The sequence below is a fragment of the Podarcis pityusensis genome (genome assembly GCF_964106645.2).
Source record: "Podarcis pityusensis genome assembly, chromosome: 15".
In the NCBI taxonomy this organism is placed as follows: Eukaryota; Metazoa; Chordata; class Lepidosauria; order Squamata; family Lacertidae; genus Podarcis; species Podarcis pityusensis.
The window spans coordinates 22,102,314-22,390,671 of record NC_138040.1 but is presented as its reverse complement, the minus strand read 5'-3'; the positions used below and the strand labels follow the sequence as shown (position 1 = coordinate 22,390,671).

At 44.9% G+C, this 288,358-nt stretch overlaps 4 protein-coding genes across 9 annotated transcripts; 3 read left to right on the top strand and 1 right to left on the bottom strand.

The window, feature by feature from the left end:
* The first annotated feature begins 97,628 nt into the window (after positions 1 to 97,628).
* Positions 97,629 to 175,649, top strand: UBASH3B (ubiquitin associated and SH3 domain containing B). Of its 2 annotated transcripts, XR_013979952.1 has the most exons (15): positions 97,629 to 98,063; positions 148,599 to 148,652; positions 150,978 to 151,164; positions 152,139 to 152,337; positions 154,810 to 154,979; positions 155,503 to 155,711; positions 156,444 to 156,579; positions 156,696 to 156,816; positions 157,666 to 157,788; positions 163,131 to 163,223; positions 163,814 to 163,958; positions 168,608 to 168,714; positions 170,499 to 170,608; positions 171,379 to 174,048; positions 174,168 to 175,649. XR_013979952.1 is itself a non-coding variant. In XM_080983501.1 (14 exons), exons 1-14 carry the CDS (start codon positions 97,900 to 97,902, stop codon positions 171,514 to 171,516), a joined length of 1,956 nt encoding a protein of 651 aa, XP_080839627.1. In that variant the 5' UTR covers positions 97,629 to 97,899; the 3' UTR covers positions 171,517 to 175,649. The 2 variants fall into 2 exon arrangements, 1 of the variants encoding a protein (XP_080839627.1); XM_080983501.1 differs by having other exon boundaries at positions 171,379 to 175,649.
* A 3,379-nt stretch (positions 175,650 to 179,028) lies between these two features.
* On the top strand, positions 179,029 to 197,119 carry CRTAM (cytotoxic and regulatory T cell molecule). Of its 3 annotated transcripts, none has more exons than XM_080983582.1 (12): positions 179,029 to 179,585; positions 183,674 to 183,826; positions 184,578 to 184,730; positions 185,624 to 185,767; positions 187,161 to 187,316; positions 188,334 to 188,408; positions 190,901 to 190,999; positions 194,104 to 194,202; positions 194,374 to 194,472; positions 194,895 to 195,038; positions 195,652 to 195,735; positions 196,770 to 197,119. In XM_080983582.1, the coding sequence occupies exons 1-12, from the start codon at positions 179,531 to 179,533 to the stop codon at positions 196,901 to 196,903; spliced, it is 1,395 nt and encodes a 464-aa protein (XP_080839708.1). In that variant the 5' UTR covers positions 179,029 to 179,530; the 3' UTR covers positions 196,904 to 197,119. The 3 variants fall into 3 exon arrangements, with proteins under 3 accessions (XP_080839708.1, XP_080839706.1, XP_080839707.1); XM_080983580.1 differs by having other exon boundaries at positions 179,033 to 179,585; positions 194,371 to 194,472; XM_080983581.1 differs by having other exon boundaries at positions 179,034 to 179,585; positions 183,677 to 183,826; positions 194,371 to 194,472.
* Positions 197,120 to 198,118: 999 nt separating this feature from the next.
* On the top strand, positions 198,119 to 232,246 carry JHY (junctional cadherin complex regulator). 3 transcript variants are annotated; one of them, XM_080983470.1, is made up of 8 exons: positions 198,119 to 198,237; positions 200,525 to 200,936; positions 206,089 to 206,593; positions 219,981 to 220,651; positions 222,857 to 223,145; positions 227,705 to 227,785; positions 230,779 to 230,904; positions 231,796 to 232,246. In XM_080983470.1, the coding sequence occupies exons 2-8, from the start codon at positions 200,587 to 200,589 to the stop codon at positions 231,997 to 231,999; spliced, it is 2,226 nt and encodes a 741-aa protein (XP_080839596.1). In that variant the 5' UTR covers positions 198,119 to 198,237; positions 200,525 to 200,586; the 3' UTR covers positions 232,000 to 232,246. The 3 variants fall into 3 exon arrangements, with proteins under 3 accessions (XP_080839596.1, XP_080839597.1, XP_080839598.1); XM_080983471.1 differs by lacking the exon at positions 198,119 to 198,237 and adding an exon at positions 198,311 to 198,624; XM_080983472.1 differs by lacking the exon at positions 198,119 to 198,237 and adding an exon at positions 198,312 to 198,433.
* A 13,002-nt stretch (positions 232,247 to 245,248) lies between these two features.
* On the bottom strand, positions 245,249 to 251,426 carry BSX (brain specific homeobox; the record flags this gene model as incomplete). The annotated part of the gene is made up of 3 exons (XM_080983821.1): positions 251,109 to 251,426; positions 247,303 to 247,499; positions 245,249 to 245,533 (listed from the first exon to the last, which is right to left on the bottom strand). Exons 1-3 carry the CDS (start codon positions 251,374 to 251,376, stop codon positions 245,249 to 245,251), a joined length of 750 nt encoding a protein of 249 aa, XP_080839947.1. The 5' UTR covers positions 251,377 to 251,426.
* Positions 251,427 to 288,358: the final 36,932 nt, after the last annotated feature.

The window sequence follows — 288,358 nt, the reverse complement described above, 5'->3', positions numbered from 1 at the left end:
AGTATGCTCCGTTTTTCTTTCCCCCATGCAAATTGAGGTTTATCATAAGCCAGATTTCCTGGCTGAATAGAATTACAGTCTGCCTGCCTAAAATTTCTCTTCTACTTCCAACAGGCTGCTGGAGGGCTTTTTCTTTATCTTTGCTATGAGTCAGCATAGCAGGATTCAAAATGAAAAAAGACAGTCACTCATTTTTTAAGGTGGGTGGGTGAGAAGAACCTGCTTCCCCACATTTTGACATGAAGGGGTTCTTCAGTAGATCTCTCCAACCCAACAAAAACCTTTCAGGCTGCAAGCCTAAGGTCACTTTCTGGTGAGTAAGCCCCACTGAACACCATGGGAGTTCTTAGTAAGCATACGTAAGACTTCACTGCTGGCTGAATATAAGACCTTATATCATCAGGTTATTTGTCCATATAGCACAGTACTGTCAAGAATGACCAGCAGTGGTTCTCAGGGGTTTCAGACAGAGGGTCTTTCTCAGTCCTAGGAATGGGGGAGGAATTAAATTCAGTTTGAATTTAAAGGCAAACCTACTTAATCTGCACTTTCTGGAACAAGATGCGAAGCAAACCACCACAGTCCTGCAAAATTCACCCTTCTCAGACTCCCCCCCCCCCGACATTTGCAATGCAGTTCTTCAGCCAAGTTATATAATGTGGTAAAGTGTGTGCAAAACTTAATTTATTAGAGAAAAATAACATACAAAAATGAATATAGTTAGGGAAATTGCATACAAAAATTTCTATGTTTGAAGAAATTCACACTAAAGTCCTGATAAATTTTCATGGGGACTATCTCTCTCTCTCTCTCTCTCTCTCTCTCTCACACACACACACACACACACACAACCTGATGTGAATATGTGGAGAACTGAACTGAAGATTGGAAAATGAGAAACTGAGCAAAACCAAAATGGACAAATCTGCCTGCCACTAGTTGCCAACCAGGCAGGCCAAACATCTACGGGCTGGACATGGACAAGCATCCTGACGCCACTTTGAAAAATGAGGAAGCAGCTTATTAGATCTCGCCATTGAAACTGCCTGCCCTGCCCAGCTGACTCACTTGAGTTGTTTCACTCAGTCTTTTCCCAAAGCACCCCTGAAGAGAAGGATAAGTGAGTCATTGTATGGGGACAGAGGAATGCATGACTCATCAACTTCAGGAAAATTGGATGAACCGTTACTTTCTTGATCAAAGTCAGCACAGGGGACAAAACTCAATCCCCTTTAAAAACACAGGTTGACCAGTAAAAAGAGAACTACATTTTCTCTGCCAGGGATAATGGTCAGAGCATTTCCAACAATAAACTAGTGATCAATTCCCCACGCCAACACAGTGATATTTTGCAAAATTCTCCATCATGTCTGCAAGTTTCTCTGTCCATCTGCCTTCACTTCCTTGAACAGTTTCTTAGTGTGGGCAGTAAGAAAGGGACTTTTGGAAAGCTCAGAGAAAGGGGGCACTGAAATTATGTTTATGGAACTTCAGCCCTTGAAAGAGAACATTCTCCAACTGAGTTCTTTCCTTTGGGGATTTATAGATCATCTGCAACCATTCCACCAGTCCCTACTCTCACCTCAAACCTATTTGCATGAGTAGCAACCAAGAGGCAGAAATTGTAGTGCTTAATATGCCTGGAAACAACCCCCTCCCCAGCTTGGGTGCAGTCCTTTCTTGGTGCACAGAGCTACAATTCCCAGAGTTCCCTGGGAAGATGGAATGATTGCTACGCCACTCTGGGAACTGTAGCTCTCTGAAGGGAATAGAGGTCTCCTAACAACTCTGAGCACCCTTGGCAAATTATAGTTACCAGGATTCTGTTGGGGAAGTCTTTATTTGTTAGCCAAGGGCAGGGGTCTGCAACCTTTAAGACAAAAAGAGCCACTTGGACCTGTTTCCGAAGAAAAAAAAACTGGGAGCTGCAAAACTCGTCATTATAAAAATAACTTTTTTGTCACTTGTTTTTATTATTTCTTTGTTTGACCCCTCAGAATTACTCCTCCTCATAGAAATAAACGTTAAATTAACAAGTTACCTTTTTGTGTGTGTGTGTTCTTCACTCCCCTTCAAAACAGTGACCAGCGTACATGCCCCCTTTCAATGCAGTGACCAGCGTACATGCCCCTTACAATGTAGCGGGCGGGCGGGCGGGCGGGCGGGAAGGTGACGTCGGGACGCTGCGTGACTAACGCACGCACCGCCCCCATGCGACATCACAGCCAGTACAGCGCCTGCCACAGTGGGGAGTGTCAGGGCACACAATGCGCCTCCTCCCCTCGCTAGTATCCGCCCCGGAGCCGCGGCAAAGGTGTAAAAGAGCCACATGCGGCTCCGGAGCCACGGGTTGCCAACCCCTGGCCAAGGGCTTTCAATTGGACAGCTGTAAGTGGCATGATACCACCTGCCCCTACATCCTGACCAGATGCAGCACATGCAAGAGCTTAAAAAGCGCATGCTTACAGATTACCTGAACAAGTAAGCCAAGCCACATGTTATAGGAAAGGCTCCTACAATTGTCAGGGGAGACCATGCTGGTGGTGTCATCATTGGTCCCTACCCAGTCAACACTGACCAGTGTCAGCAAGTTTTCAATGATGGTCCCTGTTTCTGGACCACCTTCATTCATGAGGTCCATGCATCTCTCCAGCATTCAGAAGGAACTTTCAATTTTCTTGTGTACTCTGATATTTGATGGCTGGAATATACTGCTCCTGGCAAGCATGAAACTATTGGCTATGAAGCTGTGTATTTTTTATTATGCCTTAAATAGGTTTTTATTTCATTTTTAATTGTATTCTTTTAACATGTGGGCATTTGCCACCCTGGGCTTCTTTGGGAGGAGGAGTGGGGTATAAATGTAATAAATGGCTAAAAACAACACCAACAGAAGAACGTAATGCCAGGACTGAGGATAATGTGCCACCAGATGCTGATGGGTCAACATCTCTCATCATCCCTAAGCATTGCCCATGCATCCTGAGGCTGTTGAGAGTCAGATTCCAACATCTGCAGGGCCACAGGTTCCTTAACCCCATGATAAGAATAGGACTGGAATGTCCACTGTAGTTGGATTGGAATTGAAAAAGGACAAGGAGCGCACAGATCTTCTTTGAAGTCCACCAAACATCCAAGGTCCATTACCGTCTATCACCATATAGAGAAATCCTCTGTAACTGAATCTTTGTTCACAAGCTCTCAAATTATGATTATCTCTGCTTTGCTCTTGTTCTCCGGCTCCCTCCACCTGCTATAGTGGTTTATGCGCGTGCATCTATATATTTATTGGCGGAGGAGAGACTAAGTATCTATTACAGTCAGCTGTTTTTCTCGCTCCTACGCACTTATCCCATTATGCTATAATACTTGTTGTAAAGGTGCGCCTCCTCATCACCACTTTCATTCCATAATATTGAAGTCCCATTTCGCCAACACAGCGTAATGCACCATAATCTCATACGAGAGAGACACCAAAATGGATGGATTGATGGCTCTTTCCCTTTCATCTGCCTTGGTCCAATCCCCCAATGAGGGTCAGGGTTTCTAATAGGGGATATACCACAGTCACATCATCAGCTGGCACCAGCTGCAGCAGTTAGGAACATATGAACACGGGGAAAGCCTGCTAGATCAGGCCAGTGGTCTGGCATTGTGCTGTCAGGGTGGCCATCCAGATGCCTGTGGGAAACCTGTATGCAGGATTCGACCACAAGAGCCCACTCCCTCCCTGCTGTGATTTCCAGCTACTGGTATTCAGAAGCATTATGGCCTCCGACTGTGGAGGCCAAGCAAAGCCATCAAGGCTAGTAGGCATTGATAGTCTTTTATTTCCATGAACGTGTCCACTCCTCTTTTAAAGTCATCCAGGTTGGTGGCCATCACTGTTTCCTGTGGCACTGAGTTCCGTAGTTTAACTATGCGCTGCACGAAGAAGCGCTTTCTTTCATCCGTCCTGATTTGTCCAATATTATTTATTATTTTATTACTTATTGAATTCATACTCTGCCCTATACCCGGAGGTCTCAGGGCGGTTCACAGAAAAGATCACAACATATAAAATCAAAATAAACAGCTCCCCCCCAAAAGAGCTACATTTTAAAAGGGTATTGGATGTCGATAAGGTCAACGAAAGGCCTGGTTAAAAAGGAACGTTTTTGCCTGGTGCCTAAAGGTGTGTAATGAAGGCGCCAGGCGAACTTCCCTGGGCAGAGCATTCCACAGACAGGGAGCCACTGCAGAGAAGGCCCGTTCTCATGTTGCCACCCTCCGGACCTCTCAAGAAGGGGGCACACGAAGGAGGGCCTCAGAAGATGATCTCAGGGTCCAGGTAGGTTCATATGGAAAGAGGTGGTCCTTGAGGTATTGCGGTCCTGAGCCATGTAAGGCTTTATAGGTCAAAACCAGCACTTTGAATTGGGCCTGGAATCTAATCAGCTTAATTGGACGTCCATGAGTTCTACTGTTATGAGAGAACGAGAAAAAACTTACTCTACCCACTTTTTCCATGCCACACATAATTGATTACACCTCTAGCATGTCACCGCTTACTCACATTTCCCCTGAACTTGTTGTTGTTGTTTAGTCATTTAGTCGTGTCCAACTCTTCATGACCCCGTGGACCAGAGCACACCAGGCACTCCTGTCTTCCACTGCCTCCCGCAGTTTGGTCAAACTCATGCTGGTAGCTTCAAGAACACTATCCAACCATCTCGTCCTCTGTCGTCCTCTTCTCCTTGTGCCCTCCATCTTTCCCAACATCAGGGTCTTTTCCAGGGAGTCTTCTCTTCTCATGAGGTGGCCAAAGTATTGGAGCCTCAGCTTCAGGATCTGTCCTTCCAATGAGCACTCAGGGCTGATTTCCTTAAGAATGGATAGGTTTGATCTTCTTGCAGTCTGTGGGACTCCTCTAAACTAAAATGCCCCAAATGCTGCAACCTTCCTTTTTAAGGGAGTCACTTCATCCCCTTGATCATCTTGGTGGCCCTTTTCTGAAACTTTTCCAACCCTGCAATATCCTTTTGGAGATGAGGTGACCCAAACTGTACACAGTATTCCAAACGTGCGACATAAATTTGTATAACAACGCTATGATATTGGAAGTGCTATTTTCACTTCCTTTCTTTTAATGCTCCTTTAATGGAATTTCCCTTTTGCATAGCGACTTGCAAGATAAAGGCGATTCTCTTGAATTTCTCCTAGAAGCAAACTGGAAGCTGGCGGCACTTGTGTAAAACTGGCATTATGGGTTCTGCACAGGTAAAATACCTGTTTCCAGCCAGACTCCTGCATTCTGGGCAAAAATAGGTTTCATTGTAAGAATTCATGCTTCAAACAGTTGTTACCCAAACTGTAAATTCAAGAAGTCATTATGTAATCTATGGGTGAAACACCCTGTTCTCATAATGGCTAACTTGGTACCTCTAGGAAATCCACAGGCACTCTCCTCTCCTGAGGTTTCCAGGTATTCAGAAACATTTCTGCCTCTGGCAGCGGTGGCAGAACATAGCCATTGATTCTAGTCCATTTCTCTGCTCTGAAAAAATAACCAGCCAGGCAGCATGAGAAGCTCACATGCATGGCATGTTGTAATAACTTTGTCTTGCCATTTGAACCTCCCTCTACACCACCACTAACTATGGAGACTTCGTTTGACATCTCATGGTTAATGTATTTTGCTAGATCTGTGGTCGATAGGAAATATAGAAATCTGGGCCCTGGTAGAGACCTATTTCATCTATGCATTTCATGCCCAGGAGCTGCTCTGTAATAGAATCCTTACCAGTTCATCTCATCCAAACTCACCACTGCCCTGCTGCTGCCACAGCTAATCACAGCCTGTAGGAGTACAGTGCACTCAGCTGACAGCAACATTATGGGAAACCAACACTGCTGGGGGCGAGGGGTGTTCAGCCACACTGGTTTATTCTAAACATTGGCACAAGGAGGGCCTGTGGCAGGCAGGCTCAGCAGATCCACTCAGCTCAATGACGTTTTTCAAACAAGCAAGAACCAGATGGCCCATTTTGCAAATGTTTGGTTTTCAAATTGGCTCTTATAAAAGGAAGGCAACCAGAGGAGCAATTGACAACCCGCCTAGCCTTGGAAGCGGAGGCACGCTTTGGCGAAAAATGGGAATACAAGCCAACTAGTGTACAGAGCTCTATCATTCCACCTCCATTACCTGTCTGAATGTCACATTGACTGAGGGTACACTACAAGGAACTGCATAGGAATCATTTATCCTTTCCTCATTAGGACAAATTGGAATTCATCTGAAAAACAGCAGTATGAATTGTACTTACTCAGAGCAGTTTTCTTAAAAAAACAAAACAAAAAACCCTCATATTCTCAAAGTCTTGTCTTGTCTATAACCCTGAGAGTTCAATACGGTTCCTCTAGGCTACTAATCTAGAGCAGCTAGAAAGTAGATTGCAGACCATCGGTGTACCTGGGTCACTTTCTGGTAGACCACCAAAGCATCTGTGGCAGGTGGCATTTTTTGCAAGCAATGCTAGACCTTGGCTTTATCCAGAAAGGTAGTTTTAAGGTTCTTAAATCGCAATCACAAACGAAGAATAATTTAAGACAGATCTGCTATGCTATGCTGACCACAAGATCTGGAGGGGAGGGGGAGAGATCTGCAGGACTGAAAGCAGTCAACTCCTGACCTACAGAAGATAATTCTAGTTGAGTACCCATAACATTTTCCAAGTTACAAAGGGCAAACTCAGACAGATAGGGGTCTTCCCCACTACCAGCAAGGTGTACCGACCTTTGCAGCTTGTCATATATTGGGAATAAAATGGAATCAATTTGTCCAGAGCTTCCCACAAAAAGTAATACTTGGGAAAGCTGCTCCCAAAGTATGAGCTGCAGAGTGCATTGGGAATGATATAAAGAACCTAGTTTTATCCAACAAATGTTGCCTTTATGGTGCTGCAGAATTCTGGGTCATCCAATGAAACTAACCAGCAGAAGACCTGCGCCAGATATTAGGAAGAACTTCTTCGCATAACATATCATGCATATATGATGTGCTGCCACAAAGGGTGCTGATGGCCCAAGGTCACACTCAGTGAGCTTCAGTGGGGATTCAAACCCATTTCTCACAGGTCTTAATCTTACATTCTAACCACAACACCACACTGGCTACAATCAAGTTGCTAATCTCCGAATGCTGCAGGACTTTTCGTTCTCTTGGAGAGAGAGGACAAAATAAGCTTCATCAGAATCTACTCCAAATTTTCTGCACAGGTATCTTTACCTGCAATGGTTGCTTCTTTGGCCCCAAGCCAACATGCTGTTGCCCTATAGAATTGTATCTTGGAGAGTGCTAGAATACTTCCTTTATAGCCTCTATCTTTTTCCATCCAGGATTCATCCATCCAAGAGAACAAAAAGTCCTGCCTACATTCAAAGATTAGCATCCATCCAAGGTTAGACTGATGGGGCTAGAAACATGGTCCAAAGCCATCCACATGAATGCCCTCTAGACCTCTCCATCTGGTCCTTGGGACACTTCCTAGGCTACACACTCTTCCCAGCCCCATTCTCTTTCTCTGGGAAACATCCCTCACTGACCTTGTTTGACATCTTTCTTGTGTGTCTGTGCCTGGCTGGAATGTTTCTTCAAGGCTCAATTACTGTAACACACTCTGCGTGGGGCTACTCTTAGATTTGGTCCACAAACTGCCGCTGGTGTGGAACACAGCAGCTAGACTGCAAACTGGAATAACCTTGCACCAGCTTATCACATTAGTTCTGAGGGATTTGCACTGACTGCCAATACAACACCAGGCCAGGTTTTAGTATTGGTCTACAAACCCCTTAACAAATTGGGACCAGGGTATCTGAGACATTGTTTCCCTCCTTAATATACCTGTGCAGGGACGCCCCTGTAGTCTGCTCTGAGGTGACACAGAGTAAGGCTCTTAGTACAGTTGCCCCAGTGTTATAAAACTCCCTTACCGTAGACATCAGTCAGGTGTCAACCCCTCAGGGAATTTATTTAAATTTTACATATTTATTAAATTTATATCCCACCCTCTGAAGGAGCCCAGGTTGGCCAACAACAAAGGATGAAACAATAACAGCATCTTTAAAAACAATTCTAATACAAATGCAGATTGGGAAAGACTTGGAGTCTATTGAGGACTTTTTTTGGCCATCTGTTGATGGCATTTTTCATGCACCAGGCCTTCTTAGGAAGGTAATCCTGGCTGTGCCACTGTTGATCTTGGAACTGTGTATTTTAGTGGATTTTAATCTGACAATACATTGTATTGATTTCCGTTTCATACATGGCTTTGGGATACTTTTCAACGCAGAATGATGAAGAGAATTTTCTAAACAAGTAAATGCATTAATACCGGTGGCACTTACAAACCCAGAAGCTTTTGAACTCTGATAATGCCACTTGCCTCCTTAGATGGTGGATGGGTGTGTGTGTTTTCCACTCTCAAATGCTGTATGCCTCTGAACACCAGTTGTCGGAAATCGGGGAGGGGAGAGGGCTCTTGTGCTTGGGTCTTGTTTGCAGGATTCCCACAGGTATCTGGAAGGCTACTGTAATAATAAGATGCTGAACTACAGTAGATGTGCCTTCAGCCACATCCAGCAGGGTTCTTCTTAAGATTCTTACAATCTTAAGATTTTGCCTTTGGCTCCATGCAGTAAATACTACTACTAATAATAATACGGTTATTGATGATGGTGGTGATGATGCAGTTCTTTTAGCTGAATTGCCTATGTTTCTTTGAGTTATTGGAATCTCTTGAAAAGAGCTACCTCATTTCCCCCAAACCTTTATCCAAATGGTTTGTTTTTTTAAAGAGAGACCACCTAAAGAGAAGGACCATGGTCTCTCTATAAACCTGCCCACCAGTTACAATGTTCTTCAGATGTTCACCTCCAGGCACCTCCACTTTCTGAAGCTGGGCAAACAGCTACTGGAGAGAAAGGCCTCTTTTATGATTGACAGCAGTACCATAGAACTATTGGTATTGGAACTATTGGAGTAGGATAGTGAGAGCCAGAGCAGGAGTTTTGAGAGCAGAGGGTGGGTCCATGAGGATAAGAGGGTGAGCTCATGTGCAGGAGTTTTAGAGAGCAAGAAGAAGTAGAAGAAGGGTTTGGACTTGATACCCTGCCTTTCACTCCCCTTATGGAGTCTCAAAGCGGCTAACAATCTCCTTTCCCTTCCTCCCCCACAACAAACACTCTAGTGAGGTGAGTGAGGTTGAGAGACTTCAGAGAAGTGTGACTACCCTAAGGTCACCCAGCAGCTGCATGTGGAGGAGCGGGGAAGCGAACCCGGTTCACCAGATTACAAGTCCACTGCTCTTAACCACTACACCACACTGGCTCCATGGGAAGCAGGCAGAGAGTGGGGTGGGCCGGGAGGAGGAGTTTGAGAGAGAGTTTTTGTGTAGGCAGAGGGTGGGTCACAGAGAGCAAAAGAGGGGGTTGCAGTGCACGGGCCTGCTACAGTGGCAAGGGGGGGAGTCTGATAGCAAGAGAGGGGTTTTGCAGGGGGCTGGTTCAGTGTGGGAAAGAGAGGTTTTGTGTGGGCAGAGGGAGTGAGGTGGGTCAGACTCGGAAAACGAGAGAGGAGGTTTGCACAGCCCTGGTGGAGAGCAGGGAGAGTTTTTTGGACAAGCAAAAGTGGGTGGTTTGGAGACAGAGATGGAGACTTCGGAGTCAGAGAGCAAGGGGGGGTGTCGCACAGGCCTAGTTTGTTCGTCCAGTGGATTGCTTTGAAGTCATTTCTGCACCAGATAAAGTAATTTTAGCCCCCTCCCCATGCCCCACCTGACCTGTCCTGTATTTTGCCCGACCTGTCCATCACTTTTTCCGACCCAAGGCGGCAACCCTACTTGGGCTAGAGGTAAAAGCAGGTGGAGCGAAGAATGCAAATTTTACCTCTGTACATTAGGCTAGTTTCAACTCCCACTTGGACACATCCTTCTCCATCCTTCATCCAGACAAGCAAGACATTATCAGAGTTGAAGGTTACATTTGGCAAGGCTTTTAAGCTGAGATCTTTCTGAGTCTTCATCTTTATTGGATCATTTTTAAGATGGTTTTTATTGTTTAATCCCTTGTTGTTTGCTGCCCTGGGCTCCTTTGGAAAGAAGGGCAGGATATACACTTTGTTTATTGTTGTTGTTGTTGTTAATTCACATTAGGCAAAAAAGCAGAGTATGAAGCAGGACCAATGAGGGTGTGACCTTAGGGCCAGATAGGAAGGCATGTGGCCCCTGGGTCTGAGGTTTCCCAGCCCTGCTTCAATAGTACACAAATATTTGCTGCTGAAAGTAGACAATCTCAGCCAGCCTAATGGTAGAGCCAGCTCTGGCTTTTAATGAATCTTAAGTTACTTGAATAAGGAAAATCTCTTTGCCTAAGCCAGTAGCCCCATCTGCAGTGCCAGTACGCCTCTGGCTTTGGATCAGGTCCCCATACACTTTTCTTTACCAAAGAACACGCCAGACATTGGATCCAAGTACATAGACAACATTCTGGCAATGTTCCTGTATATACACTCCTAGAGCAAAAATCAAACATGTCTTGATATTGGCCAAGTTTCAAGTCAATGGGAGAATTCCCAAAGGGGCTTAGTAACAGCAAAGTCAGGCCAATGGTGAGAACTCGTAAAAACCTCACCCTTGTTTTCCAAGTCTAAAAAGATATATATATTTTCCCCTAGCTATAATTGACTCAACAAAACATGCCCAGACTTTCAAATGCTTATCCATGGAAACAGGAAGCTGGAGACTTTCTCTTCCTGTTTTAACAGCTATGCAAGTGGAACAACTCTACAAAAACTGTGGCCTTGCACTCTTGTCAATAAGAGTGCCTGAACCAGCCCCCACACTATCACTTTTTATGAATGTAAAACTGAAGAATTTGACAAATAAGAGCAATGTTTGGCATACTAGCTTTCATGGCAAGAACAGCAACAAAATAAAAAGAACTTTATTCAGATGCATCATTTCTTTCTTGTTTCACCTCTGCAAAACATCGTGGTCATTAATGAGATGACTCAATGTTTACACAGGTATCTGACTTTACCCCCAAATTCTAGGAAGCGGGGGGGGGGGGGGGATGGACAAATCTATCCATTTTCAGTTTCTCACCATGTCCAATTGCTCCAGTCTTAAGTTCAGTTTGCCTCCATTCCACATCAGTTTGTTAATTTTATGACTGCATGAAAATTCGTAACATTTTTGTGCAAATTTCTCCTTGAAATAAATGTATTTTCCCGTACATTCTCTCCCCACACCCCCAGCCATGCATATGTAATGCTATTCACATTTTATGCCTGAGAGGAATGCATAGAGAAATTTGGAGATCCTTGAAATTTGAAGTATAGCTGTACTTTGGTTCATATAACAATTTGAGAAGTGTGAAACTGAGTGACTGAATTCCACCATCACCAGTCCCTATGAGGAAGCCAAATTTCCAGACATGAAAATCCTGCTTTGCAATATTATTTCCAGATTGATGCACGAATCAAGAGTTGTCTCACCAATTCCAACTGCAGAAGTATTTTTTTAGAATTATTATTTTTTTGGGGGGGGAATGCCTCCCTTTTTTCCCTTTCCCCCCAAAGAAGCAGCAAACTTTAGCACTTTCTAGTCCATATCTGCCTTTTACTTATTTTAACTTCTATTGATAAAGCAGCTGTGAAACAGGAATGGCTCACTGTAATCCCAGACTGACTTTGACTGCAGCCAGTTTGTTTTGAGAGAAGGCCAGAATCTTTCATGGTCGCTTCATAAAATTTCATTTAAAGCACAATCCAACAACCACCCAACAATTCCCAAGGGGAGAAAAACAGTGCATACTTTTAAAAAAGACTTAATATGTAAACAGCAACCAAGACAAGGTATTTAACTACCAGATTATTTAAAGTAATCTGTTCGGTGCACAAAAGGACAAATTTGCAATTTTCAGACTGATGGTGATAAAAAGGCAATGGGAACAAACCTGGTTTCCTCCATAAATTCCCAAACATTTATTTGAAAATTCTCCCCCCCTCCCTTTCTAGGACAATCAAATGGAGGGCATCAATTACATGGTATATAATTATTCATTTCCGGAATGAAGGTTTTTCTTGAGGTGGGCAGATCCCCCTGCCAACCCTCTAAGAATTAAATGACATTTATTAAAATGAAAGCATTAGGCCACTAAAATTAGGCATGTTTTAAAACGATGCTAAGCACTCAGTCAGAGCAACTAAGACCCTTAAGATTTAAGGTGTAAACACTCGACGGGTTTTAAATGTTTCTCTAGATAATTACAGAGCTCAAAATACTTTTGTCAATGGTAACGTAAGAAGGGATCCTTCTAAAAATAGGACCCCACAAAGGGTGTATTTTTAATCCAAAGCGCATGCTTTTAAGTGAGAGGAGGCTGGAACAATGCTGATTTTTTTTTTTTTAACAATCCAAATTAAAGCAGTGCAGAGATGATTCCTCCAAGCTTTCATTCTTCAGATTTACTGGTTGTTGTATTTAAATAAACAGAATCAGAAGCACTGGATGTAGAACGTTCTGGAATTTTCAAAGCATTTAAGAAAGCTGCATTTTAGAGACAGTATTAAGAATATCCGAGTGCTGTTAAAACAAAAGTTCTAAGGCCAGGAATTTAAGCCCTGCAAAGTTCTGGATATCGGCCTGGTTCTAAATGAGACGTAGATGCCTGAGACTCATGCATAAGAAGACAACTGAAGATCTAACATTATTCTTTGCAAACAGAAACAAGCGTAATGAGACGGATTTTACTTGCAGATGACCCCAACCATCCAGGATTCTTGTGAGAGGAAAGAAAGGAAGACTTCTCCCCTGAACTTGCCGGTGCAAAACCTAATGCTCTGAGACACAAAAGCCCATCTTTACACACAGCTCCCGTTCGAGCAAAGCGTAAGTTGAAAAACTATCTTTGGCCTCTTTCAGAAATCACTGCTGAAAAAGAGATAAGCAGAAGGACGGGCAGAAAATGCCTTCCGTTTTGCCTTTCCCAAGACTTTGAGACCAGAGAGCAACAGTAGAGTTTTCTTAAGCCTGCTATAGAACAGATCACTGTTTTCACTTTGCAGCTGCGTCTGATTTCTTACCGCTGGCCGGAAAATAAAAAGCAAGTCCTATATGCATATATACCCTCCCCTCCCAAATCGCCAACACAAAAAAAGTCTCTCAAGATACCACGGCATTTGACATACGGGCAGCGAGCGACAAAAATGAGAAAGGCAAAAGAATCGGCTGCCGCACCGGCGTTATAATTCCTAATTTTGCAGGATGCATTGCGGAGCTGTTTATCAGACACCCGGTGCACTATAGATAGATAGCTATGTGATGAATAACTCTCTAGTAGATATCTTCTCCTTCCTTCGCTACCACCTCCCCTTGACAGGGGCCACTGATAGAGAAAGAGGTTCAGAAAAGCGGCAAAGTGAAAGACGAAGAAACAATAGGCAACCGTGGCATTGACAATGCTGCCTGGACCCCTTTTTGGGCTCCTGCTGTGACACTTCCATTCAAGAGCAAGAGAGGCTGCCATCATAAGAATGGACAATGGCATGAGGAATATGGGGGGAGTGGGGGTGGAGGAAAGAGAGAGAGGGAGAGAGGGAGAGAAAAATCAGATGAATACAGCGCTAAGATGGCAGAGTTCTCACCTTCTCCACTTTTTTCGGACATTCTGGATGGAGACGTCCCGCCAAGAGGAGCCTAAGAGGATGTTCGGAACCTTTGGGCAGTTCTGAAGACTTCAGCATTTGCAAATGCAATTTTAGAACTGTTTGTAGGGGCATATTCACTGGATGCCATCTGTGTGTGTGTGTGTGTGTGTGTGTGTGCGTGTGTGTGTGTGTGTGTCTCCTGTTTTATGTCCTGCTATCTGCATCACACACCTCTATTAGTATGAAGACTTTCTGTCCATGTAAGTAAGTGAGAGTGTGTGTTCCTTAAATGTTTGAATCGAGATAACACATCTGCATGCATTTGTTAAGTGAAGGATAGCCTATAGCAGTTACTACAACTATCAATTAGTCAGCAATAGCATGAGATCCCCATGCGTCGGGGTGTACAAAAGGTGGGAAATATGCAAATAAGCTCTAACACCTGGGTCACGTACAGTAACTTTGCTTGCAACAGAAATGCTTCTCATTTTCTGCCTTTTTTAAAAACAAAAACAAAAGATCTTCCCTTTCCATTTTCAGTACTATAAGGTTATTCACAATAATATTAGTATTCGATTTTGCAATTCCCCCCCCCCTTGGATGTTATGCTTTATTTTTTTTAGCAGTTAAAACTAGGAGGGAATTAAAATATTGCTTTTCAAAGCTTCTAGGCTGTTTCTGAGAGCAGTCAGTTTCCAGAGAGTGGAAGACAGATATGAAATGCATATGACTTTCTTACTATTTGCAACACAGATCTAGTTTGAAGTTGGGGAAAGGGGCAGTGGGAAGAGAGTAAATATTTTTTAAAAATCCAAAACAAAGAAAATGGGACGGTGTAGTGTGTGGGGATTATTCAACGAACCTCTCTTTTTCGGGGGAATCTTAAAAATGTGGAGCATGTTTGCTTTTCTTTTAAAGGCATTGATCACATTAAGATCATTTTAAATAGGTTTTTCTTTTTTTAAGAACCTGACCACCATCAGTTTTATGTTTCGCTTGTCATGTTCTTATCAGCTTTAACCACAAGGAATATATTTATACACATACACACATATATACATACACATAAAATCTCTCCTTTGCAATGTGCTTGTAAATTTAGCTCCCAGAGGGTGCAAGCAAGCTGGAAGCCAACCTTCCCAAATTATTAAGCTCAGTAAAACCCCATAACAAGAACTAAAGACAGGGGGAAGGGTAGATCATAATCTAGATACTGAAAACAATGTCGGAAAAGGACAGAGTGTTATTTTTCTGCCTTGCACCTAATCCTTGCCCACCCTTCGAAGCATTTTGGCTGCATTCAATGCGCTTTGCGGTCCTTGGATGCAAATAATTTCATTTCTGCTAAACAGCAACATTTGTGTAGGTATTTAATGTGCAGACAGAGCTCCTTGCGGTGGCATAAGGTTGCATGCTGGCAGCCGGCCAGCTCAGTGGCTGGAAGCCTGAGCAACGATACCAAAGGGAGCTTTTTTCACTCTCACCCTCAGCAACCCTGATACCCCTTAGATTCGCTCATCCTCAGAGGGGCTGGGAATCCTGAGAAACAGAGGAAAAAATCAGGGCTACCAAAAACAACCGTGCGTGTGTGTGTGATGAGGGAATTGCTTAATCTGAGACGCAATGTGAGACTTTTAAAAATGCAAAAAAATACATCCAGTCATTGTATATGAAAGGGCACTGCTGTTGTTTAGCAATGCTATTAAATGGGTGTGCCAGAATCCAAACCACTCTGAGATCCTTGCAACACAATCTCCTACAGGTCTGTTCAGAAGGGAGCCCACTGAGCTCAATGAGACGGTCCCTGTGTATTATTTATTTGTTTCTTTATTTCAGTCATTGTCAGCACGCCCCTCGCCAAGGGCTTCGGATTACAGCCCCGGCGCTTGCAATGTGCACTGGCGATCGCGACAATATGGAAAACACTGCATTTTTGAACTTTCATCATCTGGCTCTTCCCTCCCCACCCCCACCCCCAAAAAGACAGGATCGTGTTAAGAAGCAAAGGGAAGACCTTGTATGATTTCTGAGCTTTGCGACCTCATGGAAGAGCAACCCTCTAGCTCTGCTCAGATCTATTTTGCACAAAACCTCTGACCAGTGGCAAGCCTAGAACTACAAAATCATCTGCTTCTCCACCGAACAAAGAAATGTTAAAATATATGCACGTGGAGGAAGGGGGGCTTACTGTGTGCAGAATGGGGAGGAGGGGGGGGAAGGGACTTGCAAACCCCCAACCGTGAGCGGGGTTCTGCTGCAAAAAACGAATCCATGCGCTTTCTGAGTTAGCCATCTGCAAACCCACATCGCGCAAGGAAGGTGTTAAAAGGTGGCTTTATTCTCTCAGCAAATAGCTAGATAGCTAGATATTAAGTTTGGATGGGATCCAAAATTATGCTTTTTGATTACCTGTTTTAGAATCAGCGCTTTGTGCCTTATTTGAGGAGGGAGGGAACAGAATGAGATCGTTGTACAAGGGCTAAGTCCCTGGGATGAGCATGTTGCAGTTACCAGAACAGGAGAGGCAAGGACATAGTGGGTTCATAACTATGTGCTTCTCCTCCTCCTCCTGAGTGCTTGTCTTCTTTATATATATAAAAATTAAAACATTTTCCTTCCAGAACACAGGAATATAAATTGACCCTTTCATTTTTAGAAGACGAAATAGTCTATGGCAAGGAAGCAGCCCCATCTCACGTACTTCAGTAACACCTCTGAATATCTTAAGGGTGTAACCTTGTACACACATACCTGGGAGTTCCAGGTATGAATGTACACACAAGATTGCACTGCTAATTTTGCCAGTTTTGCACAATTCAATATTCCACATTGTTTGGGCATATCTGGAACATTTGTTATTCAAATGACTTACACCACACCACTTTTGCTTCGAAGCATTTCAACAGCGACTCGTTGCCTGGACATTTTAGTGGAACTCCTTGCCACTACAAACGATAAGTGGAAGCAAGGCAGAAGCAAAAACCTGGCTCACAGTGCATATTGTTCCATTCAGCAAAAGAGCTCTAAATGTGCACTGACTTCACTGTCTGTCCAAATTTCAGCAAGGCAAGACAACCTTGACCTTAGAATATTGTATAATTATATTTTATTTGGGGCATACGCGGAGAGATGCTATGCAGACTCAGGAAACGAAATTCTGTTCCAACTTTAATGTCTCAATTATTCAAGATGAGTTTTGGTTTTAAAAATAAAATCAACCACATTGCATTTTTTAATTAATTTATTTTTTTACCTTTGGGCGTGTTCTCAAAGCAGCATGGGTGTATTATTCCAATAAAATTAAGCCATTTGGGGGAAAGGGGGAGCTTTTGAAAAAAATTGCCTTCCAGCCAACGTGATTTAATCTTGCCCCGTTCATGCAGCAACAGCAAAAATCTGTATATCCACGCGCACACATCGGAGAAATAGCAACGAAAGATTTCTGGGAGATTAAAATGATGAACACAGCTCTTTCCAATTTATAAATCTGTCTGCAATTCAGGCGTAAGGGAAACGGTAACAAATGCTCCTTGATTAGGCAAACCAGTTTTCAAGTCAGGCCTCTGCTGAAATTATGTGGAGTCAAGTAAGAGGGAAAAGATCAGTTCATGGAGATTAGATAGATAGATAGATAGACAGACAGATGATAGATTTGTACATAAGATTAGGGTGCATGCTTTTACAACAGCTTTCTTCAGCATTTCAAAATTGTATTTTTTAAAAAGCACACACACACACACACACACATTTAAAGCAGACTGACATTTAGAAATTCACATTGTAAATCTCCCAATGTCTGAATGCAGTTACAAGGTCTGACAATGGAGGAATAATTCATGTCAGTCCCAAAAAGGGGGTGGGGGAGACGGGGGTGGGGTGGGGGCTTCAATCAGCTCCTTGCAGCTAGTCTCCTGCAGGGCTCCACCAAGACGAAAATGTGGAATCCAGATCTGCATCATCCATCACCTTTCCCGAGTCTTTCAATTAATGACACTGCAATCAGATCGATAGCGTGTAATAAGAACAGAGCATTGCATTTCTGTACCTATTAATTTGCTGAGTGGCTCCAATGCTAAAATGTGACCAGAAAGGGGGATAATGACAAAATATCCCCTTAATCGGGGAGAGGGGAGCATGAGATTTGGTCCAGTAGTAGTTCAATGACTCCCTCTAACATGCACCCCCCCCCCCGCCATCTCCGCAGCTCATCTCTATCCAAATCTTCAGCTTGCAGGGGCTGGGAGGGAGGCAGTCTCACTAACTGCCTTGCATATGCTGGGATTCTGCTGAAGCACAAGGGAAAGCCAGAACAACAGCTTTCTTTTCTTTTCTTTTCTTTTTAAAAAAATATTATAATAAAGTAAATTCTTAGTCCTAATGATCACAGAGGCATGCTTCGAGCTGTATGAGCAATACCAGTATAAAACCTGAAACTCATAAGAAAAGGGATGCTGAATAAGATTCCTAGTAGCTTAGGGGGCAAGGGATTTTTTGAGCACCCCACTGGGGTCTTTTACCTCTTCCTAACGGCTAGCAAAACCAGAACAAATTGTGCAAATCTGCCTGATGTGCATTATGCGTACAGGTTGCAGAATGCAGCGTTTCTTGGCGCAGCATTTAAATTTCCTGGGCAAAAATGGTTAAAAACAGAAGAAGAAGAAGAAGAACACAACCCTGACTAGACACCCTGACACACACACACACACACACACACACACACACGGCAAGCTATTTATCTTGGGAGTGCTTAATGTGTGTTTAAGGTGCATGCAAGTTGACAGAGGGAAATCCATTTTTCTTCCTGACTTGGACCAGTCACCCCCCATTAGCTACACAGCTAGCCAGAATCATTCTGCCATCTGAACTGTGGCTGAGCAAGCAGGACTCTCCAAACCCCTTTCTCTAGACCTGGTGGAGTATAAGCGTTTGCGCAGGGCTGGTGGGGGGCGGGGGGAACGGCACATAACTGGCCTCTGAGCATTTCTAGATCACAGAAATTGTAAACCATGTAGCATCGAGGACATGTTGTGAGTGAGAAGACAACTACTCGTGCAGGCACCCACCAGGGTGGAAGGGCAGGTGACCTGCAAATGAGTTGGCATCATGAGTTAGGACTCGTGGGAAATTTTAACATGGGTTTCACTCACATGGTCAGAACTGAGAGGCGCAGAATTATAGCAGGGGTGAAGAACTCCCAGTCTGCATCTCTGATTTCATAAGAACATAAGAAGAGCCCTGCTGGGTAATATTAATAATAATAATAATAATAATAATAATAATAATTTTATACCCCACCCATCTGGCTGGGCTTCCCCAGCCACTCTGGGCGGCTTCCAACAAAATATTAAAATACAGTAATGCATCAAACATTAAAAGCTTCCCTAAACAGGGCTGCCTTCAGTTGTCTTCTAAAAGTCTGGTAGTTGTTTATCTCTTTGACCTGGTGTGAGGGTGTTCCACAGGGCGGGTGCCACTACTGAGAAGGCCCTCTGCCTGGTTCCCTGTAACTTGGCTTCTCGCAGTGAGGGAACCACCAGAAGGCCCTCGGCGCTGGACCTCAGTGTCCATGTAGAATGATGGGGGTGGAGAGGTTCCTTCAGATCAGGTCAGCTCCAGCATTCTGATCTCACCATAGTCAACAAGATGCCTGTGGAAAGCCCCCAAGCAGAACATGGCTGTAACAGCATCTTCTTCCTACTTGTGCTTGCCAGCAACTGGCATTCAGAGGCCTATTGCCTCCAGCAGTGGAAGCAGGATATAGCCATCAGGGTTAGTAGCCATTGATAGCCTTATGCTGAGCCTTAGAAGTTGGCCCACCAGGCCATTTTGGGTGAGCTACGCCTGCCTTTCCTGTGCCTGACATCATAACATATATGATATCCACAGCAGACATCTTCAAGCCGCAGTTAAAATGAAGAAAAATTGGAAGCTCGTCTTCCTTTGAATGAGAAAGTTGGAACACTTTCAACTGAGCATATGTTTGTTTCACCCTGCATGGCAACAACAACAAAAAGGCACAAAATTCGAAAGCACTGGATTTTTAATGCAAAGGAAGAATGGGTCTTGAGTAATGTCCTTAGTGTCTCAAGCATGGCTCCGAAGTCTGAGCTATAGGGAAGGGCCATAGCTCAGTGAAGAGAGACCCTGCTTTGCATGTTGCATGTCCCAGGTTTAATCCCTGGCACGTCCAGGAAGGCCTGGAATAGTCCCCTGCCTGAAACCCTGAAGAGTTGCTGCAGGTCAGTATAGACAATATTGAGCTAGATGGGCCAATGGACTGACTGGGTATAAGGCAGCTTCCTATGTTTATAGAGATTATCACCTACAGTAGTTGCTGCCTAGACTGCTATTGCCTTGACTTTTCTATCTTTTAGAATCGGACCCTGAGCCTTGGGAAATCTAAGTGCAATCTCTGGGCCCTCAGAACTTAATTCATGGCTGCCCCAGACTACATTGCTCACTTCTGCTGGGATGTGGTCATGCCTACATTTTGCAATGAAAGGTATGCAGAGCTAATATTTCCTGCTCCAAAACCCACTTAGCTCACAGGATTGTTGCTCCAGCCACCTCTACTCCTAACCTGGCTCCAATACCTGGATTGAGCTAAGTTTGGAGGAGAAAGTGTATGAAGTTACAAAGTGCAGTGAGAAAAGAAGGGGAAGATCCAGGTCCTCCTTTAGTTGCAAAAAGTAAAATCTCCCCCCAACACACACACACACACACACACACACACACACACCATAAAAGAGCAGATGCATGACTAAACAAAGATAGCTACTCCTCAACATGTCTAATTTGACCCCAAGCAGATAACAAGACTAAAGTCTACAGGACCTTGGAAAGCTCCTAGGGTGAGTAGCTGGTTGCTCCCAACAATGGACAAAACTTTACTAGTGGGTCAGGTCTGCTGAGTATCCAAGGAATGTAAAGAGCAAGACTAAGTGGTTTCCCAATATACATACTCCTTTCTCGGCCAGGAGCTTCACACCTGGGGTGGATAGTTGTTGGGTTGCAGATCCAGATGAATCAGACTTGTTCTCTGTGACTCCAGAGGGCAGGGTGAGAATCAATGGGTGGATATTTCAGGGATGCACGTTTGAGAAGGGATTGGGGAAGCGTCCTAAAAGTAAGAACTGCTTGATAGTATAACAGACTGCCTTGGGAGGTGGTGGGCTCTTTTTCACCAGAGGTGTTTAACCAGAAGCTGGATTGTAAGATCTCTGTTTTGACTAAAACATCAAGCTTGGAATGAGAGGGAATGGTATTACTTGGAAAGTGAATTCCTCTAAGGTCTCCCTCCTCCATCAATCAACTTTAAAAGTTGTCCAGCACAAAAACCTAGGATCTGTGTCTTTTATTTATCAAGTTTCATTCACACTAGAGAGGTTACAATTTCTGCAAATTTTATCCACTTCTTTAAAAAGGAAAAATATATATTGTCATTTTTTAAGTCCCCTGAAGTGCTGAATTGGGCTTTGACATACCACTATGGCTGGTGCATACCACTAGTGTTAGCACAGCCTAAAGTGTTCATATGCTATGAACATTAGAGGCAAGAACATGATCAAATAGTGGTACCACTATTATGCAACTGGAGGTAGCAGCAGCATCACCATGTCCCCAAAGAGTCAAATATCAGATGGCATTGAGAATCTAGAATATGGCCCCAGTTGACAGCTCTAGCCTTGCATTAAGAAGCAGAAATGTCAAAGATTGCAGATCTGCAGAAGCAGACAATGTGGATGGTCTTAACTTAAAAAGGGTGTCAGAATCTAGAAGTCAGTGATCACTTCTAGAAGGGCTGACCCACAACCACAAACAACAGGAAAACTATATTTTCTTCCCATGAAAGAATATAGATGGAAATGCGGAACCACCACTATTGCTTGCCTCACCACAATGGAATGTGCACACACCCACCCAAAACCATTTGAGTAGTTCTGCCCATCCAGCAAAATCGATAAAATCACACCTTCCACTTACATCTATATCACCTCTGAATAAGGTGGAATTTTCTGCAAGGACATCCATAAAACTGCTGTGATGAAATGATGCAATAAAAGAGAGGGTCTTTGCAATTAAGGCCATGGGGAATATTTTTCCTTTCTGGACCAGCAATGATTTCAGGGGAGAAATTAATAATGTTTCTTGAGGAACATTTTGATTCTAAGAAGATTCACCTGTTTTCAATTCTGTTTGGCAACATGGTTGTGGCTTTCATGCCATTAGAAAGACTGCTACTTTTCTCTCTCCTGGGTTGGGCAATCTCAACCAACTAGGAATCACATACTGAAGAAAATTAGATCATAACATTGCATAGCCAATCAGATTTGGCTACGTGACAACGAAAGCAACCAAAGTAAATTCAGAGACAATAGAAGGCAATTTAAGAGAACAGGTAGACTTTTTTTGGCATGCATCGCCACAAAAATTGCTTAAAGAGGAGAGTATTCTTCAACACTGCAGCCCCATAACAGCAAGTGCTTTTGAATCTTCCCTGCTCCAAACCCACAGAGTGGTTTGTACCACGACAGCTAACATCACAAAGCATTGTCCATCTCATGCATGCACCTGTTCCCATCAAACTTCTATGAAAAGCCCAGTGCTATCTACTTAATTAGGTTTTGTATTAAAAAAAAAAAACACTGGGGAATAACTATCTGTAGTTTATACTGGCTACAGTGATCTCCCTTTGCAATTATTTTAATCCTGTTCTGAAGACTTCAAGGTACTTTTAAATCTGAGAATGTGTCTCATTCTCTAGCTGCTCAACAGTTTAATCTGCTCAACTCATCGCCCTTTTCTTCCCCAAATAACCATCTGCTCCACCTTGCATTTGTTTCCCTGCCAGACTCACTCGGCTTTGGCTCGAACCTTTCTGGTGCATTCACTGCTTTTAAAATTCTCCTCTGGCCTTATGTCTAGCTGCTTATGTTTGGGGGCAGACAATGGAGGTGATATGGGCCATTATTCATGAGAAGCTTCATCTGTAACGTGAGAAACTTCTCATCTCCTGACCCCTGTTAGCATAAGAATCGCTGATAAAATTCAGAACTCAAAAGGAGGAGGAGGAGAATCTTCTGGGAAAATAGAGGCAAAAAAAGGAGAGGGTGTTTTAGGACAGGCTTTTAGTTTGGAGGGAGAATCCAAAAGGTTCTGTCGCTTAAGCACTTAACATTACCTTCCTTTAAGCCATTATAGACACCTCCTAGAATCTGTAGATTACAGCTAAGGCTATACACATGTGCACATTTCCTAGGGAGTAAATCCTGCTCAAATCACTGCAACTTACTTTTTGAGTAAATGTGCAGTATATTGCAGTGTAATACATATTTCACAAATGTAGCATCCTAGTTAGGAATTAATGCCTGTTAACTCACCCCTTTATAACTTAAACTTTGTCTTAACATCACCATCAATGATTGGGAAATCTGAGAGTTTGTTTCTCTAACACTCTACTCCCCCCCCCAAAAAAAAAGAAGAAAGAAAAGGCTTTGGAAGAAAATTAAGGGTTGTATTCTAAGTTAGGCACCATCTGGTCTATAACATAAAAACAGTATCACGTTACACTTCTATGCTGCCATTCATCTGAAGATGTATTTATGCTTACAACATAAAAACACAAAATACGTACCATAATAACAAACAAAAACAATACCTGCCACCCCCTCAATATTTATTATTTATTTATAGTCATGGCTTCCCCCCAAGAATCCCACACCCTCCCACATTTATCTGATGAAAATAGGGACGTCCCATTCCATAAATATAATTTTACTATTCACACCCCACACATCTTACTGGGTTGCCCCAGCCACTCTGGGCAGCTTCCAACATATATAAAAACATAATACAACATTTTTAAAAATTAAAAACCTACCCTATACAGGATTTCATTCAGAGAGCTCAGGGGTTGGGTAACTCCATACCCTCCAACATTTCTCCAAGGAAAATAGGGACATCCTGCCATACCCTCCAACATTTCTGCAACTTTTTTCCTAAGGAAAAGTGGGCCATTCTGGGATCAAATCAGAAACTGGGATGGCTTCTCTAAATCACCAGTGTCTCTGGAAAATAGGGACACTTGGAGGGTCTGGAGTCCTGGGAACTGTAGTGTGATACAGATGATGCTACAAGTGCCGCTAAAAATAGTCCCCTGGGAAGAGGGGATTACTGTTAATCCACACTGGGGACTGTAGTTCTGTGGAAGAAATTGGAGTCTCCTAGCAGCTCCCAGCACCCATAACAAACTACAGCTCCCAGAGTTCTTTGGAGGGAAAGTCATGACTGTTTAAAGTGACATGATGATACTTTAAAACAGTGGTTCTCAACCTGTGGGTCCCCAAATGTTGTTGGACTACAACTCCCATCATCCCTGAGCTCTGGCCTTGCTAGCTAGGGGTGATGGGAGTTGTAGTTCAACAACATCTGGGGACCCACTGGTTGAGAAAGGCTGCTTTAAAAGTACACTGCATATTGGGCCGTAGTCATACTGAAATCAATGAACCCAACTAATTTAGGTTTATTCATTTTAATTGCTCTACTCTGATGAGAACTTAGTTGGCTACAACCTAAAATATTAAAAGTCTATGTGAAGAGGAGCATTCCATTGCTTCATCCTATCTCTAGGCTCCATTTTAGTTCATGGGAGGGCTAAAACCTTCTGAAAGCATTTTTTAATGTTTATCAAAGAAGTGTGCAACATGAGGGAGCTTTCGGAGATTTGCTCCTGCAAATACGAAATGGCATCATGCAGCATCAGGTGTCTCATGAAGGCCTACTACCAGGCATGAAATGGCATGTGAGCTCTTGAAATGGACATGGCAGCATAGCTGAATCAGCTCAATATCCCTATTCATCATTCGAACTTGCTCTTTAAGAATAAGAAAGATACACATTAGGAAGAAAATGCATACACATGCAGTCCATCCATCTATCCCATCAGCCAAATCTTACTCAAAATCAAAGTGATGAATCATTACAACCTTGAAGACAGAAACGCCCACAAACTGATGAGTCAAGTCCCTAAATTAACTCTGTAATTAATGTATGGAATTCATCACCAGATGTGGTGATAGACACAGGTTTAGGTAGCACTAAAGGCAGAATTAGGCAGGTTTATGGAGGAGATCTCTATCAGTGGCTATTATTTATTTAGTTTATATTACATTTACACTTCCACATTTCCTCTAAGGAACTCAAGAAGGTATACAGGCAGCACCCCCCATTTATGTGCCTTCAATATGTGTGTGACCATATATACACACGTCACACCAAACCCAGAAGTGACCCAGAAGTTGACGTCATAAAGGCGTCAACCAGCCAATGTTCTACTGGTCTAACCAGGAAAACTGTATTCTCCCAGGTAGCCTAGCCATCGCTGAGTTAGAAACAGTTACTAAAAAGAGGGATAGTTTTGTGTCTTGATTTTGAGGGCTTGATTTTGTACTGCACGTGAATAAGAAAGCAAATTATGCAAAGCCATCATCTCAGTATGCAATATTTTTTTAGTAGTAGTATTAAAAATAATAGTGAAGAGTGGAAGGGAAGAGTTGTAGCTCAATGGCAGAGCCCACACTAAGGGCAGAGCACAAACTTCCACTTGTCCTGTACCTAGAAACACAGGTCTGAGTCATTTTCCCCTTGCCCTGCTCCTTTCCCAGGGAAAGCCTGCTCTTCAGTGCTAAATCGGAGCAAACATCAATTTGGAGGAAAACCAAATTGTCATTTGCACCAATTAAGAGCCAAAGAGCGGAATTCCCCAAGGGAAACCAGTGGGACAAGAGGAAGTTGTGCATAAGCCCTTGGTTCACAAATGCTCCCAGATCCACAGTATCTCCAGGGAGGACTGGGAATGTGAATCTCAGGTCTGGGGCCCTGAATGCATACCCTCCAACATGTTCAGACCCAAAACCGGGATACGCGTCTTCTGGGCTGCACTCCTGGGCTGATCACGTGATTCACAAGAGATTGTGGCCCTGAAAAAAAGCACTTTTCGGAGCAAGAATGCAGCACCCAAAACAGGATGTTCAAGTTTTCCCTGGGCAGTTGAGGGGCATGGCAATGTGGCCCTCCAAACCTCTCTATCCAACCCCTTGGACTCCCCATGTGGACTCCAACCCACACCCCTCCCTAGCCCTGCTACATCCCCACCTCCAGTGATTTTGCTTGGCTGGGATATGGCCTTGGACTGTGATATGCTGCTATATACTGAGTCAGACCATTGGGCCCATCTAGCTCAGTATTGTCTACACTGACTGGCAGCAGCACTCCAGGGTTTCTCTCCAAAGATGCTGGAGACTGAATCTGGGACCTTCTGCATGCAAAGTAGATGCTCTACCACTGGGCTATGGCCCAATTTTATTTTTGTTTTTTAAGTGGACCACATCAAAATGCAGCTCATCCTTTTTTGGAGGGTTTAGCTGCAGAGTTGAATATACAGGTTGTCCCCATCCCACCGAGGCTGTATAAACTGCTTCAGCACAAGTTTAGAGAGAAAGTAATTGGAAGCAGAATATCTCAGAGCTAATTCTGAGAATGAATTTGTCACCAACTGAGGGGTGTGTGTGTGTGTTTGCACATATTTAAATGATCCCAAGGCATCATTCAAACACGGCGAGAAATGTTTATAGATGCACCGGCTGTTAAATGTCTTGCGAGTGGCTTATATTTCAAATATCACAGGTCAAAGCAAAGGAATACATGAATTGTCAGATATTCCTCGCTCGGCTGATCCATCAGTGTCACATCTAGTGCACACTTTAAAATTTCACAGATGTACTGTCTGGAATTAAAACCACCAGAGAGCAGAGAAAGAGTTTAAATAAACCATTATCAATGGATTTGAGAGAGCGAGAGAAGTCTAGTCATAATTAAAACTAATACAACAGAGAGAGAGGGAGAGGGAGAACATCAACACAATCAAATGAAACAGTTTTGGAAATTAGTCATAAAAGTAGGAGTGGATGATCAGTTAGATTTGCTGGCATTAAACGGAGACAGGTGAGCATGACAAATATTATTATTTAAAATATATATATTAAAGATTTTCACAAAATACAAAAGAATGTGCAATGTATCCTTTTTTTGTCCAGCAAACATTATTAATTATATCTTTTTATCGGGAAAGTGGAGCACTTAGTGCATCAAAAGGAAATTTAAAAGCTAGATCAGTTTTACAAAAGGGTAGGAGCCCTGCATCTTGCAGACGAATAGCAGAGGAGTGAAGGCCTGGCACAAAAAATCAGCAGAATGAGGAGATAACATGGACTGCACCATTTCCAACTGCAGATGAGCAGCCACATTGCTGAAATAAAAGCCACATTGCAAATAGAAAACCACCTCAGTGTGTAAAGGGCTGGAAGAGAAGCCTGCTTCAGTGATGCTATCAGGGGAGGACTTTGAGGCAGGTGTCCGGTGGGGACCCTCTAAATCAGGGCCACCAAAGCCATGTTGTTGTTGGGGTGGTAGCAGAAGGAGCAGGAACAAAGAGAGTCCACAAAAAACCTGGAGCCAGCCCCGCTTTCCCATCTAGGAAGGGGCTGTAAGATCATTAAGGCCAGCACTGCTGTTTGCGATAGTTCTCTATTGTAGGAGAGCTTTCTGTGGTATCTTCCTACTTGTTAGGAAAGGGCTGTAGCACGGTGATGCATGCAAAAGGATCCAGATTCAATTCCTGGCATCTCTTCAGGTAGGGCTGGGAGAGACCAAAGTCTGAAATCCTGGAGAGCTGCTTCCTGTCAGTATAGACAGTACAGACATTATTGAGCTTTGTAGACCAACCTGGTGTGAGACATCTGCCTAGGTTCCTAATCTGAAGTGGTACAGTCAATTCTGCCATACCCGGTTCCATGTGTCGACCTGGCCTCATTCCAACAAACCAGGTATGATGAGTATAGCCAGTAGCGCTTTTATTAATATTAATATATTAAATCTGTATTATGCTTGAAAGTACATTATAACAAGAATAAAACACTGATGTTATCAGTTAACCCCCTCCCTCTAAATACATTATAAACCTTCAAACATAATTAAAATCCAAGATAAGCTAAAAACCAGACTGAAACACCTTTCTGCGTTCCATACACCTGGATAAAGGTAAAGGTAAAGGGACCCCTGACCATTAGGTCCAGTCGTGACTGACACTGGGGTTGCGGTGCTCATCTCGCTTTATTGGCCAAGGGAGCCAGCGTACAACTTCCGGGTCATGTGGCCAGCATGACTAAACTGCTTCTGGCGCACCTGAGCAGCGCACGGAAATGCCATTTACCTTCCCGCCGGAGCGGTACCTATTTATCTACTTGCACTTTGATGTGCTTTCGAACTGCTAAGTTGGCAGGAGCAGGGACCGAACAACGGGAGCTCACCCCGTTGGGGGATCCAAACCGCCAACCTTCTGATTGGCAAGTCCTAGGCTCTGTGGTTTAACCCACAGCGCCACCCGCGTCCCTTTATACACCTGCATAGGCTTCCCTAAACAAAACAAAACAAAAAAGGCACTGAAAATATTGCAGCAAAAGCTCCTGCCTGATGTCAATAGGCAGGGAGTTCCACAGAGTGGGTGCTGCCACACGGAAAGATTGATTACTGACAAATGCAGGAGGAGTATTGTGTGGCACCTGTGACAATGCCATTTTTGCAGATTGAAGAGGTAGAGTGGGCATGCTCACTCTGGGGCAATCTCGCAAGTCAACTGGTCCCAGGCATTGGGATGGGGTTAAGAGACAAAAGGAACTGGGATCTACCAATGAGCCAAACAATGGGTGCCACACTGGAAGAGCACAGCTAGGGCATCCATTTCTGCCAGGGGTCTCAACTGGGTGGAATGGTTTGGGATATGCTTGGCATTGAGAAGTGTGCAAAATGGGATTCGGGTCAAACAATCTACAGGCGATGCCAAAACAAGCCTAGGCCAGAAAGCTTTAATTGGCTCACTTACTTCCACAAGGATTATGTGGTATGTACTCTCATGATATATGATAAGACTCTAATACCACTTTATTTCTTTCCCTGCTATGCTAAATCCATTGCCTGTAATCCCAACAAATCCCGTAAAATCAAGCAGGACCTGCAGCAAAACACTAAGCACAAGGGGATGTATTTACCGTAGAGTTAGGCCAAAATGCCCCTTCCCCACATGTGATTAAGCCTTGTTGGCATGCAGGTGTCAGGCAACCCATATTTTGTACAGTGTGATGAGAGCCTTCAGGAGCAGCTGATGTATGGGTCCTCCGCAAGTGTGGTCCATCAGCTGGCTGGCAGTGCCTGAAAACCACCTGAAAACGGGTCTTCACCTGCCCAATGTCATATATCAGGTCAGGTGTAGGCCAGGTAGACATCGTTTGGCCAAAATAGACTTGCAAGGCAAATCGGCTTTACTCCACTTTTGTGTTGCTCATCTTCTTTTATTGCTCTCTTTCCTTGCCTCTGTCATTTCAGCCGTGTGGCTGTGTCAAATTTGTTTTTGTTTTTATTGACTGAGAGTATGACTAGGCAGGGATACAAATTCTAAAATGCATAGGCAATAAAAAGAAACGCAGACAGGCTTCTAAAATTAGGCCAGCTGCTCATCCCTTTTCCTCCTCTGGCTTTCTCTTTCCCTCCCCACCCACCAGATTCGCCATTTCAGAGAACGATACGAGTTTTTTGAACTGATTTAGAAGAGGCCCAAAATCCTCCATATTTTTGTTCCTATGGAAACCATTCCCTCGACACCCTCAACACACATTCAGTATTCCGGTCTTACACTCCGTTTGCTTCTCGCAAATGATACACACATTCGTAGACAAAACACCCCGCTCTCAAAACCTTGCTTCATGTGCATTCTGGAAGGTTTCCGTTTTACATTCAGAGTCAGCATATTTAATTAATAATCATTAATTAGGGGGAAAGAAAGGTGTCAGACTGACAGTGTTTGGAGACTCAAGGCATATGTCTGTTCCTGGAACTGAGGCGGTTTGGTCCCAAGGTCCCAACCTCCTGAGATAAGCGACAACTGAAGTAAAGAGTATTTATCAGATACAATAACTGACTCAAATCTAGAACCATCCAAAGGATTCTGACAAAAATGAAAACAGGAGCACATATTTCTGGCCTCCGCTTATTCGTTCCGTGTCCAGAACGAAAATCTATGCAGTGAATATGATCAGGATTCGCTTTTGTTGCTTTTTGCCTGCAAACAACACATAATATCTAGCTATATCTTTCTTGAGAGTCAGTGTGATGCAGCGGTTACAGTGCTGGACTAGGCCCCAGGAGACAAGGGTTCAAGTCCCCACTGAGCTATGAAGCTCACAGGGTGACCTTGGGCTTCACTCTCACTCTCAGCCTAACCTTCCTCACAGGGCTGGTGTAGGGATAAATTGGGAGGAGGAGGTGGAGAAGGAGAAGTATTTATGCCACCTCGAGCTCCTTAGAGGAAAGTTGGGACAGAAATGTAACATACAAATATACATACATACATAGGTAAAGGTAAAGGGACCCCTGACCATTAGGTCCAGTCGTGGCCGACTGTGGGGTTGCGGCGCTCATCTCGCTAGCCAAGGGAGCCGGCATACAGCTTCCAGGTCATGTGGCCAGCATGACTAAGCCGCTTCTGGTGAACCAGAGCAGCGCATTGAAACGCTGTTTCCTTCCCGCCAGAGTGGTACCTATTTGTCTACTTGCAGTTTGACATGCTTTCGAACTGCTAGGTTGGCAGGAGCAGGGACTGCGCAACAGGAGCTCACCCCGACGCGGGGATTTGAACCGCCAACCTTCTGATCGGCAAGTCCTAGGCTCTGTGGTTTAACCCACAGCGCCACCCGCGTCCCTACATACATATATACATACATACATACATACATACATACATATTGATAATGCCCCCCATTTGCATCGTAATTTGCATTACTAACATAATTTAAACAAATAATTATGTAAGCTGTGTAAGTTATGTAATTTTGACAACAGCAGGCAGAAAGATGAATAATGTGGTTTTTGGCAGAAAGTAAACTGTGGAGGATCGGGCTGAGCAATGTACTGATACGCCATCCAAAATTGCTTTGAGGCCCACATTGTGGTAACGGTTTCGTATTATTCAACACAGCGGTATATCGTGAATCACTATGTGTGTGGGCTATGTAAAAAAAATCATTATGTAGGAAAAGAATCCTAAAGATGGTCATCACTTCTCTTGTGATTCAAGCCACCCCTGTTGCTCTGTACTATAAAATAACAGTTGCAACAACATGTTACAGGTAAGTAAAAGTGTATCAGTTTTAGACCCCTAAGTAGCAGCAGTTGCCAGGACATTACCCTATTTGCCTCTACAGTGGTACCTCTGGTTAAGAACTTAATTCGTTCTGGAGGTCTGTTCTTAACCTGAAACTGTTCTTAACCTGAGGTAACACTTTAGCTAATGGGGCCTCTCGCTGCCGCCGTGCCGCCAGAGCACAATTTCTGTTCTGATCGGCAAGTCCTAGGCTCTGTGGTTTAACCCACAGTGCCACCCGCATCCCTACATACATACATACATACATACGATCAGAGCCAGTGTGGTGTAGTGGTTAAGAGCTGTAGTCTCGTAATCTGGGGAACCGGGTTCGTGTCTCCGCTCCTCCACATGCAGCTGCTGGGTGCCCTTGGGCTAGTCACACTTCTTTGAAGTCTCTCAGCCCCACTCACCTCACAGAGTGTTTGTTGTGGGGAAGGGAGGGAAAGGAGAATGTTAGCCACTTTGAGACTCCTTAAAGGGAGTGAAAGGTGGGATATCAAATCCAAACTCTTCTTCTTCTTCTTCTGTTCTTAACCTGAGGTAACACTTTAGCTAATGGGGCCTCCCGCTGCCACCGTGCCGCAAGAGCACGATTTCTGTTCTCATCCTGAATCAAAGTTCCTAACCCAAGGTACTATTTCTGAAGAAGTGTGCATGCACACGAAAGCTCATACCAATAACAAACTTAGTTGGTTTCTAAGGTGCTACTGGAAGGAATTTTTTTATTTTGTTTCGACTACGGCGGACCAACACGGCTACCTACCTGTAACTAGTACTATTTCTCGGTTAGCGGAGTCTGTAACCTGAAGCATCTGTAACCTGAAGCGTCTGTAACCCGAGGTACCACTGTACATAGTTCCATCATTTCTGACATCATGCTATAGCAGTATATCACCAGTGTTTCCCAACCTTTTTCCAACTGTGTCCCACTTCTGACTTTATTTCCTTCCTGTGCCCCCCATGGGTGTAGCCAAGAAGAGACAGAGAGGCAGCTGCCCCCCCATAAGTAAAAACCAGTAAAAATCAATACAAATCTGAGGTTCTGCACCCCTAACGAAAGCCTGGCTATGCCCGTGCCCCTCCACCATGATCCTAGCAGTAGAAAGGTAACTATTTAAATGTTTGGTTTGGAGATAGAACATGTTTTATTTATAATTTTTATATCTTGAACAAAATACAGTTACAAAAAATGATAGGAACATAATGAAGTATTGTTGAAGATCCATCTTCCAAGTATTATAAAAAGTAAACAACACTTATTTGAGCCCCAGTTATTTGACACAGAGGGGGAAAACCCACAAAAACAGTCCAAAAGATGCACAGGGAGTTCTGTATATATGGGAGCATTTTTAAAAGCTAGTGGTCCTCACTGACTGGGTGCAAAAGGATCTTGTCATCGGGAGGAGCCCTGGCTGCCTAGAGAAAACACTATAGCCCCACACACCCTTACCTGGAAGTAATGCCCACTGAACTCAGGGGAGCTTTCTACTGAGTAGACCATTATTTATTAGATGCAAGTCAGCAGCACCAGATGACCCCACTTGGCTGGGCACTGGGGGGAATGTCACCCCGCGCCTTGCAGAGCTGGGCTGCCACTGCCGACAGGCCCTGCACCCCTCGGCAACATCTGAAGGCCATGATCCACTAGGCGCTGGGGTGGGTTGCACCCTGCGCCTTGCAGAGTCAGGCCCAGGCTGTCACTTGGCCCAGCACTGACAACAGCAACAAGCAGCTCCGGCTCACCCAGCCCTACCCATTGCCACCCTACCACCACATTTACATGACCTGATCACGGGCTCTAATGGTCAAAACTGGAGCCTCAGCTCTCCCACCAGAAACAAACCAGGACTGCTTCAAGAAAACCGAGGAGGCAAAAAGGAGCACTAGGCCCTTGTGGGCTGCCCCCTTACCTTGGCAAGTGGATAGCCAGCCAATTAGATTTTTTTTTAAAATGTTTTTTTGCCTTCATTTCTCACTTCCCACGGTGCCTCCCTAGTCTTGTGCTGTAGCCCCCCATTTATGCGATTTCACCTGTGGCCCCCTTGGAATATCCTGCGCCCCCCCCCCCCGGTGGCCATATGGCCCCCAGTTGGGAAACACTGGTATATCACAATGTTTAGCTAGTCATATATCACAACGTTGAAAACCAGACATCGCTCAGCCCTAATGGCAGAACAGAAACTGCATGTGCCCAATATTGGGCAGAACTGGAAGCGACACCTTCTTACATCCCTAGTTAAGCATCACCAGCTTTTCTTCTGTGAAATGGACATGTACAATGGTACCTCGGGTTAAGTACTTAATTCGTTCCGGAGGTCTGTTCTTAACCTGAAACTGTTCTTAACCCGAGGTACCACTTTAGCTAATGGGGCCTCCCGCTGCCGCTACGTCACTGCTGCGCTATTTCTGTTCTCATCCTGAAGCAAAGTTCTTAAGCCGAGGTACTATTTCTGGGTTAGCGGAGTCTGTAACCTGAAGCGTATGTAACCTGAAGCGTATGTAACCCGAGGTATAGGATTGTGCTGTTGGGATTCATGCACACACATGTACATATGTGTAGACTAGAGACAAGAAACATCTACATACACAGACCATTCAGTACTGGACTCCTCAGGAGAAGAGATGAATCCTGACAAATTACAACTCTCTCAGTAGTAAAAGAATTAATCAAGACAGCCGCAAAATGCAAAACGAGGGCTTCAATTGGCCCAGTAATTTAGCAAGGACAGATGTAAAAGAATAAAAGGATTGCTCCTGATAAATATTTGGAGCATAAGAAGATCTAAAACAGCAGCTCCTTAGAACTTTCTGAGTACAGACTGGGTGCAAACATTAATTTCCCTATTTAGGCAAACCTTTCACTGATTTAAAGTAAGTTGTCATTTCAGCAAGCCCCAGATTTGTAGGATTCTTAATCTTTTTGTGCCATTCAGCTCCTCCATCCTCCTAAATTAGTTTGGTAGCTTTTTAGAGCAGAATTCCCTCAAACACTCCAGAATATGCAGTAAAATAAATAAATAAATAAGCAATCAGAATTTGGGAGCAGAAGCCTTCGTTTTTTAAGATTTGACACCTTCATTTCCTCAGGAGCATTTTAGAGGAGCACACAAGGCCACGGGTTAAATATGTATGCCTCATCTATCTGAATAATTTGAACATGTTTTCGCTGAATAAATCAGCTTACTGCTTACTTGATGTATACAGTCTTCCTGCTGTTGGGCACATTATATAAGGAAGACTTCAAATGGTTTAACAAATTCCCTCAAGATGTGAACTTCAGCTTCCAAAAGCTGAAAGACACAAATCAGGTTTCAAGTTATCACAATGCATTTCCTAGATATTACTCTTCAGTATCCTATTTAGAACTAAGAGTGGCTAAAAGGAGAGAGAGAAGGAGTACCCCCCATGCACACTTACAGAGACTGAAAGATGCTGTGACACACACACCATATGATATGCATGTTCCTGCTGTCCCCAGTGCCAATATAGTATTTGGTCAAATGGTACTTGAGAGGTTCGTATCCTACCAAATCGATATGACCAGCAAAGGACAGTATGCAAAGAGAAGAGTTGACAGCAGCACCTTCAAAAGAGCCCTGCTGGATCAGGCCAGTGGCCCATCTAGTCCAGGCATAGGCAAACTCGGCCCTCCAGATGTTTTGAGACTACAATTCCTATCATCCCTGACCACCGGTCCTGTTAGCTAGGGATCATGGGAGTTGTAGTCCCAAAACATCTGGAGGGCCAAGTTTGCCTATCCCTGATCTAGTCCGTCATCCTGTTCTCAGGACCAGCCAGATGCTTATGGGAAGGTCATGAGCAGTACTCTCCCAACTTGTGATTCCCAGCAGCTCATTCATATTCAGAGGAATATTGCCACCCACAGTGCAGGCAATACATAGCTGTCATGGCTAGTTCTTGCCTCCTGATGTAGCTGCCAGGATCCAAAAAACCTGGCAGGGCTCACATCTGCCTTCCTGGCTCCCAGCTGCAGACTTGTCTGGTGGCAACAGCTGGGAAGTGGCAATTTTGATTCTTCACAAAGTGGCAGATATATAGGCAACATTCACGCCATGCATTTAAGGCACTATGGTACCGCTTTCAACGGTCGTGACTTACCCCAAAGCATTCTGGGAGCTATAGTTTGTTAAGAGTGCTGAGTCATTAGGAGATCCCCTCTTCCCTTCACAGAGATCCTCAGAGTGGTTTAAACCTTCTTCACAGGGAATTCTGGGAACTGTAGATCTGTGAATGGAATGGAGCCCTCTTAACTATTCTCGGTGTCCTTTACAAATCCGCAGCCCCCAGAATTCTTTGCAGAAACCATGATGGTTTAAGGTGGTATCATAGTGCTTTAAATGAATGGTTTGAATGTGGCCATAATGTCAACACAATGGCATTATAAGAAAATAGTTTCTCAAAAACAAGTAATGCCAGACGAATCTCATTTCTTTTTCTGATAGAGATACAAGTTTGATAGATAAGGGGAATGCTGTGGATGTAGTGTATCTTGGTTTCAGTTAAGGCTTCTGACAAAGTCCCCCCGATCTTCTTGCAGAGAAGCTGGGAAAATGTGGACTAGACAAGATAACTGTTAACTAGATTTGTTAATGGTTGACAGAGTGAACCCAAAAGGTGCTCACTAACAGTTCCTCATCATCCCGAAAAAGGTGACAAGTGAGGTGCCCAGGGTTCTGTCCTGGGCCCGTTGTTGTTCAACATACTTATAAATGATTTGGATGAAGGTACTGAGGGGATGCTCATCCAGTCTGCAGATGACACCAACCTCGGAGGAGTAGCCAACGCTGCCAAATACAAAATTGGAATTAAATGTGACCTTAACAGCTTGGAGAACTGGGCCAAAACTAACAAAAATAATTTCAACAGGAACAAATGTAAGGTTCTACACTTAGGCAGAAAGAACCAGCTGCACAAATATAAGATGGGGGACACTTGGATTGCCAGTAATACGTGTGAAAAGGATCTAGGGGTCTTAGTAAACCACAAGCTTAACACGAGTCAACAGTGTGATGCAGCAGCAAAAAAGCTATTGCTGTTCTAGGCTACATCAACAGAAGTATAGTGTCTTGATCAAGGGAAATAATAGTCCCACTCTATTCTGCCTTGGCCAGACCACACCTGGAGTACTGTGTCCAATTCTGGGCACCACAATTTAAGAATGATATTGACAAACTGGAATATGTGCAGAGTGGGGTGACCAAGATGATCAAAGGTCTGGAAACCAAGCCTTATGAGGAACAGTTGAAGGAATTGGGTATGTTTGGCCTGGTAAAGAGGAAACCGAGAGGAGATACGATAGCCATCTGAAGGGCTGTCACATGGAAGATGAAGGCTTGTTTTCTCCTGCTCCAGAGACTAGGATCCAAATCAATGGCTGATAGTCACAAGGAAGGAGATTTTGACTAAACATCAGGAATAACTTTCTGACAGCAAGAGTTGTTTGACAGTGAAACAGACTCCCATGAAAGGTGGTGCACTGTCCTTCCTTGGAGGTTTTTAAGGAGATTTTGAGAGCATATTTTAAGGAGATGTTAGACCATCTGTCGTGTAAGATTCCTGCATTGTAGGGGTTTGAGCTAGATGACCCTTTGGGACGCCTCCAACTTTACAAGTCTATGCTTCTATAATTCTATGACTTCCCAGACTCACTTTCAGTCACAGGGTTTGCCTGCATCTGGGCAAAGGGATAAGCAGAAATGGGAGGGTCACTGGGATGGGCAAAAGGGCCTGCCACAGGGTACGTTGTCACAGAAGATCCTGTAAGGTGGATAAATAATAAACAGAAGATGCTCACAGCAAACCTCAGGCCTGTTAAATGTCATGACGGATTTCCCACAAAGAAAAAGAAAACATTAAGAAAACACTCTGAGATCTTTGGGAAAAGGGCGGTATATAAATTTAATAAATAACCACAATATCTGGAGATTCCTTCTTGGGCAGAACATATTGAGAAATTTCAGGGCAAGCCGAAAGAGTTTTTGATAGCTGGTAATGAAACTGGGTTGGCCCTAGGCCCATGTTCACAAGTCCTTACCGACTGCACTGTTGCCAAGTCTCCAGAGTAAATGAATAAAAAGAAAGGTTATTTTGGGGAGGGAGCGGAGTGGTGATCAGCCAGATTGTGGCAATGCAGCCTGTTTTTGCAGCATGCGAGAAGTAGCCAAAATCCACTTGTGAGTCAGAATGGGGCTGATCCACTGAAACAGATGGTGTGTGGTTAATTCAGTGAACAAAGGAGTAACGACTACAGCATGTAACCTGCCTTTAAAGCTAATGGGAACCTTACTGACCACATTTTCTTTTCCCAGTAAAATATGGACTCAATTATAAGGAGCCATAATCTCTGCCTAAAAGCAAACGTATGAAGCTCTGCAGTAGGGCATGTGCCCAAGGTGTATCACATGACTATCCCCACTCTTAAAAAAAAAAAAATAATAATTGTGGGAGAGGGGCAGAAAGGCCCATGGCCCATATATGGGTAGAGATGTCAGAACAGAGGAGGAACCAAGTGTTTTTGCTGGGATTCCCCAAAGCTGTGTAGGAATCTCGGAAGCACCATCAACAGTATGGGACAGTGAGGGTCAAAGCAGACAGGATGTTAAAGGTGTTATTAGATTTAATGAGCACTTTTCAAAACTGTAAGCAGCCATATTGGTGGTGGGGGCAGCAAAAAGGACCTATGTGGTGGGGATTTAATCCTTCACTCTACCATGATGCTGATAAAAATGATAGCCACTTATGTATGTAAAGACAGCAGCTAGGATTCTTTACGCACAAAAATGAAAGGAAGAAGTAGTTCCCACCAAAGAAGAATGATTGAGGAAAGTGATTGACTTTGGGGAATTGGCAAAGCTATCAGCTAAAATAAGAGAACCTAATGATGATTGTTTTGTGGAAGAATGGAATACTTTTGGGGGGCCATCTAAAGAAATATTGCAGTATGATGAAATTGTGAGCAGAATTCGAACCACAAACAACAGAAGGAATGAGAGATTATTGTATTATTGTTATGGTATGCGAGAGAGAGAAGATAGGTTGCAGAAAACAGGAGAAATACAAAACACCATGAAAAATTAGGTGGAAAGTCGACAAAACAAAAGAACAATTTTTTATGTATTTGAATGTATATGTGTGTGTGTTTGGCTTTTTTGAAATTTCATAAAATGTAACTTTTTTTTTAAAGTACCCCACTCCCCATGTTTGCATTGAAAAGAAAGGTCCTATTTGTACCAATATGGGGGGCAGGCAGGGTTCAGAATCATAATGAGGAGAAAGAAGCAAACTCCCACTCCCGTTCATTGCAATCCCAGTCTTATATGGGGCCCCACTGTAGTTATCATTTAAAAGCCACCATCAGATGTATTAACACACTTAACATCTAGCTTAACATCTTTCTAGGGAAAGATGAACTTTACCCAACACTTCACTATCACTAGCCCGTTGCATAAACTGATTGGTTCAAAACTGGGAAAGGAGTACGACAAGGCTGTATATTGTCTCCCTGCTTATTTAACTTATATGCAAAATTCATCATGCGAAAGGCTGGGCTGGATGATTGCCGGAAGAAATATCAACAACCTCAGATATGCAGATGACACAACCTTGATGGCAGAAAGTGAGGAAGAATTAAAGAACCTTTTAATGAGGGTGAAAGAGGAGAGAGCAAAATATGGTCTGAAGCTCAACATCAAAAAAACTAAGATCATGGCCACTGGTCCCATCACCTCCTGGCAAATAGAAGGGGAAGAAATGGAGGCAGTAAGAGATTTTACTTTCTTGGGCTCCATGATCACTGCAGATGGTGACAGCGGTCATGAAATTAAAAGATGCCTGCTTCTTGGGAGAAAAGCAATGACAAACCTAGACAGGATCGTAAAAAGCAGAGACATCACCTTGCCGACAAAGGTCTGTATAGTTAAAGCTATGGTTTTCCCAGTAGTGATGTATGGAAGTGAGAGCTGGGCCATAAAGAAGGCTGATCGCTGAAGAATTGATGCTTTTGAATTATGGTGCTGGAGGAGACTCTTGAGAGTCCCATGGACTGCAAGAAGATCAAACCTCTCCATTCTTAAGGAAATCAGCCCTGAGTGGTCACTGGAAGGACAGATCCTGAAGCTGAGACTCCAATACTTTGGCCACCTCATGAGAATAGAAGACTCCCTGGAAAAGACCCTGATGCTGGGAAAGATTGAGGGCACAAGGAGAAGGGGACGACAGAGGACAAGATGGTTGGACAGTGTTCTTGAAGCTACCAGCATGAGTTTGACCAAGCTGCGGGAGGCAGTGGAAGACAGGAGTGTCTGGCGTGCTCTGGTCCATGGGGTTACGAAGAGTCGGACACGACTAAATGACTAAACAACAACAACAACATCTAGCTTGGCCCAAGAACTTAAGTTTACCCAACACCCTGCACTAGCCCTTTGCATAAAACTCTTTTGCCATCAGAAATGAAGTTGGCAAGGGCCTGGCCAGCTCCTTCTCAGCACCCGCTTCCCTCTTACCCTGAATGAGAGCAAAGTTAAGTTTTACAGGATGCTTTGAAATATCAATGTAATTGGCAGCCCTCAGTGTTTGGACTGCATTCACCAGTGAAGTATTCCACTTCACTGGGTCTTCCTGCCAGGAAAATTAGTAGCCTTTGATTGAGTGTCTAAAAGAAATGTGGAGGGCAAATGAAGAAATGTTTGGCATCAAAGCAATGCATTTGGTGGGAGACTCCCAGGAGTAGACTTGTAAATCATGCTTGCTTGACCCTAGGCAAGTTATTCATGCTGCCTTCTACTGAGTCAGACTGTTGCTCCATTTAGTTCAATAGTGTCTACACTAACTGGCAGTGGCTCTCCAGGGCTTCAGGGACATCGTCTTTCATACCCTCCAACAATTCTACAATTAAAATAGGGACATCCCATTCAATAACAACAACAATTTTATTATTTGTACTCCGCCCATCTGACTGGCTTGCCTCAAACACTGTGGGCAGCTTCCAAAAGATATAACGTAATAACACATTAAACATTAAAAAAAACTTCCCTATATAGGGCTGCCCTCAGTTGTCTTCTAAAGGTTGTACAGTGGTACCTCGGGTTACATACGCTTCAGGTTACATATGCTTCAGGTTGCACACTCCTCTAACCCAGAAATAGTGCTTCAGGTTAAGAACTTTGCTTCAGGATAAGAACAGAAACCGGGCTCCGGCGGTGTGGCGGCAGCAGGAGGCCCCATTAGCTAAAGTGGTGCTTCAGGTTAAGAACAGTTTCAGGTTAAGAACGGATCTCCGGAACGAATTAAGTACTTAACCCGAGGTACCACTGTACAGTTACTTATCTCCTTGACTCAAGGGTTGCACGGCTCCATGTCCTCCAATATTTTGCCGATGAAAACAGGGACGTCCTAACTAAAAGCAGGACACTCCAGGGTCAATTCATGAAACTGGGATGGCTTCTGTAAATCCAGGACTGTCTCTGGAAAAGAGGGTCTAGTCTTTCTCAGCTCTCTCTGGAGCTATCAGGGATCAAACCTGGTACTTTCTGAATGCCATACAGATGTCAGTTCCTCAAATCTCACCCCTACCTTTGGCTCTCTGATTTTGGCCAAGCACGTTTTGGAAATGAGAGATGCTGACGATTTGCTGCCAGCTCTCGGGAATGGAGAAGATCATGAGTAATGGGCATTGGGTGACAGATGCTGGAACCAAGCAGGCCTTGAGTTCTATGTACCAACTGCAGATTTATTATTATTATTAACTTTATGGCATTAACAAAGAAAGAGTGCACCAACCACAAGGATCTCCTCCCCATTTCTATTTAGAGGCTGGGGCAATTTCCCACCCCCCACCCCCAGCACCACCACAATGCTCTGAGTCGTAAATCCATGCTTTCCCTACACAACCTCTCAGTACAGGCATAAGGGATTTATACATCTGTGAAGCATATGAGGGGGATTTTCTCATATAAGAGATATATTGTCACACAGCATTTCCCAGACTAAGTCTGAGGACTGCGCAAGACACACACACACACACACACACACAGAGAGAGAGAGAGAGAGAGAGACTTCCATCGAAGTGCTCTAGACAAATAAATCTGCTGAAATTAAAATTTCAGGGTTTATAAAATATTAAATAATTGGCATTTGCATTTCCAAGAGTGCCTTTCATCACCAGGCTTCCTCCTTCGAAGCACTTAACGCAGCAATTGTTCCCGGGATCGGAGGCACTGCATATTCATACCCACTCAGAGAATGCTTGAAAAGGAAGCAAGGCCACTTTGGAGAGTGGAGCTCATAAACCATCCAGAGGCTGAACCCAGAATCGCATCTACATTGCCGCTGCCCCATGTGTAGGACTGGATGGCGCAATAAGCCAGGAGTGAGTAATCTCAGGCCTAGGGGCCCAGTGTGGCCCTCCAAACCTCTCTGTCCAACTCCTTGGAGCCCCCACATGCATGCTCCTCCAAGCCACACCCCTCACCAGTCCTGCTCCATCTCTACCTCAAGCACTTTTTAATGGCTGGAATGTGACCTTGGACTGTGATAATGCCATTTGATTGTCTGGAAGGAAGGTGGGAGGACACAGGAAGCTGCCCTATGCCAAACCAGATCATTGGGTCCATCTAGCTCAGTATTGTCTACACTACCTGGTCTACAGGGACGCGGTGGCGCTGTGGGTTAAACCACAGAGACCAGGACTTGCAGATCAGAAGGTCGGCGGTTTGAATCCCCGCAACGGGGTGAGCTCCCATTGCTCGGTCCCTGCTCCTGTCAACCTAGCAGTTCGAAAGCACGTCAAAGTGCAAGTAGATAAATAGGTACCGCTCCAGCGGGAAGGTAAACGGTGTTTCCGTGCACTGCTCTGGTTCGCCAGAAGCGGCTTAGTCATGCTGGCCACATGACCCGGAAGCTGTACACCGGCTCCCTCGGCCAATAAAGCGAGATGAGCGCCGCAACCCCAGAGTCGGCCACGACTGGACCTAATGGTCAGGGGTCCCTTTACCTTTACCTGGTCCACACTACTCTGACAACATGGGACCTACTTTCCCTTTTGATTTAAACCCAAAGTGGCACTTCATGGAGCAATACACATAGTGTTAGCTCAGCATTGCTACTAAACGAAAACTTGTCCTGCGGCATGGCAGGAGGAAGACGTGAGCATTTGATGAGCTGGGAATACGCATATTGGGTTGTTTTGTTTTTTAAATGGCTCATGCTTTTCATCTGCTACATTGCAACACTTCTGGAAGTTGATGAAACAAGCAGTTCATTAAAATAATGTGTCCTAGTTCAGACATGCATGTAGTGCTCCTTGGGCCGGGTCAATCTAAGCTGGAATCCAACATGGTGGCAACAGCTTTGGTGAGACCCACCTGGTGTTGCCTTGTCAGTCAGTCACCTGTTTGTCCCAAGCCACTGGCTGAAGACCTGTGGCCCACAGGATCAAGGTAAGAATTGTATCCATTGTTCCACCCATTTGGGCCTCTTGCCCACCCACCAAAGCATCATCATTTCAAAATGTCAGATTACCTGGGTTTATGTTCTGGCTACTGCTGACTCAAGACAATATTGCTAGATAAGAGGTTAAATTTGAGCTGTTCAGAACTAAACATTTGGTCGCAGGCAGAAAATTAGGTTGGATTTTTTAAAAGTGTTTGGAATCCAAACTCGTTTTGAGTCAACATTTGCCCCCCAAAATTAGCTGCATTGGCATATTATTTATAGCACTGTTACACGTGCTTGCCCAAAGAGAAAGAGACCAATGTTTTGAAAAGTCTAGTAAAACTTGGATATAAAGAGGACAAACCTGGTCATTCCAATCTTAACTTCTGTTCTTTACATTTTAAATTTGCAAGGTTTTTTTTTATGTCCTCATGAAAATTCACTAGCATTCTGGGCAGATTTCTCCCAATATGCACATTTTTGTCTATAATTTTTTGCAAAGTGGTCTTCCTCTATATAATGCATCTTTTGGTATGTCGTTAAATTACTGAAATGTGCTCTGTGTGGGGCATCCCTTGGGTCTGGTTCGGAAGGCCCACCTGACGCAGAATGCAGTGACTGTTGGTGGGGGAATTGGCCGACAACATGTGAGACCATCATTAAAACATCTGCACTGGCTTCCCACTTACTTCCAAGCCAGGTTCAGGGTCCTTGTATTAAATTATAAAGCCCTGAATAACTTAGGTCCACAGTACCCTCACATTCCTGCTTCGTCACTGATTTCATCTGCAGAAGTGCCATTGGTCATTTCCCAAGCTGGCAAGCTTCATTTGACAACAAAAAACTGAACCCCTCATCACCCCAGTATCTGCCAATACAAATTCAGCAGGCGTGTTCTCATTCATCTTTTAAATGCCTGCCGGAATGTTTTCTATTCTGTCAGGTTTATGCAAGCAGTTCAGAATACATCTTTCCATGACAATTCGCTGATATTAACTTTTTATATTACGGTTTTAATCATTGTTGTAAACTGCTTTGCTATTTTTTTATGAATAGCAGTATATAAATATTTTAATAAATAAAATACTTTCCCACTTATTATATGCATTTCTATGCACACTTTACCCTACCACGTGCACATTACTTGACTGCATTGCAAAATTCAGAGAAATGCAAATTTTGAAAGATGGCTGTGTTTGCTTATTGTTTCAAAAAGGGCAAATTGGGTAGGTTTGGCTTTAAACTGAAGTAAATGTCTTCCCCATCTCTACTTGAGCACTCAGAATTATTCTCAACATCTTGAACTTGTTGCCCTCTCCTCCCCTTTTTCACCGCCACCATCCGCTGCAAGCCGTACCACCATGACAGAAATAAATTAGCCAGAGCTACAGGTCACACCTTTGAGGGCAGTAAGCTCTCAGTGCAGAACCAACAGTCAAAACAGAAACCTGGAGAAAGCAGGAGGAATGTGGCTGCCCTGATGACTTGACGCAAGCCCAGACAAAATAATTGTTGGCATAATATAACAGACTCTAGAGATAAAAATGATTGTCGCATGGCAGAATTGTTCCTGGAGGACTACTTTACTGCTTCATATTGTAGGAGGCTGTGCGCACATCACATGAAAACATGTTCTTCTATGCCGTTACAAAATTAAAAATTAAAAAATCCTTCACCTAGACAAGTAGCAAGTCAAGAAGGATAACCTTACTCCCTGACAAGCTAATTTTCTATGGGGGAGATCTGGGGACAGGGATGGAGGAGCATTCAATAATTTGATTTCCTACTGTGGTGCAGCCCAGACACAGACTGACATCCTTTGAAAATTCTCCAGCATTTTATTTTATTTTTTTAATTAATATTTATTAAAGTTTCAGAAATAATAAAATCACATTAATAAACAAGATTTTTTTTAACAAAGACAGAGAAAAATACACCATACAAAATACTAAATACTAAATAAAAAAAAGGAAAAAAAAGAAAAAAGAAAAAAGGGGGGGGGAAGGAAAAAACAGTTAAAAATAGTTCCGCCTTTTCGTAACTTCTTTTACATTTACTTGTTTCCCGGACTTCCTCATACCTCCCTCTTTTGTATTCCAATTCAGTTTGTAAGCCCAGCAATTTCTTTCCCTCCTTTTTAATTCCAATCCTAAATCTTAATATATTATGACATTAGATTTTTACCTATTTAGAACCAATTTTTCCATTTCTCTTAACCTTTTTGATCCTAATCCTTAATCTTAATATATTTATAGCTTTAAAACCTGTACAGCTAGAAGCCACTTAACTTCAATCCAACATCACTCTAACATTCATTAATTTTGCAATGTTTCTGTAAATAATCTTTAAATTTCTTCCAATCTTCTTCCACCAACTCTTCTCCCTGGTCACGGATTCTGCCAGTCATTTCCGCCAATTCCATGTAGTCCATCACCTTCATCTGCCATTCTTCCAGGGTGGGTAGCTCTTGTGTCTTCCAATACTTTGCGATGAGTAACACCAGAGTGTTTGAAGCCGACCCTTGGCTGGCAGCAATGGGAAACATTCAGCTGTATAGTATTAGGAATTCTTACCCTATCCTTCAGCACAAATACTTTCAAAGGGTCTCCTGAACAACCCTGCAAAGTAGGCTGTGCTGACCTAGGGATACCCACTGAGCTTTGTGGGTGCAGATTTGAACATGGGTCTCACCAGTCCTTGTCTGGCATGTGAACCACCATGCCATATTGAATCATGGTTTGAAACCTGCTGTTCTGTAACTTTTCCATCCACATGTCCCTGAGTGTTTAAATCAATTTGGGGAAGACAGATAAACCTCCTGCTGGTTGTGGACAAGGCTCAGTGACCATTATATTCCTCTTCCAAATTATACAGGTATATCACTATGAAAAATCCAGTACAAAAGTAAAGATTCCTTGCCTTCATCTCCTTTTCCTGATGAGTCACAAATGAAAATGCATTCAGTTTACAGTAAGTTCTACTAGTAGCTAACTTCAATAGGTCTACTCTGAGTAGGACTAGCGTTGAACCCTGCACATGGATTTTAATCCCATACCCACTTCAAGGCTGTGCACATCTTTGATTCTGCACAACACCAGACTTGGGCACAGAATACATTTTCCTAAGAATCTCAGCCTTCATTTAAAAAATTCACCACTGCCACCAAGCTTCTAGACCTTATTATTGTTGAGCAGCTTTCAAGTAATGCTGCGAGAAAACACTCATCCAAAGAGAACTCTCACCCAAATTGGAGGGAGGATTTGGGAATAAAAGAGGGAGAAAGCCTGCCCTTCTTTCAAATTCGGGGGCCTGGACTGGAGCCGGGGGGGGGGGGGATTAACCTTACCAACACTCCTCCTAGTGGGTTCCTGTCCACTCCCCCAGCTCCAGAAAGGCTGGAAGCTGCTGATTCAACAGTGAGTCAGCAAAAGAGATGATATAGGGAGGCTCCACCCCTTGCTGATTCACACTGATGCTTCCATGAGTTTTCTACCTCCTCCCAAGTAGCTGGCCAGGCACTACATCTGTGGCTCTGAGGCTTCTGCCTGGTTCACTATCACCTCTGCTCTTGTGGTCCAAGGGTCCGGGTGTGTGTGTGCGGTGAACAAGTGAGGCTTTTGAGAGCCATCCAGGAATGCAGGCAACCAGTGTGGAGACCTCCAGCCTTGCAGGTGGAGCGTCTTGGGACAAAAGCTTACATCTGTCCCAGATTGCAGAGAGTCTGTGGACAATCCTGTTTCAACCAGAAAGAATGTCCATGGACGACCAGAAGATGAGCCTCATCTCGGGGATGTTTTCCCTGGGCCTCCAAAGAACCCCTTCAACCCCATCCTGAGCCCTCCCAATTCCCCCCCACCCCGTGCTCCCTGGGCCTCAGGAGTGAAGGCAGCAGTGGCCCTGGTGGAAGGCCACCAGTCGGACTGCCAGACTGCTTGCTTGCTAGGGTCTACTTGGGAGGAAATGGAGAGAAGACACCACTGGAAGCAGTGGCCCAAGCCTTTCAAGCAGAGGAGTGTCGTCTTTGTAAATCTGGCACACATGCAGCGCTTTGTGCTGCAACGTTTTGTTGCAGGTCCCACTTGGTCCTTTACCAAAGGTGTCATGGGCTTTGAAGACACTCGAACTCAGGACACAAGGGAGAAACCTGCTAAGAGGAAGGCACGCTTGGCAAATCAACTCCCGCCCACAATTCCACTGTGGAAGGACGTGTGGATCCAGAATTGGCCTCCACAGTCACTTACGGACTCACTGTTAAAACCACAATTATGGAAGACAATCTTACCTGGCTACGAGTGATTGCCAAAGAAGAAGATGAAGAGGAAGAGGAAGAGGAAGAGGAAGAGGAAGAGGAAGAGGAAGAAGAAGAAGAGGAGGAGGAGGAGGAGGAGGAGGAGGAGGAGGTGCTTGCTTTCAAATGCCCTTTGTGTCAGAATGGCATCCCTACTTTCATGTGTTAGCTTTTGATTACTTTACATGCCAGGGTTTGGGGGTCCTTTTTTGTTTTAGAAAAAAGGGGTCTGACATTCACCATGAAGTTGTTACAGTAAGTGCCACACTTTTAACAGTTGGGGGGTACCAGTACTGCGTACCCTTGAGAACCCCCCAGGGGGAAAAAGCACTGCCAGCAAAGCACTCCTAGACAAACCAGTCCCATAAAAGAATAAGACCCATCTTAATGGAAGGAATACAATCAATTGCACATGCTAGAGATACAGCAGGCCTAGTGCTGCAACAGAGAATGCAGGGCCCAGCACCAACTGGCCTCTCCTGATCACTCTGCATACTGCAAAGAACAGCTGCACCTGTTGGATTTCTACAAAGCACCTTCTAAAAAGGACCCAAGAACCCATCTCTCAACCAGCATTTCACTCAGTGTCTAGCCTGATGTCTCTAGGCTCCAGAAATGCCCAGATGTTGTTGGACTCCAACTCTCATCAGCCCCAGCCAATATGGCCAATGGTCAGGGAAATTGGGAGTTGAGTCCAAACACACCTGGAGGACAACAGCTTCCCCATCCCTACTCTAGAGACTCACAAACAGGGGAGCAAATGCAAAAAAAAAAAAAAAAAAAAAAAAGCAAAAATCCAGTGAAGGCCTTCAAAACATAGAGAATTCCTCTAGATGACTTCACTATCTAAAACTGAAGATATATGCACATTCTCTCTCTCACACACACAGGATCCATTTGTTTCTCATCACAAGTATTTGATATGAACTATAGACAAAATCTGGTTGCAAATCGGGCTACTTTTGTCATTGGAGTATGTTGTCCTAAGTTTCTCCCTCTTAAAAAGGAGACATGAAATACAATTAGACAGACCTTTGCAAACTGAAACCCCTTGGCTTTCATTCTCCTCAAATAATCTCTTTTTTGGACAACTCCATTTCAGAAGAAAAGTCTCTGTCCCCACCCCCAACATGAACTCTACACTCCTTTTCTTCCAATTTCAAAATGTACTTTAAAATATGAACATAGGATGTTGAGGCACTTTGGTGACATCAAAGTGAAAATAACATCTAAAGTGATCCTTGTGGGTGGGGTGGGAGAATAAAGAAATCTCTTTCTTCCCATTAATACAATAAGCAATATGAAAAGCACAGCAGAAAAGCCCCAGTGTCCACTAACATCAGCATTCCTATCAAGAAACTATAGTAGATTTAAATTTGTTCAGCAACTTTTCCAGGGTTTATCAATCAATGAAGATCCCAATACTTCGCTGTGAGAAGGGGGAAAAGATTCTTTTTAAAAACACGAAAGATAAATGCTCTTCTTTACAAACTCCTCAGAAACCACAAGAAATTTTTCCAGCTCAGCAATCCCTCTCATTTGCAGAGTAAATCTTTTTATGCCATTAAAAAAAAAAAGAGTAGAAGAAACATTTTCCCAATGTCCCCCCCCCCACTTTAAAATATTATAACCTGGAGAAGCAAGCAGCTGTTTTGGTTAGGTCAGCAAATGGCTAAAGAGTTTGCTCCTAGTCTCTTATCAAGTTTGATAGGGAAGCAGTTAAAGGCTTGGGTCCTCCACATCAATAAATAAAACTTGCAAAACGCTCCTGGTTCGATGGTGTTAATAATACTGACCTGCATTGTGTGCATTCCACCAGTAGCAAACTCTTCTCCTTTTCTCCCTCCCTCCCAAAAGACACGCATTTGTGTTCAATCAGAACAGTACAAAAGAAATCAGCAAATTGTCTTCGTCTTAGCTATGTACAGTTCCCAACTTCTCCTGGATGCTACGGAAAGGAAAGCTGCCCCCAACGAAGGTATTCTTTCCACTTTGAAAAGTAAAATCCACTCTTTTTTCCTCCCGAGCGAGTTCAAATGTCGGGCTTGCCAGGCAGCAGTGAAAGGCTCTCTCAGTGGACAGGCAGAGTTCTGAACCGGTTGCATATCACACACTTAATGAGCATCGCCTCCTTCCCAGTGGTTACTCCTAGGGGAAGTTACACCTCCACATCTCCTCCAGAAGCCAGGAATGCAGATGAAACCAAAGTCCAGAAAAAACCCTCCATCAATAGCTAGACACGCCCCCCCGGCATGCACACACACATACACACTCCCGGGTCAAGGAATGCAAATTGAAACTTCCAAGTCCGTTTGTCAAAAAGGACACGGGTGTTTTTTTTAAAATATACTTTCCCCCTTCCATACTGCACTTGGCAAAGTTTCCTTTCTGCTTTGCAGTCATCTGCCAGGAGAACATTGTAGTGTGTATTGTGCTCCAAGGAATGACTCCATTCCCTAACAATATCTGGAGGAAAGTTTCTCTCGGATATAATTGTACATCTGCCTTCCAATGTGTGTGTGTTTAGGGGGGTGGGGGACAAGGCAAACAGTTCAAGCTGGCCAGCACATTTGGGATCCTCAGTTTTTATTTTCTCTATAAACATTACGTGAACAGCCAGAGGATTGGGATGTGTGTCGCCACTTTTTATTCTGCGTCTTAAGAAAGGAAGAGCTTGGGGGGCCCTTTTTATGTATTAGGGGAGGCAGGTTGCAAAGCAAAAAGCAATAGAAAACATTTGCATGAATTATGTTAATTAATTCAAAACTGCTTCAGAAGGATCGTTTTTAAAAGCTTCACCCAGGTTATCGTTTCTCACATTAAAACACTTTAAAAAATGAACTAAGCTGTGTAATGCATTGATAAATAAGTCTATAATAATAATTTTTAAAACGGCTTCACTATATAAGCTATAACAAGCCAAAAGGCATTTTGATATCTTTAAGATATTGAGTGGGAAAGGGAACTTTGCTCTATGATTTATTGTTATTTTAAATCACGCCCAAGGGAGATCATGTCCACCCAGGAGAATCATGGGAATTGTGGTCCCCAGATGAAAGCAGCAAGTGAGTTTGTGTGCCTGAGGGAATGAATGCTGTCAGGAAGGAGAAAAAGGATATTAGCCACCTTCAATAGCTGTATGAAAGACAGGAAATAAATAGGTGAAAGAGCCCCTATCACTGCACCTTCATGCTGGGTGAAGCTGTACCTGTTGAATTTCTGTGGGTCCCACAATTGGTAGAAATGTAGCACTGTGAAGGGAGTGTCATTTAACAACTTTCAGCGCCCTTGACAAACTGCAGCTCCCAGGATTGTTTGAGGGAAGCCATGACTGGATACCCTCCAACATTTCTCAAATGAAAATAGGGACATTTTATTCCACAACAGGAAGCTTCTCCTGCATTTGATGTACATTTGTGACCTTGAGTCAATTACAACCTCTCAGCCTAACCTACCTCACAGGATTGTTGTGAAGAAAAAAATGTGTGAGGGAAGGGATCGTGTACAACACCTTCAACAGATAAATGGAATGAAATAGAATTATAGCTGTAAGCTGCCTTGAGTCCCTGTCAGGCTTGCCTTCATGCGTAATAAGCAATTAAAACAAAAGCACGCATTGGCCTACCTTGTGGAGAGCATGAGGGTGAAAAACTAGACCCAAAGGAAGTAGATCCAATCCAGTTTTCCCCAACATACTGTATTTTTCTGTGTATAAGATGCCCCAATGTATAAGACGACCCCTATTTTTTAAAACCCAAAATTAAGAAATTAAGTTGTTTAGCTTTGGGAGGGGTGGGGGAGGTCACTTCCACCAATCGCTCACCTACCTGCCCGCCGCTGCCGGTCGCTTTCCACAGCCACTGCCGATCACACACATCACTGCAGCCACCAATTGTCTGCCTGCTCGCTGCCACCAACAGCCCACCTCCCCGCTTGTCGCAGCCTCCAATCACCTGCTCACCTCGCTACAGCTGCCAATCACCTGCCCAATTGCCACAGCCACAGCCAATCGCCAACAGCATCGCCAACAGGCCTTGCCAGTGCCACCAATCACCTGCCCGATCGCAGTTGCCAATCTCCTGCTTGCTGCTGCCATTAATCTCACGTCCCCCCTCTGCATTCACTGTCCGTGTATATGACAACACCCAGTTTTTGTCTTTCCTTTTTTTTAGCAAAAAGCATCGTCTTATACACAGGAAAATATGGTATATAAAGCCAGGAGTTTTCTAATAAGACCAAGGTGGTGGTATGTGGTGAGGAACGAGTGCTAAACTCTCTCTCTCTCTGCTTTCCATGTGTCTCTCCAATCTGTAGCAGCCTGGTGGCTGTGGCCAATGGCCCATCTGGTCCAGCATCCTGTTCTCCCAGCAGCCACCCAAATGCCTGTGGGAAACCCTCAAGTAGGACCCAAATACAAGAGCACTCTCTTCTCTTGTGGTTTCCAGCAATGGACATTCAGAAGCATTCCTGTCTCCAAACATGGATGCATAGCATAACCATCCTGACTGGTATCCACTGAGAGCCTTCTCCTCTATGAATTTATCTATCTTTATTTTAAAGCTGGGATGTGGGTGGCACTGTGGGTTAAACCACAGAGTCTAGGACTTGCTGATCAGAAGGTCGGCGGTTTGAATCCCCGCGACAGGGTGAGCTCCCATTGCTCGGTCCCTGCTCCTGCCAACCTAGCAGTTCAAAAGCACGTCAAAGTGCAAGTAGATAAATAGGTACCACTCCGGCAGGAAGGTAAACGGCATTTCCATGCGCTGCTCTGGTTCGCCAGAAACGGCTTAGTCATGCTGGCCACATGACCCGGAATCTGTACGCTGGCTCCCTCAGCCAATAAAGCGAGATGAGAGCCGCAACCCCAGAGTCGGTCATGACTGGACTAATGGTCAGGGGTCCCTTTACCTTTACCTATTTTAAAGCTATCTGAGTCACTGGTTGTCATTGCCTCCTGTGGGAGTGAGTCCCATAGTTTAACTATGAGCTATGTGAAGGACTTTCTTTTATCTCTCTCCCAGCATTCAGCTTCATTGGATGGCCACAAGATCTAGTCTTAGGAGAAATGGAGAAAATATTACTTGATCCATTTTCTCCATGCCATGCATAATTTTATCTGCTTCTATCATTTCCCCTCTTATTCACCTTTTCTCTAAACTTATAAGCCCCAAATGCCACATCCTTTCCTTAGACTCCCCACCCCTTTGCTCAGTTTGTGAATTAAACAGATCCCAGTCGAAATGAACTGTTTTGCCCAGAGATTTCGCCAAAGCCTTGACAGGATCGTTTTTGCCCAGACAAGATAAAACCTGTTTTCCTTGTGTTTTTTGCTCATCACAGACAAGCAGCAGGGCACCATCAAACATGCCAGTCTTGCCATATGGTGCCATCACATGGCCTCAAAGCACTGGGAAGCCAGAACTGGCACTCTAATTCTATCTGTTTTTCACAACAGGCCACTGCCCCCTTGTGATGATGCAGTTTCAGGTCTGGGAGCCCTCGAGGATGCAAGGGTGACGATTCAGGCAGCAACTATGCTTCACCTTTTCTCCTTTCAAAGAGATTCCTACGAGTGAAGCTAAACATCACCATTCTTTTGACTTCAGTTTATGTGCACATCCTACATAGATGTCAGAGACCAGGCTGAGGAGTGCTGCTCTGATGAGGAATGGTGGGAGCCTCCTTTCCCCTTGCTCCTGACCAGGATCCTGAAGCTGCCCAAGAGTAGTTGAGCGGTATAGATTTGGAACAGTGGTTTAAAGAGGGGCACAGTTATGAAGACAAAAGTTGGGGCGAACTGGGGGGTGAACAGCAAAGTAAAGAAGAACTGGAAGAGAGAGAGCTAACAGACTCTCTCTTGCTAGAAAGTGTCCAGCCTATCAGTCCAAGGTCACGTAGAACAGATAAGGTGGCTACACAAAAAGCACAGTGGTTGCGAGATCAGGTTGCAAGAGGCGGAAGTGACTGGGGGGGAGTGGGTGGAAACCTTAATTGGGAACACCGTCATTTTGAGTATGGCTGCTTTGTTCTTTTGCTGTGATCATTAAAGACTCTTTAACCAGTAAGCGACTCTTTTCGCTTTGTCCTGCTTATCTATGGCCAAAGGGGGGGGGGGCGAGTCGCCAAAGCCTGACAGTAATATGTGCCATGTGGTATAAGGGTTAGAGCAGGCTTCCTCAAACTCGGCCCTACAGATGTTTTGAGACTACAGTTCTGCTAGCTAGGGATCATGGGAGTTGTAGGTCAAAAACATCTGGAGGGCCAAGGTTGAGGGCCATACCCTCCAACATTTATCCAATAGAAACAAGGATGTCCTAAGGAAAAGAGGAACATTCCAAAATCAAATCAGAAACTGGGATGGTTTCTGCAAATCTGGCACTGTTCCTAGAAAATAGGGACAATTGGAAGGTCTAGGAGGCTTGGGACACCAGAGTTGAAATCCACACTCAGTCACAAAGCTCAGGCCGATCACTGTCCCTTAGCCTAACCTACCTCACAGTGTTGTTGTAAGGATAAAATAGGAAGGGGGAAAACCATGTGTGCAGCCACCTTGAGCTCCTTGGAGGGAAAGTGAGCTCAAAAACTAATAAATACATAACAAGCAAACAAATAAATGCTCCAGAGATTATTAAAAGTGAGGATGTTGAAGGGGGTTTTCTGTCTGAGGAAGCATTCCTTACGCAGTGTGACCCTTTGCCACACCAGGAGACTGGGGAAATAGACCACCTAACCCATCACAAGAGGGTGACTTTTAAAGGCTTAATTAAACAAGCAAACCACAAGATGCCTCTTAAAAACCAATAATACAGTATCTGAAGTCAAACCAACTCATGCTACCCCCAGCATTAAAATCCCAGCCCAAATGAAAACATTGTTCGACACTTCTAGAAAAGATAGAATTGTAGAGTTGGAAGGGATCCCAGGGGTCATTGAGGTGACCACACTGAAATGCCGGAATCTCAACTAGATCACCCACGACAGATGGCCAATGTCTGCTTATAACCAAGTGAGTCTGGGAAGTCATAGAATTATAGAAGCATAGACTTGTAGAGTTGGAAGCTGCCCAGAGGGTCATCCAGCCCAACCCCCTGCAACCCCTGCATCTTACTCGGCAGATGGCCACTTAACATCTGTTTAAAAACCTCCAATGAAGGGGAGTCCACCACATCCTGAGGGAGTCCATTCCATTGTCTAACAGCTCTTACTGTCCGAAAGTTCTTCCTGATGTTCAGTCGGAATCTCCATTCTTGTAACTTGAAGCTATTGATGTGGATCCTACCCTCTGGAGCAGGAGAAAACATGAGACAGCCCTTGAGATATTTGAAGGTGGCTATCATATCTCCTCTCAGTCTCTTCTTTTCCAGGCAAAACATACCCACTTCCCTCAACCGTTCATGCTCAGAGCTGGGCAAATCTTCAAGGGAAGGTGCTGTTTCATAGCAGCACCCAAAAATTATCTTTTGCAGGGCTTGGTTAGGGGGTGCCTAGAGGGTCCGAGCCCCATGTTTGTCATGCTGGGCCTCCATAATATCTGCCTAGGGATGGAAAGAAATTCAGTCCAAAATGCTGGGGAATTTTCATGGGAACAATTTTTTTTAAAAAAAGTCACAAATTGGTATGGAAATGTAGAGAACTGAGCTTAAGATTGAGGGAAGAGAAACCATACTTGTCAGATTTGCCTGTCTTTACATCCACCCACCCCTCCCCACTTTTTGAAAATAAAATTGTTTTTAAAACTCTGATTATGGGGGGCCTTGGATTACTGCAATGTACCTTCCTGGTGAGACCCCAGTGTCCAGCCATTGCAATTTGCAACCTGCAATAGCAGGGTGGAGAAGGAAAGGGTGGTATGTGAATTAGGGATGGAGAGACATTCAGTTCTGTTCACATTTGAATGATGTGAACTTCTCTAATTTTGCACTTTCCCTACCAAAACTGAACTGAAGAGCAGCTACCCTTCAAAATTCACTCGATGCAAATTTCACAATGCAGTTCTCCAACAAAGAAAATGTGCTCGTGGATTGGGGAAATGTGTGCATACAAAAGTAAGTGTGTGTGTGTGTGTGTGTGTGTGTGTGTGTGTGTGTAATATATATAATATTATAATGTATAATATGCATTAGATATGGAGAAATTGCTTGCTATGGGAAAGTTGAATACAAAGATATGTATAGCACTAAAAAGGTATTGGATTTTTATTTTTTTTAACACATGCACACCAATATGGAAATGTGGACTTAAGAATGGACAAATGAGAGATGGAGAGAAACCAACACTGACAGATTTGTCCTTCTGTAGTGAGGTGGAGGTGGGGGAGAAGTCATGTTAGACACTGCCAAATACTCGTCTTAGTTTTAACATGCACATAATCTGCTGTTCTTGTCAATACATTTCAGGTGGGATGGATACCCCAATTTGCTGGACCCAGAAAATTCTATTGGTCTGCCATAGATCAGAATAAGCCTTGTCAGAAAAAGGCAGAAGTTAAGGTTGTATCCAACTAATGGGTCAGAATAGGCACATTGAAAATAAATGGACATGATTAAATTAGGCGTATTAATTTCAATGGGCCTACTCTCAGTAGGGCTTGGATAAAATTTTGGGCGTGGAGTTCAACATGGCACTAATATGATTGTTCTATCAGCAGAAGTGCTGTTCTGGGATTCTCCCACCCCAAGCATGATGTGAGTTCTCTGGTTTGATGTGAGTTCTCTGGTCTCCCAATTTGTGTGACTGCTTTTCTCCTTTGGGCAGAGTTGGCAGGTGACCCCATATCCAAGCTCCTGAGTCTAGCTTGCTCCAAGGTTGAAGCAACTGGGAAGAATGCTCTTGCAGGCTACTTCACCTCTCACCACCACCATCAGGTCCACCCTCAGGTGTGCAGGAGCCACACCTGAGAGCCACATTCCCAGCCAAATACTGCACAATAAGGGGCATGTGGTGGCCCATCCAGGGATTGAGAAAATGTTAAATTTGCAGCTCTTGAAGCACTGGAGGGAGGGAAGGTCACTAAGAAGTGGCCAAGGCACACTGCAAGGATGGTGAACTGCATTCAGACCATGTATGCAGGCCTAAATATGTGGGTGTCCTATATTCAATAAGACTCGCCAGCTAGCGCTTTCCATTTAGTGGCAGGCATACAGACAGCGAACAATTTAACGAGCTTGGGAATATACAATCATCACTTCAGCCTTTCAGGCAATAAACCCTGATGTGCCTTGTCCTTCACCCACTGCGGCAATTTTAATCCACTTGAGTCGGTTTAGTGAGTGTCTTCTAGAAGGAAGAGATGGAAACCCAGGTAATTAATAAGAGCAGAGCTTGAACCTCTTTTCAGGGGTGAAATGCTCCATGAGTATTAGCACACTGTTATTCAAAAGATTAAAAAAAAATGTATCCAAGATGCCTCTGTGTTACAAAGGCTTTGGAAGAAAGCATTTTAAGTTATTCCAGAAATGATGGCAGAATGCACCATTTATTTACTGAATGCCCTTAATAAATGTTATGCCATCTTCTGTAACCAAAATATGGAAACACTGAGAATGCCGCATGCATCCAAAGAATGTTAGAAAAATATGGAGATTGACCAGTGAATGTGAAGAGTCACCTATGGTCAGTGTCAAACATTCACTGGGTAATAGCTGAGTTGTGGCCATGGACAACCACTAGATTGAACATATGAAGATGTCTTATGTTCTGCCCTGGTGTACTTCAGGATTAGAGGACCTCCAGATCCTGTGGGACTCCAACTCCCATCAGCCCTAGCCAACATGACCATTGGTCAGGGGCAGGACTGTCGCTGGGGGGGGGGCGCTAGCTGAGTGTTTTGCCCCAGGTGAGGCACCATTAGTCTCCCAGCCTGTGTGTGTATATATACAGTATACACAAATGTGTGTGGGAGGTGCCAAATTGGGTCTTTGACCCGGGTGAAATAAAGCCTAGTTTCGTGATGGGAGTACTAGTTCAGCAACATTTAGAGGGCCACAGGTTTCCAATGCCTGGTCCCCTTTGACTGGCAGTTTCTTTCTCAAGGTACTGGACTTAGCACACTAATTATGGTAGTATGGTAGCCTATGCTTGTGCATCAAAGGGTTAGGTGGCAGTTTTTGCATTATTAACAACAGAAATGGCAAGGCAAATGAAAAATTAACATGTTGATTGAAAGATCATAAGGAAGAAAATATAAACATTACAAAGGCATCATGTATTTATATGTATGTATGTATGTATGTATGTACGTATGTTAACATAAGATGAGCCTGCTGATTCAGGCCAATGGCCCAACTAGTCCAGCATCCTGTTCTCACATTGACCACCCAGATACTTGCAGGAAACCCTCAAGGAGGACCCAAATACAAGAGCACTCTCCCCTCCTGTGGTTTGGGCATCTTTGCATATGATGAAGATCACAATAGCGGGTGCAGCCTAACCATTTTACATTAGCTGCTGAGGTGGTTTCCACCCCTATCTACTTCCATCCAAAAAGCTTCGGATAAACTTGTCGCTCCGTGTGATATTCCCATGGTGGTCTCCTCCCTCCCTGAGACCTTTGTGTGTGGAGATACTTCAGGAGATTCTGCTGAGCTGAGCAGGAAACCATTTCCAGGACACAGGAAGCTGTCTTATACTAGAGGCAGTCTTTGGGTAGTGCGACTAGTGCGGCTACAGCACAACAGTGCTGTAGAACAGAGCATGAGAGTCAAGGGGCGCATGTTTTTAGCATCACACATTGTGCCACTGAAACTTGAGAGCCCAGCGTCTGCCACTGCTTATACGGGAGCCAACCATTGAGTCCATCTAGCTCAGTAATGACTGCACCATTTCCTTACTGGCAGCCTCTTTCCAGGGTTTCTGACAGGGGGTTTCTCCCAACCCTACCTGGAGGTGACCAGGATTGAACCTGGCACCTTGTGCATGCCAGGCAAGTGCTCTGCCACCCAGTTACATCACAGCTCTGCTCTAGAACCTCAACCACGTCAGAAAGCTTTTAAGCAGCCATCGTCCCATCACAATGACATTTGAATTGGACCTAAGGTGACGTTGCAAACCCTGAGTGTAGGTTGAACATATAGTCTGAATTAACACATTGAATCAGTCCTACATGGGTCTTACTCAGAGAGCCAGTGTGGTGTAGTGGTTAGAGTGCCAGAGCAGAAGCTGGGAGGCCAGGGTTCAAATCCCTACTCAGCCATGAAGCTAACTAGGTGACCTTAGGCCAGTCACTGCTTCTCAACCGAACCTACCTTGAAGGGTTGTTGTGAGGATTCAGTGAGGAGGGGTGAGCTATATATAGCACCTTGAGCTCCTTGGTGGAAAAGGTGAATATGAATGAATGAATGAATGAATGAATGAATGAATGATTGCCTGTTACGTTCAGTGGGACTTACCCCCAGCTAAGTGTGTATAGGATCACAGCCTAACCCTGTCATTTATTAACAGCAGAGGTGAAATATTATTTATAGGGCTTTAAAATTAGGGCATCCTTGTCGCCAGGGCATTACAGTGGTACCTCGGGTAAAGTACTTAATTCATTCCGGAGGTCCGTTCTTAACCTGAAACTGTTCTTAACCTGAAGCACCACTTTAGCTAATGGGGGCCTCCCGCTGCTGCCGTGCTGCCGGAGCACGATTTCTGTTCTCATCCTGAAGCAAAGTTCTTAACCCGAGGTACTATTTCTGGGTTTGCAGAGTCTGTAACCTGAAAGGTATGTAACCTAAAGCATATGTAACCCGAGGTACCACTGTACCAGAATAGGAGATGGAAGAAGAACAGTATCAGGTACAGTCTCTCCTTCCTGAAATAGACCCCACCTTCCAATTTATAAACAAAAATGATCTCCAGGAAAAGAAGAGTGGCCCTTCAACTAAGGATTAGGTGACATGCAGATTTATTTAAATGAATCCAATGTTCAAAGTGCAACTGATAGTTTTGCAAAATAAAATGCTTGAGCAGAGTCCTGATGTACAGGCCATGTAGAATTTTCTTCCCAAAGCACACAGACTTTTGTTGGAAATAAGTATCTTCCTACAGCTAAACAAACTGAATAGCTGAGGATTCTTTCGGAAGCATTTCTCCAGGTAGCACGAGGTGTCATTCATAGCAGCCTTGGAGGAAACAGTCAGTGGTTAGTGGTGTACGTTTGAGTTTGTGTTTTCTTTTTTAAAACTTTAGAAGTGCATTAAAAAAGAAAAAGAAGATTGTCTGCTCCTCCTTCTCCTCCTCACCCCTCCACTACGTGCTCAGACTTTCCATCACTTGGGGGCCCCAAAGTATTCACTATTATCAGTTGAGTCACGTCTAAAGCCAGGCAAAAGGTCATTCCAGGTCATTCCAGAGATGAAAGGAAAGGCTAAAGTATGTGGGGGGGGGAGGGAGCTTGAGCTGCAGAGAAGGAGGAGGAGGATTGGGGGGGCATGTGGAGAGAAGTAGTGAAGGAAAAGGATGAAGGTGAAGAAAGAAGAGATGAAGGGAGGACATCGCCCGGGATTATGCACAATGTTATTTCCAAGGAGGCAGGAACAATTCTGGGATCCCAGTGTCTGTCTGTCTGTCTGTTCCCTGTTCCCCCCACAGACTGAGAGCCTGAACTTGAATCCGTCTCAACTCAAGGGAGGCAGCTATCGCTGTTCAAGGTCACCGTTTTAATTCATCTCCTTTGCCCAGATTTTTCTTTCTTTCTTTCTTAAGTCCTCTAATAAAGGATGAATGCATGAGAGGGGGGTGGGGAGGGAGTAAAGCCCATTCATTGTTTCCTGTATAAATCTCACTATCCTTTGTTTGGGGTGCAAAAAAAAAAAGAGGAAAGGAAAGAGAGAAAGATATGCACGCTCCATTCGTTTTATTGCGTTATCTATTGGCAATCGATTTTGTATTCAAGGACGGAATTTTTTAAAAAAGCATAAATGGCACAGCAGAAGCTAACCTCCCACTCTCCTCCTCCAGGCGGGTGAAATGTCCAGCCAGGCTCATCAGTCATTCTTGAATCCATTCCAAGGCTCGCTTCTCCACACACACACACACACACACACACACACACTTCATCTCCAACCCTCAGCTCTTGCTGTACTTCTCTAACAAATCATTTTTGTAGGACAAGCAATTGGTGCTTTTCCTTCCTTCCACCCGCCTCCCCTCCTTATTCTGGTAGACGAGGCAGTATAAAGCAGGCACGGCTGCTATGAAACTGTCAATGGGAGCAGAAGGTTCCTTGAGGGAGGTCCTTCACTCTTCTGCATTGTGAAGCCCTTTGTGGGAGCATAAAGACCTTTGTGAGATTCTCCTTTCCTGCCCCTAGCTTGCTGCAATGTGAACCTCAGTCAGGGTGTGTGTGTGAGCCCAACACTGTTGGATGAAGTTCATCGGGCAAAGGAACCCCTGCTAGCAGGACATCAGGGTGTCCACACAGACACACAAATGCAAGATTGATGCCTCATTATTCCGGAGCAACTAACTGCTACATCCTCGGTTCTAGACTCATCAAAAAGCAAGGATGGGGACTACCTGTGGCCTGCCAGATATTGCTGGTCTACAGTTCCCATATTTCTTGAACATTGGCCGTGCTGGCAAGGGCTGATGGGAGTTGGAGTCCTCCATTATCTGGAGGTCCTAAAGTTCCTCATCCAGTCCTAATGATCAATAAGACTAGACAGTGTTTAAATGTACCTTTTACAAGTGGATAGTGTCTAGCTTTTTAATGTCCTCCTTTACTGCCAATACAAAGGGCACAGAGAACATTTAGGGCTATAAAGGCAGAGTAGAAATTTAGCAATAAGCAGACTAACCCAGGACCCTGTGCAGTCAAGAACTTGTATATCAAGCAAGGAATGAATTGAAATCCCTGCCCTGTCATGGGTCCAGCGTGGAAATTGCTGAAGGCCTAACTAAAGGCAGAATGGTCCAGAGTCATGGGGAGGGTTGAAGAGCTGTTCCTATTTCTGCTGCAGGGTCCCTGTCTCCTGCATCCTAGAGCCAAATGATCAGTCACTGAAAAGTCTTCTCATCCATTGTGCTGATCAGAGCCAATCAGAATGAAAGGAGGCGAGTCAGCCACTGAGGACTGGCTCTTAGGGTCACTCTGAAGAAGAAACATGGGTAGAACACTGAGGAGCTGTTCTTTATGCTCCAGAGCTAAGCACTGAGGAACACTGAAAACAGAAGGTGCTTCCTTTTCAAGAGAATGGTGTGCAAGTTCTGTTACACACAATGAAACTTCAAGGAAAGCACAGCTTAAGAGACTGGAGCACTCCAAATCATAGGGCTATGTATGTGCATAGAAAACAGTAGATCTAGCTGAAAGTCAACACATGGAGATCAGCACTGATCATTGCAATGCATCCACTATTATTATTACTACTATTATTACTATTACTATTAAAGAAATATAAGATTATTATATAATCTTAGAAGGGGAGTGGCTGTAATTTTCATGAAGGCCCTCTGTATTTTGCCACTATGCTACTGGGCCCAACATTTTATGTAAATAGTGGCTAAGCTGTGGCCTTGCAGGTTAGACACACCTGCCTTGTGTTTTGTGATGGCCCTTTTAGCTGCTCTTCTTTAGAAGGCTGTGGGTGGGTGGGTGTGATTTGGCTGACACTGAGGGGAATGAACTGAGTTCACATATTTCTTTTAGCCCGCCCACCCAGTTTTTCCTCTATAATTCAAGCACACTGTGCGAACCACTCCAGTGCTTGTAGGAAAGTCACTTTTGGACTGCCTCCATTGCCCAAACTGAAGTTGTGTAGACAACCTCCCACAAAGTGTTGTCATTATTCCATGGGAGAGAGGATAACGTTGCAACTGAGAAGGGGTAGAGATGTTGAACAGAATCTGAAGGACTATTAGATTAAGGTTACCAGACGTTCCCGTTTTCCGGGGACAGTCCCCGGATTTACAAATCATTCCCCTGACGAAATCCATCTATTTTGTAGGAAGTTGAAAAGTGTCCCCGGATTCATTGAAAAAAAATCTGGTAACCTTATATTGTTGTTTAGTCGTTTAGTCGTGTCTGACTCTTTGTGACCCCATGGACCAGAGCACGCCAGGCACTCCTATCTTCCACTGCCTCCCGCAGTTTGGTCAGACTCATGTTTGTGGCTTTGAGAACACTATCCAACCATCTCGTCCTCTGTCGTCCCCTTCTCCTTGTGCCCTCAATCTTTCCCAACATCAGGGTCTTTTCCAGGGAGTCTTCTCTTCCCATGAGGTGGCCAAAGTATTGGAGCCTCAGCTTCATGATCTGTCCTTCCAGTGACCACTCAGGGCTGATTTCCTTAAGAATGGATGCGTTTGATCTTCTTGCAGTCCATGGGACTCTCAAGAGTCTCCTCCAGCACCATAATTCAAAAGCATCTATTCTTCGGCGATCAGCCTTCTTTATGGTCCAGCTCTCACTTCCATACATCACTACTGGGAAAACCATGGCTTTAACTATACGGACCTTTGTTGGCAAGGTGATGTCTCTGCTTTTTAAGATGCTGTCTAGGTTTGCCATCACCTTTCTCCCAAGGAGCAAGCGTCTTTTAATTTCATGACTGCTGTCACCATCTGCAGTGATCATGGAGCCCAAGAAAGTAAAATCTCTCACCTTATATTAGATATGCCCAAAGTCAGCCACAAAGCCTCATTGAGGGCATGTTGGACCTAGGTCAGGGACGAGAAAACTGAAGGCCCTCCAACATCTGGAAGGCCACAATGACCTAGCTGCACAGTTCTTTGGGGCCTGGATTTTGTTAGTGAATTAATTCAGAAATCCAATACCCATCCAAAATGAGTGAGCTTCCTAAGCCACTTCTTCATATCCAGCCCAGTCCTCAAATAAAATATCAGTTGGACCCTAGATACAATCTTCCAATTTCTGAGCCTCTGAATGCTTTCAGATGTGCTTGTTTCCTTATGTGTAAACATGATTCTATGAGAAAGGGCTGCATACTAAACCATTTGGGGGATACTTATCCTAGCAAGCAAAGATATGCCTTGGATTCTTGAAGCAAAAGTCTCCCCTCTTTGTCTGACCCTTATGCGTGTGCTCAAACCTAATGTTGCCATTCCAATCTGTTTCATAAGAGATTATGAGTGAGTCTCAGTTTTCTTTGTTAGCAGCAGAGAGAGAGAGCGTTATTTTGTCTGGTACACAGGCTGAGACCCTACCTGCCCGCAGACTGTCTCACCAGAGTGGTGCATGCTCTAGTTATCTCCCACTTGGACTACTGCAATGTGCTCTATGTGGGGCTACCTTTGAAGGTGACCTGGAAACTACAACTAATCCAGAATGTGGCAGCTAGACTGGTAACTGGGAGCAGCAGCTGAGACCACATAAGGGTCTTGAAAGACCTACACTGGCTCCCAGTACGTTTCTGAGCACAATTCAAAGTGTTGGTGCTGACCTTTAAAGTCCTAAACGGCCTCGGTCCACTATATCTGAAAGAGCGTCTCCACCCCCATCGTTCTGCCCGGACACTGCGGTCCACTGCCAAGGGCCTTCTGGCGGTTCCCTCGCTGTGAGAAGCCAAGTTACAGGGAAACAGGCAGAGGGCCTTCTCAGTAGTGGCACCCACTCTGTGGAACACCCTCCCACTAGAGGTCAAAGAGAAAAACAACTACCAGACTTTTAGAAGACATCTGAAGGCAGCCCTGTTAAGGGAAGCTATTAATGTTTAATAGTGTATTGTATTTTAATATTTTGTTGGAAGCCACCCAGAGTGGCTTGGGAAACCCAGCCAGATGGGTGGAGTATAAATATATTATTATTATTATTAAGCAGAGAGGGGCTTGTTAAAATTACCTGCTTGCCATTCTTTCAGATCTACAGTAAGCCTAGCCCTCCAGACAGGGTTTCTGTAAGCCAATCAGCTGTCTGTAAACCTCTTCTGCTCCCATACCCTCAGCTGCTCCAATAGCCAATGAGAGCCCTAGGGAGAATGACGAGCTCTTGTTTGTTGCAGGAACTGTGATTTAAAAGTGCAGGTGAGATGCTGATTGTGCAGGTTACAGCAGCACAACATTAAGCACAGGAGAGGGAGACTGTTTTAGACAGGCATCTATAATTCCCATCATCCCCAGCTAACAGGACCAGTTGTCAGGGATGATGGGAATTGTAGTCCCAAACATCTGGAGGGCCGGAGTTTGCCTACGCCTGGTTTTAGACACCAAAATCATGATGTCATGGAACCTAGCTAATTCCCAATATTGATATAAGAAAGTTAAGAAAAGCAAGCTAGTGGAAACCTATTGTAGTCAGTGAAACTATAATAAAAAACCAAGAACATTTATTTAGAATGGCTGTTAATTCAACATTGAGCAACTGTCTTGATTTTTTTAAAACCTGCTGTTGTTATTGATTTACATTACAGAATGAAACAGTTATTTTCATGGGAGCTGGGGGCACTATTATGCAGTGGATCTGCTCCTTCCTCCTGGGCCATGTCCAGAAAGTGGTGTTGGGCTCTCACTTGTGGGGTGCCTCATGGCTCCGTCCTCTCCCCCATTCTTTTTAACATCTACATGAAGCCGCTGGGAGAGATCATCAGGAAGTTTGGGCTGGGTGTCCACCAGTATGCAGATGATGCCCAGCTCTACCTCTCCTTCAAATCAGAACCAGTGAGGGCAGTCAAGGTCCTGTTTGAGCATCTAAAGACGGTTGGCAGATCGATGGTGGCTAACAGATTGAGGGTGAATCCTGACAAGACAGTACTGTTTTGGGGGGGGCAGGGGTCGGGTGGGTGTGAGGGACTCGCTGGTCCTGAACGGGCTAACCGTGCCCCTGAAAGACCAGGTGCACAGCCTGGGAGTCATTTTGGACTCACAGATGTCTACCAGCTCCATTTGCTATGCAGGCTGAGACCCTACCTGCCCGCTGACTGTCTCAACAGAGTGGTGCATGCCCTGGTTATCTCCTGCATGGACTATAGCAATGCGTTCTATGTGGGACTACCTGTGAAGATGACTCAGAAACTGCAACTAATCCAGAATGCAGCAGCTAGACTGGTGATTGGGAGTGGCCACCGGTACTATATAACACTGGTCCTAAAGGATCTTCACTGGCTCCCAGTACATTTCTGAGCACAATTCCAAGTGTTGGTGCTGGCTTTTAAAGTCCTAAACAGCCTCGGCCCAATATACTTGAAGGAGCCTCTCCACCCCCATCGTTCAGCTCGGACACTGAGGTCCTCCTCTGAGGGTCTTCTGCTGGTTCCCTCACTATGAGAAGCGAAGTTACAGGGAACCAGGCAGAGGACCTTCTTGGTAGTGGTGCCCTCCCTGTGGAACGCCCTCCCTTCAGATGTCAAGGAGATAAAGAATTACACATTATTGTTATTGTTATTATGTCAAGCCTAAATGGAACATGTGTTAACTCTGGCAGAGTCCAGATCAGCCTTCCCCCAACCCGGTGCCCTCCAGGTGTTTTTGAACTACAGTTCCCATCATCCCTTAACATTGTACATGCCAGAAAGGGCTAAAGCAAACTGAAGTCCAAACCAATTAGAGAGCATCAGGTTGGGAAAGAGTGGTGTAGATCAGAAGTGGGGAACCTGTAACTGTTGAAGTCCAGAACCACACATTTGTCAACCCTGTTCTAGATCATAATATCTGCAATATATTCACAAGGTGTTAGCATTGCTGGGATAGCAAGAGTTTCCCTGGTATTATAAAACTCTTTATTAAATGTCTAGTTGGGATATGCAGTATTTTTTTTCATAGATTCTATTAGCAAAGTTAACTCAACATAAACTCTCATGTTGCGTAACTTGCACCAAAAGCTCAACAAAGGGGGCGGGGGGACAGAAAACATCAAAAAAGAAAAAGAAAACAACAAATTTATTTAAACTTTCCCTTCTGCTCCTAGTTTAATGGAGAGAGTGAACTCACATAAAAAATTAAGATTTACAGCCAAACAAAATAGAAATTAAGTAATTAAGCAGGCTTGGTCTTCTAATATTTATGCACTTGTAGACAATTGTCTGAACCCAGTTAGTTTCTTGGTGTTATTTATTATGTGTGGGGTACCAGGAATATATCTCATTTTATTTTCACAACCACCCTCTGAGGTAGATTATGCTTGCGGAACAAACGAAACATGAAGACAGATCTACAAAACTATACCCCCCCTTCCCACCACATAAACACAATGGTTCTAACAGGATTTGGCTACAGCTGAATTAAACACACACACACAAAGTTAACCCCTGAAAGGTGGCAACTGATCCAAGGCCACTTAGTGCTATTTTTATTTTTAAAAATTTATTTCCTACCTTATTGACCATCTTGGCTGTGAGTCCTGGAAGAACCACTCCCTGCTTTGCAAGTGTTTTGCACCTGGCCTGAGAGGGTGGGAACCCTGATTGAATTAATCTACAAAAGCTGAGGCTGCTGATCAGACTTTGGGGCTGGTGTGTTTTGTTAGCAGGGGAAGTTGTTGCTGATGAGGAAGAGGATGATTGGTATCTTTATTTCAGATCTTCTTGTGATTTATGTGGGAATTGTTCTGTTTGGCTCAGTATTTTTTAATGTTTTATATATATTTTTATGACTAATTTTGTTACGGAGTGTTAGGGGAGGGGCAATACCACTGATAGAGGACACATCATGTTCCTTCTGGGTAGTTAATCCACCATTGATCCCCCTCTGCTGCACTCAGCTCTCACCTGTGGCTTGTAGAAGCTGTCGGCATGTGACAGCAGCCTTTGACCAGCCAGCTAAAGCAGGTGAGGGTAGCCAATGGGTCTCAGACTCTTGGTGAGTTAGGAACATGCCCTGCATTCGAAGACAGGCTCTGGCAGATTGAGCGGATGAGACCAATAGTTGGTCCTACCGTTAAGAAGGTGATTTCTGTGTGTGCTGTAGAGGGAAGTGCGGGGCAGATGGGGCTTGTCAACGTAGGAGAAGGAAAACTGATTCGAAACCTCATGCAAATAAAGTTACATACGTGGGTGGCGCTCTGGGTTAAACCACAGAGCCTAGGACTTGCCAATCAGAAGGTCGGCGGTTCGAATCCCCGCAACGGGGTGAGCTCCCATTGCTCGGTCCCTGCTCCTGCTAACCTAGCAGTTCGAAAGCACGCCAAAGTGCAAGTAGATAAATAGGTACCGCTCTGGCGGGAAGGTCAATGGTGTTTCCGTGCGCTGCTCTGGTTCGCCAGAAGCGGCTTAGTCATGCTGGCCACATGACCCGGAAGCTGTACGCTGGCATCCTCGGACAATAAAGCGAGATGAGCGCCACAACCCCAGAGTCGGCCACAACTAGACCTAACGGTCAGGGGTCCCTTTACCTTTACTGTCCTCTGGCAGAGGCAGAGCTAGCTGCTCTGGCACCCAGAGCGGTGCACATCCTGTACACCCAGGGGCAGGACGAGCTGCCTGTTGGGCAGGGTGAGCATCCCAGGGGGGGCGTCGCCCACATTGAGCGTCCCAGGGGGGCAACGAGGTGATGTCACCCCCCTCAGGGATGACACCTGAGACAGACAGCACCCACCGCACCCCCTTTCCTTTGCCAGTGCTCTCTGCCCTGCCCTCCTGCCAAAGGACCTCAAGTTTTCTTCCTGAGTGGGATTTGAATCCAGGTTTTCAGATTCAGGTCTAATACTCTGCCATCCACTCTGCTTTATCACCTCTCTTAAATAAAGTGGGACTGTGGCTCAATGGAAGAGCATTGGCTTTGCATGTAAAAAGTCTCAGGTTTGATCCCTGGCATCTCCAGGTAAGGCTGGGAAAGACCCCCTTGCCTGAAAGCAAAAGTCCTTCCACTGCACTACAGCCTTTTTCCCAGAACCCTAAACCCATGGGAGCATGTTACCAACCAGCCTTTCGTGTGGCATTGCTCTACAGGGAAGACTGAACTCATGCCCGACCCTATTCATTCTGATCCACTGTTGTTCTGCGAGAAGAGTATTCCTGGGCTTGGATATCCTCCTTGTGGAGCCCCTGCATCATGACATGCTCCTGTTTTTATCGTCCTTGTTTCCTGACGCCCACTGGCCTACTTTCACAATTCCACAATGCCCTGGTTCCCCCCCACCCACTCACTATATATAGCTGCCTGGATCATTCAATTTCACAAGAAGTGGGACAAAATCTGGTTCAACAAAGCTTTTTCATCTGGAGCGTTGGTGATGGAGATAAGGGAGATTGGCACGCTATACCCTGTCCGCGTGGTGGCAAGGGAGGGTCTGTCTTAGGGCTGTACACCTGGGCATCTTTTTTCAGAAGGGTCTGGGCATTGTCCAGGCATGGGCATAGCCGGGGGGGCAAGGAGGAGCAGCTGCCCCCCTAAATAAAAATACAGTGGTACCTCTAGTTACGGACTCGATCCGTTCCGGGATGCCGTTCACACCCCAAAAAGTCTGTAACTAGAGCACTGCTTCTGTGCATGTGCGTGGCACAATAGAGAGCTTCTGAGCATGCGCAAAGTGCACAGAACGCTTCTGCACACACATGCACAGTGAAACCCAAAAGTATACACTTCCACGTTCGCAAGCCGAAAGGACACAACATGAACCTAACGCAGCACGAGGTATGACTGTACCTAGCTAACTGAGCTTCTGCCCCCTCCCAACAAAAGGCCTGCCCCCCAACAAAGAGCCTGACCCCCCCCCCGAAAAAAAAATCCTGGCTATGCCCATGTGTCTGAGTGTGATGGAATCGCGAAGCATTTTCCAAAAGCCAGCAAGACCATTCATTTTCTTTGCAATGGCTGTAGAGCACAGTGTATCTGTGCAAAAGAGAGGGGAGTGAGTTTAAAAGTTATCTAATTGCAAAGGAGTAAAGGAAACACACAGGTGTGTGTGAAAGAAAGAGGAGGAGGAGGGGAGATTAAAAAGCTAGTAATTGGGAAATTGGGCAGTGAAAAACAGCAAAGGAAGAGGGGCTTTTGAGTAGGAGGAACTGTTGCTGGCATAGCACAGTGAATAAAAAACTGGCAGTTCCTTTTGGAATAAGCTCATCTCTGCCTTGATATCTAGGATATGCACACCCACTCTACAGGAGCAGCTGGTGCCCATTGAGGCTGGTAAGGTGTAAGGCAGGGAGGCCCGCAGTGAATGGAGCCCAAGCCAGTAACAGAGGGAGCAGACCAAATACTACTCTTCTTCTCCATCCTCCTCCTTGCTGAACCCTACAAGGGCAACACTGAGAGTAAGGAGGAGGAAGGCGCTGTCATGCAGTGCCACCCCTTGGACTTGTAAGTGAGAAAGCAGGCAGATGGAGGCCGGCTGAGGGCACACTGGAGTTTGTGAGGCAGCTCCCTATTTCTCAGTGTGGTATAGGAGTTAGGGTGTTGGACCAAGGCCTGGGAGACCAGAGTTCAAATCCTCACGCCACCACTGGGGTGACTTTGGGCCAGTGGCATTTTCATTCGCCATCTTGATTCAAAATGGCGACTGGTGTCCCAACATCAGTGAAAACTGCTGCACTCACCTTGTGAACCCTCTTGCCTAATGATATCTCGAGAAGCCAAACCCATACAAGACAGACAAACAGACCACTTTCCAAAACGGATAGTAGATTTAGTATTTGTTTCAACAACTTATACACCACTGAATTACAATTTCTTCTAAGCAGTGTACAAGTGACCACATCACAATGAAAATGAAACTATATCTCTTGAAAATACACAATCTTCCCCTACAGCTTCCCCTAAATCCTGGGAATTTCCTGTGCAATCCCAATTGCAACCTTCCTGTTCAAGTTGCAGAAGTAACCTGGTTTTAACAACTGCATCTGACAAACAGTGAATATGCTTTGTGCACATTCACTCCTTTTCAAAGATTCCCCTCTCCCTTCCAGGGGGTCTGCTTCATCAAAACATAACACAGTCGACTTCCTGAAAAGCAAATGTGTGCAGCACCTTTGATTTGGGACCATGTCATGTGTTTCTTATTGCAAAAAATAAATTTGAAAAATCACTCCCTATCACAAGAAACCCCCAAAACTCCAACAACAATGTGTGATACTCTAGCAAAGGAGTTTACCAGAGAAGAATATTGGTGCAGGAGAGAGACAGGGAGAGAGAGAGAGGAATGAGAAGAGTTGGAAGAATTTGATGAAGTGACTTTATTGAAACGGGGAAAAACTCTATTGTGATTGTTTTTGTGTGTTCAGACTCACAGGCGGGACAAATGACTGAGAGCCAATTTGTTACAGTGGTTCATAAATGCCAGAGTAGAGGTGGGGTGCCCGTCTTTTTTCAGCCTATCTAAAGCCATCTAATTCATTTATTCGCTTATATTTATATCCTGCCTTCCTTCCATCATAAAGCCTAAGGCAGCAACATGTGACTCCCAGGCAGTCACCTACAGTACCTAGGTGCCCTAGGTATTTAAAACCCTAAACAAAGCAACTTACCAAAAGAAAAAAGGCTCACCTGGCACTTATGCCATGATTTTTTGGGCACCAAGTGAATGCCTTCCTGTTCTTCAGAAACCTGTTAATTACAATCTATTGGATGCTTTAGTTTTCATACCAAGTCCTGCCTCTCCCCCCCTCCTTGCTGTGTTCAATGAAGTTTTCATGTTTTTAGCTGAGAGAGCCAGTGTGGTATAGTGGTTAAGAGCAGTGGACTCGTAATCTGGTGAACCGGGTTCACTTCTCCGCTCCTCCACATGCAGCTGCTGGGTGACCTTGGGCCAGTCACACTTCTCTGAAGTCTCTCGGCTTCACTCACCTCACAGAGTGTTTGTTGTGGGGGAGGAAGGGAAAGGAGAATGTTAGCCGCTTTGAGACTCCTTAGGGTAGTGATAAAGCGGGATATCAAATCCAAACTCCTCTTCTTCTTCTTCTTCTTCTTCTTCTTCTTCTTCTTCTTTAGGATGTGTTAGGTTTAGCGAGCGATCCTATGCACAAGAAGCTGGCATTGAGTAAGCTGGTGTGCGTTGAGACAGTATAAAGTTACCCCATATCCAAACCATAGTCAGTTGCTCTTGTTGCTCAGCATAAGCCTGGCAGAGGGAAATCGAGTTTTTTAAATAGTGTTCTATGCCGGGCACATGACCAAGCTGACTGGGCTTAGGATCCCGTCTCAACTCCGCCCCATTTGGTCTCGGCCCTGCCATACCCCCTAGAATACCCCTTTAGACTTACACTGACCTTGGCTCAGCCAAGCTTAGGTTCAGCTGGCTGCACTCAAGCTGAGCCAGGATAAGCAAGTTATGCCAGCGCATCTTTGGTTCAGCCCAGGAATCAGCAAGCTGAGCTGGAGATCTGCTGCCTCCTAAGGTGCTGATCCTGACAGATTTTGTCATAGGATTGCCCCAGAGGCATATCAAGCGGATTCTTTCCAATGTTTCCCCGCAGCCAGCAGCAAAACAGCAAAAGCTTACGCTGAAACACATCAGCTTAAAAGGGTCGTATTAGAGAGGGCATGGAGAAATGGACTGCCTGGGAAATTATTTGTTGACTTCTTGGAGCCCATCTATCTCCCCCTTGGAGAACTCCCCACTTGGAGTTCAAGGTTCATTTCAGCCATCCAAGAGCAAGACAATAATGAGGGGCAATGGGAACACACAGCTACAAGCTGTTTTGTTACAGAGCTTCTTCCAAAGAGCCCCTTCCCTCCAAACCAGATGGAATTATATATATATATGTGTTTGGGCCTTCTAATCAAGCCACTCCACACAGTCCGCTACAATTTCCGTCCTTTTCTTCTCCGGCTTCTTCAGATCAAAGTCAAAACTCCTAGACTTGCTAGTCCCCCAGTGCAGCCCCTCGGAGCTTAATGAGCTCCAACCGAGGGACACCAAAAGACGAAAGGAAAACAGAGGCGATGCAATTCATTGAGTTTGATCAATGTGACAAAACGGGGGAGAGCCACCCACAAGGAGAGTGTCCTTGCCACCTAATTTCCCAGTGTAGTGCTTTGTGGGGGTTTTTCTTCTTCAATCCACTTCATCCTGGGCTGAGCAGGAGGGGAGACTGCCCCACCCCCATTGCCAGAATGTGTGCTGCAGAACTCCTTACACTTCTCATCTCTTGGTGTGGTGGTCACCTTCGGCCTCGTTGCCAATGATTTCTAAAATGCTACTTCATTTGGGAGAAGAACATTGCCTGTGTGTGAAGGGGGTGGGGAAAGCTTCCTTAAAGAGGAACAGTTCAGGATGTTGAAATACAAAAGTCAGGGGTTCTCTCCCCCCTCCTCTCCTTCCTTTGAGGCCCAATTTCTCAGGCCACATGATTCCCCCCCCCCCCAGGATTAAGTTGGAGGTGAGCTTTTGCATACAGAATGTTGTGTTTCTTTGTTCCCGCAAAGGCTCCCAGCCCCTCCTCCTCTTCCACAATCGCAGTCCGCAGCAAAGCCTGCCAAGATTCTCGCACATTATCAGGTCAGAATATTCAGAGCCCAATTATTTTAATAGTCGACAATGGTTCAGTGCACCAGTAGGAAGAATATTCCGGAACCTAACGAGTCGCTTAGTCTAACATCTGGTGAGGTTTCTCTTTCTCTCTTTTGAGGAAGACAAGGCACACAGAGATCCATGCCACAGAAGTCAATGGAAAGGAATGATAATTGCTCATTAAAGCGCCTCCTCCACAGGTTATTTTTAAACTCCCACACTCTTACTAATCACGGCCCATGCCCCGGGTGATCCGGAAAGGGTCAACATGTCAGTTGCGCCTCCATTTCAAGAAAGGTCTTTCTGAAGTCTGGAGGTCCACATACCTAGAGGGCAAATGCACCTGTGATTCACCGTGGGATAAAATGAGGAGAAATGCAGAGACACTCTCAAGTCTGAAGACTGTCTAACATGTTGCAATCGGTTCAAGTACAGTCGTACCTTGGATCCTGAACACCTTGCGAGCCGAATGTTTTGGTTCCTGAACGCTGGAAGTGAGTGTTGGGTTTGCGAACATTCTTTGGAACCCGGACGTCCAATGCAGCTTCCGATTGGCTGCAGGAGCGTCCTGCAGCCAATCAAAAGCCAGGCCTAGGTTTCCGAATGTTTTCGAAGTCAAACGGACTTCCGGAACGGATTCCGGTCAACTTCCAAGGTACGCCTATATACCAAGCACACTAAATTCTTATGTCAAGACTCCCTGCTTCAAAATTTCATCAAATATCACATTCCCTTTGGAATTTCAGATGCTGCCTGAGATGCACCCGTATAAATCCTGAAGGCAGTAACATTACCCACTTATTTATTGATGTAAATAATTTGTATACTGCTTCATCAAAGGATTCTCTAAGCAGCTTAAGGCTAGGGCTGTGCACAGGACCTGGTCAGAGCCCAAACCAAACTGGGCCAGCTTGGGTGAACCTGGGATTGGGCTGGTTTGGATTGAGGCAGCTCCAGAACACCCTGGATTGGATAGGGTCCACTCAGCAGTGGTGCCAACTTGAATGAAATTTGGGGGGAGGACAGGTGAACCCCACCCTGCGTAATCGATCACAAGGCGCAGTGCATACACACCAGTTGAATGGCAATGCCTATGAACTTTGGGGGGCCTGAAGGGACCTTGGCCCCTGGGAGTTGGCTCCTATGCCACCTGGAGTTATCTGGGTGGCATAGGAGGAGGGAGCAGGTCTGGTGGGGAGAAGGAGATGCACTCACTGGGCGACCTTGGACCAGTCTTCATCTCTCTGACTAACCTACCTTGCAGGGTTGTTGTAAAATGGGGAGTGGGAGAACCATGCATACCACCTTGAGTTCCTTGGAGGAATTGTGGGATATAGATAATAAATAAAATAATAATGCACAGCTCTTGGGACAGAAGGTGTGTTTTTAGAGGAAGAGAAAGCCATGCTCTAATGAAAGAGCTCTTCCCTATGAACTCAGATATGTGGGGGGTTTCTGTTGTTCCTCAGAGGTGAGGGGAAGCCCACCCTGCACCTGCTTAGGAGCATTCAGCTAATCTTATGTCATACATTCCAATCCCCAGTCCTGGCATTGGAAACAGATGCCGGGGTCTGCCCGCTGGTACAAATTAACTCTGTCTGAAGTACAACCAGACAAAGCCGGAACTGAGAGGAAGAGCTCATTTCTCCCCAAGACATCCAGTATGGAAACCATACCGAAAAGGTGCTGCAAAGGGCAGCCCAAATGATCAAGGGGCTGGAGCAACTCCCCAACGAGGACCGGCTACAACATTAGGGACTTTTAAAAAAAAAAATTGGGGGGAGAAATGGCAACTTTAAAAAAAGACATGATTGATGTGTATAAAATATACGTGGTGTGGAGAAAGTGGAAAGAGAGGTGTTTCTCACCTTCTCTCATAATACTCAGGGACACCCAACAAAGCTTAGTGTAGGAAGATTCAGGTAGGACCGAAGGAAGGAATTCTTCATCCATCACATACCAAGCTATGGACCCTGCTCCCCAAGGAGGCAGTGATGGCCACCAACTTGGGTGGCTTCAGAGGAGGATTAGACAATTTTATGAAGGATCATGTTATCAGTAGCTACTTGTCATGGGGGCTATGTTCTACCTCCACTGACGGAGAAGGTAAGTCTCTGAATACTGGTTGCCGGAGAGCACATGTAGGGAGAGTGTTGCTGCTGCCCTCATGTACTCCTTGTGGACTTCCTGTAGGAAATCTGTTTGGGCCCAGTGAGAGCAAAGTGCTGGACTAGATGGGCCCTCGGATCAAGCAGTGCCCCTATTGCATTCTTAACCAGCTTCTTGGTGAAATCTAGTTTGTATTCACATTTTCAGACTTAACCTCATAGCTATAATCTCACTTTCAGAAATAAGTAAGGAAGTTCTCTGTTGGCGTCTCTGGCGACACTGAGCTCAGTTGAGTCTATTCCTCTCTTTCCATTTTGCCATATTAGTATATTAATGTTTAAAGCTTTTAAAAGAAAACTAGAGATAGGTGTTTAAGTAACTCATTCCATTACTCCAAGGATTTCTGCTTGCACAACAGAACTATCCCCTCCCTAAATCTGATCTGGGGGTTCCTTCAACCTTCTGGAGCAGATTTGGGGAAGGATGCTGTGCAAGCATGGAACCTAGTGATCAGTGCTGTTTTTCTAGAAAAAGAGGCACCAGAACTGAGTTCTGGTGAGTTCCAGCTGAAAAAAAAGCCCTGCTAGTGATAATGGAACAAGAGCATCTCTCTCCATGAAAATAGGGTATACAGTGGTATCTCGGGTTAAGAACTTAATTCATTTTCTGGAGTTCCCTTCTTAACCTGAAACTGTTCTTAACCTGAGGTATCACTTTAGCTAATGGGGCCTCCCGCTGCCGCCACGTGATTTCTGTTCTCATCCTGAAGCAAAGTTCTTTAAAAAAAAACTTTTTTATTCAAAATTAAAACAAAGCATATTATCCAGAAACATAACATCCTTATTTTTTCTCCCATTTGTCCTCCCTCCCCCCCACCCTCCCACACAAAACCCACCCACCCCCACCCCCCGGCTTCCCTCAGTTCCAGTCTTTGATTTTTCTGAGAATGCTGTTTTCTGCATGTTACACAGTTGTATAGATCCTCAAACTATTTAGCTGATTATTATCAATAAAAAGTTTGTGAATGTTTATTCAAAGCCAGCCAAGGAGTCCAGTTCGCTTTGTTGTATCTTCAAATACTTTATAAAGGGTTCCCATTCATCTTTCAAGTCACAGTTATCCTTGTCCTGTAGCTTATATGTCAGTTTTGCCAGTTCTGCATAGTCCATCAGTTTTTCTTGCCATGATTCTTTAGTTGGGGTTTCTTCAGTTCTTAACCCGAGGTACTATTTCTGGGTTAGTGGAGGCTGTAACCTGAAGCGTCCGTAACCTGAAGCGTCTGTAACCCGAGGTACCACTGTATAGTCCTGTATTAAAATTAGGGTAACTCCTTGTTCTCACTGCAAGGTAAAAAAACTTTGGTAGCATCCACACCACACATCTGAAGCACTGCGATATAACAGTCATGACTTTCCCTTAAAGAATTCTGGGAACTGTAGCTTGTTAAGAGTGCTTGGAGTAGTTAGAAGACTCCTCATGGTGCTACACTTCCCAGCACCCTTGACAAACTACAATTCTCGTGATCCTTTCGAAGAAGCTATGCTTGTCCAAGTGGGATAATAGTGAATTAAATGTGAGAAGAAGTCCTGAACCAAAGAGGGATTCTACGCAACGGGTCGCCTGTCATGGACAGTCCCCGGCCAGCCCTTCAAGAAGCAACTCCCATTGTAGGCATTGTTTCTTGTCCTGTTACAAAATGATATGGAAGTGTTCACAAGGTGCTAACTAGCTGGGGAGAAAGAGGGAATGTGGCCCCATTGCCAACACAACTGGGCAACACTCTCTTGCCCTAATCTGCTTGCGCAGAACAGGCAAGTTAGAGTAGGCAAAGGCAGCTGATTGCGTGTGAATTTCATGGAAACTGGTGGAGCAAAAATGGGCCGCCACAAATATTCATGCATACCTACTTGCTACAGGGCCAGCGTTTTGCTGGTCATTGTGCTGGGAGCCACCACCAGCACATTGCAGCAATAATAACAATAATAATAATTTATTATTTATTTCCCCAGCCATGCTGGGTGGCTCCCAACCGAATATTAAAAACAATACAGCGTCAGACATTAAAAACTTCCCTAAACAGGACCACCTTCAGTTGTCTTTTAAAAGTAAAATAGTTGTCTTGACGTCTGCTGGGAGGGCGTTCCACAGGGCAGGCACCACTACCGAGAAGGCCCTCTTCCTGGTTCCCTGTAACCTCACTTCTCGCAGTGAGGGAACTGCCAGAAGGCCCTTGGCACTGGACCTCAGTGTCTGGGCTAGATGATGGCGGTGGAGACGCTCCTTCAGGTATACAGGACAAAAAGCCTTGGCCTGATAGCCTTGGCAGTGGCAGTGTCTTCCATCTTCTTCACATTCAGAATGAGGGCAACAGAAGGCTTTATTTGCCCTCGGCAATGTCATCAGAAAACCAGAATTTGCTTGGCTGCATCATGCCATGACATCATCACTTTCAGTCTGTGATCCCTGATTGGCTGGGACCACGCAGTGAAGAAAAGAGAGAAAGACCCCTAACAAGGGTCAACAAAAACTCTGAACAGCTGCAGATTTGTTTGTTTGTTTGTTTACCTGTTTGTAGAGTTAGGAGCCCTTCACATCCTTCCAAAGCCTCGGAAATGTTCTAGTGTGGAAATCCCGTGCAGCACAACCCAGAAGTGCAGTGCAATAGTGGCACCTAGTGGCCAGAGCTCTAAGACAGGAGCCCAAATTGGAGCTTCAATTCTTTTTGTTTTCCCTATCCAGAATCATACCACTTAAAACAGCTATGGCTTCCTCCACAGAATCCTGGGAGCTGTAGTTTATAAATGCTTCTGAGAATTGTTTGCAGGCCACTGTTCCCCACACTGAACTACAATTTACAGAGTGGTTTGACAAGCAATCCCTCCTCTGAGGAAACTCTGGGGATTTTAGGGGTTGGGGGGGTAGGGGTCTTCTAGCAGCTCTCAGCACCTGTATCAAACTATAGTTCCCGGGATTGTACACCAGGGATCTGAAGTGATAAAGTTCCCCCAGCAACTTTGCTATTTATAGCAACTAAATGGTCTTAGGTACACAGGTAAAAAGGTAAAGGGACCCCTGACCGTTAGGTCCAGTCGTGACCGACTCTGGGGTTGCGGCGCTCATCTCGCTTTATTGGCCGAGGGAGCCGGCGTACAGCTTCCGGGTCATGTGGCCAGCATGGCTAAGCCACTTCTGGCGAACCAGAGCAGCACACGGAAATGCCATTTACCTTCCCGCCAGAGCGGTACCTACCGTATTTTTTGCTCTATAAAACACACCAGACCACAAGGTGCACCTAATTTTTGGAGGAGGAAAACAAGAAAAGAAATATTCTGAATCTCAGAAGCCAGAACAGCAAGAGGGATCGCTGTGCAGTGAAAGCAGCAATCCCTCTTGCTGTTCTGGCTTCTGGGATAGCTGCGCAGCCTGCATTCACTCCATAAGACGCACACACATTTCCCCTTACTTTTTAGGAGGGAAAAAGTGAGTCTTATAGAGCAAAAAATACAGTATTTATCTACTTGCACTCTGACGTGCTTTCGAACTGCTAGGTGGGCAGGAGCAGGAACTGAACAACGGGAGCTCACCCTGTCGTGGGGATTCGAACCACCGACCTTCTGATCGGCAAGTCCTAGGCTCTGTGGTTTAACCCACAGCACCACCCACGTCCCACCAGGTACACAGGTAGGTGCCTTCTATTGCATCAAAGCACTTGGTTCATCAGCTGCCAATACTGTCTGCACTGACTGGCAGAGGTTCTCCTGGGTTTTGAATGCGAGTCCTTCCCAGCCGCACCTGGACATACCAGGGATTGAGCCTGGGACCTTCTGCATGCAAAGCCTGTCACTGATCTACAAACTTTCCCCAAGGTCCCTTATTGTTGCTACGTAGAAGTTATACTTTGAGGACTGAGGCAGCTGAAGATGTGAATAGATACCACAGAAAGCAGGGTTTTGTTTTTTGTTTTTGTTTTTTTGAGGCAATATGACAGTTCTGTCTGTGACACACACATACCACCTTCATCTTCTGTTATTTATGCCACACCCATCACTAATTTATCCATTACTGTACAAAAAAAGGTGTACAAGTCTAGCAAAACGAAAGGGAGAGGCACTGAAAGAAGGGAAATAATGTGCCAAGTGAATGTCAGTCAGGAAAAAACAAGAAGGACCATAAATGGAGTATATAGAGTATATAGAATTGGCAAAATTAACTTCAGTTATAAGATAATTAAATCAAAAGTTAAGAGTGGAGTGGAAGTATTTCGAAGATTATATGTCAAAATATTGTTCTAAAAATGACGTGCTAATAGGCTTAGAATAAAAAATGTAAGCAATAACAAAACCAATAAAGAAAGAAGGAAAAATCAGAATTTAACAAAAATAATTTATTATAGAATGCAAGGGGGGAAAGGTAGAAAGAAATATAAAGAAGTCGAATTGCTGTGGAGGGAAGTAGAGGGTGGGTGGTGGGTTTTATAATTAAGTGTATAATTGTGCGGCTGTTGTAATTTAGATATTATATTTTATGTGAGGGAATCATTGGGAATTTTGGTTATTTTGTATATACAGTGGTACCTCGGGTTAAGACCTTAATTCATTCTGGAGGTCCGTTCTTAACCTGAAACTGTTCTTAACCTGAGGTACCACTTTAGCTAATGGGGCCTCCCGCTGCCGCCGCACGATTTCTGTTCTCATCCTGAAGCAAAGTTCTTAACCCAAGGTACTATTTCTGGGTTAGCGGAGTCTGTAACCTGAAGCTTCTGTAACCTGAAGCGTCTGTAACCTGAGGTACCACTGTATGTTAAGTTTCAATAAAGATCGTGGGGGGGGGGGGGAGAAGAAGGACCACGGTGGAAAAGGGCAACGAAAAAGCAGAGGAGTCAGTTGCATCATTAGAACATAAGAGATCTGCTGGATCAGGCCACTGGCCCATCTAGCCCAGCATCCTGTTCTCACAGTGGCCAACCAGCAGTGCCAGATTAAAGCCTGTGGAGGCCCCTAGGCAGTCAAAATCTCAGGGTGGGGCCCTTGCAAATGATCTCCTAATACATTTTAGTAAAATTTTCTTTTTTTATAATAATTTTTATTGCGTTTCCATTTTACAGTATTTATACACATTCTCGTTATCCACTTAACTTCTTTTGCTCTTATGAGCTTATCGACTTCCCTCCCTCCTGCCTCTTGGTTTCCAGAGTTAATCTTTATATCATAGCATTTATACATTTTCCAATTTACATTTTGCTCATTCAAAATATCACCATTTTTAAGTAAATGTAAAAAGGTAAGAACAGTTATCATTACAAGTCTTCTTACAACCCTGCTAGTGTTGTTAATTGCTTACAATGGTCCTTCAAATATTGTATACATTTACTCCAGTCTTTTTGGAATGCTTGATCACACTGGTTTCGGATTTTCTCCATCAGCTTCCCCAGTTCCACAAACTCCATCATCTTCATCTGCCACTCTTCTTTCATTGGTATTTCTTCTTGTTTCCATTTTGGGGCTGAAAGAATTCTTACTGCAGTTGTTGCATACATAAATAGGTGGGTTGTTTTTTTTATCTCCCTTTGTTATCTCTTCCCCAACTATGCCCAGTAAAAATGCTTCCGGTTTTTTGACAAAAGTATTTTTATACATTTTTTAAACTCATTATATATCATTTCCCAGTAAGCTTTTGCCTCTTTACAAGTCCACCACATGTAAGAAAAACTCCCTTCTTTTCCTTTACATTTCCAGCACTCCTTAGTTCTTGTCCTATACATTTTAGCAAGTTTAGTTGGTGTTAAATACCACCTATACATCATTTTCATCACATTTGCTTTAAGTGCACTGCATGTAGTAAAATTAATACAGTCATACCTTGGGTTACAGACGCTTCAGGTTGCACGTTTTTGGGATCTGGACGCACCAAAACCTGGAAGTACCAGAATGGGTTACTTCCAGGTTTCGGTGCTTGCGCATGCGCAGAAACACTAAATCGTGCTTTGCACATGCGCAGAAGCGCCAGATGGCAACCCACATGTATGCAGACGCGGCGCTGTGGGTTGCGGATGCTGCGGATTGTGAACATGCCTTCCGCACGGATCACGTTTGCAATCCAAGTGTCCACTGTACTTTCATTCTACAGAAGTCAGTAATTTCCTTCAAGATCAAATCAATATTATTTTGATCCATTGTTGCAGGGCCCCTAAAAGGCATGGGGCCCATAGGCCAGTGCCTACTTTGCCTATTTGGAAATCCACCACCACCAACCATGTTCCTGTGGGAAACCCACAAGCAAGACCTCAGCACAATCCACTTAATGGTGGGGAAATCTCCCAAGCCTATGGAGCTCAACAGAAAAGATATTAAAATGATTGCAAGGTTGAAGAGATCCAAAGGACCTATGAAGAATAAGCAGAGGTGATAGACTGCAAGGCTCTTTCATGCTGGAGGCACTGAGTTATGGACATGTGTGTTCAATCCAGTGATCTGAGCACATGTGTATCAGGCCACAAGCGTAGATTCATTGAAAACGCAGTGGGTTTCGAAAGAGCCACTCAGCCTACATCCTGAATTTCTCCTTTAATTTGCAAGCAGCTCTTAGGCTGCAATCCTAACCTCACTTAGCCGGGAGTAAAGTCCATTAAATTCGCTAGGATTTACTTCTGAGTAGACATGGTTAGGATTGCACTGCAAATTGTTGCAAAGAATAATAATGCACTTGGCGTCTCAATGGTTGCTGCATCAAACCTGGGTGTCTATCAAGGGGCATGTAAAGCCTCCAATTTGATTGGCCAGTGAGAAGTCTGCTTTGCATCACATCGCCACTGGCTAAAATCTTAATGCCGGTGATGCTCGGACCACCAAAGTAAGCATCAATGCACAGCCGCCAAAACACAGGCATTAGTGATGGAAAAGGGGTGTGCTGAAAGACAGCTAGGAAATGAAGCAATACAGCGTACTATAATTAAGGAATCATAATTTCTCTCCCATATTCCTACCGCAGCTGTCAGCAACGCCCAGGAGGCAGGCCTTGTTTTTAAATACCATGTCAAACACTTCCTCTTTGTTTGTTTCTTTGCAAGCAGGAAAAAAGGAAGAGAAGGTGATGAGGGAGGGAGCAGAAAGAGTGCTGTGACAGATCAGGCATGCACCTCCACCTGCCTCTTGACTGAAACACTGGCTGGGAAGTGTCCTGCTTCTTCCTTGCACACAAGGCTAGCGAGGGGCAAATCGGTCAAGGCTGGATTACTGCAATGCACTGTTTGTGGGGCATCCCTTGCACTTGATCCGGAAGCTGCAGGGGTGCAGAATGCTGCAGCATGGTTGCTAAGAGGAGTGAAGCCCTGTCAGCATATAACACGCCTCTACACTGGTTTCCAGGTGTTGCTATTAGTATATAAGACCCTTAATAGCTTGGAACCACTTTGCCTGAAGAATCACCTTATCCCATATATGCCTGATAGACCAGTGGAACTAGCTTTGTTACAGTTGCCATATAATTCTCATACTCATTTTTTTAGTGCTGCCCCACCTACACTCCCTGCCTATTGACACCAGGCAGCTGCTTTCACTGGGTTTTTTGTTTTTTGTTTAGGCAAGCCTATCCAGACATTTGTTTCTTTTTAGCTACTGTTGGTTTTAATAATTTTTCCAATATTTTTTAAATGCCTGCATTTAACTGCTTCTTAAATCTATACAGTCATACCTCGGGTTGAAGTAGCTTCGGGATAAGTATTTTCGGGTTGCGCGCCGCAGCATCCTGGAAATAACGGAGCATGTTACTTCTGTGTTTCGCCATTCGCGCATGCGCAGATGGTCAAAATGACATCACGCGCATGCTTGAAAGCAGCAAATTGCGACCCGCACATGCGCAGACGCGCGGACACGGGTTGTGTTCACTTCTGGATGCGAACAGGGCTCCGGAACGGATCCTGTTTGCATCCAGAGGTACCACTGTACTTCCATTGCTTAATGTTATATTTTTTGTAAGCTGCTTAGATGTTTTCTTATGAGCAAGGCAGAAGTCAAGACTGAAGGGCAGACTGTGATACAGGAACGCACCAAACCTATGCTGCTCCAGCAAGACTCAACTGAAACAAGAAGGCTTTAATACTTCTTACTGCCCAGAAAGATCCAATGACCAACCTGGGTAGGCAGAATCAGTCCAAAACTTGGAAGTACTTTGTAGGGAAGGAACCACCTTCAGTTCAAAGGTTCACCACCAGGGGGAGCTGTGCACAGAGCCAGCTGCTCCTGAAAATGGCAAGAGGGAAGCCTGCTACCTTGTTAGAGTTATTCAGTGGAATCTCTCATCTGGACCTTGTGTAGAAATAAATGAGCTTTCCACCCCAATATTTAGTTTCAAAGTGTATTGACTTAAAACTAGCCACCCCTGACTTCTCCTTTCCTGCTGCGAGAGATCTGCAGCTCAGGTTTCCAGCAGTGAGTCATCAGGTAGCCTAAACCCTATGAAAAGGAGAAACACCAGGTTTCCGCTTTCACCTACAGTGGAACCTCTCGGCTACATTAGTCAAAAAACAGTGTTTCGAATGCAACACCAGATGGCGATGGAGAGCAAAAAAAAATTCCTAGTTTATTTATAACTTTTTTTATCTGTGTAGATCCACCCTTAATGTAAACCTATCAGCTCTGGAATTGACGGAAATGACTGGCAGAACCCGAGACCAGGGAGAAGAGACGGTGGAAGAATATTGGAAAAAGTTTAAAACCTATACATGGAAATAATGTAAAATTAATGAGTGTTAGAAAAATGTTGGAAGGGAATTATATGGCTTTAGTAGAAATATTTTAAGTAATTAAGTATAAATAAGTATTATAGCATTAATGGAACACAAGGTTAAAATATGTTAAGATAATTACATGACAGAAAATAGAGAAAGATGGAAAGGATTTGCTGAAACAATTAATAGAAATGGAATACAAAAAGGGAGATGAGAGGAGGTCGATGAAACAAGGGAATGAGAGAGAGGATACTGAGATGGTATGATGTGTGTTTTTATTGAATTGTTTTTGTATTTGTTTTGTTAATGTGTTAATGTTAATGTTGCATTTTGTATTGTTTATATATTGTATTGTATTGTTTTCTCTTTTGCTTTTTTTCTCTTTTTCTTTTCTCTTCTCTTTTTTTTTCTTCTTTTCTCGTTTTTCTTTTTGTAAGGTATAAAAGCAATAAATATTTTTTTTAAAAAAAAAACAAAACAAAAACCCTATCAGCTCTGCAAATGCAAACTTCTACGTAAGTTTTGACTTCAGTGCATGCAAACATTATATTTAATGCATGTTAAACTTTTAACTTCAACAAACTTTTCCACCTGGGACATCACCATAAACAGGTTTCCACATCAGCTGTGTTAGCTAGTGAGGTGAGCTATACCCCACTGATGACTCCTCTTCTTCCCAAACCACAAGAAGTTAGTGGTATGAGTACATAGACCATTGGTCCATCTTGCTTAGTATTGTCTACATAGGCTGGCAGCAGATCTCCAAGGTCTTCTACAGGCAAAATCTTCTCCAGCCCTACGTGGAGATGCCAGAGACTGCACCAGGGACCTTCTGCATACAAAACAAATGTTCTCCCATTGCATTTTGGCCTGGCTCTTGGAAATCCCAAATGAGTTGCCAGTCTCTTTTCTGGCCAAGTAACCTTGCTGGACTTTCCTTATATCTTCTGCTCGTCTCAGACCATTGATCTCAGGATCCACTGGTGGAAATCAGATTAGGATATACAACTGGGGATAGATACATTTCTGGAGTGCAATCTGTCGTTAACACAATAATAGTGCATTAGTGGTGGGTTTATACAGGACCATTCAACTTTATTAATTGTTCTGAAATGCTTCTCCAGTGTTATCACATCATTGCCACCTGGAGGGACTCTCTTGTGCTCTAGTACAACATGGAACCTTTGCGGTATGAAAAGTTACACGATTTCAGAAGGAAGTCATGAGACATGCACCAACTGGAAATGAAGCAGGTGGAAACAGGACATTTGTGGGTGCAAAGAGTATTAAAAGAGGGATCATGTATAACTGCCCCCATCATCATGAGTTCACAAAAAAGAGGGCATTGAGGGAAGGGGCTAATTAACCCCAGAGAGGTCTGCAAATCTGTAAGAAAAGCTAGAGATTGAAGAGACTGAAATCGCGGCATGATCACCAAATTCCTATTCCAAAGGTTCTTTGGAGGAAGCCAGATTGGTTCAGCTGGTGGGCCTGTTGATGCCCTAAAGCAGGGGAGGGAAAACCTGGTGCCTTTTGAATGTGGTTGGACTCCAGTTCCCATCAGCCCCATGGCCAATGGTCAGCAATGATAGGAGTTGTAGTTCAGCAACATCTGGAGAGAGACATAGACCCACCCAACCCCTGTGTTAGAAGATTCTCTTCTTTTCCACTATTTTGGTTAAGATCTGCAAGCCTTCCCTGTCTCATTTGGGTCATCTCGGTGGGCTGGTGGTGTTTCTAGCTGTTGAAAACCAACAAAACATTTGGAGGTTACCGTATGTTTCGCTCTATAAGACGTACCAGACCACAAGACACACCTAGTTTTTGGAGGAGGAAATCAAGAAAAAAAAATCTGAATCTCAGAAGCCAGAACAGCAAGAGGGATCGCTGCGCAGTGAAAATATGCTTCAGGTTACACACTCCGCTAACCTAGAAATAGTGCTTCAGGTTAAGAACTTTGCTTCAGGATAAGAACAGAAATCAGGCTCAGTGGCGCAGCGGCAGCAGGAGGCCCCATTAGCTAAAGTGGTGCTTCAGGTTAAGAACTGTTTCAGGTTAAGTACAGACCTCCGGAACGAATTAAGTACCGGTATTTTTCATACTTTGGCAGCTTCCCCCCACCTCCCCCCGTCCAATCCGTGTAAAGCGTTTTGGGGAAACAGCACACAAATGTTTTATGCCCTCCCCCCCCCCAAAAAATGTAGGTGCATTGCACCCAAATTTGGAGCTTGTTTTCCCTTCCAGGATCTAGTTCTCTCGTGCAGGAAAATAAAAATCACTGCAAGTAAAGTTTTGAAGGGGGGGTAGAGCAAACCAATAGAAGTTACCCCACTGTATGAGCACAAACGCCTTTCATGGTACCCCCTGGGGAAGTGACTGTATGGCCTTCATCCCGTCAGATGGTTGCTCTCCCCAGGGGACGACTAAAACATCTTGTTTTCTTTTTTCTTTGGGGGCGCAAGAATTTGGAGCTCACAATAGGCCCTTTATCAGGCTGGCCTTATGTTTCCCATGTTGATCGTCTGAGGCACAGGCTCTAGAGATTCATCCAGCACCATGGATACGAATGCTTAACGCCGTTGATGGGGCTCAGCACCGCCACTGGATGTTCTTCCCTTTATGCCATTGAGTTCCCCTGCCTTCCAACTGCTCCAATAGGGTCACTCCTAAAATGTGAACTTGAAATTGCTACCATTCTGTTCACACAAAAAGTGGGTTCCTATGCTTATTTCTCCCTGTCTGGTTTCAGAGAGAACTTCTGGGGAAAACTAGATGGTGAACCCATCCCTGAAAATTGCAAATATGCAGCTGCTTCTTTTAAAAAATAAGTGGAAGATGCAAGAAGGCCCAAGATGGATTAGGACTGTACCATATGATGAGGGGCCTCTGCAATTGGCCTCAGGGCAGAAGCCCCACTCAGAAAAGTAGCAAGTACATCTATTTTTAAGGACTTCTTACTTGAATACAAAGCTCTTCCTGATTTGGGGGGGGGGATAGGGCTGGCGAGAGGGTCTTCTTGGTGATGGCCCCAAGAATGTGGGTCTCCTTCCCCAGGGAGATGCTTTTGTCAGTTGCTGATGATCCCAGCCTTTGAAAATTAAACAATTGGCAGGTTCGCTATCATTAAGCAAATGGCAGAAAAGTTAAGAGAGTCTGGCTCAGTGTGCAAGATGAGGAAAAGGTCCCACCTGGGAATGCTGCTGCCCTCAAGATCAGACTCACAGGCATGTGAGGAGGCTGTCATTAGGTTAAAAATGTTAGCGGCATCATGAGCTCCTTAGAGGAGGGTGGGATGAAAGTGGAATAAATGTAGCATCAATGGCATCCTAAACCAGTTTTGTATTTTTCCTGAAGCTTTAAAAAACACATAAGCTGAAACAGCAGCAGTTATTTCTCCAGCTTTAGAAATCAAGCTTGAGTCTCCTGGTTTATATAATCTGTGTACCTTCCAGCACATGGTAAGGCAAACTTAAGGCCTGGGGGCCGGATCCGGCCCAATCACCTTCTAAATTCGGCCCACAGACGGTCTGGGAATCAGCATGTTTTTACATGAGTAGAATGTGTCCTTTTATTTAAAATGCATCTCTGGGATATATGTGGGGCATAGGAATTCGTTCATTCCCCCTCCCCAAATATAGTCCAGCCCCCCACAAGGTCTGAGGGACAGTGGACCGGCCCCCTGCTGAAAAAGTTTGCTGACCCCTGTCTAGCAAATCTGCTCCCCTGTATCAAATGAGACTTCTTCCTTTGCTTCATGTTCTAGTGATGCTGAATGCACCAACTCTCCTCTCCACAAGATGGCAGAGAAATTCTATCTCAACATGCATTTAAAGCACAATCCAGTGCATATCTAAAGCACACGAGTTTCCTCAAACAACAGTTCCCATGGTTCTTTAGGAAAGTTATTTGCTTTAAATATGCATTGGATGTGCCTTAAAATGTATGGTGTAGACATTTTATGTAGGGCCTCCAGATATTTTGGGACTACAACTCCCATCATCCCTAGCTAACAGGACCAGTGGTCAGGGATGATGGGAACTGTAGTCTCAAAACATCTGGAGGGCCGAGTTTGAGGATGCCTGCTCCAACACTACACCATACTGGAACATATCACCCCCACATTTTCTATTAAAAATACACAAAGTAGCTTGCTATAAAATGAAGGCAGAATGCAACAGAGGAAGGACAACGAAGAAGAAGCCAGTCTAGCTTCACTAGGAAACGGGTTTGGGAGAAGCCACTGAGAAAGCCCTCTCCCTTGTCCCCTCCCCCCAAAACATGCTGCAAGGGGAGCAGGAATGAGAGATCTCCCACAAAGATCTCAAAGTCCAGGCAGGCTCATATCAGGAGATACAGTCCTCCAGATACCTGGGATCCAAGTTGCACAGGACTTAGTAGGTCATAACCAGCACTCTGAAACAGCTAAGTAGATAGTGGAACTGTTTTAGGAGCTGTTTTATGCTCAGTTGTATGCTTGGCTGACTGAGCTTCAAAGTTTGGTTCATCCATTGTCTCATCCCAAGCGTCTTTGCACAAGTCACATTTTTTCCCCAGCTCATTCATTTATAATAATGGAAACTGGTTGTGGGAAGATGTCACTTTATATGTACATAGCAAATCCTCAGACATTTTATTATTATTATTAAAAGCAGGTAATGTCTTTATTGAACATCAGAGCAAACTCCAGGACCTGAAGAGGAAATATTGTTATTATGCCTTGATGGCCTAGGGTTTCAAAGGCGGAATTGATGTCCGGGGGGAATTTCTGAAAGGTGGTGCTTTGTCCTGGATCTTAGGCAAGTTTTTTTGAAATATGGCAGTCTTATGATAGCCTCAAGATTCCTCCTGATAATCACCTGAAAGTTCATCTCACTATTTTGAAGAACAGCCAGCTTCCCAGCCCAAACTTAGCTAACCAACAAGAATGTAAACACACAGAATTGGCTGAGCTGGTCCAATGTGGCTCCATCGCAGCTGCTAAGCGAGTCTCATGTTCCATGTCTGAGAGAGACCACTGGGAACTTTCTTGTATGCTGCTTAAAGGAAGGGCATAATGCACACAGGAAAAAATAACCTCAACACACAGCAATTCATCGAAGGGGAAATAGCAACTGGCTAAGTAGGCCTTAGCCTGGTTCCATGTAACTTCACTTCTCACAGTAAGGGAACCACCAGAAAACCCTCGGAGCTGGATCTCAGTGTCTAGGCTAAACGATGGGGATGGAGACGCTTTTAGGTTTGGTTACGTTAGGTTAGGTTATTATAGGTTAGGTAACGTAGGAAGCTGCCTTATATTGAGTCAGGTCACTGGTCCATCTAGCTCAGTAGTGTCTACACTGACTGGCAGCAGCTCTCCAAATTTTCTGCACATGCTGGGGACTGAACCTAAGACACTCTGCATGCTAAGCAAATGCTTTTCTTCTGAGCTCCAGCGTTACACCATTGTTTACTGTATTATTATGTTTTACTATGAAGAAATTCTGAAGTTATTTACAGCTAGAGCAGGGGTCGGCAACCTAAGGCCCATGAGCTGGAAGCAGCCCATGGAGGCCTTTTATTTATGTTTTTAAAATAATATTTATTAGTAATTTTCAGAATTATAAAAAGGAAAAAAAAACATTAAAAAACAACACTATAATAGACAAAAAGAAAAGAAAAAACACAAAAACCAATACAACAATACAACAAAAAGATAAAAAGAAAAGAGAAAACAACACAAATCCCAAATTACATATCTAAAACTTCCATTTGCTTGTTTCATTGACTTCCTCACACCTCCCTTTTTGTATTATAGTTTAATTAGTTATTTCAGCAAATTCTTTCCATCTTTCTCAATTTTTGTTAAAAAAATTATCCTAACCTAATTTAATCTAATAATTAATTCAACAAATCCTTTCCATCTTTCCCCATATTCTATTATTCACATTACCTTAATTAATTTAACCTTATCTTACCCTAAAACACCTTAAAGCTTGAATCTTAGTTATCAAATATACATTACTCCTGATATCATTTCTGCTAAAGTCATATAGTTTCATTCCAACATTTTCCCTAATATTCATTAATTTTTAGCCAATTCCCCAAATAGAAAATTTTCTTTATAAATTTTCTTCCAATGTTCATCCAACGTCTCTTCTTCCTGGTCTCGGATCGTGTCAGTCCTTACTGTCCATTCCATCTAGTTCATCAACCTGGAAGCCTTATGTCCGAGGCCCTTAAGTCTTTTCCATGTCCCTTCTGCAATTCTTCTTCTTGTTGTTTATACTTGCCCTTTTCCTTGTCTTTTGTTGGTCTCTTTCTTAGTTTCTTTCCTTTCTCATTGAGGGGTAGGCCTCTGGGGGATTCCAAGCCAAAATTGTCTCCATCTCCCTTCATCAAACCCACCCATTCCCCACAGTCCCACTCCCCACAATCCTCAATATAGTCCAAAAAGTATTTAAAAGCATATTCCAAGGTCTCTCCAACATTGGGAACTTCCTCAACTCCAGACTCCCCCTGGCCCACTCCAACTTCAATCTTCAACGACAGCGGCTCATACTCCTGTAGGGCCTCGGGACTCTCCATTTGTATTATTTGGGGTGCAACCGCATACTCCTCCATTATCTTCTGTACTTGCCCAGTCAGTACAGATTCATGAGTTTATCCCTGGATAATTTCTGTATCAATATTCCCTGTTTGCCCACAGTTATTAACTGCAACAGTCAAATCCATTTTCTCATTCATCAAGTCCATCTTCTCATGCATCTGTTCCAGCAGGGCACTTGTCTTGCATAAGGCAAGCACCCAGTCTTCTTTCCAACTCATCTTTAGTCAAGGTCAGAAAAGCCTGTTCCCACGGTCTTAATCTCACATCTGTTGAGCCCTCAAATGTACTGCAGCAACAATTTGACAAGCTCCCTCTAGAGGAGGCAATTTCTATTTGTATCCATTTTTTTTAGGCAAGTCCAACAAAGGAAAATTACTTTCGTTTTTCAGATATTTTTCAGATATTTTGTTTCTTTAGGATGCAAAAGGCAACATTGGAATCAGCTTGTTTCTCTTCTTTAGCTATCTGTCAAAATATTCCATTCACAGTCAATGAACCTCTCCAACAATTTCTGTCTCTGACACGCCGTTCCCAGGTTAGAGACGGTGGAAACTTATCCTTCTTCACTCCCGCTCCTGCTAGGGTTGAACAAAGTTCCACCCCTTTTCTCCTGCTTCCAAGGGGGTTTCAGTAATTCTAAATGAAGGAACTTTAGACTTTTTTGACAGCTTTCCAGGCTTTAGCTTACAAAGTTTTTGCTTTAGTCTATATACAAAAAGCGGAAGGCAGACTTCCTGTTTTGAACCTTCCCGCTTCGTTACCAAATTAAGAAATTTCTTGATCCAATTTTCCATTTCTACTCACGGGTACTTGTTTTAAATCCAATTGTCCACAGGAAAAAGTCAGCGTTCTCCGGCAATGGCTGTGCGGCTTCACTCCGTGGAAGTAGCAGTCAGTTCGCAGCACCGCGCTTCTCACCCCACTTCGCTCCGGAGCCCCTAAATGGGATTCCCTGCGAGTAGGGGGGCACTCCTGGTGCCCTGCCAAACCCCATGTTCCCAGGCTTCCTCCTCCTGGGATTTCTAGCGGGTCCCCACCTTCGCTGTGGCAGGAAGACCCAGTTTCCACGGAGCCCGTTCCTCTGGACGGAGGAACTCCGCCATTCACCTATGGCGCTGACCCGGAAGTCCCTCCATGGAGGCCTTTTAACCAGCCGATGAGCCACCCCCAAACTGCGCCGCCCGCTTGGCGAGTCCCCGGGCACTGCGCTAAACCAGCGCAGCACAGCATGGGAACTCTCTTCCGTGGCTCCAGAAATCACTTCTGCACATGTCCAGGTGCCAGAAATTGTTTCTGTGCATGTCCGTGGTGCCGAAAATTGCTTCTGCACAGACGCAATTTTCTGCGTCTGGGCATGTGCAGATGCGATTTCTGGCGTCACGCTGCGCCAGTCCAGCCCATGGAGGATCTCTGGGGGAGTGATCCAGCCCATGCCCGATAAGCCTTGCTGACCCCTGAGCAATACTAAAAATGCATGTTAAAAAAAATAGTCAAATTAAAAACACCCAGTTGATAATGTCCAAATGCCCAGGAAAACAAAAAGGGCTTTGCCTGGCACCAAAACAATGGCAAAGCTGGCACCAGGAGGGTCTCCCTGGAGAGAACATTCCATGGATCTGGGAGTTATTACAGAAAAATACCCAATTTCCCACTGCCACCCTCTGGCTCACCAGATGATGATCTCTGGCTCACACGGACAAGGGAGTGTGGGGAAAGGTGGGATGAGATAAATACACAGCAGCACTGAAGGTCATGGGTGCGGCTCATAAAGACACTGGTGATCTGGGAACGATTAAGTGAGCATCAGAAAGGGGATATGACTGCAGCGTCCCAGAATTCCTTGGATGTGTGCAGACTTGGGTTGTTAGTAGCTCCGAGTAATTGTTTATCGTAAGAAATGCAAATAGCCTACTTTTCTTCAAAAGAAGAAACCAGAGGAGCTTAGAGCAGCAAAATGAAATCATATTGCAGCAGTAAGCTCTGGTCCCCATCAAAACCGCAGGATAAAAAGCAAACAGTAGTAAAAACAAAAACAGCTGCATAGTTAAGTCTCCCCCTCCTCAAGACGCCAAAAACCAGCAGATCAAAGAAAGGGGGAGGAAGACAACCTCAGTATAACAGCAGCAGCAGCAGCAGCAAGAGGAGGCCACAGAAGAAGACTTTTGCCCATGAGAAATACATCTCTGGGGGGGGGGGGGAGAGGGAACCCTACAGCAACTCTGAAATTATAACCTTGAATCAGAGCAGTATTGTGGGTGCCTCCAGACAGAAGGGTACCTCAGAAGGTGGTGGACTCTCCTTCATTGGAGATTTGTAAACAGAGATGGAGTGGCCATCTTTCAGGGATTCTTTAGTTATGACCCCTGCGTTGAAGGGGGTTTGGGTCCCTTACAACCCTACAGTTCTATGATTTTATGATACTAAGATCCAGTCTACCCTGGTCGCCAATATATGTACCTTGTGTGAGACTGGAAATGTGTGCTTCCCACGTTCACCTTTTTAGGTACACACTTATCTCAGGTACACATATCTGGGGAGGGGAAGGTATTGCATGTGGAGTGCTCCTCAGATTTTTTTAAGAACATGAAATTGTTTTCTCGTCAGAATAAACTGGTGCATTTTCACCACACACCACATGAAAACCCTTATCCAATATAGTGTTCTGAACACAGTGGGTGGCGCTGTGGTCTCAACCACTGAGTCTCTTGGGCTTGCCAATCGCAGTGTTGGCAGTTCGAATCTGCACAATGCGGTAAGCTCCTGTTGCTCTGTCCCAGCTCCTTTCGAACCTAGCAGTTCGAAAGCATACCAGTGTGAGTAGATAAATAGGTACCGCTGCAGCGAGAAGGTAAACAGCGTTTCTGTACACTCTGGCTTCCATCACGGTGTTCCGTTGCATCAAATGCGGTTTAGTGATGCTGGCCACATGACCTGGAAAGCTGTCTGTGGACAAATGCAAGCTCCCTTGGCCTGAAAGTGGAGATGAGCACCACACCCCATATTTGAATTAGATGAGACTTAACCGTCCAGTGGTCCTTTATCTTTTACCTTCTAAACATCTGGTGTCCTTGTTGACACAAACAGGGCCAACCCAAGAAGGGGTGAGTGAAGATCTGCATCAGTAACAAAGGAGGTAATACAGACCTACATCAGGATCTGCTGCCCCTGTGGATCCTGAAGGCTGAAGCAGATGCCTCAACTTGCTTCACAGGTGGACCGGCTGTGGTCACATGGACACATTATGAGAAAGCAAGCTATCTTCATGAGCCATGACAGCACATATTACTCTGGTATCTTTGCAACATCCCAGATGTTCCCGAGAAGTAAGCAAAGGTATGTTGATGTCAGTTCCAGGAATGTTGCCAGACAGCTTTTGATTGCCTGCTTGAATGGCAGGATTTGCTCTGCTGAGATAAGTGCTTATGCAAGGGAGATAAGAAACAATAAAAAAAGTTAACATGCAGCCCAGTCCTAGACATTTCTTCTTAGAAGAGAGTTCTAGAGTTCAAGTAGGATCACAGCCTGAATAGTGAGGCTGACTTCTGAAAGCAGAATTGCAAAAGCAAGTGCTTTCAAGTAGCTTTTTGGATCCTGGCCACCGTTGTTCAATTTTGCAACATGGTTTGAAACAAGTAAACTCTTGCAAGAGCATTTCCTGGAAACACTGGAGTCCTTTTCTGTGGGCAGCAACCCCGAGCTGAGCCACGGAAACCCTTTGCATTTCCTCCTCTTTGTTCTTATTTCACAATGCTATTGCTATTGTTAGCCTATAGAAGGCTTCATATGGGGCAAGAGGAAGCAGAATTAAGTTCTGGGTGGGGGGGAGCTACCATGAGACTGTCTCTTGCTCTTGCAAATACAGTGGTACCTCGGGTTAAGTACTTAATTCGTTCCAGAGATCTGTTCTTAACCCGAAACTGTTCTTAACCTGAAGCACCACTTTAGCTAATGGGGCCTCCTGCTGCCGCCGCACCGCCGGAGCCCGATTTCTGTTCTTATCCTGAAGCAAAGTTCTTAACCTGAAGCACTATTTCTGGGTTAGCGGAGTTTGTAACCTGAAGCGTATGTAACCTGAAACGTATGTAACCCGAGGTACCACTGTATTCAGAAAAGCTAAGAGCCGGCCTGGTGTCATCACATGGCATGTCCAGTTCCCACATGCAGCTTAGAAGACACAGTAAAGTTGTTTTCCTTTGCTGTGTTTTAAGTTGCATTTTTAGGTTGCTGTACACACCACAGAGAAGAATATATTTGACTGATGCACATTACCCTGTTTGTTTCCTTGTGCCTGCCTCTCTCACACACCCCCCAACTCCTACCCATCTGAAAATTCAGGACAGATAAAATAAAGTACCGTATTTTTTGCTCAATAAGACTCACTTTTTGGATGGTTTTAAAAGACGATTGGACAAATTCATGGAGGGGAAGGCCATCAATAGCTACTAGCCACAATGCCTATGCTCTGCTTCCATGCTCAGAGGCAGTGATGCTTCTGAATACCAGCTGCTGGAACCTGCAGGAGGGGTGAGTGCCCTTGTGTTAAAATCCTGCTTGCAGGTTTCCCACAGGCATTTAGTTGACAACTGTGAGAACACAATACGGGACTGGAAGGGCCTTGGGCCTGATCCAACAAGCTCTTCTTATGTTTTTGTATGCAGGTTTCCTGTGTTAGCCAAGCAAATAAGTCCCATCAAAACTACAGCACAGGGAAGTTTCAGTATAACAGGTCTCCCTCAATAATTGGGATGGGCTCACTCAAGTGTGCGGTGTGGGGGGATGAGTGAGCCGAGGCATTATATACCAAGTGAGTAAGCAAGGCATCTCAAAAGTGGAATCCAACTAATCAGACTTCATCAGATCAGTGGATCTGGTGATGTATGAATCACTCCTTCCATTGATAACAGTTATTCTCCACCTCCTTACTGGGGAGGGCACAGTGTAATTGCCATAAAGATAAGATTTAGCAGTCAAGCGTGGTTAGATAGTGTTGGGGACTTGTGGTTTAACAGCATCTCATAGACCTGGTTGTGACGTGATATGGAAATATGGCTTGTGGTCGTCCAAAGTTTATTTTGCAGCAGAGACATATTCAAATCCTTTATTATTGGAAATGTAAAAAAAGAAATCAGTGGGATTCCTGGGGCCACTTTGCTTGAAAATGATGTGCTAAAGCAACCTCTTGGGCCAGATCCTCTTCCAGTGGTGTTGAACACATGACTGTGCATGAACAAAGCTTGTTTGGTGGTGGAGAACACAGTAAGACTGAAAATTGCATGCATTTAACTTATGCACATTCAGATTTAGGTGTGTGGTAATATATGGGGGAGGGGGTGGATTCCAGGGAAAATGACTTTCACAATCCCACCTGCCATTGAATCCAATGGGTTTTGACTCTATGTGATTTTGGCTTTAGGCGCAATCCCTGGAGCATAACCCCTGTGTAAGTTGAGGGCTTCATCCTCCCAATTCCATATTTAGGTTGCATCATCACCTTCAAACCAAAGAAGGAACTGGGAACTCCAGATACAGGAACAAAGAATCACTTTAGCCCTCATCCCTGGCCTGGAGATGAAAATTCTGTGTAGGTTCCACCATAGCAGGAAAATAATGCTAGGTAGCTGAACACTTAAGACTGAAATCATAGGTGCATTGGTTGAAGCAGAGGTGGCTACCTGTGGCCCTCCAGCTGTTGTTGGACTCCCATCAGCCTCAGCCAGCTTGGCCAGTGGTCAGGGATGATGGGAGCAGTTCTCCATCAACTGGGCCAGGTTAAAGGTAGTTGAGTTAATGAACAAAGACCTAAACAAATTGGGCCTCCAAGACCTCAGGGACTCCCTGATTCCTGGTGGACCACCTCGATTGCTGGAATTCTCAGAAGGGGCACTTCTGGTGGTTCCTCACACCCTGAGGGTCAGCTGGCCTTGGAAACTGAGCCTTTAGTGTGGTACACTCTGCCCTGTGGAACTCCCTGCCAGTAGAAGTTCATCAGGAACCATACCTCCATTCTATCTGACATCTTTTGATTTATTTTATTTATTTAGACATGCATTTACAGCATGATTCTTTCTCTCTTTCTCTCTCTCTTTTAAAAAAAGGTTGGTATTTACTGATGCTTTTAATGATTTTTCATGGACCTTTTGTTGATTTTATCCTTAAAACTTGTACAGTGGTACCTCAGGTTACATATGCTTCAGGTTACAGACGCTACAGGTTATAGACTCTGCTAACCCAGAGATAGTACCTCGGGTTAAGAACTTTGCTTCAGGATGAGAACAGAAATCGTGCTCTGGCGGCACGGCGGCAGCGGGAGGCCCCATTAGCTAAAGTGGTGCTTCAGGTTAAGAACAGTTTCAGGTTAAGTACGGACCTCCAGAACGAATTAAGTACTTAACCCGAGGTACCACTGTACTCTTACCTTGCTTTATTTTCATGAAAGCGCAGATGAGAAATTCATCAACAGACAAACAAACATCTGGCAGGCCACAGATTCCCCACCCCTTTTTGAAAGCATTCTAATTCAGTACTGGAAAGGCACTTCAGTGAATGTTCATGGTTCACCCCAAATTTACCTTTTCCCCAACAGTGTGGGAGAAAATCCCCCCCCCCAAAAAACTGCCCCTTCCTATGTGTTTGTCCCAAGTTCTTGGCCACGCTGAGGTGAAACCCACCTGCAACCTCCAAGGCCAACCTCCCATTTCCTTCGCAGCTTCCACTCTGCTCTCCAGTGAACCTGACAAACTCTGGGGAGAAAAATACTGTGAAGAGTCACTATTGCTGAAATTCACACGGCTCTCCTCCATGTTCATTGATGGTGGGGGTGGGTTGTTGTTGTTGTTTAGTCATTTAGTTGTGTCCCACTATTCGTGACCCCATGGACCAGAGCATGCCAGGCACTCCTGTCTTCCACTTCCTCCTGCAGTTTGGGCAAACTCATGCTGGTAGCTTCGAGAACACTATCCAACCATCTCATCCTCTGTCGTCCCCTTCTCCTAGTGTCTTCAGTCTTTCCCAACATCAGGGTCTTTTCCAGGGAGTCTTCTCTTCTCATGAGGTGGCCAAAGTATTGGAGCCTCAGCTTCAGGATCTGTCCTTCCAGTGAGCACTCAGGGCTGATTTCCTTAAAGATGGAGAGGTTTGATCTTCTTGCAGTCCATGGGACTCTCAAGAGTCTCCTCCAGCACCATAATTCAAAAGCATCAATTCTTCAGCGATCAGCCTTCTTTATTGTCCAACTCTCACTTCTCACTTCCATACACCACTAGTGGGGGTGGGTAGGAATCGGCATTGCTGAAACTGAGAAGGCTCTCCATGTGCGTTGAGCTTTATTCCAGCCTGGTCATTTTCGTTAGATCGCAGAGAAGGAGCTCAGCATCTGTGAAAACGTCTCGACTTTCCTACCGCGTAGGAAGGAGACTCTTAAATGCATGCGTGCGTGGTGTCTTCAGCCACCACCACATACGTACAACGGGGCGGGGGCGGGTGGGGGCCTCAGAACTGGCTTTAGCTGTTGTCACATAGAACACAAAAACCACGGAAAGTTCGAAAAGCAACTCCTCTCTCTGTGTGGACGCTGATCGGTTTTTAAAAAAACCCGACCCAAGGGCATTTAAAGGCATTCACTCAGGACAGGGCTATGCGAAAAGGGGCTGCCTTGGTTCTTAATGGGTCAAAGCACTAGTCACCCCCCAGGACCCTGGTCTCTCTGACAGATGGGGAGCTGAGGCTGATAAGAAGGACCGATCTCCCAACTGAATGAATATTGCCAATTGTGCCTCTTTCCTCCACGTATTGTGGATGCGGGCGGGATACTAGTAACAGCAAGAGGTTCCGGATCTCGGGAGGTCCAGTTCCCCTCTTGCAGAAAGCGGAAGCTCAGCCTCAGCAAGACTTCCCATGCTCTTGGACGCGCCTGCTTCTGTGACAGGGGCTGCGGCTGCCTCTTTAAAAGAGGGGGCGGGGCTTTGTTGGCAAGAGGTGCGCGGGAGGGAGAAGACGAGAGAGAGCGGCGGGGAGAGCGCGCGCTCGCTCGCGCCTGCCCATGCCCGGATTATTATTTTGGTGCTCCTCTTTGATCCATTCAGAAATTCCTGATTGCGAAAGGAAAACAAAAGGGGAGGGGGCCAGCCTCTTCCGGAAGGCGGCGCAGGCCGCGCGCCGATTGGATGGCTCTCGTTTGGGGCGCACGTGCGGCCGAGGGGAGGGGCGGGCAGGGCGGGAGGCGTCAGTGGCGCGCAGCACCTTTGCAAAAGCAGCCGGAGCGGCGAGAGGCGGCCGAGTGACTTCGGGAAGAAAGCTCGCCGGCGACCCAGGAAGTCGCCGCCGCCGCCGCCCCGGGAGCCGAGAAGCCTTTTCTTTTACGCGCAGCGCCAGGCGCGCCACTGCTCGCGTGGAGCCTCTTTGAGGAGGAGCTGCTGCCGCTGCTGCTATTGCAGCTGAATCCACCAGTCCGCCTGCCCTGTGTGTGTTCGCGATGGCCGGATGATCGCTCGGCACCAGCCCGCCACGCCGCGCACCATGGCCGCGAAGGAAGACCTGTACAGCAAAGTCACCCCCCGGAGGAACAGGCAGCCGCGCACGGGGACCATCAAGCACGGCTCTTCCCTGGATATCCTCCTCTCCATGGGTTTCCCCAAAGCCAGAGCGTGAGTTAGGCCGGAATAATAATAATTTAAAAAACCAGCGGCGGGTGGGTTGGAGGGGGCGCCACACGGTACCACCCCATTATTTATTGTTTTAAGAAAAAAATCCCGATCTGTTGTTTTGTGCGTCTGGGGGAAAGAGTGGTTGAGTCATCCCTTTTCCTCCGAGAGAACCGAGAAGGCGGAGCCACGCTAATTAATTAATTAATGGATTGATTGGTTTCCAAAATCGGATCTGCAGTTCCACCCGGAGAGGAATGCAGAGGAAAAGAGGAGGAGGAGGATGAATGGCAGCGATTTGGCAGCCTGTGTGGTTTGTTGCCCCAGCGTGTGCACCGATGCGATGGCAGGAGAAGCGAGGCCGCTCCGGGACGGCGTGTCCGCGCTGCCGCGCGTGCAGGAGCGCCGGTGACATCTTGCCGGAGCTGTCCTGTGGGACGCGCGTCCAGGGGGTTTAAAGCGGGTGCTGCGCGCTCTCTCTCGCGCGCGTTTGCATTTGTGCATCGGGCTCCTAGATCCTGCTCTGCAGCGAGTAGGCAGAGAGGCCGATCTGCCTGGCGCGCGCACCCTCGCATACATACACGCATACACACGCACTGCAGTGTCATGTGTATTTATTGGTGGGGCGGGTGCGGGGAGATAGACGGCACGTTTCTTCCGAAGGCGCTAGCCAGCAGCTTCAGCGGCGATGCAGACGGTGGCGAGAGTGCTGCCTCCTCCCTCCTCTCCCGGTTTAAAGGAGGAACGGAATTGCCCAGCGGAGGCTTGAGTCCCTGCCTTCCTCTTATTTTTCTGGTGGAGCCCTTGGCTTTTAAATAGCAGCTTGTGAAGGCTGCTAATTCCAGGAAGGTGGCCACATCCAGCCTCCTCCTTGCAAGGTCTCCTTGTAGTAAAGCCATTGTTCTCCAGGGTATCTGGCAGAGCTTGGTATCTGGGAAGCAGGCAGATAGGGCATATTCCAGACTCTGGCTTCTTCATCTTCTCAGGAATGGAGGAGAGAGTCCCAGCAGGAATATAGGAAGCTTTCTTTATGAACACAGTTGGACCCACTGATTCACCACTTTCAGGACCGAGGACCTTGGGCAACTGCCACCAGTCTCAGGCCATCACAAGGGTGTCTCTTAGTTCTGATGCTGAGCATTGGCACTGGGCCCTTCTGTGTTCAATGCAGATGCTCTCCTACTGAGAGCTGCAGGCTGTTCTTGGAGACAGCAGGCCCATGACTCTGGTGGATGCTGCCTGGCTAGCAGATGTTGCCCCCCACCCATATCCAGAAAATGATCATTGGTGGGGTGAGATATCTATCCAGACAGTCCACAAAGGAAGCTGCCTGGTACCCAGGTCAGAGCACAGATCGTATCATCCTTGCCTTTGGCTATGAGTCCTGGGGCTGTTGGCAGTTGGAGTCCAACAACACACAGATGGAGGGCACTATGTCTGCCACCCCAGTAGACCATGCTGTCATCACTGCGCTGCAGAATGTTGGACTAGATAACCTTTCTCCCTCTAGAATTCTGTGATTCTTTCCTAAGCTAAGTAGACCAATGCTCTGACTTGGTACAAGGCATAAGAATGTAATGAGAGCCTGCTGGATCAGCCCAGTAGCCTATCTAGTCCAGCATCATCTTCTCACAGGGGGCAGTCAGATGCCCAAATCCCTCTGAGATTCCCAGCAACTGGTATTCAGTAGCATACTTCCTCTGGCAGTTGAGGTAAAACACAGCCATTGTGGCTACTAGCGGCAGCTTCCTACATGGATGTTGGCTACAACTATGTAATAATCCAGCACTTTTAGCCAGCAGACGGACACACAGAAATGCAAGCAGTTAAAGCTTTTTGCAACACTCGCCTGCGTATCAATCAAAGCTTTGCTTTGCTATTTGCATGCTAGGGCTGCTGTTGAAAGCACAGGAGCACAGCAAAAAGCATTCTTAAAGAAATGACCAACTTACTGGCCTTGAAATCATTATCACATGTGCTGTTGTTCCAGTGACTTTAATAACTGGGGAAGCAATGAGTGTCATGTGTGTTGGAAGTTCAAACTAGATTATTCAGAAACATAAAGCTTTGTAATCCTAGAGCTTGTGCTTGCCTTAAGCAATCTCTCTCTCTCTCTCCATATATGTGTTGGACCGTATGTCTAATATGCAGGATTATTAGATATAGGATGAAATTGAACTAGGAAGGTGTTGGGCCAGGTCAGTCATGACAGTTTTGATCTGCTTAGCTTTTCCTTCTATAGTCAATCTATCATTGAACTAACGTACACACAGGCTTCATTTTCTAACCAGCATATTAAATGTGGGTCTATTTTTAAATCATCAATGGAACACCACGGCTCAGTGCAGGCTTGGATTTTCCCCCCTCAAGTGCTATCATTTTTTCCCCAGACTCAGCCCTATGGAAGGCATAACAAAATATCAAGCATGTCTCAGCACTTGGCTAGTTTTGTTGCAGCCAAAATTTCTTCTTCCCTGGCCCGTGGCTATGCAGCACTATTGAATGGCCTTTGGATGGGGCCGTGGGAGGGGGAATGGTGTTGCGTTGCTGGATATTTAAAAGATTCTGCACCTCTTACATAAATGAAAATGTGTGATGTTCCCATATACTATATTTTATATGCATAGGTGTCTTTAGAATTTGAATGTCACAGGCCAGCTGATTTCCCATCCAAATAATCTCAAATCAATGCATTTGCAAATTGCCCCCACCCCCAGATCACTCCAAACCAGTTCCTCTTCAGTTCACTTTACCCCCGATTCATTTCCCAACAGATGATATAGCTGTTCAATTCCTCTTTAATTACACCCTCGTTCATTACCCCCTCAAATCATCTCTAGATAAGGTCATTTTATAGTAATTGATTTCCATAAAGTAATGTCCCAATTGCACCCACCCACTCTCTAACTTCAATACCGCCCGAATTCATTACCTACCCAGAGATACCAGGGGGAAAGGTTCAGAGTCTGTGCCTCATGGACACCCCTCACCCCAGCAACACCCCCTCCTTTGTACCCCCATGGTTGTGAGGTGTGCTTCAGCAACCTCACCCCACCCACTGCCCTACTTCCTTATCTTTATGTATGTCAATGATGAAGAGCCAGATATAGATGCTGAGATCTACTGCTGAAATGCAGCACTTGCAAATTGCTTTGGCTGAGAAAGGAAGGACTATGGGCTCAGATGGGAATACACTGGCCTGCCATTGCTCACTGCAGAGATGTGGGATTACAATTTGCATGGCTGGTACTTATCCATATTTGAACACCCTGGCTATATCTGGATTCAAATTTCAACTGAGAGTGCACAGCTATATCTGCTTCTATGCCTTGGTGTTTGAAGATCTGAAACGGAAGCCAATTGGGTTGTCACAACTACAAATAAGGTGTTTGGAGCAAGTGTCCTGTCTCTCACCTTAAAATACTGCTTTTCACAATAGGAGGTGTTCCAATGAGGTCACATTGGGGAAGAAGTTAATTAATGTGCTGATGAGACTGCAGAAAGCTAATGAAGCAAAGGCATTTATAATTAGAAGCCAAATGTGAGTTGCTTTTTTGCAGGAGGGGACAGCCAAGGAGATTTAGCCGGCCTCCAAACATCCCCAGGTTAAGGGAGGCTCGTTTCCCTACCCAGATGCTATCTGGATATGAACACTTAAAGTAAACTGCAATATGCTTTTCCTAGAGCTGGTCTATATGGAGAGAACAATTGGATGTAATATTTTTTCTCAGCTTGTTGGGTTCAGAGAGGATCACCCAAGCAAGGTTTCCCAATCCTCCCTGCACTCTCCAGACATTGTCACAGAGGTGTGCAAGTGTCTTGCACCTCAGCCTGTTGTGGTGCTGCTGTTGTGTGCTTGTGAAAGAGGTATGGCCCTATGACTTTATAGAGGACTCTTTTTTAAAAAAAAATTGTAGCATCTCTTACGGTTGTGAATTCCAGCTCCTCCTTTCCCGCCCGTAATCAAAAGTTGAATCCCATCGCACTTCAGTGCCTCTTGCATGGAACCAAGACTGTGTGTACTACGCTGAGCTCCATGGCAACCCAAAGCCTATTGTGGGGGGGACGGGACACTCCGTTTTTGTGACTTGCATAACTTAAGCACGCTTCTTACATGATTATGGTTTTGCTAGCTGGGAGAGGGAGAGGGGAAGGGCACGAAGGTGCTTCCATAACTTCTGCAAATCTCATTCAGCCTACCCTTTTTGACTACTGATCTCAGCCGATGTTTCCCATGGGTTTTGAGGCATATCTTCAACCGACCAGCATGAGCAAAATGCTCTCACTAGCACAGACACAACAGGAAGAATATTCACATTGTCTTTCATCATCCTCAAATGCAATGCTTTGCAATGGAGCCAGTATCAATAGCTTCGCCACAGTGATTTATGTTCCATCTTCAGTAAATGCTAGTTTCTGGGGCTTTCAGGTGGGGAAACTGCAGTTGTGGGCATTTGGGTGGCCACTATGAAAGCCAGGTACTGGTCTAGATGGGCTTTGGGGCTGATCCAACTGCAGGGCTTCTCTTACATTCTCGGTGCTCACTTGTTGGTTGTGGAAAGTGGAGAAATCACGCAGTGTGTATAAATGTGTGAATCAGGCCTCTGTTAAAGGGGTTTGGCTTGGTCTTGAATGTTCCAGGCTATTCAATGATCCCAGGATGCTTTTTCCTATCCTTGTTGTTTGGCTGCCTTGATTGGGTTATTTCGAGCTCCTATGCCATGTTCTCTGTCTATATCACACTATGATCTGGTCTAGGTAAGCTGATACGTGGTGGGACTTGTGGGGTGAAACGTAGAGTTTCCAGGAACCCTTGCTTTTGTGTACAGATCCATCCATCTGGCGAGTCAGAGTACTGCAGGTCAGAGCAGTGATGTAATTGCAAGCCCTGGATTGGCCTTGCCCACCTGGACTGGCCACTGGGGCCTCCTATGTTATTTTTTTGTTATTTATTTATATTTTATAACTCGCCCTTACTCCCAAAGGGAGCCTAGAACGACTTGCATGAATCATCTTTTTATATAGAGCTGCACTGCAACATACTACAGACAGAAGGTCAAATCCAGAAGTGTAAGAAGTCCTAAAACTCTTGGCCAAGCACCTGGATAAATAAATTTTGCAGTCATTGTGTGCTTACTGGTTGTAGGTGAAAAGGTAGACTGCTTGATTTCCCTCTGGAGGGCATGCCATAACCAAGGTGCCGCCACCAAGAAGTCCCTGTTCTTCATACTAGTCCTACAGATGGAACTACCATCAGGACCTTCCAAATGACAGGTCGAAAGATACAGGTGGAGGTGCTCCTTTTAGCCCTTGACTCCCAAGCCATTTAGGGCTTTGTACAGTAGCATTAACTCAGGAGGCCACCAGCCTTTCGTAGGCCTATGGGCACATTTGGATTTTTGAGCAAGGGTTGTTCTTTCCACATTCCTCTGGCTTCCTCCTCCCACAGATCAGTCCCCGTCTACCACAAGACACAGAAGTGTGCACACACACATATCAGTTTTCTCAAGTGATTGGGGATGGGGTGGGAATTGGAGCCAGTACAATTTAATTTGAGCCTTGAAAAGCACACTGAGCTGACAGAGGAAGTGGGAAAGAGTGTCATCCCGCCCAGGGACCCTCGGGTGAAGGGCGGGTTATAAATACTATTAATTAACTAACTAATAACTTCCTCCTTTAGCGATATGCACTTCTCAAGGGACGAGAAAGGTCACTAATTCATGGCCAAAAAGGCAGTGAGTAAGTGGCAGTGGGTGGGGTTCACAGACGCTAGAGAAATACTCAAGGGCAACATTACACCCATGGGTGCCGTGTTGCCAACCCCTCTGCTAATGCCTGAATTGGGCCTGGTAGCTCATGGGCAGGCAGTGCATTCGTCCAAAGGTGATTTGATCTCCTTTTACTGCTCCACATAATAACTGGACAGCAGTGACCTAGACCAGAAAGGCTGTTTTAAAAAAGCATCCTGTTTGGGCTTTTTGCCTGGACACAATTCCACCTGGATCAGGTATGCTGTGATGTGCTCTTCACTCCATTCTTTGGCCCTGATCTCCCGCCTCCCCTGAAATGATAACCGGCTGCTCAGTCTTACGGTAGTCCTGTGTCAGAGCTGGGCTTGGATCCAGTGGCTTTTAACTTCCTTCCACCTCCATGGTTTAAAGTTCTGAATTTCTCCAGAGCTGTCTTTAATTCCCCATTCACCTCTAAGCTTTGACTCTCTCACCACCTCTGTGTAATTCTGAAAAAAGACTTTCTATTGATCTCCCACTTCTGTGCCAGCAAGAGTCTGGCTTGTACTCAGCTATGAAGTTTCACTCATTTTATGATTTTCTGTGTGTGTGTTTTTAAAAAGAAGAAGCAAGGGGTAGTTTGTTTGTGGTGGTGGTAAGAAAGTCTCACAGGCTAGTCCTCTGAGGACCACTTGGCTGCCATCTTGGAATTGCCCAGAGGTGGCACCACTGAAGTCCAGTGCCCCAAATAATCTCTGCAGACCTCATGCAAGATGAGGACCTAATCTGATGACTGGTCAGTGCCCTATGGCAGGGATCAGAAACCTGTGACCCTTTGGATGTTACTGAACTATGTGACTGGCCTGTCCATGAGGCAGACTGAGGTAGCTACCTCAGGCAGCAAAATCCAAGTGGCCCTTCTGTGGGCAAGTCACACCGCTGCCAGAGAGCAGAGGGGTTTCTTCCATTTTCCTCCTAGGTCTTCAGCACATGTTGACCATATTCCACTTCCTCCTGCCACCGTGAGGACTAGGACCTTACAACTATTTCATTTTTTTGAAAGTAATGTGCCTTAACTTTTTTTTCCTTTTAAAACGAACCTTATGTACCATGGGCAAGCAAGAGAATGGACTCGCGTTGCCCTAGTGCTGGCAGAGAAAAAGGTTGCTGAGAGGGGCTTTTAGCTCTGCTACTGGACCTGGTTTGTGCGTTTTGAGTTCCTTCAATTTGCCTTTTTGCCTCTGTTTCAGCAGATGAGTAAATGTAGAATATCTGGGAATCTATGAGAGTACAGATGAAGTAACCTTGGACTAGATCCTTGGGGTTCCCTTCCAACTCTGCAATTCTGTGATTCCACCCAAGCGTTTGATGGCTGCAAAATACTGCCCCAGTGACCTTGACACTTATTAACTTTAAGAGTTTGTGATTGTTTTTAAGGGTTGTACCCAGCTAAGTTCTATTTTTCAGACCTATTTAAATTAATGGACCTAGGTTAGTCATCTCCATTAATGTCAATGGGTCTACTCTTAAGTAGGAGTAGGATTGACTACACCCCTAATTGGTTTAAGTACGTTTTTATTTTTAATTGTATTGTTTTATCCCTGAGGTGCCTGCAGCCCTGTACTACTTTTGGGAGGAAGGGAGGGATTCAAGTTTCATGAATCATCGTCATCATCAAGGTATTGGTGTGCCAAACATCGGCAGTTGCTTGTTCTGCAAAATCCACAAACCGACAGAAGCCTTGAAGGCAACAGGGCGCCTTTTCTTCCTCAGTAAGAAAATGTTGAGAATGTCTGGCGTGAAAGGAGAAAGCGGGCAGCTGGGTGGGAGGCCAAACATGCCTTTTGTCAGGTGTTCTCCTAGGAGATTGGGGTGATCTTGGGAGGAATAGACACAAACACAAAGTCCTGTTGTTTTGCAAAAGCCTCCGGAGCCTTCTGCAAACAAGACGGCCGAAATTAAACTTAGCATTAAAGAGGAATTGGGCTTGGGGGTCTAGAATGGCTCTCTGTGCCATTTATTATCCAAAGACAAGTGACTCATATTTGGTCTCCCAAGTAGCTTGCAATAAATATTTGAGAGACTGCACTCCTTGTTTCTTTAAAAACAAAACAAAAGAAAAACAAATCTGTCCCCCTCTGCGAGCTCTCTTGGTTTTCTGTTTTAAAGTATCTTCCCCACATGCGCGCCCACTCTCTCCTCTGTTCTACAATTAAGAACAATCATGTGTAAAAATGTGTGAACTTGAAATAGCAACTTGAACTGCTGCCATTGCAATCCTGTGCACTCTTTGCAGTGCAACTTACTCCAAAATAAAGTCACACAAGGCGTAGGCCCCTCTGATTCAGATCAGAACTGTGGTGGGGTCACAATTTTAATCCTGTTCACCCTTTTCCTCAAAGGAAGAACTAATGACATTATTAAAAGTGGCCTTTATTCAAGTTGTTCTTCTTAGCCTTGATACCTTACCTGCAGAATGGGGGTAATAATGCTGTCCTCCTTTACAGCGCTGGCATACGCAAAAGAGCCAAGTGCTTTGAACATTACAAACACGTATAATTATTGTGATTTATATTACTTTGTACACCTGAAAGAACTTTCTCAGTTAACTCAGTAGGAAATTCTTTTTAGGACCAGGTTGCAAAAGGAGTTGTAAATGTCACTCTGCCACTTTTCCTGCCCACTCCTTAAGCAAGGCTGTCGGGTCTGTTTTGTTGCAAAAGCAGCCTTTTCCCTTTTGCCCATCACTTCTAGACTGGCATCATTACCTGTCTGGTTGCTGTAGGTACTGGCCTGGAGAGCAGGATCTGAGATCAGCTTTTTTCTCTATCCCTCTTCTGTGGCAGTGGCTGAGGAGTGCTGCGCATCTGGTTTGGAAATGAGCCCAAAGAGGGGGAGAGCTGAAGGGCTGGGAGAATCAAATGTTGCAATCGAACAAAGATTCAGCAATTGCAATAGCAGCTGTAAGGGGAAGAAAACACTGGCAAGGGAAGTTACCATTTGGAGTCATTCATTCGGGGGCTGAGAAGGTGTCGTTCCACATAAGGAACTGTAATTGACCCATCCTCCGGAAATTAGCTGTCTTTCAAATGTTCTTAATAGGAAGGCATGAAACACACACGCTCACTGTGTGTCACATACATTATGTCAACCTAGACATTTTTTTACAACTGCTCTTTTAGTCTAGAGACGACTCTCTGCCTGCATAGGACTTTCTGGATGCTTCAGGGACCACTTTCTGCATTTGGCTAGGCTGCCATGTGACCCCCATCTGAGCGCCCTCTAGGGACAGAGGAGGCAGCCTTGCAATGGGGGAAGGGGCTTTGTAGGTCACCTGGAACAAGCTTCTGCTTGAGATGGCAAACCCAGAGATGGAACAACCTCAGCAGACAGCTGCCTGCTTTCCTCTCTGAAGCCATCCAGCAAAAGCAAATTCACCCCCATCCATTGTTCCATCCATTGTCAAAAAGTTCCTTTTAAAAGTTTGTCCTAATGTGCAACCAAGATCTACCCTATGAAATCTAGTCTTGCCCTCTATGCAAGGACGTAAAGAAGAGCCTACCAGATTGGTCCAAGGGATCCTGTTCTCACAGTGGTGGACCAGATGCCTGCAGAAAGTCTGAAGGCAAGGTCTGAGTGCAGGAGCAGTTCCCTTCCCATCTGTGATTCCCAGAAACTTGCATTCAGCAGCATTCTGCCTCTTGGCTATGGAGGAAGAGCGTGGCCATTGTGGCTGGTAGCCACTGATAGCTTTCTCCACCATGAATTTGCTTAACAATTTGTTGCTTGGCTGATTAAAGGAAGGGGGGGCGTGGTTGTGGTTTATAAAACCATGCACAGTGTGGAGATAGTGGTCCCTCATTCAAAGAGTCTGGGCCACCCGGTGCAGCCAACTAGCAAAAGATTCAGGACAGGCAAGATAACGTATTCTTCATACAACACCTTAATCTGTGGGACTCATTGCCCCAAGCTGTGGTGATGGAAACCAGACAAGATGGCTTTAAGAGAGGCTAGGACAAATTGGTGGTGGAAGACCATGAGAGGTTTAGATAGATGGGACGACAGATAGATGGGACCTTCAGGTTCAGAGCCAATGTGTTACTGACTGTCATTTGCTGGAGCGCAACAATGGGAGAGTTCTGTTGCGCTCATGTTCTGGCTGTGGGTTTCCACAGAGGGATTCTGATGGCCACTGTGGGAAACAGGACCTTGGCCCAGATGGGCCTTTGGTCTGATGCAGCAGGGCTTTTCTCATGTCCTGCAGGAACTGTAGACTTAGCCACACAGATGAGAGATACGGATGCATGAAATGAAAACATGATACTCCAGCAAGACTGAGCATTGCCCACTGTTTCTGTGCGGCGGCGATGCCTGCTTTGCCTGTCTGATAAGCCTTGCATTTTTTTTCTTGGCAAGGAAGGAGACCCCCGCTGTAATAAAAGGCCCAGCTGAAGAATGTTTCAAGAGCGTGTGTTTTTTTCATTGCGAGTTTTGTCCTTTGGCATCACATAGTCCTGATTGGCAAATGCCTGGTGGTTTGAGACCAGGGCTTGCGGCGTGCTCCTGTTGCTTCTCACACAGTGCCTGGTGTGCTGACACTGACAGGCTGACTTCCTGTCTGACAGTTTTTTTCCACTGACCTTCTAACGAGTGTCACATCGCATGAATCTCCAAGAAACGTGGCCAGATGTCTCCGAGCCGGAGATTGTTAAAGGATTCCTAGTCAGCTGCACAAGAGATGGCAATCTCTGTGTGATTATTTACCAGCAAAAGGGGCCCTTTGCTTTGTGAGTGGGGTGTGTTCAGGGGGCAGAGGTGGATGACTTGGTCAGTTTTCATTTCTCATTTCTCATTTTTGCATTCTGAAGCTCAGCTCACCACATTTTCAAATCAACTTGCAAATTCATTTTATTTATTTTAGGTCCTCACAAAAATTGGTCAGCAGTTCATCTCTCCTAACAGACACACTCCTGTGTGTCATTTTACCTAAAAAACGCATTTTCCCAAGCAGACACAGCTGAACTGTCTTCACCCCTTTGGTGAGTTACATTGCGTTTCCCTTTGAAATTATAGTCATTATTTCTAAATTTGCATCTATTACACATAAATTTCACATATACAAATCTGGATCCTCTTTTTCTTTTTCTGAAAATGATGATGATGCATTTTCTCTTTTGGAACGGTACATAAGGGGTGACCCTAAGTGGTATTTAGTGATTGATACAACTGAAGGAATGTGTGGGAAGGTTCTGGTTTTACAAGCCCAATTTGTCTTACAACATTGCAGGCTTGGGCTGACCTCTAATGTGTCCTCCTGACCACAGATTACAGGGTAAGGGAGTGTTTCCAAGAATATCTTGTGTATTAGAGGGTGCTTCATACCAGAATGATTTACAAATTACAGACTCTGTGCGCAGTACAGCCACCTCTGGGATGCAGAGTGACATAGCAAGGGTAGAAGAAAAGGGTTGGCAGAGGATGTTGCTACACCTCACAGGTCTTAGTCACAGCCTCTTTTCCGGGTTTGGCAGCCCAGGATACATCCAGGGGCACACACCCCTCCCCTCTAGCTCCCTTTGTCAGCGATTCTCTAACTGCATCAGGCCTTCTTAATGCTCAGCATGGAGTGGGAGGTTTGCTTCGGTTGACTTGCCAAACTTCAGGAAGGTACTCGATGCACTCATTACAATAGTGTGTGGATTTTTGTTTGCACAACAGAACTTCCCCTCTGCATGCCTTGCACCCTTCCCAAGTCTGTTCTGGAGAAGCTGCCAAAACAGGTTTTAGGGGCATGCAGGGGGAGGTTCTGTTGCTCAAGCACAAATCCTTGAACTAAAGGAATGTGCTCCTCAGCATTGCATTGGATACACCCCTTATTTTCCAGCGAAGAAGCCCCTTTGGGTAGCAGAAGGAGCTCGCAGCACATCCAGGCTTTCTGGATTTCATTCATGTGGGAGGAACTCAGTTTGGCTCACATTTAAAGGCAAACCTACCTAATTCACACTTTCCAAAACAATACGCAACCTGAAACACATCTTTTGAAATTTGCACATCTCCCGAATTTTGCAGTGCAGTTCTCCAGTCAAGTAATGAGCACAAAAATGCATCTGTTAGGGTAAAGTGTGCATAAAAATGCATATGTAAGTGAAAATAACAATATCAAAGGCATTGTAATTAGGAAAATATGCTTTGCAAGAAAAGATATGCGTGTTAATGGAAATTGCCTACCAAAAAGAGTGTGTTAGGGAAAGTTTGCATTAAAGTGCTGGTGAACTTTCATGAGGACTTAAAATAGAAAAGGAGACTAATATGGAATGTGGCTGACTGAACTTAAGACTGGGGAAAATGAGAAATGGAGTGAAACTGAAATTGACAGGTTCACCCAGCCCTTTTCACAAGTTAGGAGCATGCCAGGTTTTGAAACTGACTGATGACTTCCTTCTCTGTTGCTACCTCTGGGTTGCTCCTGAAAACTCACCCTCCTGATCTCATCCTCTGCATTCCCACTTACAATGCCATCTAGTGCATCTGACTACAGCGTTTGCTAGGGCTGGGTGATACCTGGTTTTCAACATCATGTTATATCGCCAGTTAAACATTGTGATATACTGATATATCACAATGTCTGAAATAAGATTGGAGCTATGTAGAAGCATTGGCTGGCTTCAATGCCAGCCAATAGTGGCGCCCTCCCTGTGGAACGCCCTCCCACCAGATGCCAAAGAGAACAACTACTACCAGACTTTTAGAAGACATCTGAAGGCAGCCCTGTTTAGGGAAGCTTTTAATGTTTAATAGGTTATTGTATTTTAGTGTTTTCTTGGAAGCTTCCCAGAGTGGCTGGGGAAACCCAGCCAGATGGGCGGGGTATAAATAAATTATTATTATTATTATTATTATTAATGGTTTTTCCCTTCATTGTGATTTTTGCTGGTGCCGTCTATTGTGATTTGCTGCCCCTTGCATGAGGCAGGCGAGAACTGAGCAGTCAAAGTTATCAGGGGCTGCAGGAATCGAGAGAGGCGTTGCCTGGCTTCATGGTTTTTCCCACATTGTGATTTTTGCATAGCACACACACATCATGATTTGCAATATATTGCCAGGTCAAAATTAGGAAACCAATTTCACGGTATGGACTTCAAACCAGTTTTGGCCGTTGTATCACCCAGCCCTAGCATTTGCTGAAAGTTCCTTTTCTGCACCTGGGCATCCCAATAATCAAGCAGGTAGCCAGGCCCATGATGTAAATATCCACCCACTTCATCCTGGACAATACCCTGCCTTTTGCCCTGTGTCCTCTAAAATGAAAACGTCAGTAGCATTTCCTTGTTTCATAAACAATGAGATGGAAGTGCTGTCCTTTGTGAAGCTGGAGGTCTTTTTGCAAGCAAGAGGCTACCATTGTGATAACTGAGAATTTGTAAGAACTCATAACATTGTAAGTTGTGCTACTGGTCTGTTGTACCAAAGTGGACAACAGAGTCTTGTGGCACCTTCAGCTTTTTGGGTTCTGCAAGCCTATGTTGCTTTTGTGACAACTTGGTGGAGAAAACAGGTCCTTGATCAGTGATTTTGTTCCCTGAGCTCCGAATTGCAGATTGCAGGAGGCATCTGCAGCTTGAAGTAATAAAAATGACCCGAAGTTCTACTGGAGTCCAGAAGTAGCAGTGATTTTGTGTGTGTCTGTGGGGAGTGACGCGTTGCATGGGCTATTCACATTGGAACAGATAACGAAAATTAGCAGCTTCTGCTGAATATTGTGCTTCTCGTGCAATCTATTTCCTTTACAATGGTTTTCTAAAAAATGTTTGAGTGATTGTTGTTGAGTTTTTCCTCCTGTAAAACTGGTTGATTAGGTTGCACGTAATTGCATTAGTAAAGGAAGAGGCAGCGAGCCATTAAGACAGGTGAAGTAGACTGCTTAAGAGAGAGAAACCTTCCCATCTCCATTACCCTCCCTCCTGCATCTATCTCCCTGACCTCCATTTGCTGCCTTTCTGCTCATCCACAGGGATCCTTGTCTTTAGTGATCACCCCTATTAAATGCACAGGGATGTAGCTATGTGGTGATGCTCACTCTGCCCAAATCACCATTAGTTATCTCTCTTTGGTGTTTAGCAGCCAGAGGAAGAGGGATTTTAGTGCTGAAGGAAGGTTCCTTGATTTGGTTTCATGCTGATGGATTGATTGAAATGTAAATGCCACTTTTAGCCGTCTAGGTCTCAAAGCAGCTGGCAACAGTCAAAAGTCTATGCTATACAAAATTTAGAACCTAAATGAAACCTCAGAAATGTAAACATAGAGCACCGGAACATTTTCAAGGGAAGCATTCGTAATGCAAAAGTCCCCTGAAATAATACTGTTTTAAACCAGGCATCTGAAATTTAGCAGGGACAGTGCCTGTCTGACTTCTATTGTTTGGGAGTTTGGCAGAGTTGGGCCCAAAGCACTGAAGACACAACTTCTCATTGATTAATCTGAGTCATGGCGGACCACTAATAGTGCTTCCCCAGATGATCTCAGTTATTGACTGCAATATGGTGCAAATGGTGTTTTAAGAAGATAGGAAAAGCCCTGCTGGACCTAGATGGAAAGGGTCCATCTTCTCATCTAGCATTCCGCTTCCCAGCTGCCAAGCCAAATGCTTCTGAGAGGCAAGGTTTGGATGCCATTGCCCTGCCTCAAAGTTGTTTCCTGATGTTTTATATTTAGGGTCCTACATATCCGCTGTGGCTAACAGCTGCTGATGAACATCTCTGCCTCTTCCATTGATTTCCCCAGCCATTGAGACTAGTTGCCATCACCACATCCTGTGACACTGGATTCCATCAGTTAGCACCGCCCTCATCCCCGCTGCATTTTGAGCTTTACTCTGTGTGTGTGTGTGTGTGTGTGTGTGTGTTTCTAAACGTTAAAAAAAAGTATGTTTTTATTTTGTTTGTAGCTTGTACACACAGCTTCAAGTGGTGTTCTGGCGACAGAAAGGCAGGATGGCAATGCTAAATAAATAAGTGTGATTTATTCATTTATCTCTGTATCTCGGCAACTGCCCCAAATTATATAACTCATTTGCAGAATCACAGAAGCTTGAAAGAAGCATTTTATTTTTATCCTTGCAGGATTAATGTCGCCCTCTTTGTGCGTTGACAGAGGCCTTTGTGTGCAGGTGTTAACTTTTGATGTTTTATTGTATTATTAGATTTCTGCGTTGCATTGCCTAGAGGACTAGGTTTATTAGGCAATGATTTGTTGTAAATAATACAGTTCCACCATGCCGACTGTTCTGTGTACAGCCATGGGCAGAGAGGTGCTAGGTCTTAGATGCTGTACCTCTGAGTGAATGTTGTCTGGCTGTGGACCAGGTTTGTCCCTTCTGCCCTTTCATGGCTCTCTGGTCCAAAAGCAGCTTGCCAGCTGGGATGGAGCCACTGTGCTGGCTTCCTGGCAGTTGGATCGTCATTGTTTATCAGGAGGGCACAGTAGTGTAGCAGCAAATTCAGAAGTTCAGGGCCTCTTCATGACAGTCGCAGCCACACACCCTCTCAGCCATGCCCCCTTCTAAGTTTATACCGCATTCTAATAATGCAGTCATTGTATGATCATATCATCATCACAACTGGGGATGTATTGCAATGATCTATGCAGATCTCCATGTGTTGCCTTTCACCTGCTGTTTTCTGTGCACATAGATGGGCGGGTGTTTTGGAGTGTCCTGGTATCATCATAGGTTATGTTGTCTGTGCAGTGCTGTTGTATGTAACAAAGCATATGCACCATTCTCTTGAAACTGGAGCATCTTGTGTTTTCAGTGTCTCCCAAAACTTAGCTTTGGAGAATATAGGACAACTTGGTATGCTTCCCAAGTGCCTTCTCCAGAGTGATCCTCGTTGGCTGACTCGCCTCTTTTCACTCTGATTGGCTGCTCTCAGCAGAAAAAGGTGAAAATACTTCTTTGCAGTGGTTCAAAAGCTCTTCTTTCCTGCTGATTGGGCAACTCTAGGATGCTGGAGAGAGACACCTTGCTGCCAAAACCCCAAACTTACGCACCACTGGGGAAAGACAAGGTGGCATGGAGGTTGTTGTGGAGCCAGTTTGGCACTCCTGCCAGTGCATTTGAACTTCATCGACCTCCCTGCTGTCTCACCCCTCCTCATCTCCCTCCCACTAAGGAAGAGGGATCAGCCTTCCAGGAAGCTAGTACAGAGTCTCCACCCAGTGAGATGCTTCTGATGGGGCCCTAGCACAAACGCAACCCAACTCTATGTATTCCAGTGCATGATTCCATGTTTCCCCCCATCAGCCTGCCTTGTGGGTAGGGGGGGAATGTGACGTCAAAGGAAGTGTGTCTGAAATCCAATAATGGTGGGCAGAATCTCCTCTACAGGGCTTTGAGAAATATCTCAAGGCATTGCACATTTCAAGTAGTACTTTCTGTGATAGCTCCCTGTCTGAGGAATATTCTCCCACTGGACACCAACTTTGGCAGTATCCTACCACTTTAAGCAGTCATGGCTTCCCCCAAAGAATCCTGGGAACTGGAGTTTATTAATGCAGGTAACAGCTGTTACTGCTTTAATGTACAGTGTGGAGGAGGCCTTTGTCATCACTACGGTGTCAGGCAGCCCCAGACATTTGTTTTCTGGGCATGCTTTTATTCTAACTATGTTTATGTATTTTTAATTGCACTTTATTCTCATTATAAATTGCTTTTTGTGAGAAACAATGCATAAATTCAATGTGCCTAACTTAACCTGCCAGCTTCCAGCTGCATGCTTCCTTGTCCATGTGATGAGAGACCATTTTACTCACTGGCTTCCCCCACTTGGCCTGAGAAACCCTGATGGAGAGACCTCTAGATTCCTCTCATCATCCCTGGCTATGGGCCTTGCTGGCCAGGACTGATGGAAGTTGGGAGTCCCACAACATTTGGAGGGTCACTGCTCACACCCCAGCAAAAGGGAGTTGCCACTGAGCAGATGATTGCTACTGTAAATAGTACAGCAAACAAATAACAGAAATTGGGGAGATTTTTCTAAAGAACGGGATGCAGGGTGCATACCAAAGCAGTCCCTTGTCGAGCAAAAACGAGGGGAGGAAACGAAAGGAAAGAGTCTTGAATCCACCAGAGATCCAAATTTAGCCTCTCGTACAATGGATGTGAGCAGGCCAGCGGAAACTGTGATGGACCTTGGCTGGTTTGTCAGTATAGATTTGAAAACAGCAAATTCTTACTGAAGGTCATTTGCTAAGGTCCATCATTGCTGACTCTTGTGACTTTTGGAAAATTGATAGTGCAGCATTCATTTTTCATTATCATCACAAGCAGTTCATTAGCTGCCAGCTCTTTTGCTAAGGTTTGTTTGTTTATTATTATTATTATTATTATATTTTTATTTCAGAACAGTGTGGAATGGAATATACACATTTTCTCTTAAATGATTTAAGTTCATAGGGGAGCAGCTATTGCCATCTCTTTGTCCCAATAGGCCTGGTTAATACCTAGAAACTGCTTGGCACCTAACGCTGTCCAAGATAATTTAGATCTGCATAAATGTTCAAAGAGGAGAAACCAAAATGATCAAAGAAATGGAGTGGCTCCCCTATGAGGAAAGGTTGCAGCATTTGGGACTTCTTAGTTCAGAGAAAAGGCAAATAAAAGGTGACACAATAGAAGTTTATATATAAAAAAATAAGTTTGGCATGGTGAAAGTGGATCTAGAGAAGTTTATCTCCCTCTCTCACAACACAGGAAGCCCATGGACATCCAATGAAGCAAAATGTTGAAAGGTTTAGGACAGATACAAGAAAGTAGTTGAAGGAATGTCTTCACCTCCATTGTTCTGCCCGGACACTGAGGTCCAGCGCCGAGGGCCTTCTGGTGGTTCCCTCGCTGTGAGAAGCCAAGTTACAGGGAACCAGGCAGAGGGTCTTCTCGGTAGTGGCACCCGCCCTGTGGAATGCCCTCCCACCAGATGTCAAAGAGAAAAACAACTACCACACTTTTAGAAGACATATGAAGGCAGCCCTGTTTAGGGAAGCTTTTAATGTTTAATAGACGATTGTATTTTAATATTCTGTTGAAAGCCGCCCAGAGTGGCTGGGGAAACCCAGCCAGATGGGTGGGGTATAATTAATAAATTATTATTAGTAGTAGTACTCATTTACACTGCAAACTTGCTCGCCCCAAAAGGCAGTGGTGGCCACCAACTTGGATGACTTTAAAAGAGGATTGGACAAATTTGTGGAGGAGAAGTCTACAAATGGCTACTAGCTACAAGGGCTATGCTCAGTCTCCATGGTCAGAGGCAGTAATGTTTTTGATTACCACTGTGCCACTTGGGCTTGCCGATCGAAAGGTTGGCGGTTCAAATCCCCACAATGGAGTGAGCTCCTGTTGCTCGGTCCCAGCTCCTGCCAACCTAGCAGTTCGAAAGCACATCAAAGTGCAAGTAGATAAATAGGTACTGCTCCAGCGGCAAGGTAAACGGTGTTTCCATGCACTGCTCTGGTTTTGCCAGAAGCAGCTTGGTCATGCTGGCCACATGACCCGGAAAAACTGTCTGCGGAAGCGGACAGACACCAGCCTCCTCGGCCAGTAAAGCGAGATGAGTGCTCCAATCCCAGAGTTATTCGCGACTGAGCTTAATTGTCAGGGGTCCCTTTACCTTTACCAGTGTCTAGAAATTGCAGGAGGGGAGAGGGCTCTTGTGCTTGGGTTTTGCTTGCAGGTTTCCCACCGGCATCTGGCTGTCCACTGTAACAGCTCCTACTCTGGTTCCACAGGTGGAACTTGTTCTCTGGACCCTTCTGTGCCTAATTGGGCAGAGGTGGTGCTTAAAAGATCACAGGGAGATGCCTGGGTTGAGCCAGGACCCCATCTACTTCAGTAGTCTTCCCTGCCCGCGAGTTACCAGATAGATGGCCTTCAGAGGACCACAGATGGGTGATAATGGAGACAAGGGAGGGCCTTCCATGTCAGAGGTAGACCACTCCTGCATGTGGAGGTTTTGACTCACCTGTTTTTTGGTGTGACACTCTCTTTCCTGGTTAGGAGAGCAGTAGTCAGTGCTGACTGTCTGCCCCGCTTCCTCTTTTGCCCTTTTCAGCAAAGTTCTCCTGAAAGCGAGTGACCCATATTTCAGTTGACATTTGAGGGAGGAAGAACTCTGGTGCAAAGGATTTCTTGCCTTCATCTGAGCGAGTCAAAGATGGAGATCCACCCACAACCCCAGCCTGGCTCAGGAAGACCACAAACATTTAAACGTGTAGAATAATGTACTAAGATGTTGCCGATTAATCCATTGCAGCAATATAAATTAGTTTTGGGTGCATTTGTGTAGGGGAGGTGTTCTGGTGTGCTTTTATAATGGCAGGCAAAATGAGCATATTTAAGGTGAGCTTTCCTTCCAAAAACGGATGGCCTTTTTTGTTCATTTAAATTGTAAGCTACTTGGGCTTTTTTCAGTGTTCAAAGGGCATCCTTTTTCAGGTTTCACTGATATGCACATCTAAACTTTACCATGTAAAAGGCAGGTAACGTAATGTTTGAAATGCTTGGCAGGCCAGATAGCAGCATAGGAAGTTGTGCTATACCAAGACAGGGTAGCTAATTTTATCTGTCCAATCCATCCCAATTCTGCAAGGAGGCAGGATTAAATCTGCCCCATCCCATCCCTGCAAGGATTTTTAATGGGAAATCCTGAAAACAAATGTGTGTTCAAAGAAAATATATTTCCAAGAAACAGAGGCAGTGCTGCTGCAGCCTTCGGACCTTCTCCCAAAGGAATCCCCAGGGCTGTATGTACTGAACTAGTCCCATGATTCAATCTGGGTAGCAATCTGCCTGGATTAAATCACGTAAGTCCGCTTAGGAATGTGATTTTGGCAGGTTCCTCCCCCATCTCTATTCCAATCCCTACTAAGAGACGAAGAGGATTGAACCTGGGACCTTCGGCATCCAAAAGATTTGCCGAATCTTGATCACTGCATGTGCAAATATGGTTTCTGCGCAAAAGAAGCCAACCCTGTGCAGGGAGTGATCTCCCTGTCTTTGATAACCCCACTCTCGTTTTTTCAAAGATTAATTGCACCAATAAATATTTGTTATGCGCTTTGTGGCTCCTTGAATTCGCAGGAAGTGTACACAACCTTATCTTCTAGCCGGATAGGTTTACATCTGGGGTTGTTAATTAGAGCTTTCTGGGCTTGCTAATTAGAGCTTTAGGCTCCTTCCCCCACCCATCCGAGTGTTTTCCAGTGGGGTGTGCCCAGATCCCTGCATTTAATGTGCAGATTATTCAGAATCAGCATTAATATCCTGGCTGGCTTGCCTTGCAGCCAAACACTTCTGCGTAGAGGCCCAGGGCTGTTTATGTGGTGCGGGGAGTAAAATAAGGAGCTGAAAGGTTGATGTTGCTACAGAGACATGGTTGATTCATGCTCTTTCCCAGCAATTTGCAGCAGAGGTGTGAACCCATTTATTATTATTATTATTATTATTATTATTATTATTATTAATTGAATTTATATCCTACCCTTCATCTCTAAACAGCCCAAGGTGGCAAGCATAGATACAATTTAAAAACAAAGCAAAAACACTCTAAAACAGTTACAATGTTCTAAAAACAAGTACATTTTAAATCCTTCCATTCATACAACCATCTTGGAGGTTGACATAAGAAGTCAGTGACGTGCGGTGAATTTTTTCATAGGGGAAAAGTTAGGGCCAGAGGTGCCAGCCTGTGAGGGCAATGTGGGGGGCATGTGAGCATCCTAAGCCAAGCAGAAGCTTCCCAAGCTTTGGGAAGGAGGTGTCAGGCTTTAATACTTTAATACTCTGATATACTGGGAACATTTAGGGGAATAGCCTAGTCCTGCTGGGCCACTGACTGCATGCCACTAGTAAGAAGGACTTTGCTGGATCCAAGCAAAGGCCTATTGGGTCCAGCATCTTGTTCCTACAGTGGCCAACCATATGTTTCTGGGATGCCCACAAGGAGGGCATAATGATCCCTCACCTGCCCTGACTCTCCAGCGAGTAGCAGTCAGTGTCATGCTGCCCCCAAACCCATAGCAGTGCATGCAGACGTCATGGGGGGGGAGGAGCTATAGGGAATTCCCCCCTCCATGAACATGCCTAATTATCTTTTAAAGCTCTCAATGTCCATGCCCACATCGTGCGGCAGCAACATGCATAGGTAAATTGTGTACTGTCCTCATGGCCGCTTGCACGTCACCAAACAAAGGGGACACAGATTTGTGTAAGATTGGCATCAGTTACATTTGAACATTGAAGGGACGCGGGTGGCGCTGTGGATTAAACCACAGAGCCTAGGGCTTGCCAATCAGAAGGTTGGCGGTTCGAATCTCCGTGACGGGGTGAGCTCCCATTGCTCGGTCCCTGCTCCTGCCCACCTAGCAGTTCGAAAGCACGTCAAAGTGCAAGTAGATAAATAGGTACAGCTCTGGCGGGAAGGTAAACAGCGTTTCTGTGCACTGCTCTGGTTCGCCAGAAGTGGCTTAGTCATGCTGGCCACATGACCCGGAAGCTGTACGTCGGCTCCCTCGGCCAGTAAAGCGAGATGAGCGCCGCAACCCCAGAGTCGGTCACGACTGGACCTAATGGTCAGGGGTCCCCTTTACCTTTACATTTGAACATAAGATGTTGCCTTCAAATAAGTCAGACCGTTGGTTCATCTAGCTCAGCTCTGTCTACACTGGCTGGCAGTGGTGCTCCAGGATTTCAGAGAAGTTTGTCTCCCAGCCCTACCTGGAGGTGCCAGGGATTGAATGTGCAGGCACAGCAGATGCTCCAAGCCTTCGCGATGACCCTTCCTCCCAGTGTTAATTTGGACGCATAGATACAACTTTAGAAATAGCTATTCAAATAGAGATATAATACCTGGAGGAGAAGGCTATTGCCATGGAGAAGAAGGCTCTCATTGGCTGCTAGCCGTGAAAGTTCTGCTACGCCTCCACTAATGGACACAGGAATGCTTCTGAAAACCAGTTCCTAGAGACGTCTGGAGGGGAGAGGGCTCTTATTCTCAGATTCTGCTGGAGGTATTCCTATTAGGGCATCTGGTTGGCTACTGTGAGAACAGAATGCTGGACTAGATGGGCCATTGACCTGACCCAACAGGGCTGCTGTTATGTTCTTATGTTCATTCTCCCCATAATGAGGAGTACTAGAAACAGTTGACCTGCAGGTCTCCTCATTCCTCTATTCAGGTGCTGGCCATCGATGGGCAATTTCTAAACTCTCCTCTTCTCCCATATTATTATTATTAGAGTTAACATAGACCAGATGACCATTCAAACAGAAGAATGTCCTCTATAAAGAAGGGTGAATAGGCACCCAACCTGCCAACCAGTTTCATCGGAAGATCCTAAGCTCTAGTACTATTTGAGAATGTGTTGGGGCTGGTTTCTCCATACCACCCATAACAAGATTGGTTCGCCCCAGAAATGAATTGATTCAGTGTGGCAGTGCCTGTGGGTTTTTTTTGGCCAGTGAAGCCGTCAAAGGAAGAAAGGAAATGTGGCTTAGAACCCCTTGATAATGAGCAGCAGCAGTTGCCTGTCATTGGGGGTTATTTTGTGTCATTGGTAATTGTCAGCCTCAAGGGAAGGAGGCTATAATTAGCATGTGTGTTTATCAAAGAGGGAAAATGGTCTTTAAAAGATTGGGTGGCTTTTGTTGTTCACTAAATTGCAGGAGCAGATGGCGCGTGCTTTAGCAAACCTCCCCCTGAGGACCTTCTGTGATGGGTCTGGTTTGTATGAACTGGGAAAGAGGTGAGGCTGGACTGTACTTATGCTTGGAATGGGCAAATCAGTCAGTCTTTGGCCCACATCCATTATGTATGTGTTCGATGCTAAGTCCATTCTGTCTCTTTTCCCCAAGTGAGCCAGTGGGGTGTAGCGTTTAAGAGTATCAGACTATTTTTTTTTTTTAAATGATATTTATTAAAGTTTCAATAAAAGATTAAACATAAAACATAAAAAAGAAATACACAATTCAAAATATACAATACATAATCTAAAAGAAAAAAAAAACCCAAAAGACAAAAAAGAAAGTAGAACAATTAAAAACAATATCACCTTTTCGTCTCCATTTTTAAATTTACTTATTTTCTGGACCTCCTCATACCTCCCTCTTTTGTATTCCAGTTCAAACTGTTTGTCCAGCAATTTCTTTCCCTCTTTTTTTAATCCCAATCTTAACTCTTAATATAATATAACATTAAAATTTTACCTTTTAAAAAACAAATTTCCATTTCCTTAAACTTTTTTAATCCTAATCCTTAATCTTAATCTATCCATAATTTTAATTCCTAAACAGCTGGAAGCCACTTATTTTTAATCCAACATCACTCTAACATTCTTTAATTTTGCAATATTTCTGCAGATAGTCTTTGAATTTCTTCCAATCTTCCTCCACCGACTCTTCTCCCTGGTCACGGATTCTACCAGTCATTTCCGCCAGTTCCATATAGTCCATCAGTTTCATCTGCCATTCCTCCAGTGTGGGAAGCTCTTGTGTCTTCCAATACTTTGCAATGAGTATTCTTGCTGCTGTTGTTGCATACATAAAGAAAGTTCTATCCTTTTTTATCACCATTTGGCCGACTATGCCCAGGAGAAAGGCCTCTGATTTCTTGGGGAAGGTATATTTTAATACCTTTTTTAATTCATTATATATCATTTCCCAGAAAGCCTTAATCTTTGGGCACGTCCACCAAAGGTGAACAAATGTACCTTCAGTTTCTTTACACTTCCAACATTTATTATTGGGCAAATGATAGATTTTTGCGAGCTTGACTGGGGTTATGTACCACCTGTATATCATTTTCATAATATTCTCTCTTAGGGCATTACGTGCCGTAAATTTCATACCTGTAGTCCATAAATGCTCCCAGTCAGCAAACATAATGTTGTGTCCAACGTCCTGTGCCCATTTAATCATAGCCGATTTTACCGTTTCATCCTGAGTGTTCCATTTCAGCAGCAAGTTATACATTCTTGACAAATTCTTAGTTTTGGGTTCTAACAGTTCAGTTTCTAATTTTGATTTTTCCACCTGGAAGCCAATTTTCTTGTCCAATTTAAATGCCTCCATTATCTGAAAATAATGAAGCCAGTCTCGCACTTTGTTTTTTAGTTTTTCAAAACTCTGCAATTTCAGTCTATCTCCATCTTGTTCCAAAATTTCCCAATATTTCGGCCATTTGACCTCCATATTGAGCTTTTTCAAGGCTTTCGCTTCCATTGGTGACAGCCACCTTGGAGTTTTGTTTTCTAATAGATCCTTATATCTTATCCAAACATTAAACAGCGCTTTCCTGACAATATGGTTTTTAAATGCTTTATGTGCTTTGACCTTATCATACCATAGATATGCATGCCATCCAAATACATTGTTAAAACCTTCTAGATCCAAAATGTCAGTGTTTTCAAGAAGCAGCCAATCTTTCAACCAGCAAAAAGCTGCTGGTTCATAGTAAAGTTAAAAACTAAGGTTTTAGAGAAAAATCTAACACCGATTGAGAGAGAGAGGTTTCAGAATGAGACAGGCTTAACAGTGGTTAAGAAAGTTAAATACCTGGGGATTAATATGACAGCAAAAAATGGGAACTTATTTAAAGATAACTATGAAAAATGTTGGGTGGAAGTGAAAAAAGATTTAGAAATTTGGTCAAATTTGAAGCTTTCACTGCTGGGCCGTATTGCTGCGATAAAAATGAATGTATTGCCTAGAATGTTGTTCTTGTTTCAAACTTTGCAAATTGTGGACAAAATGGACTGTTTCAAGAGGTGGCAGAAATATATTTCTAGATTCGTCTGGCAGGGCAAGAAGCCCAGAATAAAATTTAAAATACTAACAGATGCAAAGGAAAGAGGTGGATTTGCCCTGCCAGACCTTAAACTTTACTATCAGACTAGGACCTAGGAGACCAGGGTTCAAATCCTCACTCAGCCATGAAGCTGACTGAGTGAACTTTCTCAGCTTAACCTACCTCACAGGGTTATTGCGAGGATTATACGAGGGGGAGAACCATGTATGGCACCTTGAGCTCCTTGGAGAAAGAGGTGGGATACACTGGGCAACAATTTTTTACTTTTTGAATGTTGTCTAGATTTCTACAACTGATTTAGGGTATTATTGCACTGCTGAATCAGGAAATGGCATCCGTTTCTCTCCATCAGGTTACGTTTACTGTACACTGAATGGTGGGCATTGATGAATGTAAGTACACGTAAATTGCATGTTGCTTCACCATTTTTCAAACTTCAGGGCTTGAACTTCCGTTTCTTGGAACTCCTGGAATGCTCAGTGGCAGGGAGGTCTCTCTTCAGAGTCCAACAGTAGTCAGCCATCATGACTGCGTCCCAGCGACCCTGATACCTGGTCTCCATCTCTTTCATGTCCTGATGGAATCTCACCCCTGCTCGTCACTCATTGAAGCCAGGTTCTCAGGAAACCGGTCCATATGTGAAAACAGGTAGTGCATCTTGACGCTCATGTTACAGCCCAGGTTTCTGAAAGCAGTCAGCATGTTGTTGACAAGTTCTGCGTAGTTTCTGGCCTTATTGTTGCCAAGAAAGTTCTTCACTACCAGAACAAATGCCTTCCACGTTTCCAGTTCCACTTCGTTCATTGAGTTTCCGAACTCTGGATCTCTGATGAGCTGACGGATCTGAGGACCGTCAAAGATGCCAGCTTTCAACTTCTCCATGGTCAATCCTGGAAAAGCCTGGCACAAGTAAGTGAAGCAGTCACCATCCTTGTCCAGAGCCTTGGTGAACTGCTTGATTAAGCCGAGCTTGATGTGCAGCGGTGGGAAGAGTATTCTGTCTCTGTCCACCAGAGGGTCGTTGATGACGTTCCTTTCTTTGCAAGGCACCAATTCCTCCCACACAGGCCAGTCCTTCTTCATGTAATGCTGAGCACGGTCCCTACTATCCCACATGCACAGAAAACATGGGTACTTGGTGAAGCCAGACTGTTGTCCCAACAAAAAGTTCACCATCTTCAGGTCAACACAAACAAACCACTTATGCTGATCATAACCAATTTTCTCCAGCACATACTTCACCGCTTCATAGTTCTCCTTCAGTGTAGTCGAGTGAGCCAGGGGTATAGAGGCAAACTGGTTGCCGTTGTGTAGCAGAACACATTTCAGTGATCGCTTGCTGCTGTCAATGAACAGTCTCCAATCTTTGGGTTCGTACTGTGGCACTCCAAGCTTGAGCAGAAGCTGCGCAATATCTGCACAGTACATCAAGTCCTCTTCCGAGAAAAAACGGAAGTACTCTTGATGCCTGTTGCGGAAGAAGCTGATGCGAGCACTGTCAGAGAGGAGGTTTTTTTCCTTCAATCTGGATGCCAACAGTTCGGCAGAGTCCTTTGACAAGCTGAGGTCATGAACTAGATAATTCAACTCCTTTTCGGAAAATGGATGTGGAGCATCATCTTCAAGAACCACTTCTTCTTCTTCATGTCCTTCAACACTGGAGGCATCTTCGTCACTAATGTCAGGAAGTTCTCCGAAGATAGGCACTGGAATTTCATCACAATGAGCTACAGGACGACGTGCTGATTGAAGATCAGGATACTTGAGGCTGCTCCAGTTCTTTCTGTTGATCCCACCAATTTATGGAGCCACACCAATTTATGGAAGATTTCGAGGTTTTATGACTTCAAACTGATCCCTTTTCGACATAATCACCCAGAACTATCGGACCTGAATACTTCTTGTCATTAAAATAATCATTTCCAATCAAAACAATTATTCAACATGGCATTTTACCCCACCAACTTCTTCTAAAATGCTCCACACAAGCGTACATGTGAACAAAAATGTAAAAAAAGACATGTGCCCATAGCTCAAAAACTTGACCTGCTTGAGCAAAACCAATGTGATTTTTGGATTCAGCGCATCAGATTCGTCCTAAATCAACTGAAAAAACGCAGACAACAAATTTGTTGTTGACCAGTGATATCAATGCAATAAATAATAATAATAATAAAACTACACATAGATAATGTATTTTGTCACAGAAAACAAATTTAAATACAGTGGTACCTCGGGTTAAATACACTTCAGGTTACAGACTCCACTAACTTAGAAATAGTACCTCGGGTTAAGAACTTTGCTTCAGGATGAGAACAGAAATTGTGTGGCGGCGGCACAGCTGCAGCGGGAGGCCCCATTAGCTAAAGTGGTGCTTCAGGTTAAGAACAGTTTCAGGTTAAGAACGGACCTCCAGAGCAAAGTAAGTACGTAACCAGAGGTACCACTGTATGCATTTTTATCTCAGTGCACAGATTCCTAAATGCATGTTATTTTAAAAAATATTTTTTTAACACACTTCGATAATCTTTTTAGCTGTGTTGCAAAATTCTGAGGTGTCCACATTCCAAAGGAAGGCCTACTTGTTGGTTTAGGAGATGCAAACCAGTTCAGTACGGATTGATATTCATAGGTGCTGAATTCAAATGAAGGTTCATTGCCTTAAGTGGTCACAGTGAAGAACGATGTCAGCAAAATGGGTGACAAACCACCCTTCCTCACAGCCTTACCCTTTGCCAAAGAGTCTTGCCCAAGTAGCAGGGTCCTCTGGCTGTGTCCCCCTGACACCATCAACCTTGGGGTCCCAACTCCTCAGTGCTTTCCTAGGTCTTTATAAGCTCCAAAAGCCGTCTAGGATGCTAAACAAAACACACACACTTCCAGGTTCCTAGGGCCGCTACCTTATCACAGGGAAGCTGCAATTGGTAGAGGGCTGGGGATCAAGAACTGTGATCCTCCCACTTCATCTTCTCCAGGAGAAGGAGATGTTCTACCACTGAGCCATTCTGACGGCATCCATCACTGTCCACACCAAAAGGGACCCTAGAGAACATTTAGCTGTATCCTGCCTTAGAATAAAGTAGCTAAAATGTGTAAAGGGGCATAAGAAAATGCTTCTTATATTGTCCATCTAGCTCAAAATTTGTCTACCCTGAACTGGCATCAATTATCCGGGATCTGGGACAGAATCATTTTGCGTTATTTGCTATCTGAGCCTTTAAATTATACACACACCCACACCCACACCCTGGAGATATCAAGGACTGAACCTGTGTCGTCCTGCATGCAAAACATGTGCGATCTACCACTTTCCAATAATCCCCATTTGTAGAGGTGGAGAACATGTGGCCCTTCAGATGTTGCTCCCATCATCCCCCAGCAAGGATGGCCAGTGATGATGGGACTTGTAGCTGCCGGCAGCCTCTCCCACTGCTCAGTCATTGGACTGTGTCTGTCTTGCTCTTCTGAACTCAGTCCAGTTTGTGGGATGATTGAGAGGCGCCAGCAAAGACGAAACCTCCACAGTTGCTATGAACCTGGAGGAATTAAAAGGCAAAGAAAAGAAAGAAAGAAAACCGGTTGACAAGCTGTCCCAGGTTTTGGAACGCTGCCCCTTATTAGTCTGTTCAGTGCTTAATTGCAATATACATGTATTTGGGTAAATTACTGAAACTAAGTTATTTCCAGCTGTGTGTGGGAGGTGGAAGGGAGCCAAAGTTGCTGCTTACAGAGAGGCCTTTGCTTTGTCATTTGTTTGGTTTGGTTTTTTTGTTACAGCTTTTTTATTGGGGGGGAATCTCTCACACATGCACTCAGTCTCTCTCTCACTCACAGAAAGAGAGAGAGAGAGAGAATACATTTCTTCTATAGATAGTCCATTAGGGCAAATGGGGCCCTGCCCCACCAATGTCAGTCTTCCATCAACCAGCCCATATTCTTACTTACCTCCAGTCCAGCGTGCAGCACTTGCTATCTGAGTCCTTATCTGTCTCAGTGTTGTCCTTATAGAACTCAGCAGGGAGGAAGAGGATGAGGACAAAAGTAGAGTTGGTTGGCTCTTCTGCCTGTCATTAGCTCTGGCGCCACCTACTGTTGGCCTCCCTGCCTTTCCCCCCAACAGGCACCAGCCACTGCTAAGTAAGCAGGGACACAAAGGCAGAAGGTTAACAAAAACCTCTTGGTTGTTAAAAATGAATTGGCTTTAAAAGAATTCAAAATATTATTAAAATCAGCACTTGAAAATATGCATTATGAACTGAACTGCATATTAAAGTACACAATATCCATTGTAGCTCCATTAAGATCCAATGCAGCACCGAGTGAAAGTCACTTAGGGTTATGCTTATTTCACTGGCAAAATGGTTTTGCGCCAAGAGGACGTTGTTGCAGAAGAGAATGCATAAGCAGTTCACTGTTGTGCAGTATATTGCACGATCTGTTGTGCAGCGAGTTTCCACAAGCACATCTGTTGCACTGGACTCCTCTGTTGTGCTATGTTCAAACTCACCCGCTCTTGTGCTAGAAGACAGAGAACATCAGATACAGCCCTATGTTCCTATCCAGAGGTATTGTACCCGGGCAAAGCAGCTCTCATAATGAGTTAACGATACACTAAAATAATTGTCACTGGAGAATGGCACGACAAAGAGCTGCCGTAACCAAAATACATACCAGGCTGCCGGTTTAGAAGAACAATGTAGCTATTGTGTTGCAAAAGCAGAACTTGGCGCCCAAGTAAAGACTGAAAGAGAATAATGTTTTGTTTATTACGGAAGTGATGAAATTTAACAGAAGCTTGTTTTTCCTTTGGTTTCCACCCCCCCTTCCTTTCCCTGAGACATGTTTATTTCCATTGCTGAATGTCGAATGCGGACTTAGATGAGAGGAAATGGATTGTTTCTTCAGTGGTGCAAATTTTGGAATCTCACACCGCGAGTGCAGGATCCTCAGTCCTAAGAAAGATGCATCCATGAAGTGACCTGCACCAGCCAAAGCTTTATCTTGTACCGAACCTTGTCTCAACTGTTTAACTGAATTGGCAGGCAGCTTGGGATCATGCGGTCAGGTGCTCCACATTGCAGTGTCCCTGACTGTGCAAAGCTCACATGTGGGATGAACCTCTGGGAGCAGGGCTGGACGCAGCATTCAAAATTCACCAGGTTCATTTTGCACCTGGTTATCAGTCACTTGCGACCAAGTGAAGATGCTCAGGAGCCAGGATGGCACCTGATGCTTCCACCATCTGGAGCTGCTTGCCTGGGAATCCTTGGATCTTGACTGCTTTCAACACATCCTTGTAGAATTCTGCCTTTGATAGTCTATCTGCACAATTGGAACGAATTTCAGGAACCAAAACGCCGTACTGAAAAATATAACTTTCACACCATCTGACCCCCAAATAGCAACTAGACATTCCATTTTGGCAACGGTAACCCTGGTTTAAGGAGCCATGGTTTCAGTTGCCAAAACAGAATGCCTTGATACCGTTTGGGGGCCAGACGGCTCTAAAGTCCTATTTTTCGGCACAGTTTTTTGGTTCCTGAAATTCGTTCTGCTTGTGCAGATAAAATATAACAGAAAGAATTCTACAGAATGTGTTGATAGTCTGCAAAAACAGTCAAGATCCAAGGACTCCCAGTCATGCACCTTAAGTCGCAAGGGACCGATAACCACGTGCAAAATGCGCCTGGCAAATTTCAAATGCTCAATGTGCCTGCTAAGCATGCCCAGTCTTTGTGGAGATGTTTGGGGTTGCGGGGGTTTTGCACTTCTACAAATGAGGCCGAACATGCTCCTCACATTCCAGGATACAGTGGTACCTCGGGTTACATGCGCTTCAGGTTACAGACCCCGCTAACCCAGAAATAGTGCTTCAGGTTAAGAACTTTGCTTCAGGATGAGAACAGAAATCGTGCTCCGGCGGTGCGGCAGCAGCAGGAGGCCCCATTAGCTAAAGTGGTGCTTCAGGTTAAGAACAGTTTCAGGTTAAGAACGGACCTCCGGAACGAATTAAGTACTTAACCCGAGGTACCATTGTAATGTTCTAAGGGGCTACATGAGGATTCGTACTTGGAGAATAAATCTTCCTTGGTATAGAATAGCTTTCTCGAACCTAGATCCTTCCAGATGTTTTGGACATCTCCCATCACACCTAACCATTGGCTCTGCTGTTTGGGGGTGGCGGGAGTCATTCCCCAAAACATCCAGAGAGCCCCAGGTTAGGGAAGGTTAGTATTTAGGATTTCCTGGCACGAATCAAAGGTTCACTTGCATAGGATTTCTTGGTGGAGTCCCCTTCAGGCATTGACTGGACTTGGACCTGCTTGGCTATAGGGAGGTTGCTTCGCCATCTACCTCCCAGATTCCGCTTTCAGACCCAGCGCTTCGACGTTAACTCCAAAGTATCCTCGAATAGACTAGATTCCTGCTGCCGCCACCTCTTTAAATATGGAACTCCTGATGGCCCCATTCTTAAAGTTCATCCTCACTGATAACGCCTTGCAAATTTGAAATTCTGCTCGCCCAGCAGCCCCGCTGAATGTCGCGCACTTGCATGCGCAAGGCTGGGCTCAAAGTGCCCATGAAATAATGTTGGCAGTAATTAGTTGGGTTAACATCACCAGCGCTTACTGTCTGCCACCTGGGCACTCCAAACAGATTTACCACCAGGAAAGAAGAGGTGCGTTTGTTGGCAGAATGTTTGGGAAAGACATGAATCTTGTTTAAGGATATGGTGTTGAGTGGCACCCTGAATGGGGCTCTTGTTTTCTCCTTTCCACCGGCGCTGCCTTCCTGCTGCTTCATGCCAAATTTGAGACAGTCCTCCAGATTTATCGCGTCAAGCAAGCATTCTTATCTGCACCACACAAGTTTCTCCAAAGCAACAAGTTTCCGTGCATACAATGCAAATGCTTCCTTCTCCTCCTTCTCCAGCTTTTGACCCTGTTGAGTTGGCTTTCCTAGTTTGCATTTAAAAAAAGAAGAAGCAAACTTTAAATAATAATAACTTTTAAAAGCCTATTTGGTAGGAGGAGAAACTTTTTCGTTGATTCACTTTGCGTGTGTTTACTACTGTTCGTTGACTTAAATATTTTGATTCTTGCGATGGTTGCAGAGGATATTGGGCACATGCACACCATACATGTAAAACACTCTTACATCACAGTTGTGGCTTCCCCAGAAGAGTCACAGGAACTATAATTTGGTAAGGGTGCTGGGAATTGTAGCTCTGGAAGAGTCTCCTAACAACTCACAGCACTCATAACCTGAGGATTGGCTATGCTAAGATAGTCATGATCTCTCTCCTTCTAATTGATTCTTACCCACTTGAAACCAAACCATGGTTTAGTGTGCACAAGCAAATGTTTGGTCTGCTGGAGCTCTTTCAGGGCCACTTTTCTCCTCCCTGGTCGTTCTGCTGCTGTGTCACATAGAACTAAGCCACTAGGCTCATAATCCATGCTCTCTTCAGACAAACCATGAGCGGTTACCAAGGTTTCATCTATGGTTCACAACTCCTGGTTTGTTTGGGAGAGCTAAATCACGAGCCAAGGTTCAGGCAACAGACTAAGCCAAGCCATGGTTTATCTCAGCACAGCCCAGCAGCAAAATAACCAGAGAGGAGCAATGCAGCTGTGATCTCTTCAGGAACCCACACATTTCCTTGTCTGCACTAAACCATGGTTGGTTTATTTCCTGCTTCACGCTGAGCCATGGTTTGACTTAGAACTGTGTGTAGACTGAGCCAAAATACCTGCACTTATTTGATCCAAATACCTATAGATTAGAAACCTTGGTTTGTGTGTACAGGAAATGAGTAGGCATAGCACAGGACTCTTTGTGTGTATTTCCTCACAGCCTGCATTTCCACACAAGGAAGAAATTACACTTCTTAGAGAGCTGTAGGTGGTGACATCTCAAGGCTACATGCAAACAAGTTCTGATTTGCACCATAAAGCCGTCTGCATCATGAATAATTTCAGACAGAAAAACCTTTCTGCCATCATCCTCTGTTCCAGAGCCAAAAGGAAGTGTACTATGGCAACCAAATTACATCTCCCTCTGCCTGTATCCCTAAAGGTACTGCTTTTTATTTTTTAAAAAACATGCCTGATTCAGAATGCGTTATTGCATACCCTGCCGTTTGAGGGCTTATCTCTCTTTCATTAAAAAAAATAAAAATGAATCTATTTCTGTGGAAATGTCTGCATTAATTGCTTCGCTCCTGCAGCATGCACACTGCTTCATTGATTCACATATTTTATTCCGAAAAAGAGAGGGGATGTGTGGCAATTGCATAGCCCCCAGTAATGCCCAAGGTTTATTTGCAAAATACAAATTTGTAGCTCAATCCCGCAGTGAGCTGCAAAAAGCAATAAATAAGTTACTAAAAATGGATAGGTGCAAAGAACCTTAAGAAATGTCTTATCTGAACATGCCTGAGCATTAAGATCCACATTAGAACCCTTTACGGGGCTGTTGACAGTCGTGGTCCAAAACACCCTGAGGGCACTCGGTTGAGAAAGGCTGTGTTAGATGGGTGCAGATGGACAGGGCCTTTTTTGTGGTGGCCACGGAGCATGTGCAGATGTCTCCCAGGTTCCTTCTTTGATGGATGGATGGATGGATGGATGGGTGGGTGGCTGGCTGGCAGGCAGGCAGGCAGGCAGGCAGGCAGGCAGGCAGTTACTGCCTGCTTTTTACAGCAAGCATTTGGCCTCTATGGCTGGATTTTTAAAATAATAATCTATCAATGCTGTGTTTGTTTCTGTGTTTGGATATCATGGGGGTGAGTGGGTGTGTTGCATTTTACTGCTTCTAATTTCAACGAGCTGCTTTGTATAGCAAAGCAGGATACAAATCTATTGAAATTAGGAAATGAATTGAAGGAATCAAATACTTCTTTCCAACGCATTATTAGGACAACCCCCCAGGCTGTGGAATTTCTACCCCACAGAGCTGTGTCTGGCACCTTCATTTTGTAGTTTGCATGGTATGCTGAGAAACACCTGAGAGAGAGAAATATTTTAAGACCCACTCAGTTCTTTGGACTGTAACTTATTTTAACTGTTTCAGGTACTGTATTACCGGTCCTAACGGCAGGCGTTTCATTTAGTTAACAATAATGAGTTACTTTGTACAGGGTCAGGGGTGGCTTGGATTGGGTAGAAGTGTCCCTCGTTCAAGCCCTGATAGCCTCCACCTGTGGAATGATGCCAGTATCACTCTGCTGACATGGAGCTCTCCTTTCTGACCGCTGAATGTGTGGGTGGCAGATGCTCCAAAACTGGGCATTACAGGGCAGTGAGACTGAAGGGCTGGACTGGCCCTGGATCCACTGCATCCAAAATCAGCAGCACCACTGTCAGTGTGACAGCATTGAGCCTGATCACTCTGCCAGCTCCAGGCTGGCACAGCCATTTGTCTGTTCCACCCCCTTCTGTAAAGGTAAAGGTAAAGGACCCCTGACAGTTAAGTCCAGTCGCGAACGACTCTGGGGTTGCGGCGCTCATCTCGCTTTACAGGCCGAGGGAACCAACATTTGTCTGCAGACAGTTTTCCGGGTCATGTGGCCAGCATGACTAAGCCGCTTCTGGCGAAACCAGAGCAGCGCATGGAAACGCCGTTTACCTTCCCGCCGGAGTGGTACCTATTTATCTACTTGAGCGTTTTTTTGCGTGCTTTCGAACTGCTAGGTTGGCTGGAGCTGGGACCAAGCAACGGGAGCTCACCCCATCGTGGGGATTCAAACCGCTGACCTTCCGGTTGGCAAGCCCAAGAGGCTCAGTAGTTTAGCGCCACCCGCATCCCCTTGCAGTTAGGATAGTGCAAGAAGATGCTTTCTGGATGGGGTGAAGCTGGGATGGGATGAACAAATTCCTATGCCCCACAAATACCCCAGAGACGCATTTTAAATAAAAGGACACATTCTACTCATGTAAAAACACGCTGGTTCCTGGACCGTCCGTGGGCCTGATTTAGGTTTGCCTAACCATGCTCTTGGTGAATGAAGAACCTGCTTCTGAATCAGAGCTTGACTTTGTCTGCTTTTTGCTTTTTGCTGACTCCTGGAACAGTCCTTACTACTGGGTGAGTCATCCCTTCTCATATCAACAAGATGACACGTGAGTAAGCAATTAGCACATCCTTCCCAATTTAAGTCTCGCCTCCTGGTTTTAATGAGACCAGAAAAGCACTTGGCTGAGAATGCATCACTCTATGACCTTTCTTATGGCAATCTTTGCTCCATCTCAGTGTTTTTCAAGGTTCACCTCCTGTTCTCCTTTCTTTCCTTTCCTTTTAGATTCCCCCACAGCTTTCTTTCTTAAAATATATAATTCATTTGCAGCATTATTGGTGGGAAGTGAAATCATATTAAGTGTGTCTTTACAGTGTTTGTGAAAGGACTTGTATAAATAGGGCCCAAGTAGGAGGACTATAAGATGCAGCCGCAGAACTGTGAATTAAGTGGCATGCAGTATGTTTGGGAAATCTCTGGTTTTCTGCAGGAAGCCTGATCTGCACATCAATTTAAGATTGCGGGGGGGGGGGGGGATGAGGAACTGAAATTGACAGCCGCCCATCTCTCATTGAAAGATTCTTATTCCTTTTATTTATTTATTAAAAAATGTCTATCTTCCACTTTTCGTGGAGAAAAAAGCTGTTTACAATGACAGTCCATAAAACCATACAATTAAAACTACATGGAATGTTAATAACAGATGAGTGCAGAAGCTCAGTCCTTATTCTGGGAAGTGTAGTTTGTTACCTGTGCTAGGAATTGGGGCTGTGTGAGGGGGAAACTACAGTTCACAGCAATCTTTGGGGAAATCATGTGCTTTAGATATACACTGAATGTACTTTAAATATATGGTCATTATATGTAAATATATTGTCCAGTAGCATCTTAGAGACCAACTAAGTTTGTTCTTGGTATAAGCTTTCGTGTGCATGGTATGTGAAGATGTGTGCATGCACACGAAAACTTATACCGAGAACAAACTTAGCTGGTCTCTAAGGTGGTACTGGGCAATTTTTTAATTTTTAAAATATATTTCGACTGCGTCAGACCAACATGGCTACCTACCTGAATTTAAATATGTGGTGCAGGTCTGCCCTCCCTCATTGTCTGCAAGTTTGAGCTGTTTGCAACTATGGCCAGTTAATCTTCCTAGTACAGCTAAGGACTGACCATCTTCACTCATCTTGCAATTTGAGATGGATGGATGTCAATTTCAGTTCCACATTTTTCCAATGTTTAATTCAGTTCATCCCCATTTCTGCATAGTTTGCATCTTTTTTAAAAAAAATAGGCATGACAATTCCTGCATAGTTTTGTGTGCATTCCTCCTTTAATACACCCCCCCCTCCAGTTTTCCCTAACATCATTCTTTTGCTGTCATTCATTTCCAGTAATGTACAGTGCCTCTATTTTCTGCAGTCTTTCCCCTCATTTTGCTTAGGGAACTACATTGCAAAATTCAGAGGAGTGTGAAGTTTCGAAGAATAGCTGCCTTTCAATTTGCGAAATGATTCGGGAAGTGTGGATTTAGGATGGCTTGCATTAAAATGCAAAATGAGTGACTTCTCACATGCCTTCTTATGATAAAGACACACTTAGAATTCAGTGTGGTGTGAATGGCTTCAGCATGGCTGTCCCACTAACTACCATGTGCCTGGTGGGGTTGAGTCTATTCTGTAGCTCTGTGAGAGTTTCTATGGCACTGGGAACACAATTCAGTTTTATGAGCATTTCTGCTCCATTTCACTTGACAATCCCATGTGCGTTTAAGCCTAGCAAGCAAGGTTCCAGGTTTAGGATTGTGCCACCACTTTCTCCCCACTGCATTCCTGGTTGGAAAGGGGAGCGCGTCCCTGCAATTTCCTTTTGAAAAGCCACCCGCGCAAATGCTGATTGTACAAAAGGTATCTGGTCCCATCTGACCTATAGCACTCCATCAGCTGATTACAGGATCAAAGGTGACACCAATTCAGATCAAAGCTGGTTTGGGTGAGGAAAACACACCAAGATGCTGTATTTCATGAGAAACGGTAGGTTCAATATGGATTGTGGCTAATGTTTTGTGTTCGCTGTTTCCCAAACCAGTGGCGGCAGTGTGCCAGATGAACACAGGAATGCGTATATAGCTTAAGTCATATAAACACCCATCCTCAGTGTTGGATCTTCAGTCCTGAGCAACTTATCTGCTGGGCGAGAACCATGCAGACCTTAGTCTGTACCTCCAGTGTAGTGTGGAGAGCCAGTGTGGTGTAGTGGTTAAGAGCGGTAGACTCGTAATCTGCTGAACCCGGTTTGCGTCTCCGCTCCTCCACACACAGCTGCTGGGTGACCTCGGGCTAGTCACACTTCTCTGAAGTCTCTCAGCCCCACTCACCTCACAGAGTGTTTGTTGTGGGGGAGGAAGGGAAAGGAGAATGTTAGCCGCTTTGAGACTCCTTCGGGTCTGTAAAGCAGGATATCAAATCCAAACTCCTCCTCCTCCTCCTCCTCCTCCTCTTCCTCCTCCTCCTCCTCTTCTTCTCTATCCTTTGGGTCTTGGCTGGCTAACTATTAGGGTGACCATGTGCCTCATTTCACAGCAGTATCTGGAGGACCACAGGCTCCCCATCCCTGCTGTGATGCCAAGTCCTTTAAATAAGTTCCAGAAAAGCATGATGTGTAATCATTTTGGCCTTGCTTTTGTGACTCTTCCAGAGAACAGAACTTCCTCCTAGCAAGATAGTTCCTGATTCTGCCCCCACCTTGAATCTTTATAAGAGGGGCAAACGATTCAGCTGTGAGTCAGGGTAAGAATTAGGCTCGACACTGAATCATCCCCAGACCACTTCCTGCACCACCATTGCTTCAAAGTGCTCTGTTCCATATGCTGGCCTGGCTGGCCTGCTGTTAGCTTGCACCGTCTGAGAGAACCTCTCCTGGGGAGGGCCTGCAGTGCTGGTGTGGTGGTATGTGTGACCCTGGGACCACTCTTTGTCATCTCCAGCTACAGTGGTCTTGGCTAACAGGACGTCTACTAGAGACCCCAGAGAGCTGCTTCCAGGAGCAACTGGATTGGATCAGAGATGGAGGACTTGTGGCTCTCCTGGTGGCATTGGACTACAAGTTCCTGACTCTTGGTCATGCTGGCTGGGGCTGATGGGAGTTGGAGTCCACCACCAACTGGAGGACCACAGGTTCCCCATTCCTGAACCGTATGAACAAGTGGGCTGCCTTGGCATTAAGGTGGCTTCATCCGCAAGGTCACCCAAGAGCATCCTTAGTCAGGGTTTGTTCCCATTACTGCTTCCTCTGCATCCAGCGCTCTCCCACTTCTACTTTTCGAAGCCACGTTCACACCACATTAGCCACAGTCCATGTCAATTCAAATGGTGCTGTTCAGTCATTGCACATGCTTAGATGGGCAGGCATGCACAGATGACAGCTTCATGAATAGGAGATCTGGGGGAACCAAAAGCACCATGAAGCTGAAAGGTTCCACTAGGACAAACCATGTATTACCCTTGGACATAGCGACATTTGTACAATTACCTTCCTTCCTCATTCCTCGGATCTTCTACTTCCTTCTTGCTGTGTGAACACTTCCCTTTCCCACCCACCCAGTCTCTCAGCTTTGCCTTTTCAGCAGCCAATCTCTAACTTCCCTCTGGGATATTTTTACCAAATGTGGTCACCCTAGCTCAATCTGACTGCCCATCAGTGTCAAGGATTTTGACTGGAATTCTTTTGATTAAGACGAGTTCTGTAATCTCTTGGGGGCTGTGCAGATGAGGCCTTCTTATGTCTCTTGAATGTGTTGGGGACCACATCTGCATGTTTGCTGAAGGGAGCCTCTGTGGATGGGGCAGGTGCACCATCTCCTAGGGGCTGAGGCAGTTTTGGCCCACATGGGCCCCCTCAATCCCCTTAAGAAGATGGCGCCTCTGGGATGGGGGCTTCCATGCGGTCTGCAATACTGCATATCCAGTGGGGCAGAGGTGTTGGGATCAGGGCCTCTGGCCATGGTCCTTCTCCCTCTACCATCTGTTGGGAGTGGCTCATCAGCAGGGGCTTCTCTCACCCAAATTCCACTCTGGTCTTCTGCTTCCAGGCAGAGTACACTGTTCCTGTTTTAATCCTCCGGTTTTATAACTCCAGCTGAAACTCCATGCTTTGCTATAAACACGGTATGAAACCGTATCTCAGTTTAAGCAGTGAGAGAATCGTATGCACCAACTGTGCATGGTGTGCATGCGTTTACATGACCAGCTGATGAGACTAGATGCTGCTGCTCTTTGCTTGAACACCCCACTGTATCTAATGAAGACATCGGGTAGATGTTCAGAACTCCATCATCCAGGAGATCAGGATGATGATGTGAAGAAACAGGGTCTCTTCCATAGCACCCCCGGGACTGTAGATTCAGATTCCAGAAGAGATGTGGCAGCTTAACCCCCCCCCCCTTTAAACAATAAATGTAAAGGCTCACTTCTTGGTGGCTGCTCCCAGACTTTGAAATTCTCTCTGTAGAGAAGCTGGGCTGGCTTCCTCCTCATTGTCCTTCTTCTGGTAGGTGACGCCTATTTTATTCCAACAGGACTTCGGGGACTGGTTTGTTTGTTTTTGCTTTTTTAAATAGTGCTGGGCTTTTAAATAGTGCTGTGCTGTTTTTACTACCTGTATTTTAATAGACCTGTTTCTTATACAGTGGTACCTCGGGTTACAAGACGCTTCAGTTACAGACTCTTCAGGTTACAGATTCCGCTAACCCAGAAATAGTACCTTAGGTTAAAAACTTTGCTTCAGGATGAGAACAGAAATTGTGCTCCGGCAGCAGCAGGAGGCCCCATTAGCTAAAGTGGTGCTTCAGGTTAAGACCAGTTTCAGGTTAAGAACAGATGTCCGGAAAGAATTAAGTTCTTAACCCGAGGTACCACTGTATTGTTTTAATTCTATTATAGTTTGATTACTTTTAAACTGTTGTCTTTTTACGTTTTTAGCTTTCTTGCGTTTTTATCTGTGTTGTTTTAATTTGTGTAAGATGCCTTGAGTCCTTGTCTGGGGAAGAGGCAGGATACAACTCAGTATAATATGATGGCGATACAAAAAGGCACGTACTGAATAAACAGCCACTGGAGGCTGTAAAGAGGAATGGCAGAAGCTTGGGATTTTCCCTTTCAAAATCACTCCCCCCTCCTCCCCCCCACACTTGTGTAAGAGGAAAAGATAGAGATCTCTTCCCCACACCCCCTTTCTCCACCCTTGCAGTTTGACTCTTTGTTTAGGCAAGCTGTTGCAATCTGAGCTGTCATTATAACCGACTCTCAAATATGCCTTTTCTCACCCAGCTTCCACTGCCCCTCTTTTACTTTTATGAATGTTAAGAGTGTTTTGTAAATGGCATCAAATGGTTGGGGAGGCAGGATATGCATGTTCTTGAATGAGTGGGCCTCTGCTTAAGCACTCACACCTGCCATTCACAGTCCATAGTGCCAAGACATTTAAAGGCCTTGTTCGCATGGCACTTTAAACAATAACTAAACCAAACAATGGTTTAAAGGTGCGTGGTTGTGCACCCAGCTGAAATTGTGGGCATTGCGCTCCTCCCCTGCTCCTGCTGCTGGGAGCTGAGCCATGGATTAGCTTAGCATTACACCTGAACCTAGGCTCATGGTTTGTTTTTCTCCATGCCAACCATGAGCAGGAAAACAAGAATGAACCTTGGTTACAGCTTGTGATGTTTCGTTTTTTGTTTTATAGAGAGAGAAACAAACTACAAGCCCAGGTTTGGACATTGCACTAAACCAAGGGTCGGCAAAGTTTTTGTGGCTTGGGCCGGTTTACGGTCCGGCAGACACTGCGGTGGGCCGGAGTATGTGTGCGCGTGTGCATGCACGCATGTGCAAACGTTATTTCCGGCGCTCCTTCCGGTGCGGAGGAGGCGTGTGCAGCTTCCCATTGGCTGCAGGAGCTTCCTGCAGCCAATGGGAAGCTGGCCAGTGTCGCAGAAGGCAGTCCCCTCTCTGCTCTGCACCGGTTTAGCGCAGCGCATGGGAGCTGGCCGAGCGGGTGGCGGGGGTCCATGGGACCCCTGCATTAAACCAAACCATGGCTTAGCTCGTAAATAAATAAGAGGCTGCAGGATCAGGCCAGTGGCCCATCTCGTCCAGCTTTCTGTTCTCAGGTTGGCCAACCAGATCCCTGTGGGGAGACCACAAGCAGGACATGAGCACAACCAACACGCTGCCCTGCTGCAATTCCCAGCAACTGGTTTTCTGAGGTTCACTGCAGCTAATAGAAAGGCTGGAGCCCAGGCCCCATGGTTTCAGCAGTGTGCACCATCCTGCTGCATTTAAACCATGGTCTGCCTTACCTAAGGTTTAAAGCAGACATGTTCAACCGGTCGACCACGATCGACAGGTAGATCCCTGGGTGATCCTGGTCGATCATGGGATCCTTATTAATCGTGGGATTAAATCAGTGCCCCCCTCTGTCTGTCCCTCCATCGCATCAAGTAGGCGGCGTTTGGTGTTTCATGTTGGCGATTGGGAATACAATGGTTGGCTTTAGCGCTGTGTGTGTTTGTTAGCGGTGGATTATAGGTGAGCGCTTTATGTCATCCCCCCTTAAAAAAAGCTAAACAACTTTGCTCAATCCCTCCCCCCCAAAAAAGCTCAACAACTCTGGTCAATCCTCAATGACAATGGGTAGATCACTTCCAGGGGTTTTTTTTATACTGGGAGTAGATCGCAGTCTCTTGGGAGTTGGATGGGCCTGGTTTAAAGTGATGTGTGGATGAAATGTGAGCTGTCTCTTTTTATCGCCACCAGCATCTTCCCCTTTAAGCCATGGGAGCCTCTTCCTCCTTGTATGAACCGAAAGTAGAGTCTCAGAAACATGTTGGGCAGGATGGTTCAGACCTCACTGAAGCCACAGGGCTGCTGCTTGGTGCAGCCATACAGTGTGTCAAGATCTCTGCTTATAATTTGGGAGAATGACCCAGGGAGAGCCCTGCAACCAAGTTCCCCAGAACGGCAGGTCTCTTGGCTTGTTGGGCAACCAGTACCAGCCCCCAGACATCCATTTTTAAAACCATGAGAGGGGAGAAAATCTTAACACCACCATTTTTAGGACGAAACGTGTCCCTTGTTGGGTTGATGTGATGTGTTTGTATTGAAGAAGTTTTTTAAAAGAGAAAAGAAATAACAATCTTGACTGGAGATATCTGAAACAGAACTGAAACGGTCCTGCTTTAGAGCTTCCTATTGGCCACTGTGAAAACAGGGTGTTGTATTAGGTGTGCCCTTGGTCTGGTTCAGCTGGGCTCTTCTTATGTACACAGTTAAAGGGGGAATGTGGTAGGAATTGGTCTGGGAGGAGCCTAATCTGTCATGGTCTCCTCCATAGTCGCTTCTGAGTATCAACTGCAGGAAGCCACAGAAGGGCAGAGTGCTCTTCTGCTCAGGTCCTGCTTACAGGTTTCCCACAGGTATACGGTGGGCCACTTTGAGAACAGGATGTTGGATTAGGTGGGGCATTGGCCTCATCCAGCGGGGTTCCTCTTATGGTGGATGATTGATCCATTGTTCGTCTTACTCAGGAGTGAGCAAGTGCCCCTTCACTACCCGTGACCCAAAAGAGACCTTAATGAGAATTTTTTTTGAGAACTTCCCACCATTTGTGGTTTCAGAGAACAGAAAGAGGGGTTTTGATTCCAGCCTCCCTCCCGCTTTTACATAGAAAACAGGAGGGGAGCAGGCCGTGTGCATATCCTATTTGTCTTCCAACATAGGGAGAGAAACTTATTTATTTCAAATCAACACGACAGCCATTTCCTTTCCTGGCTATCACTGCAGCTCCAGATGGTGCGCTTGCAAGTGTATTTGAAACCTCCAACTGCATTCCCACTCTCTCCTTTCTTTATTTTCCTTTCGTTTTATTTTAATTACAAAAACAGCACCATCCTAGTTGCCCCTTCTTTGCCTTACATCCCTGCAATGGAAGTGAGGAGCCCCTCAGCGTATTCTGTCTTCTGTTTATAAGTGTGCTCCTAACAATGCAGTCTGTAAATTCAAATATATATATATAATATATGCAATATTAATGTTGGTTTAAAAAAACATGCTGAGATCATTTGAAAGAAGTCAGCATGTGCCTCACACAGAGAGCCCGAATGGCTCCTGTCCCCCTTGGAACAGCCCCTGTGCCATGACCCACATGGATTCCATGTGGTCTGTAGCAAATCGGCACTTCTGAGACCTGAGCTGGGGGAAGGGGAGTGAGTTTATCCATCTCTGTGCTAATTGATGGCGCATTTCCCCTGCCCCTGTAATTCCGTGTCCTTGAAGCTCTCAAAGCAGCCTTCTAGTTTTATCCAAACTTCTGATTATCTGTATTCTTAGAATGTCCCCTGCCTTTTCCTCAAGGCCATGTGGGTTAATGATCTCATGTCAGGCAGCAGCAACAGACCCCTTTGAGAGGGGGGCAGGCAGCGGGGTAAACCAGACAGCACATTTTTCTGGTTATCTTTCCCATTGCATTTTTTATCCTTTAAATGAGACCGCTGTGCTTCCCATCCACGCTTTTGATTTAAGGAGCCAGCCAAGCAGGAGATTAAAGGCTGGCACACATGTGCGGAGGAGACAGGGAGCCTCTGCAGCAGACACAGCGATCTTCAGCCTGCAAGAGGTTACGTAACCGAAATATTGAGCGCCCAGCAGAGTCAACGTATCCTATAGCCCTCCCCCAACATCTCTCTCTCTCTCTCTTTCCATTGCTTCTCCAGCTTGTGCATTGCTGCTGGAGCATCTTTGGCAAAGAAGTGAGCTCCATGTTTGTTTGTTTTTTCTCTTTCTTGTATTGCGTGTGGGTTTGTGCCTCTTGAAATAGGTCACGTTAGACCCCAAGTTACGCTTCTACCCATTTGTGGTGGGTGCTAATGCTGATCTTATTTGTCAACGATTAATTATATATCTGCTCATCGCCAGTCGTTTTGTGATTGCTCAAGAATGAAAGGGGCGCATTCTGTGGTTTATTGCAATCTCTGAAAAACTGATCCATAATATACGTGCCGCCAGGGGCCATGCAGACCTCTCAGATTTTGCATCTGTTTGGGGACTGTTTGTGATTTACAATTTCATGGTTGGTGCATTCCTATTAAATATGGGTTTTTTTCATGGCAGTGTTTATGAATACTTGATATATTTTGTATAAATACGAACTTTGTATCCCACCATGGGATATGTCTTACACTATTCATTCTTTCTTTAGCTTCTTTTTTATCTTGTATTTTTTACTCTTCTTGCATCTGTGGCATTCTTATTATGTATTTTAGTGTGATTTTTTTTTTGTTTGCTGTATTTGCCAATCTTGTTTTAAAAAATATTTTTAAAAAAGATAGTCTGTCCCACCTATCTTCAAAGCAGCACCACATGGTCTCCCACCCAGGCACCTACTAAACCCCAGACCAGCTTAACTGCAGCAAAGTTGTGACATCATGGATTGCAGGCATTGTAGTGGCACGTGACTGTTCTGTCAGCATAAGGAGTTCTGCTTGCACAATGGAACATTCTCCCCCTCTTCCTCCTTCCATGCGCCTTCTAAATCTGTTCCATGAATTCCCCCAACCCTCTGGAACAGTTGTAGGGGAGGATACAGGTTGCGCACAGGGGGAGGAGATGGTCCCATTGTGCAAACAGAAATCCTTGTGCAATACACCCCGTGCGTCTTCAGACCATATCCTGGGAACAAAGCCTAATTTATTGTGCTTTTCCTCCAAGGCAGTGTATGTGGCTGTTCTTCTACCCTTCAGTAGCTCCTCAGCTAGGCTGAAAGAGAGGGGGAGAGAGGGAAACTACCCCAGGTCACCCAATTGCTTTCATGGCTGAGTAGGGAACTCAAGTACCTTCCATCATAAGGCAAACCACAACACCATTAAATGCAGTTTCTAGAGCAGCCTTTCTCAACCTGTGGGTCCCCAGATGTTGTTGAACTACAACTCCCATCACCCCTAGTTAGCAAGGCCAGAGCTCAGGGATGATGGGAGTTGTAGTCCAACAACATCTGGGGACCCACAGGTTGAGAACCGCTGTTCTAGAGTGTGTAAAATTCAGCCTTTCACAGCTTGTTTGTTTATTGATTTCTTTGTTGTATTTATATCCCACTTTTTCCTCCAAGGAGCTCAAGGCGGCATATACGGTTCTCCCCCTCCTTGTTTAATCCCCACAACAACCCTGTGTTGTAGGTTAGGCTGATTGGCATTGACTGACTCAAGGTCACCCAGTGAGCTGCATGGTCAAGCAGGGATTTGAACCCTGGTCTCCCGGATCCTAGTCCAACACTCTAACCACTACACCACACTGGCTGCTATGTTTGGACATGGTCCAGAGATGCATAGGAATGCCTTTGGGGCAATCCTCCTTACTGCCTCCAGCATGGCATGTGATGTTTACAGTGCCTCATGTACAAGCCAGTTTCGTGCAGGCTGACAGCATCTACAGAACCATGGACAAGGGTTTTTGATATGCTGGGGTGAGTGTCTGCAAAGCACACTCAGGCCCCAAACTTTTATTGTACCACACAGCTATTGCTCAAGACCTTTCTCGTAAAGATCTTATTGCTTAACTAATGACTGTGGCAAGGCTTACCAGTGCAAGACTTTGGAGGACTTTACATCCAGATCTATTTGAAGTCTGTATTTCACAACTGTGGGATTTAATATCAGGGGACAAGTTGGCGACGCATGTTCCTGAGAACTGGGCAAGAGATCTAATGCTTCTCATTCAGCTCGGCATAACTTTATTTTATATGTAGCATCAATAGAACATGACTATAGGCTACCATAGAATTTGAAAATGTTCAGCAGAGGGCAACCAAAGTGATCAAGGGGCTGGAATGACTCCCTTATGAGGAAAGCTGGTCACATCTGGGACTTTTTCTTTTAGAAAAGAGGTGAGTAAAAGGTGGCATGATAGAATACACCCAACGAAGCTTAACGTCAGCAAATTCAGGACAGAAACAAGGAGGTAGTTAAACTATGGAAGTCACTCCTGCAGGAACCAGTGAGGAACACCAAACTGGTGGCTTTAAAAGAAGATTAGACAAACTCATGGAGGAGAAAGCTATCAGTCTCTGCTAGTCATGAAGGCTATACTCTGCCTCCGTGGTCGGAGGAAGCAATGTTTCTTAATACCAGTTGCTGGAAACCGTAGGAAGGGAAAGAGCTCTTGTGCTTGAATCGTGCTTGTGCGTTTTCCAAATGCATCCGGTTGGCCATGTGAGAACAGGCTGCAGAACTAGATGGGCCATTGGCCTGATCCAGCAGGCTCTGCTTATGTTCTTATAGGCCTCCGGCGGCACATGGTGACTTGTGGAACAGTAGTTTTATTTCATGGAATGACTTGAAATGATTGATGTGCTGAAACTCGGTGCTTCTGTCAGGGGCGGGTGGGAGAGTTGGTTGTTGTTGTTTTCTTTATGGATATTTGAAAACAATAAAATGCAAACAAAAATTTAAAAGGCATCCATCACCACACATAGCAGGTTGGATCCAGATTCAGTCGTGCTTAGACTAGACCTGTTGAAACTTAAGTTGATTAGACAAATCCATGGAGATAAAAACCGTGAGTGGGTTCTCCAGTCACAATAGCTATGTTTTTCCACCACAGATGGAGGCAGATGGAGTAATTCTTCTCAATACCAGTTGCTGGAAAACACAGGAGGGAAGAGGGCTCTTTTGCTCACTGCTTCCAAAGGCATCTAGTTAACTACTTAATTTGCTTTATCCAGCAGGGCTCTTCTTATGTTTTTATTGCTTTAGTTATTAACTAAGTTAGTCTCCTCTGGCTTTCCTCAACCTGATGCCTTCCAGATATTTTGGACTCCAACTTCTATCAGATCCAGTCAGCATGGCCACTGGCAAGGAATGATGGGAGTTGTAGTCTATCAACATTTGGAGGACTTCACGTCCTCCCCCCCAACCCAAGCAATATATAGCCCAAAAAGAAGTTATCCTTCAAAATGTGCTACTTCTCCAGATTTGGAAATGCAGTTCTCCAAACAAAATATGTATATAATAATGCATATATAAAAGGGAAAGTGTGCATCCATTAGGGGAAATAACATGAGAAATTCTACAACTTTGCGTACTTATGTATGTGTGCATGTCTCTATGTGTATACACACACACATTCATTCATGTTTTTCTAATAGACTAATAACCATTCCAGTAAAGAGTCATGCCACTTATTCAGAGAAGCGATTCAGTCTGGTTGCTTTTCTTAAGAGCTAATGCCTCATTTCCTATTGCAATAGCTTCCTCTCAAGTAAATGGAAATGTTGCCATTATACCTTCACATTTATTGACATGCACCTCTGTATTGAATGGACATCCTTTGTGGTTACTGCTTACTCTCCGTAATGGACTGTATGGGAAGCTAAAACCTTTATGTGGCCGTGAACATTACATAGTGCGAGGGGGATGTGCTTTTTCCATTGGAGGTTTATGCAGAGAGCTGGAAGCGTCTGGCACCTGCCTTAGGAGCAAGTGGGTTTGCAAGGAATGGGGGGTGCCCAATGCCAGAGGGTTTGTGGGTGTGCCTTGCCCTTTTCTCCAGGGAGATCAGAGTATGCAGGTTGCCTCGCACCCAAGTATTGGTTAGGGCCAAGAAGCCTCAAGTGAGGCCATTTCTCTCTCTCTCTCTCTCTCTCTCTCTCTGTCTCTCATATCAATGATGCGAACTGCATTACAGCTTTTGTTGAGCAAGGAGTCAGTGTTTCCTGTATCCCTTAACTCCCAACATACCAAAGAAGTGATGAGGGGAAAGATTGAGGTGAAAATAAAACAAGTTATTCCAAACCGGCAAAAGCAAACCTGGTGTATGAAATGGTCTGATATATTCAATATGAAGAAAATTAGAAACAGAGAGCAGCCACTTTCACACCATGCATTTAAAGAACTATGTTGTTACTTTAAACAGCCATGGTTTCCTGCAAAGAGTTTGGGAGTTGTAGTTAAGGGCGCTGAGAGCTTTTAGGAGACCCCCCCATTTCCCCTTCCAGAGCTCCCTGTAAGAGGGATTGAATGTCAAAACCACTCTGGGAGGGGGAGCAAGAGTCTCCTAGCAACTCTCAGCCCCCCAACAAAACAACAGCTCCCAGAATTATGGGGAGGGGAGGGGAACCATGACTGTATCTTCGTGTATCTGCTGTTTTGTCTGTGTGTGTCTACTATTTTGAAGGCAAAAAAAGCCTAAACAAGAGTTTGGGTATCTGATAATGACACAGGTATTGGAAAAGATATCATTACATATCTTTAGGTGCCAGGCAAAAAGAAAAAAAAATCCTCTTCTCCCAGACCTTTGGTTACTTAAACAATTTATGGCCTTTTAAACTTTGTGTAGTTTCGGTGAGGGGTGGGGATTATTGGTTTGTTTGTATAGTTATGTATTTTTGTGGTTTCGTACAGTGAACCGCCCTGTGATCCTCAGAGGAAGAGTGCAATATAAATTTAATAAACAATAATAATAGGCGCTACCTAGCTCCCATAGTGTTTCCTGGCAAGAAAGCAGGCTTAGTAAACTGCTACCCATCACATGTTCCCACTGCTCTGGAAAGCAGGGAGCTCAAGGCAGGGTTTCCCTAAGGAATTTTCTCTTTTTCAATGGAGTGAGTCAGCAAAAACTGTGGGTGGGTTGAGGTGGCAGGTCTTTCCTGCTCTGTCATGTACCACTCAGTGCTGGGAGACTGGAGGGAGCCAGTTAGTGGCTGGTGGCTGTCAAAAAGAATAACCAGCCAACTCCTACCTGACTCCCCTTAGTTTGCTCCTAGTGATGCTATTACTGGCATATGCTAAAGCCAGGAAGGTCTTTGGCAGAAATAACTTTTTAATGCAAATAGATGCTCGATGCCACAGATAACTTGAGAGAGAGGGAACATTGTTTGCTGGAGAGAGTGGGTGGGGTTTGCCTTACATATGTGTAAGCTATAAAAAAGGGTGTGTGTGTGGAGATATGGAAAGATCTTATGAATAAATAAATGCAAAGGATGTCAGTGTGGAGGCTAAGAAGAGGCCTATATCTTGCAAATCTTAGAGGGGGTGTGCTGCATCTCTCTTTGGAGAGAAAGAGAGATTGCCCACCTTCTCACCATAAATTTCAAGCAGTATGATAACACTTTGAACAGTCACAGCTTCCCCCAAATCACCAAGGGAGCTGTAGTTGTGTTAAGGGTGCTGAAAGTTCTTAGGAGACCCCTGCTACCATCACAGAGCTACAACACCCAGAGTTGCCTGGGAAGAGGGATTTGACTCTTAAACCACTTGGAGAATTGCAGCTCTGGAATGGGGTGGGGGGTGGGGAGGGGTCTCCTAACAGCTGTCAGGACCCTGAACAAACTACACTTCTCAGGATTTGTTCAAGCCATACCTGTTTAAAGTGGCGTCATAGCACTTTAAATGCGTGGTGTGAATGTGGCCTTTGTGTTCGCACCACAGTGCCGTCACTGAGGACCCAACTAGATGCAAAATAGAAGTACCATGTGTGGTGGGTTCATTAATTTCAGTGAGCCTACTCTGAGTAGAACCTACTTGAATTCAATCCGTGATCTTCTGCAGTTTTTTCTTCCTTAAATTAAATAGAAGCTGGGGGTTTGATTTAGATTTAGATCAGGACTGTGATAAAGAGAGCAAGGGAAGATTAATCCCTTTCCATTTTCATTCTTGACGGAAATACACATACACACAGCTGCAAGTGTTTGGAGCTGTTTGCTTCTTTGTTGTTATACTTTTTATATTCTCCAATTCCTCCAAGGAGCTCAGTGCTGAGGCAGTATGTGTAGTTATTACCTTTGTCTCATTTTAACTTCACAACAGCCGTGTGATCTAGCTTAGGCTGAGAGAGTGTTGGTCCTAAGGCCACCTATGGCTGAGCAGGAATTTGAGATATTTGTTTCACTCTTGCAAGGATACAAATTGCAGGGGCGGTGGTTGGAATATGACAATGCACACCACCTTGAGCTCCTTCAAGGAAAGATGGGCTTATAAATCAACCGCAGTAGTTCAGGCTTCAGGCGAGACTCTATAAAAGAGTAAATGGCTGCTATTACCAGCCAGCAAAATAGTTCTGAAACAGCCTGCGGTGTTGACTGCAAAAAAAAACAAAACAAAACAAAGGCCGTTTTTGTTTTTAGAGGAAGTCAGCAGCTGGAAAATAATTGGGAAGCTGGAAATTGGTCTCAGAGTTCTCCACATGCCGCCCGCTGCTGCCTCTTTACCCCTACCCCTCCCGTAAGAGTTACTGGCGTTGTGATAGTGCAGCCAGCAAAAACTCTGTGCTGCCATTAAACTGCAGCTGCAGACTTCTGCATGAGCTGTTTCTCAGTCTTTCTGGACTCGCCTTCCCCAGTTAATCAGTCAGGAATCTCAGCGCAAGCTGAGAGGGGACATTTCGTTGAAAGCAGCACAAATGTCTTTTTTCTCTCCCTTCTGCTTTATCGGGGAATGAAAATAGATTGAAGGTGGTAAATTTTAAATAATCCGAGGGAGAATCCTGGCTCCCTCCCGAGGGAGAATCCTGGTGGCGCCCTCCCTGTGGAACGCCCTCCCACCAGATGTCAAAGAGAACAACAACTACCAGACTTTTAGAAGACATCTGAAGGCAGCCCTGTTTAGGGAAGCTTTTAATGTTTGATGTATCACAGTATTTTAATATTATTTTGGAAGCTGCCCAGAGTGGCTGGGGAAACCCAGCCAGATGGGCAGGGTATAAATAATAAATTATTATTATTATTATTATTATTATTATTATTATTATTATCATCAGGGTGGCAAACTTTCACCCTAGCTGTTGCTAACTTGTTCAAAGGAACGGCAGCAACTTCACCCTGCGATTGCCATCTAGTGCTAGCTGAGAGTGCTGACAGTGGGTCTTTCTTTCTTCCCTTCCTTCCTTTCCTGCAGGCAGAAAGCTCTGGCGTCTACAGGAGGCCGAAGCGTCCAGGCAGCTTGTGACTGGTTGGTATGAATTATGACCTTCTACACTCTTGAAAAATCAAATTTTTGATATCCGTATCAGGAGAAAGTACTTGGAATAGGAGTGCACATCAAGGGACGTGGCTGGCGCTGTGGGTTAAACCACAGAGCCTAGGGCTTGCCGATCAGAAGGTTGGCGGTTCGAATCCCCGCGACGGGGTGAGCTCCCATTGCTCGGTCCCTGCTCCTGCCCACCTAGCAGTTCGAAAGCACGTCAAAGTGCAAGTAGATAAATAGGTACCGCTCTGGCGGGAAGGTAAATGGCATTTCCGTGCACTGCTCTGGTTCGCCAGAAGTGGCTTCGTCATGCTGGCCACATGACCCGTAAGCTGTATGCCGGCTCCCTTGGCCGATCAAGCGAGATGAGTGCCACAACCCCAGAGTCAGCCATGACTGGACCTAATGGTCAGGGGTCCCTTTACCTTTAAGATGCCTTGTATCAGACTGTGGGCTTCATCATTGCCCACACTGACCATCAGCAGTTATCCAGTGTCTCCAGAAGGGGCCCTTTTTGTTTTCTTTTTCCCCACCCCATCCTGCCTGGCGATGCTGGGGGTTGATCCTGGAGTGCCCTGCATGCTCTGCTGCTGAACTACAGGAGCTCCCGGTGCAAACTTGGTCACCCTCCTCTGCACACGTTCCAGCTTGTCAATATCCTTCTTAATTTGTGGTGCCCAGAACTGGACACAGCCCTCCAGGTGTGGGCCTGACCAAGGCAGAATAGAGTAGTCCCATTACTTCCCTCGATCTGGACAGTATACTTCTGTTGATGCAGCCTAGATCTCACTGTAACCAGGTTTTCACAAGACATTTCACAAGGGCAAAAAGGAGGAACAGACTAGGAGATGGTGTTTTCCTAGGGACATGTTCCAGAAACTGGGGGGGGGGGGGGCAGTCCTGTCCCTTGTAAACAGGGACACTGGAGAGCATATGGTGTGGTGCCATTGCACTGCAGCGCTGTCAGTCGTGGCGATTGGAATGCTGTTTCCATACATGGAGGCGCATGGCCTGCCCCCACATCAAGAGCTGCAGCCAAACTGCCGTGGGCAGAGCTTCCATCTGGGTATGGGAGATTTTCACCCACAACCCAGAGCTCCTGAACCACCACCACATTTCCCACTGCACCCCCTGAAATCTGTTCTAGAAAGCTGGCAAGGAGAACTTCTGAAATATCACCAAGAGCTGTCCTCAGGACAAAGAATCTGGAGAGCTCTGGTGCTCTATGAAGGGCTGGAGCTCAGTGGTTCAGCATTTCCTTTGCAGGCTGAAGGTCCCAGGTTTAATTCCCTGCCTGAAATCCTTTCAAAAAAATTAATTTTATTTTTCATTTTCACATTTTACCACGTTTAACGAGAAAAACAGAACCTTTACAAATTTAATTTGCATTTCCCACAACTTCCCTCCCCTCCTTTCTGTGGTTATTTAATTTATATCTTTTTATTACTGCATATCCAATTCAAACCTATTTACTAATTTTCCTTCGTCTTCCCCTTTAATTATCTCTTAACGCACATGTTTATATCAACCCTGCTAACGTTTTAATTTGTTTATAATGTATCTTCAAATAATCAATAAATTTTCCCCATTCTGCTTTTAAAAAGTCTCTCATCTTGATTTCTTATTCTTGCGGTAAGCTTTGTCATTTCTATGTACTCCATCAATTTTAGTTGCCAATCCTCTTTTGTTGGAACTGTTTGTTCTTTCCATCTTTGGGCATAAATCATTCAGACAGCTGTGGTAGTGTACATAAACAGTTTTTTTCTGTTCATTGGGTACCTCTCCACCAGTTATACCTAGAAGAAAAGCTTTTGGTTTTATCACAAAAGTTATCTTCAGCATTTTTTTCAACTCATTATACATCATTTCCCATAAAGCTTTTGCTAACTTACATGACTGACAGCCTGGAGAGTCATTGCAGCAAGCCAGTGTGGCCAAAACTAAAGTAAATGGATCCTTATATTTTTTTTTTTTTAAAGGTAAGGAACCCCTGGACAGTGAAGTCCAGTCAAAGGCGACTGTGGGGTTGTGGTGCTCATCTCGCTTTTCAGGCTAAGGAAGCCAGTGTTTGTCCGCAGACAGCTTTCCCTTTAAATGGATCCTTAGTCTGACCTTGCATAAAGCATCCTCCTTTCTTCCCAGGAATGCATGCAAGACTCTTAGATTCTTGACTGTTTCTTTCTCGCTCCAGACTGATATTTTTTGCATCCTGGCCTCTGTATTGGTCATATTTTCTGACTGCATTCATTTGCCAAACTTGTTTCTCCTCTCTTGCAACGGCTGTTCATTTCCCCCTGTTTTTCCTTACAGGCTGTTTTCACACGTATGCGACCCCTTTCTCGATGACCCCCTGCCTCGGGAGTACGTCCTCTACCTGCGTCCCACTGGCCCCTTAGCACAGAAGCTCTCCGACTTCTGGCAGCAGTCGAAGCAACTGTGCGGGAAGAACAAAGCTCACAATATCTTCCCCCACATCACACTCTGCCAGTTCTTTATGGTGAGTTGGTCCTTTCCCCTTCAGCCTGCATTGATCTGTTGGCCAAAGTGCTTCCAGATGTCCTGTTTGTGGAGCACTCGTCCTCACTGACTTACACAAAGCTTCTGAGGAGGTTAGACCATGCCTGGTCTTCACTGAGCCTTTGATCTTCCCAAGGAGGTTATACAACAATGAGTATTCCTCCTGATTTCTTTGCAGGGTTTGCCTGCGTCTTCTTGAGGGTTTCTTGCAGGCATCTGCTTGGCCACTGTGAGAAGTGGACTAGATGGGCCATTGGCCTGATCAAGCAGACTCTCCTTTATGTTCTTAAAGCTACAATAAGTTGTACCAAACTGCTTAAGGCAGGCTTTCTGAGACGATGCTACTGTCCAGTTTACAAAGTAGCTGGCAGATCTTGGCCAAAGTGGAACATTCAGCTTTTGAAGACTCCAGTTGCTTGTGACAGCAATTGGTTAGTCCATGGAGTGTCCACACTGAGCTGCCATCTCAATAGGTTTCCCTGACTTTCCACCAAGAAAGGACACTTTTCATCTCTATAAGAAATGGGCAGGGCGAGTAAGACTGGCTTCTCTGTGCATCTCTTAATTATCTTCCACCTACAGGAAATATTGAAAAACACAACCTAGATAAAGTTCTCTGAACTTTATACTTTTTTTTGGTTTTGTGCTCATGCACGTCTGGGTGTCGGTATGAAAGTAACAGCTATGGAAACTTCACCTGGTAGACCACTTCATTTTGGTTTGCATGCCGTGGCGATGCAGTGAGTGGGTTGCTAACTGAAAGACATGTGGGGAAATAAGGCAAGTGTAACAGGAGCCCTAGTCCAACAACATCTGGAGGAAACTGTGTTGGCTACCCTTGGGCTGCAGAATCTTGGGACAATCCAACTGATTTGGGGGTTTAAAAGGTACACGTTTCCAGTGCTCATGGTGCATCAGATCATGGCCTCTAAACTGACCACAGTCTCTTGGCAGTGCGAAGACAGCAAAGTCGAGGCACTCTGTGAAGCTCTCCATGCTACTGTGACCCGGTGGCGGTGCAAGTTCCCCGTCCCTTTGCCCCTGGAGCTCTACACCTCGTCCAACTTCATTGGGCTCTTTGTCAAGGAGGACAGCGCAGAGGTCCTCAAGAAATTTGCCGCAGACTTTGCTATGGAAGCCACTTCTAAAGCCGGTGGGTGCTCAGGGCAGGATGCAACTTCTTTAACTTTTATATTTTATTTCTTTAATGCAAGATGTTTCTGTTCCACCTTTTAGACTTCTTTGCATATATGATTTTAAAAAGCCTCCCAGGGTAGTTTACAAAGTTGGGAAAGCCCCTGTAAAGTTTGGGGCCAAGGTATCTCAAGGACTGCTTGCTCCCATATGAACCTCTCCATGCTCTTAAGACTGGTGTGGGGCACTTTCAACCCTCCAGAAGTTGATGAACTACAGTTCCCATCACCCCTGGCCATTGAGCATAGTTTGCTGGGGCTGATGGGAGTTGTAGTTCAGCAACATCTGGAAGACTAAAGTTTCCCACCACCTGCTTCTAAGATCAGTCGGTGAGACATCTCTCCTGGGTCCACCCATCTGTTAAGAGCAGATGAGTAGTGAACAGAGAGCGGGGCCTTTTCTGTGTTGGCACCCACTCAAAGAACATTCTTAGTTCTGTAAGCTGGTTGCTCACACTTATGATCTTTCTGCACTAGGCTGAAATGTTTTACATATCCAGGTCTTTAAACTCAGTTTGTTGCAAGAGTGGCTGGTAGGGAGGGGCAGAACTGCAGACCCGGCCTCCTGACAGCAATATACCAGTGCTCTCAATGGTATGTCTACTACACTGTCCTGACTTTGCTGCTGTCCTCATGCTGTCCTAGAACACTGTAGCAACGCTGGTGCCAAGAGATCCATGGTGCCAGGTGAGGTATTGGAATAAAGTCTGACCACCAGGATGCCACCACAAAAAAGGCCCTGTCTTTGGAAGTGCTTGCCTAACTTTCTGAAGGTGCAAGGACACCTGGTGGAGGGCAGCTTCTTGTAGTGGGTGGCAGTCTTTTAGTTACAGAGGCTCCAGACTCCATGCTGTATAATATGCCCTTCGTAACACAAGTAAAGGGCTTTTTATCTTCCTGACATATGACCAGTTTGCCATTATTCCCACCTTCACCATGTTTTCAATATGCAGTTTGGCTCACTTGCTGGAGCCCTCTGCTAGATCCACTCCCCCACTTCCTCCACTTCTGGCAGTTCATTTGCTCTGTAGATTGCCTAGGGTGGTTTACATGCAGTGAAGTTTCTGCATGTGCTGAGATTATGTAGGAGCACAAGATATTTTAAGTGTTTAATATATATATTTTCTGTTTTATGCACTGTATTTTTTGGGCAGGGGTTTTTTTTCATTTCTGTAATTGCTTCAGCTACACAAAAATAAATAATATTCACAATCCAAAAAATAAACAGATTGTACAATGGGGCTTCCAGTCTCTGGACGTGTCCTGTGTGGCTCCTTCTATTTTCCAACACTTTGCGATGCAAAATATCAAGAGTCAGTCCCGAGAGAACAGACCCTTTTTTCCTTTTCTTTTTTTGAGCTCCTGGAGATCTGAACTTTCGTTCTTGAGCTAAGAGAGAGGTGCCCCACTGTGTTCTGCCTCAGCCCTCCCACTCTCATTGCTTCAAAAGAAAAACAGAATCTATACTTCCTCTGATTCATTATCTCCTGAGAAGGAAGCTGACATTTCGGCAGTTCTTTAACCTTTCTGACAGATGCGTGTTTGTTCTGTGCTTGCAATGCTGGTGCTTCCTGCATCCTCTCGGTGTCTCAAGATGCCTGTAAACAAAATCCTTTCGTGGATGGGCAAGAGATGGGGGAGAAGGGCCGTTCAGTTTGCATTAAAAGGCAAAGTTCTCTCATTTGCACCTTCGGAAACAACAGGCAGACCGAAACTCAGCCGTGCTTTGGAATTTGCACATCTCTGAAATTTTGCAACGCAGCTCTTCAGTCAAGCCATGCATCCAGAAATGCACAGGCTAAAATATACATTAAAATGCATATAGATATAGATATGAATGCATTTTTGTATTTCATATTCACTGTTAGGGAAAATTGCTTTGCAAAATGTGTATGCTGTGGGGGGGGGAGAGTGGGATGTGCAAATGTGTACATTAGGAGAGATTTGTGCTAATATGCTGGTGAATTGCACACAGAATTACCATTCCCAGAGTCCCCTTTGTAGAGAGATTTTTATTTATCTATCGAATCCCCACAACAACCCTGTTAGGTGGGGGTAGACTGAGAAGCGGTCACTAGCCCCCTGAGCTTCATGGCCGAGTAGGAATCTGGCCTCTCAGGTCTGTGAGGGGAATGGAAGTTTCCAGAAAACTCCCAGCAGATAACACTTCCCAGGATTCCTTGTGGGGTAGCCATGACTGTTTGAGGGGGCATGATATTGTGCTAAATGCATAGTGCAGATGGGGCCTTAATAATCTCTTACAAGCCTTATTTTTTATATATAAAAAAAATAAGGAATGTCTTCAATAGGGGTTGAAAAGACAACAAAAACATCCCAGAAGCACCTGACTCACCAGCTCTGAGCTAGGCTAACCTGGCTGATATCCAGTCGTCTCAGTGGCTCCCAACTGACCACAGATTTCCAATTTGCAGATGTCCACGTGGAACCCCATAAGAAGCAGCTCCACGTCACCCTGGCCTATCACTTCCAAGCCAGCCACTTGCCGACGCTTGAGAAGTTAGCTCAGAGCATAGACGTCAAGCTGGGCTGCGACTGGGTGGCTGCAATATTCTCCCGGGATATTAGATTTGCCAATCATGAGGTAAGCGTGGGACTCCTTGTTCCCCTTAGGGGAAATGAAGGCGGTTGCTGCGTTTGATTCCAAACATGCAGTGAGGGTGGGCTTTTGGGGTGGGAGTTGTTCTTGCAGGAGAATCCATGTCTGCTTTAATATAAAGTAGGCACAGGCAAGTTGTGGCTCCAAGGGTTTAATCCAGATCACGAGGTCTGTTCTGTCTCAACCCAGTGCCTATCCACATAAGATGTAGGAGCACTAGGGTAGGGAGGGCAGTTGCTACTGGGGAAAGAGATTTATTTTTGGTCGGTTGGTTGGGGAGGAGCCATTGCTTAGCCTGTGCTCTTCATAAACAAGGTCTCCTAGTTCAGTCCCGAACATCTCCAGGTCGGGCTGCAGATGTCCCCTTTCTGAAAATCTGGAGGTCCACTTCTAGGCATTGTGGGCAATCTGAGCTGGATAGACCAATGACTTGCAACAAGGCAGTTTCTGATGTTCTTCTGCTCATTCACCGTTGGCTTAAGGCTTTCTCCTTCTCCACCCCTTGCAGACCCTCCAGGTGATCTACCCATACACCCCACAGAACGATGACGAGCTGGAGCTGGTCCCGGGGGACTTCATCTTCATGTCTCCCGTGGAGCAAGTCACCACCAGCGAAGGCTGGATTTACGGCACTTCGCTGGCAACAGGGTGCTCTGGGCTGCTGCCTGAGAATTACATCACCAAAGCAGATGAGTGCGGCACATGGGTGTTCCATGGGTAAGAGGTCTGATCCTGCTTGCATGGGTGGCAAGGGCTTTTATTGTGGATGAGTCTGCCACTAGAAGGTCACAGCGTGGTGGTAGGGAAGCTCAAGCTGACTCACGGATGAGGGAGAAACAAGTCATTTTCGGTTCGGGCATCAATTATTGACTATGATTATGATTACTATATTTATTTATATCTCCCTAGTCAGATTCAGTCCTTTGACATTCATGCACCTATCTAACGATGGTTCATTCATTTAAATGGGTCTTCTCTCGCTGCCAATGTAAACCAGAGAACGAATAGAAAGAGAACCTGCTCAAGTAACGCTGCCACAAAAACCTCACACATAAACCAATTTTGAAAAAAGGAAAAATAATATGTAAATTTACCAGCCACTCTCTCCTCCCACCTCTCTTTCCCTTTCTATCCTGTACTAGATAGAGAATTGTCTAACGTTGAACATAACTCAGAGACTCTATGATCTCAAAAAGAGAGAGAGAAAGAGACATTGCGCATTCTTTTGTAATTCAAGAAAATATTTAATAAAAATTATTTCCAAAAGAAAAAAAAAGAAATTAGTTACTGCAACCCAGAAATCCTGGCTGATCATCTCACTCAGAGCCTGCCCAGTCCTTTTGTAAGATGCCTTGTACATACTTTATTATGGGGGAAAGTGGGCTGTACATCATTAAATAGATGAAATGTGCGTCAGCATCCACAAACCACCTGTGCCTGTTTTGGCAGGTCATATTCCATTCTGAACGCCACTTCGTCCCCCTCCCTCCTGATGTTCACTGACGGAGTGATGGATCGAAGGTTGCAGGAAGACCAAGGACCAGGGGATACTGGGCCCCTCACAATCTTCTGCCAGAGCATGCAGGTAAGGTTCATCTGCACCTTTACCTGCCTCCAAGGCAGGCTGAAACACCAGAAGGGGGGAAAGGAAGGCTGGTTATTTATTATACTAAGGTGTGGCTTTTTTAACCTCATCCTCAGCCCTTAAGGATCGCCAACTCACCTGGGCCACAGAAGAGGTGCCTTTTCGTTTGCCGACATGGCGAAAGGATGGACGTTGTGTTTGGAAAATACTGGCTCTCACAGTGTTTTGATGCCAAAGGTGAGTTTGTTTCTATCACAGTGTTTTACTTTTTTTATTGGGAGACATCCAATGCCATCAGAGCAGACATTAGTTCACTGGGAATAGAGGAGGAATCTGCACGGCGTGGTGTAGTGGTTAAGAGCGGTGGATTCATAATCTGGTGAACTGGGTTCGCTTCCCTGCTCCTCCACATGCAGCTGCTGGGTGACCTTGGGCTAGTCACGCTTCTCTGAAGTCTCTCAGCCTCACTCACCTCACAGAGTGTTTGTTGTGGTGGAGGAAGGGAAAGGAGATTGTTAGCCACTTTGAAACTCCTCAGGGTAGTGATAAAGCAGGATATCAAATCCAAACTCCTCCTCCACTACTGAAATTTCAAAGTGGACTCCACAGATCCAGTCAGACCAATCTTCGTCTTCAGAATCTACCATCTGGTAGATTCCATTACAAGTTCAAGGGATGCACACTGCCTCCATTCCCCACACCCATATTTTTTTCTTTTAAAGTTGTAGAGTAGGGTGTTTGCTTTTCAGTTGCCCCCCAACCCAAGTGGCTGATACATAGGGCTTTTGACCTCTGCACACTTCGAATGCATAGAGAGCAGCTCTGCTTGGGAACAACAAGACATATTGACATTCTCTCACTCTCAGGAGGAACTGTATTGGGGTGGGGATCTAGCTGCCCTCAAGTAAACACCTTGGGACTCCCTTCTGCAGGATCTTCTCCCTCTCTGGAATGTCACACATTTTGTTGCCTCTCTTGGGTGGCTGGGGGAACTCACATTACAATTTGAGAACTGCTACCTGAAGGATATGCGCTTGGGGGAATCACCTAAATTTTTGCCTCCTTGCTCTCTGTGTCTCCTGACAGGAAGGTACATGCGGACAAACCTGAATATGCCTCACAGCCTACCTCAACGGAGTGGTGGTTTCAGGGATTATGAAAAGGATGCCCCCATCACCGTGTTTGGCTGCACTCAAGCACGGCTTGTGGGTAAGCTCCCCACTTGGGGAACAGTATTTTTCTTTTTCTATTAGAGGTGGCTCTGTGGTCTAAACCACTGAGCCTCTTGGGCTTGCCGATCAGAAGGTCGGCGGTTCGAATCCCCGCAAGGGGGTGAGCTCCTGTTTCTCAGTCCCAGCTCCTGCCAACCTAGCAGTTCGAAAGCACGTCAGAGTGGAAGTAGATAGATAGGCACTGCTCCGGCGGGAAGGTAAATGGCGTTTCCGTGCGCTGCTCTGGTTTCGCCTTGAGAGTTTTGGGTCCTAGTCTCTCTTGCTCTCTTAACGGATCCTTGTCTGTCAAACATCCAGCCACAACATGAACAGTTATAGCACATCGACCACGATAGTAATAATAATAAAATCAGGCCTGCTTGCTCTGTCTTGCAACTCTTCCAAAACTACTCTGGCTCTTGGGCATTAGGGGATGAGAGGTACCAATGGAGGGGTGGCTTTTCCTACTTGCCATCACCTTGAATTAAAGTGCATTAGGCCCACTGCAAAGAAGCCATTATGAGCTGGAAATCAGATATGTCTCAGAGTCTAGATTTTCTAGGTTAAGAAATAGGAGCCTCAGGGGCTGGTCATGCTCACCTCAAATTACAACTTCCCAATTCTTCTTCTGGCTCAGATTTCGTTCTCAGTGAAAGAAAAACCCCATTCCTCACCATGTTCCTCCTGCTCACCTCTTCCCATGATCCTCTACTCCTGGGGTAGCCAGTGTGGCGCCTTACAGGTGGTGCTGCACTATGACTCCCATTATCCCTGGCTGTCGGCCATGCCGACTAGGAGTGGAGACCCAACAAGATCTGGAGGACCACCCCGTTAGTTGTGCTTGACTGCTAGTGTGCCTGGGTGCAAAAGGGGGGGAGCTCCTGCACTTTTAATAGCTTTGTAAAAAAAGAGAATTTCATTTTAAAAAAATATTTTTTTAATTAGATTTTCACATTTTTATACACTTTATCTCTAACCAATTCAAACATTAGATTACAAGGCTCTCTGAACCTTCAGACTTCCTTCCCTCCCTCCCATTGTTTGTTATATTAAAAGGTTAAGTTTTCTGCATCTTATGCTTTGTCCAACTATTCTATATCTCTGATTATCATAATCAATTTCACATTACAAATGTCATTACGCTACCAATAATTTTAACTTTTTAAAGTGGTTTTTTTAAAAAATAAACTACAATTTTACTCCAGTCTCTAGCAAATACTTGATCCTCTTGGTTTCTGATCTTCCCCGTCAGTTTCACACTTTCCGCATATTCCATCAATTTCGTCTGCCATTTTTCCTTTGTTGGTAGTTCTTCTTCTTTCCATTTTTGAGTTAGTAGCATTCTCGCTGCCATCATTACATAGATAAAAAGTCTTTCTTTTAGGTTTAATAGGTGAAGAAATACGAAGAGAAGATAAAAGACTTTTTAAAAAAGATAATTTCAGCTCAGATGACAAACTACATTTGGCGAAATGCCCTCTTCTATTAAATGTGCAGGTGACCTGCCCTTTGTTTTTGCATCTAGACACACTAGCAGCGGAAGCTGGGATTTCAGCTGGTGCAGCTTGCTATACAAGCTGAAGTTCTTTACACAACGTATAGTTAAACTGTGGAACTCACTGCCACAGGAGGCAGTGATGGCCAGTAATGTGGATGGATTTAAAAGAGGATTGGGCAAAGTCATGGAGGAGAAGGGCTATCAGTGGCTACGAGCCACAACGGCTATGCTCTGTCTCTGCTGCCAGAGGCAGTAATGGTTCTGAAAAAGCAGTTGCTGGAAACCACAAGAGGGGAAAGGGCTCTTGTGCTTTGGTCCTTTTTGCAGGTTTCCCACAGGCATCTGGTTGGCCGCTGTAAGAACTAGATGAGGCTCTCCACATGCTCTTATGTTCAGAGAAATTATTTCCTTTACACTGACATTGTTTGCACTTGGGCACCCTGTCTATTGTTGTAAGTCATTATCTGGCAGGGAACCAATTTTGTATTGGCTCTGAACCAAATACTCCAAGTGTGGTGAAGGGGAGAGAAGAGAAAGAGGTGGAAAACACTGCTATTCCTGCCAAAGGTTAATCTTATTCAGCAGCAGCAGCCATTGGGAGAATGGACCCAGGGGTGTAGAAAGGGTGTGTGCGGGGTGTGCAGTCCGCCCTGGGTGTCATCCTTGAGGGGGTGACAAAATGGCACACCGTGGGGGGGGGGCACTTACCGCGGGGCCTGGCCTGCAGCCCACCCAAGCCATGTGTCTCTCCTGGGAGTGACACGGTGACTCGTGGCCCCGCACTGCCCGAAACAGCAGCGTGGGGCTTGTGTCTGCCAGGCGGACACTGTGGGCAGCTCGCCGTGGCACACCCCCCCATGGGTGGATCTCTGCGGCACCCCTGTGCGCGGATTACCATCGCAGCCCCATGGGCGAATCGCCCCGCCCACATGGGCAGATCGCCCTGCCCCCACCACTCCAGTTCCGGAGCAGCTAGCTACGCCCCTGAATGGACCTTGAGCCTAGGATTGTTGCCAGTCTCTTTGGTTGGTTGGTTTAAGCCAGGCTTTGCAACCCTGGTGCTCTAAAGAGGTTTTGGGCTTCAAACCCCTCAGCCCCAGCCAGCACGTAGTCAAGCATATTTAGAGGGCACCAAGTTGGCAAAGGCTGGTTTAGACAGAGAGCTGTTGCAATTTTCCTACATTCTGCATGAGCGCAGCAGTTTCCAAGGCTTGCCTGGTGGCCCTGCTGCCCTTCTGTGCTGCCATTTGTGCCAGTTCCTGTGCGAGACGAGCAGCAGCCATTGTCGGGGTGACTTTGGAGGTGACGACTTAAGCTGTGATCTCTATTTGCACATAACTGTCAGCTCAGCAGCGAAAACACATTTGGCTGCAAATCCATGAGCTGCTGTAGTGACACATCGATTTGAGTGCCTGTTTGAGAAACGAACGAGTCGCTGGGGAAGCTTCCCAATGCTGAGATTCTCCAAGCACTGCGTGAAAAGGCCGGCTCCTTGCTTCTTCCATGCAAAATATCTCGGGGAAGCAAGACATTTGACACCTAGTCATACAGCAGGGGACAAAGCATTATTTTAGCACGTGTGGAATTGTTGGCTGTGACTATCACTCACAATCCTGAGAGTTGCCTGCTTTCTCACCCAGCAAACTGTGGGCAGTCCAGTTACCCATCTCTGTGTGTAGAAGCCTCAGGACCTTATTGTGAGCACAATAGAATTGTTGCTCTGGTATCATTATTATTAAATTCATTGTTCCGCCTTTCACCATCAGGTTACGACCATTTAAAATTCAGTCTTATAAAACAGTTAAAACCAATTACAGTTTCTGGAAGAGGGTGATACCATGAAAATGTGCATCTCAGGTGTCAAAGGTCAGGGTAATAATTAGATGCAGAAAGAAATGTTCCTGTCTAGAAATGTTTGATTTAAGTGGCATGATGTTGATATAAGTTGTGCTGCATTTGCAATAGGAGGGTGTGTGTTCAGGAGGGAGTCTCTTGAGAAGGTAGGAAGGGGGCAGGCTCCAGCCATGCCCCTCTAAACTGGCCTGCTAGGGAGTCTTCATGTTGCTAGAGGACCTCTCCTTTATCTGTGGGTTGGCAATCAGAAGTTGTGGGGAGAAAAATCAAGGCAGTAGATTTGGCACCAGTTAGGTATCCTTATGGCTTGGATCAGGACGGTCCTACTTTTCATACCAAGAGGGCCACACACTGCCTTGTCGCGCAGGATGAGGCACAAGACCAAGATTTGGCACCCCCTTCCCATGTTCCCAAAGGCAGCTAAGCAAGGCACCAGGCTTTGGGATGGAGGCATGAGGCTCTGGCAGGGTCCTAGAGCCCTCCCACCTCCTTCCCGAAGCTGGGAAAGTGCAAACTAGGCTTTGGGAAGGAGGTAGGAGGACTCTAGAACCATGTCAGAACCCTCACACCTCCTTCCCAAAGCCCAGCACCTCCCTTACCTGGCTTTGGGAAGGCAGGGCAAGGGCTGCAGGGGGCATCAAATGTTTCCAAGGGCCTCCAAATAAGCCCTCAAACATGTGTTGGAGTGCCCTGCCTTAGATTGAGAGAGGATGAATCAACTGATTTAATTGACCAAAAGTACAAAGTTGCCTTATGCCAGACTAGACAAGTCTGTCCATTTAGTTCAATATTGTCATCTCTGGCATAGTCCTGACACAGACCCGACTCCCTTGGAAGGTGGTGGACTCTCCTTCCTTGGAGGTTTTTAAGCAGGGGTTGAATGGCCATCTGTCATGGATGTTTTAGCTGAGATTCATACATTGCAGGGGGTTGGACTAGATGACCTGGGGGACCCTTCCAGCTCCATTATTCTAACCCACTACCTAATATTTTTTAACTGTCAGTGCTGGGAATTCAACTTTGGACCTTCTGTGTGCAAAGGATAAGCTACAATCTTTCTTTCTTATAAGAGAAATAACTGATTGCAACAACAGCAATATACGGACAAACTATTTTCCTATTTTATTAAGCGTTCTCTAAACACAAGCATTCCTTAAAATGATGAACGGATAGTCTCCCTGAAGCCCACCCCATTGTTTTGTTAGTTTCAGTGGGCTGCCGGAAGAGGACAATTGCAGCCAGAAGTGTTCCCAGCTTACAGCTGGGATGCTCAAATAATATCTGCCCTGTATTCATACAGAGTGCAAGATTCTTTACTTAAAGCAGATGGGAAGTCACAGTGAAATCTGCCAGTTTTTTCTACCAGAATCCTAAGAGTTGGAAAGTGCAATGCGGCTGCCCCCTGCAGGTGGAAAATGAGTCTTGCTTCGCCACCAAACTGCTGTGTTTGTTTCAAGACTGAAATGGTTATCTGCCAGATATCGAAGGAACTGCTGTGGCCCCAGCAGCAAAAGCCCTGCTTTAAACAGGAAACGACTATTGATCAGGAGCAAACTGACCCAGAGCAATAATAATAATAGCTGGCTAAGAATAGATGAACAAAAGACGAGCCTGCTGGGTCAAGCTGATGGCCCATCTCATCCAGCCTCCTGTTCTCACAGTGGCCAGCCAGATGGCCATAGGAAACCAGCAAGCAGGAGCCGGGACAGTATGGTGTAGTGGTTAGAGAGCTGGAGTAGGAGCTGGGAGAACAAGGTTCAAATCCCCACTCTTGCCATGAAGCTCACTGCATGACCTCTCGACCTAACCTACTCCTCAGGGTTGTTGTGAGGGTAGAAGGAAGAACACTATGTACACCACCTTGAGTTTGGGAGAAAGAAGGTGGGATAGTTAGAAAGAAAGAATCTGTAGCATTATAATCAGGAAAACTGATGCAATATTCTCCAGGTCTGAATGCACTCTTATTTTGAGCATGTGTCTTCAAACAGGTGAGGCCCTCCTTGAAAGTAACACAGTCATCCACCACATCTACTGTTCCCCGTCACTGCGCTGCGTACAGACTGCACACTATATTTTGAAAGGTAAGAAGATGGCCACAAGGTAGCTGGATTAAATAATAATCATATTTTTATTATTTTTATTATTTATACCCCACTCATCCAGTTGGGTGTCCCCAGCCACTCCGGGCATATATATAAGAGCATACTAAAACATCAGACATTAAAAACTTCCTGATACAGGGCTGCCTTCATGCTTTGTTCATATTGTCTTCCTTCCTTCCTTCCTTCCTTCCTTCCTTCCTTCCTTCGAAACTCCGGTGGTCCTTTCTGCAAACAGGGGTGATGTCTCATTTTGATAGCCATAACTAGGCGGGGGGCGGGAGGAATTTATATGCAAGGGGAGGCACAGATGCCCTGGAGTGAAAATTCCCCCCCCCAAAAAAAACCTCTATAGCTGAACAAAACCCACAGCTACTTTGCATACCTGCAGCTTCTGATGCTCCATCCCCCAAAGGGGATGAAAAATAGTGGATTTTTAGTTAAGGGCTCCCAAAATATTAGCAAATTCAGGAATGAGAAAATGCCTTGGAGTGTCCTATTTATGTCCCTGTCCCAGACTTGTAATGTGTTTCTTATTCAGAGCGCCCTATTTTTTACCTTTCAACTCCCAGGCTTGCAGCAGGAAAATAATCTGAAGATTCGTGTAGAGCCGGGCTTATTTGAGTGGACGAAATGGGTCGCTGGGAGCTCCCTGCCTGCCTGGATACCTCCAGTGGACTTAGCGGCAGCCAGTTTGAGTGTGGATACAACTTATAGGTAAGAGAAGCCAATGTGGTGCATTTTTTGTTTGTTTGGGACCTTGTGAAGCTGGAACACAGGGAGCTTGTGTTCCTCTACCCCAGCCTTACCCAGACTAATGCCTTCCAAATGTTTTGGACTACAACTCCCATCATCCCAGACCATGGCCCATTCTGGCGGGGGTTGGTGAGAGGTAATCTGGAGAATTTCTCCCCTTTTTGATGGGAAAGGACCGTGGCTCAGTGGTAGTAGAATGCATGTGAGTGCCTGGAGGCAGTTGGAGGATGGATGGCGGCTAACAAATTGAGGTTGAATCCTGACAAGACAGAAGTACTGTTTTTGGGGGACAGGGTGTGGGGGACTCCCTGGTCCTGAATGGGGTAACTTTCCCCTTGAAGGACCAGGTGCACAGCCTGGGAGTCATTTTGTACTCACAGCTGTCCATGGAGGCGCAGGTTAATTCTGTGTCCAGGGCGGCTGTCTACCAGCTCCATCTGGTACGCAGGCTGAGACCCTACCTGCCTGCAGATTGTCTCGCCAGAGTGGTGCATGCTCTAGGTATCTCCCACTTGGACTACTGCAACGCGCTCTACATGGGGCTACCTTTGAAGGTGACCCAGAAACTGCAACTTATCCAGAGTGCGGCAGCTAGACTGGTGACTGGGGGTGGCCACTGGAACCGCATAACACCAGTTCTGAGAGATCTGCATTGGCTCCCAGTACGTTTCCGAGCACAATTCAAAGTGTTGGTGCTGACCTTTAAAGCCCTAAACGGCCTCAGTCCTGTATACCTGAAGGAGCGTCTCCACCCCCACCGTTCAGCTCGGACACTGAGATCCAGTGCCAAGGGCCTTCTGGAGGTTCCCTCACTGCGAGACGTGAGGTTACGGGGAACCAGACAGAGGGCCTTCTCGGTAGTGGCGCCCACCCTGTGGAACACCCTCCCTTCAGATGTGAAGAAAATAAGCAGCTATCCTATCTTTAAAGGACATCTGAAGGCAGCCCTGTTCAGGGAAGTTTTTAATATCTAACGCAGTACTGTTTTTAACACTTGATTGGGAGCCGCCCAGAGTGGCTGGGGAAACTCAGCCAGATGAGCAGGGTATAAATAATAAATTATTATTATTATTATTATTATTATTATTATTATTATTATTATGCTTTGAATGAAGAAGATCCACAGTTCAATCCTGGCCATCTCCCAAGTAGGGATGGACAAGCTCCCATCTGAAATCCTGACAAGCCACTACCAGTCAAGGTAGACATAGTGCTGACATGATTGGCCAATAATCTGTCGGAGTACAGGGCAGTTTCCTGTGTAGTTTAAAACTTCTGTGTTTTTTTTTCTTTCTTGTTTTTTTTTTTAAATGATATTTATTAAGCATTTTAAAGTTACAGAAAAGACAAAGAGACAAAGAGGGGGAAAAAGAAAAAAAAACAAGGGAAAAGCAAACAGCAGTCAAACAGTACAAATCAATAAAAGTCAAAAAGAACAAAAACAAAACACATCAAAATCCAAAAAACAAAAGTAAACCACATTTAAAAACAAATCCAATATTCCCAAATCCTTAACTGTCATTGCCTTATTTCATCGACCTCCTCACACCTCCCTTTTTTGTATTCCAGTTATTAATTATAACAGCAAATCCTTCCCATTTTTCATAATATTCTGTCACTAAATTACCTTAATCTATTTTAACCTTATCTTACTATAAAAAAACCCTAAAACTTAAAGCTTAAATCTTATTTATACCAATTTCTCATAACCATAACATATTCTTGCATAGTTCTTTTTAACATTTCTGCTAGAGCCAAATAGTTTCGTTCCAACATTTTTCTAATACTCATTAATTTTGGAAAACAATCCTAAATAAATTTTTTAAAAAAACTTTCTTCCAATCTTCATCCAACGTCTCTTCCTCCTGGTCCCGGGTTTTGTCAGTCCTTTCTGTCCCATCCATCTAGTTCATTAACCTGGTAATCTTATGTCCGAGGCCCTTAAGTCTCTTCCATGTCCCTTCCGCAGATCTTCTTCATATTTATACCTGTACTTTACTTTGTCTCCTGGTCCTTTCACTCGTGGAAACTCCAACTTGACAGTATTTTTGTCCCTTCTCAACAGATCAGCCCCTTTTCCATAGTCCACACTGAACTCCATGTAGTATTTAAAAGCATGTTTCAAGGTCCCTCCAGAGTTGAGGACCCCCACAACCCCAAACTCCTCACGGCCCAATGCCAGACTTGAAAAGTCAAGACATCCCTGCATAGGGGGGTCTATCCAGCCCCCCATCTCCAAGCCCAACAAAACTCTATCTCTCCAAATCTGGCTTTTTCCAAGTTCATTTGTCAAATCCAACAACTCATGTTCCTGCTGGGCCACAGCTCCCTCCATCTCTGCCACCCGAGGTCCAACAACAATCTCCTCCCTCATCTGATCTGTCAGAGCACACTCCTGAGTTGATTCCTGGGTGGGTTCTATATAGGTACCCACTACGTGTCCAAAATTTCTAATCGCAACAGTCATCAAATCCGTCTTCTCATGTAGCTGTTCCAATAAAGCACTTGTCTTACAGAATGCACGCACCAGAGCCTCTGAATACATTGTTATGCAAGGTCAGAAGTCTGTTCCCACGATCTTAATCTGTTTGCAGCTGCGAAGCTCCCCAGTTCAAGTTTAATAACAGTTTCACAAGCTCCCTCTAGGGGGAGAACTTCTATTTGTATCAATCTCTTTTCTTTTCTTTTTTTTACCAGCAGATCTAACAACAAAGTTTCCTTTTTTCAGATATTTTGTCAGTATTTGTTCCTTTAAAATGCGAAAGAGAACAATGGAATCACTATGTTTCTCTTCTTTTAACTGTCTGTCAAAAACATTTGTCTATAGTCAATGAACTTTCCAAAAACGTCTGTCCTGACACCCCGCTCCCAGGTTCAAGACGGTGGAAAATTACTTTTCTTTACACTCTCTCCTGCAAGTTTAAACAATCCGGAAAAAGTCCCCCCTCTTCTCCTACTTCCGAAGGGGGTTCAGTAGTTTTAGATGATGAAAGTTGATCCTTTACAAACGATTTTCTGAACTCTAGTTTGCCATGTCTTTGCTTTAATCTATCTACAAGAAACGGAAGGCTGACTTCCTGTTTAGACCTTCCCGCTTCAGTGCCAAATTAAGAAGAATTTCCTAATCCAAATTTTCCCTTCTACTCACAGATCGTTGTTTAAAGTCCAATTGTCCAAATTTGATCTGCTCACGGGTAGTTGTTTTTGTAACCAAATTGTCCCAGGAAAAAGGTAGCGCTCTCCGGCAACGGCTGTGCGGCTTCGCTCCATGGAAGAAGCAGTTGACTCTCAGCACCGCGCCACTAGCCCCTCTTCGCTCTGGAGCCCATAGTTGGGTTCCTTTACGGATTGGGGGGGCGCGAAAGGTGCCCGCCGAGTCCCATGGTCACAGGCTTCCTCCACCTGTGATTTTTTGAAGGGTCCCCGCTTCGCCGTAGCAGAACAGACCCATTTTCCGTGGAGCCAGTCCCTCCGGATCAGAGGGAGTCCGCCATTACCGATGGCGCCACCCCGGAAGTCTGTAGTTCAAAACTTCTGGAGGAGGGCAACAGGTTGAGGGTAATGGTTCTGCACGCTGAAAAGCCCAACCAGTTCATCCGTGGTACATTTAATCAGCAGCCTACTCAGGCCAATGGGATTTACGGCAGGAAAGAGGCGACTGCCAGGGAGCTGAACTGAAGCATGGAAGGTGATGCTCTGTAAGCATCTCTGCATCTGGAGAATGAATATGGGTTAGGGAGCCAGACAGATGTTTTGCAAGAGGAGGGGGGAGGCATGATGCCTAAAGTAAAAGGCAGAGAGCAAGCTCCTCGTGTTAGGAGCCAAATGAGTCATGAGCTGTAGTTTGTGGCCATTTGGAGGAAAGGAAAAGAAGAAGAAGAAGAAGAAGAAGAAGAAGAAGAAGAAGAAGAAGAAGAAGAAGAAGAAGAATGCGATCAAACATTAAAAACTTCCCTAAACAGGGCTGCCTTCAGATGATAACTGGTATTAATTGATAACTGGCATTGATAACTGGTATCCATCTGTGATGGAAGAGCATAGCTACTGTGGCTAGTAGCCATGTTGAACTATAGAATGCTAGATATGTTTATGTAAAATGTTTTAGACCACAGATACATGTGGAAGGGGACCCCCGGTCATCTAGTCCAACCCCCTGCAATGTAGGAATCTCAGCCAAAGCACCCATGACAGATGGCCGTCCAACCTCTGCTTAAAAACCTCCAAGGAAGGAGAGTCCACCACCTTCTGAGGGAGACCGTTCCTGTGTGTGTGTGTGTGTGTGTGTGTGTGTGTGTATGTTTGGGTGTGTGTTTGCGCTCCATGAACACATGGTAGAAGCCTAGCCATTTTTATTCTGGCAAAGAGTTCGGCTTCCTTCTAGCTTTTTCTTCTCATCCCAACCATCTTGCATTTGAAGAAGTGGAGGCTGAGTGGGAGGATCCCTAGGATTGTCGTTGGGTTTGTTGAATTCATGCGGAGGTGGAAGGTTGGATCCTGGCCTCCCCCAACCCCACAAGGCATTATTACAGGTGGACAGGCCACCTCCTCCTCTTCTGCTTCTCCTCTCCCACTCCTGCTTTTCTTCTACACTTATATTTTTCTGTCCACAGACCTCATATACCGGTGAGCAAATTAGGCATTTCAGAGTCATACGATACATACATCAGCAGAAGCTACCAAGTAACAAAAGAGATCCTAAGTGAATGCAAAGCCAAAGGCAAGTAAAACCCCACCTTGCAGTCCAGGATTTGCTCAGTTCAGTTGGGCTAACTCCCAAGCCAGGGGTGTACAGAATTGCATCCTCAAGAAGTCGCTTTGTGGCGTCACGTATACATCTAAGGGAGGTTGAAAGGATCATACAGCTAAACCACAGAAAGCAGCAGGGAGTGTCCCCAAGGTGGAGTGAGAGATTCATTCTCTCTTATTCCAATGGTCAGAGCATCATTGCTCATGTAACCAAATTGCAGCATTCATGCACAACAGGGGAGGTATAAGCTGCTTTTGGTCAACTGCAAGATTTGTAGTAATATATATATATATATATATATCCTAAGAAAAATTCAAAGGGACCCAAAAAAAAGCCAGCCCAGTAATCCAGTAATGGCTGAGCATGCTCAGTGAGCATGGAATGCTCCTTGACTGGCGTACTGGGGAAATTGAAAAGGGGCAGGGAATGGAATGGAATGGAATCGCAGCAGCATTTTGTTGAGGGCCCCAACTGTCTGTATTAAAAGTAACCCCAAGAGCATTTTTGCAGCTACCTAATGATGAATGTGCATGTGTAAATTGGCCTTTTTTGCTAGCCCTGCTAAGGCCTTTTTGCCCTTCACAAATTTAAGAACAGAAGAGTCGTGCTGGATCAGGCCAGTGACTCATCTCGTCCAGCGTCCAGTTCTCACTGTGGCCAACCAGATGCTTGCCAGATACATTCAGGACCCAAGCACAAGAGCACCCTCCCCTCCTATGTCGTCCAGCAACTGGTATTCGGAAGCATTCCTGCCTCTGAATGTGGACGAAACAAAATAAAAAAAAAAACCTTCCAGTAGCACCTTAGAGACCAACTAAGTTTGTTATTGGTATGAGCTTTCGTGTGCATGCACGAAATGGGACACGGATGCCACTGTGGGTTAAACCACAGAGCCTAGGACTTGCCAATCAGAAGGTCGGCAGTTTGAATCCCCGCAACGGGGTGAGCTCCCGTTGCTTGGTCCCTGCTCCTGCCAACCTAGCAGTTCGAAAGCATGTCAAAGTGCAAGTAGATAAATAGGTACCGCTCCGGCGGGAAAGTAAACAGTGTTTCTGTGCACTGCTCTGGTTCGCCAGAAGCGGCTTAGTCATGCTGGCCACATGACCCGGAAGCTGTACGCCGGCTCCCTTGGCCAATAAAGCGAGATGAGCGCCGCAACCCCAGAGTCGGCCACGACTGGACCTAATGGTCAGGGGTCCCTTTACCTTTACCTAAGGTGCTACTGGAAGGATTTTTTTTTATTTTGTTTCGACTATGGCAGACCAACATGGCTACCTACCTGTAACTAGAACTCTGAATGTGGAGGCAGAGCATAGCCATTGTGTCTAGTAGCCATCGAGAGCTTTCTCCTCCATGAATTTGCCTACTAGACATGATGGCCACCCAAGTTGGTGGCACATCACTGCAGAAGCACATAACTGAGTGGAGGTCATGTGAGGAGGTGTGGGGAGGAAGCCTGCGCCCTCAAATACATGACCCCCCCTTTACTTACAACTCTCCACGAGTGAGAGGGTCAACCTCTGAAAGCAGGAAACCCCCTTGGCTCACGGGAGCTCCTTGTCCAATTCGGAACCCCATTTAGAAGGTGATTTCAAGGAGTGAAAATAGTCGGAAGGGGGGAGGGTTAAGCACTCTACCCTTCCCACCATTTCCCCATTCGAAATCACAGGCTCCTGAGGTTGGTTTTGCATTATAAACTTCATCACAAACAGGTGGCTGTGATGTGTCAATTTCTTTATGTTCTCTCCCTGCAGGGAATAACATTTTGATAGTGGCCCATGCATCCTCCCTGGAAGCTTGTACTTGCCAACTGCAAGGACTGTCTCCTCAGAATTCCAAGGACTTTGTACAGATGGTCAGAAAGGTAATGGGAACCCACCACTAATAGAAAGATCTTTAAATGTATAGCAAGGGGGGGGCCCTCTGTTGCCCCCAAGTGAAAAATCTTCCAAGTTCAGTTGTACTCTGGAAGTCGAACGGAATCCGTTCCGGAAGTTCGTTCGACTTCCAAAGCGTTCAGAAACCAAAGTGCAGCTTCCGATTGGCTGCAGGAAGCTGCGGAAGCCCTGTCGGACGTCCGGCTTCCAAAAGAATGTTTGAAAACTGGAACACTCACTTCCAGGTTTTGATCATTCGGGAGCCGATCTGTTCAGGAGCCAAGGCATTTGAGATCCAAGGTCCGACTGTACAAAGATCATCGTATCCCATTGTCTGAGCTCCAGAAGGCTGGAGAATTAATGGCTGTGTTCCATTTTTGTGACTTTTCCCCTAGCTGTATATGTATATTTGAGCTTTTGCATGGCATAAAAGACACTTCTGCAAGTTTAATGCTCATTTCTGAGTTATTTGCTTCCAGAAAAAGAATCTGTTTGCAAATAATATGGAATTGAGTGCTAATTCCGTGCTGCATACAGTGGTTCTCAACCTGTGGGTCCCCAGATGTTGTTGGACTACAACTCCCATCATCCCTGAGCTCTGGCCTTGCTAGCTAGGGGTGATGGGAGTTGTAGTTCAACAACATCTGGGGACCCACAGGTTGAGAAATGCTGCACTATAATAATTATTCCGCTGTAGTTTCCCTCTCTTCTCTCCCACTCCTTCTGGTTTTTAATCCATCTCTTTTATGAACCGCAGATTCCATACTTGGGTTTCTGTTGCTGTGAAGAACTTGGAGAGACGGGTCTCTGGCAACTTACTGACCCACCCATCCTCCCTCTCACTCATGGACCAACCGGCGGCTTTAACTGGAGAGAAACTTTGCTACAAGAATAAGAGCTGGCCTTTCAAAAGACTGGAGAATGTCTCATGTATTGGAACTCTTCCCCCTCTCCCCCTTCTAATTACTGATGATGGAGAAAATTACTCATAACCTTTTAGATGGATTTTAAAAAATAACACTCTAGCATATCTTCCACAGAGTGGCATTCGTGCGTCTAGAAAAATAGCTCAATATAGACGTATGCTTGGATTGTGGAACAATATATGTGTACTCAAACACTCTCTCGTTCTCTCTTCAGGCTTCTGTCCAGCAGAAATGTCTTTGTGACGTAAGCTACTGAGCTTTAATATATAATTTTTAAAAAAAAAAATGAATTAAGCTCCAGGGAGGAGAACCAGTTTTCACTGCCTTCTGTATAACGTTAGTGACAATTAGGACTGTGTTCTAAATTGTAGACCTCTCTGTTTTGTTGTTTGTTAGATTTTTAATTTTTCACAGGATTGACCTTTGCCGTTTCATTCCGAGCCATTTCGGGTAAAGTACACCCCACACCGTATTTTGCTAAGTTATTCTATGTGCCACATCTACATTCCTCAAGATTCCCCCCAAAACATGTGACAGAAGGAAGTGGAATGGCTCCCCCGATCAGAACTAGTGTAGAATTATGTGCCTCAGGGGTTTGGTTTTTTTGTGTGTGTTTAAAAAAAAGTGCAGTTGAATGAAAAATGTGTAGTTGGAAAGCTGATGATGTGTACTTGGAAAATGGGGTGAAAGCGGGACACATTAGGTGTATGTGTTTCTTAAGCATTTGAATGACGGGTGCTGTCAAGGAAAGTGTGTGCGCACAAATTACTTAAGGGTAGAATGTGCTCAACTTCTGTTCTTAAACTGCCCAAACCACATTACATTTTCATCATTTGGGCCAGAAGCTCCTCTACTTCATCTTCAGGCAGGTAACACTTTGTTGTAAATGCCCTTAAGGTATTCCTGGTTTTGCACCTTAGGCCTGTCTCGCACCCTATGTTCCTTCTTCTGCACCTAATGCAAAATAGCTAGTCTGGTGTACCACTCAGCCAACGGTGGCTTATTATAATGAATGTAGGTATAAGTTTTCTGTTTCCACAGATGGTCAGGCCCTGCTTTTCCTTTTGAGCATAGCACTTGCACGTACAAGCCCCTCAACATTGGCATTATGAGATCTAGCAGGCGAGGATCGGAGCAGCTTTCTTGTAATTTGGCGACCCTGCAGAGAATTTGACCTTGTCCCTCAAAGCCTTGGAGAGCATGCTGTCCACACACTTAATGCCCAATATCGAATCGGCGAAAATAGTTTTGCTTTTTACTTTCTTGGAGGAAAGCTACACATAATTTCCCTTCCCCCACCCCACCCCCAACACAAGAGACAGAGAGAGAACTTCAGATGGGTGTGAGAAGCTGAGGAGATCCACTTACTGAGCCAGTCCAGAGAACTACTAACTTATTGATTGCTTTTGGCTCGGCTCACTAAACCCCTCCATCTCCTAATCAGGTCCTTCAGATTGGCCTGACCAGTCAAAGGACTGGACTGAGTCTGAAACGGACCATCCAGAAACCCTCGGAAAAAGCTTCGTTGGCTAGCAACTTGATTCTGCAGACAATACAAATTATTCTGGCAGAGGGGGCCGAGTGGACCATCCTGCCGTTTGCTAAACACAGCTGCCAATTTGACTCTGCTTTTAATCCACTGAGTTGCCTGGCTTGAAGGAGCAACTTCTGCAGGGTTTATGGATTCTCCATTGTGGAATTCATGTTCAAAGCCCAAACACCAGTAGACATGTCTTGTTTGAAGGTGTGTGTTTTTTCTGACAATCTCTAGATCAGTATACATTTCAGTAGATCTGCTGAGAGTTCAGCAGACCTGAAAATATCAGAATAGATTCAGAAACCTGTGTGGAGAAACCACCACTGATACAGGGTGAGCGCAAGGAGCCAAGCATCCGTTGTGCTCGCTTTTTTAACGTGGGGTGTCTGACGGGGAATTTGTGCAATCGGAGGATCTGTTTTTTTTAAAAAAAACATAGCATAGCTAGTTTACTGCCACCATTGGAGCATTGTAAATATTTCAGAGATCTTTGAAATGAGCCCAAGGGATCTTGGTGGGGACAGAATTGTTATGAGGAAGGACTCAGACACACATCGCTTTGGTCTCCCAGTACTTGGTAACTCTCAACAAGGTGGCCTTCTGTTTTGAGCATCGTGTTTAGAGGTCATATGGAAGTTTCATCTCTGGTGTTTGAACCTTGATGGCTTTCTCACACAGGCAAAGTGTCTCTTGCGACAAACATGCATATGCTCAGCAGTGCCGGCCAAGGCTGGTGGTGCGAACTCTGTTGGCAGGCCCCCTAATGGGTCTGACAACTTCCCATGTTTACAGATTATTTCCATGTTTCCTTATCTTTTGCACGATGACCAGTCCCTTGGACAAGGGCTGTTAAGGGCATGCCTCTCACCCACTTGCATTTTTTACTTGCAATATGACGATTCCTTTCTGTAACAGGCCCAAATCCAAATGCCACGCCATTCCAGAGAAGCCACCTTTCGGACTCGTAGAGCCAAAAAAAGTAGAAATGCATGACCCCCCCCAAAAAAGGAGAGAGGTCAAAAGTGGGCACTGATTTGCATAATCTTTGTATCTGTTTATTTATATGTATAGACACACATTGAGAAATAGAAATTAAGTACATCTCACCATGGTGGGGAAGACTGTGACCAGGGGATCTGGGTGCCTCCTCCATCTCCTGTCCTGGTGCTATCAGTAGATGGGGAACTTCAAGGCCCCTCAGCTGCTCTCCCTTCTTAGCATTCTTTATCATTAAACTGGATTTGGACCGGACAGCCCTTCAAACAGAAGACTACACTCCATAAAGTAGGAACAAAGGGCCACCCTAGCAGACAACCAGTTTTTAAAGTAATGACCAGTATTAGCCGAGAGTTTGTTGTTATCGTTATTGCTCAGGGCACACTCTCACATTACCGTAGCCTATATTTTTGTGAAGTTTGCACTCCCAAACTTGCTGTGTAAGAAAACACTCTTGGCAAGTGAGCTCTGTCTTCAAAAGGACCACTGGGGTGCTTTAGTCAAGTCAGCAAATCACATTTATCTGGGTTAGTCATTGGTTTCATCAGATGTACCCTGGCAAGTGTGGAAGAGGGAGCTGTTGTGTACATGTCATCAAGCCCAGTGGCACCATTTGGCAACCCTGGGAAGCTTCTGGGGGCCCAGTGCCCCACAAGGCCCACTACTGACACCTGCCATGGGAAACTATTAGACCTTTTTTTGCCCAGTTCCAGGCCACCATTTTTATGTTCCACAATGCTCCCGTTGTAGAAACATTCCAAGGCATTATGGGAAATTAAAATTGTGGCTTCCAGACATCCAGATGTTGCCGGAAAGCTATTGGACCATTACAGCCACTGTCCTCATTTGCTGCCATTGCCAGGTAACCCCAGCAGGGGGGCTACCAGAGTGCGCCTTAAAGGATCCCCTCAAACCTGGAGCCTTGACAAGCCTGTAGCTACACCTCATAATGTGATTACCACATGCAGTGATCTCTAAGGAGCACCCAAAACATTATGGGAACCAGAAACTCTGTGAAATAGGCCTGCTGTTTACATGAGGTAATATTACCATAAGTTCTCCTGGAAGACAAACCCAAGTGCATAGGAAAAAAACTGAGTAACAAATTCGGATAATGAAAGCTCTGTTTGTCAAATGCTACCTGGAGTATTACCCTGAAGTGACGGATGTGTCATTGAGATTTGTTGACCAAATTATTTCTTTGAGGAACCACTAATGTCATTGAAAACCTTCTTTGATGCAGGTGGCGCAAGGCAATGGTGGAGAACCTGTAGGGCTCTGGTAGTTTTAGTCTGCAACTTGCTTCATCCCTGAGCCCCAAGATCTCCATTCCTATGATAATTTAAAGCAGACTTTCCCAACCTGGTGTCACCTTGGACCACAGTTCTCATTAGCTCTGCCCAACACGGCCAGTGCTCAGGAACAATGGAAGTTATAGTCAGTCATACCTCCCATCCGAAAGGCCACAGGTCCCCCCTACATTTGCTGATCTTTTTTAACCAAGCTGTTTGCTTTCTTTCATTCCCTCAGCTTGCCACCCATGCATGCTTGCTTTTTAAAAAAAAATTACACCCCCTGTGTATACTGATTGGGTGATCTGAATGAGTGGCAGACCAATCAGCCAACAGCTTTGCCACACAGCCAGCTTCAGCTGGGATTAATTCAAGTCGCATTTGATCTTACATACAGGACAGAATCCACTCCCATAGGGAGCTTTTTCAAAGAGTGAACAGAAGGCGCTAAACTGAAACCAGAGTTGGCAGAATGCTGTTTGAGTGCAATATGTATATTTCCTTAACTCGCAACGTGTACATTTAACATGTAAAATGCCACAGGACATTCTCAAATGCATTATTTTTTACCAGGGATGTATAGTGAAAAGTCGGGGAGATAAAAGTTACACGACAGCAGGAAAGCAAACTGTGTTGTTTGCAGTTGTTATTAGCTGCTGATATTTTTGGGAATACATATATATATCTATCTATATATGCATATGTAATTTAAACTATTTTTGGCTATGTACAGACATTCTGAGGATGAACTGGTTTGTGGCTTCTTCAGATCTGCTTTCTGAGGAAGAGTTTTAATGAACTGAATGACAATCATGACCAAAATGTTGGTTACTGGTGTATATTTCATTCTGGGGGCGGGATAGCTTGCCAGGGTGGGACAGTTGTTGTTCTTTGCACTGATAGCTTGCGAGTCGTTAACTCTTAATTATGTACTGTACAAAAGTATGTTTGAACAGCATACAATGGTCCAAAATGCATCAAGATGCTGCCGCGAACAGAACATTTTGTTCCCTGGTCTTGTCGGAATGTTATTGATAACATCAAACGAGACCCATTCCCTGTGGAATGATTGGATCAGTGCACATTTTTGCTCTCTTTGCTATTTAGGTTGCAGTCCTATGCACACTTAACTTGGGAGTAGGCACCTCTGAAAATAATAGGATTTACTTCTGGGGAAAGCATACAGAAGAGTGTGTATTTTAAAAAGCCAATTCAATTCCAGAAAATGGACAAAGAGGGAGGAAGACTATTGTACAGTACAAAAGTATATTTTTGGATGTTAAAGATTTTTCTTTTCCTTCTCAGATGTTGGGTTTCTAAAAAAAAACAAAAAAACACCCATACCACTGGCACTTCCAGTATTTTCAGAGTGGAGAAAGATTTTGCATTAGAGGAATTGGTGCTAATAAGGCAACACACGTCCAATTATAGAAGCGCTTTACAATACCAAGGGAAAACCTTTTGCCTCCTCCAGAAGATTTCATTAGGATGCTTTAAAAAAAAAAAAAACAAGAAGAGGGAAAATTGCTGCTTATGTTTTGTGTTACTGCTCATCTTCCATGTTTTTGCCACTAGAAAATTATTGATTTCAATAATAATAAAAAGTATTCCGTCTGAGTTTCTCACAATCACAAAGCTTGAAAGTGTTGAATCATGCTGTTTCTTCTGCAAAAGTGTTGTGTTCTCCCACCAAATTTCTGTTTTGGAGCAGGTGGCAGGAAGAAAAGGGGGTGAGTGTGTTGACAAAAGGTGGAGCAGAACCTTCCCTGCAAGGAAAAATAGAAGCACTGGAATAATAATAATAATAATAATAATAATAATAATAATAATTTATAATTTATTTATTATTTATACTCCACCCATCTGGCTGAGTTTCCCCAGCCACTCTGGGCGGCTCCCATTCAAATGTTAAAAACAGTACAGCATTAAATATTAAAAACTTTCCTAAACGTCTCTAAATTGGAAACCTTCCAATTTAGAGAAATGTCAGAGGCAGTGTGCCTCGGAATGACATTTGCCTGGGAATCACAAGTGGGGAGAGTGTTGTTGCATTCAGGCACTTCTTTTGGGCTTCCCATATGGGGTCTGGTTGAGTCCTGTGAGAACAGGATGGTGGACTAGATTTATCTTTGTCCTGATCTAAGAGGGCTGTTCTTTTATGTTCTTAAAACTAAGGGGGGCTTGATACATTTTTGTGGAAAAGATGGAAGTGCAAGACACAGACACATTCTTCAACCCCTCTCATAATATCTATGGATAACTATGGAGTTGCAATCTTAAGTGCGCATACGGGAGTGTAAAGCCCCCTTTTATCCGCCCCACCTGTGTTTCGCTAGCTGTTGAGGGCACCCTAACATTATATATATCTGAAAGTTCTAGGGCATTTTTAAATGAAGGTTTCTGTTTTCTGTTCCCCACACCTCATTCTCATGTTCAATTGCTGCCCCTCCTTTTTAAACAAAACATGTGAAATTGTGTTGAGGAAGAAAACTGAGGCAGGGAAAGTACGTCTTCTGTCCATTGTGCATCCTTCTCAGTTCTCCATACCTTTATTTGGACACTTCAAAGCTTTCAACATGAAAAATAGAAGGGGGAGGGGAGGGTGGGTTTTTTAACAGTTGCATTCAATTTTTGAGAATGGATTTGAAATTTGAAAGGTGAAAGTAAAGCCCCCTTGAGCTCTGTAGGACTTTACTTCTGTGTAAACATGTTCAGGATTTTGCTGTGAGTCAGCCAATAGTGTTGACTGGTAGCAGGATCAAGACAAGCAGGGCATGAGTCATTTATACATGATGTTTCATATCCTACCTTTCCTCCAAGGAACTCAAAGTGGTGTGCATGGTTCTGTTCCTCCCCATTTTTATCTTCACAACAACCCTGAGTTGGTGACTGGCCAAAGTCACCAAGAGAGTTTCGTGGCTGGGTGGAGATTGGAACTCTGTTCTGCCAGGTCTTAGTCTGACACTAACCACTACACCACACTGTCTCTCCAGTGTATTTCATTACATAACTTGGGGTGGCCAAATGCATCTATTCCTTTCCGTTTCTCTTGGTTTCCATTTTTCTCCCGTCTTGTTTGTCACATTTCTGCAGCATTATGCATTTAAAAAAATAATGATGAAAATTTGTAATCAGGATAGTATGCATTTCCTCTCGTACACAGTTTTGTCTACTACACATTTTACAAGTCGTTTTGTACGATGTTTTTGTCTGTGTGTTATTTTCATGAACATGTGCATTTTTATGCATGCTTCCTCTTACTAGGTGCATTTTTGCTCACCCTTTTTGGCTGAGGAACTGCACCACAAAATTTGGAGAAGCGTGGGTTTCAAAGGATGGTGCTTTTGCTTTGATTCACATGTTATTTCAGGAAGTGCAAACGAGAGGGGTTCCTGTGAAAATCCAAACAAAATTTCTCACCATCCCTTTTTTGTGGGATACCCTACGATATGGAGTTCTGATAAAGCAGCTTGGGGGGGAAATCCCAACAGGCCAACGCAGCTTGGTAAATACAGTGGTACCTCAGGTTAAGTACTTAATTCGTTCCGGAGGTCCGTTCTTAACCTGAAACTGTTCTTAACCTGAAGCACCACTTTAGCTAATGGGGCCTCCTGCTGCTGCCGTGCCGCCAGGGCCCAATTTCTGTTCTTATCCTGAAGCAAAGTTCTTAACCTGAAGCACTATTTCTGGGTTAGCAGAGTCTGTAACCTGAAGCATATGTAACCCGAAGTACCACTGTAAACACAAGTATGCACAACCACCTTAATGAACAAGCTGAACTGGAAATTGCGTGAGATGGTTTTGCCTTTTCCATATATGAAGCAGCAAGGAAAGATGAAGTACATGTTGCGCTTCAGAGAGGAATCAGCAGAGGTGTCTGATGTCAGCACTGCCCACATAGAAAGTTAATTTTAGAGCAGCCTAACAAGTGGCTACAAGTTTTCTTGACTTCAGCCGCAGAGGAAAGTGTCCCCGTCTGAAAGATGTGAAGGGAGAGAGGAAAGGGGGCAGATCCTGTCACTGCTGAGGTCATGGCACATGCACTTGGTTGCCTGTTGAAAAGGAGGAGCCAGCTGCAGGCCCCTGACTTCAGAAGCAAAGAGGAAGTTTCTTCGGTAGCAACTTGGGGGCTGCCTTTGAAACAGTCACCATCTCAACATGTCCCTTGTCCCGGCACTCTTTGAGCTGGCTTTGCTGCTGCAGCTGCTACAAGGTAGGTCACAACAGTTATTTATTATTATTTACTGCATTTGTATCCCACTTTTCCTCTGGGCAGCTCAAAGTGATGTACGTAGTTCTCCCCATTTTATCCTCACAAGAGCACTGTGAGGTAGGCTGAGAGCGAGAGGCTGGCCTACGGTCATCCAGTGAGTGGGGAGTCAGCCCTGGTCTCCCAGGTCCTAGTCCAGTGCTCTAACCACTACACCACCTCTGGCTCTCTGAGCTCATTTGGGTGACGTTCAAACTTGCCAAGTTCAGGGAGAGCCATCCCTACACCAGGACACCCAGAAGATTCTGGGAAATGGTCTAGGGTGACACACTTCAACTTTTTCAGATCCATACCCACCTTTAGGTAAAGGTAAAGGGACCCCTGACCATTAGGTCCAGTCGTGGCCGACTCTGGGGTTGTGGCGCTCATCTCGCTTTATTGGCCGAGGGAGCCAGTGTACAGCTTCCGGGTCATGTGGCCAGCATGACTGAGCTGCTTCTGGTGAACCAGAGCAGCGCACGGAAATGTCGTTTACCTTCCCGCCGGAGCGGTACCTATTTATCTACTTGCACTTTGATGCACTTTTGAACTGCTAGGTTGGCAGGAGCAGGGACCGAGCAACGGGCGCTCACCCCGTTGCAGGGATTTGAACCGCCGACCTTCTGATTGACAAGTCCTAGGCTCTGTGGTTTAACTCACAGCGCCACCCTTGTCCCATACCCACCTTTACCCAAAGATAATTTGAGCAGCAGAGTCTGGTGCATCAGGGTAAATGGTGCACTGCCCCACCAATCTCAAATTATTATTTTTATTAATTTTCCAAATGATTACAAATCAAACCGAATTACTTCAATTCAATACAATTTCTTCAAATCAGGTTTCCCGCTCCTGTTGCAAACAATGATCATTTCCTCCCATAACTGCATCATTTCTTATTTAGTGTCCACTTGTCGTCCTTCATTTGCTGTTAAACCGTTCTTCCAGCTGACTGCTTTTTTCATCCTTACGAACAGCGCCTCTGTTACATCTTATAAATACAAAATCCATTTCATGTGTGTAGTCCCACTGCCCCACCAATCTCAGCCTGGCCTCATCTGCCTGTAGTGGCATAGCATTGATTGCTGGTACCCAGGGTGGGCAAGCCGCTGATGCCACTGGAGCACTCCTGCCCTCATCGGACCCAAGCAGGGTTGCACTGTGCCACCTGCCCACCCGCACAAGGAGGAGCCGAGTCAGCCAACAATGCCCTTGCCAGGCGTATCCCGCTGATGCCTGCAGAGGAGAGCACCAGGCGAGGCCATGCTGGGATAGCCCCTCGCTTGCCTCCCTCACTGTGGGCCTGGACTGCTCATTAGAAGCCATCTCTACCTTCCCCATAATAGCCTTGCTTTATCCTCCTATTAAGGGACATGGGTGGCGCCATGTGTTAAACCACAGAGCCTAGGAATTGCTGATCAGAAGGTCGGCGGTTTGAATCCCCGTGACGGGGTGAGCTCCCGTTGCTCGGTCCCTGCTCCTGCCAACCTAGCAGTTTGAAAGCACGTCAAAGTGCAAGTAGATAAATAGGTACCACTCCGGCGGGAAGGTAAACGGCGTTGATGAGTGCCGCAACCCCAGAGTCGGTCATGACTGGACCTAATGGTCAGGGGTCCCTTTACCTTTTTATCCTCCTATTAGCTTGTACGGGGAAACACTAGATCCCAAGGCTGGAAAGCTTGGCAAGCCACACTCCTTTCAGGAAATGGGGTGGAAAGGCATTGTCTTTCCTGTAGGTCTGGTATGGCTGGATGTGTGAGGACAGGATCCAGGCATCACCAAAAGGCTTCCAATTGGGGAGGCGAACCAACAACAGTCACCTCTTATTCTCCCAAGCCTATGCAGAACCTAGCTCTGTTTGGGGTGGGGAATGGGCTGTGAAGCAGCTCAGGGTGTTTCTGTTGTTGTTGTTGTTTAGTCGTTTAGTCGTGTCCGACTCTTCATGACCCCATGGACCAGAGCACGCCAGGCACTCCTGTCTTCCACTGCCTCCCGCAGTTTGGTCAAACTCATGCTGGTAGCTTCGAGAACACTGTCCAACCATCTCATCCTCTGTCGCCTCCTTCTCCTTGTGCCCTCCATCTTTCCCAACATCAGGGTCTTTTCCAGGGAGTCTTCTCTTCTCATGAGGTGGCCAAAGTATTGGAGCCTCAGCTTCACGATTTTTCCTTCCAGTGAGCACTCAGGGCTGATTTCCTTCAGAATGGAGAGGTTTGATCTTCTTGCAGTCCATGGGACTCTCAAGAGTCTCCTCCAGCACCATAATTCAAAAGCATCAATTCTTGGCAATCAGCCTTCTTTATGGTCCAGCTCTCACTTCCATACATCACTACTGGGAAAACCATAGCTTTAACTATACAGACCTTTGTCGGCAAGGTGATGGCTCTGCTTTTTAAGATGCTGTCTAGGTTTGTCATTGCTCTGGGTGTTTCTACAAAGACAAAAACATGACTACATGGGTGTTAACTGGAACTGCCTTGAACCCAAACAAACCTTGGGGGCCCCACTTCTCAAGTTTTTTTTACCATGCATTGGTATGGTAGTACTGCTGCGATCCACTTTAGATCAAGCTACGACCAAGCTGCAGGTTCCTTCAAACCCACCAGCTGAAGACTGGTGGTGCCCTGATGGTCTAGGCCATATACACGGCACTTAGGGTTGCCTGTCGTAACCCTGGATTTTCTAATGCCTCACATGGGAAAGTTTTGGGGGTTTTTTGCACAAATGAATCTGGGCTGTGTGCACTCACACATAAGCTTCCTTTCTCTTTTAGTTTCAAGCTTTTGAACTGAGATATTTTTGCCCCCGCTGGTGCTAGTGGCAGGAACCAGTGAAGTTATAGAAAGGTCCCATAGAAAACCACAAGCACAGCTTTCTCTGCCTTGATACAGTGCCCTTTGCAATGTTTTTCTTTAAAGTCAGAGCTTCAGAAAGTTCTCATGTACCCTAACAATTTTATCATATGAGCGGCAATCCTTATGCATCCAAAACAGTAACTTCCTCACAAAGAGGGGGAGGTATCAGCAGGCTTGGGGAAAGCACCAAGGTTTGCAGAAGCACAAGCAATCTTTAGAGAAAGAAAAAACATAATAATGGTAAGAAATCCCTCCACACACACAACAGTCCAGTGAGGAATTGAGCAAGGTTTGTGGTCTGCTCTGCTCATGGGACACTAGCTAATGGTTTGAGCTGCTAAGTTTCATGCTAAGTTTCTGCTGTGTGGTTTGTTTGTTTGTTTGTTTATTGTCTTAAGGGCTTGCATTTTAATTGTATTTTGCATTTTCTTGTCTATGAAAATTGCCTGGAGGTGGCACATAAATGCAGTGAATGCCTGGGGTAGGGAGAGGACAGGAGGAGTATCCTCTGGAAGGAGCATAGAAGGTTAGGACTCAACAGGAACATTCAACGCTGCAACATTTTGTTGCAGTCCTACTTGTTTCTCTGTCAGAAATCATATCCCTCAAGGCAGCCTCCTTTAGTAGTTACCACAACCGTGTGAGATAAATCAGGCTGAGAATCAGACTTAACCCAGACAGTGCAGAACTGATGCTCATTGGTTGCGTTGGTAAGGAGACAGCCTGGCTAATTCAGTGCAAATAAAGCATGCTCCTTTATCTAACCCAACCTAAGTTGTGTACCTTTGTCACAGAGGGATTGAAATGGTGAATTGCAACATAGGGCTCACCACTCATTTCAGGTTTTTTTGTTTTCTAGCTGCAACTCATTGTTCTGTGGCAAATGAACAGGCTCTCTCCCCTTACTGCACTGTAATTGTGGTGGTGGTTCTTGAGTGTGTGTTTTTTCTTTTCATTGCACTTAACCTCAGAGTCCCCCCTGAGCACGATCATTTGGCCCAGTTTGGCTATAATGCTGGTGGCACTCACCACCTGAGTTCGCCATTGTGCTGTGTGCACAGATGTGGAAAATAAACACATGTTTAAAGGTGTGTGACTGAAGTGAAATATCAGCTCTTTAAAACAGGAGAGGGCTGTTCTATCTTGTTCCAAGGTGAGCTTTCGGCTCGGAGCAACCCTTCACGAATCCATTTTCTTTAGCAGGGTCTTTTCAAGAAGCTCCCATTGAAAACGTAACTGTAGTGGAGGGGGAAAATCTGGATCTACGCTGCGCTGTTGCTGGGGACATCGGATCTGCCGTGGAGTGGAAGAACCCACGTGGGTTTGTGATTTTCTTCAGGAACACCCAGCGAGGTAGGTGCTGGGGGAAGGCAGGGACCCCATAACATTTCCACTGGAAAGAGGAAACAAGTAAGATTTCCCACGGAACAGCGATTTGAGTCACACACACCAACACAACTCAGTTTTGACTGGTTCACTCACAGCCACACTCCTGCAGGAAGTCAATGCAATGAAGGCCCCCTTTGCAGTGGTTAGGATGTGTGAATACAGCAATTCCTTCCAACGGATTTATTATGCCGCCCCTACATTTGAAAAAGGAACGGAAAGAAAGCCCACCACTCTTTCCAACAATCGGTTTGTTCAGGTGGGCTCTAACATGTGCCACAAGTGTGGGGCAGTGGTTAGAGCGCTGAACTAGGACCTGGGAGACCAGGGTTCAGATTCCCACTTGGCCATGAAGCTCACCTTGGGCCAGTCACTGCCTCCAGGCTTAGCCTACCTTACAGGGTTGTTTTGAGGATTAAATGAGGAGAGGGAGAACCATGTCTACCACCTTGAGCACCTTGGAGAAAAAGGTGGGCTGTACGGTAAATGCAATCAATCAATAGGTAGGTATTTAAAGATGCCACTTTACAGGAGTGTTTTGCCTATACTTTTGATTCTTGGGGCACAGGATTTCCTGGATTACAAGAGGAGGCATGCTTCCCTCTGCCCCCTTATCCCTTCAACACAGCCCATTACTCCCCTTCATAATGAGGCAGAACCTAATGCACTGCTATGCAATCTTTTACTGACTTGCCCCCATTGTTTCTCTCTCTTGCAGGCATAAGAGATCCAAGGTATACACTTGTCCATCATTCAGCAGCTGACTTCTCTGTCCGTCTCTCCAACGTCACGGTGCGCGATGAAGGAGTCTATACATGCCTCCACTACATGGTGCCAACCGGAAGGAAGCAGGTGAACGTCAATGTCTTAGGTGAGCCTCCAGGCTTTCAGTGGATGACACAATGATGGGAAGGGTGATGTCAGAGTGGAACCTCCAACAGCTGCTGAGCAGGAGCCACAAACTCCTTGTCTATCCCGGAATCAAAGACAGGAGCTGAAAACCAGAGGCTGCATTTGCACTTCCAAAGATGCCAGAGTCGCCGGCTGATCCCAGTTCATTTTGCATGAGCGGCATTTCATTTATTTAACTTGTTTGTAGTGAAACCAGTTTACAAGGAATATTGATATTATCTGTTAAAAACCAACTGAAAACATCAAAAGCTAATTGAAATTAACAGTAAGAGATAAAGAAAGGTTAAAACAGCCAAATTAAAAGTAATAGCAAAAAGTTTAAAATGTATTTGTTTCTTTGTTTAAATGTTTATACAGCTCACATTCATAAGAAATGCAACAAGGCAGTGTGGCAGCACATGCAAGTTGCAACGGTATGAAAAGCATCAAGAAAACATCAGTATAAAAACCCATAAATTTGGCTTGGTTGAAAGAAAATTCGCACTTCAAAGGCCTGTCTAAATAACATAGTTTTCAGAAAACCTCTAAGCAGTGCTATTTTTCTAGAAAAAGAGGTGTCAGAACACCTCCCTAGTTCTCTTACAATGGCAATTAAGAAACCAACCAGGAAGCTGAAATTAAGCTTGGCTTTCTGTTGCTGGGGATAATGGTTTGTTGCACCCTCATAATCAGGATTGCCAGCCAGCGAGAAACCATGGCTTGTTGTTGACTTGTGATCCTTGGCTTGTTCACTAGGTGAACATCTCTTATCTGCAGATGTTGAAAAATTTGGAGCGAACCCTTCATTCTTTGTAGTAATGAAGTTGCGGTGGGGAGACTGTCACCTCCAAATCTGATTCTGTCTTCTTACAGCTGCTCCTTCCAGACCTCTGCTGGAAGCAACAAGGGTCAGAGTTCACAATCAAGAGGAAAAGATGGTGTTAAGGTGCTCCACCTGGGGTGCTAAACCCTCTCCTCAAATTACGTGGTTGCTGGACAATGGGATGGAACTCTTTGGTATGAACTTGCTTTCTACTTGCTTTCTTTGTGCAGTGTATTTTGTCTTTTAAAAGCCATTCTAGAACCATTGGTCAGGAATGATGGGTTGGCCCTTGTCTCACTGAAGCAAATTTGCATGCACAATAACCAAATTTTATTGCATAAAATCACCTTTTAATAACTGCGTTCAGATACACTAATCATAGAATTGTAAATTTGGATGGGACCATGAGGGTCATCTAATCCAACCCCCTGCAATGCAGGAATCTTTTCCCCATTTCTGGTTTCCCTTTCTCTTCCAAATACATTTTTAAAGACTTTCCTCCCAGGTCTTCATAATTTTTTTAGAAGCAAATGCTGGTAGAGTTTGTGTTGAAATTAACAATCCAGATCAAGGATAAGGATCCTCTGGATTTGGGGCCAAATGTGGTTGTGTAGGCATCTGTGCCTGGCCCTCAGCACTCTCCCTCAGGCCATGCACTGTCCCCTGGGCACACTTCACACCACCCCTCTCTTGAGTGAATCATAGAATTGTGAAATTGCAGAGTTAGAAGGGACCTCAAGGATCACCTAGCCCACCCACCCCTTGCAATGCAGAAATCTCAGCTAAAGCATCCATGGCAGGTGGCCATCCAACCTCTGCTTAAAAACCTCCAAGGAAGGAGAGTCCACAACCTTCTGAGGGAGAACATTCCACTGTCAAACAGTTCTTCCTGTCAGAAAGTTCTTCCTGGTGCTTCTGCCTGGATAGAATATGTCCTCGAAATCTGGATAATGCCACCTTTTGCACAGCCGGAATGTAGCCTACTGTGTACCAGGTGGTTCCCCCACTTTTGGCACTGCCCCTACACACTACTGTGATGCTGCCCCTGAAGGGATACCCACAAGGGAGTGTGACCCTTGGGCTGAAAAAGGTTCCCCGTCCCTGTTCTAGATACTATGCCTGATACAGGTTTAGAATTTCAAATGCCCCATTCATTCTGAATAGATCAATACGGGAAGGCACTATAAGGGATTTTGTGGCGGTCCAATGAGGACCAGAGACTCTCAGAGTGACTGGTTTGCCTGTCTGCCTGTTACAGAGAAAATGGCCAATTGAAAGGGCTTTCTGGCAGTGATTGGTTTCGTTATGGTGATTCTCAGAAAGGGCAACGCGGGAAGAACCCAGGAAAGGAGGGATCAAATTATAAAGGGGTCTGAATAAAGCAAGCTTGGAGACAGGAAATTTCTGAGAGAAGAAGGAGGGGGAGAAAAGGCAACAGGAAGGAGTTGGAGGGAGAAAGGAAAACAGAGAATTGGCAGGTCTCTAGCTGTCAACTAAAGTTCCAAAAGTTTTAATTGCTTGCCATTCCTTTTCTTAAAACCATCCATAGGAATTATTTCCTTCCTTGTATTCCCAAATGCATTTTAGGTGATACTAAACACCAGCTGGAAGAGAAGAAATGGAATTCAACTAGCACCCTCACAGTCCACACCTACACCCAGAAGTCTGGCGTTACTTGTGTTATTCGTCACAAAGCTCTCCGAGGAGGAAATTTAACAGCAAATTTATACCTTGGGCACAATGGTAAGTGCCAAATGTGCAGTGTTGCTGAGGTGGCTCTGTGCATCAATGTTCAAGACAGAGCAATACCGAGAGGAGAGAAGGCACAAATTCTGTCTTCTTCACATCAAAATACATTCAATGGCAAATCAAGAGCACAGATTGTGGCAGTCTGCTTTAAAAAGGAGGGGCTGCCACATTATGGCAGCAAGTTAGCTCAGTTGGTTAGAGCAGGGTGCTGATAATGCCCAACTTGCAGGTTCGATCCCCGTACGGGACAGCTGCATATTCCTGCTATTGGACTAGATGGTGCTCAAGATCCCTTCCAACTCTACAGTTCTATTAATCTAGATTAGTAAAACCAGGGCAGAATTCAAAATTGCTTGTTGAGGCTTCTACAGTTTTGCCAGGCCCCATGCTAACCTCGTTGCTTACTAAGAACAGAAGAGCATGAGAGCATAATAATAGCTCAGCTGAATCTCAAACCAAAGGCCCAACTTTTCCAGCATTCTATTTCTTTCTGTAGCCAACCAGAAACCTCCAGGATACCTCGAGGAAGTCGTGAAGAAAATAGCCCTTCTTCCATTTTTGCTCCCTAGCCTAGGTGCATGGAGGTAGACTGCCAGTGAAACTGGAGTCTCCATTTAGCTGTTGTGCAGAATAGCTAGTGAAGGTTCTGCCATTCCTAAACTTTGCTAACCATCTTTTAAAGCCACTGAAAGTAATTGCCCTTGTCATTTCTTGTGGAAGTGAGTTCTATAAATGACCCTGAGTTCAAATATTATGTGAGAGCAGAAGAGGGGTGGCCTTGTTCTGTGTCCTTCGCCATTGGAGGTACAGTTGATGCTCCGATGCCTTGCATCAGGGATGCGAAAACTGTATCCCTCCAGACTTTGTTGGACTGCAGCTCCCATCATGACTTCTAATCCTCAACCATGCTGGCAGAGGCTGGTGGCCGTTGGGAATCTGACAATATATGCACCACAACCATACATGGAGGAAATGAGGAAAATTCTGAACGATTATGTTTCTGTTTTCCAGAGCCTACCACAGACTTCACCCCAACAACACTTGCAGTTAGTACAATAACTCCAGAAAACCTTCCCCATTATAAAGGTAAAATATTCCATCACCATTTTGCGGGGTGTGATGTACTCATTACATTCTCCTCATCCAATGCTATCTGATACTTCCTGCCTTTCCCCCCCAATCCAATACAGTGGTATCTCGGTTTTCGAGCATCTTGGAAGCCAAATGTTTCGGTTTTCGAACGCTGAAAACCCAGAAGTAAACGCTTCCATTTTCAAACGAGCCTCGGAAGTTGAACAGCTTCCGCTGCATGTTTTTCAATTTTCTCAATTGAACTTGCAGCCAGCCCTTTGCGCCTTGGTTTTTGAACGTTTCGGAAGTCGAACGGTCTTCCAGAACAGATTACGTTTGAGAACTGAAGAACCACTGTACATAGACAATCTGATCCGTTCAGTCTGCAATGAGCTGTTTTATTTCGAGAGCTTGGTTTTTTAAACTTTGCTTTTTATACTTCTGCAAATGTTGGGGTTCTCCAGAGCATGCTGATACAGCCAACTCCTTTTCCCATGGCTCCATTTTAGTGCTAATCCTACTGGCGCTCACTACTTGTCTTCATTATTAGAGGGAACTGGTGGCTTTCTAAGGGCATTGGGCAACTTGAAGGGGATAGGTCTGTCGATGGCTGCATTAGCCAATGGGAAACAAAAGGAGGAGGGGGAGGCCATTGCTTCTTCAAGCTTTGCCTGTGGTCCTCATGGAGGGTCCAGTGTGTCACTGTGCAGAAGAGGATGCTGGCTTAGGTGGAACTTCTGATCTGATCTGTCAGGGCTTTTCTGACATTCATTCTGCACAGTGGAGGCTGGTCTGTTAGGGTGCCCCACCAACTTCAGTCTGCCCCCAACTACCTGAATTCTTATTTGCAACCAGTTAATCAATCAATCAATCATGGGAGGCGCTGTGGGTGGTGCTGTGGGTTAAACCACAGAACCTAGGACTTGCCGATCAGAAGGTTGGCGGTTCGAATCCCCACGATGGGGTGAGCTCCTGTTGCTCGGTCCCTGCTCCTGCCAACCTAGCAGTTCGAAAGCATGTCAAAGTGCAAGTAGATAAATAGGTACCGCTCCAGCAGGAAGGTAAACGGTGTTTTCGTGCGCTGCTCTGGTTCGCCAGAAGCGGCTTAGTCATGCTGGTCACATGACCCAGAAGCTGTACGCCGGCTCCCTCGGCCAGTAAAGTGAGATGAGCACCACAACCCCAGAGTCGGTCACGACTGGACCTAATGGTCAGGGGTCCCTTTACCTTTTAATCAATCAATCAATCAATCAATCAATCAATCATCCCCTGGGTAAACTTTCCCAGAAGATGTTTAGCACATAGCTTCCCCACTATGGAGAGGAGGCTTATTGGTCTGTAGTTGGATGGTAATGTGTGCTCTCCCTTTTTCTATATTGGAATGATGATTGTGCCTGTCCATACCTCGGGCATAAAAAGTCCAGTCCTATCTACCCTTGTGAATAGGTTGGCCAGCAAGGGAGCCCACCAGTCAGGGTCTAGTTTAAGAACATTGGGACCCATGCCATCTGGGCCAGTGGCTTTCCCTTGCTGGCCTATTAACATTTTTATTTCATCTGATGAAACTGGGGGCCACTTGGGGGCATTGATTTGCATAGAATGATAACAAGCTGTCCCACTGGAATGATCCTCATGCAAGACACTTGAAAAGTAGTGGTACCAACCATTAGGCGAAACAGGTGGAGAGGATAAGTCATTAGTGTTAAATGCCCCAGAATATAAGGGCCAGAATCTCCTTTCATCGTTTGAGGTTATGGCATATGTAGTGGAGTTGTTCCCATTGTTTGTTGGTATGTTCAGATCTCCGTCTTTTTAAAAAATAAGGTGCTGCAGTAAGTTTTGGGACCTGAAATATTCTGGGGGTAGGGCGGTGGCTTCGTCCTTACGGTGTGAGTGGAAGATATTCCGGATGTGTGCTTTGAGATCTCTGCATTCCTTATGAAACCAGGTTGCAGCAAAGGGCTCCCTGGGTCGTTTTTGCACTGTGAATTGTTGTTTTGAAAACTCATTCAGAGATGTTATTAGGACTTCAAATGATTCAACCAGTCTAGAGGGTGGCACTGGACGTCCACTTCCTCCTCCTTAGGATTCACCCACTCTTCTGCTTGTCCCAAGTCTAGAAAGCACAGGTCTGAGTGGTTTTTCCCTTGCCTCCCTCCTTTCATAGGAAAAGCCCACACCTTAGTGCTAAATCAGAGAAAACCTGAATTGCTGTTTGCTCCGACTGAGCACTAAAGAGCACTGTTCCCTGAGGGGAAGCAGTGGGACAAGAGGCAGTGTGGAGAAGCCCTTAGTCTCACTACTGACCATATAAAACTCAGTAAGGAGGAGGTTTGGGACAAAGCTAGAATGGGTTTGCTGTGACTGTCATTAGCTCTGGCTCCTCCTACTGTCAGCCTCCCAGCCTGCTGCCCAACCAGTCCCAATGGGCACCAGCCCCCCGTGGTCCTGGGGTAAGAAAGGGAGGAAGAAGCCTTTTTTTTAATTCTTTTTTATTATTTCAACAGGGTCAGGCGAAGCATTAAATATTACAGAAGGAAACCCTGGAACACAAACACCACACACAAGTGCTGCAGCAGCAACTCTGAATTCTAATGCTACCAACGGTATGATGAAGCAGTTTAACAATTATTTCCTGACGTTAAAAAATGAAGTTGATTTCCGATGATAACCCAACCCCATGCAGCTTACTTCATCTCCTGGAATATCAGTATTGCAGCATTTTACATTCAGGTCACCAAAAGAAATGACTCTTTTGCTTGATGCAGAACATTGGGTAAAGGTAAAGGGTAAAGGTGTTGGAATTCTGCCTGGGTCAGAGGAATGTGCCACAAGCGTAGGCACCGGCAGATATTCCTGTCGACCTCCCCGCGTCTCCCAACCTCTGCTGATAAGCAGGCGAGGTCCGGCGATTCTTCTCAGATGTATGAGAGGAACACACCGTTCTTCCTCTCTCCCCTTTGGTGTCCCCAGGGAGGGGAAAGAAGCAGACAGAAAACTATTTACATCATTTATTTCTGCCTCTTACATCAGTACAGAGAATCATGTCTGCACTCAACAACAGCAAGGAGAAACTCCTCCCAAGTACATCCAGTACGGGTCATATGACACACACACACTGAGCTAACATCCGGTGCTCAGTACAGAATGGACTGCCCCTTTGTTCCCATGGCAACAGTCACAAACATCCTGTCTGGCTTTCCAGCCACAAGCAGCTGGCTGAGCTGCTAGAGCTTTTGCTTGCTGCAGCATTGGTGCTTTATGGTAACATACTCCCCCTAAAGTATCAATGTGTGCTGCGAGCAAAGCGTCATCCAGAGAAGAAAACAAACAGTTGTTATATTTATAACATTCCCCTGTTGTTTCAGTTCCACCCTTGGAACTACCCGCCACTGGTTTAACCAATGTACCTCTCTGGTTGTGTGACTTCGCATTACCTCGGTTAACAACTCTCTGTTGTGCCTTTGTCTCTGACTCAGACACAGCTTCAATCTGTCCTTGGTCGTTTACAATAGCAACATATGCAAGGTTAGCAAACTCCTTTGAATACCTCTTGGGTGGTACACCCTTCGTTGCTCTCTCAGACCTACGTAAGAGGTTCTGATCCTCTGTGCTCACTGGTTCAACCTTTGGACTCTGTTGAGAACCAGTAGCAATCAGTGGTTCTTCCTTCACCTGTGAAGGTCTATCCATTGTGTGAGATTTCCTCTCAATGACTGTTACAACTGAGCTGTCTGAGCTATCGCTGTCATCATCAGTACTACTGAACTCAATAAGATCAAACTCATCATCATCATCTGAATCGTTTCCTGTGGGAAATGTCTGTACTACCCGCTCTTGCTTTGGAGCACTCTCTAGGAACTTTGTGAGAATCACCTGACCAGATTCAGACAAAATTACTCTGTAGAGACCTTTTTCATAACCCACAAAAATGCCTCTGGCATTCTTTACACCACCTGGAGCTTCTGTTCTCACATGAGACCCGAAAACCTTAAAATAGGCAACAGAAGGTTTTCTATTGAACAGCTTCTCAAAAGGAGAACATCCCAACTCTGTTGAGACTTTTCTCAACCACACATGAAGATAGGACGCTAGCGCTTCGGCCCAATATTCATGTGACAAATGTGAACTCAGCAATTGCGCATTCATTCCCTTTTGCAATTCTTTGTTCACTTTTACACAGACCCCCCTGTTCCACGCTTCTTGCGAAACTGCCACTTTGTGGTCTATCCCTTTTCCATCCAGGAACTTCTGAAACTTCTGTAACAGAAAAATTTGCTTCTCATCTGTGAAAAGACAATCAATGTTAGCATCATGCATACTTTTAACCTTGTCACAAAACTCCTGAAACTTTTCTAAAGTTTCTTGCGGTTTCTCCATCAAATAAACCCAAGAATAATTTGTGAAACAATCCACACACACAAGGTAAAATCGTGCACCGCCTCTAGATGGTTCTAGAGGACCAATCACATCAGCATACACCCGCTGAAATGCTCTGTCGACCTTCTTCGTCTTGGTGCTCACACTGGTCACACCTGCAAGAGAGATTTCGTTAGAAACATCAGAAGAATTACATTTCATGTAATCACTTTGATCAAAAGTCAACAAATACAGTCCATCTTTCTCTTTGGCAGTAAGAAACAGTTCTCCATCTTTGTAGATCTTGCAGCATTTAGCATCATAGGACAGTTTCAGTCCTTTCTTTGCAATCAGGTCCTAGTCCAGTGCTCTAACCACTACACCACCTCTGGCTCTCTGAGCTCATTTGGGTGACGTTCAAACTTGCCAAGTTCAGGGAGAGCCATCCCTACACCAGGACACCCAGAAGATTCTGGGAAATGGTCTAGGGTGACACACTTCAACTTTTTCAGATCCATACCCACCTTTAGGTAAAGGTAAAGGGACCCCTGACCATTAGGTCCAGTCGTGGCCGACTCTGGGGTTGCGGCACTCATCTCGCCTTATTGGCTGAAGGAGCTGGCGTACAGCTTCCGGGTCATGTGGCCAGCATGACTAAGCCGCTTCTGGCGAACCAGAGCAGCGCACGGAAACTCTGTTTACCTTCCCGCCGGAGCGGTACCTATTTATCTACTTGCACTTTGACGTGCTTTCGAACTGCTAGGTTGGCAGGAGCAGGGATCGAGCAACAGGAGCTCACCCCGTTGGGGGGATTCAAACCGCCGACCTTCTGATCAGCAAGTCCTAGGCTCTGTGGTTTAACCCACAGCGCCACCCGTGTCCGAACATTGGGTAGTTCGTTGCTTTTAGATGTGGTGATAGTTACCAGTCTAGACATCTTGAAAAGTGGATTAGGCAAATTCATGGAGGCTGAAGCTATTGGTACCTATTTGTTCAGAAAGTTAAATAGAACCTCCCAGTTCAGAGGCAGTATACCAGCACAAAGCAACAGCAGGAGAAGCCTTTATGACCTGCTTGTGGGCATGAGGTTCTTAATCTCAGGGTTGTGGGTTCGAGCCCCATGTTAGGCAAAAGTTTCCTGCATTGCAGGGGGTTGGCGTAGATGACTCTTGTGGTCCCTTCCAACTCTACAATTCTATTATTTCCAGAGGCATCCAGTGGCCATCATGGTAACAGGATGCTGACCTAGCTGGAGCATTGTTCTGAGGCTGAGCTAGTAGGATTCTTTAGGAGTTCTTAAATTTTTGCTTGGGAATTAAAGGAACAACACTTCTCTTTTCATTTTCTCCAGGTTCAGAAAAAATATTAAATGTGACAGAAGAAAACCTTAGTATACCAACTCTGTCTCCAACTGGGGGAGCAGCAACCCTGAATTCTTATGCCACTAAAGGTATGCTGAAATAATATTAAAATAATCATTTCCAAATGGAAAAATGGAATTAACTTCTGCTGCTAATCCTTAAATATACAGGTTATTTCAAGCTATTCACTGTAATGCATTGCTATATTCACTCATCTCAGGATGTGAAAGGAATAAACCTTCTTTTTTTCAATTCAGCAGGATCAGATAAAATATCCAATGTGACAGAAGGAAATTCTAGTACACAAACACCGTATCCAGGTTCTGACACAGCAACTCTGAATTCTCAGATAACAATTGGTAAGTTAGTGAAAAGTTAACATCCTGATGTACAGGTAGCCAGTGTGGTGCCCTACATATGTTTTGGACTCCGGTTCCCATCACCCAATCCAGCATGGCCAATGGTCAGGAATTATGGGAGTTGTAGTCCAACATCTGGAATGAATGCTCAATAAAAACATCTAAACTTTTTGGAAACACTCAATAGACGGGTCATCTGGAAGTGACCAAAAACTCATTCTACCTGCTGAAGAGAAACTTTGCAACCAACCCAGTGCACTGTTGTTAATTTGTTTGCTGGTGGGGATCCATCAGATATTGCCCCTAAAGGAACCATGGCTGTTACAGAAATATGATGTTTCCACAACACTCAGAGGACAATGTACCAAAGGCATGAAAGCTCACATTTTTTCTTTTGTTTTCTTTTGTTTGTTTGTTAACAGGAACAAATCTTACGCATGAAGGAATTGTGAAACGAGCAAGCCTTTTGCTTCCCATCCTTGTGACGGTGTTACTTTCTGCTCTCTTCATCATTGTCCTGCTTTTTGTGGTGAAACTGTGGAAGGCACACAGAGAATGGAAAAAAGGTTAGAGAGGACAAACAAATGAACAGAGTGTGCATTATGGATGCTTTGACAACCCCTCCCCTCCCAAAAGCAGTGCAGGGGGTAGGACTGTCATTATGCACACTTAAGGTAAAGGTAAAAGGACCCCTGACCATTAGGTCCAGTTGTGGATGACTCTGGGGTTGCAGCGCTCATCTCGCTTTACTGGCCGAGGGAGCCGACGTACAGCGTGGCCAGCATGACTAAGCCGCTTCTGGCGAAACCAGAGCAGTGCACGGAAACACTATTTAACTTCCCGCCGCAGTGGTACCTATTTATATACTTGCACTTCATGCTTTTGAACTGCTAAGTTGGCAGGAGCAGGGACTGAGCAATGGGAGCTCACCCAGTTGCGGGAATTTGAACCGCCAACCTTCTGATCAGGAAGCCCTAGGCTCTGTGGTTTAACCCACAGTGCCACCCGCGTCCCTTTATGCACACTTACCTGGGAGTAAATCCCAATGAATTCAGTAGGGCTTCAGATTGCAATTGATCCCTGCCTCTTTGTGAAGAAATGTCACACACACACACACACACAAACACCCCACACACTGCTGCTGCTCATTATTTTCCTTTCCAAATGTCACCTATGTAGAAACTGAAGTTTCGGATCAGACACTTGAAAGTAATAAATCTCGGCCAAATGAAGAGAACCATGGGCAGGAGAAGAATAGAAATGGTAAGCATGGAAATTTTTGTGTTTGTGTGGATGGGGGCAGAGGGAATGATTTGAGTTAAGAAATGCAACCAAGGTAATAGCTGATGGATCAACTAGGGATTAAAGTCTAATCGTATTTTTGTTCTCAGTTTATACAAGTGTTCCAAAGCAATGGATCCATGAAAACAAAGTTGTACCACAAACCCCACAATTCAAGGCCTATGTCCAGAAAGGACACAAAGAAAGTGTGTACAAAAGGGGTTACAATTTAAAAAGGGAGATGGAATAAATGATACGATGAAATAAATTCCAATACAGTCATACCTTGGATCCTGAACGCCTTGGCTCCCAAACAATCAAAACCCGGAAGTGAATGTTCCGGTTTTTGAACGATTTTCAGAAGCCGAACATCCGGCGCTGCTTCTGTGGCTTCCGATTGGCTGCAGGTGTTTTGGAAGTCAAACGGACTTCCAGAAAGGATTCTGTTCGACTTCCAAGGTACAACTGTATTTTTAAAACAGCATCAGTACAGCCATCAGTAAAATCAACAAAAATTTAAAAGAATAAAAAAAGGGGAGGGTTCATCTGAAGGCAGCAAGAGAGAGGGGACGAAATGGCATTCTCAAGGGAGGGAATCTTCCTGATGTGAAAAGGTCCTTGGCACCTAACAACCCATGTGGCAAGGTCAGTGTAGTGGTCACAGTGTTGGACTGGGACCTGGGAGACCAGGGTTTGAATCCCCAACGGAGCCAATAAACTGACCGGGTGACCTTGGGCCAGTCTAATCTACCTTACAGGGTTGTTGTTGCAAGGATTAAATGAGAATGGAGAGAGCCTTATCCACCACCTTCAACTGCTCGGAGAAAAAGTTGGGACGTAACTGCAAGAAATAATAATAAATACAATTTTAGGTCCCAGATTGCTTCGAAATATATGAATAGGTTCTGATTTCAGTAATGGCTGACAGAGATAACGTCATGTCATATTACATGGCAAAATAAGCACTCTGTATGATGTGCAAGAGCAATACATATTTGTTTTATTTTTTTATCCAGTTATCCCTTGGAAGATCAGTAAGAAATATGTAATTGGAGGATCGTGCACAAGGACAATGAAGAATTCAGAGGGGAGTCAAGATTCATCAGTCTTTGAAAAACATTTGCCTTCCGTTAAGGAAACTGACCTGTGAGCATCACTCCCTACTGACAGTATTGGACTGTGTACAATGGCGCAGGACGGCATTCACTTTATTTAGCCTGTGGCTAAATATTCACCTTTCTGTGAAAAACACTTCAAAATCAACATTTTCAACAGGATTTCAAACCAGCGGAAACAACTGATTCATAAACGCGGGGTTTAGCTGGGCTAATTGTGTTGTAAATAAAAAGACAACCATACCGCAAAAGCTGTTGAGAATCTGCAACTTGTATATGTTATGATGAAGGCAGCATCTCAATAAGTACAATACTTAGCACTTTGGAGCATACAAAGCAGTTCACGCATTTCCCCAGTAAACCCTCCCAACAATGCAGTACAGGTCAGAATAATTATCCCCATATTGCAGATGGGAAGACTGAAACTACCTAGAGAGTTGACCTGAAGTGACTTATCTGGTGTCTGACTGTGGTTTGAACTTGTTGGAAGCCCTGGGTGACCTTGGGCCAGTCACTCCCCCTCCGAGCCCAATGGGTTGTGGTGGGAACACAGCCCACTACAAAAGCTGTTCATTGCCTCTGAGGCCAGCACTATTGTTAGGCAGAATGAGGTGGGTGACAAAGGTAGATGACATTGGGTGTCATGAAAGGGCAAAAACTGCTAAGCTATTTAATGTATTGCTATTTTCTTTTTAACCCCATCGAGAGGCACATGCAGGGTTTTCTGTTCTCAGGTGCTAAAATAATCTGGGTGGGAGCACCCCTTGACTTGGAAAAGGAGCACCGTTTGCTGTTCTGCCTCAGACAGCAAAATATATTGGACTAGCTCAGTATGTCCTGCACCACGCGGGCTTTAAACGAGGCTTCTCCCTATTGTGAGAGAGGAAAGGGAACTGCTCCTGCCATTTCCATTTCTGTCAAGACAGATATCTGTATCCGCTGCCAACTATAAGGGTTTGTGCACAAAACGCATACATATATAAACACAAGCAGACGAAACTTAAAAACTATGCAACTTAAAACATAGAATGCATCATCGTGGCTGCTTATTTCAATTTTCAGTTGCCGGATGTTTAAAATTCTCCGCTGCAACCAGCTCATCTTGATCCGCGGAGACAAAAGCCGCCCAATAGTCAGCGGCGCATCCTCAGCGTCCTCCGCAATCTTGGGCGGAAGGTACCATTCTGCCCCGACCGCGTTGGTCTCTCACCCCCCCCCCCCCGTTACGGAGGATTGGTAGCTGCGGAGAGGGCGGGGCGGCGAAGGTCTGTGTATCTGTGTACCGTTGCTATGGAGACGTGACGCTAGTGGCGCAGCGGGAGCTGCGGAGAGTAGCTCTGTGAATAGCCTGCGGCGTCGCTGCTGAAAGGTAGTTGGGGAGCAGAAAGGGAAAAGGGTTCGGGTGGGGTGGGGTGGGGGGAAGCAGGCAGGTATCACTTGAGAGGAGACAGGAAGGAAAGGGGGTGGGCATTTTTCAGCATGATGCCAGTGGGGAACAAGAGCTGCACCTCTTCCGAAGTCCTGCTCCCTTTGGCCAGCTGCTGGAGGTGCAGAGAGTCCAACAGGTGCAGCAGCTTCTCCTGGATGCAGTGGCGGAAAACGCTTCCCCGGCTGAATTTCTGCCAGTCATGCAGCTATTAAATGAATCTAGAGGTGGGATGAGGGCGATGAGCAGCTCAGAGGACACCCACCCCTCCAAGTTTGGAGGGGCCAGTTTGACTCAAAGGGTTTATCACAGATCCGCAGGGAGAAAGATGTGTGTTTAAAAGTTTGTCTGTGCTTATGGTTTTGCAGTGGTGGCTTGTATTGGGCTGTTGCTGTTTTGCCTTGTTGAGTTAGCTGCCCTGGAAGACAGGTGTGCTTAAGGCACGCAGTTAATAGTAATAAATAGATATCAGTATATTTAAATGTGTTGTTATAACTTATGATACCAGCTGCCTAAATGATTGCAAGAAGCAAAGGCTTGGCTATAGACTACCCCCTCTCATCCTGACCCCACATATGTGATGTCTTCTTTATTCCATTTATGTTGTGCCCTGAGACCAAATATATCTTTAGTACCCTTTTTCCAGGCAAGGAGACCTTATGACAGGGGTCAGCAACCTTTTTCAGCCGTGGTCCGGTCCACCGTCCCTCAGAGCATGTGGTGGGTTGGACTATATTTTTGGGGGGGGGGGGGAATGAACGAATTCCTATGCCCCATAAATAACCCAAAGATGCATTATAAATAAAAGCCCACATTCTACTCATGTAAAAACACGCTGGTTCCTGGACCATCAGTGGGCCGGATTGAGAAGGCGATTGGGCCACATCCAGCCCACGGGCCTTAGGTTGCCTACTCCTGCCTTAGGATGATCAATTTACACGGCTGCTTCTGATCTAATGGTATTGCTCCCCCGCCCCCCATCGAAAAAGAGAGGAATGTGGTCAGAACCACATACTGCTTTCCTTTTGTTTATACTCCAGAAAGTACAGAGTGGTCCTTATGCAGGAATACTAACTCCTATGTTGCAGAATGGGGGTTACGTACATAGGCCTAGGTGTGCCAGCCTTAGGCTGTTTGCACATTACTAGCTTAAAGTGCAGCTAGGTCATTCTTTTCTCAATTCAAATTGAAGCTGGTTTGGGGGGAGATGCATCAGAAGGCAGAATTTCACAAGGAACAACAGGATAGATGCGAGATTGATATGGATTGTGGCTAAGACGTGTACAGTAGGAGCCAATTCCAGGGGGGCCATGGGTGCTTGGGCATCCACAATCATATAATTGTGGGGCAGGGCACCCACAAAGTCAATGGAAAAAGCTGGCAGGCAGCAGTGGCGCTGCCTCTGAGACAGAAGCGGTCCAGCTCCGGCCTCTACAGCCAGCAAGCAAGGCACCCTTTTCTGAGCCCAAGTCCCTCCCCGCAGAAATGGGTGCCTCTGTGACTGCAGAGAGGAGGAGGAGGGAGAGAAGCCACCGTCGCTACAACACCGTGGACATGAGACATCACCCGCACACACCTGCACATATGGTGGTGAGCACCCACAATCCTGAGGGTGAGATGGCACCCCTGCCGTGTATGATGCTTCCAAAACCAGTGATGGAACGTGTAATGGATGCAGAGGGGGTTATACACAGCCTTAGATAAAGCAATAGTAACATTTGATCACTTGTGCTTAAGGCCATTGGGATTGCTGAGGAGTCTTTGCCTACAAAAACAGTTCATGCCCATTGCTGGAAACACAAAACACAGATCAAGACTGTAATGCTCTTTTTTATATGCAGTGTTTACATGACTTGAATATACACAATTATTTAATTGTTATTGCAAGTTGCATTAGAAGGCTTGATCATTTTTCAAGCAACTTTCAGATTTTCAGACCTTCCACATTTAAGCTTGAAAACATTTTTAAAAAATTAAAAATGGCTATTCTTGGGTGTGTGTTTTTAACCTTGAGGATTCCAGGGGGTTCTGAGCTTTCAAAGTAAAATCTTGAAAACGCTAAACTTACTTATTTTTAAATGCTGGCTTTTCTTTCATTGGAAATTTGAAGAGTTGAAATGTTCTTTGGGGATCATATGGTCCACACACACCTCTTTTCCATATAATTGTAAGCCATCTCAGAAACAGAGCAGACAGCAATAATTAGGATATTGCTTACTTTGTTTTACAGAAGGGTCACACACGTGAAGTGGATTTTTCTGCTCATTCTGAACTTTTTTTCCCCCCTGCACCATGAACGCAAAGAGCCCATTATCCCAAAATGGTTTAGTTCAGCCGCATGTCCATTACTCCTTTTTGGAAACGGCCTCTGAAGGATTGTCACAGAGTGACTCTGATTCTGAAAGCCTTGCTCAGGAGATTCAGTATCAGCTTGAACTACAGAAGCGGATCCACAAAAGTGAAGAGCTGGTGGGCCAGTCTGGTGATGAGCTGGAAGAAGACAGCTTAGATGAAAACAGCTTAGATGAAGACAGCCTGGAGGAAAAATGTCTGAGTGGAGGAGGAGAAGAAATCTCTGATGGAGAAGAAACACAAGTTCCAAGCAGAAGTGGTGCTGGAAAGGAAAACTGCAGCCATGCAAGGTAAAGCATTTGCATTTTAATGTACAGGCATTTCTGCACTTCTGTTTTCGGTCAGGACATGTTAAAAATATAAGGACAAACCTAAAATGAGCCCTACCGGATCAGGCAAAGATCTGTCTAGTCCAGAGACCTGTATAGGGTATTGACTACAAGCAGACTATGAAGGTAGTAACCCTCCTGTCTTCTGAGGTATACTCTGTTTTTATGTGGACGTTCCATTTAGCTTTCATGGCTAGTGGCTGCTGACACCTATTCTCCTTTATTTGTCTGAGCCTGATTTTAATCACATATACTGAGAAGAGTGAATGACAAGACGGTCATTTACCAAGTAATAAGTTATCACAGTATACATGTGATTTCTTGGTAAGCTGGTTGTTGTTGTCTTGCTAAGTGGTGGTGATCATTCTACTGCTTGCATGCAATTCTGTTTATATGCAGAAGTGAAAAATCAAAGATTGCTTCTTGATTACTGTTCGTTGAACATTTAGCCTGGTTTGTTTGCTCAAAGTTTGTGGGGAAGTTAGATTATATCATCTATTTATTGTGCATTGATCCTGATTTCTTTGCAGGATCAAAGTTAGGCAATGCAGTCAAGCAAATGTTATGCTATACTTTCCAATACATTTTTCTGTCACTTCTCTTCTTTATAAAAGGTCCAATTTGGGGAGGGGAAAGAGAATTTGTTGCGCAAGAGCTCCAAATCAGCTTTAATTTGCTGGCATGTGACTAAATCCCACACAAAAATAGCGATGGTCTAAAAGCACCCATAGAGATGAACCTCAAAGTTTTGATTACCTTTAATCTGCCAGTTTTCATTTACCTGGTCCTTTGTTTTACATATGAACTTGATTTTTTGTTTATTTTATTCCCATTTTATTTTAAGGGGGATCACCCTAGGAACCTGAACAGTGGTATACAAATACTTCCAGTAAATTAAAAGTGCTAAAGAAAACTGCTGTATTTGTTTGCAGAAGCATTCCACTTTCTTCTAGTGACCAATATGTTCTAAGTAGAACATTCTCTTGTGTTATCAAATATAGTCGTACCTTGGAAGTTGAATGGAATTCATTCCGGAAGTCCATTCAACTTCCAAAACATGTGGAAACCAAAACGCGGCTTCCAATTGGCTGCACAAAGCTCCTGCAACCAATCAGAAGCTGCGGAAGCCTTGTCAGACGTTTGGGTTCCAAATAACGTTTGCAAATGGGAACAGTTTGCGGCATTCGGGAGCCAAAACGTCCGAGTACCAAGGCGTTCAGGATCCAAGGTACGACTGTAATAGAAACAGAGTTGACACACTTATTTCTTATCATAATCCAGTAACTGTAAATACTACAGTGGTACCTCAGGTTATATACGCTTCAGGTTACAGACACTGCTAACCCAGAAATAGTGCTTCAGGTTAAGAACTTTGCTTCAGGATGAGAACAGAAATCGTGCTCCGGTGGCGCAGCGGCAGTGGGAGGCCCCATTAGCTAAAGTGGTGCTTCAGGTTAAGAACAGTTTCGGGTTAAGTACGGACCTCCAGAACGAATTAAGTACTTAACCCGAGGTACCACTGTAATAGAACAGTGAGATTTAAACATTTTTAAAGAAAATTGTTCTACATATTTGTTAACATTAAGATCACAGTGGTATCTTCAAAACAATGCTTTTAACAGTTCAGTCCTATGACATAAGAATTAAGTTTATTGAAGTCAATGATAAGTCTTCCTCCCAGGTAAGCATGTAGAGGATTGTAGCCTAAACAACACAGTGTGTCACAATCTTTATCACAGGGGTCCCTAACCTGTGGCCCTCCAGATGTTGTTGGACTACAGCTCCCATCGTCCCTGACTATTAGCCATTCTGTCTAGGGCTGATGGGAGTTGAGTTGAATTTCAACAACATAAGGAGGATCCTGAGTTTCTTTCCCATAATACATTTGTTTGCATGATGTATTGAATTGATTTTTAGCTGTGCTTGACAAAGACCCTGCTGTATTGGAAACTTGTTCTGCAAATACATACAACATTCATAATTCATTTCTCTGGCCTGAAGACTGGTGCTGCCCTCCTTTATATTTTTAAATAACATTCGGGACATCTCTTGGCTGGGCAATGCAAACAGACTGCTTACAAGACTACTTGCACTCACTGGCAAGTTATCAGCTGTAAAATGGGCATAAATTCTATTGGTTTCAAGTGTATATACAGTCCTTCAATCACATTTTTAAATGTATCTGCTTATGCTAGAAGGCTCTAAAATTTTAAAGGACTTTTGAGGATGTGCCAATGAAATAGTTGCCTTTTTTATTCAATAACTGCATAAATGCCAAATTAAAAAATTCCAGAGTGGTTATTTGTTTTCCCTGCTTACTTTGAGAGGTGCATTAACTTCCCCATTCTGTGCAAATAGAAATTGGATTTGTTGCGTGCACTGAAGGCTTAATGCGGCCTAAATGCAAAATAATTGTTGTTTAAAAGGATTAAATTAAGCCTGAATCAAAAAACGATAAACACAATCCATTTTCATGCTCCGCTTAGAAACAAACATGGCAAAAAGGAAAGAGGGTTAAATTATTAACGGTGCGCTTTCATGCACCTCCTCAATGGGCAAAGTGGCTAGTTATTGAACATTTTATTGCAAGTGGGAAAGGATGTTAATTGTGTAGGAAACATGCTCCAGCCTTTGTGGGGAGGGGGATTCTGACAGAGCACAAAGCTCTTCATTCAATGGAAATTTGATGTTATGTTCTTCCAAATTATCGCAGTACGTGCTCAGATGGAGTCCATTAATGGAGACAAATATCATTCCCTGTGCCTGTGATGCTTCCTGTCTGCCTCTATTCTGAGCTCAGAATTTGAAGTGGAACCCCTACATCTGTTGTTCCAGAGAGAGTCCATATAACCCTTATTCAGCAGAGAAAGCGGGGCACAGGATTACAGAGAGAGAGCGACAGAGACAGAGACCCTCTTTTTGTCTTGTTTTGAAGATGAATCTATTCACCTCCGTTTGGATTCACCAGGTTGACCCTAGACAGCACAGCGCAGCAGAGCTCATGCTCTTGGATTTCAGTACAATGAGCATTGGCAAGGATCACACTCTGTTGTTAGAAGCATTTCCATTGTTTTAAGCCCAGTGTGACATATTTCTGGGCTTGTGCCACTTCAGAAAAGCTCTCCTGCATGCATATCATTTGCATTCATGAATAATCATGGCTGGTTTTGGACCACCCTCCAGATAAACCTGCAGGGACATTAATAATGTGTTCCGGTCCCTAGCCTAGCCAGCTGCAGGCATTAGCTGAAGTCAGGGGTGCCAACTTGAATAAAATATGGGGGGGGGGGCAGGTAAGCCCTGCCCTGCATAATTGATCACATGACAGTGCACACACAATTTGAATGGCAATCCCCATCAACTTTGGAGGGGCCCATCCCTCTCAAATATTGTATGGAGTTGGCTCCTATGGCTGAAGTTCACTGGATAATTTACAGTGGTACCTCGGGTTACATACGCTTCAGGTTACATACGCTTCAGGTTACACACTCTGCTAACCTAGAAATAGTGCTTCAGGTTAAGAACTTTGCTTCAGGATAAGAACAGAAATCAGGCTCCAGCGGTGCGGCAGCAGCAAGAGGCCCCATTAGCTAAAGTGGTGCTTCAGGTTAAGAACAGTTTCAGGTTAAGTACGGACCTCCAGAATGAATTAAGTACTTAACCCGAGGTACCACTGTACATGGTTGGTGTCTCCAGGCTTTCGAGGGCTCCTGGCCAAGCAAGACACACTCCATGGGCCACCCACCCTTAGTGAGTTTACTTCCTCACTCCCATTGCCACCTACTTGCTTCCCAGGAAGGGGGAGCCACTGAGCAAGCAGGAAGTGGCAGCTCCTCCTCCTAGTGGTCGCCAGAGCAAGAGGTCGAATGACCTGAATGGCGTTCAGGTTGTAATGGTGAAAAAGAGGAGCAGACCCAGGGGAGGCTTCTGTCATGGGCCACCTGTTGAGATGTGGACCCTCGACAGAGGCCCATCCATGCCAATCCTTGGCACCAGCCCTGATTGCAATTGATCCTAGGGTTAAGCTTTTGGCCTGTATAGACAGTGGCCAAAGTAGCTTTGATTTGACTCCCTCCTGAAAGACATCCAGCTCCCATTTCAGTTTGGAAAATTGCCTCGCATCTACCACCCCAGGTTGTTATTTTTCATAGTCCTGATTGGAAAGCCAGTGCCACATACATTCCTTGAAAAGAATTACCTTTGAGAGAAAGTGAGTGAGGAAACAAAAGGCTTCAGTAGTGGCTGAGAAACAAAGGGTTGTACCCAACTCCACAGAGTAGGCCCTTAGAAATGAATGGACCTAAATTAGTCATGTTGATTAGTGTCAGAGAGTCTGCTCTGAGTATGACCAACTCTGGCTAGATCCCTGAGTAACAGACATTGAAAGCTCCTGGTTCAAATTTTACCTCTGCCATGAACTTGTGCGACCTCACACAAGCCTTTTCTCACCCTCGCTCAGTAATATGGATTTTTTAATTTGTGTTTAAGTTTCAGAACAGTCAAAAGAAAGTACAGTGGTACCTTGGGTTGAGAACTTAATTAGTTCTGGAAGTCCATTCTTAACCTGAAACTGTTCTTAACTTGAGGTACCACTTTACCTCTCCACAAGAGGTAGTGATGGTCACCAACTTGGAAGGAAATCAAAGGCTGCTAGCCAGGGTGGTTGTGCTCTACATCAACGGTTGGCTTGATCCAGAAGAGCTTTCCTTATGCTATATTCTTAGGTTTCTGTCTCCTTTCCTAAAAATTTCAAAGCAGTACTAGCTGTACAGGACATAAGGTGCTGGAGACTAGCTGCCGGAGACCTTGATTTGAGATGTGCGCAGACCACCAGTGCCTTCTAACAAGTGATTTTTTAGCGTCTGGTGGTCACCGTCTGCTGTTTAACAAAAATGGAACAATTGTTTCAAGTGACTGTAGATAAGTTGCTTTCTGGTTGTCACAAAAACCATAACCTGCCATTGTAAGCACTAAAACACCCAGGTATATTCCTTGCATCCGAACCTTAAAATTCTTATAATAGTTAGGGCCCATGACTGGGATTGTAAAATAAGAAGCCTTTGAAAATAATGCTTTTCTTGATCAAAACTTCCTTTTCGTTTGTTCCTTTTAGTAATGAAAAGGAAACAGTGGACAGGTATTCAGAGCTGAGATATAATCCCAACTGGAAGAATAATAAAAAGGCAGTAGGCTTTGTCGAATTAGATGGCTGTCCCCCAGAGGAAGACGAAGACTTACCTGTTCTCTCCATCGATTCAAATGGCAGCCCTTCCCAGTTCAGATTCATATACAGGCATCGCCAGCACCAGGAAAGACCACAAAACAGACCACCTGTGTTTGACAGGGAGCTCTTGAACTCTTGCGATCAGCCTGCAAAGGTCAGCAATGGATCTTGTGGTTTGTATAACAAGGAACAGGAAGTAGTAGTTCTTTGCCATTATAACAGCTGTTCTAGTATACACAGCGACAGTTCTTCTACTCAGATGAAAGAGTTTAAACCAAGGCCTGAGAAGGACTTTGTCGAAAAAAACAAGCTCACTTTGGGACTAGTGATCCAAGAGAACAATTCTTATCTTCAGCGCCATGGTAAAAAGCAAAGGGAAGACCATGAAGAAGAGGTAGGTGAATGACCTCTGCTCAGAACGTTCTGACAGCACTTAGCAATTATTTACATGTCAATGTGTTCAAAACCCTTCGTGTCTCATATTTTATTTTCTTTAATTTGTACTGTGTGCAATGCAATATTTGCAAACCATCCAATAAAACGAGGGTTTGAGTTCCATGAAGTTGCCCCATTAAGCAGCTTATTTTTATCAGTTTGTATTTATTAATAATAATAATAATAATAATAATAATAATAATAATTTATTTGTACCCTGCCTATCTGGCTGGGTTTCAAACAATGTTTTTAGAATGTTGTAAGCCTCCTGGAGTCCCAGCTTGGGAGAAACGTGAGACAGAAATACAATAAATAAATTAGCACCAGGACTTCCACCAGATGGGGTGCAGGGTTATGAACATATTTTTGAGACGGGGGTTACCTGGGAGTAAATCCGGTTGAACTCATTGGGACTTGCTCTTGAGTAGATGTGCATAGGATGGCACAGTATTGATTTATGCGGCAGATGACGTAGATATAAAAAATATGCACTGACTGTGAAAAGGATTTGACAAATCAAGCTACAATCTAGACAAAATGAAATCCTTTTCACAGACGATGCTTCCACCCTACCTACTCCCAAATCAGACATTTTCTTGAAGGATGCTCTACATTACTTCAGTCCTAATCTCTAGAACTTGACATAAACTTTTTCACACGCTAGGGGGCACTGAATGAATGCTTTAATGTTAGTTGGAGTCCTGGCAATTTCTTTCCCTGACAGCAATATTTGGAAATGCAGATTTTGCATATGGAATTCATCTGGGGCAAATACTGCTCACTTCGAATGAAGGAAGATAAAGGATGTGTTGATGTGTTGATTTTTCTATATTTGCCACTGCTGCAGAATTGGGAATATGTGTGGTGTAGCCTAGAATCATGCCACCCTGCAGATTTTACCCTTAAGCACCATCTTTCCTTTAAGAATGTGCCACTGTTTCCAGTATAGCAGGTCTTTATTTCTGAAATGTGAAAAGTGATTATAATGATATATGGTTCAGTCTGTTTAGGGCTGCAGCTATGGCAATTATACAGCAAATTTCAAATGTACAAAACACTTTTTCTGAATAATCTCCCATAGCAAGAAGGACCCACATTTGGAACACCACAATTTTTGCTCTCATTGGTGCACCTCCTAGTAGGCCATTACTAATTTTGCCATTTTGCAGATGGGAGAAGCTGAGGCTGAGAGAATGACTTGCCTGAGGGCACCTAGTGAATTCACGACAGAGGCAGGATTCAAACCCGGGGACCACCTCATTTGTAATTTGGACTTTCATGGCCCATCCTATGCATGCTTACTTGAAAATATCGTATTTTTCGCTCTATAGGACGCACCTGACCATAAGACGCACCTAGTTTTAGAGGGGGAGAACAAGAAGAAAAAAATTCTCTCCCTCTCTGCGCAGTGCCTCTCCAGCAAAGTGAAGCCAGGAGAGCAAGAGGGATCGGTGCGCACCGATCCCTCTTTGTCTCCTGGCTTCAGCGAAAGCAACGCGAAGCCTCCGGAGCTCAGCAGGACTGCTCCCACTGCACTCCGGAGGCTTCGCGTTGCTTTCGCTGAAGCCATGGAGCCTGCATTCGCTCCATAAGACGCACACACATTTCCCCTTAATTTTTGGAGGGGAAAAGGTGCGTCTTATAGAGCGTAAAATACGGTAAGTCTCACAGAATTCAGTAAGCCATACTGCCAAGTAAGTGTGCAAATGTTGCTTTCTGCTTATGAAGCATTAGGACAGGGTGGGTGATTCTGGACTACAACTCCCATGATCCCGGGCCACTGGCCTTGTTGGCTGAGGCTGAAGGGAGTTGTTGTCCCTCTATCTGGAGGGCCACAGGTTCTCCATCATTGAATTAGGGTGTGAAATTGCTATGGTTTCTTTCTTCCTTTCCCACTTCCTTTTGCGTTATAACTATTTGTAATTAATAATACTAATAATAATCCTACATCCGTTCTCAATAGTTCTTGGTTAGAATACTTCCAGAGGTTTAAACGCAGGAGTAGGTTGAATTCTTCTGGGTTAATATTGATCTAATGCAGAGGGAAAAGCACCCAGAAGTAAATAACTGGCAATGTGGAATGATGATAAGCATTGGTGTGGGGAGAGAGAAATTACCCACCAACAGATTTCACTTGAATTCTTTGTGGTTTGTACGTATTTAGCAATCAGCTCAATGGAGCTATGTTTCTTGGCATGTCAAAGCGATTAATGCTGTTAGCCTCTGGAAGTTAAACCTTGGCATAACGTAATACCACCTTAATTGGCGCACAGTTTCAGCAAAACCTACTCTAAGGAAATACATTCGTTGTTTGCTTGTTAAAGTTAGCAGTTAAAAGAACGAGCTTTCCTTTGGCATGTTTCTGTGCAGTACTCAAACCACAGACAAAGTCAGCGGAGCCCATAAACAGCTGAATCTAAGAAGAATTTACTGCAGAGCAGTTGACGAGATCTCCAGATTGTATCTTGATTCACCGGTTTGTCAAAGCCAACTAAAAATAAGGGACTTCTCATGTTTGGCAGATTATGTGTCCCTTAAGAAAAGTATTAGCTTATGAAACAATATAAATACAAATTAAAATAAAATCTTAGATTAGCTTCACAAGGGGATTTTGTATTTTCAACCTCTTTCATGGTAATCTGGCTACAATATGGGTCTATTTCACATATGTTTCTTCCCGACTCAGTTTCAGGTGAATTTTTATGTACTATTTTGCTGAAATATTTTGCACTGATCTTTCTATTAACAGCACTGACTCCCTATTTCAGTATTTATGGGTCCCATGGATGTTGTCTGTGGTCTTGCCTTTGTGAACCCTATACAGTCATACCTCGGGTTGAAGTAGCTTCGGGATAAGAATTTTCGGGTTGCGCGCTGCGGCGACCCGGAAGTAACGGAGCGTGTTACTTCCTGGTTTCACCGCTCATGCATGCGCAGATGGTAAAAATGACGTCATGCGTAGAAGCGTCGAATCGCGACCTGCGCGGACGCGGGTTGCATTCGCTTCTGGATGTGAATGGGGCTCCAGAATGGATCCCGTTCACACTCAGAGGTACCACTGTAAATAGTATACAACTCCACCCGCCTTTGGCTCCTACCATTTGCATTGGGAAGGAGACTTCCAATAGCACTAACACATCTTTGCCTCTAACCACTCTCCTGGAATTCCATATGGAAAAGTGAGCATAGCTAGCAGAGAACATATAAATTGCTTGGTCCCTCCTCAGCCAAGTTGGTAAAAGGCTATCATTAATTTATTTTACTAGCCTTCTAAGAAGTTAATAGCCTGCACACCCTCTCCTCTGCATCCAGGCTGAAAACACAGGCTATTTAGCCTCTTAGCAGACTAGAAGCAATTTTTTTTTGGGGGGGGGGGGTTGGGCAGGATTCTCCTAACAAGCCCCATCAAGCAGAGGCCCTATGCAAGGACTTCCGCTTGTGCAATCGGGCTTTCCTCTGCCTGTGCACCCCCCAAAATTGGCTTTAGGGGGAGTCGGGAGAGTGTCCAGAGCAGTGAGCAGGAAGAAGAGGGTGGAATTGTCCTGACTGGCAAGCCAAAATGCTTGCACAGGTGGAATGTTTGTCATGGTGCAACATTAAATCCTACCCTTAGTAACGTTTGGGGGCTTATTTTCAAGGTGACACTCATGGGAACTTATTTAATTTGTTAATTGCAGCTGCAGAACGGTGGCCAGGTTTTTTGTTTGCTTGCTTGCTTTTGGACCTGCTGGAAGGAAAGGGTTAATCCATCTTCTGCTCCAAATCTGGGCTTTCATCAGCTGCTATTTACATCGGGGAGGGGGCAGATATACACAACATTAAACCACATGTAATTTGACCTTGAGTGTCCACCCGAAAGATGCACATCTAAAAGAATGTAATGTGCAAAGCAGCCTTAAGATTAGGTTATCTTGGAACAGTTAGCGAGGAAAGCTATATAAATGCTAATTATAATTATTGTTGCTACTCCCGTTGTTGTTAAATGGGTATACATCTGCGCCAGGCTGTACAAATCTGGGCTGAAGTGAATGTTTCCCTCATTCAGATTGTATTTTCTAAAGCATCAACTTCTTTTGCAGTGCTGCCTGATTCCCTAAGAACCCGATGATGAGTTTCTTTGAGCACGAGAGCGAAGTAGTGGGGCCTATCTAGCTGAGCTGTGCTCATACTGAGTTTCTTTTCCTCCCTGTAAACCCCTTACTTCAAAGCGAGGAACATAATGTACGATTTTTTAATGGCTCTAGACCAAGGCACTCAGACTCTCTGTGCACTGTGCCTTACCTCCGTGTAAACACCTAATCAAGATTGCCTGCGCTCCAACAATAGCAGCCAAATGCAATTCGAGAACCACAAGCCTTTGAAGTCCTCCCTGCAAAGGCCGGTTTTCTAGTCCGGGATAATGACATCTCATGATTGCTGCCTTTGTTGTATCTTTTCAGCAGAGAAGCAATTACGGGCCTCAATTTAACAGAATAGACATTACACAGCTTATGATGCTCAAAATGCAATTTCATTTGATCATTTTCTCAATTTGATTGGCATTAATAGAACAGTTCGCTTCCAAAAAAAAAAGAAGAAGAAGAAGAAGGAAGGAAGGAGAGTGGGTCGAAGTTCTGTCCTGTTCTTCTTTCAAAGAGATAATGCAGAAGCATGCTCTTACCTGCCTGGCGCACTGTGCGGCTTGTGGCGCTACCAAAACATTTTTTCTCCCAGCAGCAAAAATCTGTCTGTCTCCGTTTGTTCTGGAAGAGCTGAGCTCTCGGGTGGCTTCTCAATATTTCTAAACTGCCCTGTGGTGCTGTGAGGGCTGATAGGCTCAGCCATTAATTAGTACTTGGATCAATGTGACTCAGCGAGAGGATTAATTACATGAGCTGAAGACCCCTGAAAGTTATGGTTCTGAATTTCCCTTGGTTTGATATGGCTACCCAGCTGCAAAGTGCTGTCTGCCTTCCTGGAGCAGCAAAGGCAAATGGGGTCAGGCCACCAATGCCTGCACCATTGCTCCTTTTGGGTCATTCTCAGCTGCATGCTATGATGCTCAGCACATTATTTCTACCCATAGCAGGACCTCACTGAGCATGCTTTATATCAGGGATAGCCAACAGGGCACCCTCCAGATATTGCCAAACTGCAACTCCAATCAGCCCCCAACCGGCCTGGCCAGGGGTCAGGGGTTAACAGCAGTTGTAGTCCGACAACATCTGGAGGATGGAACGTCTCCCAGGACAGCACCATGGAAGGGCATTTTGCTTCCTTATTTATCCAGACAGAAACACGTTAATTACTGTACAGCTACAGTTCAGGCAGGACCTAAATGAGAGGTGGGGGGGCAGGGGACTGTAATTAATTTAGCCTCCTCCTTAGAGTGTAATGCAAAAAGGGATTGGAACAATACGAGGCTTAAAGGGCTCATTTGGTCTCGTGCTCTTAAAATAAAAGAGAAATGCAGTGGTAATGCTTGCAATTGAAAGAGGAGTAAGGATTTGGAAGATTAATAATTAGGGGCATGTTTAAAGGAGCAGCCAACTCATGCTGTAGATAAACAGATTGTGGCCCAAACCACCTCACAAGGGGGGGAGAGAAGGGGCAAATGTCTGTTCCCCATTCGTTGTTTGTTTGTTTAAAGCATCTTCATCCTGTTCTTCAGCCAAAAAAAAGGCTTACAGATGTCACTGACAAAATGGTCTCGACCCTCAGGCTTACAACCTAAAAGTCATGACATAAAAGGAAAAGCGACTCGGGAGGGAGAAGGGGGCAAACAAATGCTGCTTCTTAGGTTGAAATCCACCCCACCCCCTTATTCTGGGCTGTGAGACAGCACAGGAAAATAGGAAGCTCCTTTATACTGCGCCAAGCCCATTGGCTCTTCAGCTCAGTATTGTCTACACTGGTTGGCAGCTGCTTTCTAGGGTTTCAGATAGGAGTCTCTCCCAGACCTACCCGGGGAGGCCAGGGATTGAACCTGTTTATTTTATTTTTAACATAATGTATATATTGCCTGATTGTAAAAAGAAAACAAACCTCTAAGCAGTTTACAACAATATAAAAGAAAACATTAAAAATTATTGGTAAAAGTTCTTTTTTAAAAAAAACGGTTTGGGAAATTTTCAAAATATGATTGAAATCAGCGGTAGCGAAAAAATAAATGAAGCACTTTTCTGCCTATGAGTTTCTACATGCAAAGCAGATGCTGTACCACTCAGCTAAAGCCTTTTCCCTTATAGTATCCTTTCCCTTGCTTCTGCCAGCTCAGCTGGCTTTTGAACGGGCAGGAGACATGCTCGCAGTACCTCTGCCAGTGGAGTCTGGCAGAAGGCCCTGAAATGGAGGGTTCTTAGCATGGGACTGCACCAGTTCAGAATCTGATGGGTCCTGAGCTGGTCTTGCAACTGGCACTGGCCAGCATCAGACACAGTCCGGGCCTGATCCCTATGCAGCGGTGGACCTTGGGGGTCTCAAATTTCAGTGGCACCCTGTACGAAGCTAAAATTCAGTGGCAGCGGGGCACTGAATTTTAGCTTCGTACAGGATGCCACCCCATTCGTGCTCCCCTGAATCCATCTCTGCACTGTGCCAGCATGGATATGGCACAGGGATCAGGATCCATCTGCCTGCCCCAGACTCCATCCATACCACTGTTAAGCGGCCATTTTGCAGATGCAGCACAGAGCCTTGGAAGCAGGGAGTTAAGATCAGAGGTGGGGGATAAATTCAGTTCAGTTCTCTTTCAGAGGTAAACCCGCATCATTCTCGCTTTCTGAAGCCGTACCCAGACTGAAACTCTGCTATCCTCCGCAATTCGCCCTTCACCGAATTTTGTAACACTGTTCTCCAACCAAATAACGTGTATAAAAATGCATATATTTGGGCAAATGTTGAATGTGTGAAGGAGAGCTATCGCAGGATTGGTCATCTGTCATGGATTCTTTAGTTGAGATGTTCAGGGAAGTTTTTAATGTGTGACATTTTAGTGTATTTTTGGTCTTTGTTGGAAGCTGCCCAGAGGGGCTGGGGAAAGCCAGCCAGATGGGCGGGGTACAAATAAGATTATTGTTGTTGTTGTTGTTGTTGTTATGCCTGAATTGGAAGGAATTGGACTAAATGGTTCTCAGGATTCCTTCCAACTCTATGATTCTATGAATATTATTATTATTAATTCAACTCACAGTATATGACCTATACCCGGAGGTCTCAGGGCAGTTCACAACAAGACCACAACATATCAAATCAAATCAAAAGCAATAACCCAATAACGCCCCCCCAAAAGCCACGTTTTAAACAGGTATTGGATGTCAATAAGATCAACCAAAGGCCTGATTAAAAAGGAACTTTTTTGCCCACCGCCTAAAGGTGTGTAATGTAGGTGCCAGTCGAACTTCCCTGGGGAGAGCATTCCATAGATGGGGAACCACTGCAGAGAAGGCCCATTCTCGTTTTGCCACCCTCTGGACCTCTCGAGGAGGCGGCACACAAAGGAGGGCCTCAGAAAATGATCTCAGGGACCGGGTAGGTTCATATGGGAAGAGGCGGTCATGCAATTGTTGACTCTTGGATCAACATTCAAATTCAGTACTTTTCAGCTGGGTCAGTTTCACCCATGAAAGTCTCTTCAGAGTACATACCCTCCAACATTTCTCCAATGAAAATAGGGACATGTTGTTGATGTTGTTGTTGCTATTGTTGCCGTTGTTTTGCCCCTGGAAAATAGGGACACTTGGAGGGTCTGTGAGTGTTCTGATGGATACAATAGGGGCAAGTGGTATTGTATAGGGGAGCTCTGCCCCTAATCTGTCCACATTTTTTAAAACAGTATTTCAAGAGCCCTTGTATGTATAGCTGTATCTGGCAAAGACTCTCCTCATATGATGGCTTTGAGAAAGGCCATTTCTCTCTCTTTCTTTTTTTTTAGTTGGATTGTGTGCTTGAGATTATGCTGTAACCTCTTGAACATACTGTTTTGAGTTTCCAGCTGCCCGCTCTTTAGGAGACAAGCCAAGGAGGAATGTTACGCTGCGACAGTAAAGCGATGCAAGTTTTTCTTTGCTGAAAAGTGAATATTTAATTTCCCCCCCCTTTTTTCTTTTTACAACGCCGCTCAATGCACCCAAGCAGGAAAGCGATGGCCAGCTCACCGCTTGCCTCCGTCTCACACCGAGACTGTAGGGCTATAAGCAAGATTTGGCCCTGCATATAAACACTAATCACTAGAGAAAAGGTCTGGCTAACAGGTTATCGTCTTGTCACCGGGAGCTGGGATTCCCTAGTGCTAAAGCTTTCACTAAAACATTCTGCTCTATATGTGACTTAATACCCACCATTAAGCAGTTATTCTGAGTGCATACACTCTGTCTCCAATGCAAGTGTTGGATACAAAGGAACCCTGGGGAGGCTGGAGGATGAAATGGAGGAGTTCAGTGCGGACAAAGATTAAATGGATTGAGAAGGGCTTTGTGCGTTACCTCTGGGGAGTCCAGCGTCTCACCTCATGAGGAGTGGCACCTGAGGCCTTAACTGGAACTTGATGAAGCTTTAACTTTTCCCCCCGCAATCCATTTTGAGTTTGATGGTTCTTTAAAATGGCGAGGGAGACCTCTTAGCTCCTATTCAGACATTGACTCAGCCAGGGTCAGCGCTGCCATTAGGCAAAGTGAGTCAGGCGCCTCAGGTGGCAGTTGCAGAGGGGGCGGCGAGTGAAGAGAGCTGTTTGTGTGCTACATAGCCTGCCTGCGGTCTACCTTCGCTTGCCTGTTGCCCTTGAATGAGGCCCTCTTTTATTGCCACTGTCAAAGTCAGATTCACCTGCCAGCCTGGTTGGCTCGCTCTCTCTCTCTCTCTCTCTATATATATATATATTTCTTTTAGATTTTCCACAATGGTAGCAAAAACCACAAAGCAGAGTGGTATACAAAAACAGAAGAAAGAAAAAAGGGGGAAAAACAATAAACAGATAAACAATAACAACAAACTTAATTCTTCACAAATCCAACCTTTTAAGCATCTTAGTTGACTTCCTCAAGTCCCTCCCTTCTGAGTTTCCTTGTAGTTAAAAGTAACAGCTTTCCAATATCATTATTAAACTAAAACAATTTCCAATTATAGTCCATCTTATTCACTTTTCTTAACATTCTAAATCCCATTTATTTAATTATAACTTAATTTAATCCTAGGCCTATTTGTTTTCTTTCAAGTAATTTCTAATTTTTTTATGTTACAATATTTATTCAAATAGTCCTTAAATTTCCTCCAGTCCTCTTGGAACTCCTCTTCTTTCTGGTCCACGGATTCTTCCAGTCAGATCAGCTAGCTCCGAAAAGTCCATCATCTTCATCTGCCAATCAGCCTGGTTAGCTTTTGTGCATGGAAACAGGGGGAGGTGCCATCCTGTCCTTTACATGGAGGAGCAAAACACCTTGGACAAGCCCCAGAAGCAGCCGATTGATCTTTTGCCCTCATCACCGCAAACCTAAAGCAATGTTTGATGTGGGCACAGAACAGAAGTCCATTCCCCCAAAGGCCAAATCAGGCAGTTCTACCCCTAGGGGAGAAAAGGTGAGCTTAAGATAGGAACACAATGTGAGCTTGCGGGATCAGGCCAATGGCCCATCTAGGCCAGCATCCTGTCCTCTTGGTGGCCAACCAGATGCCTGTGGGGAACCTGAAAACTGGGCATAAGTGCAGCAGCTGATATTCAGAGGCATCCTGCCTTTGACAGAGGAGGCACAATGCAGGTATGATTCAGACTCTTCCAATATGGACGTTTGCATGAAGACACAGAGCACACGTTAATTTTCATGGCACAGTGGCAGAAGCAGCATGCCCTCCTCCTGATGCCTCAGGCCAGTCCTCAATTTGCTTCATCTTGTTGCCTTTTCCAAACACAAGTGTTACATCTTTTTGGTTGGGCTGTTGGAGAATTAAAGGAACTTTGGCTCATCAGTTAAAGCAGGGCAGGTTGTAGCTCAGTGGTAAGGCATTCGCTTGTATGCAGAAAGTCCCAGATTTAACCAGTGGGATCTCAGGGTAGGGCAGGGAAAGGCTGCCAGTCAGTGTGGACAATATTGAGCTGCGTGGACCACCGGTCTCACTCGCTATAAGGCAGATTCCTATGTTCCTCTGATTAAATTTGCACATGAGCAAAATGAAGAGTTCTGAAGCAGCTTCCTTCTTTATTTTTAGATGATCACATTTGTGTCATTTAGTAAGCATCATCTTCAAAGAGGCATGTTCTCTTTTATAGATGAATATGAAGAATTTCCCTCTTTTTCTTTTTCTTTGGAGTCCTCTATCTGGAGCCTCTATTAAGGTCCAGGGATTGCATACTCCTGGGGGTGGTAGATGGTTAATGGAGGGCCCTGGGTAGAAGACAGGGAAAAGTACATCTTCCAGGGTGAGAGGCTGGGAAGGGAAAGGAAAGGTCCCAGCTGAGAGCTGGGAGGAGCTGCTATCCCTCTGTGGATGGTAAGCGCTAAGAATTACTAAGAGGAGTCTGTACTTTACTTTTTCTATTTGCATTTTTTGTAGCTCCTATTTTATTGTATGATGGAAAACTTTAATAACAATCTCCGAGAAAAAAAGATTTGCCTTTTAACATGGCACTGACCATCTGTCAGTTTTACAACTGCTAGGTCGCCCTGACCTAACCACTGTGATCCACACGACGGTCACCTCCAGGCTTGATTATTGTAACTCACTCTACGTGGGGCTGCCCTTGAGACTGACCCAGAAACTCCAGCAGGTGCAGAATGCCGCAGTGAGACTCTTCATGGGGTCCTTGCCATGGGAGCACATTCATCCGGTGCTATACCAGCTGCACTGGCTCCCGGTGGAGTACAGGATCAGGTTTAAGGTGCTGGTTTTAACCTTTAAAGCCCTATACAGCCTAGGACCCTCATACCTACTGGATCGCCTCTCCTGGTATGTCCCACAGAGGATCTTACGGTCTTCAAATAAAAACATCTTGGAGATCCCAGACCCCAGGGAGATTAGACTGGCCTCAACCAGAGCCAGGGCTTTTTCGGCCGTGGCCCCGATCTGGTGGAACGCTCTGTCACAAGAGACTAGGGCCCTGCAGGACTTAACATCTTTCCACAGGGCCTGCAAGACAGAGCTGTTCCACCAGGCCTTTGGCCAAGGCACAGTCTGACCCCCTTCTTCTGTAATCCTCATAGAACTCTAGCCCAATGGTTGCCATTAATTTGATTCTGAATTGATTTTAGAATGAATTGATTTTAGAATGTATTTCAATTAATTGACTGTGATTTTATGTAAACTCTGCTATTTTTATTGTTGTTAGCTGCTCTGAGCCCGGCTTTGGCTGGGGATGGCGGGATATAAATAAAATATTATTATTATTATTATTATTATTATTATTATTATTATTATTTATTTACTAAAAAGGGGGATTAAGAATCTGCTGACTGATTAATTAATTAAGTTTGAAAGAAGTAAAATAGTTTATTAGTCTAACATTGCTTGGTCTAATGTTGCAGTTTGGTAATTTTGGCATAATAGATTTGTTACTTTTCAGGGTGCCCCAAGACTTCATTTTTTTAACACTGGTGTTTTTGCACTTACAATTATCCCCGAGTCTTCTTCATTTTAGTGTCAGGCCTCCTTAGGGAGGAGGGTGTTTGTTTCTACGGAAGATTGTACCAACACATTGCTGCCTTGTTTATTTTAGGATGCAGTAGAGCACAATTGACTGATGCAGAAAAAATGTAAAACTTTTCTGAAATTGAATTATTATTATTTTTCAATTTCACATTTTTTTTCCTGAGCCTGCAAGCACTGTGCTGGAAGGCAGGCAGGAAGGGAGCAGTCCTTGAACTTTAAGATGACCGCTTACCACACATACACTTACCGTAATTTGTCCTGGTCAAACAAAATCCAATTTGCTTCTTTTTCATGAATTAATCGTTTTCTGCTTGTAACATATGTAGTTCGCATGAGCTGATAATCTTGCAAATGTTCCTGTGCAGAACCATTAGATGCAAAAATGCAATGCATTGATTGCTTACTACTTGTGTAATACTTGAGGTGTACACAGTGGTTAAAGCTTGTTTACATGGTACTTGGAGGGAAGGCGGATGCCTTCATTTTGACTCTGGATCGAATGCAGCCAAGGTCATGAGCAAAGCATGCATTCTTGACAAGCTATGTTGCTAACTCTTTTGAAGATTGAGGCACCGAGGAATATTAGGGCGAGAGGGTTCATCAGTATTATCACAATTCCAAATTTTAACAGGCAGTAGTAAAGTTGGCTAAGCTTGCTCATGACCTGATGTTTCAAAGCAATGAGTCCTTGAGCACCTCAACTTTGTTTAAGGTCACAGAGTTCCACTCTCCCTATCTTATCTTAGTCACAAGGTCTATGAGTCTTCCCCTCGTTCCTGTTTGGATTCAACTACAGCCACTTTGCCCATATCCCAGCGGGTAAAGGTAAAGGGACCCCTGACCATTAGGTCCAGTCGTGACTGACTCTGGGGTTGCGGCGCTCATTTCTCTTTATTGGCCGAGGGAGCCGGCGTACAGCTTCCGGGTCATGTGGCCAGCATGACTAAGCCGCTTCTGGCGAACCAGAGCAGCGCACAGAAACGCTGTTTACCTTCCCGCTGGAGTGGTACCTATTTATCTACTTGCACTTTAACGTGCTTTCAAACTGCTAGGAGGGCAGGAGCTGGGACCGAGCAATGGGAGCTCACCCCGTCGCGGGGATTCGAACCACTGACCTTCTGATCGGCAAGTCCTAGGCTCTGTGGTTTAACCCACAGCGCCACCTGTGTCCCATCCCAGCGGGTAGGCATGGTTTTATATGAGTGTTCGTCTATTTGTATTCTATTTCTTTGTATTCACTTATCCTCATCAAGAGCTTCTCCCATTTCATCACTACAACCTGAGAGATGGTAGATTGTCCTAAAGCCATCCAACTAGCCTCTCGGCTGACCAGAGATTTGGACTCGGGTCTCCCTGACTCACTTCCAAAACTCTCTCCACTACAACACATTGGTATCAAATTTTATTTGATAGGTACATGCACAAAAAGGACCCATCACCATCCAGGTTTAGGGCAGCTGTTGCATATAGTGTGGTAGCCTGCATAGTATAGCAGTTAGTGTGTTGGACTAGCACTGGGTTCCAAATCCCCACTATGCTGTGGCGTTTTCACAGGGTCAGTCATGTCTCTAAGCCTAACCCACATCGCAATCCCTCCCTTGGAGAGGCTGGGATAAAGATGTCATATTAAAGAAGCGTCACTTGTGTTGCTTGCCCGCATTTTCAAAACATGATTCTTCACGAATGCAAGATATCTTGAGTTTCACGATAACTTTGTTTGCTTGTTTTAGGCTCACCCATACCAATGGCCCGAGACGGGCAGAACAGACCCGAGCCAAGCTGCACCCCCAAACGAAAGCTCTCTCCAGCATCCATTGGGAGCCCAAGTAGAACTAAGAAGCCAGTATGGTAGATGTCACAATCTGTTAGAATTTGAGAACGCTTGTGCAGATTCCAGCTCTTATAGAGAAGCGCCTGATTCGGAGCAGGACGCCAGACGTCCGTTGCATCACAGGTTGCATCCAAAGCCATTTGCCGCTCCTTTAGCTGCCAGGAGGTCTGGTCAGGACAGCCCGTTCTCTCCAGACTCGGCCTATGTTGTTCATCAGGATGGCAAGCAAAATTCCATGAACTTGACCTTTGCTAGGAATCCTCTTCAGCCAAGCTCCTACCAGAACTTCACAGGGTTTCCTTCACCATGTACTGGTGAAAAGAAGAAATACCGATGTGATCCCGAAAACGCTTCTGGGTCCCGCCACCAGTATCCCTATAGGCATACAGTTTCAGAGCCTCGGTCTACCGCCAGACATGGCAAGTGTTGGAACCTCGTAGGGCACAAGAGCTTTTCGGATGCCTACAATGCTAATCTTCAACAGCCTGTAAACGGAGAAGTTTTGTCTTGGAACCCCAGACAGATTTATACAAAGAAGACCCTCGGCAGCTATGTTTCTGGTAACTCAGAGTAAGGATGCAGGATAATCAATATTATTAAAAGAGTCAGAGAATCAGGGGAGCATTGTAGATATATACAGGGCTGTCTTAAGCATATCCGGTGCCATGGTGAAAAGATCCCTCTGGCGCCCCCCCGGCAACTCCAAAACAAGGGACGGGGTGGTAGAAAATGTCCTCTGCCTCTCCCACCGCCCCGATCCCTGCCATGGCAGCGGCGATTAAGCAGGAAAATGTGCTGGCAGACATGCTCTCTGGCGTTGGGGCACCCGAGAAGGCAGCCCGGGAAGGCTGTGCGCCACCTTTTGCCAGGAAGCAGGAGGAGGACCACGACAGGGAGCAGGGCAGTCTTTAGCAGATGCAGAGGCTTGGGAGGGAAGCTGCATACAGCTTCCATCCTAAGCCTACAGGGGTCGCTCTCCTCCTGCGGAGGCTTGGGAAGGAAGCTGCATGCCCGCCAGCCATATAGTTGGCAGGGCACAGCTGGAGGGCATGCAGGGAAAGGGGAGGCTGCCGGTAAAGCTGCGCAGCTCCCCCATTCGCTAGGGCACCCCTGAGAGGCTGGCGCCCTGGCGCAATGAACCACTAACACCAATGGGAAAGACGGCTCTGGATATATAGCTAGTACTTGCTCGTTTTCTCTTGATTTGGGCCTGAAATTGCCATGAATACGGACTGTGGTCCCCAATTAGCACATAACAGATACTAACTTTTCCGCAGTATTGCCCATGTTTTTACCTATACAATTGTCTTGCAATACCTCTCATCCACTGTAACAGCTTTTTTCAAAAAAAAATTTTTGTTGTGCTGCTTCTAGCATTCATCATGCACCTTCATCTCTCTTTCACACACACACACACACACACACACACACAGGCTTTGTTATCCCACTTAGCAGCCAGGTGAGTGGGGTAGCGAGGAAGGCTCACTCATTTGTTTTAGGGTACAGAGAAACTTATTTGGTTATGCTATCTCATGGTACTTAACTAGCCAGCCAAAGCCGTCACCTTGACAAAGGAACTGGTTTGGCAAGCTTGCTCTTATACATTCTACCCCACAAAATACAGGATTGCAGGTTCTGAAAGGGATTCCATCCAGACTGACCTCCCAACTCATAGCAGTTTGTTTGTTTTTCCAACCAGCAGTTGTCTTAACAGACTGCTTATTTCCACACTCCACTGCAATATATATCATGGAATCATAGAATCCTAGAGTTGGAAGGGACCCCAGAGATCACCTTGTCCAACCTCCTTCAGTGCAGGAATCTTAACTAAAGCATCCATGACAGGTGGCCATCCAACCTCTGTTTTAAAATCTGCATTGAAGGAGAGTCCATCGCCTTCTAAAGAAGTCTGTTTCACTGTCAAACAGCTCTTACTGTTAGGAAGTTCTATCGGAATCTCCTTTCTTGCAATTGAAGCCATCGGTTCAGATTCTACCCTCTGGAGCAGCAGAAAACAAACTTACTCCATCTTCCATGTGACAGGCCTTTAAACAGTTGAAGATGGCTATCATATCTTCTGTTAGTCTCCTCTTTTCCAGGCGAAACATACCCAAGTCCCTCAACTGTTCCTCATAAGGCTTGGTTTCCAGACCCTTGGTCATCTTCATTGCCCTCCTCTGCCCACGTTCCATCTTATCAATATCCTTCTTAATCTGTGGTGCCCAGAACTAGACAAGGTACTCTGCGTGGAGTCTGACAAAGGCAGAATAGAGTGGTACTGTTGCTATACCTTGCCCAACTCCCAAGTCATATGACTACCTAGGTAAAGGTAAAGGTACCCCTGACCATTAGGTCCAGTTGCGGACGACTCTGGGGTTGCGGCGCTCATCTCGCTCTATAGGCTGAGGAAGCCGGCGTTTGTCCGCAGACAGCTTCTGGGTCATGTGACTAAGCCACTTCTGGCGAACCAGAGCAGCGCACGGAAACACCGTTTACCTATTTATCTACTTGCACTTTGACATGCTTTTGAACTGCTAGGTTGGCAGGAGCAGGGACTGAGCAACGGGAGCTCACCCTGTCGCGGGGATTCGAACTGCCGACCTTCTGATCAGCAAGCCCTAGGCTCTGTGGTTTAGACCACAGCGCCACCCACGTCCCTATATGACTAGCTAGATAGGTCTAAAAATGATTCTCACCCCGCTGCTGCTGCTTTCCATGGTCTTCCTTTTTACTTTGTTTCCTTTTGCTTCCCTTTTCCTGCTCTTCTTCCTTGAGGCCGTCCCAACCACCTGCTCACACCCCTGTAAGAGCCCTTTCCCCAGCCACCCGGCTCATCCAGGCAGCAGAGCAGCATCACCGAGAAATCTCTCAGCTGGCAGATGATCACCTCGCTGTGAGCCAGTTCACGGCCATGTTTCCTCCCATTATACAGAGGGGAGAGAGCGACTCGCAACTCAACATGGAGAGCTGTGAACAGACCCGCCAGCCCATTCTGAGCCGCAGCAATTCCGAAGGCTACTTGATTCAGATGGAAAAACAGAAGGAGAGGAAGGAGAACAGGAAGGTAAGCTGGGAAGAGCACCAAGAAGAGCAGGGGTGGGTGGGTGGAAGTAGGCCTGTGGTCCCCTGGTGTTTTGTGATAGATCTGCAAGGAATTCTGGCTCTCAGTTCCTTGAGCAACAATGAAAAAGATCCCTATCACCTCCTTCTAAATCAGTGGTTCCCACCTTTAAGAGAGGACTCTGTGTTTCCTTTTCTCTTTGTTTCTCCGTTTTTGTTTTAATTTAGATTACTTTCTTTTGTCTTATTGCATTACCAAAAAAAAAAAAAGCTTTAATAAAATCTTACCAAAAATAAATTAATCAGTGGTTCCCTAAGTAGGTGGTAGCACCCCTGGGGTGGGGGCAGGAAGTTACCTAGTGGAGCACAGGATGTATAAATGACTATCAGGCTTTGAGAAGCTGGTTTTACCAGAGCAAGTACACCAGTTGTTTGTTTGTTTAATTAATAAAGCTAAATAGTTTTAATTGGATTTTGAATAAATTATTACTGTTTTGAATTTTGAGTTAGTATCTTCCTTAGTGGAAAGTACTGAGGAGGAGTTTATGGACACAAAGGGACAGTGGCCAAACAAACTTTGGAAACCACTGTTCCAAATTATTTATTTATTTATTTCCTAAAATTAATATACTGATTAGTTGTTGTTTTGTTGTTGTTGTTGTTGTTGATGATTTTAAAAAATACCCACCTTAGGCTGATGAGATGTAGAAGGTATTTGGGGGCGTGGGTGGGGGGAATCAGGTGTGTTTTTGTGTGTGTGATGGGACTCGTGAAAGGGGAGCAATTCAACTTCATTAGCATTTTGAGGCCCCATCTGCCCTATGCATTGAAAGTAGTATCACAACACTTTAAACATTCACAGCTTCTCCCAAAGAATCCTGGGAGATGTAGTTTGTTAAGGTGTGGTTGAGCAGCCAGCCTTTATTCCCAGGGAACTCTCAACAGCCTAACTCAAGGATGGGGAGTTTGTGGCCCTTCCAGATGTTGATGGGTTCCAACTCCCATCCCCCCAGGAAGCATGGCCAGTGGTCAGGAGTGATGGGAGTTGTTGTCCAGTGAGGAATGGAGTGGTGCCTTTTAAGATTATGTTTGCCACCCACATTCTTTGTAAGTACTAGTTTCATAAGGAAAGAAAATCTGCTGCCCAATTGGCTGTCCATTAGCAAATTAATTGGGGAATTAATCCATTGTACAAAGTGCCAACCCCGCAATGAGAAATGTATTTTGGAAAGCACCAAAGTGTTGCAATTAAGGTCCCATAACAAATGAATAACATAAGCAAATTGTGACAATGGCAACGGAAGAGTGTATTTAACTGCAAATGCCAGAGAGGGGTATTTAGTTTTTCAAAAAATTTTATCCTTCTCTTTTCCACTCCCCAAAGAACTTGCTCAAAGCAGTTTCCCAGTATAAAAGCAATTTGTTGTTGTTGTTTAGTTGTTTAGTCGTGTCCGACTCTTCGTGACCCCATGGACCAGAGCACGCCAGGCACTCCTGTCTTAAACTGCCTCCCGCAGTTTGGTCAAACTCATGCTGGTAGCTTCGAGAACACTGTCCAACCATCTCGTCCTCTGTCGTCCCCTTCTCCTTGTGCCCTCCATCTTTCCCAACATCAGGGTCTTTTCCAGAGAGTCTTCTCTTCTCATGAGGTGGCCAAAGTATTGGAGCCTCAGCTTTAGGATCTGTCCTTCCAGTGAGCACTCAGGGCTGATTTCCTTCAGAATGGAGAGGTTTGATCTTCTTGCAGTCCATGGGACTCTCAAGGGTCTCCTCCAGCACCATAATTCAAAAGCATCAATTCTTCAGCGATCAGCCTTCTTTATGGTCCAACTCTCACTTCCATACATCACTACTGGGAAAACCATAGCTTTAACTATACGGACCTTTGTTGGCAAGGTGATGTCTCTGCTTTTTCAGATGCTGTCTTGGGTTGTCATTGCTTTTCTCCCAAGAAGCAGGCGTCTTTTAATTTCGTGACTGCTGTCACCATCTGCAGTGATCATGGAACCCAAGAAAGTAAAATCTCTCACTGCCTCCACTTCTTCCCCTTCTATTTGCCAGGAGGTGATGGGACCAGTGGCCATGATCTTCGGGTTTTTTGATGTTGAGCTTCAGACCATATTTTGCACTCTCCTCTTTCACCTTCATTAAAAGGTTCTTTAATTCCTCCTCACTTTCTGCCATCAAGGTTGTGTCATCTGCATATCTGAGGTTGTTGATATTCCTTCCGGCAATCTTAATTCCGGTTTGGGATTCATTCAGTCCAGCTTTTCGCATGATGAATTCTGCATATAAGTTAGATAAGCAGGGAGACAATATACAGCCTTTCCCAATTTTTAACCAATCAGTTGTTCCATATCCTGTTCTAACTGTAGCTTCTTGTCCCACATAGAGATTTCTCAGGAGACAGATGAGGTGATCAGGCACTCCCATTTCTTTAAGAACTTGCCATAGTTTGCTGTGGTCGACATAGTCAAATGCTTTTGTGTAGTCAAGCTTTCTCCATAATTCAGCGCATGTTTGCAATTTGGTCTCTGGTTCCTCTGCCCCTTCGAAATCCAGCTTGCACTTCTGGGAGTTCTCGGTCCACATACTGCTTAAGCCTGCCTTGTAGAATTTTAAGCATAACCTTGCTAGTGTGTGAAATGAGTGTAATTGTGCGGTAGTTGGAGCATTCTTTAGCACTGCCCTTCTTTGGGATTGGGATGTAGACTGATCTTCTCCAATCCTCTGGCCACTGCTGAGTTTTCCAAACTTGCTGGGATATTGAGTGTTAAGCAATTATTTTTTAATAAACAACAATTATCTCCTCACTAAAGCACAAATTAGCAAGCTCAAAGCAGCAGTATTAAGAACAAAAGGAGCAGCACTCACGAGCGACATGACCAGGAGCAACAGAATCAAAAGCTTATTGAGAAAGGAGAGTTTAAGAAATAATAATTCATTTGCTAGTATTTTATTCCTAGTATCTGTGCTAACCAATCCATTTGCTACATCTTCCCTGCCGCCGCATTATGAGATCTGTCATATGGAAGGATGCAGGGGGCACTGTTTCACCTTTAAGCTGTTGCATCCATAAAACAGTTTCAAACACAGCCATTTATATACATCAGCAGGAAGCCAGGCTGCAAGTCCGAGAGGGAACCATTACCCTTGCCATGCCCATTTTGCTCCTCAATATACCCTGCCCACTTCCCAAGGAAAATAAACTGGATGCTACAGGATTCCTGAAGCTCAAATATTCTCACAACAAACTTAACCAGGGTCCCAGTTCACTACAGCTTTGATTTTGTGGTTCCTTTTTTCAACAGCACGTCCAGACTCCATGCAGTAACAATTACATCCTGAAACTGGGACAGGACGATTTTGAAAAATTTCCTCATGCACCCATGACAAATTGTAATGTTTAAGAAGCAGGCTTCTGGCCCCAGAGCAGACAGGCTAAGCTGAAATAATTGTCCATGAGTGATGACTCAGATGGCTCTTTGTGGATTGCTGCTTCACTGCCCCTAAGAAGGGGGTTAGCTGGATTAGAACCATAACTGCAGGGCAGATTTCCTTCCCTTTCTCTTCCTCCATATCCAGACTATCACCTTTTGTTCCCTTTTTTGGATAACGGTCTTAACACACAGGCACACAGGCTTCTGAAGAATTTCACAGAGGGTTGCCATTTATAATACAACCTGGCCCCCAACTTTTGAGAAGTTCTCTTTGCTTGCTTGCTGGAAATGTTTACATTTTTCTCAAAGACAGCCACAACAACACCAAGTTGTGAAAATGATCCTTGACAGAAAGGGATATCAGTTTCTAATTCTAGTTTTCCTTATCAAGCTTCTGGCCCAAGTCTTCCTTTTCCCCCAGCCTGTGGGTGGGACTCTCACAGCCAAATTCTCTGGGGCTATTTTGCTGGATGCTTCAGAGCAAACAGAAATTTGTATCTTGGCAGTTAAAGCTGTGTGGGGCAAGTGAGAGCCCAGACACGCTCACCGGAAAACCTAAAAGTAAGATCCCCATTCCTATTGCAGTTCCTGAGTTTGCAATTGGGCCTGTGCAGCAAATTCAGAGCCTTCCTGTCAACGCTTGGGTTGTCTTCGGCTCAGCTGAGTTGTCACAGGAAGCCACTGTTTCCCATACAGGAGCAAGTTATCGCAAGGAGCTCATGTGTCATACCTTGTCCTCCTCTTGTGCATGCCAGAGGAAATCAAAAGCTTTATTCCAGTCCTGAACAAACTGCAGTTTATCTTGATGTTCCCAAACTCAAGGAACTGTGGCTTGTTTATGTTCTAGTTAGTGAAAGCAAACCAGGATCAAAGCAAAGTTTCAGGTGCTCACTTGTGCACTAACTTGAGTTTGAACCAACCACAGTTTCACGAGTTTGAATGTCATGAGGAATATCTTCAAGGCCCCTCTCCAGTTGTTGTTGTTGTTTTTCCTGCTCTTCCTGTGGTCATTATTGATCCTTGCAGTCCTGGTTAAATAAGTCTTCTAATAATGAATGGTGGAGGTCTTTGTCTTTTGCTCAGAAAGCAAAACTTCATCCCAACATCCCAACTCTCTGCTTAGGGTTCCAGGACAAAAGGCTACATGAAGATGGACCTCAAGCTTGGAGGCCTTGGACCTGACTATGAAACCATCAAAGAGAAAGTAAGCAGCATGCATGGCAATAAAAAAAATAAAAAATAGTTTGCACATCTTGCAACTGCCCTGCAGTGGGCACAACAACAGGTGCAATATTATTGTTGTTAATATGAATATATTTAATATTGGGCGGTATCCAATGCTCCCCTTCCACTAGAACAAGTGATGTACACTATCAGAATGGACCTCTCCTCTCCCCTGAAGCCTCTGGTGTGCTTCCAAAATCAGCTCTGGAGGGACGAAAGGAAACACAAATGCTACTGGGCCAGCAGAACTCCACCAGTGCTCCTTTGGATACAGGCTGTTGTTGTTGTTGTTGTTGTTGTTGTTACTGATACTACTACTACTATATTTTTAATTGATTTGTTAATGTATTAGATTTGTTACCTGCCCTTCACCACTAGCTCCTACGGCAAGTCACAACAATGTAAAAACGCAGTATTAAAATCAGTTAAATCAACTTACTATCAGAAAAATTGGGATGGGGGTAGCCTAAGGTGCCTGAGCCTGCTGTCCCTGTCCCTGTCCCTTTCCCTCCCCCCCCCCCAGGACGCACAGTCCTGGTGAGACCCCAGCCACCCCCACTGTCTTCATTTTTCTGGAGGCATCTATACCTTTAAATTAGCACCTGCAAATGGTACACAAATTTGTGGTGTGGGGCTGTTCCCCAAATGAATTCTTTGTGTTATGTAGCAGCATCCCTAAGGGACAATGAATTTGAAATTGGGGGCAGTGGAGGTTTTTTAAGTCGGGAATGGTGTGGAGACTTGGACTCCCGTCAACCCCTCATCAATGGCAATTATGTCTGGGGCTGATGCGGACTGGAGTCCCCAAAACATCTTGGTGGGGGCGGCCTGAGGGAATCTAGACTAGATGATCTGCTCCCATCCATCCCTGTGGTTCTGTTTGTTCTTCCTGACCCAAAGAAACAGAGGTGGGGGCAGGGGCAGACACTGCATCCTCCAAACCCAGGCACATTCAAAATAGATCATATTTTCAATCTGCCGTTTTCTTTGCCCTTTGGCAAAGGTATCCATTAGTCGATACTCACCTGCGGAGAATTCCAATTGCAGATAAGTACACCCAAGTTTATTCTCTTCCGGCTGGTTCAAGTGTGCATTACTTTAATGCAATTGAGCTGCCCTTGCGAATTCAGATGGCCTGGCTTTATTGCAGAAGGGAGGAAAATGAAAGTAAGCACAGCAGAGCAAATGCAGCCGTAGAGTAGCTGAATGCACATTAGGCCCTGTTAAGAAACATCAGGTGTTGCTGGACCAAAGAAGAAGATGGAGCCAATCATCCAAGAAAGGGCCTGAAAGAAGCCTCTTTTCTCCCCCTTTACCGTGGATGATTTTGCAAGATGCTCTGAGCAGATAGATGGGAGAACATAATCCTGGCTGCCCTTCCACCCTACTGATAAGACAACAGTCATATAGCATTTGCAGTCTAGGAGAGCACCGTGGGGTGTTGCAGTGGGGGAAATAACTCAGCAGACAGTACCAGTCCAGAGTACTTTAAAAGCTGCTTTGATTCCTTTGGCCTTGTGTGTGAAATGAAGCAGATTGGACAGCTGAAATGGGAATAAATGCAGAGATCCATAGCTACACATACAGCCTTTGTGAAACCATGAGGTTTTGTTTCTCCATAAAATTATGTGTCAAGCATAATGTGCCATTCTGGTATGACTAGGGCCACAATGATGTTTTATCGTGTTTTTAATATTTTTTGTTGTGGTGGTTGTTGTTATTGTTGTTGTTGTTGTTATTAGCCCTGAGCACCGAAAAGGTTATATGCCCGCCCCAATATGATTTTTTAAATAAAAAAATATATTAAACCATAAAAGATTTAAAGATTTAAGCACGTGCTTCTCCAGACCAGTGGTTAATCCATCGCCACATATGACTGGAATGGCACGAGTGGCGTCTAAGACGAAAAATCATTTCTAAGGAAATTCCCACCCACTTACTATAAATTTCAGTAGTTAAATATTGAAATTTTTAATATTGTATTGCTTGTAAGCCACCCAGGGGCTATTTATTGATGGGTAGCTATAAAAATTTAATGCATAAATAAACTTGAGTTTGAACATGTCTCCATTGTTGAAATAAGGCAGATGGATATACAGTGGAACCTCGTGTTATGTACCTTCCCCCTTGTGAACGCTGCGGGTTATGAGCTCCGCTAACCCGGAAGTAGATGCTCCCAGTTGCGACCCTTTCCCTGGGATGCGAGCGGAAGTCGCGCGCCAGCAGCATGGCAGCAGCGGGAGGCAGCATTAGCGAAAGCGCGCCTCATGTTATGAGCGGTTTTGGGTTACAAATGGATCTCCAGAATGGATTAAGTTCGTAACCGGAGGTACCACTGTATAACTGTTTCTGTTGTTTTGAAAACATAAAAGATGAACAACCTGCCTGGAACATGAGAGGAGGCGCAGGAATGGTCGCTGATAGTCCTGTTCAACTTGATAGAATATCCATGTCATGTCATTTATGAAGCCAAAAGTGAGCTAAACTCTCAGTGATTTCTCTTTAAGTGTCCTATCCACACCCTCAAAGTAAGCTGGGTGAGCTGACCACGCAATCAGAAACACAAAAGAGAACAGAAGATAATTTAAGTCATTAGTCATGTTTGTATCCTGTGTGTTCCTCAAGATGTATATGGTGGCATAAACCCCATTTCATCTTCACAACATTCCTGTGATGTAGGCTAGGGCGAGAGACCATGCTTTGACAAATACCACCCACTGATCTTTGTACTCCTGGGATTAAGAAGTCCAGCACTCTATTCTCTTCCAGAAGCAGCTGACACAGTGCCCTCCAGATATTTCTGAACCACAGCTCCCATCATCCCAGACCATTGGCCATGCTTGGTGGGGGAGTCCAACAACAGTCCCTGCTCTCGTCTCTAAATTTATCACCGACCATCACACCGCATCCTTACAGTATCCGCCCCAGACTTGTTAAACAGTCCTTCCACTACTGCCATTTGTCTCCTGACAGTCTGAAAAGATGAAGCAACAGAAGGAATATGCCAAGCAGGTTAAGGAACACAACATGAAGAACATCTCGAGCGCTCGGAAACCGCAGCCGAGGCACGACAACAAATCGGCCCTGTCCAGGCAGAAGGTGAGTCAGCTCCCAGAAAGAGAAACTCAGCAAGTAGAGGGATAAGAGGCACTGGATGGCTCAGCCCCTTTCCTTGAGTCAACAGCATATAGGATGCTTCCATGTGGCAGTTTATTGCTCATGCATCACATGCAAGTGGTTTGTGTGTTTTTTGCATCATCCATGCAACACCATTCTCATCAAAAGGCCATCCCACTTCTCGCACCTCAGCTCAATCCACTTTTGCCATTTCTCTAGGATTTTATTTACATAATGGATTTTCCACGGGAAACTTTGAATCCAGATTAAGCGGGGAGACGGTTTGAGGTGGCCTTTTGATGAAAAGACGGTGTGGTGCAGGCACTAAGCAAAGCTTTTACGCATGAGGAACGCCAAGTCGATAAACTGCCACTTGGACATGCCCACAGAGGCTCTCTGTGCTGTAAAACATGCAGTTCACATGGTAAATAACCACTTAATGAATGGTTATCTCTGTTCACCTGCTGCTTCTCCCTTAAAGCAGCATGAAGGTGATTTCAGCAGACCAGTGGCTGGGAAGATGGCAGGCATGGTAAAGTATCCTTAACCCGTCCACCACCCACTTCTCAATTTTTTAGATTTCCCCAACCCTAGTTACTTTTCTCCCATATTCCAAACTTGCATGTGGAATCCCAGCTGGGGAGGAGGGACAGTGTGTGAGGGATGTGGGTGAGGGGTCATTGTGTGGAAACAGAAGCCAGGGGGAGGGTTAAGCATCCCTCCTCCCGCCTATGGCTTCCCACTTGAAAACGGGACCCAGCCACCGGCACTGCCAGATGAGAAGTAGATGCTGGATGTGTAACTGTGCCCTTTCCTGGGAAGCACAGTGTTCCCCCTGCTGTGTTCATTCATTTTTTCATTTGCTTCCTTCAGGCCCTAGAGTACGCCAAGACCATCCCCAAGCCCAAGCTATATGTGTCGAGGCCGTCGGAACAAGAGCCCAAGGACGAAAAGAACCTGGCGCGCACCTTAAACGGAGAGAATCTTCCTCCCATTTCATCTCTCGAATCCCTGCAGAACAGGCACGAAAAGGAGAAGCAAGTCGTTGCAGCTTTCAAAACCCTTCATATTGTATGAGACTGAGCCCAAAGTCACAGGGACTGCAGGCCTTCCGAAGCAGCAGAGAACTGGACCGTTTTGCTCTGCTCTTTTGATGGTCGCCCCAAATGCCCAAGGACTGGCATTGAATTATGAGTTTCTGCTATCACAAAATGAACTTTGAAGATGTGAAGTATTTTTCTCTCCTTATTCACCCTCCTTCCCTTGTTTTTATTTTTTTTTATGTCAGATTTTATTGTTGCTAATTAAAGAGTTGGATAGGTAATGTTCTAGAACGGTCTTAATTTATTTACACCACCTTTCCCCCTTTTATTATTTCCTTGCCAAATCCTTCGCTGGGCCAATGTCATATTACACCTAGGGCCACTCCAGATTGGTGAGGGGTTGTGTTGTTTTTTTTGGGGGGGGGGTAGGAACACTGTTATTTTCCAGTCAGGCAGAAGTCAGCTAAAGTAAATATATGATTTTATGCTAATGATGTGTGTTGAAATGCTGTCAAATGCTCAAGCTGACTTGAAGTACCTTTGGAAATGCTCTGGGGTGGCTTGTTTTGAAGAAAAACTGCAAAGCAACAGTTATGCCAAGGTGTAATTTTGGTGCCTACCCCAAGGGTCGCAGATGACACTTGATCGTGAACTTGAACTACTAAAACCTTAGTGAACTACAGGCAGCCCACCCAGCCTAGCCCTGTTTATGTGGGGGTTACATCACAAGGCACCTCACGTGCAGAGCCAGATTTACATATACAAGCTATAGCTTAGGGCCCCCAAAAAATCTAAAGGGGAAAAAACTGGATGTACATTTCCAAAATATAAGATAAAAAATACCATAAATAAAATAAAACCTACATACAGCAATAGTGTTTTGTGTTGTGTAGGCTCCTATTTGTTATGTGCAAGTGGCTTTAGATACCTATGAGGTCCATGAATTACAATATAGCATAGATTCAACACAAAAAAACAGTGACAATTTGTTGTTGACAAAGGACAGCTGGACATATAAAGGGCCCCATTACCTTCAGTAGCTTAGGGCCTCATCAAACCTAAATCCAGCCCTGCTCACCTGTTGGTGAAATCACGTATAACTGAACCCATGAAAAAGCCTGCAAACATCCCATTCCACCCTTTTAGTGATGTTTCGGTGACATCTTTATGACATTTCCAGGTCACTTCCGGGTTCAGTACGACGCATATGTGCACATATTGAATGCACATAAATGGGGGCTGCCTGTACTGAACTAAATCATGGTTTCAGTTACTTGGGCGTTCATTTTGCAGAAACAGTGGCATGGAAATGTCACCCATCTGTGCCTTCTAGGACTCCACAAATTACATTCAGGAATCAAAGTGAGCAATATGGCTTCCTTGGCCCTTATTCTACACAGTGTGAAACGATTCCCAAATCAACGTTTTTTCCAGTTTCATTGTGTATTGTGTGTGTGTGTGTGTGTGTGTGTGTGTATCCATATTGTGCTTTTTATTTTGAAAATGGCTTGGAGACTGCCTTAGAGTTAAGCAGTATACCATCATATGGAAGGAAGGAAGAAATACTTGCCAGCATATCACCGACACAAAAATAGCACACCAGTGGTGGATTCATACTGTATCTAGTCCACACATCCTTCCACTTTAGTAGGGGTTCTATAATGCTTCCCCAAGCTTATCCACAATATTGCTGTCTGGAGAGGCAACTCTTGCATGATAGCACAACGAAAGAAAAATCAAGGGGGGGGGGGATCCCAGTATGAAAATTTACAGGATTTCAGTGGGAAGCTATAGGACATGCACTGTATGGAAATGGAGCAGCATATCCACTCCAAAATGCTTGCAGGCACAGATAGTATTGAAAGTGGAAATGAATAACACCACCCTGATACCATCCTGAGCACAAATCATCATGAATGCACAATGCAAAGGCTGTCTGACAGAACCTCAAGTGAATACTCAGAAGCCATGGCAAATTCCAGGGGTCTGGTGCATAGTGAACAGTGTCATTTGGACCAGTCCTGTGGAATGCTCTTCCTAAGGAGATCCAGCAGGCATCTTCTACATTAACCTTTAAATGTTTGCTGAAAACCTTTCTGTGCTGCCAGACTTACCCAGACCACATATTTCCTATAACAGTCAGCAGGTGATCTGTAAATTTGCATGTGGTCTTCATTGTGCAATTGTTGTAAACAGCTCTGATTTTCTTTTTGCGAAGCTGAGATGCAGAAGTGGCCTTTTTTTAACAAATAAGATAATAAATAATCTTACATACCTTGTGCAAAGTGTGGAACCTTGCACGGCCCAAGGATGTGGCTCTACTGCTCCTTTGGAAAGCCAAACTAGAAAGCATTTAGCAGGCCCATATTATGAAAGCGGCTCAGTTCCTGGACCCCTTCACACCTAGGAAGCTGCCTTATACAGTGGTACCTCTGGTTAAGAACTTAATTCGTTCTGGAGGTCCGTTCTTAACCTGAAACTGTTCTTAACCTGAGGTACCACTTTAGCTAATGGGGTCTCCCGCTGCCACCGTGCAATTTCTGTTCTCATCCTGAAGCAAAGGTACTATTTCTGGGTTAGCAGAGTCTGTAACCTGAAGCGTCTGTAACCTGAGGTACCACTGTATAGAGTTAGATCATTGGTCGATCTAGCTCAGTATACACTGACTAGCAGAAGCTCTCCAGCATTTCAGAGACGGTTCTCTCCCAGTCCCGCCTTGGAGATTCCATCAAGGATTAAAACTGGGACCTTCTTCGTGCAGAACAAATGCTCTGCTCCTGAGCTACCATGTTTTTCGCTCCATAAGACGCACCTGACCATAAGACACACCTAGTTTTTAGAGGAGGAAAGGAGGAAAGCCCCATTTTTGGGAGGGGATCAGCTCACAGTTGTGCAGATTCTTTTGCAAAGGGAAAAAGCCCCCTTTTTTGAGGATCAGCTCAAAGTTGTTGAGCTTACTTTGCAAAGGGGAAAAATCTTGTTTTTATGGGGTTCAACTCACAGCTCTGCAGCTTCTTTAGGAAAGGAAAGGGAACCATTTCTACAGTTTCCAAACAGATAATCTAATCAACCAGTCACATGTCACTGGGGAAACAGCCTCCGTCTGCAGAACATTCAACAATGGTGGCCTGGGCAAGGGGGCAAGGCCAGAAAGGGAGCCAGCGATCGACCACACATTCGGTCCATAAGACGCACAGACATTTCCCCTTACTTTTTAGAGGGAAAAAAGTGCATCTTATGGAGCGAAAAATACGGTACATCTTCTTCCCCTATATTCCCTGCAGGGCTCAAAGCCACATTGCAATGGTGTGCATGTGAGGTGGGCCTTTCTCAAAGAATTGCCTTCACCAGAAGAAGAAAACACACCAAACCACGTGATCAGCCTTGCCCACATGTGCAGTCACACACTTTCTGTGTCGATGTGGCATTGCACCATGCTGAAATGGCCCACACTCAGTGGTGAAGTTCTCTTTCTTTCTGGGTCTACTCCAGTTTAGGCCCTGTCTCCCAGCTCCCATCCTTTATATTCACTTAGGTGACAGGGAGATGCATGAGCACCCATGTCCAAATTTGCTATAATAATAATTTATTATTTATACCCCGCCCATCAGGCTGGGTTTCCCCAGCCACTCCCAACAGAATATTAAAAACACGATAAAAGATCAGACATTAAAAACTTCCCTGAACAGGGCTTTCAGATGTCTTCTAAAGTCAGGTAGTTGTTTATTTCCTTGACATCTGACGGGAGGGCGTTCCACAGGGAGGGCGCCACTACTGAGAAGGCCCTCTGCCTGGTTCAGCTCTCCCCCAGAGTGCCACTGAGACAGCTGCCTCAGCAAGCCTCATTATAGCACTGGCCCTGACTTAGGTCTCCCAAATATTGCCTGCAATGCTGCGACAGAGTAACATTTCCATACTGCATAAGAACTGCTTATCTACAGATAATAATCATCCCACCCCAAAATGGTAACACTTTGAAGCATCTCTTAGTCGGGCCCAAAACTTGTTTCTCTGATTAGATGTGATAATCCCCCTAAATACAAAGCTTGAGAACCTATTTTTTAATGAAAGCTTCAGAGGGATATCAAAGAACTATTTACTCGCATCTAATATTTTAATTAGATTATATTCTCAATTTAACCCATTACACACACACACTGCTTTGATGAGCTGCACGCCTAGTGTTTGGCCCCAGATGCTGGAGGTAATGAATGCTGGACCTCTTTGATTTAATAAGCATTTCTGCCTTTCCAGTCTGACTCTCTTTGTATCTATTTTTTATTAGTATTATTATTTTTTTCCTGAGCCCATAGAATTTGGTTAATTGAAGGAGTCTCTTACCACCACACATTAAGGGCTCTAAATTAGCATTCCCTTTTCCGATTAGAAAATGCAAGCGGGCATTTTTGCTTTGATCCAAGGATTTAGCTGAAGTAGCCCGTGCTCCCTTGAAAATGAGCTGATGGCCTTGTTATTAGGATAAAATGCAAATGAGGCCATGTGTTAGGAAATGCTTAATGTCTTAATTGATCACCTTCTGTACTGTCTGTGCCTTCCTTACATCTTCCACATCACCTGGAAATGAGGACGCCTTTGAAAAAGCCAGGTACAACCTCAGCTTTTAGGGACATTCAAATTGTACCCATTAAACCCCTAAATTGTACCCATTAATCCCCTAAACACACAAACAGCACTTTAACTTTTAACAATGCTCTGTCGCTTCTTTTAACAGTGAACTTGGGCAATCAGTGAAGATATTTATACTTTCCTTTTCAATTCCCTTGAAGAACTCCATCTCAGTCTTAGGACATTTAGCTTATTCTCTTTGCAGAGTGGTATTTCAATTATTGTTGGCTGGGATGGTTAGAAAAGGGGAGAGAGCCATTGCTGGGTGGTGGAGCACAGAGCAGTCTATGCAAATGGTGTCTCTAGCTAGAGCTGCCTGAAACCCTGGAGAGCTGCTGCCAGTCAGTGTTGACCTACTGAGCTGTATGGACCTAGGTGGTCTGACTTGGTGGTAGTTTCCTATCTTGTGAATGTCCTCTAAAGGGTGAGTAGCTAAAACTTACCAAAGGGTCATTGAAGAGTGCTGACTTCTCTTTTTTGAATCCTTTGAGGCCAGACATTTAGTGTCTGTTGCTTTTTTTTTTATTTACAGCAGTGATTAAAAGACAGGGAGGCCTTGCAATACCTTTGCCAGTCAATGCATGTCTGTAATGTCTTCCTTGTATGGGATTGCTTTGAAATTCCAGGAGTTATTGGGAAGTAACCATGCCCCCAGCTTGAGAAAGATGCACAGTGCATGTACCGTAAGTCCCATGGTGATCAATGGGGCTTACTCTCTAGTAAGCATGCTTGGGCTCTAAGCCTCCAGGGTTTCTCAAACTTGGGTCTCCAGATGTTTTTGGACTACAGTTCCCAGCATCCCGGACCGCTGGTCCTGCTAAGCTAGGGATGATAGGAGTTGTGTTCCAACAACAGCTGGAGACCCAAGTTTGGGAAACAGTGCATTAGAGCAAGGGTAGGGAGTCTGTGGTCTTCCAGATGTTTCTGGATGCCAGCTCACATCATCACTGACCATTGGCTGTGCTGTCTGGGGCTGATGGGAGTTGGAGTATGGCAACATCTGGAGGGCCAAAGGTTCCCCACTGATCCCTGTATTACAGGAATATTAGTCAGACTGGCATGAGAAAAATAAAATTAATAAGTAGAAGGTCACAACACTGATCTCTGTCTTACAGGAATATTAGCCAGGCTGGCATGAGAAAAATAAAATTAATAAGTAGATGGTCGCAAGAAGAGGACAAGCAGAAGTGATTTAATGCAAATGCTAGCAAGTAAGGGGAAATGTTTGTTTTTACTTAGGTTGTCAACCACTTTGAGGATTTTGATTTTTAAAGAGGGTTGTAAAATTAGAAATAAAGTGTTGTCTTTGTGTCAAGAGGTAGACTACTCTGGAATACAAATATTTTACCTTCCTAACCATGTTTAATGACTGTGTTTATATTATATCCTAGACAACATGATCCCTCGTTTCGGAATGATAGCTTTTTGCTATCCTATCATTAGAATGAAATGTGGAGGGCACTCAATTTAGCTTGTTATCCAAAAGAACAGGTCAGATTGCCCTTTTAAACTTCCAGCTCAACAATATTTTCTTTCTGTGCAGCCAGGAAAAGGAGTTTCCCTTGGTTAAAAGGCACAGTCTTTATGGTTTAACCTTCAAGCTTGCATTAATCAGCAGACGTTGTTTTTCAAACTGTGCTCCAGAGAACCTTGAGGGGTTCCTCAGAAACAGATCTTGAGTAACTCAGTGAAATTATCCATCACAGCACACAAGCGACCATGTCAGACCAATGGAATAGCTGCAGAGAAATGCACATCATGTTCTACATTATGTACAACACTTGACGGATGGAGTCAATGTGGAAATGCACCCACTGCTGTGTGTTCAAATGTACAATCACCAGTCCTCTTGTGGATCAAGCTTGAGGAGAGATATTTATGCATGTTTTCAGCAGAACCTGTCTGTACACAGCATCAGTTGGCTAGAACCAGTGATGCACTGAACTCACCACAAGCCCTTTTTGAACGTTCATATCAGTGTGACTTTTTTTTGTACCAACAAGCAGTTTTTCAGCTCTTAGACAACATTGTTGTACTCTTATTAAGGATTAAGAAACCCGTGCATGTTTGATTGGATACAGATGCATTCAGTCCTTGGAAATATTTCTTTAAAGGCAGGCAGTTTGTCTGAAGCACAGGGAGAAGTGCAGATCAGATGAACAAGATCTACATTCAAATGGCTGGCCAGTACATCTGTCAAATATAGGGCAAAGATGTGAGGGGGGGGGGGTCCAGACTCGGAAGTGGGGGAAACCATAGAGTTGAATCAAGACACTGGTTGTGTGCACATCGTACATTCAAAGCACCTGACTTCCCCCAAAGAATCGTGGGAGTTGTAGTTTAAGGGTGCTGGGAATTGTACCCCTGTGAAGGGCAAACTAGAGTTCCCAGGATTCTTTAGGCAAACCCAAGTGCCCTAAATGCATTATATATATATGAAGCTTTAGGCTGCGATCCTAACTCTGCTTACCTGGGAGTAAGCCTCATTGAATTAGATAGGGCTTGTTTTCTGAGCAGACACGGTTATGGGTACAGCCCTAGTCATACTGTACTTGTTAGGGTTCCATTGATCTAAATGAGCCAAAGGATGACTAAGACTGGAACGAACCCACAATTCTAATTTGTGGGTCATTTGTATGTAGCCTCAGTTCAAACAGAGTTTTGGCCAGAACTGTTTATGAACTGAGTGTGTGCACTAGGCTATCAGCAGTGTTCCTGCAGCATGTGACTGGGGGGGGGGTGCGGTGTCCCTGTGCAAACTGAGTGTGTTCCATGATGACAGAAAGCTTGAAATCCACCATCATTTATCTTTACAGCAAGTTCACCAGCCCATTTACAAGGGGGTTGAGATGAGGCTCAAATGAAAACTGGATTTCTGTCAAGGGGGTGGGTTGTTTCTCCTCAGAGAGAATGGGATAACCAATGTGTGATCTCTTCACCACACAGCCAGAGCCCCCAGTCTTTCAGCATTTGGTTGCATCTAACAGTGTCAGCCTTGAGCCCATTTCAATAGGTACAAATCAAGGGGTGAAGTGATTTGGAGAAGTGGGGCCTACCCTCAACCATCTTAGTGGTATGAGATGTGATCCATGAGAGGCAGTCAAGTACAACATTCCTTGTAATGCTAGAGAAGACATGCGAGGGAATGTTTGGTCCAGCCAGTCGAAACTTCCTGTTCCTCCTGGCTGGAGCATCCTTCCTTTTGCATGTGATAAAAGGTGGGTGTGACCAAACCTGTCCAGGTTACAAAAGGATGAGTCACGCAGCACAGCTCCCTTTTTGACCTCCTTCTTCATCTGACCAGCTTCCAGCTAGGACTGTTCTGCTAGCTCTCAGCTAGCAGAAACACTGGGATTATTCCCCCATATGGGGTAGATCCACATGTACATATTTGAAACTATGTCTGCCTTCAGGAATCCATCTGTGAACTGATGTAAGTAAACTTCTTTTATTAACTTTGATTAAGATTGTGGCATCTTTATTCTTTAAAGAGGGATTCAAGGGAACTTACCAGGAACGTACAATTCAATCTGAGACAGACTGAATTGTATAATAGTGAGAAGCTCACACGAGCCTGCAACCAGCTATCTGCTGTGCATGTAAAAGGGGAATGTAAACTCTGCTAAGTAAAGAAACTTGCTAGCGCAAGTTAGGAAGGATATTAATAAACAATATATCCTCTCCTGTGACACTGAACATTCCCACAAGTGGACCCACTAAAAGGAGCTGTCAGTGGCACAGCACTATTAAGCAGAAGTCTCTGACGCAAAGCTCAGCCCTGCTGTTTATGCAATACTTGCAAAATAAGTGCACACAAACATACACCACCTGTAATATGGGGACAAACGTACTGGCCTACCTTACAGGGTCATTTTAGAAATTCCTAAGATATTGTATGTTTAACATCTTCTTGGGCGATCACTCATAGCTGAGTAAGATTGTCTTCCATAAACACGGTCTTAACAGTGAGTCCGTAAGTGACTGTGGAGGCCAATTCTGGATCCACACGTCCTTCCACAGTGGGGACATAGGTTTCTGGAGCAGGAGTTGATCATGGTGAGGGTTTGCCAAGAGTGCCTTCCTCCTAGCACGTTTCTCCCTAGAACCCTGAGTTCAAGTGTCTTCAAAGCCCGTGACACCTTTGATAAAGGCTGTTCTCCACTTGGAGCACTTGCAGGCCAGTATTTCTCAATTGTTTGTGTTTATACTACATTTTTTAAGATTTGCTTTAATCAGGTGCCTTCAGTGTATTGTTTTTGGTCTCTGCAAAACACTTTGTTCAAGCCATAGAATTTTGGCACGTAATTTTGTCAACGTGGTTTTAGGAAGTGTAAGTGTTTTAAAATTGATGTACTGATTTCATTTCATGTTTTCAAATGTTTATGTAACTTGTTTCTAATATTTTGCCTTTTTATTGGAATTTTGATGACTATTTTAGACTGTTGTTCTAGAGTCAGTGGCATATAAATTTTGGAAAATAAATAAATACATAGTGCTTTGGGGACATTCCACTCTGATTCATTTAGAGTGTGTGATTTTAATCCCTCTACCCCCACAAACATCCATCTATCTATGCATCCCTATGTTCCTTTGACTGAAGTTGGGCAGCCCCCCCCCCTCACTGCCACTTCAAGTTATGTCCATTGATTATCGGTAATCATATAGGTTTAATTTGATTAGTTGATCAAGCTGCTGATTACATTTGCTTACACTTTCATATGAGTAAACACAGTAGTTCTGAATCAAGAAACATACTTTGTTCATTTTCAGATAGTACACATCTGTCTTGCTGCAGGCACATAGGACTCTAGCTCCCATCAGCCTCAGCCAGCATGGCCAATGGGCAGAGCTGATGGTGGTTGTAGTCTAAGAACATACAGCAAGTCATAGGTCCCCCATAAAGGAAATATTCCCATCCTGGGTGTGAAAAGTGGGTGGTGTCTCTGCCAAAACGGTGCTGGCTATCCTCTCTTTCCCTATGTATTGGTATTAAAATACATTTAAAAAATAAATAAATCTGGCCAATATATCAGGGCCCCATTTTAGTCAAGTAAGGTTGTACTCTTGTGCCCCTTTACCTGAGAGTGGGTCCCTTTGAACTCTGTGAGATTTAGTTCTGAATAGATATATATAGGATTACATGGTGAATGTTTGTAATCAATTGATTGGGTTGCAGTCCTTAATTGGGGAAAGGGGAATGCCCGTTTGAATTACTGACTTTGTCATAAGATTAGCATAGCTGTTAAAATGACTGAGATGTTTTCTTTCTTTCTTTCTTTCTTTCTTTCTTTCTTTCTTTCTTTCTTTCAACTTTTCTCTTGTCCTTCCTTCCAAAAGAGCAGGGTTATTTCTCTGGAACTATCTAACTATAGGTTTTTAAAAAGGCTGATTTGAATCAGTAGCACGAATCAGCAAAGGCAGGCTGCCTATTAGGTCTTGCAAATGGTTACACTCCTCCTTTTGACGATATACAAATATTTTATAATTTGAGAAACACTACCCCACTTTTCTTTTAATTTTTTTTAAAAAAACCCTTTCTTTTCTGAATGCCACATCTGCAAACTGATTCTTTGCCCAGAAGCGAGACCCAGTGATTTCAGTGGGGCATTCAATCAAGTCTTGCATGTTTCGACGGCAACCTCAGAGCAGAAGGAGCCTGTGCATTTGCTCCCATTTCACTCTATGGGGTGAAGTAAGAGGAAATGGCCCGTTTTGCTGTGGCGGGAACAGTTCTGCAAGATCCTGGCGGGGAGCTAACTTTGAAGAGGACGGAGGGATAGGGAAAATAAACCCCATCCTTCCTTACACATAAACCCATTAAGGCTGTTGCAACCACTTACTTGGGAGTAAGACTGTCTCCTCGAATGTAGCACGAGGGTCTTACTTCGGAGTAAATATGCATGGATGAATCTTTTATCTGGGTTGGTTTCCTTACCGCAAGAGAGTCGCAAGATGACAATCACCCATTCTCCGAATGTTTATTTTGTTTCCCTACGTGCGATTTGTAAAAATTATATTTTTAGTAGTGGTAGTAGTATATTTTCGCTAATATTCTCCAAACCCACAAAAACGGGGGAAACATACATTATTTCAAGCATTTAACTTTTGTATACATGAGTGAACAAGTCCGATGTTGGCTGGGGAAAACTCGAGAAAGGATCAGACCGTGGAGATGAAAAATCGGGACCTCGAAAGACAAGGAAACAGCGGCGAGCGAAACACAGGATCAAAGCTGTAATCTGGCCACAGGCTCCGAGGCGCGGGAAGTTTGACTTTTGGGGTCCTTCCACACAGCAAAGTAGACAAGGGCTGTGCTCCCTTCCAAACGCACCCCGAAATGCCCCCGTTCTGCAGAAGGCTTAGGCAAGATCTAAGTAAACTAGACCCGAAGGGAATTTTAGTCCTACGGTGTAATTGAAAAATCCTTTCCTTACAGGCAGCAGACATCCATCACCAGGGTCTTTTTTAAGGGTTCAATTCTAGGGAGGTTTTCTTTTCTAACATGGTATGAGAAATGTGTGGCTTGCTCAAATGGCGGTGGGAGAAAGCTTAGTGGAAGAGAATAAGCAGGAAATTAACTGGAATTTGGACACGGTTATAGGGGATAGCAGGATGAAATTAAGAGGAGTGTCTCTCTGTCTCTCTCACACATACTTCTTTACTCTTGCCAATTGCAAATTGGTCAATTACGCGCGCCTCCCCCTCCAAAAAAAAGTTTTCTTGGAAGGCGCTGCGCTCTGCTCTGTCCTTGCAACCAGACTTCTTTTCTAACCACCCTAAAAGCTGTTTATTGGGGGGGGGCGTTTAATAAGGACAGGAAAACAACAATGTCATGAGTTTGAGAGCTTTTGCGTTACACAGGGTGAGTTTTTTTCTTCTTCAAGAGGTGAGATTCTTCTGAGAGGGCTCTCAGGCACTTTACAAAGAACAACAGGGTTTGTGGCTTCAGTCCTGCGCGCACTTATTGGGTGGGTAACATGGGATGCCACAGGCCTTACTTCTAGAGGATGAGCACGCAACGAATTGCGCGATTCTGTGCAGACTGGCCTGAAATCAGGAGGACTTACTTCCGAGTAGACATACCCACGACTGTCCTGTGCGTGTTTGCTCAGAAGTCCCTCCCGTTGAACTCAACGGCGCTTCCTCCCAAGTAACAGTGTCCCAAGAAAGTGAGCATAGGATTGCAGTCTTTAAAGACCCGTCAGACTGTTCTTTTGCAGCAGCAGAAGGCGAAAGGGTAGAATTTCCACACAGCCAGACGCTTAAATAGCTTGAGAATCTTTGCGGGTTCATCTGTCTTCCCTCTCTTTGGAACGGATTTTATTTATTGGCCATCAATCCTCCTGGATACTTTGGGAGGGTATTATTTTTCATTAGGTTCTCAGAGCTGGAGAGGACCTCAGAGGTCATTTAGTCCAGCCTCCTTGCCCTCGCAGAATGTCCACAGCGACAACAACATTCCAGAGGGCATCCAGCCTAGCTAAGTACAAATCTTACCTTTTTTCAGGTAGGAAAACGCCTTACCCTTCTGTAGAGGTAACGTTCCCCCGCTCCACGCCTTTCAGTACAGCGATTGAAGGCAAATGCCTAATTCTGACTATTGTCTCTTAAAATTTCCAGTGCTAAATTTGTCCACATTTTTAAAAAATCCATAGCTATATTTGTATTATAGCAATCTTTTTGAGAGCAGACGCCCAACTTTCTAGAGAAAATGACTTTTTAAAAAAATCCTATGTACAGCATGGAATAAATTTCAGACACAATCCCTTTATAATTAAGCACCCTAAAAGTCCATTTATCCCAAGGAGAAAGATCTAAGCGCGCTTTAACTCCCAATTTGAAACTAACGGGACTGCAAAGTGCTTCTAACTTTGCATGGATCGTGGCCTTTACTTGCAACGGTCTTACTAAGTTAGCAACGCTGTGCGCGCTCACTCGGGAGCAAGTCTTAGTGGAGGCGGAGAGATTTACTTCTGAGCAAACACGCGCCATGGGATCGGGCTGTTTGGAGATAGAATCTCAAGCATTCTGAGAATTAAATTTCCTAGAAATGATATGTTTTTCACGCGTATTATTAAATAGCCTTACTGACGTTACCTTCTTTGCATCTTCCACGTAACAGAGATCGAAGAGTTCGTGGTTTATATTTGCATTCAGAGAAACTGCCATTCATTCCCCCGACTTCAATTTAATTTCTGCATTTACCGTAGGAATTGGGGGTGGGGGCGGGGGATGGAATCCACTCAGCCCCGCGCGCAAAAATACAGCTGTTTAAAAATGCCATGGTCCAAATCCCTCCTCCAGCTGAAATCACCTGCATGGATCTGATCCGGATTCTGAGCCTCGCTCAGTTTCCTCCGCCCTGTTCCCACAACCTTTGCCTAACTCGACGGGGCGGGGAAATGTTGGTGGAGATTCCCAGTCCTAAAAAGGAGCGGGGAGGAGGAGGAGGATGGATGAATGGGTCAGTGGGGTGCTCTCACATCTGTCCAGGGTTTGGTCTTCTCGGATCAGAGTCTGGGGTCAGATCCATCGGCCACCTGTCCTCAAGTGGACCCAGGAGTCTTTTAGCAGCGGACCGCCCACCCTACTCCTCCCCGCGTCAGGCCAGTCCCACCCAAGCCCATCTTGGCTGAGTCCCGGAGTCCGAGCTCGCCCTAGATGAGGTGCTGAGGGCCACAAAGCTCCGCCCCTTCGATTATGTCCACCTCGTCCTCGGTCTCCTCTAGCAGGAAGGGCGGCGGGTGGCCGCCCTTGCGGGGCTCGGCCGAGGAGGAGGCCGAAGAAGCGCCGGGCGCCGTTTTGTCTGGCGGCGCCAGCTCCGGCTCGCTGCTGGCCCCCTGCTCCGCGCTGTCCTCCGCGCCGGGGGCCTTGGGGTCGTCCTGGCTCTTCCGCAGCTGCTTTTTGTGCTTCATCCGACGGTTCTGGAACCACGTTTTCACCTGCAAGGAGAAGCGGCGAGGGTTGGCTCGGGCGCACGTCAGAAGGGAGAGATATTCGGAACTCCTTCCTCCCAAACGCCATCCCTGCGGAGTGGGTGGGATGGCACTGGAAAAGGGTGGAAGGGAGGGGACTGAATGGCAAAGGCACATTTGCCAAGTGGACAAAACAAAAGTTCTATTGTTTGAAAGAAAAAGAAAGCGGGGAAATGATGATCCGGATGCGGAACCGGTTTACATTTTCTAGGGCAAGTGGAAAGTCCGGGGAGGACTCGAAATGCCTCCGTGTGTCCACATCTACATTGTGAATACGTTTGACAACTATTTAGGAGCCCAGTTTTCTTTGGGTTTCTTAGACTGTTTCACGGGGATCCTAGCGCACGGCTGCCATTAAACACAGCATGTGGCCGCTCCAAGGTTCACGGAAGCTTGCAATGTGTTCTGCCCACAACTCCCGAGAAGAAGCGAGCGCCTTAGACAGGTGGGAAACTGAGGTTGTGTGAGGGAGGCTTGTTCAACACCCCGCAATGTCAGCCCATCCTACTCTTACAGTTACACACACACAGAGAGAGACACTCGGGCGGGCAGGCGCGCGCGCGATTTCGCAATGGGGAGAGAAAAACTGGCCTCCCCATTCATCGTAGGTTTCAGATTGGGTTCAAGCCAGATGCCTCATTCTTTATTCGCAAATAAATTCAGCGGGGTTTTACTCCCAGGTAAAGCGTGCATGGAGTTGCGCAAGGGAAAATAAACCTAAGGTTGCAATCCTACGTAGGCTTAATTTGCTAGTAAACCCTTCTGAGATCCTTAAGGCTTACTTCCGAGTAAACATGCACAGGCTAGCTTAATTGCACGACTTCGTGGCAGAACTTCATCTGCTCATCTCCATGCCCCGCTAGCTTCACCGTTGCCCTCCCATTTATTGGCATGCAAACTGTAGGGTCCTCGGGGCAGGTCTTTTGAGCTTCTGTGTTAGTTCTGGAACCTTGCTAAGTGAAGTGATGGCCCTTTGCAATCCAGTTCAGAAGACAGACTAAGCTCCATTTGCTCCTCGGGGTGGCAGATTTGAGAACCGACATCTCTCTGGTGAACTTACGAGATGGCTGATTTATAATTTTAAATTCTGTCCCAATGGCATATTATTATTATTCCTGCATTGTAGGGGGTTGGACTAGATGACCCTCGGGATCCCTTCCAACTCTACAAATTATTATTATTATTATTATTATTAATTCTTCTACTACTACCACTACTACTATTTTACTGTTGTTCGGGTTTTACTGAAATATCATAAACTGCCCCGTGGGCCGGGGCTGTAACTCAAAGGGCGAGAACTCAAATCAATTAAAAGTAATTCGACAGGAACATTTTGCTTTACTGTTTCTGTTTAAATTATTTCTGTGCCGCCTGAATTCCTCCTTTCGCCTCCACCACACAGAAAGGCTCTCAACACACTGAGCCAGGACTTATGACAGCTGCAAGCAACATCCTGCGCATGTTTCCTGAGAAGTAAGCCCCCTCGTGTCCTCCATGGGACCGACTCTCGAGTAAGGCCGTAGGCAGGAGGACCGCAGCCTAGGTCACCCGGCATCCCAAGGCTCTCGAGGGAGGGAGGAAGACGTTCCGGGGCTCACTCCCCTTTAAGACAGCTGCTTTCTCCTCCCCCCACCATTGGGGGCCGGGGGCTTTTGCGGGGTGCCTGACTGCACCCAATTACCCACTCACCCACCCACCGCGCTTCGTCCCTCCGCATCCTTCCAGCCCGGCCCTACCTGGGTCTCCGAGAGGCTGAGCGCTGTGGCCAGTTCGACGCGCTCGGGAGTGGAAAGGTAGCGCTGGATCTCGAAGCGCTTCTCCAGGCCGGAGAGCTGCGAGTCCGAGAAGACGGTGCGGGCCTTCCGACGGCGGCAGTGCTTGCCCGGCAGCTCGGCGTGCGGGTGAGGCTGGAAGAGAGCGGGCACCGGCACCCCTGCAAGGAAGACACGAGCGGATCCGTGGCGGGCCTGCCAGGCGCCCCACCGACAACCCACAGCCCACCTTTAAGGAGAAATCGATAGATATGGATTCTTGGTGGGAAGGGGGAGATAAAGGTGCCTGGAATCCCAGGCCAATGCCCTCTAAGAAGTCCAGCCACTGGGAGTGGAGGCGCCATGGTCTCCGCCAAACAGAGGTAGACTGCCCCTGCCCGCGGAAGCTCCATGTAGCCATCGCAGCGCCTATTCGCCGAGAGGCCTCAACAGTAAACGACTGCAAACCACCGTGCGGCCTCCTTTATGTGAACGCAGCCGGGGATGGGGAAGCCGCGGCCACAAAGGTAGCATTGCAACCGCCAGAGTAGGGTTGTTGTTGTTGTTGTTGTTGTTGTTGTTGTTGTTGTTGTTTTGCCATTCCCAACACCTAGCACCACCACACTGCCTCTTAGGAGTAGCACTGAGCTCCCTAATTCTATATTCCCCGCTTAATCTTTGGACGGGGGCTATTTACCTCTTATTTCCCCTATTCACTAGACTTCGTTTTAAGACGTGTCATTTCCCACCCAGTCCGGGGCCTCATCTCCCTCCCACCCCCGCACTCCACTTTCTTTGAATTCAGATCATGAGGCAGCCACCCGAAAGGGTAGAAAATCCTCTGCCGTTTGGCCCGGATTAATTAAAACGGATTAAGCGCGAGGTCTGCTTTTCTGTTCCCAAACCCCTCTTTTACGCACGTGAGTGAGCACAGTTCAAAATTGGGGCGGGTTTCCAAGAGAAACAAACGGTGGTTGAAGAGCCCCGGAGCAACTCCTTCCGTGGTTTGGAGTGCTTGGAGTCTGAGCTTTGCGGGGCGCTTTTTCAAGGAACTGGGAGGTGGGGTCTTCTTAGCTCAGCACCTGAGCCAGTTCCTGCGTCCCGGTCCAAAATCTCCCCCGTCGATGATGACAGAAGTGGGACGTTCTTCTTCCAGCTCCCCCCCCTTACCCCAGTTCCCTGGAAGACACAAAGCTCCCCTCCCCTTTCTTCCAGGGTAAAGGAACGAACAGTCTCTGCTAAAGGTCTACCGACCAAAACAGCTCAGTGTAGCGGTGGCTTGAGAGGCAGAGCTAAAAGACTACAATTTCACACATTTACACACTTTCGTAGATTGAAGTCAATAGGACCGACTTCTGAGTGGACAAGCAGAAGGTTGCGTTAGAAGAAAATTGCGTGCGTGTCCCTGCTAGGATCCTGCCAGCAGTCCTAACCCTCGCCCCGCAAGCTAGAATTTGAACTCAGGACTTCTTCGCTGTCAGCTACTACATCAGTTGGGCTGGGGGGGGGGAGAGGATTTCAGGAGGACTTTTCTTTAGCCATGGCAGAGCTCCTGTGACTTTGCTGCGTAACAGGCAGAAAATCTGTCGGTGAAGCTTTCCCTACCCCCAACACAGCGGCGGGAAGAGTTTTTCCTGCTGAATTTCTGCCTTCCTGGAAAAATAAAGGGAGCCTGCAAGTCCGGAGGCCATTAAGGGCAGCATCAACCGCTTCCTCTGACAGCTTTCATTGCTAAGGTTTCCTAGAGTTGATCTACCCTCCACCTAATCTCCCAAATGCAAATGTGAGTCCAAATGGGTCATTAAGTATTTGTGACCAACTCCGCAACTATTGCCCCTTTCCGCTTCCACCCTCGTTTTTCTCCTTTGTTTTCTGGCTTTTAAGACACTGCAAAAGTTCGTCGTTTAAAAAGAAACCCCCTGTAATTCCACGTCCCAGAGTGGATGCATTGCAGAAGACTCTTTTACCGGGTGTCAGTTCACCCTGGTGGCCAGCAAAACAGGGTTATTTCCCTATCATCTTGCTGAGTCCTAAGGAGGATTTTATTTGATCACCTATCAGGTGGATCTGCGGGTGGGAGCAGAATGTGGAAGAGCGACCTTCTGCACCCGCCAGCCTGACTTCACATCTGATCAGAAATGCCAGCTTGACCGCGACCGTGGGTGCCCGGGGTCGTGGGTGCCCTGCAGGGTGCATGGCCCTGGCGCCAAAATTTGTTGGTGCGCGGCCCCTTCATGGGGAATTTTGTGGGTGCTCGGGCACCCAGGGCCGCAGGGAGTCGACACCTATGCATCTGATTACATTGCAGCCTTTAAAAACACGCGCTCACTGCGGCTCCTTATTTCTATATGCGATACTCTATACGGGTTACCTTCCCCGTTTTAAATCGTATAACCGTTAAGTGTCGTTTACATTCTTCATAGGCAAGCTGCAAGGTTCGTGTGTTTCCTTTCACGACTACTGTTTTCGTATTTCTAAGATGTTTTCCTTTATCGACTTAAAAAAATATATTTTTGTTTGATTTTGCATTTTCATGCCTGGAAAAACGGGATTGAATAAAACCATCTCAAGGAAACATTCTTGTGCGCTTGGCAACTCTTGAAAAGCTTCCCAGTCTTTTGGGTTGCAATCCTGTGCTATTTCAAGCAACGTTCCCTTATATTACTTATAATTTCTAATTAAATAAATTTGAAGGAAATAAATTTTAAGTTTTCGTCTGACATTTTGCCTTTTCATCCCTTTCCTTTTCTATCCCTTTGTAAATATGTAAGTCTTATACATTCTAAAAGGTAATGGGTTTATGCTTTTTTTTTTGTCAAAAAGACGGTTCCGTCTCTATTTTAAATCAATTAGCGCCCTGTTTTTAACAGATTCTAAATACTGGAGTCTAAATTGTGGGATGAATTCGGTTCGAAGATAAATCCAATATTAGTTTTCGTTTATAAACTGAGAATGATTCATGGTTAAATTATAATTTCAACCACTGGTCGCTCCACAAAATATTAATCTGTCTTCTCTTCCTCTTCAAGAGAAGCCCCTTTAAAAGCCTGAAGGAAAACAGCAACCGCGTGAGTTCATTTATTTATTTGTATTCAGTGGGAAAGAAGTTCCATACCGCGTTTTATTTTATAATTTCAGATTCAATCGCGACATTGCTGAAAAGTTATTAAGGTTTGACTTGATTTATTTTTGAGCATCGGAAGTCAGAAACCTTGGAAGTTAGCGACCAAGAGGACTTTACTTCCAAGGGCTTCCGATTCTTTTAAGGACGAACTGAAACTCATATAGACCGAGGGATTTTCGTGCCCGCGACGCAAGCGGAGGATCTCTGCGTCAAGGGGCTGATTCCCAAACTTCCAGCGCCCTTTCCCCGCTTCTTTGATTAAACCTCTCCTCTCTTTCATCAAAGAGAGCAGGGACGGAAGATGCCCTCGCTGCTCTGAATTTTTTTAAAGCCTCAACCCGCGTCTTGTCATTTTGTGCGTAAAGAAGAAAGTTTGGCAACCACCTGGATGAAATCGGATTTGGGGAGTTCTCGACTAAACCGTTCGCATCAGCAGCGCGGCTAGACTTGACTGGACAGCTTTGCCTTTTCTTGGACAGCAAAGCGGGCAGCTTCCTCTCCTTTTTAAAGCCTCCCCTCCCCGAAAAAAGCCCACCCACCAACAATAGCCAACCTGTGGCACCGGACACACACCGGCACGAGTTTGGGTACCAGGCAACGCACACGACAGAGACTCGCGCGGTTCCTCAAGCCAAAGGCAGAGAGGCGACGGCGAAGGAGCGCTTACCCGAAGTGGTCAAGAAATAAGGGTGGTGATGATCCGGTTTATGGAGCGGGTGGTGCGGGTGAGGCGCCAGGATGGTCGGCGGGGGCATCAGGGGGTACCCATAGTCCAGCAGAGGGACCCGAGAGGCCAGGGGGCTGTGGAAGTGCTCGGGGGCCACTTCCCGAAGGGGCTTGGGCTTGTGGAGCAGGATGTCCTCGATGAAGAAGGAAGTTGGCCTGTGGGAAGACACCGAGTGGGCCACCGCGTGCGAGGTGAAATTGAGGTTCATCTCCCCGCTTCTGGAGACGCGGATCCGGGCTGGGGGGCGCCGAAGGAACTCCCTGGCTCTTGTCCTCTGTCTCTCCGGGTCTTTTTGTTGCTTTTGAAGCCAACCAGGAGTGGGGTTCTCTCTCACTCGGCCTCTTCTTCTTCTTCTTCTTCTTCTTCTTCTTCTTCTTCTTCTTCTTCTTCTTCTTCTCCTTCTTCTTCTTCTTCTTCTTCTTCTTCTTCCTCCTCCCTTCACGGTTTGGAGGGAGCCAAGAGAGAAGAGCAAGGTGGATCCTTCAAGGGCTTTCGGAAGCTGGGGGTGGGGGGAAGGGAGAGGATTTGCGCCTTTGAGGGCCGCTCCGAAGGGGGATATCCAGAGAACCAATCGCGGGTTAGCAGGGCGGAGGGAAAAACCGGCTTTGCCCGATGTCACCCACAGGAGTGGCGAATGTAGGCGACGGAGGGAGACGCTGTCCGTGGTGCTGAAAAGAGCGCAGGGGAAGCTGCTTGCGGGGCAGTGAGCAGGAGCGCCGAGGGATGGCGTGGGAAGGGATTGGTGTCCACTTTGGGACAGGGGATACAGAGGGATAGGCCCCTCCTACCACCTGCGCCACCACACCTTCCCATGGAAAATGCAGGCACGGTGTACTTTCTAGACTGCCAGGAATGTTTTCTTCCTGGGTGCAACAAGAAGCCACAACAGCCCCTGCTGTGGCCACATCATGAGCACATGCACTGCAATCGAGGCATGTGTGATCATCATGCAAGACAACACATACCCTTTTTCTCAGACACAGAAGTACTTTCAGTGTCAAATTCAAAGTGGTTATTTGTGCATCCCTGGGCCACTGCGTGGCTCTGTGGTTTAGAGGGATGGCTTGGGAAAATAGGAGATGGAATGATAGCTCAACTTCAGAGCCTGAGGGGGGTGGCCCTACAATCTCCCAGTCTCAGTTCTCCATCTGGGAGAGCCAGAACCAACAAGTTGAGGACCGCAATATGCTTTGTGCATTTTAAAAGTGAGCCTTGGAAAGTATGGCACGAAGCAGTATATAGATGCTTGAAACAAATAAAGTGTGGTAGAAATGATCAGAAATCACAACTGAGAGAATCCTTCTGTGTGAAAAAGAAGTGCAGGTTGTCTGAGATACAGTTGCATGTTTGCATTGGCACAGAGAGGGATTATATGATGGTTTAGGTTAGGACAATGTCCCAAGCCACTAACAGCCCAATCCTATGCACATTTGCCCATGAATGCAATAGGACTTGCTTCCTACTAAGGATGCTTAAGAATGCATCATTAACAGTGTTGGTAGCAGCAGAAGAGACCTGTTTGGCCAAAGTCAAATATTCCTAAGGCCTAAAACTGTGATCCCATGCATAGTTCCTCAGGAGCAAACCTTGCTAAATCCAGTGGGGATCACTTCTGACTTCACTTACCCAGAATCAGGTTCTATGTTCCATTGGTTTCAACAGGAGTAACCTAACTGCACCTTAATCTCCCAGAAAAAAACAAGAAGTCATACAAGTGGTGATGTATCTAACAACAGAAATGTCCAAATGGCATCTGATGGAAACTGGAAATGAGTTTAAAGGAGTGGCTTTCAGCTAATGATGTTCAAACAGCCTTTGACTGCATGCACATTTAGGAGGTCTTTCAGTCTTAACTTTGTTTCTCCACTTTATTCTGCACTAGTCAGGGCTCATCCAGAACACTATATCCAGTTCCAGGTTCCAAAATGTAGAAAAACTGAGAATGGGTCAAAGGAAAGCATCAAAAATGCTCAGGGATATTGGGGATAGTGAGTGGGGAGGGAACCTAGAAGGAAAGGTTGAAGGAACTGGGTGTGTTTAGCAAAGAGAAGATGATATCATGTGGGGACATGACAGCACTCTCAGAACACCTGAAGGGCTGTCACACAGAAGAGGGCAAAGATTGATTCTCTGATGCCCTAGTGGGAAGGACTCAATCTATTGGGCTTAAGTTCTAAGTCAGTAAATTTTAAGAACATAAGAAGGACCTGCTGGATCAGGCCAATGGCACATCTAGTTCAGCATCCTGTTCTCCCAGTGACCTAACAGATCTCTGTGGGAAGCCTGCAAGCAGGACATCATGAGCACAAGAGAGCACTCTCCCCTCCTGTGGTTTCCATTAACTGGTATTCCGAAGCATCTTGCCTGTGACGGTGGAGGTAGAACATAGCTATCAAGGTTAGAAGCCACTGACATAGCCCTATCTCCTCCATGATGGAACCTTAGTAGAATCTTCTTGATGGTAAGAAGAATTTGACAATTGACAATGGAATCAATTCCCTTGGAGGGGGTGGGGCTGAGCTCTCCCTTGAATGGGCGTAGCCAGGATTTACGTTGGGGAGGTGGGACACCCACCTCTCATCATCCTCTGTCCGGCTCTGTCTACCAGATTCAGAATGAAATGTCTCAAGAACAGTTGTTTTAAATCACTTTCTTTTGACTCCGTCAAAATCTTCAGTTGTTTGAAAGCTAGGAAGATAATTTTTTAAAAAGCATCAGGGAGTACCTTTCATGTGGTTAACAAGTATATTTTGCAAAATTATAAAGAACAATTTTTGCAAAATTATAAAGAACACACCTTTTCCCATCTTGTTTTTTTTAAAAAATCTAAGCTAAAACAAGTTTTCCTGGATTTGCTGGATGCACTTTTTTTTGTGCACACTCAATAAGCATAGTCCATTGATAGCTTTTGAGCATTTCAGTTTCAAATATTCTGATTATTTCTACTTTTAGTTAAATATGTTTTATTTATTTGCTTGATTGTGGGGTCAGCTGCCCCCCTTGTGGCTACACCCATGCTCCCTTGCTGAAGGTTTTCAAGCAGAGACCTGACTGTCATATTTTGGAGATGCTTACTTGAGAGACTGCCTTGCCCCTTATAAACCCAATAGATCACTGTGGTCTGTGGGAGAGTTTCTCCTATGAGTTCCAAAGATCTAAGAAGTCCGCTCCACAGTCACTCAGAGCAGGGCTTTAAGGATGGCTGCCCCTGTTCTGTAGGAAACCATTTCTGTCAAGATCCGACAAGCTACCTACACTTTCTAGAAACAATTGAAGTTTTCTTTTTGTTCTGACAGGATTTCCCAGCTGGATAAATGGGTATTTACCACGAGTACCCCCATGTTCACATTTTAGTCTTGTTTTAAACGTACCATAATTTTCCATGTATAAGACGCCCCCATGTATTTTGGGGGACTCAAATTCCCAAATTTCCCCCCTTCATTCACTATCTGTGTATAAGATGAGCCATGTTTTTAAACATTATTTCTGAGTAAAAAAACCCTGGTCTTATACATGGAAAAGTACGCTATTTGCTGTTTTTAACTGTTTTTAATTCTCTTGTGTATAAATCACCCTGAGATTGTGATTTAGAAGTCAGTCAGTCAATCAATCAATCAATCAATCAATCAATCAGTGGTGATTCTGATAACCACCATAATTTAAATCTCTTTGCACAGCAGCTCTGTGAGGTAGGCAAGACCAATATAATTTGCTTGGGGGCAGCATAACTGAGCAAGGAGGTAAACTTTGATGTCTACTCTGCTGTGCTCCATTAGTTCTACTGCCCTGATGTGTTCCAACAATGGTTGTGAGCAATAGGTGTTTTTTAAACCAAAAATGTTCAGAGCAAAACAAGGAACTCGTAGCTGAAGCTTCCCTCCCCTCTTCTCCTTCCCCGCAAAGTTGAATTACTGCAGGGCCACCAATTTTTCCCCCATCACATCTTTCTTTCTGACTTCTTCCTTCTGCCCCTCCCAGACATTATCCTGTTGGGATTTTCCTCCAGCTCATTTGCCTTCTAATCTAATGTCTCACCCCTTATTACCTTCCCCTGCTTTTCCTCGCCTCTCCCTCTGCTTGTTATGTTGTTTTTTTACCCCCTCCTTATCCGTAACATTCATTTCCCCAGAGTCAATTTGCTAAAATTAGGGTGATACACCACATCATAGCCGAGATAATTTCAGCTCGCATCTCAGAAAATTGCTCTAATTATTGATGTTAAATTCGGGGAAATTAAAAGAAGGCACTCCTCCTACATCTCCTGATTTTAAGCTCTAATTTGTCAAAATCGAGTTGTCATCATAATTCCAGTCAGGGGCTGTTAATAGTCAAAATGTTTTAATAGAGCCAGAATTCTCGCAACCCATGCTATTAGATAATTAGGAGGGATGTTAGAAAGACAAGTGGTAATCCTTGGGCGCACAGACAGCAGCTCCATCTGATCTAGCAGGTAGAACAAATTAATTACCAGAATCAATTAGGCTGAAAAGTACAGTTCTCCAGGAAGTGTAAACCATGCCATACATATGGATGAGCTTGTAAATGGTAAATAAATGGCAAAACCCCGAAAATAATAGAAACGGCAATCATGATAGTTTAATGAACCTGCAACTCAGAGAACATGAGTTAATGTTACCCTAACTCCCACATGTTTGTCTGCTGGATAATGAAAATGGCCTCAGGAAGATAACGGCCACAGCATGTCTCGGTGTTCCAGAGATCACTTCATCACTCTGCTTTATTGGATTGTTAATGTTCCTTTTGCTGCAACGAAAACTAAAGAAAAACAAGAGGGCCCAGAAGCTTGTGTGGAAGTCAGTCTCCCCTGGTCCAACAAGTGAGAGCTGCTGTTTGTGGAAGATGATGCAGTAGAAAATCATCTGGTTTTGTGTGTCCTTCCTGGGATGCTCATCACAGCTCCACCGAACTGGCTAGGTGCATCTTTTCATTGTAGATGGGGTCACTGGTGGTTGGTGCCCATTGGAACAGGTAGAGCACAACCAGGGAGCCCAACACGAGGGAGAGACAGAGCAGAGCTGACAAATTCCTGTTACACACCCACCCGCTCCCTGCTGAGTTCCACAAGAGGAAACACTTGAGGCCAAAGAGGAGGAACCTGTTAGGCTTGGCTACTCCTTGGACTGGTTGTAAGTCAGAAGACAGGCAGATGGGGGGTGGCTGAGGGCAGGCTGAGGTTGGTGGGGCAGTGCCCCATTTGTCCTAATGGACTACCCTCCACTGAAAGGGGTTGCATATAGGTTTGTCTGCTGTTCAGCAGGTGAAGAAAACCCCACTGGACATGCTCAAGTCATTTTGGAGGAAGGACTTGATATCTATCTGTAAAATAAATACAACAAAACACACCCTTTGGAGACACCTAAAGTAGCTCTTTTTGGATTTCAGCTCCAGAAGATATATTGGTCCTAGTCTCCAGGCCAAGTGTGGGGGAACTTTGGTACACCAGATGCTGCTTAACTACAGCTCCCATCATCCCCAGCCATTGGCCATGCTTGCTGGGGTTGATGGGATTTCTGGTTCAGCAACATATGGAGGGTGAACAGTTCCCCTAGTCAAGGCACCCCCAAACTCAGCTTTGGGACTACAACTCCCATCATCCCTAGCTAACAGGACCAGTGGTCAGGGATGATGGGAATTGTAGTCCCAAAAACATCTGGAGGGCCAGGTTTGGGGGTGCCTGCCCTAATCAGACCTAGTTGTAATACTCCTCTTGGTTTTAATAGTAGTTGCCTCTTCCATGTTTATCATTGGGGCAATGCCTTCCTCTGTAGACATATACAGACCTGGAACAATCTGTCCAGTTCTCAGACCACCTTTTGAGAAGGGTGTTTACAAACTGGAGCATGTACAGAGAACAGCCAGGCTGGTGAGGGGTCAGGAAACCAAGTCCCATGAAAAAGGATTGGGGGGGGGAGTGTACATGTTTCACCTGGCAAAGAGAAGTTTAAGGGGAGACACGATGACAACCTTCAAGTATCTGAAGGGCTGACTAACAGAAAAGTGAGCAGACTTGTTCTCTGTTTCTCTAGAACTAATGAGCAGATATTGTGAGGAAGCAAATGTTGGCTAAACGATAAGAAGACCCTCCTAATGGTAACAGCTGTTTACATACATAGAAAGCTGCCTTAAACTGAGCCAGACCATTGGTGCACTGTCCTCTGCATGGACTGGAAGGAGCTGTCCAGGATTTCAGGCAGGGTTTTCTTCCAGCCCTACTTGGAGATGATGAGGTTGGACCTTACCTGGGGCCTTCTGCATGCAAAGCAGATGCTCTTCCACCCAATGGGGAAGCTCCAACCCTCCCTCACTGTTTGTCAGTGGAGCAGACTACGTCAGGAGATGAAGGACCTCCAATGGAGGCATTTCAGGAGACAATGGACAGCCATCTTTGACAGGTGTGGTGGTTGTACTGAGCAGAGGTTGAATGAGATGAACTCTTAAGGTTCCCTTCCTGCTCTGGTATTATATAACTCCATGTATCAGTGAGTTTTATGACTATGGGTGATATCTCCTCCTGAGATATAAGAAATCACTTTGACTTAATATTATTTAATCGAGCACAACACCTTGCAATTGGATACAATTACATTTAGTTAACCCTTCTTGGGAACAAAGAAGCTGACATAGATTTTTTTTTTGGGGGGGGGGGTACATTTTACTGTCCTAAGGCAAATCCAATGCATCTTGGAGTAGTAAAATGTCCCAAATGACATGTGTGTTGTGTTGTGTCCAAATAAGGCCACATATGTTTGCTTCTCTGATTCATTTTTTGTTTGTTTGACAAACCACATGGGATTTTTCCCCCACCCCAATATATTAACATTGATTGGGGCAAAAATCAATAGATTTCTTAGGGATTTTTGGTCACAGGTGCTTTAAGTGTACTGAAAGGAAATTATAAATGGTAAGTAGCTGAAATCTGGGGACATGGTTTAGTAGTGTGCAGGTGACAGTGTCCTAGACAGATTATGGGTTGTATCAAGTATAGAGCTAAGCTAACATCACTTAGCAGCATACTTTCTCTGCTGGTGAAATGTTTTGTGCCAATCAAACATTATTGTGCAAGCGATGAATAAGCAGGTTACTGGTAACTTGTTGTGGAATTGATTCTGCATACTGTAACAACAACAACAACAACAACAACAACAACAACAACAATTTATACCCTGCCCATCTGGCTGGGTTTCCCCAGCCACTCTGGGCAGCTCCCAAAAGAATATTAAAAACACGATAAAACAGAATGAAATGTCAAACATTAAAACAGAGTTGCCTTCAGATGTCTTCTAAAAGTTAGATAGTTGTTTATTTCCTTGACATCTGATGCGAGAGCCTTCCACAGGGCAGGTGCCACTACTGAGAAGGCCCTCTGCCTGGTTCCCTGTAACCTCACTTCTCACAATGAGGGACCTCAGTGTCCTGGCTGAACAATGGGAGTGGAGACGCTGTTGCACTGGATTCCACAAACTGCACATTAAAACCCACTCACCTACTAGTGAAAGAGTCGCTGCACTAGTGGACAGAGAGTGTTGGATACAGCCATACATTATGGGTCTACTTCTGAGCAAATTCTGCAGTGAAAAGTGCCACCAATAAACCAGACGCACAAACTATAATGGATAATGGTTATAAAAAAGACCCTGTATGAATCCCCCCCTTATTTTTCAGAAAACAACAAACACCAGCAAACAACTTGGGTACCATCACAGTATCTAAGCCCATAAAAATCCAAAAGCAAATACATTGCAGTACAATAGGATGAAGGCACCAATATTTTGAATATTACAAATGGTTAAGTATTTTATTCACCCAGCCATGCATAGAGAGTTGGTCTCATTTGGGGTGGAATTCTATAGGCACCTGTGCCCACATAACAAATAGGAGAGGAGTTCTTCCATGCTTTGCCCCTTCCTTGAAAAACTAGCTCCTCCATCACTTTAGGATTTGGGCTCAATGTGTTAGAAAGCCAACAGGCTAACAAGTGTTCTCTTAGGAGCAAACGGGGGAGGCAAATGAATTAATAGTGATGGAACAGGCTTACAAACCCAACTTATTAATGGAGCCAGCCATGGTAGGGAGAGAGAGCTAAGCGGCTTGCCTCCCCATTTCATCTAATGCAATTACTTCTCAGGGAGGGAGGGAGCTCCTCTTTTAGCTATCAGCGATATTTCTTTTTCAAAGAAGATTCGCAGATTAAAGAAATGGGACTTCAGCAAATCCTAGAGGGTTGCGGGAGAGAAGCTGGAGGGGAGGGGAGGGGTGGGGGTGGGGCAGGAGAAAGCATGTACAGCAGAAGGACTAAGGTTAAAAGGAACAAGGCAGAGTGCTCAAAGATCAATCCACTGTCCAGAAAAGGGGGAAAGGAAGATCTTCCTTTTTTGTAGCCTGGGAAGCAGAAAAGTGGAGGCACCGGGAGAACGGGAAAGAGCTTGTATCAAAGGCCTGTTGATTTTTTAAAATAAGGCTTTGTAGCACTGTTGTGTCAATATCCCCCCCCCCATCACACTTTCCCTTTAAATAAGAATCATGTTTCTGGTCCTCCTTGTGAAGATTAGTTCAAGAAGACAACAATAATATGTGGGGAGATGCTCAGAACTTCTTTTTTCAGATTATAAAACACTCGCACACAGCTCTGTAGATCCTCCACCCAGGCAAGAAAGCAAGAAGTATCAGAGACTTCAAGGACACATTTCTCCCAGGCAAAAGCACTCAGCAAAGCAGGGGTGGAAAGGGGCGTGTCCTGGACCAAGGGGGTGTGGCTAGTGTGGGGTGTGGCCAGGGAAGAATCCTAAGGGCCAAATAAGGTCACCCAGACTTGAGGTTCTGCATGTTGTTGTCGTTTAGTCGTGTCTGACTCTTTGTGACCCCATGGACCAGAGCATGCCAGGCACTCCTGTCTTCCACTGCCTCCCACAGTTTGGTCAGACTCATGTTTGTAGCTTTGAGAACACTGTCCAACCATCTCGTCCTCTGTCGTCCCCTTCTTCTTGTGCCCTCAATCTTTCCCAACATCAGGGTCTTTTCCAGGGAGTCTTCTCTTCTCATGAGGTGGCCAAAGTATTGGAGCCTCAGCTTCAGGATCTGTCCTTCCAGTGAGCACTCAGGGCTGATTTCCTTAAGAATGGATAGGTTTGATCTTCTTGCAGTCCATGGGACTCTCAAGAGTCTCCTCCAGACCATAATTCAAAAGCATCAATTCTTCGGCGATCAACCTTCTTTATGGTCCAGCTCTCACTTCCATACATCAGGTTCTGCATACCAGCCTTAAACCTGAGGTTCCCCACTCCTGTAATAAAGAAGCTGGGATTTTTCAAATTGAAGTGGTTCCTTAACCTTTTGCCATTCACGCTCATGCAGAGCTCATTCTACCAGCTTGGCCAAAAGATCAGCTCCACCAGCCACCTCCTGCTTTTGAACTGCGACAGCTGGTTATTATAAAAACAGCTGTTCAAGAACCAGTGCCTGAGTTTGTTTTCCCCCTCTTCCCTCCCTGTCTCTTTCCCCTTGCGTGTCATGGCCTTTTTTCTTTTTAAGTTTGTTAGCCTTTGGGAAGGAACTGCCTTGTTTTACTTGATTGCATGCCATGGGAGATTTTTTTAGCTGAAAAGTGGAGTACAAATGCTCTAAATCAGGCTTCCTCAAACTCTGCCCTCCAGATGTTTTTCGCCTACAACTCCCATGATCCCTAGCTAGCAGGACCGGTGTTCAGGGATGATGGGAACTGTAGTCTCAAACCATCTGGAGGGCTGAGTTTGAGGAAGCCTGCTCTAAATTAAATAAGTGATAAATAATGGAACCAATCTCTTCCTGTGCTTAGCTTATTTGGTGGTGATGATGGAGAAGCTTATTTGTTTCACATGCAGAGGGTTGGCAAATAGAGCCAGTTTGCTGTAGTGGCTAAAGCATTCAACTAGGATAGGCATAGGCAAACTTGCCCCTCCAGATGCTTTGGGACTACAACTCCCATAATCCCTAGCTAACAGGACCAGTGGTCAGGGATGGTGGGAATTGTAGTCTCAAAACATCTGGAGGGTTTGCCTATGCCTAGACTAGGACTGTTTGCCTAGTTTGCCTAGTTTGCCTATGCTTGGACTAGGATCTGGGAGATCAGGGTTCAAATCCCCACTGGGTCATGAAGCGCACTTTGAGCTGACCTCTCACTCTCAGCCTAACTTACCTCACAGGGTTGTTGTGGAGATATATTGAGGAGGTGGAGAACCACTGATACCACCTTGAGCTTCTTGGAATAAAAATTGGATATAAGTGGAATCAACAAGTCAATAAATAACTAAAAGTGTGTCAGGATCAGTGAAATAAGTGGTGGCACTTGCCTTTCCTGCTCAACTACACTAATTGTCCTTTGCCATTGATGCCACTTGGCCAATCCTTAATTATACTTTACCTTTCCTGGGAGGGGGGCTAACATCCACATTATCAGGAATACTGTCTGGTGGTGCTTCACGGAAAATAAAGATGGCGAGGAAGGCAGAGCTCTTTCAAGGCTTTCTAAGAAAGGGAACTGTCCATACCAAATGCTTGCTGTTGCGGCAAGATCACCTGGCTGCACTCACTGTGTCACACGTGCCCCATTGTTCACCCCAGACAGGATGCTGGTCGAGGCAGAATTGGGAAGCTCAGATGTTTCCCTGGAATCCTGTTTTTCAATTAAGTTTCTTCTTCACTTGGTCACATACTAATTATCCAGGAGCAACCATGGTATGCATGTGGGTCTCAGTTGTACCCTGGAGACCAATGTAATTATTAAACCAAACCCCATCTGTGTGCGCTGAGATCCTGGTTAATCCCCCCTTCTCTTATAGATCCATTCTATTGTTGCCATAGCCCATTAACTTGGTTAATTTTCCTTCATTCAGGTCATCTTGCCATCATCCCGCATCTTCATTCACATCTCGGGGCTTTTTGTTTGCACCCTCCCAGCTTCCATTCAATGATGTACAGAATCATGTCATTGTTCACAACTTAGGTAGCTGATTGCAACTCTTCTCCAGGTTTTCTCCAGGTTTTGTTCTCTGCCTTCATTCGGCATTGTGCCTTCATCTCTGCTGGGATGGGTTACATGCTGGTGCAATGAAAGATATATATATATTTAAAAGTCATCCATTGCAACTCCAAAGGTCTAAACCAGTGGATATCTACCTGCACTTTCTTTAGAATAGGGATGGGGAACCTGTGGTCCTCCAAAAGGTTTTGGAGTACAATCTCTAACAATTGAACATGATGTCTGGGACTGATGGGACCACAGGATCCTCATTCATACTTTAGAACAGGGGTGTCCAACAGGTCAGTTGCAATCTACCTGTCAATCAATGGATGTTCCTGGCCATACATACATACACACACACACACACACACACACACACACATTTACTTTATAAGACTTCAGTTATCCCCAGGGTAAAAAAAGGGGGGCATATTATCTACCTGGCCCGGGCCTCTGCCTGGCTCTGCAAGGCCCTGATCATGGGACCCTGATGCCCTGCCCCCCCCCCACTTTGGCTGATCATGTCCTAGCTCAACAACTCCGGTCAATCCAATGGGTAGATCACTGCCAGTTTAATTATAGTGGGAGTAGATCATAGTCTCTTGGAAGCTGGACACCCCTGCTTTAGAATATATGATCTGGGACCAGAATACCTGAAAGATTTTTCCAGCCCAAATATACCCAGTTGATCACTGCGCTCTGCAGGTGAGTTCCTCCTGCAGATGATGATGATGATTTTATCATCATCATCATCATTTTATTTATACCCAGCCACTCTGGGTGGCTCCCAACAGAAAACTAAAAACAGAATGAAACTTCAAACATTAAAAAACTTCCCTGAACAGGGCTGTCTTCAGATGTCTTCTAAATGTCAGGTAGTTGTTTATCTCTTTGACATCTGATGGGAGGGCGTTCCACAGGGTGGGTGCCGCTACCAAGAAGGTCCTCTGCCTGGTTCCCTGTACCTTTGCTTCTCACAGTGAGGGAACTGCCAGAAGGCCCTCAGTGCTGGACCTCAGTGTCCAGGCAGAACGATGGGGGTGGAGACACTCCTTCGGGTATACAGGACAGAGGCCATTTAGGGCTTTAAAGGTCATCACCAACACTTTGAATTGTGCTTGGAAACGTACTGGGAGCCAATGTAGGTCTTAAAGGACCGGTGTAATATGATGTCGGCGGCCACTTCCAGTCACCAGTCTGGCTGCCACATTCTGGATTAGTTGTAGTTTCCATATCACCTTCAAAGGTAGCCTCACGTAGAGCGCATTGCAGTAGTCCAAGTGGGAGATAACTAGAGCATGCACCACACTGGTGAGACAGTCTGCGGGCAGGTAGGGTCCCAGCCTGCATACCAGATGGAGATACTGCCTTATCAGGAGGTCTGTTACACACAATATAGGATTTGGGTCTTTAGTGTTGTGGCACCTGCCCTTTGGAATCCTCCCTCCCATTACATCTTAGACAGGTGTCTTTTCTTTTGACTCTTTGGTTTCTACTTTGGAAGGAATGTTTTCTGAGACCTTTTGTGGGTGCCATGAGAAGTACCAGATGGGCACATTGGCACCTGTGGGTGCTCTGTTGCTGACCTCTGCCTTAGAGACTGCTGTGGTCACTAACAACACCTGGTCACTAACAACACCTCTAACCTCATTCACAGCTGCTAGCTGCAGGGATCTTCTCTCTGCCTTCCAGCTGCACACTCTGACAGCACTCGATAGCCCCCTAGTGTCCCATGTCGCTCTTCCAGGCCTCATGCACACCATATGTTTAAAGCACAATGACACCACTTCAAAGAGAGTTTTTAGGAGACTCTGTTTCCTCCCCTCCAAGAGCGGTTTAACAATCAATCCTTCATCATGAGGAACTCTGAAAATGGGAGCTCTTGAAGGGGAATTGGGGTCTCCTAGCAACTTTCAGCACCCTTAACAAACTACAGCTCCCAGAATTCTTTAGGGGAAGCCATGACTATTTAAAGTAATAGCACGGTGCTTTAAATGAGCCAAAATGAGGAATTTGGGGTATAGGGGCTATATTAGAGGGTGACCTTGGAAGTTTGAACCTGAAGTCTTTTGCACTGGCTCCAGATCTCCTCACCCATTATTAAAACCAAGTTTTATTTATCTTACAGAGCTGCAAAGCACAGGACCTGTGAGGCACTAAACACCCACTGTCCTAATTTGCTCAGAGACCCAACTATGCATTTATTAGCATATGCAAATGCTATGCAAATTTGTGCTGTGGTCTTGAGCCTCAAGTCCTTAAGGAACTGAACATTAGCCCAGGTTTTGATAAGATGTCTGTTTCTTGGGAAGGAGTGTCTGACGTTTTGTCTGTGCCAGAGTCATTGACCCTCCATTTTCTAATCTCTGCCTGGGTGACCCTAAGTCAGTAACTATCCCTCAGTTTAGCCTACCTTACAGGATGGTTGTCAATATAAAATGGAGACTAAATTAAGTGATTCATTCAACAGTTCATCATAAAGAGATCTAACAGTAAGATACCAGGAGCAGAAAAAAGAGCGAAAGGTTAAATAATGCAACCACAAGATACTTTATATACCTTCAAGCCAGCATTACCTACCTCTGTGACTGCAGTGGAGCTGGCCATGGTACTGACCCAGGGCATAGTAGACAGACTCCCCCCAGCCCAACAACTAGAATCCAAACATCTGAACCCCCTGAGGAACTACAGTACTGCAGCTTCCGCAGAGAGTCCTGCGATCTCCTGTCTGTGCTCATCAAAGATGCCAATGAACCCATCTGGAAACACCAGGAGTGTGATAAGGTGCAAGTGACCAGGAGAGATTGCTCCCTTTTTTTAAAGTTCTCTGCACCTCAAAGGTGGATAGATGGAAGGAGAATCTGATAGGCTCAGCTGGATTTTGGAACTTGCTGGAGCAAGATGTTAGCCTTTGGGTCTCTGCTTGGTCCTATATGACTGGTCCACGGCAACTCCACCACAACCCAGATTGGGTGGGATGCTTCATGTGGGATGTAACATCACTGAAACAGTCAAATACAACATTTCGTGTTTGCCCAGAGTGGACACACAGGGGAATGTTGCTCCAGCCAGGAGGACTTCCTGTCACACCTGGTCTGGAGCATCCTCCCACTTTGTGTGACCAGGTAGATGGGCGTGACCCTAGCAGACCCTATAAAGGGGCTAGTCAGGCAGCCATCTTCCTCTCTTTTGCTGTCTGTTGGCTCTCAGCCAGCAGCACATGGGCTCATCCCTCACAGAGGATGAACCCACACTTTTCTCTGTAACTGTAACTACAAGCTAAAGCCTGCCTTCAGGAGCATACTGTGAACTGAATGTAAGTAAAACTTATCATTCCTTTTAAAAGAAGACTGTTGTGTCATTATTGTTTTCAAGAGGGAACTAAAGGGGATTTACCAGGAACAATCCAATCTGGACAAGCCAGACTAGATTGCTTAATTGAAATGATTCTAACGAATCCATCCACTAGCTTCCAACAATGTACAAGGGAATGTGCTCTGCTACTACCTCACTAGCGTGAGTGAGGAAGGATAATATTTAATCAATATATCTTTCTCCTACTATCCTCAACATTCCCACACTTCAGAGACCAAATATGATATTGGACAATGGCACACTGTTTGGGGGGAGACTTGCCAATTCACCACATCAGATAGTTTAAGTAGTACTGCTGTAGAAGTTGGACTAGGACCTGGGAGACCAAGGTCCAAATTCCCACTTGCCAGGAAGTTTGCTGGGCGATGCTTGGGCCAGTCACAGTCTTACAGCCTGACCTACCTCACAGGGTTGTTGTGAGGATGAAAGGGAGGGGGAGAACCATGCACACCACCCTGAGGCCCTTGGAGAAAGGTGAGGTTGAAATGTAATAATAAACAAAACAAAACTTTAAAAATCTTCCCTTACCAGTTCCACTTGTGGTCAGGACATGACATCAGAAGCTCCAGAAGTGCATTATAAGCCAATTGATTCCTTTCTAATCCTCAATGCAAAGAGTGGGGGACAAAAATCCTTTCTTTTCTTTCTGACATTTTTCTGTATCAGAGCATTGCCAAATCTTTAATCTACTTTGCACAACAAGTTCCTCTGCGCTTCCTTCAAGTGATTAGCCATATTGGACCTGGCTATCTTCATAGGTTGCTGCTGGGGACTGCAATGCCTTTCAGGCCCAGGAACCCAGTAAGTACCGTATTTCTCACTCTATAAGATGCACCAGACCACAAGACGCACCTAGTTTTTGGAGGAGGAAAACAAGAAAAAAAATATTCTGAGTCTCAGAAGCCAGAACAGCAAGAGGGATCGCTGCGCAGTGAAAGCAGCAATCCCTCTTGCTGTTCTGGCTGCTGGGATAGCTGCACAGCCTGCATTCGCTCCATAAGACGCACACACATTTCCCCTTACTTTTTAGGAGGGAAAAAGTGAGTCTTATAGAGCAAAAAATACGGTAATTAATAAGCCTCTGTGAATCTAGCAGACATTTTACATTCACATGTTGCAGGTTGGGGGAACATTCCCAAGGCATTTCAGCCATATCCACAACATGTAATGTGCAAATGTAACTCACATAAAACACATTTCCTAATCATTCCAATTCACTTCTTCAGGCACTCATTATGAGCATCGCATGAGCACTCAGAGCACTCATGAGGTTCTAGTTTGTGTGGAGAAGCAAACTCAGGCTTAGTAATATGCAATGTGTGAAAGAGCGATCGCTTTCAACCTTCGTGTCAACACAATAATTCAGGTCTTCTTACATTTCCACATATCTTCCCCCGTCACTGCTGCTCAATTTGTACTCTGAGTAAAAGAAACATTAGACGTTGTCCACAAACAGGGTGATGTAATAAATCAATGCACTCAAGATCTCAAAATGCTTTTCAAATGAGAGGAAGAAATTGAATTATCCTCCTCCCTCATATAATGGAAGAAATGAAAGCACACAGAGAGTTCAAGTGGTTTGACCAAGTTCACCAACAGCCAAGTATTTGCTCTATTACCGAAGTTTCTGGGTGTGATGTTAGAACTAGAGAGGACATGCTCTCTCTTCTCCATCCACTGCCCAAACAACAACACCAAAAAGGTCCAGTTTCTTTTAAAATATAAGAAAAAATCCACAATCCCATCTCCTGCTAAAAAACGGGATTCAGAATGTTATCTCTGAATGACTTAAATTCCAAGTATTTTGATGAGTGGAACAACAAAACAGTTACCCATACAGTGGTACGTTGGGTTACATACGCTTCAGGTTACAGACTTTGCTAACCCAGAAATAGTACCTTGGGTTAAGAACTTTGCTTCAGGATGAGAACAGAAATTGTGCTCCGGCGGCGTGGCAGCAGCAGGAGGCCCCATTAGCTAAAGTGGTACTTCAGGTTAAGAATGGACCTCTGGAATGAATTAAGTACTTAACCTGAGGTACCACTGTAATTCTATGCACACATTAGATATCCGTGCACAGTTATATTACAGTTGAGACAGACTATCCCTTCTGTCACATTTACCCTGGGTTGCAGATATGCAACAGATAAGCCCATGGAACATCTGAAAGCCAGGGTGGTGTAATGGTTAGTGTTTTGGACTAAGACCTGGGAGATCAGGGTTCAGATCCCCACACAGCCATGAATCTCCCTGGGTGACCCTGGGCCAGCCACAGTCTCTCAGTCCAACCTACCTCACAGGGTTGTTGTGAGGATAAAATGGGGAGGAAGAGAAGCACATAAGCCATGTTGAGCTCCTTGGAGGAAATGCAGTTTTAAAAACCCACAAAAAGGTAAAGGGACCCCTGACCATTAGGTCCAGTCGCGGACGACTCTGGGGTTGCGGCGCTCATCTCGCTTTACTGGCTGAGGGAGCCAGCGTTTGTCAGCAGGCAGCTTCCGGGTCATGTGGCCAGCATGACTAAGCTGCTTCTGGCGAACCAGAGCAGTGCACAGAAATGCTATTTACCTTCCCACCAGAGTGGTACCTATTTATCTAAATGGTACTAAAAGGCTATGCAGCAAACAAACCCAAATAAATAAGGAACCATGATGGGGTGAATGTGGAAGTCTTTTGACATGAGATTAGCAAAAGAAACTGTAAGGTGTATATATTAAGTCTGTGAAAATGCATAAATAAAAACCCATAAACAACTGCTTCATCCTGCCTACTCAGCTGGCATGGACTGAACTGTGGACTAAGACTGTGCCATTAGTATCTTTTCCCACATAGGAGACTTTCAAAAAACAGTTTATTCTATGGCATGATGGCTGGCTGTTCAAGACAGAGGAGGCAGAACTCCTACTGGGCATGCCCAGACCCTTTGGATCATGGCTCTCCTCTCCTTTATGTGGTTTTTCAAGGGCATTAAACTGTTTTGCAATCTATCCATCATAATGCACAGTCACAAAGAACTGGTCAAGGCTTTATGCAATTTTAACCAATTTATTCCCCACCAAAATGGGAAAGGGATGCTCTTTTATCAGCAAACAAACAATTAAAGCTCACTTTGGTATCTGGTTTTCTCCATCTAGGCTGCACCAAGGCTACTTTTAAAAAGAAAAAGAGTGAGCTTTATTTTGAGGATCAAAGCAAAATATAGGTTCCATTAGCTGGACTTTTCTGTACCATGACCTTCAGAATGAAATGGGGGGGGGGGCAGGCTACAGGAGGCATGTATTTTAGAAAGATCTAAGTAACCTGCATTACCCACATGGCTTTTTGTTTTTGTTTTTGTTTCAGATTGCTTCTTGACTGTTTCAACTTGCTCCATATCTGGGCACTCAGTTTTAAGCACTCCAGAAGTGGATGACAGGTCTTCGGGGTGGAAAGGCAGGTTTCTCCTCTGCATCAGGTAAATGGATCTTCAAATGCTGCTTTTAAACTGGAGATTACATTTGGCAAATGCCATTTTGTACATTTCCAAAGAGGAGGTACTCCAGATGGGGAGGAAGGCGGGAATATTACCTTGCATGACATTTAAAAAAACGGCCTCTGATCTAAGCCAATATCACTTCAACATACTCCATATGTTAAACTGAGAGACTCTCTCTGCCCAAGTCTCAGCAAACAATGAGACTGAAGCGTTTTTTTAAGAGAGTTGTAAAAGAAAAGGGGGAGGGAACTGTTGCTTGTCTTGATTTGGAGCAGTGACCCATGTTTGACCCAGGAGATGCATCACTAAAGCAGCCACAGGTGGGAATTCACACCTTGAATAGGGAAGTGTCTTTGAGTTAACACTTTCCCCTCCAAAATTTCCCCGGATTGAAATGGCATCCTCTCAAAGGTTCTACTTAATGCCAGGGTCAGGTCGAGAAAGTGGAACCCCCCCCCCCAAAAAAAAACACTAATGGTTCTCCTCTGACACCAGCAGATCAACCCCCAGTGGAAAGCTGCCTTATTGGTCAGGTCATTGGTCCTAGTTCAGTGTCATCTACCCTGACTGGCAGTGGGTCTCTAAGGAGTCAGGCTGCGGTCTCATCCAGTCCTAACTGAAGATGCCAGGGGTTGAATCACGAGCCTTCTGCAAGCAAGGAACATGCTCTACCACTGAACTATGGTCCTTCCATAGTTATTCACGGGACATTGGAAGTTGCCATATAATGAGTCAGATCATTTAACTCAATGTGGCTTTCCCCGCCTCTGAAGGGTAGCCTAAAAACTCTAATGGAATACTAAATTAAAAGCCCTTTTACTGCTTGTATGTCAAATGCACAGACTGTTTCGCTAGAGGTGTGCCACTTGTTCAAGTAAGTCGGTTCAGCCCTGTAACTAAACAAAGATGGGTGATTGATTGATTGATTGATTGGCTGAGCGAGTGTAAAAAGTAGAACCTGTGAAACATGTGTACCAAAGGATTTTTCACACAAAACTGATCTTGGATTTAATTCGCACACTGCAGCGCGTTTCCCCTACCAGGTTGAACATACAGGCCCACCTTGCCTGGATTTTATTTTTCTGCACACACACCTCCCAAAAACACAGCTTTGATTTAGAAATGCATATCGTATCGTCTCCAAATGAGCTTTGCCCATGTGCTCCTCAATAACTCCCCCCCCTTCCCAACCCGCACATTAAATTCATTTAGCCTAGTGCATTTTAATAGTCATTATTTATCTATTACCTTAATGAGCGTGCGGTGAAAGCATATTGCAGGGGTTGCTTCAACAAAAGAATACTAAATGTTACTGTGGCTCTTCAACTGCGCCCCCCACCCCAGCTCCCTGCCGCCTTCCAAATCAAGCAAACACAGAGGGGAAAGTGTGTGTATGTGTGTGGAGAGAGAGAGAGAGAGAGAGAGAGAGAGAGAGAGAGAGAAGGAGGGAGCGAGAAAAGCAGCCAGCCCCAGGGCTTTATTTCGTGTGACAACACTACATTAAGAATAAAACCTTCCACTTAAACACTTAAATGAAAGCATCGAGAAACTAATTTATCATTTGTAGCCCCATGATTTAAGTAGGAGCAGCTTTAATTTCTTTCCCATTTCCCTCATATTCGGTGTCAGCCCACATTAGATTTCTCTGGCTCCAATCACAACACTTAAAGGCGCTTCCATTTTCCTTCTGATTAAATAATTGAAATTCCTCTCACTGCCTGCACTTTGCTGGCGCACAAATTTTGTGTAAAGATAAATACTCCTTCCCTTCCCCCTCCCTGCTTTCCACTTTCCTTCCATCTCCTCCCCCCACCCCCAGCAACACACACTTTACCCATGTCTCTTTTTGGCTTAATCTTAAAAGCAGGCAAGGTTTCGCTTATTGATGGCCCATAAAATGGATCAGTACGCCATTCGCCTATTTCATGGAATAATGCGGCTCCCATTAAGTGATTGTTTGGGGGAATTAAGGGCGACCATCTTTTCTAATTTAGTTGTTGTGATTGGAAAGTGCAGGGGGGGGGGGTTGGTCGCTGTGACTATCTAATGCAGTAGACAAGAGAGGGCGCTTGAGTTTACTTACGCGCTGTTCAGCCCTTCCTTGCATCCATCCATTAAGGCCCACAGCCTTCGTTTTGTTTTTATTTATTTCATATTTAAGTATTTATTCCAATCAGGGTAACAACTTTTTAATAACACCTCCAAATAACTGACCTCTGGCAGGATGCGAAGAGGCTTTTGAGTGCATCAAAACAAAACGTCAATATGCATTTCCAGTAATGGACTGTGGAACACAAATGTTTCCTTCTAGCGTTAAGAGTTGCATGTGGCACTTTCTTCTGACGCTTTTCAATCTACTCTGCTTCGCCCACAACACACATATAAGACTTAAGGTTCTTCTGAGTGGACCTTGTTCCCTCCCCAGTAGTCCTCACTGGGCAGTTCATTTTTCTGTTTAAACCCAAACCCACAAATCAGTTGTGTTGATATTTATGGTCTCACTGAAGTCTATTATTATTATTCACAATTTCTACAGCACTTTTAACCATATTGTCCTGCAAGTCTTATCTTGTTTCATCTTCCCAGTATACCTGAAAGAGCGTCTCCACCCCCATCATTCAGCCCGGACACTGAGGTCCAGCGCCAAAGGCCTTCTGGCGGTTCCCTCACTGCGAGAAGTGAAGTTACAGGGAGACAGACAGAGGGCCTTCTCGGTAGTGGTGCCCGCCCTGTGGAACGCCCTCCCACCAGATGTCAAAGAGAACAACAACTACCAGACTTTTAGAAGACATCTGAAGGCAGCCCTGTTTAGGGAAGCTTTTAATGTTTGATGGATTACTGTATTTTAGGATTTTGTTGGAAGCAGCCCAGAGTGGCTGGGGCATAGCTGCCAACTTTTCCCTTTTCTTGTGAGGAATCCTATTCAGAATAAGGAAATTTCCCTTTAAAAAACGGGAAACGTTGACAGCTATGGGCTAGGGAAGCCCAGCCAGATGGGCAGGATATAAATAAGTTGTTATTATTATTATTATTATTATTGCAACTATGGCATAGAGGATTGAGCAGAACGGAAGACAAGAGATGGGGAGGGGTGCCAATTTTGGCCTCGCACAGGGCACTGCTGAAATTTGAAAGGCCAAAGCCCGTCCCTGACCACTTTCCCCCTCTTAGTTTCTTTTATTCAAACGTCTTCTGTTGTTTGTGCCTGCCATTTTAAAACCTGTCTTCTCTTTTGCGCCCTTTCCCCACCCTGACTTCATGCAAATCCAAGATTGTGAGGAGGCACTGCAGATCCACCAATGGGGGCTGTGCAGTGATAGTTTTGTGTGTGTGAGAGTGTGTGTGCATGAAGATATGGAAGCACAGTAAGGGGTGATTGTCCTGCTTCACTTTCTATTAGTAATCAGCAAAGTCAGGGAAATATGAATTATTTTCTTTCTCCTCCATCTTGGATTTGATTAAAAACATAAAAACAAAAATTAAGTGCACTATTTCTGAGTCACAAATAATGCTAAATGAAAATATATCACTGCAATGAATGAATTCCAGTCAGAAATGCAGAATACAGCTCTAAATAATGCAATATTATAAAATGGCTTAATAACTAAGCAGGGTGATTGATCAATCCATATTCCAGGCATGCAAATATTTGGCAACGATGTGATACAGAAAATCATCTCCTTAATTGCCCTATTAACATTCCTGCATCCAGTCTAGAAAATTGAAATGCTGAGTCACACTTTTGCTCTTTTAAAAAGAAAACATATGATTTTTCATACCAGAAGCAAATATTTTGCTAAGTTTATACTACCTTTTTTTAAAAAACATGATGACCAGCTCCTTCATGCAAATTAAACAATATTTTTCAAATCCCTGAGATATGTTTAACTGAAATGTAAATACTGCAGTCTGTTCAGTGCATCCAAGAGCTAATCTGAACTTGCACAATTGACTCACGGAACTCATTGTCACAAGACCCAGCAACAATATATAAGGCTTTCTGAACAGTATGAAGTACAGTCAATGGAGGATATTAACCTCTATTAGTGATAACAAATATCTCTGCAGAGACAGGATGCCTCTAAGTTAGGAATGGAGAACCTTAGGACTGAGGACCAAATGCAGCTGTCTAAGCCTGTCTTCCCAGGTCACCCCCCTCACTCGCTCTGCTTCAAAAATGTGGGAATGTTCAGGGTGGAAGGAGATGATATATTGTTTATTAATATCCTTCCTAACTTGCGCTAGCAAGTTCCTTTACTCAGCAGAGTTTACATTCCCCTTTTTACATGCACAGCAGATAACTAGTTGCAGGCTTGTGTGAGCGTCTGACCATTATACAATTCAATCGGCTTCAGACTGAATTGTACATTCCTGGTAAGTTCCCTTGAATCCCTCTTAAAAGAATAAAGACGCCACAATTTTATTCAAAGTCGATAAAAGAACTTTACTTACATCAGTTCACAGTTGGACCCCTGGAGGCAGACTTCGTTACAAATATGTACATGTGGATCTACCCCATATGGGGGAATAATTCCAGTGCTTCTGCTAGTTGAGAGCTAGCAGAGCAGTCCTAGCTGGAAGCTGGTCAAACGAAGAAGGAAGCGAAAAAGAGAGGGGGGTGCTGTGTGACTCGTCCTTTTGTTACCTGGACAGGTTAGGTCACGCCACTTTCTATCACATGCAAAAGGAAGGATGCTCCAACCAGGAGGAACAGGAGCTTTCGACTGGCTGGACCAAACATTCCCTCGCATGTCTTCTCTAGCATTACAAGGAATGTTGTACTTGACTGCTCCCAGTGGAATACATCCCACAAATGTTTTTGGAATGTGCCCCTGAGCTCTCAAGATGCCTCCCACTTGCCTAGGAAGGTGATACAGAGGAGTGTGCTAGTGTGCATAGAAGGCAGCCTACTGGAGGAAGCCTTTGAAATTGTTACAAGAGCTGAGCTGGGGGAATTTTCCATTTGCAAGATAAAACTGTGAGAATCTGGGATTGACCTTGAATTGTTAAGAATGTTGACAGAAGAAGCCTTAGTGGTTGCATTTTGTAAGATTAATGATTCACTGGAACAGCTTTATAAGAAGATGGATGCGAGGACTATAAAAATTGATAACTTGGAACAAAAAGTGACTAATTTGGCACAAAAAGTCAATATCAATACAGAAATTATTCAGGAATCGATACAGGGATCTATTTTGACATGGCAAATTGAGGAGAAGGCGGGGGAGAAAGTTTTTGCTGTGGAACCTAAAGTGGCACAAGTGGTGAAGGAGAGAGCTCCAGCCTTACAGTTGCAATTTGATGATTATAAGTTGATGCCTTCCAAAACTGAATTTAGAGAAAGTCAGACTTTTAGGATTGGAGCCCCGCTTGGACTGGAGATTGACCTTTGGGACCTGGACTTGGGTCAGAAGGAGACTGGAGTTGTGGGGACTGCCAGACTTGGAGGAACTTTGAAACACAACTGGAAATATCTTTTGAATTTCAGTTCTAACTATGGAGATTTGACTTGTCAAGAAGGAATAAAAACATAGCTAGATGGGAATTTCCCGGAGATCTACTTTTCAGCATCAAAGGAAGGAAAATAAGAACAAGATCAGGAGAAGACAAAGTAAAGTGCATGTATAAACATGAAGAAGACTTGCAGAAGGGACCTGGAAAAGAGTTAAGAGCCTCGGACAGAAGATCACCAGGTTGATGGGCTATATGGAATTGATGGAAATGACTGGCAGAACCCGAGACCAGGGAGAAGAGACGGTGGAAGAATACTGGAAAAAGTTTAAAATCTATATATGGAAATAATGTAAAATTAATGAGTGTTAGAAAAATGTTGGAAGGGAATTATACGGCTTTAGTAGAAATATTTTAAGGAATTAAGCATAAATAAGTATTATAGTATTAATGGAAAATAAGGTAAAAATATAAGGTAAATAAGGTAAATAAGGTAAATAAGGTAAATAAGGTAAATAAGGTAAATAAGGTAAAAACATGACAGAAAATAGAGAAAGATGGAAAGGATTTGCTGAAACAATTAATAGAAATGGAATACAAAAAGGGAGGTGAGAGGAGGTCGATGAAACAAGGGAATGAAAGAGAGGATATTGAGATGGTATGATGTGTGTTTTTTGAATTGTTTTTGCTTTTGTTTTGTTTAATGTGTTAATGTTAATGTTGCGTTATATTGTATCGTATTGTTTTCTCTTTTGCTTTTTTTCTTCTTTTCTTTTTTCTTTTCTTTTTGTAAGGTATAAAAGCAATAAATATTATTATTTTTTAAAAAAAATAGAAGGCAGCCTACTGTACTAAGATACATTTCACATTTGCTGTTCCACCTACTTTATGTCTCCGACCCCTGTCACCACTGGCATATGGTCCTCAGAAGGTTACCTAGAAGGGAATGCAGCCCTCATTCTGAAACTCATTCTGAAGAGAGTTTCTAACTCAGGGCTCAGGGCTTTCTTGCGTTTTTAAAGTTTATTTCTTCCTGAATGTAGAGAAGTTTAAAAATTCTGGGAAATGATATATAATGAATTGGAAAAAAAGTTTAAAATGACATTTGTAAAAAACAAACAAACCAGAAGCATTTTTGTTAGGGGTTGTAGGACAAGACCTACCAAGAAAAACAAAGAATTTATTTATGTATGCTACAACAGCTGCAATCTTGATAGCACAAGGATGGAAGAATAAGGAAACCCCAACAAAAGAACAGTGGCAAGAAAAATTGATTAGTTATGCAGAACTGGCTAAATTGACATATAAACTGTGGGACAAGGACAACTGTTACTTTAAGGGAGAAAGGGAACTTTTTACAAATTATCTAAAAAGACAACAAAATGAACTGGACTCCTTGGCAGGTTTTGAATAAACATACACAAATTTATTGGTTGATAACATGATAGATAGACAATGCAAGGATATGTATAATTTTATAACATGCAGAGAATAATATGTGCAGAGAAATCAGAGAGAGGAGCTGAGGGAAGTCGCTGGTGGGGGGAGGGAGGGAAATAATGTATGTGATTATATGATTTGATAATTTGTTATGTTGAAATTCCTTAATAAAAATATTTTTAAAAAATAAATAAAGTTTATTTCTTCGTTGTTGGATAGCAGAAGATATTTGCATTTGGAGTCAGAAAGACTGTGCATTATTTTTTAAAAATAGTAGTAATAATAATAATAATAATAGATTTCTAAAACTGATGCCTATTAAATTGTCATCTCGGGTGATCTCTACCCATTTTTGCATGTGGAGGAACAGAGCTAGCTAGTGTTATCTTCCTATATAAGAAATACAGAGCCAAATTATATGGGTGTCGTACTGAAACAGACAGATCATGGAAAAATTATAAAGGAAAAGAAATGGTCAATATGCAACTGGCGGATCAATATGAGAAGAAAAGGAGAATAGAATAGAAGCATTATGTATTCCAGGGGGAATTTCCAAGAGCAGAGCTTTGTCCTGGATCTTTCTTGTAAAAAGAAGTTTAGCAACTTTTGAGTTTGTCTAAAAACAACCTTCAACCTTCGGTGGCTTCCTTAAAAAAAGCTCAACAATTTTGGAGTATCCTGGTTTTTACCTTTTGAAATATGAAATATGACAACCCTATGGTAGGAATCTATTTATTAACCACTGAAATATGTATTTTGTATAATTTAGGTTGCATCCAACTGAGTTCTATTTAGAGTAGAGCCACTGAAAATAATATATCCCATATTAATCATGCCAATCAATTTCAATAAATTTGTTCTGAGTAGGGCAGACATTGGATATGACACGTGATAATTTTGTGTGTGGAGTATTACTTGTATTTCTGGGAGAAAGTCATTTTTTATTATTTAAAAACCCCACATTTGCAGTCTGCTTGTTACTACAGAATCTCATTGGAGTGAGGACAAACTGTGGGAATATGCCCCAAATAAAGAAAGTATTGAGGGACACCCTCTTTCCCCCTTTTTGATGGAATTCACCCCAAAAGGCAATGTTAACCTGTTAAAAGTGCCAATGTTTGAATTAATTAGGCACTCATAATAAAACAGATGCCACTATTGTCAGAACAATGGAGCAAAAGTATTGGCTTAGGGGGCTCGTGGTTCAAACCAGGCTAAGCAGAATATGAGGTTAATTGAGTTCTTGCTGGTAATTTTTCACCCCTAAATGAACAAGAAAGAAGAGGATCAGAGGGTCTCGTCTGTTGCCGCTTCCATGCAGGCCAAATGTTTTCAACCTTAGCAAATGAGCAGTCTAATCCGTGAGGATTTTTAGAAAGAAAGAAAGAAAGAAAGAAAGAAAGAAAGAAAGAAAGAAAGAAAGCTCAAAAATGTCATTGTCCAGAAACGTGACTGCTTCACGTCAGCAACAGTTGGTTGCCACTAAACTCAAATTAAGCAACTTTTCTCGTTTCTTTTGCAAATACTGGGAACAAATGCTGATGTGGAGGGGTTTATCACAGCCAGGAGGTTGCTAGGCACTTGAAGGACTCAGGGACATAGGCCTGTGAAGAAAATCAGCATGACATTTGCATATGCTAATTTATATGTATTGATGCCTCTGGACAAATTCAGCTGGAGGGAGACTGGGATCTCATAGCCATGGTGCTCTGCAGTGTGCCTTGTGGGCAAAAAAAGACATACATACATACATACATACATATGGTTTTTTTAAGGTTTGTTAAAACCTTAAAAACCAGTCGTACCTTGGGTTAAGAACTTAATTCGTTCTGGAGGTCTGTTCTTAACCTTAAACTGTTCTTAACCTGAAGCACCACTTTAGCTAATGGGGCTTCCCGCTGCTGCTGCGCTGCTGGAGCACAATTTCTGTTCTCATCCTGAAGCAAAGTTCTTAACCCGAGGTAATATTTCTGGGTTAGCGGAGTCTGTAACCTGAAGCGTATGTAACCTGAAGTGTATGTAACCTGAGGTACCACTGTATATACTCTACAGGCAATAATAACTGTATCGCCACCTTCAATTCTTGGGTTGGGTGGGGAAAGATCCTACACTGAAAGGGTCCCTAGCCTAAGTTTCCACAATTTAGGTTAGCGATAGGTGGCTGGAAGTGACCAGGGTCTGAAGCAGACTCTCAAAGGTTACCTGATTGCAAGCACATTCAACATACAAATAGCGAACTCTGGTACTGGGTGATGATGTTTGCATAGTCAAAATGGGGCTATTTAGAAAGAAGAGGCAGATCTCAGCAATCTCAGGTTTCCAGAAGCAGAGAGAGAGAGAGAGAGAGAGAGCGAACAGAAAACAGGGGAAATATAGGGGTAAACTCTTCCCTCCCAACAGCCCAGTGTTTTTCCTAAGGATGCTGGAAAAAGCTGAGTGTCTGTTGCGAGATGGAGAGGAAACCAGTTGGGAGGGGTAAATGGAGTGTCCTGGAAAAGGATGCAGGACCCTTGACTTTCAGCCACAGATTCAAATTTTCTTTAGCCAACATGGGAGTTATGTGTGCACAGCTCAAAATAGCAGAAATGCTTTGAAATCATGGATGTGGTACATGTTTGGCTCCACCGTGCACAATTGTACTGTAGCATTCACTGAGAGGGAAACGTCATCAGAGGAGAGCTTGGGGGGCTGGATGAGGGTGCAAGAGAATCAAACCATTTCACCCCTGTAGTTTAAGGTGTGTGCCCAGCGGTCTGTATGTCTCAGGCCTTTCACAGCTTAGCTAACACTTGCAACCACAATCAAAATAAAGCCATTCCAATCTTTTAAAAGCTTTTCTTTCTCCTTTTTCTTTTCTTTTTTCTTTGCAACTCACTAAAAATATCTGTTGCTGACAGATGCAAGCTATCAATAAGGAATTTAAAACTCAGTATGAAAAGTGGTAAGTGTGGAAGTCTTGATCAACATCTCAAATAGGATTTTACCCAGCAGGTACCGACTAGTTTGTGGTGGTAATTGTAAAGGGCATTTTACATGGGAATCAATTAAATGAAAATCTTTTAAACCCTTTTTAAAAGGGACTTTTTAAAGTTAACAGGTGATTTTAATTGGAACCAGGGGAGTTGCATTTTCCCCCCTCGTCTTCCTTTCTTTCTGAAACATTCAATATGGGGACAAAAATCAATACATTTCCATCAGCAGCTGAACTCCCAGCGTTTTCACGAGCCAAATGCTGAAACTTGACAAATACTATGAAGCGTGCTCCATTTTATTTTTAATTTTTTGGGTGACATGGTAAGTCATTAAATATAATTGATGCGAGAATGGTAGATCCCAGAAAGGTCCCTTAAGCAGTTTGAATACTGAGCAAGTTTCAGAGAGAGAGAGACAGAGACAGAGAGAAAGAGAAATAGACTGACTTTGAAGGCTAGTGGACTTTTGACTGGGGTCTTTGTTAGTCATCAGTGGCTCCAAAAAGCCCAAAGTTCCTTTTCCCAAGGCAGCAGCAAAACTGAGGCTTCTACCTGCTTCACTGCCTACATTCAAATCACCAAACAAATTAGATGGCTAGTAGCCACTAGCCACTGGATGCCATTAAGCAATCACCTTCAGCTAGCAAATTATTATTATTATTATTATTATTATTATTATTATTATTATTGTAAACTTGCATGCCGCCCTTCATCTGAAGATGACAGGGCAGTTCACAACATAAAAACACAAAATGAGAACAAAAAATACATATGAAACAAAAACAAACCAATAACTTCCTCTCCCACAAGCACATTTAAAAGGCCTGGTTATAGAGAAATGTTTTCACCTGGCACCTAAAGATATGCAATGTAGGCAGGGCTGTCTTAAGCATATGTGGTGCTGGGGTGCAAAGTTCCACCTGGCACGCCCCCCCAGGTTGCCCAGTCCCAGGAACGTAGGAGGGCGGAGCCGGCTGGCAGCCTCAGCGTCTCGCTGGCTCGGTCGTCCCCAAACTCATGGCACAGAGCCACCCTCAGCAGAAGAGCCTGCCGCAGCACTCCAACCAATAGTTGGGCTCTTCCCCAGACTCAACTCTTGGGCCCCGGACTCTTGGCCTGGCACCCCTGAGAGTCCAGCGCCCAGGTTCCCTGCACCCCTAGTGCCTATGGATAAGATGGCCCTGAATGCAGGCAATGCAATGCAGGCACTAGGCAAGCTTCTCTAGGGACAGCCATGCCACAAATGGGGAGCCATTCTTGTGTTGCCTCCCACTGAAACTCTCATGGAGGTGGCACACAAATAAGGGCTTCAGGTGATGATTGCAGGGTCCGCATTGGTTCATATGTGGAGAGGTGGGCCTTAAAGTACTGCGGCCCCGAGTTTCTTAAGGTTTTATAGGTCAAAACCAGCACTTTGAATTGGGCCCAGAAACTAACTGGCAGCTAGTGTGCAACGTGCATTGGGTGGATGACATACTGGGCAGCCCTATAGTCATCATGGCAGCCATGAAGTCCTGAACCACACCACAGCCTTGGCATGGATGTTGCAGACCCTCCAAGTGCCCCTATTTTCCAGAGATGTCCCTGATTTAGAGAAGCCATCCCAGTTTCTGATTTGATCCCAGAATGGCTCACTTTTCCTTAGGACGTCCCTTTTTGCATTGGAGAAATGTTGGAGGGTATGGAGTTATCTGACCCCCGGGCCATTTGAAGGCAATCCTGTATAGGGAAGGTTTTTTTCATGCTTAAGGTTTTATTATGTTGGTAAGAACTTTTCCTTGTCATATCCATTCCTGGTGCCCTGCCGTGGGGGTTGGATCCTCTGCTGCCTGACACCTGGACCCTCGTCTGTCCTGATGCTTTACTGAGTACCCAGGTGGGCACAGCTAGAGACCAACTCTGTCGTGCTTCCCCACCCAAGACTCAGTAATACAAACCCAATCAGCCTCCTCATCCATAAACAGATCATGGATGAGGGAGGTGTTACTCAGAGGCAACCTGGCATTTAGCAACAGCAGCCACAGACCTGGGGGCTGGCTGATAGGACAGCTGCAATCCCCCCAGTTGGAGGAGGGCCTGGCACATGACACAGTCACTAATGGCCTGTGCCATGTGCCCCTTTCCCTGCCTGCTCTTAGGATATAGCTCAGTTCCACCTTAAAAGGAACAGGCATGACTGTTGTATGTCACATGCCTGTTTACTTCCAGCACAGGCTTGCTGGGAACTTCCGTTTGTATATTGCTTTTGAAATATTGCTGTTTTGCTGGACACGAAGCGAAGCAGACATGTTTTTCCTTAGTTCCTGAACTATGCTGAATAAACGCCTGTAAATAATGCTTACACATGATTCTGTCCGCCACTTCTGTTGTGAGGATTTATTCACTCTGCTGATAAGAGCGTGCACAGCTTCTGAACGTTTCGAAGGTTCGTGTTGATGCTGTTCCGGGAACCGAAGTTTGCCCGGCTGCCGGCCGGTGGCTGGAGCCAGCTGGGGGGCTGCCAAATGCCCCCATCTCCTCAGACGCATCCCACCCCCACAGCAAATCCCTCCTTGCCCAGTACCACTGTGATCGGGGTCCTCCCTGCTCAACCCATCTCCTCTCTTCCCTGGCATATCTTATATCCCATACCAAGAGTAGGTTCAGCTGCCTCAACTTTTGTAGCTGAAGTCAGTCATGCCAGGTGGGAAAAGGCCAGCAAGGCAGGAAGCAGGTCTTCTAGGACTCACAACCAGGATGGCCTCTGACCTCCTCAGCAGCATTAGCCCTTTTTATTTAGAAGTTATATGAGAGCCTCGAGAGTGCCACATCATGGGAGCCTTCAGTGCACTTCTTATAACGTCAGTCATAAAAATAAGCCTTCAGTAATTCCATAGCTGCCAAATTATGATCTTGACCTCTGTGCTGGTCTCCAGTAACTGGCTAAATGTCCAGGTGGGCCTTGCCTTTGGTCGATAGTGATAACACTGGAGGGGAACTGCCCTCTTATTGATTTTATGCATAGAGCCACTTGCCCAGTTGTTTAACAGGATTGATCAGTCTCGAGCATTTATTCGTTATCACTTCATTTAAGCAACATGAACAAAGGGTCTGGGAACCTATGGTGGTATCATCACTGAATCCCATGACTTCTGCAGAATCTTGAGATCCTAATCTGTTTCTTTTTAAGAGCATGTTCCCAGGCCTCAAGACTGCTCAGGTAGGGAGAAGCCTGTTAGGCTCTGCTGAGGGCTTTAAAATGACATGTACCTTGAGATGAGGATTGTAGCAGTCATCTGGTTTGTTCAGCACAGCTCCCTCTCAATAAATCCCCTGTAAATTAGATCTCTGGTCATCTGTCCTTATGTCCCATCAAATATGAACATTTTCTTGAGTTCCCACAGGCCCTCTCAGAGGTCAAGACAGGCCCGGGCTAGTTCCAACTTTAGAGGTCCCTAGCCAAAATTTTAAAAAATGGTGACACAAGAAAACAAAATACAGCACACACACACACGCACACACAAAAAGAAGGAGACAGAAATTGATTTTTGTTTAAACAAATGCTTCTTTTGTCTCTTACAAATCACATCTCTTATTTGCTTAAAACTGCAGGGCTAAGTTAAGAGCCTGTGTCACATTTTAGTCTGACACAGTCTTTAAAAAACAGGTTGCAAAACCAAGGTTGCCAGGTCAAGAGCATCCCGGACTCTGATATTTCAGGGTGCAAGCCCTGGTGGTATCACAGGGAAGTGGGCATGGAGACAGAAGTTAACTGGGAGAAGGGAGTGGAGGAGGACAGAGCACCCCCCACAGTGTCTAAGCTATGGTTTGCAGCTGGCTCCTGCTGGGTTAAAGCTTGCAGCTCAGTTGGTTAGAGCATGGTGCTGATAATGCCAAGGTTGCAGGTTCAATCCCCATTGCAGAGGGTTGGACTAAATAAACCTCAGGGTCCCTTCCAATTCGACCATTCTATGACTCTATAAGATGCATGCAAAGATGCATCTTTGTGTGTGTGTGTGTGTGTGTGTGTGTGTGTGTAAGCAGACACAGTGCACATTCACAACATGCATTTAAAGCACTATGATACCACATTAGACACTCATGGCTTCACCCAAATAATCCTGGGAGCAAGGGAGGAGGAAGGGGGTGCAGTGGGTGCGGGCCACCACAGAGGGGGTGACAAAATGCCAGGTGTCACTCACCGCAGGGCCTGCAGTGCACCCGAGCCACATGTCTCTCCTGGGAGAGACATGGTGGCTTGGGTGCACATAGGGTCTATGCTGCCAAACGGTTCGCCCACTGCTCCCCCCCCCCAGCTGTAGGGCAGCTGAGTGGGAGGAGGCAGGCAGACTCCAGAGGCCCTGTGGTGGGCCCTGCCCCATGGGCGGCTCACCCCACCTTCGCCCCGCCCCTATAGGTGGCTCACCCCACCCCAGGCGCCTGAGCAGCTTCATCCGCCGCTACCTGGGAGGTAGTTTGTGAAAGGTGATGAGAGTTCTGAGGAAACCCCCGTCCCTCACCCCCCGGAGCTACAATTCTCAGAGTGGTTTAACAATCAATCCCTCTTCCCAGGGAACTCTGGGAGAGCCAGTATGGTGTAATGGTTAAGAGCTGTAGACTCGTAATCTGGTGAACTGGGTTCACATCTTCGCTCCTCCACATGCAGCTGCTGGGTGACCTTGGGCTACTCACACTTCTCTGAAGTCTCTCAGCCCCACTCACCTCACAGAGTGTTTGTTGTGGGCGAGGAAAGGAAAGGAGATTCTTAGCCGCTTTGAGACTCCTTCGGGTAGTGATAAAGCGGGATATCAAATCCAAACTCTTCTTCTTCTTCTTGTAGCACAGTGAAGGGAATGGGGGCGTCCTCACAATTCTAAGGACCCTTAATAAACTCCAGCTCCCTGCTGGAGGAATCTATGACTGTTTAAAGTGCCACCGCAGTGCTTTAAATGTATGGTGTGAATGTGACCTTAGCGGACTGAGAAAACCTGAGAAGACTCTGTAACAACTGCATTGTGTATGTGCTTTCCCACTGAGCCACAGTCCCCCCCTTCCAGAAAGGTAGACTTTCCACACTTTGGGATTAATGCTAAAGCATCAAAACAGGAGCATGTGCAGACTTTGGCCTTTACCCTCATTGCTCAGATGGGAGGCACAGCAAGCCGCCTCCCCCCTCCCCTCCCCAAACCAGGACCTCTGAGGCTGCATATTCAGCAAGGGGATCGCATTTCCATCTCTGGGATTGTGACATGCTTCTGCTGCACACTAAGTGATTAGGACTTTGCGTGTAAGAGTACAGCCCTATCAGAGTGTAAGTGCTTGGCGGGCTTCTGCGGGGTTTTATTTATTTATTTATTTGTTCCTCCCCCCCTCCCCCCTCCTTTTCCTACGCCTTTGACAATCTAGACAAATAGGCTTTTAAATTAGGAAGTGATTTGGAATATAAGTGAGTGCATTTAAGCTGATAAGAGACGGAAAGATCCTAATGGCTGAAATATTTGTCGCCTCACAAATAAACGGAGTGTATCAGGAGCCACTAATATAACTAATTTTGACCATCTCCTTGGCTGCTCTGCGACAGAAAATGAGGTCAGCGTGGGTTGAGGCAACTGAAAATGAGCATCTGTTGGAAGGCAGTTGAGAATACTGATAAAGGAGTCTACTGAGCTGCATTACCTAGCCAGGGGAAAAAACTAGGAATCAGGTTGTTAAAATTAGGGGCTGAGCCTTCCTGAAGTGTCCGGGGTTTTAAAAACATAAAGGTGAAAATGAATACATTGGCTTCCAAACAAAGCTTGAATACAAATGCCGCCCTCGCCATCTGAACATGGGATGCTGTGCAGTGTTGATGTGATATAACCTGAGTGTTTGTGGACATGGAAAGTTTTCTGGATTCACTTGGGGGAGGGGGAATGAAGACTTAGTCCGGGATGTAAACGTGTTCATCATACATCATTATTGTGTATACGGATTGCTTCTTTGGCTCCATCCAAGGGCTGCCTTGGAAACAAACCCAGCTATTTCCTAAGGCCTAGTAGCTCTCCAGAACCTATATGCAAATAAATAAAACTAAATTTGAGAGCCACCCTGTAATCAAAAGTGGTACAGTCAATGGAGGTTCTTGTAACCCGCCCTGGGACATAAAGGTAAAGGACAGGTAACTTAATAATAATAATAATAATAATAATAATAATAATAATAATAATAAAGAATAGGTAGGGTGGAAGGCAGGGAGGCCAACTGTAAGTGATGCAATAAATAAATAAATCATTGTTTTGTCCCCACCTACCTCCCTGCAGAGTTCTGCAAGGGCAAATCTGAGACTGAGGAGGAAGAAGCTGAGAGGCAGGATTATCCCCCTGGTTGTAAGAAGACAGGCATGTAGGTGGGGGCTGACTGAAGGCAGAGAGAGGTTAGCAGGGCAGTGCCCCCCTTGCCCCAATGAGAACAGCCTTCACTGCATACAGCCCAGGCACATGTTTGTCCCCTCATCTGCTGTTCGTGATAAGGAAGCCATGAAGCTCTGTTTTGATTGGGAAATTATTATAAATAAGGCTGACTACATTTACAGGCTGCAGGGCTGGCCCTGCTATTAGACAGAATGAGGCAATTGCCTTGAGCAGTATATGCAGGAAGTAGGGAATGGCAGTGAAGCGTTGAAGGGCAACATTGGGTGTGCCCCCATGGCCTGCCCTATATCCTCCTAACCCAGCTTGCTGCCCTTAGGAGTGGTGGAAGATGCAATACCATCTTCAGCCCTAAAGGAAGACCTAGTCTGCTTCAGTGTATGGAATGGAAAGACACCATTTTGTCCTTTGCCTCAGGCGGAATAATGTCTTGGACTGGCCCTGACTGGTTTCGTGACAAACAGCTTCTAGGACTCGGCAGGTAGCTTGTACTAAAGTCCTGGCAGGTGTGTGTTTGCTTGTTTGTTTTGAAAGGGAGTTGATTTCCCTGTTATACATCTTAAGGGGCTCTCAGATTGCAGGCAGAGAACCTGAGGAGAAAGAGAAGGGACAAAGCAGGCAGAGAGCTGAAAGACACAGGGATGTGAGGATAAGGGGGGTGACATGGGAGCTAACGTGAGACAGGAAAGGGATGAGGCTGTGTTTGGAAGTAGGTCCAAAGGGCAAGGAGGCCTGTGTGTGGTGGCAAAAAGTGAATGGTCAGGCAGGAGAGCTTTGGAAGCCAGACCTTCCAGAGAGACAACTGTGTTGTGCTGGTGCAGCAACATTTCTGTGCATAGGTTTCCAAGGAGTAGATGTGCTGGTCTTCAGCTGGTGGGTCAGGACATGAAGGAGCATCACCACCCCCATCGTTCAGCCTGGGCACTGAGGTCCAGCGCCGAGGGCCTTCTGGCAGTTCCCTCACTGTGAGATGTGAAGCTACAGGGAACCAGGCAGAGGGCCTTCTTGGTAGTGGCACCCGCCCTTTGGAACACCCTCCTATCAGATGTCAAACAGATAAGCAACTCCTTGACTTTTAGAAGACATCTGAAGGGAGCCCTGTTCAGGGAAGTTTTTGATGTTTGGTGCCTTACTGTGCTTTTAATATTTTGTTGGGAGCTGCCAAGAATGAGTGGGGCACGCAGTCAGATGGGAGGAAGGCTGATGATGATGATAATGTCATGGCCTGATCCAAAGTGGGTTGCAATAGGAGCACTACTGCCATGCAGATGTATGGTAAAGGATTAAGAGATCTTGGGTCCCCCCGATGCATGTTTGGGTTAAAAGTAGGTCCTAGGTGTGAAAAGGTCAAAGATAATTGGAGTAAAGTAAGGATGCCCATGAGAAGACAAGACTCCCTGGAAAAGACCCTGATGCTGGGAAAGATTGAGGGCACAAGGAGAAGGGGACAACGGAGGACAAGATGGTTGGACAGTGTTCTCGAAGCTACCAGCATGAGTTTGACCAAACTGTGGGATACAGTGGAAGACAGAAGTGCCTGGTGTGCTCTGGTCCATGGGGTCATGAAGAGTCGGACACGACTAAACGACTAAATAACAAAGGATTCCCAAACTGTGGTCCATGAGTTTTGTTCAGGTGGTGGTTCACAATGTGCCTGCATAAATACAATTAAAAATCACACAACATCTAGCACAGTGCATTGCAATCAGCGCAATGGGCAGAGAAATTGTTAGGTGGACCACCAATACTGTCAGTAGTTTTCGAGGGGTCTGTGGGAGAAAAGGTTTGGGAACCACTGGACTAGAACCATTTCATCGAATGCGTGCAGTGCTAGTCTCAGTGGGTTCACGTGCAATACAGACGCATAGACATAAATGAAAGTAAACAATGGGACCCAAAAGCCATAAGATACAAAAGGTACAGTATGTAGCACTTCAGCGGGAAACTCAGAACATAAACGAGAGAAGCACTGTGGCGAGTCTCAAAAATGGTAATAAACAGATCTCTTTCTGGCATTGCAGCTGCAATTTTAACACCTGATAGTGGGAGAAAAACCCTTGGCTCAACTGAGTCCTAAATGAATATTTTATTTATAAAAATATTTGTATACTGTTGTGTCCTAATATATATATCTCAAGGTGGTTTTCAGCAATAAAAGCATACAATATAAACCATTTAAAAATTAAGAACAGGCATCAATTAACCATTATAGAAAAGTTTTCCGCAGGCATTATTATTATTATTATTATTATTATTATTATTATTTTATTTATACCCCATCCATCTGGCCCCGCCACTCTGACCGGCTTACAGCATATATAAAAACATAGTAAAACATCAAACATTAAAAAGTTCCTGATACAGGGCTGCCTTCAGACGTCTTCTAAAAGTTATGTACTGTAGTTCTTTATCTCCTTGACATCTGAAGGGAGGGCTGTTCCACAGGGAGCGCGTAGATGGCTCCCACTGAATCTCTGTTGGCTGTACTTTTTATAGGCCAGAATTTTACACTGATACACTGATGATGGGGAAACAGACTGGCATGATGATTCCAGTATGTTATTGGGTGTGATGGGAAGAGAATACAGCACTTTTGGTTTTGCGTTGGGCTGATCCCTGCAAAATATTATTTTTTTCTACTTTTTTAGGAGGGAACAAGATGCTTTGCAAGCATCTGACAGTTTCCTAAAACGAGATCCCCCTGAATTAGTGAGGAAACTTCAACTCCCTACGTTTCCTCAGCAGAGCTATGGAAGGGTTCATATTTGATAACCATTAAGCAGCTTAATGAAATAATTATAACTCAGGCTCCTGAGCCCCGAGCGATCGATAGCCATGAGCTCTGAAGCGGCCACACACTCTGAGCTCTGCCGTTTGCCCAGTGCTACCCAGCAGGCAGGCCATCGGCCTGCAAATGCAATTGATGCTAAAGTTGCATTAAAACATTCCCATCAAGGGCAATCGTAGATTAAAGGCTACCAAGGCACTGCGGTTTGCCGGTCAATATTCTTTATTTGCTGCATCAATCCACCCCAGCTCCAGCTTCCCCCCCCCCCTCCAAGTGCCTTGTCCCC

Bases quoted from the DNA above. Each gene is read 5' to 3' on its own strand.
- UBASH3B (XM_080983501.1), top strand. From the start codon at position 97,900: ATGATCGCTCGGCACCAGCCCGCCACGCCGCGCACCATGGCCGCGAAG. The intron at 152,338-154,809 runs GTGGGTGCTCAG...TCCAATTTGCAG, and splicing joins GGAAGCCACTTCTAAAGCCG to ATGTCCACGTGGAACCCCAT. The intron at 155,712-156,443 runs GTAAGAGGTCTG...CTGTTTTGGCAG, and splicing joins GGCACATGGGTGTTCCATGG to GTCATATTCCATTCTGAACG.
- CRTAM (XM_080983580.1), top strand. From the start codon at position 179,531: ATGTCCCTTGTCCCGGCACTCTTTGAGCTGGCTTTGCTGCTGCAGCTG. The intron at 194,473-194,894 runs GTAAGTTAGTGA...GTTTGTTAACAG, and splicing joins GAATTCTCAGATAACAATTG to GAACAAATCTTACGCATGAA. The intron at 195,736-196,769 runs GTAAGCATGGAA...TTTTTTATCCAG, and splicing joins GCAGGAGAAGAATAGAAATG to TTATCCCTTGGAAGATCAGT.
- JHY (XM_080983470.1), top strand. From the start codon at position 200,587: ATGAACGCAAAGAGCCCATTATCCCAAAATGGTTTAGTTCAGCCGCAT. The intron at 220,652-222,856 runs GTAAGGATGCAG...TTCTTCCTTGAG, and splicing joins TATGTTTCTGGTAACTCAGA to GCCGTCCCAACCACCTGCTC. The intron at 230,905-231,795 runs GTGAGTCAGCTC...TGCTTCCTTCAG, and splicing joins CGGCCCTGTCCAGGCAGAAG to GCCCTAGAGTACGCCAAGAC.